The following is a 253,243-nucleotide window of genomic DNA, read 5'->3' on the forward strand; positions in this document are numbered from 1 at the left end:
TATGTAATTAGACACATTTACAGTTCATTATTCCACATTTTCTGCTATTGTTACAAAGCTACTAAACTCTCCGGCTTACTTTTTAATCTTCCTCTGGCTAATACTGAGACGGAACACAAAGCTTATTCAAATGGATCCAGAGAAAAATTGGAAGTTACCTACAGCAGCACAACTAAGTTATAATTCAGAAGCCTGAGTAGCACATCAATTCAAAAACAAAAATTAACCAATTTACCTCCCATATTTTCAGAGGAAGATGTGAGGGCCCAGGGTAGCTGGGATCCGATCATGTATTTTACCAGCTAAGCGCAGGCCAAAATCTTCCGAATGTGGAGCAGGGGAAGGGTATTAGAGAGACAGGAAGCAGGCTGACCCAGAGCAACGGCTCCTTCGGTCCAGGACAGCAGCTGAATCTGCCCTTGACCCTCCCCCCTCCCTACAGGGCCCTCTGACCTCCTGCCCCCAAAGGGCATGGCTCGCTCTGCTGGGTGGCCACTGCAGCCGACATCTTAGTCCAAGCTGTTCCCTGCTCTCCAAAGGCCTCTTTCCCCATCTCTCCCAATAACCCTTGCCCCACCGAGTTCTTTTTTCAAGACGGTCAAACTGGCACGTGCATTTTCCTTGTTCACTCCCAAAATTCTATTGCATGAAGATAAGAATTCATGGGAGCCCCTGAGTCCACACTAGAGCGAGGCTCAGGAACAGCAGCCGTAAGTGGGCCACAAGTATCGGGACAGCTTTCCGGAGACAGAAGGCAGAGGGGGGTCGCACTAGTGGACAAGTTGGAGAAGGTGACACGATGGCTCCATCCACCCCCGGGAGAAAGGGCACCAGAGGCAGGAGCCTTCATCCCAGTGGGGCAGCGGGGCTGCCTCACGGCGAATGCAGGGGCGACTGGTGTTAATCTGGGCAGTTAATCAGAAGAGTTTGTATGCAATCCCCAAACCACTGCTTCCCACCCGCAGAGTCCCTGACTCCCAGGATAAAACCGGGGGGCGAAAGAAACCAGCCAACACTCAGGAGACATGGGCCTTCTCCTAGGGGTGCAGCACCCGTGAGGAACAGAGACTGGCCGCCCCAGAGCATCGCACGGGAAGGCGAGAGGCCAGGTGTGGGGAGGAGGCGTCGCGCTCAGGAGGGCGCTGCTCTCACACACACCAGGGCACCACATTCACCCGGGCTGCGAGGCCCCTTTCACACGCCCCACCCTCCTACCGGAGGCAGCTATAGCAGAAGAAAATGTCCTTGAAACAAACAAATCTGGACGCTTCACAGACATTCCACATGTCAGTGACAACTGATTCCGAAATCCATGTCAGAACATGGAGAAATTTTCGAATTTTGTGGATAAAGCTCCCTTCAGCAATCCAATGTTAAAAAATAGGTTTCCTTTTACAAACAAGTATCAGCCTGGCCTCAGTTTCCCTCCCACAACAGTAAATACTAGAAAAAAGTGAAGCAGGGACTTCAGGGTGCTAAGGAAAGTTGGTGACCCCAAAATTCTATACCCAGACAAGGTTTCAGAGCCAACACCCACGAGCCTGTCCTCAGGAGTGCACGCCAGGCCACCAGCAAAGACATAAGGAGAAAGTCCCTCAAATATTGGCAAAGGGCAGCGTTAGAGCCACATCATCAAACAACTCCGGATCATTGTTATAAATTAGATGCACCTGTCCTGTGTATTTCTTGAAAGTGAAAACATTTAATGTAAAAAACAGCCTGGTGACGATGTAAGGGGGAGACACCCAGGAGAAAGAAGGTGAGGTCAAAAAATAAATGTACCAATTCCCTCCACTTATGTAGGCAAGATCGATAAACAGGTTTCATTCTTAATGTTATATTTAGACAGTATATGCTTTTCTCTTTTCCAGGAAAATGAGTCACCATAATTGAATCAATAAGCAATAGCAAAAAGCTGTGTGAAATTGAACATGTTGTTCAAGAATTTTTTTGAGCAAGCTACCAGCCCCAGACATTCCACAGGCTAGGTTTTCTGACTGTTGTGGAACAGATCATTTCCATGCTAGATAAATGTTTCCAGAGAGCACAAAAAGATGGCATGCTTCCCGATCATTCATTTCCCAAAGCCAGCATATCCTAGAGACACGAGCAAGAACAGGTTGAAGAGGAACCTAAAGGCAGATGTCCTTTATGAAGACAGACACAAAAATTATATGTGAAATATGATAGCAGTGTGTTAACAACAGTACATCTGCTACAGACATGAAACAAAGTAAGGACAGATCCAGAGCAGGAGTCCTTTCATACTGAGTGATCACTCATCACAAATACAAAGGAAAGGAGAAAAGCACCATGATGACGTCAAGAGATGGTGAAAAGCATTTGTGAAAAGGTTTTAATAAGCTAAAGAAGAGGAATGTTTTCTTGACAAGGTTAAAAACACATCCTCAAACCGCAAAGCCAATGGCCAATACCCAACAGTAAACAAGGGGGAAGACAAGGCAGCTGACTGTGGCCAACATTCTGTGGCTACACAACAGAGTGAGAAAGAGCAAAACAGATTTTAAAAGATTGAAGATATATATATATATAAATAATTTTGCCCTTTTTTAATTGGTAAAGAAGAGGCAAAACTGACATTACTCAAATATGATATGATTGTCTACCTGAAAAAAATCAAAAATGCACTAATTTTTTAAATTCCATGAATATAAACATAAAAAAGCAATAGTTTTCCTACATGTCAGCCTTAACAGTTAGGGCAAAAATGGAAAAAGAATCCTATTTACAGTAGTAAAATTGAATATCTGGAAATTAACCCTACAAAATGTACACTGAGCTCAAAGGACTAAAGCCACAAGCCAGGCAGAGCAACACAGGAAAAGATTTGGACCAATGGATAAATACAGTATATCCTACATCAGAAGACCAGTGTTAAGATGTACACACTCACCAAACTAACTTATGAATTTGGTGCAGTGAATGAAAATTCCAATGGACTTGTTTCTGTAGAGTTGATCATAAAGGCCACCTAGAAGAAGGCAAAGTAAGGAGAAGCAAGGAAGCAAAGAAGAATAACTTGGAGGCACATAGGATCCTCCCTGCTGAGGCGCCAGGGCACAGAGAGGCCCAGAAACACGGCCAGCTGGGTCTAAGCAGTCAGCATGCAGGTGGCTTGGCATCCAGAGGTGAGGCCTGGCCGCTGGGGCGGGACCCTGACTCCACCTTCGCAGAGTGTGTAACTTCTCTTCTCCAGCTCCCGCATCACTAAAGCCAGGGTGACAGCATGTCCCGCAGAGTCTGCTATGCACATCAAAGAGGTCAGTACGTGCAAAGCCCTCAGCAGAGGACCTGGAGCCAGGTAAGTCCTATAAAAGCATGCATGACATAACACAGACAAATGGTGCAAGGAAATGAGTTAATGGGCAGGGCGGGGGGTGACCATGAATGAGACCCACATGTGCTCACAACGCACACCCACTGCAGGGCTCAGAGTGAAGTCGCAAAACAATTGTGAAGTAGCTGTCGAAAGTGTAGATGGACCTATCACCTTGAGGGAATAGTGTTTCTAACCTGAGAGGGAGGGAGGGAGAGAGGGAGGGAGAGAGAGGGAGGGGAGGGAGGGAGAGAGAGGGAGGGGAGGGAGGGAGGGGGGAGGGGAGGGAGGGAGGGGGAGGGGAGGGAGGGAGGCAGGGGATAGAGAGTCATGAAATGCAAAACTGGAAAACTGGGAAAGGCAGCAGTTTTTAGAGTCAGAAGTCCTCAAAAAGCCGAGAGGGGTCAGCTTCCATTTGGGGGTCAATGCGATGGGCTACAGCACCTCCACAAACCCAAGTGAAAATAAACAGGTCGGGGCAGAAATAATTTCTGGCCTAAGATTAGGAATTCCTCTACCCTCAGCCTTTAATCTATGGGAACCTCCAGAAAACAAAACAAAAAAACTAAAGTATCTCCAATAAATGTCATCCTTTTTTTTACATTAAAAATATCTTCTAAGGAAGAGCATCTCCTCATTAGGGCTACAGAATTCACATGAATACGAAAGAATGAGCACTGTGTCCGAGAGGAGTGCGCCCCGGGCCCCACGCTGTGGCTGTGATGGGGGAAGGCCTCCCGGTTCCCCTTCCTGAGTCCTGCTGCTGCGGCTTCAGGGGCGGAGAGCTGCATCCAGCAAATCAAACTGCAGGACGTGAAGCACCGCTGCTCCCGCACTGCGAGCTCACTGCCCTCATTTGTAGGAAACACAAGGCACTAAAATTCTGACACCACGTTCCTTAGAAAGAATGGCGACAGGAAGACGAAATGGCTCAACATGAGTCCAGCCGCCCAGATGTGTCACAGCCAAACCCGGACAACCGACCTAGGGCTGCTGTGATTTATCCCATGAGATGCTGACCCCAAAGTCAAGTAGACACCGAACACTCTGGAGAGTGCTGTGCGGGCACCATCAGGCCGGGGCTGCAGAGGAAGCCATGCCCTCGGCAAGGACTGGAAGGATTTTTACAATCACCAAACAGCAGCAACTGACGGGAAATCTATCCGTAGGCGCAAGAGAGAAGGAGGAGGCGCTTGTTTCTGGTGCTGCCCCCCCCATACCTCCCTCCTCCGTTTCTCCCCACCCACCCCACCCACCTAGGCAGCAGCTTGTCTGGTCCCCAAAATGGCCTGTTGTGTGACTGAAGACGTGACAGGAGGGCAAGCGTTACACCATGGAAGATGCTCGCGCACGCTATCTAATCTCAGCCATCTCGGAGAGAAGCCATGGCCCCATCTTTCAGAAAAGGAAACAGAAGCTCTACAGGCGACCTTGCCAGAGTTAGCCCAGGTCTGTCATGCTTGAGGCCCAGGGTGGAGGGCTCCAGGGAGGTGGTCAGAGCCCCGGGTCCTGGGTGACGGCGGGAAGGGGCCACTGCACACGGCCTCTCCCATCTGCTCCCCACCCGACCCCTGCTCTGACTGGCAGATCCCCCCATCAACGCCCTCCTGGTCAGGACCCTACTTATCGTCAGGTAGGAGTTCAGTGACCATCATGCCGAGGCAGCGAGGGTGGATGATGGACTCGGTCACTCGTGCCACCCCCTCGACCAGGACCACAGAGGGCCGAGGCAGGGCCGGGCCCAGCGCTGCTCCCAGGGTAGCGGAGAGGCAGGGCCCCGACCGTGCAGACGGCAGGAAGCGGGAGGGGGACAGGGGTGTGTCCCGCTGTCACGGGATTTGGACAAGAGCACTGAGGTTCCCTCCTGCCGCTTCCACCATCTAGGATCCCGGCCCGGCCAGATGATGTGAATTTATCAAAACCCTTCATCTGCACAACGAGCCGACGCCTACACACGTAGCCACGCTGTACCTTCTCAGTAAGGCGGCTGCGCGGGTCATACACAGGGGTTGTGAAGATCACGACCTGAATCCCGGGAGCAGTGGGGTATGAACAGGCAGAGAGGAAATGAAAGGCTGACTCAGGCTTCAGGAGGACCAGAAACATAAAATGCTTGATTCCTGCTGGTGATGGGGTGAGCGAGATTACAATATTATTTTCTGAAGAGATATGACTCTTTTAATTTCGCTGGAGTACCCAGCTTTAGACAGGAAATCAATTGTCTATTGTTATCAGCCTAGGAGAGGAAATAAGGGCCCACGTCCTTGGGCTGCTGTCTTGGATGTGATTTATTGGAAACAAAGGTTGACTCCTTGATACAGATGCCTGATGGTGGCCCTGGAGCCAGGCTGGTGTGAGCTCAGGCAGCAGTCAGCGGAGCCGCTGGGTGACGAGGGGACAGCTGAGGGCACGTGGCCTCCACTCAGCCGGTCCAGCCACACCAGGAACCAAACACCCTAACAGGCACAGCATCCCTCCCCATCCGACCTGGGCCGACAGCCTCCAGCCGTAAGTCATGAAGACATGTTCCAGCTCCTTCCTGCAGGACTCAGGGATGCGCCAGGGAGACGCCGGCCGCACCACTGCCCAGACAGGGCATAGTCACAGCGCTGTTCCTTGTGGAATCTCTAACAGACGCGGGAGCGACTGAGAGCAACAGGACACGTTGGGCCTGACATCCTCCACGTGCCCGTAACGACCGCTCCGTGTGTGCTCCCACGGGCACACGGTATACATACCACATACACACTGTGCAGAGCAGATGTATCTGGAATGTTTCCTAGCTTTAGTAATTTCGTCTTTCGGAAGGCAAAATCCCTCCCTCCGCAAAATTGGTTTTTGATTTGCTGGCGTTTGCCTGACAGGATGCATCTCCCAGGAAGAAACAGCGCTGTTCCCTATGGCAGCCTTGCCCCCTCTCCTAAATTCCAAGCCGTCTGTTCCTTTAAATCCCACAGAGACCAGTCAGCTGCCAGACAGCACTCTATCCCTGAAATTATTTCCCGGGCAACCGCGCTCAGAGCCCGGAGGAGCCTGAGGATGGAGCTGCTGTCAAGGGGGCACACGGGGCCCTTACAGGGGGACCGGACGCACCCACGGGGAGCTGAGGTCACCAGGCTGAGCCACGGCCTCGGGATGGGAGCCTCCACCCACCCCACCAGCAGCGTCCAAAGGAAGGTCAGAGGCAGAGGAGCCTGTGATCGGGCGTCGGGAGGACAGCCGGGCGTCCGTCCACCAGAGGCCAGAGGCTGACTGGCGGGTGTGCGGGGACAGGCACAGGGACTGGATCCAGCAGAGTCTGTACCCTCCTCCCTCCCTCCCCCCCCCCCCGCGAGGCAGCTCACAGAGTGGCCCCTGGACAAGGTGACTGCATTTCTGAACCAAAAATTGAGATGCAGGTTTTAAAAAGAAAAAAAAAGATTATTTTCATTTGTAAGTTTACTCGGGACGTCATAAAGGGCTTTAACAAGTCATATGTACTTGTATGTTAAAGAAATAGGTTTATTACAAAAATGAAACATTATGAAATAAGAAAAAAGGTACTCACTCCTGTTCTCATTCAGCGCGTGGCTGCCGTGGGGTCCCTGTCACCACACTCCACCCTCCTGGGTCCACCTTTAGCTGGGGGGCTGCGGTGGAGGTGAGAGACAGACACGTGCACAGAAACGACCCCTTTAGCTCGGAAGCAAGAGCCATGAAGGAAACAGCCGGCTGAGGGATGGGGTCACAGGGTGATAATGGACCACTTGGTTTCCTGTTGCTGCCACAGCAAATGACCACAGATGCAGCTGCTTAAACCACAAAACCCTTACCTCACAGTTGGGTGGAACCCGGGCTGAACCTCCGGCACGGGCGGGCAGTGCTCCTCTAGGGATGCTTGCGGAGGAACCGTTCCTGCGAGGCCACTCCCAGATCCAGAGGCCGCCTACATCCCGGGGTTCGTGGCCCCTTCCGCCAGCCTCAAACCAGCAACGCGGGTAGAGTCCGTCACAGGGCACCCCTGACTCACCCTCATGCCCCTCCCACTTCTAAGAACACTGGTGGTCCCGCTGGGTCGGGTAGCCCGAACCCTAGGGTTGGGCTGAAAGTGCACCCAGACCATCAAAGGTTTTAAGCGTCAGAGTGACGTGATCTGATTTCCATTTTTTGAAGATCACTCTGTTATTAGACATTGAAATGATATTTGAGATGTGTCTTGAGGGCACAGGCAAGATCCAGACATGAAAAGGCTGAGGTATGTGCTTTGGGTACACGGAGAGCGAGGACACAGGCCTGGAGGCAGGAAACCTAGACCAGAGAGATAGACCAGGAGCGAGGGGCGCAGGGCTGGGGGGAGGGGGGACGGGGGTGGGCAGAGCTGGGAGGGCGGGGCCTCGGAGTGGGGGGCAGAGCCGGAAGGGCGGGGCCCGGGGTGGGGCGGGGCCCTGGAGTGGGCGGGGGCTCAGGCACAGGGGTGCCACGTGACTCTTTAGCAAGCCGTCAGTGGCACTGAAACTCTGAGTCAGCAGCTTCCTTACATCATCATTAGCTGCCATTAAAGAATCAATAATTGGAATAAAGGAGAATCTTTGCCCAAGGTCCGCTCGGGAGCTGCTGGGAGCGGCTGCCCTGGAGGACCTGCGCACTGATGACTCTCCTCACACACCCTCTGCCCGACCAGAAGTCTGTGGGAAGCTCGTTAACCTGGAAACCTTGCAGTCAACCCCGTCCGTTTCTCTCTGACCTTCCTTTATAAATTTTTCTTGTTTCCCCAGTGTAGGAAATTCCACCTCAGAAAATCAGCCGCTCCCTGGGGTGGGGGCGAGGCCCACAGCCCTGGGCAGCCTGGGGCCCGAGGGAAGGGGCGGCGGAGGCTGTGTCTGCCTTGTGATGTCTCCAGAACAACAAGGCCCCTGCCCGCTCTTGCTGTTGGGATCCAAACTGCGGGCCGGGTTGGAGCCGAGTATCACCGGGATTTGTTGAAACGGTAAAATGGAAAATTAAGAGAAAATAGTCAGATGAGAACACAAACTTACCTCTTTGAGCTCTGTCCTGTCCAAGCACAGTCAGTACAAACTTCACACACACACACACACGTACACAGGTACACACATATACAAACACGCATACACACACATGCACACACATGCGCGCACACAAACACACGTACGCACATATACATACAAACACATGCACACATACGCACATATACATACAAACATGCATACACACACACATACACACACGTACACACATATACATACAAACATACATACACACACGCATACACACGCACACCCAGCCAATCGCTGGAACGACTCCGGTTTCCTTGGAAGTGTCAGCCACCCAGCCCCACGATACCCACATCACTTGGAGAGATAAACAAAATGCGAGATCCCCAGCTGTGACCCGAGGCTTTTTGGCAGGTCGCGGTGTCGCGGCCAGCGGTCCAAGCGCAGCGTCAGGGTTGGAGGCCGGCCCTGCTGCGCCAAGCGAGCCCCACTGGGCAGCTAAACTGAGGCTGGGAACCAGTTAAGGGCAAACCCACTTCTCAGCAGACACGGGTCGTTTAACCCTCCTTTCCTTCCAAACACAGAGGCACCGCGGTCCAGACACCACATCCTGGGCCGGGGCCCCGAGGGCGCCTCGAAGCGCCTTCCTTCCCAGACAGCGGGATTTGCTTGCCCGCTGGGGGCTGCTGACGCCTCGTTCTGGGCTCAGAAAAGGGATCGGGTGAAACCGTGTGATTCTAGTTTCAACCCCAACAATCCACTCAAGCATGCACAACGGACTAAACTCTTCACCGCAGGAAGACAGATCCAGACGGCCGGCGCTGAACGCTGCACACCTCCCCGCCCGCTCACCTGCTGCCACCCTGGGACCTGCCACTACCTGGGCAGAAGGCACCTCCCCTGCTCTGAGCGCTCACTGTCTGCCCCGGAGCCCGGGAGCTCACAGGCTGATCTCAGACCGTGGCTCCTGGACTCCTGGATGGGCCTGAGTTCACCCTTTCCTTCCACCCCTAAAAAGAAAACCAGGTCTGTATCTGTTATGCACAGCCGAAGGGAATGCAACATGGTGCAGCCGCTGGGGAAAACAGTATGGATGTTCCTAAAACAAAAAATAAACACAGAACTGCCAAATGATCCAGCATTTCCACGCCTGAGTGTACACCAAAGAACTGAGGGTAGGGCCTCACATTTGTGCACCCGTGTTCATAGCAGCAGTATTCACAACAGCTGAAGGTGGAAGCAACCCATGCCTATGGATAAACGAATGGATAAACACAATGCAGTCCATCCACGCCAAGGAATAGTATTTATCCTTGAAAAGGAAGAAAATCTGACACACGCTACAACATGGATGGGCCTTAAAGACACTATGCCCAGAGAATGAAGCCAGTGACAAAAGACAGGTACTGTGTGGTTCCACTTACCCGAGGTCCCTAGAAGAGACACACCTGTAGAGACACACCTGTAAAGACACAAAGTAGGGCAGAGGGGGCAGGGCTGAGGGAGGAGGGGAATTAGGGTTTGTGGGCACAAAGTCTCGGGGGTTTTTTTTTGCAGTACGCGGGCCTCTCACTGTTGCAGCCTCTCCCGTTGTGGAGCACAGGCTCCGGACGCGCAGGCTCAGCAGCCATGGCTCACGGGCCCAGCCGCTCCGCAGCATGTGGGATCTTCCCGGACCGGGGCACGAACCCGTGTCCCCTGCATCGGCAGGCGGACCCTCAACCACTGCGCCACCAGGGAAGCCCAAGCCTCAGGTTTTTAAGATGGAAGGTCCTGGAGATGGATGATGGTGAGGGCTGCACAACCCTGTGGACGGACGGACGTAACACCGCGGACCTGTAACGTCTGAAAATGGTTCAAATGGTACATCTTATCAGGTGCATTTTACGGTGGCAAATATATTCAAAAAGAAAAAGAAGGCCAGGTCTTAACCAGCAGAACCGCGGGAAAGGCGTTCTTGCCATTTGAACGCCTGCCCTTACGAGGCTCTGGACCTGCAGCCGTGAGAAGAGTGTGGGCTGTGAGGCCAGGCCGGGGCCCACCACCCAGGCCCTGAGCAAACGGGGGCCAGCTCTGGCTTCCTTCTGCACAAAATGGCGAGAATGCCCACTGCCACATGGGTCTCCCGGGGAACCCACAGGGTCCCCGCGCGTGTCCAGGTGGGAGCGCACATCCCAGCCCCCGCTGCCTTCTTCGGAGCCCCGCCGGGAAGGAGGCGTGCTGGCAGCCAGCTGGGAAACGCCGCCACGGGAGGTGTGAGGGGCACCCTGTTCACGGGACTTGTAAAACAGAAATCTGGCTGATGAAGACATACAAATGGCCAAGAAGCATCTGAGGAGATGCTCACCGTCACTGGCCATCAGAGGAATGCAAATTAAAACCACAAAGAGCAACCACGGCACGCCCACCAGGACGCTGTTCTCCAAAAGCGGGGACAAGGACAAGTGTTGGAGAGGATGTGCAGAGGTTGGAGCCTCGTACGTCGCTGGTGGGAGTGGAAATGGTGCAGCCGCTTCGGAGAACACTTTGTCAGTGCCTTACAATATTAAGCACATAGTTACCGTGTGACCTAGCAATTCCACTCTAAGTATATGCCCAGGAGAAATGAGAACACATGTCCACACAAAAACCTGTATGCTGTGTCAGCGGCAGCTTTATCCACAATGTCCCCGAAGTGGAAGAAACAACTCAAATGTCCATCAAGTGGTGAACTGATAAACAAAATACAGGCAGACCTCATTTTATTGCACTTCAATAAAATGGGCAGATACTGTGTTTTTTAGAAATTGAAGGTTTGTGGCAACCCTGCACCGAGCACGTCTATCAGTGCCATTTTTCAAACAGCGTTTGCCCATTTTATGTCTCTGTGTCACATTTTGGTAATTCTCACATTATTTCAAACTTTTCCGTTATTACTATATTTATTATGGTACCTGTGCACAACATCTTTGATGTTACTGTTACAAAACAATTAGGACTCACTGGAGACTCAGATAAGAGTTGGCATTTTCAAGCAATAAGGTATTTTAAAATTAAGGTCTATGCATTGGTCTTTTAGACATAATGCTATTGCACACTTAATAGACTACAGTATAGTGTAACCACAACTTTTACACACGCTAGGAAACAAAAAAATTTGTGACCCATTCTATTGCAATATTCACTATATTGGGGTGGTCTGGAACTGAACCTACACTATCTCCGAGCTGTGCCTGCGTGGTATATTCAAATAATAGAATACTATTTGGCACTAGAAAGGAAGAAGATACTGCCACGTGCTCCAACATGGATGAACCTTGAAAACATGATGTGAAGTAAGGGAAGTCAGACAAGAAAGAAGACATATTATGGGATTTCATTTATACTAAATGTCAAAAAACAAAAGGCAAATAGACTGAGAAAAAAGTAGATTCATAATTGCCTGGGGCTGAGGTCCCAGGGGAGGGAGTATAAACGGCCTGATGTTATTTTTCAGGGAGATGGCAAAGTCCTGAAATTAGACTGGGGTTGGCTGTACAACTCTGTAAACATACTAGCATTCACTGAACTGTACCCTTGAAACAGGTGAGCTTTCTAGTATGCAAATTATATCTCCATCAAGCTGTGTTTAACAGCAACCCTGTGCCCTCCCTCTGACGGCCACGCCCCTCTGTCAGATGAGGATCAGCCCTACAGCAGCAAAGAAATAAAACCTAGAGTTGTGAAATCTACTCATTTCGTAGGAGCATTAAGGGCTCGTAAGAAAATGCCAAGCCCTGCAGGACCCTCAGGTCTCAACGTTTCTTCTTCACTGATGATTTTCTTTCTTTCCTCTTTGGCTGTCATGTGAAATGCATACTTTACGAGAGAAGAGACAAAAGTTATAGCCCAAATCACACCCTGGCTGAAATGAGGTAGCTGGCGGATATGCCCATGGAAACGCCGGGGGATGTGGGGTCAGCAGATTGCTTCGTGCCTTCCTCTTCTCCTTCAATATGAATCTCCTCCAACAAGGTCAGTGCTGTGGCATTTAGATACAGGGCCTCTTGGGGAGATAATATGCTTGTGTGCAACATCATGGCAGAGGCAGCAGGCTGACGGGCCAGGAGGAAGAGCAACGAGAAAGACGGGGCCCTTGACGAGTATTCACACGTCAGGGACAGCAGTGTGGGCTCACCGAGGACTTAGTTTCACTTAAACCTCAACACAGCCTGTGTAGTAGCTAACATTACCCCACTTGACAGATGAGGAAACAGAGGTTCATTATGCACTCCAGCGCTCGCAGTGCAGGGGGCCTGGGTTCGATCCCTGGTCAGGGAACTAGATTCCACATGCCGCAACTAAGACCCGGTGCAGCCAAACAAATAAATTAATATGTTTTAAAAATGTATGCGCTCGAGGTGGTGAAGCTGCATTCAGGGTCAGATGTGATGCTCGGGGCCTGGCCTCCCGGGAAACGGCAGGTGCCAGTGCTCTGGAAGAGCTGCTGAGATGCTGTCAAGGACGTTATGCCTCACAAGGGAGGTGGTGGAGCTGAATTCCTAGGACAGAGGTCAGGCGAGGAGCAGTGACCGGCAGCAGACACAGCCGAGGTCCCCATCAGGCAGCTGGTAGCACGCTCTTAAGATGACAATGAAGCTAAGCTCCTTAAAAGGAAACAAAACGGGGGCTTCCCTGGTGGCGCAGTGGTTGAGAGTCCACCTGCCAATGCAGGGGACGCGGGTTCGTGCCCCGGTCCGGGAAGATCTCACATGCTGTGGAGTGGCTGGGCCCGTGAGCCATGGCCGCTGAGCCTGCGCGTCCAGAGCCTGTGCTCCGCAACGGGAGAGGCCCCGGCAGTGAGAGGCCCGCATACTGCAAAAAAAAAAAAAAGGAAACAAAACCAAAACTCCAGAAAATCCTCATCTAGAATTTCTTAACCAATTTGTTGTTGGTTCAAGGACTCTGAACTCCTTGAATTATTAATTATTAATTAATCATCAATAATTATTGTTAGAACAATTATTAATCTTCTTTTTTCTCAGTCTATTTGTCTTTTGTTTTTTGACATTTAGTATAAATGAAATCCCATAATATGTCTTCTTTTTTGTCTGACTTCCCTTACTTCACATCATGTTTTCAAGGTTCATCCATGTTGGACCATGTGCTCAGTTTTACCTTTGAAACCGTCCTCGTCAAGAATGAGCACTAAGGCCACCCCAAGCCCCCGGCACCGCCCTCACCCTGTGTCTGCAGGGAGGGCCGCGAAGCTTGAATCCCACACACTCAAGGTTACCCTCTGTCTCTCACCGGCTCTGGCGGCACCCAGTTGATTTCCAAACCCGCCTCGCGGGCAGATCTACCCTCGGCCTCGCACGGACACAGCTCCTTACTCAGACACCTCGGCAGCGCTGCTGTGAAGCCCACAGCTTCTTCAGGGAGCGTCGCTCACGCAGACGATTGCTCCCCTCCCGGGGCAGCGGCACGGTGCGTGAACAAGAGTAAAAGCCACGTGAAGAGCATCCTGTCTCCAGCCTACAACACTTGCCTTCCTGCCGAGAAAGCTCCTCCGTGGAAGCGGGGGCCTGAGTCTCCCCTGCTCCCCGCGGTTCCCGGGGAACGAAGCCTCCTGTGCGTGCTGCCGGGCAGGGCTGGGGAGTCCGGACCTCGCCACCAGCCCACTCTGGCTCCTGGCCTGTAGTCCCTCTGGGGCCCCCGGATGCCGCCTCCACCTGCTGGTCTGGGGGCAGAGGCGGCTGGGTGGCGACAGCTGGAAAGCCTTTCCGGGCTCCCGGCCAGGGCTAACCCTCCCCCGGAGCCATGTTCTGTCCTTTTCCCATGAGGAGTCCTCGGAAGCCTAACTCTCCTCTTCCCCTCGATGCCTGGTGTTCAGAGGCACAGCCACGGGGAGGTAGTTCCTGGTCCTCCGAGTTCCCTTCCCTCCCCTCCTCCCCTCCTCCCAGGACCCCGGGGCAGCGGCGAGGACCTGTACGCCCCCTGAACCACAGCAGGCCCTGCGCAAGCAGGTTTAACCGCCCGTCCGCGCCCTGGACGCCGGCCTCAGCCCCCGCCCGACTCTCACCTGCCTGCCGTCCTCCCGCAGTTACCTTACGGGGGGTTAAGTCACCTCTTACAAATTACTCCTCAATTTAGTGGCTTCGCACAACGACTGATTATCGCTCGAGACACCGAGGGTCAGGGATTCTGGCCGGGCTCACTGGACGGGGCTTGTCTTCACTTCACACGGTGTTGGCCGGGCGGCTTACTGGGCTGGAGGGTCCGGGTGGCTTCCTCCCATCTGTGGGGTCTGGACGGGGTTGTCCCTGTAGTATATGTGCCCTCCTCCGACGGCGTCTCCCTGTGTCCACATGGTGTCATTCTGTAGCGGGCAGAGTGGAGCCAGACGCCCAGAGCAAATGCAGGGCTGCCAGGCCGCTCGTGGTGAGGCCTGGCTCAATGTCAGTCCAGCACATTCAGCCGTCCAAGCGTCCCAAGGCCGGCCAAGATTCGAGGGAGAGGACGTCCTGGGATGGGAGGATGGCCTGGCACTCAGGAAAGGACCCCATGGCCACCTGTGCAGGCCGGCCTCCACGTGGCCTTCTCATGTCCCCACGGTCCTTGTCTGCTGTGCACACTTGCCTGAAGCCAGGACGGGCTCCTCGATGACTCAGCCCCAGGAGGGTGTCCTCGAGGACAGCTCCACTGCCGTGCATGCTCGACTCCCAGCTCTGCACCGACCAGTGACGTGACCTGGAACGAGTCAGTCACGCACCCCGGTGACCCGACTGTAAACGGAGTTTGCCTGCGCACACCTCGCAGGGTTGTCAGGAAGGTCACTGGACGGCAGGCCCTCAGTGGGTGGAAGCGCGTCTGTGCTGGGACAGTGCGGCAACGTCCCTCCAGACTCACCGCCTGATCCCCAGGGGACTGGGACTCAGTCACCCTGCCCACCGTCCCCACCGTCTGTGGGCTCTTCCTTGGCAAGGCACTTAGCGGGATGGGGGGATGCGGGACTGAGCTGCGCCTCCTGCCCCTGGGGAACTTGCACGGGGAAGGTGGTGTAGACCGAATCAGGTCGGCGTGTGGCCGGGCGTGTGACAGCGATGTAGACCTCCCTGCACCTCTGGGGAGAACGAGAGCACCGTCAGCCCCATAGGACCAGCGCGCGGATGAGACAGGCAATGCGCACAGCACCCTGAGGACGGTGGGCACGGGACAGACGCGTGGACGCATCTGTGTCCCCACCGCCAGGCGGCAAGGAAGATAACAGGGCTTCTCCCGCGTCCCTCCTCCGACACCCCCCTTCCCCTCACTCCCCAGACCGGGCCTCATCACTTATTTACAGCGCGCAGTTTTACGCTATTTTCTATCAGCCGGGTGAACCCGCAGCGAGACGAAGCAGCATAAATAAGTGAACACACTCCATAAAGCCTCGAGGTGCACGGACCCCGCATCGATCGCCGCCCGGCGCCCCCCGACCCCCAGCCCTCAACCTCTGCCCTCGGAGAGAACAGACAAGTCAGCACTTGCCCCGCTGCCCACGAACCTCGCTGAGCTGGACCCCGAGTCCCCTCCCTGGCTGGCCCTTCCTCTCGGTTTCCATCTGGAAAATGTCACCGGCTCTGGTGATTTACGCCACTTGGGGCATCGAGCTGCCCATGGCCTCCTTCCGGGGGCTCCATCTCTCAGAGCCTGACTTGGATTTACTGTGAGGAACGAATGTCCCTGGAACAGGAACGCCTCAGCGCCTCTGCTGCGAGATCGATGCCCGGGGCTGCCAGCTCCTCCAGGCGGGGCCTCTGCACACAGACAGGCCTGGAGAGCCGGCTGGGGACCTGCAGGCGGGTGAGGAGGACAGGCCTCGTCCTCCCACGAGTGTGGGAGCCTCGCGGAGGGGCCCGCACGGCAGCCCCCTCCGCCCTTATCTCCCACCCCCTTTGGCCTCACGTTGGCCCGACCTCCTGACCCCTCACCTGACCAGCACGGGCCCTCCGAGAGCTCCTTCCTGCCTCTTACATTTTTAACGACTAAATACATGTTCTTCCGTTCCATTACAACAACAGCCAAGTAACCTTCAAATGCACCTCTGTACACCTTTCTGAGCTCAGGGGAGGCCACGGGCTGACGGCTGAAAGGGGAAGAGAAGGCTTTATTAAATATGTATCTGCATCCGGCAACGATTTTCCACTCCACTGCTGCAACACAGCCAGGGGTTCCCTGCAGACACCCCGTGCTCGGCCCCAGCCCAAGTTTCTCAATTAAAATCACAAGGACACAGCTGCGTTTTCAGCCAATAGAAAGAAGCTTTCCTGAAAACTCCTTTTCTTCCTCAGACCTCACCTGACTCAGCGCCCAGGGCCCCTCCCGGCTCTCCCCGAGGCTCCCAGAGCCGAGGACCACGTCTCGGGGGGCCTCGCACTTACCCGGGCCCCTGGGCCCCCCGCTCGGCCTGCCCGCTCCTCCAGCCTCGGGTCTGTTCCCCTGGGGACGCCAGCCTGTTCTCAGGCGACAATCTCAGCTGCCACCTCTTCTCTGAAGACTTCTCTGCTGCGTTCAGTCCTGGAGTCCCAGGAAGGACCACGGCTCCCTCCTCGCCACCACCAAGTCCCCCGTCCTGTGTGACGGTGACCACCAGCACTCAGGCCCTCCCGGGGTCACGGCCTCTGTACACTGATGTGACCTTGGCCTGGTCTGGCGGGTTGCTAGGTCGACCACACCCCTCCAGCCCTTGTTAAATAACCACAGGACTTTGAAGTGATCACCCATCTCCACGTCACTCCACAGGGAGCTTCAGCTGGTTGGAAGGGCTGGCAGGCCCAGGCCAAGGAGCAGCAGTGGCGCCGCAGCCCGGGAGGCGTGGCGAGGGGGTGAGGACAGGGCGGGGATGGCGGCGTGTCTGTCGCCCGTACGTGAGTGCCAGCCCCAGAGGTGCCAATGACACCTGCTGCTTGCACGGCACTGGGACACGTGCAAAGAAATGCCCGTCTCGCGGAGGCTGTCGCCCCGTGAGGAGAGGAACGGAGCCGCGTGGGACGCCATCCCGCAGAGGACAGGATGCCCGGTGAGGGCGGGAGGCGCTCCCCTGGTGGCCAGTGGGGAGGGAGGGCGGCTGGCGGGGCCGCAGGCGGGTGTGCCCGAGCCTGGGCTCTTCCTGGGCAGCGGGGATGGGGGCATGTGCTGCTCTGCCGCCCCCAGAACATACCTGCCTTGCTGCACAAGATCAACTGTAGAGTAATGCTTCTGGAATAAAAAGTTAATTGTAAAAGGAACTTCATACCTCATTCTAAAGATTACATAATTTTTATAAACTAGAAATAAGGTGCTGACATTCATGTCTTGATAGATTATAAAAGCCTCTCCCACCCTCCCTTCTGCTCGGGCGGCCGTAACAAGATACCACTCGCTGGGGCTGGAACATAAGCTCTGAGGCTGGAGGACGGAGACCAAGGCCTCGGCAGAGCAGCATCTGGTGAGGACCCGTTTCCCGGTTCCTGGACGGCGTGCTCTCGCTGTGTCCTCACCTGGAGCAGGGCGCTCGTGGGGTCCCACCTATAAGGGTATGGATCCCATCGTGAGGCTCCGCCCTCGTGACACCGCCACGGTGGCAGTTGGGCTCCAGCCGGGCGGGTGGTCCTGTGGCCTGGCCTGACCGGACTGAGGCGACATCATCTCACTCACACTGGACAGCACCTGCTCTCAGGGACCCGCCTGCACAGACGCAGGAGGGTGGGAGTTGCCCAGTGGCAGCCACCTGCACCTGCTCTGCCCACAGGCCGGCATCCGTGGACACGTGGGCCTTGTCTCCCTGGAGCCGGCACTGCCTCTGGGCAGATGTCTTCCACTCAGAGGAGAGGGTTCCTAGTGCCACACTCAAGTGGTTTTCCCTTCTCACACGCAGCCAAGCATTCAAAACCGGCCCTTGTTTTTACTGAACCGTATCTGGGGCACGTACTTCTTACGGAGTTTCTCCCCCTAGAATTTTGAGCTCCTTTTCCTCACGGACAGAGAAGAGTTAATGACCATCTTCACCGTCATCCCGACTCCGTTTGAAGTTCTTACACTTTTCGTGTAGCGACAGAGCCCACTCCATCCCGGCAGCACCTGTGCTGGCTCACACCGGTTCTCGCTCTGCTTTGGACCAGCCATTCCACGTTGGGGCCATAACCTCCGGTTTCCATCGGTTGAGGGTCAAAAACTCGTTGAACTCATCCAATTATACACCAAGCGCTGCGCTGTCATTTTCATAAATTCTCTCATCTCTTACTCCTCGGGAAAGAAGGAGCGTCACTGTTAAAAATGCAGACAAGGAAACTGATGCACAGAGGTTTGACTATTGGGACAAGTGGCGTGGCCAGGATTAGAACCTGTGTCTGCTCGGCTCCAGAGGCAGGGCTCTTTCAAGCACATCAGAGCTGTTTCCAAATACGATGCTGCCACCACGCTAACTCCCTGCTGCCACCAAGCTGCCACCACACTGCCGCCATGTTAGTATCAGCTGCCCATTCAATTGCGGAAGACAAGGAGTCCATTGCTGGGAAAATACTGGCCGCATTTAGGACACGGAGGTCTGTGCTCCATTCCCTGTTCCTATAGGACCCAAGTTTGAGTTGTTTTGGTCCAAACCCACATGAGGCTGGGGTGACTGAACAAGCCTCCCACACGTGTCCCAGGAGTTCCCTTCCCTGGTGAGTGGCAGCCAGAGACCAGATCCTAGCATCCCCAGAACATCTCCCTGGGAGCAGGGGGACACGTCCACTCACTGTCCCCTACTTCAGTGTAACTCAATAAAAGTAGCCCAGTGGGCTACCTGGAGACACTTTGAATATTTTTAAAATTTAATGATTGAATGTAGACCCACCTACATCTGTTTCTTGTCGCACACGCAGACACACTCCAAGAGAGAACAACCCCCGCTGTCAGACGCTGTTCACCACACATCGTTTCATACCATTTGGCCTGATCTGATTTCTCCAGGGTCTCGTATATTTTGACAAGTGCTTCCTCATCACTCTGATTCGGCACAGAAGCTGACAGTCCCCACCACTGGGCGCCAAATGGTCCATTCAGCAAAAGACTTATGGGGTCCTTCCCACAGCCCCCGAGGTGCTCTGGGCGCTGGAGATAGTGATGGAAATGTGCCATATCTGGTGGGTGCACACGGGGTAAAACCCCATATAACTGGATACGCACAAGTACAGATGAACACAAAGAAACCAGGGACATCAGAACAAGACTGGGGGGGGCCACATCCATGCCAACATCTTGGTAAGAGATTGACTGTAGTTTTGCAAGATGTGTCTATTGAGGAAGCTAGGTAAGGAGTATGGCGGGGTCTCTCCGCGTTATTTCTTTTTTTAAATTTTAATTATTTATTTTTGGCTGCGTTGGGTCTTCGTTGCTGTGCGTGGACTTTCTCTAGTTGTGGTGAGCGGGGGCTACTCTTTGTTGTGATGTGCAGGCTTCTCATTGCGGTGGCTTCTCTTCGCTTACCTCCAGCACAGGCTCTAGGCGCACGGGCTTCAGTAGTTGTGGCTCGCGGGCTCTAGAGTACAGGCTCAGTAGTTGTGGCGCACGGGCTTAGTTGCTCCGCGGCATGTGGGATCTTCCCGGACCAGGGCTGGAACCCGTGTCCCCAGCACTGGCAGGCAGATTCTTATCCACTGCACCACCAGGTAAGCCCTCTCTGAGTTATTTCTTACAATCAGTGTGAATCTACGACTACACCAAAATAAAAAGCTAAAAAATAATAAAGGCGGGGAGCCCAGATTTCTTCACTTACCTCCAGAGACTCTGACCCAGTAGGTCTGGCTGGGCCTGGAGATGGACACAGAATGAACTTCCCCAGGGACCTAGAGGTCACCAGGACTGAGGGCCACCCCCCGAGCAATGACGTCCTGCAGCATCGCCCTCCCGGCCTCCCATCGTGGGAGGGTAGAGGTGGACATTTCCCAGGATGCCTCGAATTCAGCCGAGCGTGTGTAGCTGCTTCTAATGTGACCACGGGGGTGAGCAACTCCCCTCACTTGAACCACCTGGTTTCTTTAAGGAGCTTCCAAACATTTTAACTGTCTCACTAATCAAATCGGGGGCGGTGCGGGCGTCCCCACCATGCCCTCCTTGTTTAATTAACCTGCATCTTCCAGCGGCAGGGGCGGGCCGTGCGCGCTGTGCTCTCCCCAGGCAGATCCACGTCTCGGGCTCCTGGGCTGGGTCCTGACGGCTGTCGTGGGCACAGTGCCCATGAACGATGCGATTCAAGGGCACCGCGGTGATCAAGGGGGAGGGTAGCGATCGGGAGGCAGAACACCGTGCTTTTTAATTATCTGCAGATCTCAGTGGCAAAAACAACATTCACGTTCTGTTCAAGTTAATATGATTAACTACGATTACTCATTTTTCTCTGTGTACTTGGTGGAGTGGTGCTCCAAATTACGATAATAATAACACCTTGTCTTATAGAGCCTTTCCTCCCAAGCTTTCAAAATCTTCCAGAGATTGCTTCGACTTATCTTTCAACACTGCTGTGCGAAGAAAGAAATGTAAGACTATTGGCTCGGATTAATATACCCCATTTGGTTGGGGTTAAACTAAGACGAGAGGTGGAAAGTAATGCTTCAAAAGTCTGACATTTCCTCAGTGTCAATCCAGGGAGAGCTTCCAATTGCCCGTTAAGACTGTGTCTGTCGGAATATAAAATCTGACGGTACAACAGACATCTCAGCATCTTAACCCAGTGACACCCACTCGCTACTCACGTCACAGGCCCACGAGGCCCAGGGGACCGGGGTCCCTCCAACGTGTGGCTTGACCAGAGTGGCCACGGAGGCCTTACTGACCTCCGCGTTCACCTGGCTGTGAGCACAGCCCGACAGCAGGAAAGACAGCATAGGGGGTTTGGGGCGAGTCCTGGGAGAAACGCAACGCAGGGCTGTGCTCTCTTTTAGCCCCAGTCACGCGGCCAGAGGAACTGTAAAAGCCTCAGAAATGCAGGTGTGCACAAGCACAGGTGAGCCTCTGTACCTGGAACAGCACGTCTACTGTCTCATCCCCACACTCGTGCTGCCAACTGCAGCCACCTTCTTCAGGAAGAACATCGAAGGAGAGGAAACCGTAAAAAATAACTCGCGCCAACCCACACGGAACTTCAGAGGTCACGAGGAAAGAAACAAGCCCCACTTGTTTCTATAGAGAATCTACTTACCCCCCAGACTCACCTTCATTCCTTCCCGTTCTCCTTCTTATCAAAGACAACAAGTCACTTCTGGTGCTGCCAGCCGAGATGCAGTAGGTCCACCCCAAGCCGTCCCTCCACTGACCACAGCTGGAAGCTCAGAAAGAATCCAAACAGAGTGCCTGGGGACCCTGAAACGTAGCCAAGAGCAGGCAGACTGGGGAGGGAAGCCAAACTGGAGGAATGGTCAGCACAGGGGCCAGCTGCTTGGTCCTTTCCCTCCTTTATCTTGGCTTTGTCCTAAATGCAGCCTGAGTCTCAGAACTCCCAGTGAGGGACCTCCCCGGTGGACCAGTGGTAAAGAATCCGCCTTCCAATGCAGAGGACCCAGACTCGATCCCTGGTCAGGGAACGAAGATCCCACATGCCAAGGGGCAACTAAGCCCGTGCACCGCAACTACTGAGCTCTCGCGCCTCAACTAGAGAGCCTGAATGTCACAACTAGAGAGAGAAAACCTGCATGCCACAACTAGAGAAAAGCCCACAAGCCACAACGAAGACCCGACGCAGCCAAAAAAAAAATAAAGAAATAAAATAAATAAATATTTTTTTAAAAAAGAGAACTCTCGGTGAGCAGGACAGTAACTCCTGGCCAGAGGACGTGCAAAGGGGGGACCTGAGAGGCAGAGTGTTGGGGGAGCCCGGGGTCCTTTTCCTCTTCCCTCTCCTGGCCCTGCTCCAAGGTGGCTCCATCATGAAGCCACAGCCACAGCCAAGGTGGGAGCTCCTAAAATGCCAAGAAAAGCCCACCTCTCTGGGGCAAACTGGGAAGATGGGCCCCTGTGTCCCAAAGGATTGGGGGGCGGATCCTGCTTGTCTTTCCTTTCTTTTTCTTTTACCATTTGCCCTAAAAACTACCCCAGTTCTGTGAAACTGCAATACAGTGCATGGGGTGAGGCAGGGGTGGGGGGGATTGAATCTAAGGCTCAGAGGAACCAGAACTTTCCAGCCAAAGGACTGGGGTATGGGGAGTACTGGGGAATTCCTGAGCGGAGAGGGTTCAGAAGATGCACTATTATGTGTGTGAGCTGACACATGTCCCCGACTTGCTTCCAGCTGTGCAAGCAGGGGACCCACCTAAGGATGCACAGCAAGGCTTTGAAACGGAGCCGATACTGAAATCACTTCCCACAGGTGGTGGGAATGGCCCTGGGAAGAGGGTCTTACTCTAGAAAGTTTTAACGTTATTTCTGAAAAGGCAGCTCCCTTCGCTTTATCACCTTTACCCCCAGCCCCGTCCAGCGGCCAGAGAAAGGTGCGCGTCACCACCGTGGGCACCATCCTTGCAGAGCACGGCAGCAGGCGCGATGGACCGAGTGTTTCTCACTAACAGACCCTTCCGTCCCGCCCAGCGCCACCCCAAACGTCCATCCGCACAAGAGCTCAGGTCACTGTTGGTACCTGCAGTGGACTGACTGCCCAAGTTCGGCGACCTCACTCTGTGATCTCCAGAGGTTGCTCCACATTTGTAGGTTCTATTCTTTGGCTTGTTCCAAGGCAGCAAATCAGAATTCTCTTTCTTTTAAAACCAGAAAAAAGGGACTTCCCTGGTGGCGCAGTGGTTAGGAATCCGCCCACCAATGCAGGGGACACGGGTTCAAGCCCTGGTCCGGGAAGATCCCACGTGCCGCAGAGCAACTAAGCCTGTGCGCCACAACTACTGAAGCCTGCACTCTAGAGCCCGCGAGCCACAACTACTGAGCCCACGTGCCACAACTACTGAAGCCCGCGCGCCTAGAGCCCGTGCTCTGCAACAAGAGAAGCCACCGCAATGAGAAGCCCGTGCACCGCAACGAAGAGCAGCCCCTGCTCGCCGCAACTAGGGAAAGCCCGCACGCAGCAATGAAGACCCAACGCAGGCAAAAATAAAATATAAATTTATTTTAAAAAACCAGAAAAAAATAGTTTATACACAGAAGGAAAAGGAAATAAATCAGAATTCTCTATCTTCCTTTTGGAAGGGGAGAGAAGGAAAAAGGTATTGATTTTTACACAAGAAAAGTTTACATTACGCGGGTGCTAGTTTTGCGGTTATAACGTTAAAGGCGGGTTAGTAAACTCTGGTGACTGGGGAGCCGGCGGAAGGGAGCTCGGTTGATTGGATCATCTTCAGTTAACTCGGCGGCCTGTGCAAATCCCTGATTTCAATAAATTAGCAGATGAACATGTATAACACGTTCACTAAAACATCTTAAACTGGGCTTCCCTGGTGGCGCAGTGGTTGAGAGTTCGCCTGCCGATGCAGGGGACACGGGTTCGTGCCCCGGTCCGGGAAGATCCCACATGCCACGGAGCGACTGGGCCCGTGAGCCATGGCCGCTGAGCCTGCGCGTCTGGAGCCTGTGCTCCGCAACGGGAGAGGCCACACAGTGAGAGGCCCGTGTACCACAAAAAAAAAAAAAAAAAAAAAAAAAAATCTTAAACTAATTTATGTGCCTCTTCTGAGTCTTAGCCACAGTCACCAGCATCAGTGATCAGAGTTACACAGGTGGTGGGGGCTAACGGAGACTGAATTCTGCTGCACTTTTATAACCACAAAAGCAGCTGGGGTGAGAGTCTTCCAGGGAGATAAGGCCCCCCGTGCGCCTCCCGACCCCCCACCCCACAGGACGGACACCTGGTCTCCTCTCCAGCCTTGCAAATCGATCCCTATAGACTCCACTTTACCCATTATTATAACACAGCCCTCTGGCTGGTCTCGTTGTTTTCCAGGCAACCCTGAACAGTTGCTCAGGGAATGTCCTCAAATTCACGTCCTGAGCCTAGCCTGGTGCGCACACATGCCAGCCCTCTCGTTCATTCCCCAGTGGCCGCCGTGGGTACAGCTCAACCCGCCCGCCTGGCGTCCACGGCCCCATGGGCACCGCCTGTCCTCCTGCATCTCCCGAGGCCGCCCGGGCCCAGCACAGCCTCGGTCTCTCGAGCTCCCTGTTTCCCTCAGGCCTCTTCAAGTGTCATCACTGGCCTCTTTGACAATATCTTACCTCTTCTGAAACCCTTGATATTTTATTCTTATTTTAATTCTGTTTAGGATTAAATCACACATTCAACAGTCTGTTGCTTGCTTCTACTGTCAAAGAAAAACCAGAGCAGGATATCATGATAAAAACAGATTTTATTCAGGAGTAAGATGGGAGAAAAAAGGCGTCAGTACAGAAGCAGTACAACGGAAGCACGTGGGGATTCACAGCCAAGGAGCGGGTGGGGTTGGAAAATTACTCAGAGGAACCATCAGGGATGTGGGAGGAGGAGGGAATCCGGGGAACCGGACCCAGCAGCGTTCTCACTGCAGGCAGACGCGGGACCCTCACCTGCGGGAGGAGGCATCCCATTAGATAGGCAGATGGGGCGATTCCTGCTAGACCAACTTAGCAGGACTCTTGCTGTGACCGGACAACGCAGAGATGGATACAGAGGCCCAAAAGTTGAGGGCTAGTTGAAAAGCTGAGGGGGGCCTGCAGAGCGGGGTCAAGGAGAGAGTCCTGGTCGCTAGACTGTGAGCCCCAGGACAGGGACTCTGTCACCCCCTGCCATCCCGTGCCTGGCACAGGTGCCCGCCTGCCCGCTGCACTGCAGGGCGCTGAGCAGTGCCGAGGGCAGGTGGTGACGCATGGGGTGCGTGTCCCCCTGGCTGAGCAGGAGCCCTGTGCCCCCCACTCTCCCCACCCCGGTGCCTGGGCCCCAGCTGGTGGCTGTGGTGCCAGGGCTGCTGGGTGTGGGCACTGAGCAAATGCTGGTCGAGGGAATGGACGAATCACTGACCCCTCGACACCTGGTTAAGGGACTGAGGCTGAGATAAGTGGGGAGAGTGGACTGGCTGTCAGAGGCTGTAAGGCTGTTTCCCTAGAGCAGCCGCGTCTAGCATGGTCCCGGCCCAGGCCTCAGGCAGCGCTTCCATGCACATTTATATGCCAGTATGTGACTACAAATGCAAATCAAAGCTCATCCACCACAGGAGAAGTCGGGGGAGAGGGCCCTGGTCGTTTCCATCTGGAAATGAATTACGCTCGGTGACAGGAGAGGCCATTACACACACCACTGCAGAGGAATCCAGTCAGGGGAGTTTTTAGGACGCTCAGTATGACAAGCTCCGGGTGGCTGCTGTGTGAGGGCTACAGGTGGGAGAGCACAGTGGCCAGTCCTGGGTAACACAGGCCCTCTTCAGGACGGGTGGACTCTCCCCAGGAATCGGCAGCCCGAGCACAGGACAGAGGGTCCTGGTGACACTGCTGTCATGGGGACAACCTGTAAGAAGCTGCCACTTCTTGGGGTTGTGCATTGGGCCAGGCACTGTTCTCTTTTCATACATTATAACCTGAACCCTGAGGACACTGTTACGGGAGTAGGTACCACTATCCCCACTGTACAGATGGGGAAACTGAGGCACACGGGAGGTGTGTCACCCTCCAACAGGAAGCGGCAGGTCTGAGCCCAGGCCCCAAGCTCTGCAAGGCCCCGCACAAGTGGTGCCTGCCCTGACCCTCACGGCGACCCCGCTGGTGGGCAGAGCGAATTCTGCCCTCCCGATGGGTGAAGAAGCACGCTCGGAGGACCCCGCAGTGAGGACACCAACAATGGCTCCTCCATCCTAATCCACCTCGCTCTCCTCTGGAATGGGTCCCTGGGGACTCACCCTCAGAGCGGATGTCCCGGGGGAGGGAGGATGTCCCGGGGGAGAGGTCACCCCAGGGGAGAGGATGCCCCGGGAGCTGAGCCTTTCTGCTCTGGTCTGCTTCCGATGCATGGGCAGGAACGTTGACGGTAAAGGCTTCACAAAACTCGGATGGCTGTGGATGGACCGTCTGCTCTTTAGAGGCTGGTCTGTCGGGCGCTTTGGCCCCTGGTTAGGGACACAGTCTGAAGGAGGAAAGGGTCCAAAGAGCTTGACAGAAAGGTGGCTCGGCAGCACCTGGACGGCACCCGGGTGCCACAAGCTCCAACCACAGCTCCCACACGAGCCTCCAGGAGTACTCGGGCTGCGTCACTGTCTTTGGGAGGGAACAGAATGGGCCGGACTCCTGTCCAGATCTCGCCAGGACGACTGCTTTATGGCACCTGTAATGGATTCCACCCTACACTGCAACACATCATTTCTTGAACCACCACATGCTCTTTGCCCTACTGGATTTTAAAGCACTTTCAGTCCTTTCCCTTAATAAGACGACCCCAACAAGCTAAAGTTTAAATAAAGCAGTAACTCACTTTAACCTGTCTTCAGTTTATCACACCCAACATCTTGAATATTTCAAAAGGAGCACACATTAACAGTTTTCAGACAAGGATGCATGAAGGTCACACAGATTTATCCCCTCAGCAGGATGATGGATGCGGCCCAACTGTCGTGAAGACAGAGTGCCCTGCAGTGCGGACGCCTGAGAGGCACCGTCCCCTGGGAGTCTGCACGATCCCCTTGAGGTGGGGTCTGCACTGACTTCAGGGGGCATAAATGTCCATCAGATCCTCCATTCCTAGCAGGATTCTGCACAGCAGTTAATCTTACCTTAATCATCCCAGGCATGGGAGCTCCAAGCATCAGCCCTGGAACCTTCCTGAGGCTGCAAGTAATTATCTGGGCTGCAGGCAAGCCCAAGGCAGCTGGAGGAGGTGCAGGGCCCCAGGGCTCCAATCTCCACTTCCTCTGACAGGGTCCCCATGAGGACCCTCACTGCTGGGATACGGGGTCCCTAGACTCAGACTCTGTACCCCGGATATGAGTGCCCTTGACTGACATTCCTCCTCCTCCACGTTTTTTTGCATGAATGGATAAATTGTGAGCTCTTCTGAGGCAGGACAATGTTTCATTTGCTTTATATCCCTAGTACTTTATATCCCTAGAGCCCAAAGCCCAATATATGTTTGCTAAAGTGATGACCTCATATACTACTTTGCCAAGACAGATCCTACGGCACTCTGTCCTGAACACCTGTGATAGACCAAGTTTTAAGAATAAGCCCAAATGTTGTCACTCCATTGTTTAACAGTATTCTCTTAAAATTTTTTATAGTTTTGCATAAGGTTCAGATCATTTTTGGAATTAAGTCTATCTATTTACTTAGTAACAACATTTGTTAGATGTCTATGGCCCCAGCACTGTGCTAGGTACAGATAATTCAAAGATAAAAGTAAAATATTTGCATTAATAAAAAAGAAAGATGTCACATAAGCAACCTAACTTTCCATCTCAAGGAACTAGGAAAAGAACAAACTAAGCTCAGAGTTAGCAGAAGGAAGAAAATAATAAAGGTAAGAGCAGAAATAAATGAAATAGGAACCAGAAAAACAAGAGAAAAGATCAATACAACTAAGCTGTTTCTTTGAAAGTTTAAACAAAATTGACGAACCTTTAGCCAGACTCCCCAAGAAAAAAAGAGAGAGGGCTCAAATAAATAAAATCAGAAATGAAAGAGGAGATGTTACAACTGATACCACAAAACCACAAAGGATCATAAGGGATTATTATCAGCAATTAAACGCCAACAAATTGGGTGACCTACAAGGAATGGATACATTCCTAGAAACATACAACCTACCAAGAAGAAACTGAAAATCTGAACAGACCAATAACAAGTAAGGAAACTGAATCAGTAATCAAAAACCTCCCAACAAAGAAGAGTCCAGGACCAGATGGCTTCGCTGGTGAATCCTACCAAACATTTGAAAAAGAATTAACACCAACCCTTCTCAACTCTTCTAAAAATTTGAAGGGGAGGGAACACTTCCAAACTCATTTTACTAGGCCATCATTACCCTGGCAGCAAAGCCAGATAAGGGCACTACAAGAAAACTATAGGCCAGTATCTCTGATGAATACAGATGCAAAAATTCTCAGGAAAACACTAGCAAATCAAACTCTGCAACACACTGAAAGGATCATGCACCATAATCAAGTGGGATTTATCCCTGGGATGCAAGGATGGTTCAACATACGCAAGTCAATAAATGTGATACACCACATAACAGAATAAAAGATAAAAAGATATGAGCATCTCAATAGATGCAGAAAAAGCACTTGACAAAATTCAACATTTTTCATGATAAAACTCAGAAAATTAGGTGCAGAAAGAACATAATTCAACATAATAAAGGCCATATATGACAAGCCCACAGATAACATCATACTCAACAGTGAAAGACTGAAAGCTTTCCTTCTACAATCAGGAAAAAGACAACAATGTTCATTCTCACTACTCCTATTCACCATGCTACTGGAAGTCCTAGCCAGAGCGATTAGGCAAGAAAAAGAAATATAAGGCATCTAAACTTAATAGAAGTAAAACTGTCTCTGTTTGCAGATGACATGATCTTATATATAGAAAATTCTAAAGATTCCACCAAAAAAACTGTTAGAAACTAAAAAACAAATTCAGTGAAGTTGTCAGATAGAAAATCAACATACAAAACTAGCTGTGTTTCTTTACACTAAAAACAAACTATCTGAAAAAGAAATTAAGGAAACAATCATGGGCTTGTTTCCCACAATTTTGTACAACAGTATCAAAAAGAATAAAATACTCAGGAATAAATTTAACCATGGAGGTGAAACCTCAGTACACTGAAAACTATAAAACATTCATGAAAAAAAGTGAAGACACAAATAAATGGAAATATATCCTGTATTCATGAGTTGAAAGAATTTATATTGTTAAAATGTCTATACTACCCAAAATGGTCTAGAAATTCAATGGAATTCTTGTGAAAATTGCAGTGGTATTTTCCACAAAAATAGAAAAAACAATCCTAAAATTCACATGGAACCTTGAAGTCCCTGAATAGCCAAAGAAATATTGGGCAAGAACAATAAAGCTGGAGGCATCACACTTCCTGATTTCAAGTTCTATTATTATGGTATAGTAATCAAAAGCATTAAAAAAAGACAAATGGACCAATGGAACAGAAATAAACTCATGTGTATATGGTCAACTAATCTTTGACAAAGGCTACAAGAATACACAATGAAGAAACCATAGTCTCTTCAATAAATGGAGTTGGGAAAACTGGGCATTCACCGAGTGAAATTGGACTCAACACCAATGACCAAAATTAAATTGAAATGGATTAAAGATTAAACATAAGACCTAAAACTGTAAAATACCTGGAAGGAAACATAGGAGAAAAGTTCCTTGACATTGGTCTTGGCAATGATTTTTTGGAAAAGACCCCAAAAGCACAAGCAACAAAAGCAAAAATAAATAAGTGTGATTATATCACATTATACAGCTTCTGCACAGCAAAGCAAACAATCAACAAAATGAAAAGGCAACTTACGGCATGGGAGAATACACATGGACATCATATATCTGGTAAGAGGTTAATATTCAAAATATATAAGAACTTGTACAACTCAATAGCAAAACACCAAAACCAAAACCAAAAACCACCCAGATAATCTGAATAAAAAATCGGCCAAGTACCTGAATAGAGATTGCTCAAAAGAAGACACAGAGATGGCCAAGAGCTCTATGAAAAGGTGCTCAACATCACTAATCATCAGGGACATGCAACTTAAAACCACAATGAGACCATCTCACACCTGTTAGAATGGTCATCATCAAAAAGACACAAGATAAGTGTTGGCGACGATGTGGAGAAAAGGGAGCCCTTGTGCACTGTTGGTGTGGATGTAAAACGGTGCAGCCATTATTAAAGACAGCATGGAGGTTCCTCAAAAAATTAAAAAAGATCCAGCAATTATTACCTCTGTGTATTTAGCCAGAGGAATTGAAATCAGGGTCTTGAAGAGATACCTGCACCCCTATGTTCATAGCAGCACTATTCGTAATAGCCAAGACAGGCAAATGTGCTAAGTGTCCCCTGATGGATGAATGGATAAAGAAAATGTGGTAGATACATACAGTGGACTATTATGCAGCCTTTAAAAAGATCGTCTTGTCATTTGTGACAACATGGACGGACCTGGAAGGACAGTACGTTAAGTGAGGGGTCCCCAACCCCCAGGCTGTGGGCCGGTACGGGTCCGGGCCGCACAGCGGGAGGTGAGCGGCAGGTGAGCGAGTGAAGCTTCATCTGCCGCTCCCCATCGCTTGCGTCACTGCCTGAACCATCCCCCCTTCCCCGGTCCATGGAAAAACCGTCTTCCACGAAACCTGTCTCTGGTGCCAAAAAGGCTGGGGACCGCTGTGTTAAATGAAATAAGCCAGACAGAGGAAGACAAATGCTGTGTAATCTCACTTACGTGTGGAATCTGAAATAGTCAACTTAGAGTAACAGAGAGTAGAATGGCGGTTGCTGGGGACTGAGGGGAGGGGGGACTGGGGAGACACAGGTCAGCCTGCATGCCAACCCCGCCCAGCCAGTGTCACTCTGTCACCCTGCTTGATGTCGGGACACACTGCAGAGGCGGTAAAATGCTGGCTCGCCAGGGAGGCCACGGGGCACGGCTCTGAGTGACACCACCACTTAGTCCATGGTGCAGAGCTGTCCCAACCCCAAAGGAATCGGCCCGAGGAGGCTGACGCAGACCCTTGCAGGCCAGTCATGTGCCTGTGCCCGGCCGGCCGGCCTGTGTTCAGAAGTGCCCGGAGCCCAACACCCGCCAAAGAAGCCAGACTCTGACTTTGCGGTCCGGAGGCGGAGCCAGAGAGGAGCCGGCCCGCAGTTCTTCTGGAGACGGGAGAGGGATTAACAATTTATTGGACACCTGCTCGTCCCGGGACCCTGCGTGCGTCAAACAATTTAGCCTGCACCTTTAGGTGAGGGCATTATTATCTTTTTACAGTTGAGGGAACTATCGCCCAGAACAAGGAGATCCCTCAAGTGTCCCACTTAGTAAAGGGGCTGTGACCCAGGCCCTCCGGCTGCAAATCTCACACACCTGGTTCCTGCTCTGAATGATACTGAGAAGCGGGGGGGATCCCCTCGCGCGTGTGACGGGCTCCAAGGTCGTCACGGGGTCTGGCTGACCCAGGCGAGCTGCACGGCCGGGGGGCGGGGTGCCACATCTGCCCACCAGCAGCGTCAGGGACCCGCCCACGAGCACAGCCACCCTCTGCCCTGCGTTTTTCTCTGTCTGTCTGATTAACATTAAACAAAATGAATTTCTCCGTGGCCGACTGCAGAGCTGCTCCCATATGTAAACACGTACAGCTGTCCAGAAGGCCCGGCTTCGGGACGGTCCTACAGGACGGCCGTGCCGCCCATGAACAATCCGACGTCCTCAGTCATGGCCAGAGCTGAAGGCCACCCTATGGCCTGGAGAGGGCGGCTGAGGGGCAGCGGGCCGTGCCCTGAGCAGCCCTAGCGCTCACTCTGAGCACTCCAGGGGCAGGACGGGGAGTGTCCGGCCAGGAGCCCGGGGCCCCGAGCACACGAGCCAGCGTCAGAGCTGGAGAGCCTCGAGGTCACTGGTGAGCTTCCCCGTGTTGTGCATGAAGCCGGGAGGGGAGAAGGAACTCCACCCATGTCGCCTGGCCAGAAAGTGACCACTCGCCATTCTGTGGCCACACGATGGCGATGCCGCTGCCTCCTGGCCACGACCTCCTCTGCCCGTCTGGGCCCGGTTCCTCCCCAGGGAGGTCGGGAACCACGAGCCCCATGTGGACCCGCGGGCTGCCTTGTTCAGGCACCGCGGGGCGCAGACTCGGTGTCTGCACGCGCGCCAGGCGCTGTGCCAGGACACCAGGGTCCCCACCGGGAAAGGAGGAACCCGGGAGGCCCAGTCCGGCTGCTGAGGACCACGGCCAAGGACGCAGGGGACTGGTCCAGAAAAGAGGACCGTGGGGACCTCGGGCAGCGGTGCTTCCCGTGCACTCTGAGCCGGACCCAAGACCACGCATGGGGCAGGCGGGGCCGGGTGACAACAGTGGCCCCGGTCAGTGGGAGTGGCCATTTTCACCCGAGATGCAAGACATGGCGTCAACTTTGACCACGTCTGGCAGATGCTGAGCCTGAGGACGGGGAAGAGGTGACTCCACGCCCACGGGAGCCCTCCCGCGGGCAGGAGGTGGCGGCCGTTTACTCTGGCCTCTGGCGCCGGGGCCCCTAACGGCTCCTGTGGGAGCACCCAGCACCCTGCAGCCACCACGAAGCACAATTTAAACGGCACCGAATGACAAGAGGAAGGCAGCTCCCACATAACCATTTTCCACACGCTTATTAAGCGGTGAGACACACCAGGGCGTGAATTATTATGCAATGACTCCTGCCTCGAAGCGATTTCAGACCCAAAAGTCGGAGGATTCATCATTATCATATATTCAGTTCTATTTTTCTTTTTCAAGCCATAAAAAAATCATGTCTAAATCTCCTAAACCCATCACGCCTACATCAAAGAGTGGATGGGCCGTGAGCTTCGACAGTTGAAAATAAGCCACAGCTGCTGAGCAGGGACGGCTCTTACAAGTTCTTCACCTCGGGTCTGGGTTCTGTTACTGGCAATGAAGATAAGTGTCCTGATTCTTATTGTGCTTAAAAAACAAGGCAAGAGAAGGAAGCTGCCAGCGAAAGGCCCCGTGGGCTCAGGTGTAGGAGGTGCCCGAGGCCCAAGGCTCCAGGCACGGGGGGCGCCAGTGCAGACAGGGCTTCGCATCGCTATAGCTGGTCGCAGACCCTGAGGCCCTCCCCAGGTCTCCACACGGGGCTCTGTCACGTCCCAAGGATTTGTTGCGCCCCACCGTGTGGCGGGAATTCCACTAAGCCCCGGGAGTCCGCCCCACCAAAGCGCCCAGGGCTCCCAGCAGCACCAACGCCTAGCGGGCCCAGCGGGGGGGGTTCGTCAGCTGGCGGAGAGCAGTGATGCTGGAGAAAAGAGGGTGGGACACGGGGCGATTCTGCCAAAGTCCCTGAAGCTGCCTCTCTTGTCCTGGTAACTGGCTTCGAACACTTTTAACAACAGCTGATTACTACAAGCCTCGAAAGTGTCCTGGTTATTTTCTGAATGAAGCGCCGGCAAGCCCCTGCTTCCTTGCAATTAGTCGGAGGTGCTGACGCCCACCGCTGACATTTACAAAACGACCGCACTGTGTCACGAGGGGCAGAACCGAGGAGGGCCCGGGACACGCTGCTCTAGCAGCCCGGGGAGCCGACGCCCACCCTGGCCTTGGGGAGCCCGCAGTCGTGCGCAGGCGAACAGGAGCCACCGGCCGTACCCGGGCCTCAGTCACACGCGCAGGCGTGTGCACGGCCGCCCGTGGAGCGAGGTGCCCTGCCTGCATCTCCCTCCGTCTTGGAACCCAGAGGCCCCGTGCTGCGTGGGTCCGGAGCGACGCAGACGAGCGCCCCGTCCGCTGGCGTGTGACTGCAGGCCTGTCCCCCCGGGAGGAAGCCGTGAGCTTCCTGATGGGTGGCCGAGCAGAGAGCAGCAGCTTGTCCCTGAAGGCCTCTTGGGTGACGACACCCCTCCTGGGCCGCCGGTCGCATGTCCTTGGAGAGCCAGGGGCTGGGCTCCCTCCCCACACGCCTGCTGCGGGCCCCCCACCCCACCCCCGGGAACCTAGCAGCCTGGGAGCCGGGGCTTTGCGGGACTGAGACCCACACCCTGCGCTGGCTGGGGGCCGGCCCCTCCCCCGCCACACGGCCTGCAGGAGCTGCCGCCTCCTTAGATCCCTCCCTGTGAGGAGACAGGAATCGTCTAAGAAACGCCTGGGCCGTTTAAGCAGGTTCCGGCCCGTCAGCGAGCTGCCCTATCAGAATGTCTGCGTTCTGAGCCGCCCGGTAACCCTGGTCCTCGGAGCTCTTCTTCAGAAGATGGCGCTTGGGGTTGAGGCTCCTCAGCCTTCCATTCTCTGTCCTCTTCCCCAAGGGTCCACCCGCCCCGGCTGCTGTGGATGAACCGTCTCCTCCCAAATTCACGGGTTGAGGCCCTAACCTTCAAGGAGGAGGTCTTTGGGAGGTGGTGAGCTCACCTGATAACAGGGACCCAGGGAGCTTGCTTCCTCTCTCTCCCTGTGAGGACACAGCCAGGAGGCACCGTCTGCAGGCCAGGAAGCTGGTCCTCCCCAGAGCCCAAGCCCGGATGTCCAGCCCCAGAGCTGTGAGGTGTCAGCCGCCGGGCGGGCTCAGGCACTGGGGAAGGCTCGCCGCCCGGCGCTGATGAGAGTTCAGGGTCTCCCAGCCCCGCTCTGGGCCCCGACTCCCAGTCCACTGCTTACTGCGCGTCCCCCCTTGAGGCCTCACCAGCACCTCAAACTACAGCCTGAAACGGAATTATCACCACCACAGCCGCAAATAAAGATTCGTGTCTCCTCCGTCCCATCCCGTCAGAGTCACCTCCATCCTCTGAGTCGTGCGAGAAATCAAGCTCTAAACCCAGAGGCGTCCCTGCTCCTCCATCGCCCCTGCCCCCGCTCGCTGATGGTGTTTCCAAGGCGACTCCTGCATCCCTGGTCCAGGCTTTCTAAGCGCCTCCTGCCGCCATTCTCTCCACGTCCTCGCTGGGTCACGGGGGCAGCGGGACAGAGCTTCTGGATCACGAGTGGTCAGTGCACGCACCCTGCTGGCCCCTTGAGACACGCAAGGCCAAGGCCGGCAACCGAACCGACCAGCGGCCTCTCTGCACACCCTCCCCACCCGACACGTGCGACGGGCACGCCCGACACTCCGGCGCTCCCCTGCTCTGCCCAGGCTGTGCCTCTCCTGGGGGCCTTGTGGGGATGATGTCGGGGTCTCAGGGGACAGGACGGTCGCCCAACTCGCTGGGGCACGTCCCCATGCGCAGAGCAAAGAGGCCAATAAGCTCTGATGGCCCCAACGCCTGTGACGCCGGGTGAAGGTGACTCCGTTTACAGCCGCACACAAGCCAGGTGCTGTGAATCTGCCGATCTCCTCCTGGAACCTTCCCGGCTGCGACCAGATCATGCGAGCTCAGCCTCCCACTGCCCACTGCTCCCCTCAGCCCCCCCTCCCGCCCAGCGGGGCTGGGGGTCATGCTGAGTTTTGGGCACATCGGTTTGGGATGCAGCGCATCCTGAGTGCAGCTAGCTAGACCCAGGGAATGTTTTCTGGCTTCATGTGAAACCTGGAAAATCGTAATTCCACTGTCTTCTCCATCGAGATATTTAAGCGGAGAAGGAAGGCTCCCACCTGCTCACAGAGGGAGAGCCTCACCCCTCCTTTACCTGGGCACAGGCGGCCGGGAGAGTGAGCGGGCTCCTGCCCTGCTCCACGTTTGTGGCCCAGCACAGCCCTCACCGGTCTGTGATAAAACTCCCTACGGACCCCACTCCTGCAGCGCCCTCCCCAGGCCCCCTCACCCTTCACAACTTGGAGCTTCCAGGGGACCAGAGACTCTTCCTGCCTCCTTCCTGCTTCTGCCCAGAGCCCCCACGGTGCCCCCACCTCCACGGCAATCTGATCACGCCGCATGAGCACACACGTGAATCTCCTGAGAAACACCTGGGCTGTTTAAGCAGGTCCCAGCCCCACCAGTGAGCTGCGTTCTGACCCTCCCGGTAATTCCAGTCCGGGGAGCTCTGTGTACCATCTTCTCTCCTGTCTCCAGTCATTCTCACCCTGGGGAGCCAGAGCAACCTATCCACCCATCCCCCCTCCCTTCACCCATTCCCCATCCATCCCCCATTCCCCATCCCCCCTCCCTCCACCCATCCCCCACCCATCCCCCATTCATCCCCCCATCCCCCCACCCATCCATACAATCTTTGAGCACCCATGTGCCAGGCCCTGAACTGTGCACTGAGGGACTGCAGTGAACAGAGAACAGGTTTCGGGCCCCCATGACACAGTCCGCTGCACCATTAACATTTATCAATACTTCCCACGTGGGTAAGTGCCATGCAGAAGCAAGTCATATGAGAGAGACTAACAAGGCGGAACTACTTTAGATCTAGTGGTTGGGGAAGGTCTCTGGGGACTTATACTGAGTCTTGAAGGATGAGCACAGCTAACCAGGCAAAAACAAAAGGGCACCTTCTCCGTGCCTTGATCACAAAGGAGCACGCCCCATCTTCAAAGAGGGTTCATTTGGAAGCTAGAGACGGAATCATCTTCCCGTGCTATAGCTTCAGCCACGTCACCCTTGGGCACCAAACTTCCCGCAGCCCTGACAGCCTGTGGACCTCCCAAGGAGCGCCTAGTCAGCGCGGTCTCCTTAGAGGCATCCCCGCCCCCGGTCTGCCCGCTTCTGCCGTGCCCTCCTGAGACTGAAATCCATGGGGCGGTGCTGAGTCACTTATCTTCGTCTCTTCATCGTCTTTCCTTTTTTGTTCCTGCTTCCCAACAATGTGTCCTTTTACTACGGGGATTATTTTAGGCTGATTATTTTGAAGGAGCATAAGATTCAGGAAGAAGTCTTGCTTTTTATCCCCCCGTTTCCTGCCTAAAGGAGTGTAGATAAAGGGCCTGGTCCAGGAAGTGCAGTACCACCAGAGACGTCCACAAGAAGACTGGTGGGGTTGCGGGGGGGGTGCTGCAGGGCCTGGAGACCAAAGTCCCATCCACGTCCCACTGTCTCTGCGTGGCCCAGCAAACACCTGTTTACCAAACATTTGTTTTTCCACTTCCGTGTGAATCTCTCCTCCCCTGTGAAGTCCCAGACCCTCCCCACTGCCTCAGATGGCTCAGGCCTCCACTGCCCAGCCTGTCCTGGGGTCTCGGTTTTCTCATGGGGCCTCTGGACCTATATAATTAAATTTGATTTTCTCTGGTTGTCTGTCTCAGGTCAATTTAATTCTTAGGCTCAGCCAGAAGAATCTAAAAAGGGTAGAGAGAAAAATTTTCCTTCTGCAACATATTATGTAATTTCTGATCTTTTATTGTGAAATGGACCAATGTATATGTGTTCCTATTAAGATGACCATTAACACCCATATAGTGCTTACTGTCCTAAGTGGGCTATAAGGATAAATTAATTTAATCCCCCAAAGCCCTGTGAAGGTCATCCGATTCACAGGTAACTGAGGTAACTGAGGCATCCCTGGGGACGTGCCTTGGCCGGTGCTGAGCCAGGCCTGAGCCCGGGAAATCTGTCTGGGGAGCCTTCGCTGTCACCGCTCGGCCACGTGGCCGGGAGGGCCATGGGCGTTCGGAAGGGGCGCCCCTCGTCCCGTCCTGCTGGACCCCAGCAGGCTCAGTGAGCGCTGGCTGAGCTGACTGCCACTCAGGGGGCGAAAGGCTGTCCAAGGAAGCATGGAGTTTAGCTCAGCGCGGAAAGCCTCGAGGCTGACCGAGCGCGACATGAATTCGAGGGGCAGATGAACAGGGGCTGAGTAGCAGGAGGCGGCCTCAGGGAAGAGGCGAGAGCTGAGCTCGGCCACGGAGGACGGACAGGCGGGAACCACGAGAAGACGTGAGAGGCGTGTTGGGTGGGGAAGGGGTATCAGGAGCAGAGTCAGGGAGGGGGACGTGGGCGGAACGCGCCAGGAGAGGGGGCAGCCATGGACAGTGACCAGCATGTGGTCTTGGTGACTCTGGAAACTAAGGCTGGAAATCCTGGGTCACCGCGCTTCAGGATTCAAGACTGTTGGACCCCGGGGGCAATGGGGTCCCTGAAGGCACCTCCTGTGGGAGTGGGTCTAGGTGCTGCTCTGCAGTAGCCACGTTTTGTTGCTTTTTGTTTTTTAACCATTTTATCTAGATTTTATTTGTAGACCCTGAAAATTCCCATAAATTCCAAGGATCACAGGAGAAACAAGCTTATTTCTTTGAGCTTGCCTGAGATAAAATCTCCCTTAATCTTGGGTCTTAAAATATAGCCATGGAGAAATTTGGTTTCAATATGACAAATCTCCAAATTTCCACCTGCATCTCAACTTTCATTTCATGCACATTGATTGCAGCACTTTCTGTTGTAATTCTATTTTATAACAGCTTGTAATTATTTTATGGGCAAATGTCTAACTCTTCATCTCTTCACATGGATTATTTTCTTCAGGCTCTGAAGTTCTCTTCTGCTCTATTGTCTGTTTTTCCTCTTGGTTCCTTTAATTTGTATGTTTTTTTTTTCAAATAACTCACATCATGAGCAAGACATACTGCTGGGCAATGTGGAGGTTATAAAAACACTGTAGGAGCTTTTCCTTATCCTCTTGGGCCTTCCAGTGGACTATTCAGGAAAAGTTTTGCAAAGGAAGTGGGATTTGAATTGGATCTTGGAATCTCTGAGAAGTCTGGCTCCAAGCCAAGATTCTGCGTCGGCGTTTTCAGGCCAGAGGACGGGTGATGTCAAAGGCCTTAACTGGCAGACCTCGCAGGGAAGCTGCCCTCCCCACACAAGACTTGTACACGGCCAGTTCATCGCAGTCCCCGGAGTCTCAGTCAGGGTCTCAGGCCCCCTGGCTGGCCATGCTCTCCCACCTGCCAATGCAGGGGACACGGGTTCGAGCCCCGGTCCGGGAAGATCCCACATTCCACGGAGCAACTAAGCCCGTGCACCACAGCTACTGAGCCTGTGCTCTAGAGCTCGTGAGCCACAATTACTGAGCCCGTGTGCTGCAACTATGGAAGCCCTCACACCTAGAGCCCGTGCTCTGCAACAAGAGAAGCCACCGCAATGAGAAGCCCGTGCACCGCAACAAAGAGTAGCCCCCGCTTGCCGCAACTAGAGAAAACCCGCGCAGCAAAGAAGACCCAATGCAGCCAAATATAAATAAAATAAATTTATTTTAAAAAATAAAATGACTCAGTTTATAAAGCATACATATATAAATGTGAAAAAATAAGTAAACATAAAACATAAAAAAAAAAGAAGAAAAAAAATGGGACGAGCCCATCTCAGGCTAGATCCACCAGTGAATGAGTTTCATTTTTTGAGTTTTGAGGACTGAGGGTCTGTAGCCAACCTTTGCTTTGCCTTGACCTCTGAGGTCCGCCTGACCTGTGGACTGCAGAGGCCCACTGCCCCGGGCAGCCGTCCCAGCACGAGTCCGTGCAGAGCCTGCACGCATCCAGTCGGTGCCGAACGTGTGCAGGGTGATGCTCTTGGTCCTCTCCCAGTCCAGTCGTGAGTGTGGGAACGGGCAGCTGCTGTGACAGAGGCTGGGGGGCCGGCCCCTCTGAGGGGGCCCCCCAGGAGGCGAGGGGCCCAAAGGTGCAGTGTGAGGGGTGCAGGCTAGGGGTGCGGGAGCATGCGCTGGGCCTGAACTGCAGAAGGACCGGCGGAGGCAGCCAGGGCACGGAGGCGGGGCTGGGGTGGAGGAGGCGAGGCCGGCCGTGCGGAGCCCAGCAGACCCCGGAGGGACCCTCAGAGTCTGTGCTGAGCACACAGGATGCTGCCCAATGCGGGGCTGGACCTGGCCTCTCGGGGAGTCGGTGCAGCCAGTGGGGTGGAGGGCGGGCGGCCATCCGCAGGGAGACAGTAGAGGCTGGAGCCCGAAGGCTGCTCCAGACACGGGCCCACGGGGCGCCATGCTCACTCCTCCTCACCCGCTGGAGGGAGCCCAGCAGGGCTGCTGAGCTGCTCACGACCTGATGGCATCGTGTTTTAGGAGGCGTGAGGCTGGGTGCAGGGTCAGCGACGACCTTGCGCAGCTACCGGGGCTCCAGGGGATGAGCCTGCGGTGCGGCCAGAGGGAACCCAGGAGCAAGAGGCCTCACGACAGAAGGACAGGGAGCGGGCGGCCCTGCAGGGGGCACAGGCGGAAGGCTCACCTGGCCCTGCTCTCCTCAGCCCCACCCCAGGGCCCAGCGGCTGGCAGTCCACGTGTCCCCTCAGCCCCCTGGCGGACACACGTCCAGACCGAGCCCGCTGCCCGTTGGCCCATCCCAGTCCACGTGCCTTGATCTGGTCTCTGCCCACGTTCTCGTCATTCTTTTGTTTTTCTTGTTTTTTCCTTTATTTTGGTCCTTTGGATTCTCTTCCCCCCTCCTGGAATCTTCACATCGTTTTCTGTGCCGTGCGTTTGCCCCTCCGGCCGCAGAGGCAAGGAGGAGGCCCAGGGTGGGGGGAGGACGGGAGAGGACCCCGAACCTCCGCTCGGAAGTCGCTTCTTCTGTTGCAGTGAAAGCTGCTCTGCTAGAGTCCACCTTAGGGCTGTCCTGACACTCGGTGGCAGCCCCCCAGGAGCACACCAAGCATTTAAAGGCAGCCCTACTCCCCCACCCCAGCTTTTCCACCTCCAGACGACACGGCTCTTGCCATGTGTCACAGACTGGGGGCTGCCCTCGGCGCGCCCATGGCCCCGGCTGGGCTGCCGCAGCTCCCCGCCAAGCAGGAGGATGGACTCTGCCCTCATTCACGTGACGCCCCCTCCCCTTCCCCGGACCCAGGTCCCCAGCCCTCCAAGAGCAGCTAAGTCCCAGGCAACACACGCCACAAAGGGCTGGTGGAAAAGTTTAGGTCCAGAAGTGCACTGTTCTGACCCCTGGCACAGCCCTGGGGTCTCCGTGCAGCCAGGGCCTGGCTTGGTAGGTGTCTGGGGGAAACGGATCACTCATCTTGCCCCTGCTTCGTGCAGTCGGACAGGTGACAGGGAGCATGACCTCTCAGGGTGACATCAACCGCGCCAAGCGCCAACCCTGCAGTGACAGCCCACAGGTGGCAGGTAATGGTGCTGCACAGCCGGGCAGGGGGACCAGGCACCTCCTCCCCAACCCCAGGCAGAGGTCCACATCACAAGCCCGGCTCATCTGCAAGGAGGCTCAAACATAACAAAGAATGAACAAGACTGCCCTCCAGCCCTGCCCTCCTGCCCGCTCCATGGAAGGAGGCCCAGAGGCCTAGCTTGGAAAACAATCTGGGCACCGCGTGGGTGCTGGGAATAAAACATGCACGTTCATCCCAAGCTCCTGACTTGTCACCCCCACCCCACGTTTCCCCTTTGGTAATCACAAGTTTGTTTTAGACATCTGTAAGTCTGTTTCTGTTTTGTAAATATAAGATAGATAACCAACAAGGACCTACTGTACAGCACAGGGAACTCTGCTCAACATTCTGGGATAACCTATATGAGAAAAGAATCTGAAAAAGAATAGATACATGTATATGTATAATTGAATCACTTTGATGTACACCTGAAACACAACATTGTAAATCAATTATACTCCAATAAAATTAAAAAAGGATAAGACACATTTGACTAAATGCAATAAATTTTTGTATAGCAAAAAGACAAAACAAAAAAATTAAATTTATTTGATAAATAAATTCAAACGTGTACATTTAAAAAAAAAAAGCAAACATTCTCTCTGCATCGTCACACCTACCGCACCCTTCTGTCTGGTCCCGGACACGAAGGCCATTAGGCTGCACGCGGTGAAGGAGGGGAGCCCACGGGACCCGTGTGGACGGGGAGGCGACCAGGGACCAGGGCTGCCCCAGACTCCAGCAGAGCACCGTCAGGCCCGTCCACTCCCGGCTGAATCCCTGCACCCACAGACGGCTCCGCTTACCTCACAAAGACGTCAGCAAGGTGGACCGTGTCACGTATTTGGAAGTGTGCACATTTTACAACACGACTGTTATCTGCACCGACTCACAGGGGACCCACTGGATGATGTGACGGCCGTGGGTGTGAGAACAGCAGCCCTGGGTCTGGGGCTTGGTCCCCTGGCACCACCGCTTCCCGCAGCCCGATCACTCTCCCCTCTCGTCCTGCAAACGGCCAGCTTTTAAACACGTAGCTGTCCCCCTTCTTGAAGCGGACAGCAGCCCTGCTGGCCCCTGCCTGCTGCGGGACCGTTCGGAGGTGCCGACACGCCTGCCGGCTTATTCCTCCCCATTCTCTCTTGAAGCCACTCCGCCTGCTTCCCGTGGCAGCTGTGTGTCAGGTTCTCCAGTGACCCCCATGCTGCCAAGCCAATGGGCTCTCAGCCCACCTGATGCCCCACAGAGGCAGTGACAGAGCAGACGGGCTCCCCAGCTTCCAGAACACCCCACACACCGGGCCCTCCCAGCTCCCGGCAGCCTCTTCCCTCCCCTTAGCTGGATCCCCTGCGCCCAACCTCACGCAGGGGCTTGGCCTCTGGTCTTCTCTCCAGGGACGCCGTTGGCCCCGAGCTCCACACGCCCGTCTGCACCAGGAACACAGACTCCCACCTCCGCTCGCCCAGCCTGGACCCTACCCCACCCGTCTCATGTCTCCAGGCACCTGGTTGGCTGGGCCACGTGACCACTTCACAGGCATCTCAAACTCAACAGCCCAAACCGGGCTGCTCATCTTCCCGCCCCACCCCCCAGCCTCCTTCCTGTCTCAGCCACCGTCCCAGTCGCTCAGATCAACGCCCTGGGCCCTCCCGGGTTCCTCTCTCGGCCTCACACCTACTCTAATCTGCCAGTACATTCGACGGCTCCATGTGCCAATCCATCCAGAAAGCAACCACGCGCCGGCATCTCTGCACCAGCGCAGCCGGCGTCACCGGCACGTCTGCACCCCAGGCTGGCTCCCTCGCTGCTCTGTGCCTGCGTCTCCACAGGGACACATTCAGTTATGTCGCAGGGAGTTCTGGTCCCTGATAAGATGGAGGAGGCTCTCCGAAAACGCAGCCACACGCGGACAGGACTTATGAACAGCTCTCTCCTGTCATTTTAGGAAAACAGAGGCTTGTTTTCTGGCATCCCAGCCTCCCTGGCGGCAGTGGGACAGTCTGCAGAAGCCTGGGACTGGGGGAGGGACGCCTCCTCTCCTACTGCCCGGAGGCTGTGTCCCGGGAGGGGCCCTGCTCCCTCTCTCTGTTCTCCCACCGCTGGCCGGGCGGCTCCGGCGTGGAGACGGTGCAGCAGAACAGGGGGAACAAAGCCACTGTCTGATGTGTAAAAAGGAAAGCACCAGAAAGATCTCGAGAGGGACGAGCTCAAGAGAGCACCCCATAAAGTTGTTCAGGAACTCCTCAGTGACAGACACACAGCTGAGCAGAACAGGACGGTCCGGAAACAGCCCTGCACAAATAGGGCCAACTGACTTTTGACAAAGGAGCGAAAGCAGTTCCATGCAGGAGCTACAGTCTTTAACAAATGCTGCTGGAATACTTGGGTATCTATAAGGAAAACCCACAACCAAAGCCTCACACCTTCTTTAAAAGACTCAAAATAGATCATAGCTCCGAATATAAACTGTGAAACTACAACTTTTAAAAGAAACATTGGAGAAAACTTTCCTAACGTTGGATTTGATTCCAATATCTCAATCTATAAAAAAAGAAAAAAGTTGGGTAAGTGGGACTTCAACGAAACTCAAAACTTTTGCTCTGCAGAGACGCTGTTAAAAGGATGAAAAGAGAAGATAAAAACTGGGAGAAAATACTTGCAAATTACACAGCTGGCCAAGGACTTTTATCCAAAATATATAAAGAACGTTCTAAATGTATTGGACTTAAACACAATAATTAACAATCGATGTAACTTTAAAAACGGGCTCCACCGAAGAGGACACACGGGTAGATGGTGAGTTAAGTGCGCGGAAAGCCGCTCCGCATCATTGCAGGGAAGCACAAGTGGCAGCACCCTATGCCCGTCCGTGGGCGGCTGAGAAAGCCGAGCGCCCGTCTGCCCCTCGGAACGAAAAACGCCGCGGCCCCTCGGGAAGCAGTGCAGCAGTTTCCTCCCATAGAACCCAGTGCTCACACTCGTCAGCGCTGACCCTGAGGCAGGGGCTGCAAACTTTTTTGTAAAGGGTCGGACGGAAAAGATTTTAGGCGCCGCGGTTGCCTGGCCACGGCTGCACGTGTGCCGAAGCACTTGAGTAAGGGCAGTGCTGCGTGCCAATAAAACTTTATTGACAGAAACAGGGGGTGGCAGGGATTGGGCCCCCATGACCTCAGGCTATAGTTTGCCAACGCCTGCCCTGGAAAATGAAAACTTCTGTTTACACAAACACCCATACACAAAGATTTACAGCAGCTGACAGGGCTTCCAGCAGGACTGCAGACCCCACGTGAGCCCAGAGCTTTGCCTCGGTCGCTGCGGGGCTGGCACACAGGAGGCGCTCAACAAACACCTGTTTGTTGAGGACTTTCACTAGAGCTGTTTTGCACTCCTCACAAATGCAGGTCTTCCCTGGAAGCGGAAATGCCGAAGGGCCTTAAACACCACCAGCCCCTGCCGGCCCCTCCACCACAGCCCCGTCTGCCCTCCGTTCACCCACGGTCCCCACTCTGCCCACGAACTCTGACCCCTGAAAAGAAGAAACAAAACCCAGATGTGCCTCTCTGGGCTCACAGCGCAGCTAGAAACCACCACACAGACACTCCGGGGATGACAGATGGCTTCAGCATTTAGAACGAGTCCATTCTTAGGCTGAAGCCCGTTGTGAAAAAAGGAGTACGCCTGACAGCCATCTTGGTACAGACACGACACCTGGGCAGGTGAGGCCACGCCCAGAACAGACCCCTGGACCCATGGGAGGAGGAATAGGCAAGAGTCCCGTGCTCAAAGTTTTAGGATCACCTGACAACGTGGGGTTTCAACGGGTAAGCGTGCTGGGTGACCCGGGAACACGCGCGTGACCTCCAGGCGATGAGGATGCCATCGGAGCAAAGGAGCAGGACCCAGTGGGGCACCATGCCCAGGGACGGCGCCCAAAGCCGGCAGGAGACCCCTGGTCACTGACAGCGCCAGGGCTCCCCCAGGCCAGGCCCGAGCACAGGCAGGTCAAGCCCAGGACGAAGCATGGGAGGCCCATCTGCCTTTTTTTCTGGACCAGCATGCAGAAAATGAACAGAGACCAGGTGATGGGGCCATATCAGGGGCAGAGCTCCTGAAGAAAGAGCTGGAGCCCGTGGAGTGTGGCCCTGCTCCTTTTATTTCTTTTTTAATCTTGAGAGAAAGATGAGTCAACATTATGGAAGCAAATTACAGTGAGACTCCCGACACCCTTAAAAGCGAGAAGAGGAAGTGGGCAGTGACCAGGCAGAGGCCAGCCCGCAGAGCCCCAACTCGGTCTGGGGACGGTGTTTCTGCTTCCATCAAGGGGAGACTTCAGGTGTCAGTGGTCGGCTGGCAGACGCTCTGTCATTATTCACAGGTGCTCGCATCAGGGGAGAGTGATGCTGGTTCTCCCAGACGGGGCTCCGCCTGGAAAGCCAACGCCCGCCACACGGCTGCCCGTGGCTGGGAACCTGCCCAAGGACGGCCTGGCGGGTCAGAGCAGTATGTGGTACTTCAGCGCCCGGGGCACCCTGTTGATGACCAGCCTCCCGTCATAGCTCAGGGAGGCAAAGAGCCAGGGGTCGGCCGAGGACCAGTCCACGGCGTACACGCTGTCCTCGTGCTCCTCGTAGGTGGCGATGACGCTGTCCTGGGGAGGCTCCTGGCTCCTAGAAGGCACCAGAGACACGCGTGCGTGAGTGAGGCGGGCGCCCTGCCCGGCGGTGGCAGCGGGCCTGGTCTTCTCACCTGAGTGATCGGGCGGTCCCCAGGAGCCAAGGGGGTCAACGGGGGCGCCCCTGCAGGAGCCCAGAGCCATCCCGTCCCCAGCTGTGGGCCCTCGGGGCTCGTGGGGGGCCCTCGGGGCTCGTGGGGGGCCCCCTACCGCCTAACACCTCCCTCCGCAGCTCTGCAGCAGGACGTGTTCGGGCTCGGGGGACGGGGGCTGGGGAACGTTCATGGGGCTAAGTGGACAACGGCCAAAGCTCCTGTGACATCTGCCAGAGGGACCTGGGGACCAGCCAGCACAGCCCCGTGGGGTGGGCGTGGGGAGCCCTGCTCAGGACGAGGGTGAGGGGCTGGAAGGCCGGCAGACCCTGGCCTGGGCTGTGACACCTCCCGGCACCCCATTCACATGGGAGTCGCTCGCCCCTTCCCTGGGATGCCTGTCTGGGTGGTGCTCACGTGCACGGCCCTGTGTGGGAGCACGCGGAGCCGGGCTGCCCGCCCGGGCCTCCAAAGTCATAGGCCTGCCACGCGCTGGGCTGTTTCTCCACCCGGCAGGGCCTCCTCAGCACTTTTCTCCCCATTTCGTGACTCTCTCTACCCGAGGAGCTCTCAGCAATCTGGGACTCTTCCCAGGAGACAGCCCACCCCATGTGCCCCCTGGCTCGGACCCTCACGCATCCCACGGCCCGACCCTCCCAGGAAGCCAACCTGCGGTGGCCGAGTGCCCGGGTACAAACGCCGCATACAAGTCCTCAGGGGACTCCCATTCTCCTGAACTCACTAAGACATGGGACCAACCCCAGGAGCAGGCCTGCGGGACACCGCGGAGGCACCTCACGCCAGTGCCGCTGCCCGGCACGCCTGCCCGCCACACGCGCCTTCCTTCCTACTGCGCTTCTCTGAAGCTGGCCGTGTGCAGGCAGGACCCCTGGATTAACACACGGGGCCAACAAAGGGGCCACCAACTCTGTCCCTGGTACAGACGGGGCTCGGATGCCTGCTTGGCCATGAGAAGAGAGGACAATAGAAAACACCCAAGCCTGGCACGTGGCAGGTTGCCGGACTGAAGCCGCTGCAACTGTATCTAAATACTGAGTTTGAATAGAAAAATGATTGTGTTTGTCTCAAGAGAAACAATCGGTAGACTGCCACCAGCCAGCTTCTCCCACAGGAATTTTAGGCTCATCTCAGGTGGGCAGAGGAAGAAATCAGACAGCAGAACAGTGTGAAGAGTCTCCCACAGAACGACAAACCCTCTCGTATTTCAGGGCTCAGACCACTCAGCTCGACAGGGTTTTATTCCAGAACCTCCTCCCCTGGAGGCGGGAGACTCGACTCCATGGTAGTGTCTGAATCACAACAGGAAGCAGCCGCCGCACACGAAGGTGCATCTACTCCAGGAACAAGACGTGTCTCCTTTACACCCACGTTGCTGACAAAGGACACGGGCTCACCCCGCCGCCGCTTCCCTGGACCAGGCCGCCCTGTGTGAGCCCCGAACCCCAGGACCCCACAAGTCTCGGGGTGCGACCCCACTGTGAAGAGAGAGCCCCTGAGCAGAGCAATCAGGATTGGAAAGAGTTTGGAGAATACTCAGCCGAGACGGTGAGGCTGCGGGAACAGGCAGCGAGGTTTCCCGCACGGCGCCCAGCATCTCGGGGGAAGCAGTGCGGGGGGCCGGGCCGGGTCTGGGCCCGAGGTCCCCGCCTTGACACCTGCCAGCGAGGGTGGCCAGTCCACGACCCGATCCAGGATGGCACGGCCAGAAGGGATGCCCGCCACTGCCTCTCCCACAGGGTGTCACGAGGGCCGGCGGACGTCGCTTCTCACTACCCAGGGCTGCAGACGGGCCACGGTCCTCACAGCCTTACGTGTGATGCTCAGTAAGAACGTGGACAGACACGCGTTTCAGAGGCCACAGCGGACGGCGCGGCTGCCCTACCGGACTCCATGGCCCGTAGCCCCTCGCCTGCAGGCAGACACACCGGACACCAGCCGCAGGGACAGAGCCACACTGCACACCAAGCCACGCCCACAGCCGCACCAGAGCGCTCACCTCTCCTCCTGCTCGCTCAGGTCGTCGTCGTCCACCAGGTGGCCGAAGGGCTCAGAGGAGATGGACACCATGTTGGAAAGGATGACCCTGCTGTCACTGCTGCCCGTGAGGATGAGCTGGTCGTGCGAGTGGTTGTAGCGGACGCCCCACACCCTGTGGGAGGACAGGGAGGCTGGGTCCCACCCGCTTGTCTGTCGCTGGGTGGCTCCCAGCAGGGGCAGGCGCGTGGCACGGCTCTGAAACCTTCTGGATCCCGACTAACAGAGACCAAATGGCAGCACAGACCCCAGGGGGGAGGTTTACTGCTCGGGAGCCACACAGGCTTTCCAGAATTCTAAAGGCAAAGGCCGCCCAAGAAGCAAAATACGGACTAGAGAGAACCTGTGACATAGGTCGCACCCCAGGGCAGCCTCCCAATGGCTGCTCTCTGGCCGGGTCACTAGGCCCAGGAGCTTGTGAGCTGGGTGGCCCGCCGGCAGACCCAGGGGACAGCAGAGAACCGGACTGCCACTCGGGGCCAGGGGACGGAGCTCCTCCCCAGACCACAGGAATTACGGCCACTCACTGAAACTGTCCAAACCATACTCCAGCATTCAGGTGGTAAATACACACACACACAGATACGCACATGCACACAAGTGCACACACAAGCATACACACCCATACGTAAGCACAAAGAAGCGTACATACACACACCAGTACACACGAACATGCACACATACACAAGCACACACACGGAGACAAACACACAAGCGCACACACGCATACACACAAGCATGTACACACAACATGCTTTATTTGAATAAAAACTGGCTCATACTATGCACGATTTTCTATGACTTGATCTCTTTCACTTAGCAAAAAGTAGCCAGCACATGGTATATACATAAAAGCAACGTCTCAGGGAGAATGGCCAGTCTTGGGCACTCTGCGTGTCCCTGCACACAGCCATCCCTCACTCCCCGCTGTGGTGACGCCACTGGACAGACTTAACCAATCCCCTGCTGCCAGGCACTGGGCAGTTCCCAGCCTCCCTGCACTGTGCACAATGCCACGTGTACATCTGTGCACGTTCATTTTTGCCTATTTGAACCGGCACTATTTCAAGAGAAAACAGAATCTAGTGTTTTTCTTCTTTTCCTATGTTTACGAATCACAAACATTCAGATTTGGAATTAGTGTTTCTTTAGGAAAAATAAAACGGGGTTGATTGAATGATTCACAGCAGCACAGACTAAGCTGGTTTGTGCCTTTCCAAACGGTGAAGTAATTAGCAAAATAAATTGCCTAAGCCCCTCCCCCAAGCGGCCCGCGAACGCACCAGTGGGAGTGCTCCTCCAGCGTCTTGACGGGCTCGGTGACGTTGCGGGTGTCCCAGAACTTCACCCTGCAGTCGTCCCCGCAGCTGGCCAGGTAGTACTGCTTGTTGGGGTTGAAGTCCAGGTCCCGCACCAGCTGGCCGTGTGCGCTCTCAATGCAGTAGATTTGGCTGTGCAGGGGCGGAGGGGGGTGGGCCCAGGTAAGAGGTGAGAGGAGGGAAGCCAGTGGCTGCCCCCTGCACCTTCTCCCGGACCCCATCCAGCGCAGGATCCAGGCGGGGCGCTCCTGTGCGCAGGCCACGCCTGCGACCCTGCAGAAGGGTGGCTGGTTGGCGGCACTCAAAGGTGTGACCTGGAATCGTGAGGATGAGGGCGATCCGGAGGGATGAGACTGCCACGGAGGAGCAGAGGCGGACCGCGGACAGGAAGGCTGACCAGCGTCTGGAAGGCCGCAGTGAGACGGGAGGAGGAAAAGGGAAGGGCCGGGAAGTGGAATACGGTGCTGTTGGTGTCGGCAGATGGAGACAGAGGAAAGGCAGGAAAGGCTGGGAGAGCCATAGAAACACCGAAGGAGACAGTGCTCGTCACGGCTGGGCCTGTGCCTCATCCTCGCTCACGGCCCGGGTGCCGACACTGGGCGGGGACGGGCGCGGGGGCCGAATCGGCCCCACCGCTGCGCAGAGCGCACGCATGCCCGTACGTGTGCGTGCTTGCACGTGTGTACACAATGCACAAGCATGCACACGCCAGCCATACACACATGCACACGCATGGGTACCTGTGCCCACACATGCACGTGTACACACCCACACATGGGTGCACCAGTGCGCACACAGGTGCAGGCACACATGTACGCACAGACCTAACGGAAGCCTCGCCATCCACCTCCTGGCTGCTCCTTGCAGGGTGTGGAATCAGAATATTCCATCTCCTACAGCGACCCCCTCTGATATCACAAATGCAAACCAGAGGTGCAGGTCACCTGAGGCAGGACACTGGCTTCAGACGAAGAGCTTGTGTCCCAGCAGGATGGACAGGGGCCCCCGCCAGGCCCACAGTCGGCCCCGCGAGACACCCCGTCCACTCTGCCCTCTCCACTCCCTCCCTCGGCTGTGACTTCACCTCTCCTGCAAACACTGGACCTCGTGCTCTGCACGGCTCCCATTGGGACTGCTCCCGTAACCAGCTCCCTCGCCTGGCACCAAGGCCTCCACGGTCCCATCTCACGCCAGATGACCTCGGTCCTTTTCATCTTTTCTTCCATGTTGGGTTTTCTGGCCCCCAAAACCACTTTTAAATCTTGAACCGGTTTTTACATCCTGAACCTTCCCAATAGCCGACTATTTTTTACTAAAATAAGATACCTGAACCTTAAGATCTTCCGAGTGAAACAGGGAAATGAATAAAATTAAGCCCGGTGAGGTCCTAGGGACCTGGGGGGAGTCACACAGGCAGAGTATCGACTCAGGCTTTCCTGGGGCTCTGGGGGCGGCGATCCGAACACAAAAGCACAATACGTTCCAGAAGCAGCCCTGAAAGCACCAGCACCCAGGCTGTTTGCAAACGAGACACGACGCCAAGGAGAAGAGCCCCCGGGTCGCCTGCTGCCTGTCCCCCCAGGGGCAGCAGGGCACTGCCTCCCAGGGCCCCTCCTGCCCCCTGGCTTTGGGGTCTGTAATGTCAGTCTTCAAGGTTCTCATCTAGAGACCGAAATCTTCACATCCTTCAAAGAACAATGAAAACGGGAACAGAGAGCCGCAGGCCCTGGAGGAATGGATTCCAGTCCCGACATCCAAGCCCACAGCTTTCAGCTTCTGACAGGAAACCCAACAACCCCCCCACACACGGCACAGACACACACACACGTCGAATACTGATTACCCCCTGCGCTTTCAGAGGGGCCGTGGACCTAGATTTAAAGCTGGGCCCCCGCCCTCGAAGGCAACACGAGCTATTTCACGACATCCTTCTTTGCAGCTTAGTGATAAATTACGGTGTGCTGAGGGGATCAACTGTATCTTAAAAAAGACTGCAGGGCCCTGTTGCCATGACAACAGTGTGCACACCACCACTCCTTCACCGTCAACGCCACACCTGGCACAGAAAAGCGGCTCGCCTGTGTCCCATTAGAAGCGCTAGCTGTGTGTGTAATGACTTAAAGGACAAACTACGGTCACCCCATGGGTGTGCATCTCGAAGGTGCAGAGATGGCCGAGCTCCACACGCTTAACCAGGGGACGGCAGCCCTCACCTTGTGGTCGCCGACCATGGAGACCGAGAGTCTGCGGTCACCACCTCAGGCCTGAGCTGCTACAAAAGCCCGACCTTGATCTCCACCGGAGACCTCCGCTGCCGCCGAAGGGCACCCACAGGAACAAGACCACCGGGGCGGGGCGCGGACCCCCAGCACGGGTGCACTCAAGATGGGGCGGAGAAAGAGGACGAGGCGTACGACTTCCCACAAAACCGAGGCCAACACAGACAAGCCACGTGGCCTCAGCACAGGAGCCCTGGTGGATAGGCGTGGGGGGGCAGACAGGGGAGGGGCCTTTGGGGCGTGTCCCGGGCCCGGGCCGTCACTGACCTCATGGTCCGCGTGTCCCACCCTCGGACGGCCGTGTCGTTCGCCGTGGCCACCTGGGTGCAGTTGTGATGCGGGCTCCACCGCCCCGTCGTGAACCTCAGCTGTCCCTTCCCTTCCAGGGACGCCGAGCTGGCCAGCTGCACATTGGATGATGTTTTCAAAGGAAGAAGAAAAGACAAGGAATTTGAACTCTTTTCAGAGCATTTAAGAGGATATCTTGTACAGGCTATCGTTGAAGATAATTACTGAAAATAATTAGGAAGCTCTGTCTTTGTTTCCTTCCCTTAGAAGGTAAGAATGTTTGAACCTTATTTGGAAAAAAAATATATAAAACTGAACGCAGCAAAAAATAGAAGGCACGTTAATAGAGCCTCTATTAGACAGGACTTGCCAGTGTGGGATTAGGGAGAATCTGCTCGAATCTGAAGACAACACGCAGCAGCTCCAACATCTGGCTTCCTCCAAAAACAAGGCCGAGGCCCGCCGGTCCGCACGGCCGAGCCCAGGTGGAGGACAAATGGCTGCGACCCACCCAGACGTGTGCTCAGACACGGGCCGTCCCCTCCCTGCCGCGAGGATCTCGGCGTCCGTTACTCGGGGGTTAACTAAACCCCAACAGGTAACGGACAGCGGAGACCCTCGAGACCACCAGCACAGTCGAGGCCGGGCCCTGGTGCGAGCCTGGGAGAAGGGACCCCTCCGTCCCCGACCCCGCTGCCCCACCGGCCCTCCCACTTGCAACCTGCGATCTTATGCACAAAGGCCTATCACGCGGGGGCGTCTGAAGGCAGGAGGGCTCCGGGCTCGTCTGTGGTCCTCGGGTCACTTGACCCTCCGTGATTCACTTCACTTTACCCTGAACACCAGCCTCGCCCTGCGGACACCCTGAAAGGGACCCGGGCACGGCCGCGGCAGCACTGGACAGAGGCCCGAGGGTGTCATCGGGCCCCAGACTTGGCCCCGGCCGGGGTGGGCACACGGAGTGGGCGGTCAGTGCGAGGAGATCGACCAGAAACCTGGGGAAAGCACCCGGTTTCCTCTCCAGAGAGCCTGGCCCAGTTAAGAAGCCTGACGGCGGGCACGTCTTTAAAAACGACTTCCGAGTGAGAGCCCCACTTACTCTAGTGCCCACTGCAGCAGAGGTCGCCCAGCCAGGACACGCTGACCAGCCGGCAGCGGCAGCTCGCCTCTCTCTCTTCTGGACAGTTTCGTGTCTCAACCTGCCCCAGAAAAATCCTTCTCCCAAAAACCCATTTTCCTGCCTCACTGATTCAGCAAATCACGTGGATGATGGGCCTCGTGCCCGCCCATCTCGGCCGCTGAAGTCCTCGCGGGCGCACACGCCCCCCTCCCGGGGACTGAAGCGCTAGAGCTGACGGGAGGAAGGAGGACGGGTGTCTGTGCCCGTGAGTGCGGGGCGGGGGGGACGGGAGGGACACGTCACATCTCTAAGGAGACGCGCAGGCGGCTCCTGTGCCGTCCCGGGTTCACGGGGAGCCCTGCTGGGTGCCCGCCCAGCTCCTGGGCCCCAGCCCTGCCCTCCCCCGCCCCACCCCCTGCCCACAGACCAACAAGGCAGCGGGGGAGAGAGCCCGTCACCCTGGAAAAGCAGGGGGTCTTGTTTTATAAGACCCCAGTTAAAATACCTGTTCTGCCATTACAGACCGAGCACCACTTATTAATCTCCTCCTTTAACAAAAGTTAAAGGGTTAGTCTGGTCTGGGCGAGACGTGTGTGTTGTGTTAGTGTTGGGGAGACGCTAACCCCTACACTAGCCTCGTACTTCACGGAGAGGGTAGGTGTCTCGCCCTGGTGCCTGGACCCAACCAGGCACAGCGGCGACGGAATGAAACAGGGGTGCCCACCCGCACCTCAAGGAGGAAGTGCCCGCATTCTGGGCACTCCCAGGGCTCACATTCAAGCTGTCAGGGAGGCGCCAGGGAGGCTCCAGGGAGCAGCCATCACCCGAGACAGGCCCCGGGGTGCCTGGAGTGGGGAGAAGGGGCAGGGAGAGCGGCCGAGGGTGGAGAAGAGCAGCTCCCGGGCCGGCAGCTCAGCGGGGGAAGCGGGGCCTCCCGCCGGGGGGCCACACCCCGGAAGCTCCCGGTGGCCACGCAGAGCCGCACCCAGCAGCGCCCGGCCCGTGGAGCATGCCCGGTGGCGGGCGCAGAACTGAGCCTGGCCGAGGGCAGTGCCACGGGGCGAGAAGAGCCAGAGGCCGGGCGAGACGTCAGGAAGGACAGAGCGGCTGAGGGACAGAAAGGGGGCCGCCGGCCAGCGGGGCCTGGGTGCTCCCACGGGACCTGGCAACACCCTCTGCCCGGCCGCAGCTCAGGCCACCTGGGCAGAACCGGGCCTGAGCTAGCTTGGCAGAGGGGGCCACGTCGGGGACCCAAACCCAGGGCCGTCCCAATGCCTCCCCTCCAGGCCAGCACCCTCACGGCCACCCACGGAGCACCCGTGCCCGACACCCCACGAGTGGGCCCCACGGGGGACCCCACTGACCCTAAGACTCACCCCCAATCTCCTGGAGGACGTCGACCGGCTCAGCCGGGTGGGGAGCCCGCCGGGAGGGGTCAGCAAGGGCCGAGGGGCTGGGGGCGGCGGAGGGGCTGGGGGAGGCGGAGGGGCTGCTCCTCTGATGACTGGCAGTAGCCCCGCCCCTTTTCCCCTGCATCAGGGGCCACAGCTTCTCCTTCTCTCGTCATCTGAGCTGCAGAGGCAAGTCAGCCCAGGAGCAGGGGTGCCGTCGCCTTCAGGGGCTCGTGGGGGGCACAGAGCATGGACAGGTCACAGGGAGGAGGCCCGGTCCCCAGGCAGGACGCAGAGGGGACCACACGGTATGGCCACCACAAAGCCACGGAGGAGAAAGGGACGGTGGCAGGGGCCTCACGACGCAGGACCTGGACTCCCAGCCACAAGGGACGGCCAGTGAGAGCCGGTGTGGGCAGAGGGCATCTCGGCCTGCCCGCAGCAGTGACAGGCACAGCCTCCCGAAGAGGACAGCGGCACGGAGCCCCATACCCTGAAACGGGCCTAAAACACGAGCATCAGACACACAGGGTGAGCTTTTCCACACTGGGCTTCGGCTTTTCCGACTGTGGCTGGACGTTTAACATCCACGTTGACAGCACCAACCAAGAAACAGTTTTATGGCCTCTCCTTTAGGGAAAAAAAAACCAGCCAAAAGAAACATGTACAGGTGCCATTTCAGTTTTCTGAAGACTAGTTAAGTAAGATCAACAATCAGGTACATAAAACGGTTGGGTATACAACTCAGCCATAAAAGAGAGAAATTCTGCCTTTTGCAGCAACATGGATGGGCTTGGGGGGTATCATGCAGACAGAGAAAGACAAATACTGCATGATATCACTTATATGTGGAATCTAAAAAATACAGCAAACTAGTGACTATAACAAAAAAGAAGCAGACCCACAGGTATAGAGAACAAACTAGGGTTCCCAGTGGGGGGGAAGGGGAACGACAATGTAGTGGGACTAAGAGGTACAGACTGCTGTGTATAACATTAAGCTACAAGGATGTAGTGTACAACACAGGGAGTATAGCCAATATTTTATAATAACTATAAATGGAGTATAACCTTTAAAAATTGTGAATCACTACAACGTAAACCAGCTATACTTAAATAAAGAAAGGTTCAGTATATTTTCTAACTAATCAACATTCAGTGTTCTAATTAATTTTCTATCAAACACGTGGATTCATTATCAAACTCTTCAGAAGCATAAACACATAGGGTCCTATCATCAGAAGACAGGCACCATAAACTCAGCAGAGTGAATTCTTGAAGAGGCTGGTGTGAGAAGCACCATGAAGTGTGCCAAGCGGGGAAGATCCGTAACAGTGCGTGAAGCACCCAGGTCGAATCCTAACAAACGACGCTGCCAGCAAAGCTCTCTGCACTTGCTCTGCTCTGACTCCATCAGGGCTCCAGCAGAAGTTAAATCAGCAAAACTTAACAAGCACTGTCTGCTTCCAAAACCCACACTGAGGAACAGCCCGCGAGGAACCCAGGCCCTGGGTCCAACCGCATCCTGCGGCAAACGCGTCCGTGAGCTCGGGAGCAGGTCCTCCCGGTAGAGCCCTCGGATGAGACGCCAGCCCCACGGACACCTGGCCTGCGGCCTCACGAGAGACTTGAGGTTGCAGACTCTTGACTGTCCCCCAGGAACCACGTGATGGCCGTGCTGGGCAGCGGGAAGCGCTAACTGGGTGGTCCTTTGTTAGGAAGCACAGATAACTGATAAGGTGTTAACCTGAGGCAGGGGAGACTCCGAGTGAACTCAGCAGCCGAGAGACGGCCCCTGCCCCGCCCCCTACTTCACAGAGAGGGGAGGTGTCTTGCCCTGGGCCACACAGCCGCAGTGCAGAACAGGACCAGCTCCAGTTCCAGCTCCACTGCACAGTCTAGTGCAGGAAACACCAGGGCGACGAAACGCCATGCCCACAGGTGCCGAGACGTCTGCAAGGTAGATTTTAATGAAAACCTGGAAGAGATCTCACCATCAGTTTTTAAGTTGCTACTCAGGGCAGCATGGTGCAAGTCGTAAGGTTAATCAATCACTTTTTCTGGTTTCCTGGTGACACAGAGACAGAACTCAGCAAGAACTCCAGAGGGTGCGAAGCACACAGCACTCTGCTTCCCAGAATTAAAGAGAAATATTCAGTGCTTCCCAGTCCAGAAGGAATGATTAAAGGCTCCCCAAATCCTCTCTGAAGGAGTAACTAGTGCAGGACAAGAGCAAGGAAGGCGCCTTCCATGAACAAAATGCTGCGACTGGAGCCTTCAGGAGCGGCTCAAGGGAGGCATGAGGTTCCAAAGACCAAAGCTGCAGCCCCGCCAACAAGCCCCACGGCACCGACAGGGGACCACACCTGGGGAGGGGGCGGGCCTAGAGGACGCGGGACCGAGCACGTGCTCATCAGCACTGAGGGTGACGCAGGGCCAGAGGGGACAGCGAGCGCCACCGCACCCCCTCTGGAAGGAGAGCCTCGGCGAAGCAACAGCAGGGCTGCAGCTTTGAGCATAAGAGACAAAAAGTGTCCACGCAGGCGAGTCCACCGCGTGCCCCGGCCCAAGCTGCCGGGAGACAGCAGCTTGTCACACAGCAGACGCCGCCACCACCAGAGCCCCTCTTCTCGTCAGACCCCGCAGAGCCCCCGGGGACTGAGACGGCCCTGAGCCAGGGCTGACGGGCTTGTCCCCCTTGCCAAAGACGGGTTTAGGCCTGGACACACGGTCGTGCCTGGAAAGGGGGCAGAGGGACTTCCAGGAAAGGCTTTCCTTTCAAACCAAGGGAGACGCGGGAAGGAAGTCTGCTTTCTCCTCGTGGATGTGGTGGGAATCTGGATGTGATGCCTGGAACCGCTGCAGTCACCTTGCGGTCACGACAGGGGACAGCAGTGACATGTGGACATGGCAGAGCAGAAACATGCAGAGCATCTCGGTCCTCTGCTGTTGAGACACTGAATTAACCAACCCCAGAGGGGCTTTGTTTCCATGTTTCTTGTTACAGCAGATGATTAAACCTCCTCTCTACCTAAGTCACTTCTTATGTCCTGCAGCCAAATGCGTTCTAACCGACACACCCGCGATGCCCGTCTGAGACGACGCCAGGGATGCCTCCAGCTGTGGGAACGGCAGCCCCAGCTTTGAGCAGGACCCCTGAGCTAGGTCCCTGCTCTGCTGCCTAGTGAGTAACCTGACGAGTTACTTCGTCCCTCTGAAGCCTGGCTCTCTCTCCTGTGTCTCACTTGTAAGCCGGGGATATTAAAGAATCTGCCCCCCAAGGCTATGAGGATTCCATGAGATGACATTCCTAAAAAGCCCAGACAGTGCCTGGAGCTGTGCCCCGCCTTCAGGGACAGGGCAGCAGGGGCGGGGTGCCCTGTCTTCTGGCACACAGGGTGGGTCCAGGGTTGTGGTGGGTATGGGGCTCGGCAGGACTCCCCCAGGCCCATCGCTACCCTCAGGATGTGGAAGAAAGGGTGCTGCCGCCCCCGCCCCTGCTGCCAGGGTCAGGGCAGGCGGGCCCCCTCCCCTGCGCGTGGCCCACACCGGACCCAGACCCAACAGGGCTGGCGGCTCCCACGCCCAGTCAAGGACTCTGCCAGCCCAGAAGAAGCGTTCCCGGTTCCACAGAGCTGACACGGGAAGGTTTTGAGGGCAGCCTCCTGGAAACCAGAGTCCTCCTGTGTTTAGAAAATGCACACAAGGCAGCAGGTGCCAGCACGGGTGAGGAACTTGAGGTCATTTTCAATTTATTTTTAGTTCATTTCCAACAGGACTTTATTTGTAACAACAACAGAACTAAAAGGGCTTTTCCCCTTTGCTGCACCAAAACCCAACCTCTCCTTGTGAAGAAAAACGTGTGTCCGACACCCACAAATGTGGGCCTGACCTCGGCTCCAGACTCAAAACAGGAAAGGTTGTGAGGGCAGATTTAAAGTTTTTGGCCAAGATGGACGAGAATGTAACAAGTATTTCTGTCACACCAGCGATACACTAGTGATGTGCTGGAGAGACAGACCTCACTGTAGCTCACTCTTTGGAGAGGGAGGAAGAGGGAAGAACAATGAAGCTCAGAGCACCAGAAACTCCGCACCAACCAGAGCTCACTGCTCCTTCCTGTCTGAACTGGGATTAGCACCTGCCGACTTCGGGGAAAGTAACCTAATTGCCAAGTAAACACAGACTGCTCTTCGGCACCTCGATTTCTCCACCTTGTACCTCCTGCCTTTGCACTAGGATCCTACTGGGTGACCCGACGCTCAGTTGTAATCCACTTGTGGAGACTGTGTACTCTAGCCGCTTGATCCGTCCACGCGTCCATGCATCCCTCCATCAGGCCTGTACAGACTGCTCGCGGTGCACCAGGCACCACGGGGGATGTTGTCCTCACATAATGTTACTGTTAAACTGCCCTACTCTACAGATGTGGACGCTGGGGCTTGGAAGGCCAAGCAACTCGCCCAAGGTCACACTGTGAGTGGGACTTGACTCAACTGTCAGTGTTTCTCCCGTGTCCATGTGTTCCCAGTCCTCCACGTCCCCTTAGCCACTGGCCCACGCCTGCCCCAAACTATTCCAGGAAAACCTGAACATTTGAATTAAAGGCTCACCTGCACCTACAGCCCCTGTAACTGGTGGCAAACTACAAAAAAGCAGAGACAATATCTCTATATTTGTCACACCCCAGGCTGTGTGGCCATAGCAGGCATTCAACCCCAATGTCAGTGACAAGCACGTCAGCCCTCCCAGCTCAGCAGCTGCTTTTTCTCACACACTCTTAGTTTCTAAATGTACATTTACTCTTTCTTACAGAAAGAAGTCTTTTGCAAGCTCAGGAAACACTTCCTAGCTAAATACCTCCGTTCAGCCCACTCTGCATCTAATGATTTTTTCCAAGATCCACCTGGAAGATTAAAAACTACTCATTGTCTCCAATATTTACAAAACCAAAAGGCATATGCAGCTATTAAGCTATGATATTAAGATATGTTACTAAATCCATGTTTTCTTAGAGATCATGGCTTCTTTTTTTTAAACAAATATCCTAAAACATAAATTCAAATGACTGCTATCTGAGAGCTGTGGCTCTAAAGGTATTATTATGGTAACAATGCAGACACCACTCAAAATATTTTGGAATACCTTTTTACGAGTCACACGAGAAAACCAGTTTTCTGTCCATGAACAGAGAAATGGATAAAGAAGTTGTGGTATATATACATACACAATGGTATATTACTCAGCCATAAAAAAGAACAAAATAATGCCATTTGCAGCAACATGGATGGACCTAGAGATTGTTATACTGAGAAGTAAGTCAGACACAGAAAGACAAATATCATATGATATCACTTATATGTGGAATCTAAAAAAAAAGGGGTACAAATGAACTTATTTACAAAACACAAGTAGAGTCACGGATGTAGAAAACAAACTTATGATTATCAGGGTATAAGGCAGGGGAGGGATAAATTGGGAGATTGGGACTGACAAATGCATGCTACTATATACCAAATTTGTATGGAAACACAAAAGACCCCGAAGAGCCAAAGCAATCTTGAGAAAGAAACATGGAGCTATAGAGGAATCAGGCTCCCTGACTTCAGACTATACTACAAAGCTACAGTAATCAAGACAGCACGGTACTGGCACAAAAACAGAAATATAGATCAATGATACAGGATAGAAAACCCAGAGATAAACCCACGCACCTATGGTCACCTAATCTATGACAAAGGAGGCAAGAATATACAATGGAGAAAAGACAGTCTCTTCAATAAGTGGTGCTGGGAAAACTGGACAGCTACATGTAAAAGAATGAAATTAGAACACTCCCTAATGCCATACACAAAAATAAACTCAAAATGGATTAAAGACCTAAATGTAAGGCCAGACATTATAAAACTCCTAGAGAAAAACATAGGAAGAACACTCTTTGACATAAATCACAGCAAGATCTTTTTTGACCCACCTCCTAGAATAATGAAAATGAAAACAAAAATAAACAAATGGGACCTAATGAAACTTAAGAGCTTTTGCACAGCAAAGAAAACCATAAATGAGACGAAAAGACAACCCTCAGAATGGTAGAAAATATTTGCAAATGAAGCAACTGACAAGGGATTAATCTCCAAAATATACAAACAGCTCATGCAGCTCAATATCAAAAAAACAAACAACCATATCCAAAAATGGACAGAAAACGTAAACAGACATTTCTCCAAAGAAGACATACAGATAGCCAAGAGGCACATCAAGAGATGCTCAACATCAGTAATCATTAGAGAAATGCAAATCAGAACTACAATGAGATATCACCTCACACCGGTCAGAATGGCCATCATCAAAAAATCTACAAACAGTAAAGGCTGGAGAGGGTGTGGAGAAAGGGAACCCTCTTGCACTGTTAGTGGGCATGTAAATTGATACAGCCACTATGGAGAACAGTAGGGAGGTTCCTTAAAAAACTAAGAAAAAAGAAAACTAAGAATAGAACTACCATAAGACCCAGCAATCCCACTACTGGGCATATACCCTGAGAAAACCATAATTCAAAAAGACACACGTGGGGCTTCCCTGGTGGCACAGTGGTTGAGAGTCCACCTGCCGATGCAGGGGACATGGGTTCATGCCCCGGTCCAGGAGGATCCCACATGCCGCGGAGCGGCTGGGCCCTTGAGCCATGGCCGCTGAGCCTGCGCGTCCGGAGCCTGTGCTCTGCGACGGGAGAGGCCACGGCAGTGAGAGGCTCGTGTACCACAAAAAAAAAAAAAAAATGACACATGTACCCCAATGTTCATAGCAGCACTATTGACAACAGCCAGGACACGGAAGCAACCTAAGTGTCCATCAACAGAAGAATGGATAAAGAAGATGTGGTACATATATACAATGGAATATTACTCAACTATAAAAAGGAACGAAATTGGGTCATCTGTAGAGATGTGGATGGACCTAGAGGCTGTCATACAGAGTGAAGTAAGTCAGAAAGAGAAAAACTAATATCACATATTAATGCATGTATGTGGAATCTAGAAAAATGGTACAGATGAACCTATCTGCAGGGCAGGAACAGAGACACAGACGTAGAAAACAGACATGTGGACACGGAGTGGGGAATGGGAGGGTGGGACAAATTGGGAGATTAGGATTGACATATATACACTACCATGTGTAAGACAGACAGCTAGTGGGAACCTGCTGTATAGCACAGGGAGCTCAGCTCGGTGCTCTGTGCTAACCTACATGGGCGGGATGGGAGGGGAGGGAGGTCCAAGAGGGAGGAGATATATGTATACATATAGATGATTCACTTCGTTGTACGGCAGAAACCAACACAACATTGTAAAGCAACTATACTCCAATTTAAAAAAAAGAAAAAAAGATAACTAACAAGTACCTACTGTGTAGCACAGGGAACTCTACTCAGTACTCTGTAATGGCCTATATGGGAGAATAATCTAAAAAAATTTTTAAAAGAGTAGATATATGTATGGCTGATTCATTTGCTGTACACCTGAAACTAACACAACATTGTAAATCAACTGTACTCCAATAAAAATGAAAAAAAGAAAGACAGAAAGAAAACCAGTTTTCAGAGAGTCTGAACATGGTTTCCACTAACTAGCTTTACATTATAAAGCCTGCTTAACTACCTTATTTACTAGATTTTGCTCCAGATAACTTTTGACTCTTTCCCAAAATCTAATCCCCGCTCACAGGACAAAATGCTGCTGCCCATCCAAGACACGCAGATTCCAAGTGCAAGCTCTGCAGGAGGGTCGGCTGGGCGCGTGTGCACGAGAGGCCCTCAGTACACGTCTCTGTGGGACGACGGGGCAGAGCGGGCCTGAACTGCAGACACACATCTGTCACCCAGGCCACCTTCAGAAAGTCCTTTGCTTCCTGAGCCTCACTCTTCTCACCTGTGAAGCGAGGGGTCAGATTACAGGATCCGAGGTCTGTGCCCCGCTTTAAAGGAGCTACTTTAAAATGAGTGAGCAAGGGCAGGCTGTTGCACCCTCAGTGAGTCCTGGCTACACCTGCACAGCGGGTCCAGGGAGCCCCCGCGGCCCCTCGTCTGCCCCCAGCCAGCGATGCCCCCCAGGCGCCTTGGCGGGCAGGACTTTCCTCTCTGTTAGAGGCAAGAGCTGTCATGCCCTCGGGCATCACAGGCATCGAGGGAGGGAGGTGAGGGGCCCAGAGGAGGGCTGTGACCTTCAAATTCCCTTCAGGGACTTCTGCGGCTGGGAGGGTGGGGCGGATGCACTTTTCTTTACAGCTCCCACCAAGTGCAGCAAAAACCCGGGACTTTATACACAGAACAAACACAGGTGGGGAACAGGCTGACCAGGGAGGGCCCTGGGGCACGAGGAACACACATAGAGTCGAGGGTCTGTGTTTTCTCTCCCGCATGGGGCCCAACCCAGAAACACCCCTGGGGACAGACCCCCAAAGCTCCAGGAATGCTGCTCCCTGCAGCCCAGGGGCCAGGAGACTTCTCGACAACTGCTCCACTCCAGACAGACACCCCACCCAGGACAGTGAAGGCCCCGAGACTCTGTCCTCGCCTGAGTCCCCAGAGAGGGCACAGGCATTGTCTACCAACACCGATTCACGATGGACCATGGCTGAAATGTAAAATGCAAACTGTAAAACCCTTAGGGAAAAACACAGGAGAAACACTTCAAGATCCAAAGCTGTTCCCAGAGTCCTCAGACCTGACACCCAAGGCACCATCTGTAAAACTCATACACTGAACTTTATCAAAATGAAGAAGCTTGCAGACAATGGAATATCTCTTGGCGCTAAAAACACACGAACTGTCAGGCCATGAAAAGCCACGGAGGAACCTTACCTGCAATGACTAGAGAAAGAAGTTGGCCTGTAAAAGCTACACCCTGTACGACCCCAGCTCTAGGACACTGTGCAAGAGGCAGAACTGCAGGCGAGTAAAAAGATCAGTGGTTGCCACAGGCTTAGAGGGAGGGAGGGCCAGTGGGGCAGAGGGTTTCAGGGCAGTGAAGACACCCTGTATGAATCTGTAATGATGGATACGTGTCAGCACACGTGTCCAGATCCGCAGACGCACGGCCACAGGTCAGCATGGGCTCGTCACTGTAGTAACTGCCCTGTCTACCCGGGCCTGTGCAGGGAGGGATGGGGAATCCCTGCACTTTCCCTTCAAATTTGCTGTGAACCTAAAACTGCTCTAAAAGATAAAAGTCTGTTGAAAAAAGAAAAACCTCAGCCCTGGGAAGAAGAAGGGAGGCGACACCAGGACCTGCTTCCCCAACGGGACCAGGGGCTTGAGTGACAGAAACGCACCCTCATCTAGGGCTGCTGTCCAGACCCCTGCTGTCTGTGGGGCGGGAGTGAGGCCCTGGTCCTGGGGCGTCCGGAGGATGGGCGTGTCCCACGGCCATCAGGGCGGAGGCAGAGACGAGCCCCCAGGCGGGGCCACGCGGGCTTGGCTGCGCTGTGGGCACCCAGCCTGCCAGGACAGCGCCGCAGGGTCTGGGTCTGACCGGGGGCCCGCTGAGCAAGCCTCCCTCCTCTCTGTGGCCATACCCAGAGCCCAGGAAGCCGGGGGAGGTAGGGCCACGGGCGAGGAAGCGGGGAGCCCGGGCCGCACCACCAGGCCCGACCCGCCTCTGCCCTGGTCCCAAGGGGCTCAGCCTGCGCCCAGTGCTCTGTGCCCAGACGGCAAGCACGTCCTGTGCTCCGGGCTCAGCGGGCACGGCTGCGTGGAATGGTCCCCGGTCGCCGCCTGCTCCGCGTCTGCCTGTGCTCGGGCCTCCTATGGTACGGTGTAAACCTTGGCCTACTAATTTCTGAAAACACACTGTGTCCTTGAAGCCCGTTCTCTCCCTTCAAAGAAGTGCTTCTGTGGGCAGCTGCCCCCAGGCCTGCACCTTGAGTGGGTGACACCGGGCCCCCTTCCTCCCGCTCTGCCGCCCCTGCACCTCAGGAGAAGCTGCTTCTTTCCACAGCCAGTGAAAGGAGCTAGAACCCAGAGATGCACGCGCACAGACCCAAACAGGGAGGCTCCGCCTTGGCCCTCATCGGGGTCCAGGACCCCATGGAACCTCCGCCTCAGGCCTCCCCTGGGCTCCACTAACGATTATAAATGGCAGAGAGCCTCCAATTTAATTGCAAAAGGTAACGATGCAGTGAGCATAAGATTAGATTCACCACAGAAGGCAATATCCTCAAACAATAAGAAAAAAAATTGAGGAGCCGGGTATGAAGACGGTCGAAATCGATAGGAAGGTTTCAGTATTAAATACTCCAGCCGAGGGTCGCAAAGTGGTATCGACAAAACTGCTGACAGCAGATAAAAAAGGGGGAGAGAAAACGAAATTGGTCTCTGCAGAAAATAAGTTACAGATTAATCACCCACCGTAAAGTCATTTTGAGATGACTGAGGGTCTGAAGAGGTGTTCACGCTTTGATGACAGGACGGGGCCCACAAAGTCGGGGCCCTGGGAGCCACTGAATCCTAACGCCACCGGCTCCCCTTGGTGCCTCCTGCTGGGCGGGGCGGCAGCCGCTCAGCCGGCCCGGAGCATCCTCTGGACCAGGACCAGGCTCCCCGCCCCGAGCCTGCCTCGAGCCCCGGCACTTTCATAGGAGAGCACTGTCCCTTTCTGTCCTCAAATGCAGTCTGGAGGAACACCCCACCGAGAGGTAGGCTGGAGTTAGTGGATGGGAGGGGCCCCTGGACTCTGGCCCAGACGGCCTCGCAAGTCCGCCTGGAAGGTGGGGGACTGTGCAAGCGTCTGCCCAGACCTGCGGGGGCCACGAGGACAATCGGAGGCAGCCAGTTTCCTTCGAGTTCCCTGCTTGAGCTTGAAAGTCTGGGTGAAATTTCTGTTCTACTCCATGATACAGAGATGTGTCTTTTTTTTTTTTTTTAACTTTAATAAAAATAGTGATTTCTTTCCTGAAGTATTATACTCTTAAGTTCACATTGAAGCCTGGGAGACACCTTCTGACAATGCAGCTTTAAGACTCAGACAGAAAAAAACAAAACAAAACAAAAAAAAAGACTCAGACAGGACACCCCATACTGTGAAGGGTCTGCCTTCTGGGTCACGTATCGACAGTGATAAATCACCACTCACGCATCTCTTCACCCAGAGGGTGAAGATATAGGCTTTACGAACACTGTGGGTACCACGAGGGGAAAGTGCTGACCACGCATCCCGGGAACAAGTGGATAAGGTGAGATGCAAGCTCACTGAAGAAACCTGTCCAAGAGACGCCGTCCATGAGCCCGTGGCAGGTGGGCCCCAGGCCCAACTGAGTAGGTGGCATTAGAAGCTTTCATTTCAAATGTCTTGGTTTTCTCTCTAAAGTTGTCGCTTTGACATGCAAATGCAATGAAATTATGAATGCATGCAAAAAACACATTTTATAAGAGGAAACTTTAAGGGATCATATATGAAAATATACCAATTGGCAGAGTATTTACTCCATGAAGGACAAAGCATTCAAAGTGATGAATATTTGAAAGCCAAACTGGTTCCCAAGAAGGTTGCTGCTAAATATTAAACAGGTCTGGGAACGAACAGGCCTGTTGAGAGAGACGTAACCTTCTGGTTGGGAACTTGCAGAGACAGCTACTCTCGGCCTCGGTGGCAGGATCTGAGGGTGACATGTGGGTGCACGACAGGACGGGTGGAGACGGGACGGAGAGACAGTCTGTGTGCAGGCCAGGGCTCCAGCGTCCCCGTGGACAGATGGCTGACGTGCCTGACGGCTACACCCTCAGGACCGTGCACACACGTGAATGAAAGGAGGGCAGGCTGAAAGGTCACTGGGTCACAGTCAACCATTATTTTCACAACCAGGAAATTTGCCTACATGACTGCTCCTACCTGAAAGATGATTTTAACCAAATACACATTGAAAATCCATTCATTAGAAAGACTTATACTTGAAACGGAAGACTATAATTTTGGATATCCTGCTAACTCTTTTGGACAAATCATGGCCAAAGGGGGGAGTTTTGTCAACGTCCAGGGTTCTGTGTCCTATTTGTACATGGCCCTGAGGCCTGAATCCCAAACAGTTTTTGCCTGAAAGAGACAATCATTCAATTCTTTGACTGATGATTCAGTCTGTTCATTAATTATTTCATGAACAATGTCAAAATTCTAAACATGTATGATCAAGAAGTGTATTCTGAATTTGGCTGAAAGGTCAAATTAAAAAGATACAAAAAACCCAAACTGTGTAATTCCTGTTACTCACCACAGCCTGGCTGGAGCTTTCCTGCAAATCCCACAGCAGGATGTGGTTGTCAGCCAACGAGATGACTCTCTTCCCGTCTCCCGCGGGCTCCCACGCGACACTGAGGAAGGAGGGGGTAAAGCATTACATGACGTGTGAGAGTCCCACCTTGAGGCCAAGAGCTCTTACACGTGGCCCTCAGCAAAGCCTCTGCCCAGCCCTTTGTCATCAGCAGTGTTGTCAACAGCTCTGCAATGACATGGTGCAGTACCAGGCTACCATTCTGCTGTGGCCTGAAAGTCTGTGTCCTTTCCCAAAGTCACCTGGTGTTGGGGGGGTGACCTGGGAAGTGATTAGGGTTCAATGAGGTCAGGAGGGTGGGGCCCCATGATGGGATTAGTGCCCAGTACAGGCTGACACCAGAGTTTCCTGAGCTCTCTGTCTCTCTATATATGTATGTCTGTGTCTCTCCCTGTCTATTTCTCTGTCTCTCTCCCTATATATCTCTGTCTTTGTTTCTATATCTCTGTCTCTCTCTCGCTGCCATGTGAACACACAGTGGGAAAGCGGCCATCTGCAAATCAGGAACAGAGCCCTCACCTGCACCGTGATCTCAGACCTCCGATCCCCGGAACTGTGAGAAATCAACATTTCTGTCATGTAAGCCCCCAGCTGTGGTGTTTTGCCATGGCAGCTGGAGTTGAGACACTGCTGACAGGTTCTCCCAGAGCCTGAGGCATGGAGAGCTGACCAATTCTGGCCACAGAGACACAAGGGGGCCTGCTGGGCACTGGGTCTGAAGAGGCACAGGTGGACAGTGTGATTTTGGAGAGGATGCCCATGTCTTTCGCTGCCACCTCCTGGGAGGGCAGAGCTGAGAGCACTGTGGGGCAGGGGGTGGGGAGGTCACAGCCCTGAAGTACCCATGAGGCCTGAGATGTCAGATAACAGCCTTCTGTTTCAGCCTATGTGAGCCACAGTGTCCTGTTACCTGCAGCCAAAACCTTCTTAACTGATACATATTTGAATAACAAAAGACAAAAATCACATCATCTCTGTGATAAAACCATGAAGAGATCAAAAATTTTTCAGTTTGATCACAAGTGTGAATTTCTGTCTTCCCTGATGAAATTCTTAAGTGCTTATAAAGAGGAGAATTTCATTTCACATCCTCAAACACCTGAGTATTGAAGACATCGATAGAGACCCTCACAATTTCTCTTTCACACAGAATACAATACTGATTGATTGGGTGCCCCTCCCTAATACCATTCTTCAAGACTGTCAATGAGCTATTATTACTTTTATCACAATAATGTAATTCAAAACTACAATTTCTTTCTCATTTATAGTTTAAAAACACACACAAAGCTCTCACAGTACATCACTCCTGTATTGAAGAGCTTACTGTATCTTTTCTAATAATAACAAAGAAAAATGTACAATATCTAGTAAACAAGGAACACCATAACTGGAAGAGACACCAAGAAATCCGGTACTGAAATCTGTGGCTCCTATTTTGTTAAGATAATGGCAATTCTAATTTTTAAGACACATCTTTGGAGCAAGCTGACTGAAATTCTCTTGGTAGCCTGTTTTCATGGGGACACTTATGTAGAGTTCAGACAACTGACAATGAACACCAAGGAAAAATGCAAAATAGGGAGAGAGGGAAGAAAAGGGCCACCCACAGCCCTGTCCTGGTAGAGGGTCACCCGCAACCCTGTCCTGGTAGAAGGTCACCCACGGCCCTGTCCTGGTAGAGGGTCACCCACGGCCCTGTCCTGGTAGAGGGTCATCCACGGCCCTGTCCTGGTAGAGGGTCACCCACGGCCCTGTCCTGGTAGAGGGTCATCCACTGCCCTGTCCTGGTAGAGGGTCACCCACGGCCCTGTCCTGGTAGAGGGTCACCCATGGCCCTGTCCTGGTAGAGGGTCACCCACGGCCCTGTCCTGGTAGAGGGTCACCCACAACCCTGTCCTGGTAGAGGGTCCCCCAACCCACGGCCCTGTCCTGGTAGAGGGTCACCCACGGCCCTGTTCTGGTAGAGGGTCATCCACGGCCCTGTTCTGGTAGAGGGTCACCCACGGCCCTGTCCTGGTAGAGGGTCACCCACGGCCCTGTCCTGGTAGAGGGTCACCCACAACCCTGTCCTGGTAGAGGGTCCCCCAACCCACGGCCCTGTCCTGGTAGAAGGTCACCCACGGCCCTGTTCTGGTAGAGGGTCACCCACGGCCCTGTCCTGGTAGAGGGTCACCCACGGCCCTGTCCCAGTAGATGGGCAGGTGACAGCTGAGAAGGTCCAGCTTGCACACCTCTTCCCAAGCTCTGCCCAGCAATAAAGACGTCTGACTCGGGAGAAGACAGCCCCACCCCAGGGGAGGGGGCCATCCCACAGCCACAAGGCCACGTGCTCCATAAAAGTCTAAAACCTCAGAGTTTAGCTGGCCTCAGGTACCAAGCCTGAGGAACTGGAATTGCCATAAAAAGGGCTTTTTCTTTCATAAAATGAGAATTAAGAATTTCAGCAAAGTAATCCTTGGGCAGTTTAAGTCCATGTACGTTTTCCACTAGTAACTTAGAACATCTTAAGGCTGAGACACAAGTCAAAACTTCTCCTTGGGAAACGTGTATCAAAAAAGGAAAAAGGGAAAATCCTTGAGACCATCTACCTATTACTTCTCTCTTCAAAGACCTAGAAGCAGACTAAGCATCACGATGACTTTAAAAGATGGTTCCAATAGGGCATTACGGTGGCATCACTCCAGCCGTTACCAGTCTGAAGGTCAGGAGCTACCACCATGCGCACATCAGCAGTTTGCTTTTAGTTACAGAGGATGTTTCATCAGAAGTATGCTTTGAAAACACACACACACACACACACACACACACACACGCACACTCCAAGCAACAAAACCTCTCCGTGACTTCTGGAGGTACCTGGCAAGAGGGAGAAGGTTCTTCAGGTCCCTGCCATAGACCCGCCTAGTTTTTGAAAGCACCTGATAATAACAGAAAACTCTAGGTGCTCCTGGAACTAAAATTCTCTGAATAAGGCTCAAAATGGACTTGTTGTTTCAACTCCAAGTGATGAGAAATCTTAAGTAAAGATTTGTTGCATTTATTATAAAGTAAAAATTGTAAAGGCTTATAATACACATGAACAAAATTACCAGAGACAAGCCAGAGCCCTTCCCTTTGAGCAATCACTCCGAGCTATTAATCTGGGCCCCTAGCAGACACGGCCCCATCGGCGCTTGGTCCGGATGTGGAGAAGGACCTCAATGAGACAGAAGTGTCTGGGCACAGCCCTTGTCTGACCCACACCGTCCCAGCCCTGCCGGAAAGCTGAAGTCTTACTGCAGGCCTTCCTTCCAGCGCAACTTCCCGTGAGGACGTGTGGGGAGAAAGGGCGCTGTCTGCCTAGAGAGCCCTGGGTCCCAGGGCTAGGGTGCCAGCAACATGACGGGCAGCTCCCGGGGCAGGGTGCCGGCGCTCTCCTCTCCGTCCGCTGCACCACAGCCCACGAGGGGAGTCCCCTTCCCTTCCTCAACTCACAGAGGAGGGGCCAGACTTGGGAGGCTGAGTGGCCTGCCCCAAATGCAGTGGCTGTGAAAGGCAGGGCTGAGCCTCCAACCAAGGGCTGACTCCAGAACCACAGGTCACGACCAGGCCTGAGAGCTCATCGTTTTTAAGCTCCTTAGCTTCAATATCACCATTGGGCAAAGTGACGAAGGAACACTGCCTGACACCTCGAGTTAAAGCAGCTAATCAGGGGCTTCCATGGTGGCGCAGTGGTTGAGAGTCCGCCTGCCGATGCAGGGGACACGGGTTCGTGCCCCGGTCCGGGAAGATCCCACATGCTGCAGAGCGGCTGGGCCTGTGAGCCGTGGCCGCTGAGCCTGTGTGTCTGGAGCCTGTGCTCTGCAACGGGAGAGGCCACAACAGTGAGAGACCCGCGTACCACACACACACACACACAAAAAGCAGCTAATCGTACTGACTTACTGTGTTGACACACTTGGGAAAAACAAAGCAGATAATCACTGTTTCCTTATGGTGCCTTGGTCCCCATGACACACGCATCTTTACCAAGACACATGCAAACGCATCTGAGAAGTGGTTCCATGCAGCAACCCCCAAGCGTGTCCACAGGAAGAACCTTCCAGAAAGGTAAAGTGATGACTTGTTAACCCAAAGAAACATCTCACTTTTCAGAATTAAGGATTTTTAAAGACTAAACACACTCAGACAAAACACACACACAACTGAAAACACAGACGGCATCTAAGGTAGATGGCCCAGAACAGTGAGGGGCATTAGGTCAGCTCAGAGTCTGAGGCGAGCCTGCTGGAGTGGGAGTCCCAGCTCTGGGTGCCGTAATCTCCTAGCGCTTTGATTTCCTCCTCTGTCCAGTGGGGGTAACAGCAGTGTAAAAGTAGTCAACAGTACTGGTTTGTGAAGATCAGGGTGATATTTAGAACAGTGCCTGCACACAGTAGGTGTTGAATAAGTCCTAGATATATATTATCAGATGCAGTTAGAGCTGAGCCTCTTAAATTGAGGACCGCACTGCCCTCGAGGGGTATGTGGTGGGGGGGGGCACTTTTGGGTTTTCCTGATGACTGGGAGGGCCAGGGCTGCTGGATGTCCCCTAATATGCCAGCAGCCTTCCACAACAAAGACTGTCCACCCCAAATGCAACAGCTCCCCTTCGAAAAACCATAAAGCTTACTTTGAAATTTGCCTGGAACATTAAAATTATCACCCTTACATGCACCAAAAATAATTCCATGGAGATTTATTTTAAGGGAAAAAATCCTCGAGCGAGAGCGTTCAGAAACTCAGCTCTGCACCTGCCCTGAAAGGCACCCAAACTCAATGGTGCTTCACTGTCTGCTCTTCACTCCCAGCAGCTGGGGTCCTGAGTCACCAGCCCCACTTTCAGCAGCACCCAGGCTTTCCTCTGGTGGTCTTTGTCCAAAAGTGAGCCACGCATCATGATCCCCCCTCGGGGTCTGAGAACCTTCCAGGGTCTGGGGTTACCGACCCAGGAACCAGTGACTTGGCTCAAGAGCCCAGTGCCCCGGCCCTGCGCCAAGGGCTTCTGCTCGGCACTGTGTTAAGGTCAATACATGAAATGGGAAGCCTCCCCCATATTCTCATTCTCTTTGTCTCTCAGCATCTTCGCCCCAACCTTGGCTCCCCTCAAGGACGGCGTAGGTCCCTGCACTGCCGGGCAAGTGTCAGCCCCCCTCCGGCCCCCGGGCAGCTGTGCTCCGGGCACCCGAGCTGCTCCCCACGGAGCCCTGGCTGCAGTGAGCAGAGACCAGGCAAACCCCAGAGCTGGGACTCGGATCCAAGCTTCAAAATAAGCGGACAAAGGGGAAGGGGGGGATGGGTGAGAAAGATGCCCAAGTCTGTTCCAAAGCTCGTCTCCCTCGTTCTGAGTCACAGACATGCACACGCACACACACATGCACATACACGCAGGCACAAACACAGACACACACACACACACACACAAGAGCATTGGGCAAGCTGGAGTTAAGGGCTTTTTGGAACTAATGCAACATCTGCCCGAGCTGGGCCATTCTGGCTCAGCCTCTATGTGTCCTGAGGGAGGCAGATCCACATGGAAGAATCTTCAGGAATTAAGGCGTGCCTCTGAGCATTTGCCATTTACTTCTGAGGGGATCTAAGTGTGTAATCTCTGACTTACGTGCAGTTGAAAGGAAAGGGCACACGTCTGCCTGTTCCCTGCTACAGGAGTTAACCTTGTCATATTTACTTGGATGCCCAGAGATGCCCAAAGTAGAAAAGGAGAGGAAAAAAGAGGTACTTCAGAAAACGTATATGAGTTATGTCACTAACAGTCTGTTAACTGCCCTTGAAAAAGACTAGATTAAGCAGAAAGCCACCAACCGTCCTGGGACGGTGAGAAAGCCCACGGATCTTCTCTCCTGGGATCCGTCTAAACCAGGTGTGGGGACTCAGGGAGAGCACGGAGGGAGAGGTAAACACACCGCTTCCAGGTATGGGACCCGCTCCAGAGCCTCACTGCTGCCGCACCACCAGCTCCCACCACAGAGCTCGGAGAGGTGCTCTAAAAACACGAGACGGGGGCCCAGCGCCCGGCACGTCTGGTAGAGGCTCTGATTGGGACGTGCGTCTGCCAACCCCAATGTTATGGGTGAGTCTGGGCAGCTCACTATTAAGAATGATAAGAAAAAGAAGACAAAACCCCACACGTACACAAAGAGGGGGGTGACTGAAAGATGCATCAAGCATAAGCAGGACTGAGGATCAACCAGTAAAACTAAGTGCACTTTCCAGGCCGCCGAGCGGGGTGATGGTGGGTCCCGATCGGTGGACAGTCCCTGATGTGGACAGTCCCTCACGATTACCACCGGCGAGATGCGCCCAGACCCTCGCCTCCCGCCTTGTCAGCCTCACCCTGGCTTCCCAGCTCTCAGTTTCTCTCACCTCGTTCCTTTCATATATTTGCCTTTTGTCCTATAACTTCTGCTCCCGTGGAAGCTGCAACAAACTAATTCTGTGTGTTCTTCTCCGGGTGGGATCAACCCCGGACAGTGAACACAGCCGTGGGATCGGGAGCCCTCCTAAAGAAGAGGGTCCCCAAGGTGCACATAGCACTGTCGCCAAATGAGACGCCATGTATCACAGGGCACCTAACTGCTGAGCAAAGCTTCTATTTATTGTCTACCCAGGGCGACACATCTGAAAGTAAGTGTGGCGAGCTTACAGGGGGCAACCCCTATGATCACGAGTGTTTGGAACAAGTGGAGCGTGCAAAGTGCAAAAACAAAAAGGAAATTCGACTGCGTCATGGTTCATCACCATGAAACTAGTGCTGTAAACACAGGAAAATAACCCAGAATTTCTGCTATACTTGCTACTCCAAACTAAGTTTATTTCTTTGTTCATAAAAATCATCCACGTTTCTGCTTCATCACACTCTACCCATGAATGTGAGTGGACATAAGATTATATTAACAAGTCCTGAACAAAGTAGCATACACCTAATATATGTACTCTATATCCCTTCATAATCACTGAGAGAAAAACACAAGAAAAGGGCCATTTCTACAAATAAACCCCAATTAAAAACAAATCTAAACTTCTCTGAGGCAGTTAACAAGGACCTAACGGCAGGAACATGGTTCTCATCTGGCAGGTTTCATGCTGATCAAACAAAACACACACATCTCTTCTTCAGATAAGTGACTCCAAAATGAATGATTCATACTCTGGATTTTGGCACCTGGGGTGAGGACACTCAAAGGACACTGAGAAACTCTTAAAACAACCTCAATATAAAATTAATTTTAATTCACGTAACTGACATATCCTACCTATTCCCTGCAGCCTCTTCGGGTGAGAAATAGGGCCGTCAGGGCAGCATAACTGCCAGGAGGACAGAAACCACCCCGACACGAGGGGCGGGGGACGGCTGCACATGCTGCGGAAACCAAAGAGCCAGCACACGAGGGCTGGGCCAAGACCACTAGTTCCCGGGGCATTCTGAAACCCACAGTCACTACTTTACTGAAAAAGGGAAAACCCCAAGGCAGAAACGAATCTACTAAGTCATTGGTGATTATATCAGTGGTTACCAGTCAAATTTTGAAAACCCTTTACAGAAAGAATGTAATACATTATTTCCCCAGTTTATACATCTCTCAAAATACACAGATTTGGCAATCTGGTTTATTTCTTCCTGCTCAAAAGTCCAAAAAATCACAGCAGAACACAAGATAGCTTTTCATAAATGCTACAAGGATTAACAAAAAAGATCACTTTAAGAGTCACACCATTAAGTCAGGAAGCCCGCTTTGATTGGGTCTGTGGATGCAAGGTTTCCTGTGGCCGAGACACACGGATACTGGTAGTGAAAGAATCCTGCTTATGCACTGCCGGGTACCCCTTTCTGACAACAGATGACTGTGGGACTTTGGGCACTGGGTGACTTAGTTATCGAAAGTCTGTGTTTCTTCTGACACTGCTCACCTGCACACACACACTTCCATCAGCCACGTGCATGGCTCAAGAGAAACACACCCTCCCACTAAGAGCCCAGCCATGGACAGTGTGTGGGCAGAAGGACCTGAGCTCCTCAGAAGCCTCCCTGGGCGGGACACGTCCGGGGCCCAGAGCCTATCACAGCGCAGGGCGGGTGCGGAGCCAATGGACACAGCTGCACTGGCCCTCCTGGGGCGAGGCTCCTGTCCTGTCCTTCTGCCCAGAGAGGGCAGTGCAGGGCCCTCAACCCTGGAACGGCTGACTCTCCCCAGCCCTGAAGTCCAAGTTTGCATAGGCCCACTGCGGGCGCTCACTGCAGACTCCACCCAAGGCAGGGAGAAGAGGGTAAGTGCAGGGCAGGGTGCGCGCCATGCGGCTTAGCGGCGCGCCCAGGAAGCTCAAGCCTTCCGCTCCTGGGTCTCACCAGCAAGTTCAGGGTTGGCTCGGAGCCATGACACATTTTGACGTGAAACAGCCCCCGAACCCCAAGCAGCAGCCCTGGCTGTCCCTGCTCTCCCCCTCTTCCCACACGCTGTTTCTCAAACAGCAGAAGAAAAATCGACTACAGCTTAAAATTCTCCAGGCAGAGTTAGTGGTCCTTCGGGTTTACATTTTTTAACTATTTAAACCTCAAGTTTAAATAATCACAAACAGAACTTCAAAAAATACATTCTCCTAAACTATCCCACTGGATACAATGGTATATGTCTGCTCAGCATGTTCTGGGAAAGACCCTTTGGGTTCATGAGAGAACCAACTGAAACACACTTTGAACCCTAGTATTTAATGGAAACTTGAACTCAAAAAGAATATGAATTTATCCTGTAATATAAATAATTATTTATACTCTGCACCGTACGTTCAGATTTTCGTATTTTGACTCTTCCCAGATAAGCTGTATCTGTACAGTGCATTTTACTATTTTTTCCTCATCACCCCCTTCCTAATACTTAGCTTCAATGACCCTTACAAGGCGCCAGGGTGGTTCTGACGACCATCCCCGTTTGACAAATGAGACTCTAGCCAAAGTGAAAGAGGAAGACATCTTTATATTGTCCTGTAAAACCACTGACTGTTCTTTTCCTACAATGTAAGGGATGCGAGGCCTCATTCCAGGCTTCTCTTAAAGCTAGCGGACCACTTCAGCAGTGAGCCAGTAACCAGGGAAGCAACTTCAGGGCTCCAGTTTAAAAACCTTACACCTAAGTACATCTAGGTTGGATGAAACCAGAAAGCACAAACCTGGACCTTATAAAATCTGATAAATCTTCTGTGATGACACTGTCATAATCACAGAGACCTTTCCACCGTCACTGGCAGCAGAATCATACCGTAAGATCTCTGAAAATTTCAAACATCTTTTCTTGTGTATCCTCAGAGACAATTTTGGAAAGATATCAACGATAACTTTGAATTTACTCTTTGTAACATTCACCCAAGTCAACTTACACTGTTCTATACACTGAAGTGAAAAGAAGAAGCACAAAATCAGAGAGGAGGCCAAATCCTTTCTTCTGGCCAAACCACCTCAAGTATTTGGAGACCTGCACAAGTTTCTTTTCTTCTCTTTCCTCTCTAAGCTCAACACCAAAGCTTACAGCCCTTTTTCCTTCTTCTAATAAGAACGGTAACATGCACACCCGCTTCCCAGGAATTCCTGACCCTCTCAGCCGGCCTGGCATTCCAGTGTGATATTTACCTCCATCTGCACTGCAGAGGTATCTTCTCCCCAGAAAACAGAGGTCAGCAGTCACTGTGCAAGTGCCACGGGCATCTGCAAGGACAGCAGAGAAAGACCCGGCACGTGCCCCGTAGTGAGGCTAACCCAGCCCGTCGCGGCCCCTCCACGATCTGGGGGGGCAGGGTGTGTGAGGAGGGGCTGCAGCTGACTGCCACTGATTTCGCTTCCATCCCCCAAAGCTGCTGGTTTCCAACTTTAGTGATTTCTCCCTTAAGGAGATTTTCACCGGCCGTGGAACATTGCAATCTGTATGACTGCTCCCGACACACCACTTGGGAAATGGTGCGTGTTTCCATTATCTTGACTTTGCTTCCACTCTCCAGCAGGAAGCATTAATCCACAGCCAAGATGCGTAACTCCTCAGCAGCTAGAAAGCCTCTTCACCATCAGAAGGAGACGGAGAGCCACAAAACTACACTGTGGTGGCCAATCAGCCCTTGGGCCGATCTCTGCGGTGATACAGCCCCTACCTCATAGGGAGCCGGTGCCAGAGAACCGTCACCTCCTTCCTGCTCTTACCTGCCACGCTCCGGAACACCTCCCCTTCACCGGGGCTCCAAAAGACGCCAGTGTACACGGGAGACAGGGGTGTAATGCCAGGAGGCCCTAGAGAGCTCTGTGGGTCTGCAGCCCCCCACGTGCCCAGATCACTGTCCATGTAGACGCCGCACGTGCTGATAAAACGCATCACCAGTCAGCGTCAGCGCTGACCCCGGGAGACCCCGAACTCCAGAGAAGAACGAGCACCCAGCACACGAAGTGGGAGTTGTCAGCAGCCCTTCCTCACCTACCCCCGAAAAGGGAAAGAGTGTCAACGACACGTGTGACACTAGGACGAACTCTCACCTCAGTGTCTTCAACATAACAAGGTCAAATTGTATTAATTTTACTTATCTACATCCCATATCCTTCCAAAAGGATTTAAGGCAGCTAATATACATAACCTGGAGTATGACGGGATGAGGTACCCTGAAAATGGTGAAAAGACCACAGTTCGGTAAAAGCATCCTCATGGTTCAGTCCAAGCCCGGCAGGCAGCCCGCCACCAGCTGAACTGACTTCACCCAGGAGGACCTCATGTGAGTGGCGTGGTCACGGCCGTGCATCTGTTGAGCAGCAGAGCAGCCAGTGCCCCTCACCTCAGCGCAACAGGCAGAGTGGAAAGAGGGTCACGAGTTATGACTAGATTCAGGGAAAGGCGCATGGCACTGAGCAGGTGTGAAAGAGAGCTCACTGCATCCAGTGAATTTAGAGCTGGAAAGAACATCAGAGACTCCTGAATTCAACCCATTTTACAGACGAGGGGATGAAGCCCAAACTGACCTGACTTGCCAAAGGGATGCCGTGAATTAGCTACAGGTCTGCAGGCAGAGCCCAGGGCCATGGACCCCAGGCCCACCGTTTCTTCCACAATCACGACGCCGACTGCAGGAGCGAACCAGGAGGGAGAGGAGAAGCATGCGGAAAAGACAATGACTCTAGTATCTGCAAAATGAGGGGATCCCCTTGAGAGCAGAAGTCGTTTACACTGATCATCCAGAAGGTACCAGCAGGAAGATGCATGAACACTCCCCGAACTTATTCTGATGAAGATGCGTCTATACTCCCAGCGCCTGACACCACTTCCAAAGCACAGAGTGACGGCCACAGGCGGTTCCCAGTCCTCGTCCTGCAGGCGTGCTCCTGCAGCCAGACTGCCCAGCTGTGAGGCCCAGTCACTCCCCTGAGGAGCGAGGGGCCCTGGACGCGATCTCCTCCTCTCTCTGGCCTACAGTTATCTTACCTACAGTGGTCCCCACTTTAGAGGGTCACTGTGAGAAATGACAAGGTGATGCAAGCAAACCCCCGACGGCCCGGTCACAGTCCTGACTCAGCATCGTTTCTGCGGCCCCAATTCGCTCCTTTTCTCACTCAACATGAGGGCGGAGTGCTCCAGGCACTGTCCTTGGTGCTGATGCAGGTTACAGGACTCAGCCTGCATCCTGACAGGCCCCTGCCCAGAGGAAGCGCAGGCTACAGAGAAAGACGCAGGAGCACAAGCACAGAGAGGGGAGGGTCAGGAGGTGGTGACTGCTATGACGAGATAAGATTGGGTAAAATGACAGAAAGGCGTGAGTGGGGTTGGAGCAGTGATCATTTCGGAGACAATGGTTGGAAGGACCTCTCTGAGGAGGGGGCACTGAACCCAGAGGAGCTGAGTGCTGCAGGTCACGGGGCAGCCCCTCCAGGCCAAGTCGGGACCTGTGTCCCCACAGGGCGAAACCGGGGAGTCAGGCCTGGAAGGGTCTGGGGGGTACGTTACACCAGCCCCCTCACTGCCTTATTTACAGCCACGCAAAGTACCACATTCCAGAGACCCTGCCATCAGCACAACGAGAAATGTCACCTCCTTTTCAGGAATGGAGACCTGATCTACAGAAACAGGTGACTTTCCAGTGACCCTACAGCCACCTCGGGGAAGGTGAGCGCAAGAGACCCACCGTGCGCTAGCTGACCCTGCTTGCTGCGATGCAGATGTGGGAGCCGTCTACCCCACGCCCCACCCCCGCTCCAGAGCAGGAGAGGTTGGGGGGCCCTGAGGACAGGAGCCCCACACCTCTGCCTGTCAGCGCAGCCGCGACTCCAGGGCACTGGGACTGTGTGGCGTGCCTGGACACTCCCTTCTGGCCAGCAGCAGCCGATGGTCAGAGCTCCTGGGAGTCCCTCTCCTGGAACCGCTCTCGGCACAAACAATAAGCCAAAAGGAAAGCACGCAAGTGAACACGAAACACCGACTGCCTCATGTCTGACCACAGACAGTGTCCTTCACCTCCACGGATCCACCAGACTTAAATCTCCAAAACTCATATTCCCTATCTAATAATGAAACTTTGACACCACCGAGGATACTTAAAAGAACGGGCACGACAACCCCACGTGCTGATGAGGATGCCGAGACTGGACCCGCACACACGGCTGGCACGACCCCTCTGGAGCAAAGTGCGGCCGTTTCCACCAAACTAAACACTGTGCCGCGTGGCCCAGCAGCTGCCCCCAGGCACCTGGCCAGGGGAGTGGAGACCTAGGTGCGCAGGGTACTGTTCAGAGGCTCTCTACGCACAACAGCCCGGAGCCGGGGACCCAGATGCTCCACAGGGGAACACTTACACGGACTGTGTCCACCCCACCCGGAGTCCTACTCAGAGTAAGAAGGAAGGAGGGACGATGATGCAGAAGCCGCCATCAGATGCACACGGCGTGACTCCACGTGCAGCATGCTCTCCCGGAGACGGCACACCGGGTGGCGCGGGCTCACGGCGGCCCGGGATGAAGGGCGGGGCGTGGGGGGGCGGCGGTGGCCGCAACAAGGTGGCCCGAGCGATCCTGGTTCTGTGCCCCGACCGTGGTGATAACTACACAGACTGACACGCGTGATGAGATGCAGGGAGCTCAGGGCACACACAGGCGTGGGTGCAGAACACGTGAACCTGCGTGGGGCTGTGGGCTGCCTCGATGGCGGTGGTGCAGGGTCCCCGCTGGGGGAGACGGGCGGGCACGCAGGGTCTCTCTGAGCTGTTGCGATAACCGCACCTGCAGCCACAGGTGAAAAGGTCAAAGACACAGAGCGATGCAACGGATAACAAAAAAGACTTCAAGAAGCACTTTGAACAGGAGCAGCAAGTCGGGAGCAACGGCGTTCCGAGGACACTCCGAGGAGGACGGGTCTAGACACCGACACTCACCTCCTAGCATGCTCCCTTTCACCGGCGAGAGTGCGGGCGCGCTGCATCCACCTCCCGACGATGCCCGTGGGCGGGCGCGGCCTGCTCCCCCACGATGGCAGCTTTGATGGAGCATTTGGGCCCAGGTGGGGAGCGGGGAGCGGACGACGGCCCCTCCCTTAGCCCCTCGTCCCCTCATCCCCTCGTCCACAGGGGCAGGCCCCCTCCCGGCGCTCACCCCTCCGCACTTGCCAAAGGCATGGACGCCGCCTGTATATGCCGGCCTCGCCCGAAATGACTGCGGGTCTGCACTGTCTCACTCACCCGTTCCCCAGTGCCGGGGTAGCTCCTGGAACAGACACACGTGCACGCACATATGTGCACACACTCTTGCACTCACACACACACGTGCAAACGTTTGCTGGGGAAGCAGGGCTGCCACCTGAGACGTGGGCTCCGAACAGCTCTGTGTGGTGTGCAGCGCTGTTCTGCTAGTTTCTCAGGGGGCAGGACAACCCCTTCTGTGCGGATGGCCGGCCTCCCGGGAAAAAGCAACAAGCCCGACCTGGCGCCTGCGAACCACCTCCACACACAGACCGACAGACAGAGGCCCCCCAGGGCCCTGGCCACGCAGGCCCCCAGCTCTGCTCCCCCCGCCCTCCCCACCTCCAAACGCAGCTGACGGTGGGGACCAGGATAAGTCCCGGCTCCAAACATCACTTCCTCAGAGACTCCGTCATCAATTCCTCTAGTAAAAATTAGGGACTCTCTCCTCAGGGGGCCCACGGCACACGGTTCATAACGACTCCAGCGTGGTTCCCACCTGCCCTGGGTCTCGGTTAGATGTTTACACCACGGCCTCCCCGAGAGACCGTGACTCCTCGAGGCCACGTCCCCTGACCCATCACCCTGGGTCCCTGGAGCCTGGCAGGCGTGTGCAGCAGGTGCTTAATAAATACCTGCTGGATTAAACTTGTTTAATTGGTAGGGGTGACTAAGAAGTGACTACACGGAGGCTTTTTCTCATGTGCATGCACACACACGCACATGCACGCACAAGCACACGCATGCACACGCATGTGGGAGTGGGACCGTATTAAGTAAAACAATTACCGTTGTAACCGTAAACACCCATAACAAGGGTACGTTCCCACGGCCCCTTCTAGAAAGCACGGCTTCCTGAGTTTGCCAAGGCTTTGGCGACTCGACAAGTGAGCCCTAAGTGGTGTGAGGAGGATCCGTGCGTTCCCATGGGGGGCACAGCAATCCCGCCACCGCCGCACGCAGGCAGCCAGGGGCCTGGGAGCCCTAAGGGATGGTGGTGGCGTCCCTCCGTCCTGAGACTGCACAGGACATTTGGGGAAATAAATGCAGGACAAAGCCTCGGAGGGCTGGGGGCACAGCGCGACCTGCACACGGGGCGTCCACACTTGGTCCACAGAAGAAGACATCATAAGCCTTCAACCCAAGGGAACAAGTAAGTTAATTTATGCATAGGATTGCTGAGTGAAGGTGTGTTTATGAGGTAAAAAGCAATGCAGCGCTTAAGTGCTGTACGGCACCTGACTGCCATCCTCCCGGCAGGTACCCGGCAAGACTGACTTTAGAAGAAAAGGATCTGGACGCAGCTTTTCTCAGTACGTGTGCAGCAGGGTGTCCACAGATTTGTCTCATCTGGGAAACAACTGACACTTAAGAGAGAGCGGAAGCAAGCAATTTATGCCATCTTCTTCAGAGAGCAGAGAGGCCTCTGTGGTGGGCGCCTGCCTCCAAGCCTGCCAGGGCACACAGGGGCGGGACCTACCAGGAGGTGCTACCGTGGGCCGCGGGGCCCAGGTGACAGAGCAGCTCCAGGGCGTGTGCAGGGCTCGCTGCATCCTCTGGGGACTCGTGGCCGCCCGGCTCCAGCTCCGCTGGCATCCTCCACACCGCGGCGCACGTCACGACTTTGCCGTCTGCAGCTGAGGGACAAGGGAGACGTGAGCGGAGCGTGGCCACCCACCCTGCAGACGGCGCCCGCACACGCAGCCCCGGGCCCGCACCCCTGCCCCTCGAAACGCCGACCAGGCGGGCGGCTCCAGCCCCTGCTCCCCTGCGCTGTTCCAACACATCATCCTGCTTTAGAAGAAAATTTAATTTCCTCAAAATCGATTTCCTCCTGTTCTTCTTCAACAGTTCTTCAAAAAAGGGAGTGAAATGAAGGTGGGGCGCAGCTAAAGATATAATCACCACGGGTGCAGCTGGGGTCTAAGAGCGGCATTAAATGGATTTTCCCTGAAAGCTCTGTGAGAGCACCTTGCACAGGGGCTGAGTGCCCTGCACACGCTGCATTCACACGTACGTGCTAAGCGGTGTCAGTGCTGGCGCAGGCCCCCGTCCACTGAGGGGATGAGTGCGGGCCAGATGCCACAGGCTAAGCCCTGGTGGAGAGCAGTCCGGCACCCGATGGTGACGCAAAGCCACTCTGTGGACAGGGGCACTGAGCACAGACAAGAGAGGCGGGTCACCTCTTTTCAGGAACCTGTCTGGCTCTAGGTCTCTGCCCTCTAAACAACTTTTTCATTTTTAAACAATTTTTCAGTAAGACACAAAATAAGATGAAAAGACAAAACAAAAAGAAACAGATTTAATATTATGTGATTAAAAACTGAATCATAAATTCCTAAATGTAAACCCTTTCAAAATTTGCTTTCCATTTAGTTCTAAACGGCATATGTGCTAAACACCTTCCCCTTTAAAAAATGGTCTTTAATAAATGATAATAAAACAATGAACAGGCTTCAGCATTAAATCGTCAATTGGTATCATGTGAAGAATATGAAAGAATTGTAGAAAAAGAAAGAATACCCCAAGAAATAAGAAAAAAAACAAAGGACCTCAGAGTACATTTGAAAACGTCCCACTTCTTATTAGATACATGGTCCTCCAATCTAAACACCAACTAATGAAGCAAGAAATACAGCAGTGAACACAACGGGCAAAATGCCTGGCTCCCCAGGTACTATCATCATAATACCATTATTACCCACGATCAAATCATCAGTAGAAGTTTCAGGATTTCAACCAGGGCTTCCTGATCCCAATCTCAGTGCTCAGTCCACATACTTCACTGGGTCTGAGAGAGTATGGAATTGCAGCTTAAAGAAAAAAGAGTCATGTATATTACATGAAATTTAATGTTAACACATCCACCTTGAACCATGAAAAAGTAGTTCAGGACAGCTTCTGTCTACGAGAGAAATTGATTTTTTTGCTGAGATTTTCATTTCCACAGCCTTGCTGTAGAGCCCATGGGATTGGCAGTGGAACTCCTGAAACAGGAGCAGAACTAACTGAAGAGAGAGTTGGCAACTTTAATAAGCTGGAAAGAATAAGCAAATGCCCGAAACATTCACCCAGCAGAGGCACAGATTATACTAATCCCCCTAAATGACAGAAAAATAAATTTCTAATCTGAAAAGTGACGGGACTTGATAACACGAGAACTGAACTGTGGCTGCAGTGCACACCATGTCAGAAGATGACACAGAAAAATAGCTACTGTGCGGGAAGCAGCGAGTGTGCGGGAAGCAGCAAGTGTGCGGGAAGCAGCGAGTGTGCGGGAAGCAGCTAGTGTGCGGGAAACAGCAACTAGTGTGCGGGAAACAGCTAGTGTGCGGGAAGCAGCTAGTGTGCGGGAAGCAGCTAGTGTGCGGGAAACAGCTAGTGTGCGGGAAGCAGCGAGTGTGCGGGAAGCAGCTAGTGTGCGGGAAGCAGCTAGTGTGCGGGAAACAACTAGTGTGCGGGAAACAACTAGTGTGCGGGAAGCAGCTAGTGTGCGGGAAGCAGCTAGTGTGCGGGAAACAGCTAGTGTGCGGGAAGCAGCGAGTGTGCGGGAAGCAGCGAGTGTGCGGGAAGCAGCGAGTGTGCGGGAAGCAGCGAGTGTGCGGGAAGCAGCTAGTGTGCGGGAAACAACTAGTGTGCAGGAAACAACTAGTGTGCGGGAAACAACTAGTGTGCAGGAAACAACTAGTGTGCGGGAAGCAGCTAGTGTGCGGGAAGCAGCGAGTGTGCGGGAAGCAGCGAGTGTGCGGGAAGCAGCTAGTGTGCGGGAAGCAGCGAGTGTGCGGGAAGCAGCTAGTGTGCGGGAAGCAGCTAGTGTGCGGGAAACAACTAGTGTGCAGGAAACAACTAGTGTGCGGGAAACAACTAGTGTGCAGGAAACAACTAGTGTGCGGGAAGCAGCTAGTGTGCAGGAAACAACTAGTGTGCGGGAAGCAGCTAGTGTGCGGGAAGCAGCTAGTGTGCGGGAAACAACTAGTGTGCGGGAAACAACTAGTGTGCGGGAAGCAGCTAGTGTGCGGGAAACAACTAGTGTGCGGGAAGCAGCTAGTGTGCGGGAAACAACTAGTGTGCGGGAAGCAGCTAGTGTGCGGGAAACAACTAGTGTGCGGGAAGCAGCTAGTGTGCGGGAAGCAGCTAGTGTGCGGGAAGCAGCTAGTGTGCGGGAAGCAGCTAGTGTGCGGGAAACAACTAGTGTGCGGGAAGCAGCTAGTGTGCGGGAAACAACTAGTGTGCGGGAAGCAGCTAGTGTGCGGGAAACAGCTAGTGTGCGGGAAGCAGCTAGTGTGCGGGAAGCAGCTAGTGTGCGGGAAGCAGCTAGTGTGCGGGAAGCAGCTAGTGTGCGGGAAACAACTAGTGTGCGGGAAGCAACTAGTGTGCGGGAAGCAGCTAGTGTGCGGGAAACAGCTAGTGTGCAGGAAGCAACTAGTGTGCGGGAAGCAGCTAGTGTGCGGGAAGCAGCTAGTGTGCGGGAAACAACTAGTGTGCGGGAAGCAGCTAGTGTGCGGGAAGCAGCTAGTGTGCGGGAAACAGCTAGTGTGCGGGAAGCAGCTAGTGTGCGGGAAGCAACTAGTGTGCGGGAAACAACTAGTGTGCGGGAAGCAGCTAGTGTGCGGGAAACAACTAGTGTGCGGGAAGCAGCTAGTGTGCGGGAAGCAGCTAGTGTGCGGGAAACTAGTGTGCGGGAGAAGCAACTAGTGGCGGATTTCCCACTGAATGGCTCCTTGTTCTGAGAATTCTGTGCATGTGTCAGGAAAGTAACTCTTCCTGTAGCTGCCTGCTCACCCAGCAAACATAACTGCCGGGGGGTGAACAGTTAAACGCTTTCCTCTTGAGAAGAGGAATGAGACGAGAATGCTTTGTGCTACCACCTGTAGCTAACGTTACATCAGAGGTCCTAACTACTTCAGTATGGCAAGAAACAAAGACATGAGGACGTGAAAAGAATGAAAATACTGTTACTTGCTAATGATTATATGCATAGAAAACGTAAGAGAATTCACACGTATAGACATTAGAAATAAAACAGGGAATTTAGCAAAATTGCTAGACACAAGGGTGATATATAAAATTCGATTGGTATCTATAGATTAACAACAAAAATTTTAAAGACAAAATTTGAAAACCTATTAACAATAGAATTAAAAAGTGAAATATCCAATAACATCTCAAACTAAAGAGGTGCCAAATGAAGAATACTGCTGAGAGAAAGCAAAGGCCTCAGTAAATGGAGGGGCATACCATGTTCAAGGATGGGAAGCTTCACTACTGTAAAGAGCCCTTGAACCCCAAAGTTCTAGATGGCTTTTTTTTTTTTCTTTTTTGGTAGAAATCAACAACCTGATTCTGAAGTCCTAAAACTTACATGGAAACGTGAACCGCCCAGATGGCCAAGACAGTCATGCAGAAGAACAAAACTGGATGGTTTACAATCTGATATTAATTTACTGCTGATACACAGATAGATAAATAGCCCAGAGAAAGAAAATGGAATCCAGAAATAGAACTTACAGAGATGGTCGCCCGATTTACAACAAAATGCCATTCACTGGAGTGGACAAAGGATGGTCTTTTCAATAAACGATGCTGGATCAATTTTATCAATGTATCCACATGAAAAAAACGAGCTGTATTCTACCTCACAACACACCCAAAAACTACCTCCAGATAGACTGAAGATCAAAATGAGAAAGACAAAATCATACAAATGTTTTCTAGACTATATAATAGAATATCCTCATAACTCTTCAATAAGCAAAGATTTCTTAATCAGGGCAGAAAAACCACTAAACACAAAGGAAAAGACCAATAACAGACTACTTTATAATTAAGATGTTCTATTCACCAAAAGACATTGGACTTCATCAAAATTAAAAACTGCTGCTCTTGGAAAGACACTGCTTTAAAAATGAAGCAAAACTTGGAGAAAATATTCAGAATACATATGTCTGTATCCAGATAAAGGACTTGATACAAGAATATATAAAGAACTCCTACAACTTAACGATAAGACAAATAACCCAGTTTTTAAAAGTGGGCAGAAGACTGAATCAGACATTTCACAAAAGAAAACATATGAACCGTCAACAAGCACCAGAAAAGATGCTCAACATGAACAGTAACTGGAGAAATGCAAAGCAAAACCAAAATGAGATACACTACATACATGCCAGAACGGCTAAAATTTAATGTAAAAATGATCAACACCACCAAGTATTGGCAAAGATGTGGAGCAATCAGATCCCTCAAAGGATTGTGGGAAACAGTGTAAAATAATTCAAACACTTTGGTGGTTGGACATCCACATACCGGGTGACCAGCAATTCCACTCTCAGGAGAGGCTGTCACAACGCGTGGCCTGTTGGTCAAGGGCTTTGTGGTCGCTCTCTGACTCCAGCAGTTAAACCTGGCCCCAAAGCAAGAGTGGCCTGGTGATGGTATGTATGTAACTGCCAGAAGCCAGGGGCCAGCAATTAGCCTAATGACCAACAGGCCAGGTTACCAGCCAAGGAAGGCCAACTGGCTGATAGACAACAGGAGACGGTGCTGCAAGGGGCAAAACAGATGGCCCTCCGACCCAGCCCTGGCTGCCCGTACACGCAGGCAGGAGTCCACACAACTGCAGAAGGAAACAAGACTGAGTGAGCAGGGGGCTGAGGGGAGTAACCCCACTAAAAGTCGTGTCCTTTACCCAGGCCTGGTCTGAGCCAGTTTCAGACACGGGACCCACTGTCGGAAATATGGCCGGATGCCCAGCAGTCAGAACCCTGCAACACCAGGTCAGGTGTGTACTGAGACGATTCCCCAAGTCTTCGCCCAGGGACCTCGTGCTGCTTACTTGGTGATCACACACCGGGCACAGGGCCACACCCTGGCAGTTCAAGGTCCACTGAACCGAAAGCGTCCCATGTCCCCCTGTTAGACTGAGGACATTTGGGGGCCAGGCAATGAATGGACAAAGACAGGTCACGGCAGACCCAATGGGCCTGAAGACCCGCCCGGACATATGTCATTTCCATGGGCCTGACATGGCAGCGGGTAGAACACCCACCCCCCCGTGGCCTGTGCGGTCAGGGGGTGGAAGCCTCAGAAAGTGCCCTCCCACCCCACCAAAGGGAGGCAGAGATGTGCGCCGACTTTAAGGACCAGGGCGTGGAGCGCCAGGGCCCTGTTTAATCTGCTCTCTGGCCTCTGCAGAAAGCCCGTGGGTCCTGGCGGGCAAGCGCAGACGGCCATCAGCCCAGCGACGGGGGAGCCCTACCTGCTCACAGCTTCCCTCGGCCTCAGGGACAGGACGCTGCCCCCGAACGTTCTCTCCTGCCCCAGAGAACAAAGAGGCCTGGGAACCACCTGCGCCTCTGTGAGGAGGATCCTGGGTGTGTTTCGCCAGAGCTGCGCTGGTGCCCCACTCGCTCCACCCTCCACGCCTGGGAATGCTGGGCCCGCCCAGCCACAAGGGGACACGGCGGCCGCCTGCTGCCGGTGGGATAAGGGCCAGAGGGCTCTCAGCAAGGTTGGGCTGGGAGGCACGTTTGGGGGACCTGCTGGTGTGGAAGATGGTGGCAGAAACGGTAGAGCATCGGCTTCACGGAGGGACCCCAGGCTTCCAACAAGTCACATGCCTTTTGAAAAGCTGCTCCGACCGTGTTTCTGGGCCCTGATGCATGGATCGCAGGACACCAATTGACCGAGCATCACTCCTGTAAGAGCTCAGTCGTACCCACCAGGGCACAGAGCCAGGCAGGCCCAGAGGGCACAGACCACAGAACACACATCCCCCACCAGCGCCCGCCTGTGCCCACACCAATGGCCAATTGGCTGCAGGGGGAGAAAGAGCCTGAGCAGGGTTTACAAAAGGGTGGGCTTGGGCAGGCACAGCCCACTATGGGCAGTGGCTACAAAGCAGCTGCACTCAGGGTGGCTGGGAAAACGATGGCAGTGGGGGTGGGGGGGGGGGTGAGGGCGACACACAGCTGCGAGAGCCGCCCTGCCCCTCCTCTCTGTGTGCACCCGAGGCCGGAGGCCAACCGGTCAGAAGCCCAGAAGAGAAGGACTGGAAGACTCTGAGGCACGGAGCCAAATCCGACACAGACGCTGCCCACGAGGATGCAAAACACGATCAAATGGTTAAGTAATACAAGGTCAAGATCGGCAAGTGCTTTTTTTTTTTTTTTTTTTTTCTTTTTGCGGTATGCGGGCCTCTCACTGTTGTGGACTCTCCCGTTGCGGAGCACAGGCTCCGGACGCGCAGGCCCAGCGGCCATGGCTCACGGGCCCAGCCGCTCCGCGGCATATGGGATCCTCCCAGACCGGGGCACGAACCCGTATCCCCTGCATCGGCAGGCGGACTCTCAACCACTGCGCCACCAGGGAGGCCCTCGGCAAGTGCTTTGAGAGATCCAGGTGAGGTGCTAAAGGAAGGAGACGCCTTCCCTGAGCGGGGAGGGCCAAAGGAAAGGGTGCTGGGAACAGGAGCTACTTGACCTCAGCCCCAAGGGTTTGGGCACACGGAAATGGACACAGAGGCGTTCTGAAGCAGGATTAAGGGCCCAGGGACCTTGGAGGATGGAGAATGGCCAACGGTTCTACTTAGGATACGGTAAAGGTGAATTAAAGCTGGGAGAAAGGAGGTTTGAAGCCCTCTGAGGACCAGACCGGGAAGGGCCTTGAGGACAGGTGAGGGGTGTGGAGGATCTGCTCCAGATACTGGGTGGAGGCTGGCGGTGCTGAATCGGGACACAAGCGCCTGGCAGAAAGTAGGAATTCAATCAGTGCAAGGTACAAGGTGAGTCCGAAGCCCCTCACTGGAAAATGTACAGGCTAGAAGTTATCCTGAGGAAGACCAGAAAGTTACTGAGTTGGGTGCCCACGGGAGGTGCCTGCCAATGTCACCTACCCTAGAAGTGGGCAAACCTGCAAAACACGCTGCATCAGTGTGTGCCTTTGGTCTTAGGAATACGGTAGGCATTATCAGAAACTCTCCAAATGCTCAGAGGCAGATGAAATGGAAGGTAAACAGTACTAAATGAGAAACGCTGGAGGTATACCCATCGAGACATGCAAATTGGCTCTGAAACTCTAAGGATTTCCATATCTATATGAATCTCAACAGCATTCAGCACACATCCACCAGCTATCAAAGAAACTAAGGTGGTTTTAAGAAGGAAAACCCTATCTTTAGAAGGAAAATGCTGTAATACCCACTGAGGCATTCTTCTTTTATCTCTGTTTTCAAAGCTATCCTGAAGTTAGGACCTGCAGTGTAACTGCCTGAACGACTGCTCCAGTGACCAGGAGCCCCCAGAGGGCACGGCCTGCCTCCAGACAAGCCCAGCCTTCACACAGCAGATTCAGACCACAGGACATCCGAGGGAAGGGAACTCTGCACCATGCCTCTGCATCCTACAGATTAGGAAACCGAGGCCTCCGGGACCTAACTGCCCTCCCCTGGCTCACACGGCTCATAAGCACCAGAGTCAGAAATAAGATGAAGCCTCGGGCTTCCCTGCTGGCGCAGTGGTTGAGAGTCCGCCTGCCGATACAGGGGACACGGGTTCGTGCCCCGGTCCGGGAAGATCCCACGTGCTGCGGAGCGGCTGGGCCCGTGAGCCATGGCCGCTGAGCCTGCGCGTCCGGAGCCTGTGCTCCGCAACGGGAGAGGCCACGGCAGTGAGAGGCCCGTGTACCGCAAAAAAAAAAAAAAAAAAGATGAAGCCTCCTGGGTCCAGAACAGCCCACCGCTCTGAAAGGGAAAATACGAGCCGTGCCTTAAAGGCCAATTTGATGCCAGTCTATCTTTTACAGGTAACACACACAAGCTAAAGGCACTTAGTGAGATAAAAAGATAATCGGGCAAACGCGTGGAAAAGCCGTACTTGAGGCTGCAAGTGTGCCCACGCAGTGTGCAGACTGCTGCAGGGATGTCGAGTCCAGGGCTTAGGGGACTCAGAGGAGATCAGAGCCTTTGTAAGCCTCAGCAGCCGCGCCGGTCGGCTCAGCTAAGGGGCTAGCGGTGCCTGGCTGGGGACACAGTCTGATCCCCAGCTGGAGGGGAGGGGCTGCCGCAGGGGCTGCAGCGCAGAATCCCAGGCTATCTTTAGAGACTTCAGCCGGCTCTGAGTCTGACACAGCCTGGGCAGGGTGAATGAGGCAGAATCCAGCTCCACTAAGCAACCAAGCAACCGCCCGACCAGGCATAACTCGGCCTGCCCGCCAGTGAGCCCGGAGACGCGCCCCAAGGCCCGCCTATAACAACCTCAGCCTTCTAGGTGGTTGAGGAGCGCGTCCTGCGTGAACTACACCGCCCGGCGCAGGAAGGAGCCTGCAGTGAGGAACAAAGGAGAGAGAGGTGCCTCACCCCAGCACCAGTGCAGGAGCCCCAGCACCACAGACGCCATCGCAGGGACAGGATGGGGCGGGCGGCTGGCCGTGAGCTCCACAGACGGGGTGGGCCCAGGCAGGAAGCACGCTAGCCCGGGGGCTCTGGCCTCGGAGAAAAGAGAGAGGAGATCTGGGCGGGTCCTCGGGTCTGGGTGGAGCCTGCCCTGAGTCCCCACGCTGAAGAGTCACAGCCTCCCACTCGGTTCCTGAGACAGTTCACAGACCAGGGCCCCTGCTTTTTAGGGAAACCCAGGTCCCCCTGGGGAAAGACCCGATAGCACAGCCACGACAATGTACTGGACGTTTTCCTCAAAGCCTTTGCCCCAAAGAAGCCAGGCGCTTCCCGGAACAGCTGTGCCACGAGGAGAGGGCCCCGTGAGAGCTGACGGAGCCCCCGGGCTCAGCACACACTAGCCGTCAGACCTACGGGGTGGCGGCCAAGGCCCCCCCGCAAAGGGCCAGCGGGGCCAGCGGGCCCAGCTCCTGAAGGTGTACTGGGGAAGGCAGGGGGCAGGACCCCCACACAGCACCCACCCCAGGGGCAGCGGAGCCAGTGGGGAGATGTCCCCACCCATCAAAACAGGAGGCAGAGGCAGCATCGCACACGGGCGTCGGAGAGCCCAGATGGCCCTGACCTTGGGAAAGAGCTGGCACACTGAGCGCGCTCCCGTCCACAGAAAACCCACAGGGCACCTGCGAGGAGGCAGCAGATTCCAGGGCGGTGGCAGTGGATTGTCACAAAGCTCATCGGGCAGGTGACGCCAACTGCAGCCACGATTCCGGTGTGCTGCCGTCACGGAGGCAAGACAACGCAGCCTCGGCTTCAGCCTCGGGTATCGACGGAGGGTTTCTGCTCACAAGGCAGCTTGGAAGGGTCACCAGCAGCCAGGCCCCATCGCCAGCGGAGACAACGGCTCCCGGCCCCGGCACGGCTGCACCTGCTCTCGGGTCCTGAACCCACCAGAACCTCCTCCGGGGTGTGCACGCCCTGCCTGCCGGCCCAGTCGGGCCCGCCGCCTGTTTCTGCACGGCCCACGGGCTGAGGATGGGTTTGCATTTTAAAAGGGACACAAAGGGAGACAGGAAGAGCCTGAGAAAGGGTCCGCATGGCCCACGAAGCTGGAAGGGGTACTACCGTGCCCCCATCTCAGCTCCGTAGGCGCCGGCCACAGCCTGCTCTGCGACAAACACGCAGCTCCTCGGGCACCCTCCTGTCGGCCTGCCCGGTCGGGGGTCTGGGAGCACTGCAGGAGCAAGGCTTCTGCAAGGGGTCCTGTGAGTGGCGCGGTGTCAGGGTGTCCAGGAAGCTCGACCCCGAGTGGGCCAGAACCCTTGTCCCCCTGGGGCGCTGCTGTCTCCGCCTGGCAATGACCTTTCCACGGCCTCCCAGCCCAGAGCCCCGAGCCCAGAGCCCTGGCGGCCCACCCAGCTCCGGAAGGCCTCACACCCAGGCCAGCCTTCTGGTTCCTCCCTCAGGCCCCTGTGTGGCCCCTGCACCAGCCAGGATGGAACCAAGTGAGCACAAAGGCGCAGGTTCCCACTCACGGTCCTCGCCCCAGAGCTCCAGCACAGCCCTGCCCTCCCGGCTCTGCTGGGACCACCCGCCCCATTACTCCTGAGACCGCCAGAGACATTCACACCCATGGCCCCAGCGCTGTCCAGACTCCCCCAGTCTCTCTGGCAGGCCCTGCGGGCGGCACTGGGGTGACCGCCGCCAGCCTCCTCCGAGTGACCGCAGGAACGCACCCAGGCCACCTGCCTCTCGCCCTGCAGCCCCTGCCCACAGACCACGCACCGGCGCCCGGCAGGGAGCAGGTCGGCCAGGCCCCCCCTCCCTGACCGCCGACCCTGCAGCTCGGCCGGGCTGCTCCTGCAGGGGCCTCTCCCTGCCCACCTCTAAGGGGGCGCCGGCTCTCCCTCCAGCGGGCCAGCTTCAGACCACGGAGAGTCAGCCCGTCTGGGAAACCCGACTTGTACAGACTCGGCTTCTTCCAGGGACTGCGCGTCCCAAAGCTGTGGCTGTGTGTCTGGGCCGGCGCCCTAAGAATTGCCGGCACAAGGGGTCCTTGGGTTTAACCTTGACCCCCGACTGCAAACGCTCTGCCGTCAGAACCTACGGAGGGTCAGGGTTGCGGCTGTGGCGCAGGCTCCCGGCAGGGGTGCGCTCTGACGGGCTGGGGACAGGGCCAGCTGGCCGCGCGATGCCGTTGCCCAGGGAATGGCCACTGAAGCGTGTGCCCCTCCGCAGGCGCGGGAGCCCAGCTGGTGCCCATTACCGCTCTCGGGGTGGTGGGCCAGAGCCAGCTCCAGAAGCCTGATCCTCCCCACTGACAAGCAGGCTTATCTGGCGGCCTGGCTAATGAGCAGCATCCCTCACCCACCCGACAAAGTGCGGAGCGGAGAGAAGGAAGCATCTCAGGGACGCGCTCTTAGGAAACAATCCCTGCCGACCAGCAGTGAGAGCGAAGGATGATCTTTTTTCCTTTTTCTTATTGTAAATGGTCCTCTTTCCTCTCTTTATTCTACTTAAAATGGCTCAAAATGCAGTAAGTGAAGCGGGGGATTCTGAAACACAAAAGTAAAAGACTCAATTTAAAACATGTCTGCCTGATCATCAATCTTTTTCAAATGAACTGGCCACTATTTGGAAATTCTGGATCTTTCCACGAAACACACACACACATAAAAGCTGCTTGGGAGGCTTGACAACATCTTCCACATTTACAGCACTTTCCACGGGACAATCTCCAAGCGCTCAGATCTTTACAAATCCCGAAGGCGGCTGAAGTTGGTCTAACTGTGCCATTTTCATTTGCTGGAAAGCTCCTGAAAGGGAGGGCTGGGAAGCGGGCGGGTGGCGGGTGTGTACGCGGTGGACCCCCAATAACATTCCCTCCTGGCACCTGACCGGCACCCCACAGCCCAGCTGCTGGACGAGGGGTAACGCGACAGGGAAACAAATGGCTGGAGCTGACAGACCCCAGTCCGCCGACACGGTCTTGGGCAACGGGTCTGCACGCTCCCGCATCAGCCCTTGCTCTCCCTCCGCCTCGCCGCCCCGTGCCCAAGGGTCGGTCATCCGTCACAGCTCCTTCCTGCCCTGCCTGCCCCCTTCCTCCAGCCCGTCCTCCTCCCCCTCCCCTCCTCTCCCTCCTCCTCGGTTTCCCGGCTTCCCCTTCCCCCGCCCCTCGGCGTGTGGCATCTTCAATCAGTGCTGCACATGGGAACTTGGTTCCTTCCCTGGAGCATCCTTCATGGCTGGGGGAGCCACCACAAGTGGTGAGTAAAAGCGATGCCTGTCACCTCTGGGCGGGAGCTCTGTCCCCTGTACTGCAGGTGACACTCAGGTGGTGGCTTCCCTCGGCCTCGGCAGCAGGATGAGGAGACAGGAGCAGGGCCCAGTCAACCTGCAGGGACATTCACCAGAGCACAGGCGGCAGGAGGGAGAGAGAGGCAGCCAAGGGGGCGGGGGATGCAGCGGGACTGGAGGGCAGGAGCCCCTGCAATTCAGCCACGGAGGGACCAAGGAGCTGTGAAGGCCGTGAGAAAATACTCAGCAACCCAGCACTGCTTCCAGAAGAAAAGCTCAAACAAGAACAAAAGACGAGTATGTACAGATTTTCAATACAGCTTTGTTTATAAGAGAAAAACATTGAAAATATATGTCCACCAAAGGAGAACTGGTTACATACAAGAGACACTTCATACCACCACTGAAAATGACTGAGAGGTGCACCCGCTCTCAGCTCCCTCGCCCTTGAACCCAGTGCCCTGGCACCAGAAAGCCAAGCAGCCACGTCGAGAGGCCACGCAGATGTTGCAGCCGCTGCTGCTCAGTGTTCCCGGCCAAGGGCCAGTGTCAGCCGCTGCACCTGGGAGCAGATGGGCCTCGCGAGGACCCCGGCTCCATCCGTCCAGAAGCTCCAGAGAACCTCAGGGCACGTCATAACTGCTGTCACCAGGTACACCTGTGTGTGAAGTCCACGTGCACCACTGACCCTGAAAACACCTCACCTGACACAGTTTCCACTCATCTCCACGGCAGAGCTGGACCTCAGAGAGCCCCAGGACGGGCGCACAGGAGAAGGATGGTCCAGGAGGCCTTCCTGCCGGGGGTGTCCTGGGAACGTGGGAACACCAGGTGAGAGTCTGGAGCTCAGGTCTGGAGCTGCCGTGGCTGTCAAGCTTCCAGGCGTGTCCTCTGAGAGGTCTTGTACTTTCACCTCATGGAGTGGGAAGCCCATTCATCAGCGCACAGAAAAGGCAGTGTGCTCTGGAGGGCAGGGGTGCCCCGCATCGCCTCGCGGCCCCCAGGGCCCCTCGCAGGGCACAGGCAACACGTCCGTGTGCCCAGAAGCCCCACGGTGGGTCACCCATCTCACGTGCAGAGAGGAAACCAAAGCCCAGAGAAGGGTAGCCAGCCCAGGACACGGCCGAGGACACAGCAGCAGGGAGGAGCAGACGGACCGCAGGCCTGACTCCAGAGCAAAGCTGCCGACACCAGGCACTGGGTCTGCTGAAGAGACACAGAGATGCTTCCACGAAAGAAAGCTCCACGTGGGTGGGGTGTCTAGGTAACGCCTGTCCTCCCAACACAAGAGACTTGCCCAGCACATGGCACGCACTCGACGGTACTTGCTGGGTGCATGGACCGAGGGATGGACGGGTGGACACGTGCTCTGGTGCTCGTCCAGCGTGCGATCCACCCACCCATTCACTGCGTGCCCAGCATCAGCCAGGCTCTCTGGCTTCCTAAGAGGAAAAGAAGACCAGGAAGGCCCTTCCCACAGGGACCAGCTCCAGTCCGTCTCCTGCTCACGCCGGCTGTATCCACCTGCCCCAGCCTTGACGCTCCACATTAGCTGCCCCCTCAGGGCCACTCCTGAGGCTGTTAGTGTCCTTTTCCCCAGGAGTTGTTCCTGTGAAATGCTGGACACACAGTCTGTGAAGTTTAAGGACAGGACCTCGCTGGCTCCTAGAAGACCAGCAGCGACCCCACCCAGGCTCTCTAACGCACTGGGGCTGTCCCCCCACCACCTACAATGTGGGTTAGAGAGAGGATCTTGGGAGGTGAGTCTGGACAGGGAGGGGCCGGTGCTGGAGGAAAGGGAGTCCGCAGGAGGAGCGGGCCACGCGTGACCCGCTTCCCTCGCTGGAAACCAGGGATGTTCTTTTCCAAATACTCTCCTACTTCAACTAAGGGACACAGAGGTCCTCTCAACTACAGACCACTATCTCATCCCAAAACAGAAAAGGAAGTCAAACATTGAATTTGAAGCAGATCTGGGGGCCCTTTAGTAGTTTCAGAAATTTTCATTAACGTTACCCAACTCCTCCAAAAGTTACCATGGGATAAACAGACAGATGACCATAAAACACCAGATGTTACAGCTGAAAAAAGGTTTTCCATCATTGGTCTGCTAGAGAGTTTGGAAAGTTCTTTTGCTTCTCTGACTGGCAGTATTGAGCAAATTACAGTCATTAATGATGCAGGACCACTACTATAAAAAACAAGACAATTACAAAGCCAGGCCATTGCTGTGGTCCTCGTAAGAACACGTGCTGACTGGAGTCATCGCTGGGCAACAGGACCCGCCTCCCCTCCCCTCCCTCCCTCGGGCTCCTCAAGGGTCGCTCCTGGACCTGTCAGCCAGTGCCGGGGTGGCAGACACTTGACTCGAGTCCCAAGGCGCAGATCCCAGGGGACAGGACCGACCCTTCACCATCTCAGAGAAAAGCTTCCACTGAAGACAGGGTCAGATGCTGCTGGATGGCGGAGACACACCCACCTTGGGAGCCCGACCTCTAAAAACAGACACATCTTGGGCTTCCCTGGTGGCGCAGTGGTTGGGAGTCCGCCTGCCGTTGCAGGGGACGGGGGTTCGTGCCCCAGTCCAGGAAGATCCCACATGCCGCAGAGCGGCTGGGCCCGTGTGAGCCATGGCCGCTGAGCCTGTGCGTCCAGAGCCTGTGCTCCGCAACGGGAGAGGCCACAAAAGTGGGATGCCTGCGTACCGGAAAAAAAAAAAAAAAAAAAAGTCCCATCTTACTCAACGCAGGGCCCTGCACTTAAGGAACGTCTATGGGGAGGGGGCTTCTCAAAGGAGGGTCCAGGGCCTTCAGTTGGCCATCCTCTCACAGGATGAGAGCGGCAGAGGGGTGGCGGGGACTCTCTCCAACATTCACAGAGCGCGGCGTCACCTTGGCGCCACCCTCTGCGCAGGCTGGACATCCCCCCAGGCCACCGCGTCCCGGCCCGTGGACGGGAGGGCAGCCACCCTGCTGTGGTCACGGGGCTTCCCCTGGCCCCTCCACACCCGCCGTCTCCCATGATTCAAGGCAGCCCTCCAAGCCCACAACTCACACACTGCTCTGCTTCTGCAGGTTCAGATGCCCGCCTGCGCTCTCCTGGGACGGAACTGGCCGGGCGGGGGGACAGGAGGCAGCCCCTGTGCTGCCCGCCCCGCTTCCGCGTGCCCGCCGCTGCGCCTCTGCCGCTCTTGCCCTCCAGGAGGGCCACGTCCCAGACTGAAGTTTAAAACAAAGGACGCCAGCCTCAGAGCGTCCTTTCCCTCCACGCAGACGGGGGTCAGGGGAGGGGGGCTGACAAGACCCAGAGGTGATGCTTCCACAACCAAGGCGGGAACCGGGCCGGGAGACGCAGGGCCCAGGAGGCGGGCGAGGCTCACGGGCGGCCCTGCGTCCTCGCCTCCCCGGCCTGGGTGCTCGGTGTAACAGGGAAGAACCCTCTGTCTTCTATCACACGTTCATCATTAAAGGGCTGCTGCCTATGAGCTTAAATTACCCATAATGGCCCACCTCTGGGAACCCTGCCTCCCAGGCAATGAGCGTTAAGCTAAAATACCCTTGTGTGGCCCCCAGGAAGCATCCTGAGCAGGCCCCCCTCTGAATGACGGCAGGAGCGAGAAAGTAACAGCTCCCCTGTGGAGGCCGATGGGAACCAGGAAGTGTCGGACTTTCCTCCCTCCCTTGTAGCGTAAAAGGAGCCTGGATTCTAACACAGGCAAGGTGGATCTCTGGGGCACGAGCCCACCAACTTCCTGGTTCGCTGGCTTTCCGGTACCTCACCTCTCAGCCACCGGCCTGTGGTGTGGTGAGCAGAGCGAGCTTGGACTTGGTAACGGGGGGCACAGGAACCAGCCAGCGAGCTCCCCACACTCGCTGCCGCCTCAGCTTCCCCATCCCCGGCCGGCAGGCGCTGCAGGCCCAGGGCCCGTCCCCAACCCAAGGCCCTGGACATGCAGAGGTGCCGACCGCACCCCGTTTTCACGGGCAGCCTGCCTGTCCTCCCGCAGCCCCACTGACCGGATGCGGGGCCCACTTCCAGCCCAGCACTGAGCCCGAACCGCTCATCACCCAGGCTCCCAGGCGCCCCATCTCCACCAGCCGCACCGGCGTCGCTGCTCCTCTGACGCCAGGCATCACGGGCATCCAGAGCCCCCAGCTGGCACTGCCAGCAGCTCTCACAGGACGGCCCCCAAGTCCTCCCGCGGCCTGCCCCCTGCGCTGCCCTGCCCCCGCCCCACAGCCCCGGTCCCCGGAGGCACAGGCCCGTCCCCAGGGGCAGGCTACAAGGACCTGTGCTCCCTCAAGCCCCGCACGCGCTGCGCAAGCAGCAGCTGGATACATACCCATGGAAAGGATGGATGGGCGAGCCGCCCCTCCCCTGCCCTTGGCCACACGTCCCACCGTCCTTAGAGCTGGGCCTGCAGGGCCCTCCGGGACCCAGCCCGCCAGCCTCCCACCTCACGAGGCAGCCCGGCTACTTCCCACTCCCGGCACGGCCAGCCTGGCCTCCGCGCTGTCTGCACCTGGACATGTGGACACTGCCTGTGTCAGGCCCATGGCAGCCCCTGGAGCGGGATTCTCCCAGATCTCTGCACAGTGCACACGTGTGGCATGCACACACACGCACGCACGCTCTCCCCTCTCCTGCCCCAACCAAAACCACACCCTCCCTCACTTTAACTCGCCTTTGAGCCGCTCTTCTCCACTGGGGTCTGTACCTGCTTCCCTGTGCAGCGGTCTTCCTCACGCGTCCGGCCCAGTGCCGCACCCACAGGTCTAGGCCAGGGCCAGCGGGTGGAAAACAGCCCAGGACAGTGCCGAGCTGTCGTTATCGTGTCATATACAGCACTCGAAAGATGGTGAGAGACGTAAAGCCCTTCTTTAAATGCAAAAGGATACAAAATGATGACCCCTCATATCAAAGATGCTATTTTGTCACTAACACATGGTAAGCAATCAGATACGGAGGGCTGTGATTTGGAAAGTTAAAAGTTCACGGGGACCTAAAACACAGTCAAGAGAAAATCCTTTCCCCTAAGACGGGGCCACAGCAGTCAACTCCGGCCGAACCCCTTTAGGACCATTTCCTGAAGGTTATTAATTCCGACTCAGGCTTTATCACAGCTCTTGCCATCTGGCCATCGTACTGCATTTAAGGTGCCCCAGGGTTTGCCAAGGAGGAAGGTGATGGAGACAGGGGCGACACAGGACCCAGGGAGGGCGGGGATGGAAAGAGGATGAAGTGCAGGCGCAGGACGCCTGGGAGGCAGAGCCCACGTCCCCGGTCCTGCTGTGACCGACCAGGCTGACGGCCACTGGACCACGTGTGTCTGTTTCTGCCTCAACTAAGCAAGAGGGATGCAGAGAAAGCCCATCTCACCTCCTAGGGCTACACGCCAGGCTGGGGAGCAGGGGAAGCAGCCAGGGCTGTTGGACCTCTCCACACGCAGGGAGGCAGTCTGGCTCTCTGATCAGGAGGGAAAACAGGCTTGAACTTCAGCTTCTGCTCGAGCGCCCGCGATTCCGCAGCTCCAGCTTTGAGGAGGACAACAGCCCTGAAAACCGGTGTCCACACCGAGAAACGAGCTCCTGCTGGGTCTGAGCACCAGTGCGCGCAGCGGTGGGGACGGCGGGGGACACAGCTCAGGGAACAGTCGCAGTCGCACCCAGCGTCACCACACAGACACTTGGAGGTCAAGAATTCAATTTTTCTATAATTAGGATTCACATCGAGGCAAATGGGATGCCGTCTTATGTGAATAGCACACAGTTCATTACATACCTGAATGCCTTCTCTGTATCAGATTCTGCTAGGCACTGAAGATTTATCATTTATAACCCCTCTGCTTTCAAAAGGATCTAGGAAAGATGGCTACTTGCTAAATGCATGATGACATAGATCAAGATAATATTATTAAAAAGATGTATTTTAAAAATAGCTTTATCTAAATACAATGCATACTTCCATTAAGACAAGAGGTTTAAAAACAACGAGCATGAATGCACATTCAGTGGGCAACATCTTTAAAACGCATGTGGGATGACACCACGAGGGGACATGGGTGAGCAGCGGGGCCAGGTCCTGTCCACAGCCTCTCTTTTAATCCGTACACAGACCTGCCGGTTATTCTCTTTTTGTATTATGGCATTATTAACCTTTTACAAACAGCAAAACCAAAGTTCTTAAGTATCAACCATTTCCCAGACTTCCTTGGCGAGAACGTAATTGGATGTTATCACGTGGGACAGTTGGTGCGGCCATGTCCCCACAGCCGAGGGCACACAGCTGGTGAGGGCACAGTCAGGAATCAGAAGGATCTCTGCCCAACTCCAAAGCCGTCTGTCCCTAGTCTTGCGGCCACCCCCGGGGCACCGCCTGGGCACCCACTGCTGGACAACGTGGTGGCCTTGGGCCCACTGTGTCCTGCTCTCTGAAAAAGGTCTTAGCTACCTGCTAAAACCTCTCAGGGATGGCTCAAAACTCCTGCCGCCTGGCCCTACTGCGAAATATTCTGGTTCCAGGTAAGGCCGAGGACTGAGACCTGCACGGGGAACTCTGGGGACCCTGGTGTCCAGCCAGGCTGACAAAGATTGAGGGCCTGATATGACCGGGATGCTCCTCACACCGCCACGATGGTGATGAAGAGCTTTCCTTTACAGCTGGCTACCGTGAGACCCACCTCAAGCATCTCCCGCGTCACCACAACGATCTTGACAAGTAGGTGTGTTATTCCTCCTTTACAAATAGCGATTCTAAGCCTCAGAGAACCCAAGAAACTTCCCCAAGGTCACACAGCCTCATGGAGGGCTGGGATTCAAACCCAGGTTCATCTGATGCTACCAACACCACGCAGGCTCCTGTGATGAACAGATAACAACCTCCAAAAGAGCCCTCAGCTGCATCATGGCAACTTTTGCCAAGATGATGACAACAGCAGGCAGAGATTAAAGTAATGCCTATTTCTTTACACCGCATGACTATAGACTGAAAGTTTGTGTCCCGCCCACCCCCCTCCAAACTCAATGTTGAAATCCTAACCCCCAATGCAATGGTATCAGGAGGCGGGGCCTTTGGGAGGTGGTCATGAGTGGAGCCTCGTGATAGTGTTCGTGTCCTTGTAAAAGACACCAGGGACCCTTTCACCATCTGAGGACACCGTCTATGGATGAGGAAGCAGGTCCTCAACAGACATGGAATCTATCAGGCTCAAGGCCTGACCTTGGGCCCCCAGCCTCCTGAACTGTGAGAAATAAATGTCTGTTGTTTATAAGCCACCCAATCTACAGTATTTATATAGCTGCCCCAATGGGTTAAGACAAGGATTCAACTCTTATGAAATGTCAATATAATAAAATTTGAGGCAGAGGTGGGAGGGGAAATGTTTTGCAAAAAAACTAAAACTGAATATAAACCTTAATGGCTAAATCTAGAAAAATATAGCCATTAATAGGACAAAAAAAACCCACAAGAGTCGTTTTTCACATTAAACAAGATTAGCCATTCTAAACCAATTATATAAAAACTTTCAGTTCAATGCAGGCTTCCAGGTGAATAAAAAAATGTATTCTTCCTCCACTGCATGAGTTTTCCTGAGTCCTGTGCCATCCTTTCTCAGCACTCCTTTTGTTTCCTTTCATTCCATCACAGAACAATCTTTGAGAAATTACCACATCACAAATCTACAGACTCATGACATGATTTGCTGAATGACTTTAGCTCAGAACATTCTGATACACATAGAGCCTTGCCACCAGCCCCCAGCGCCACCTGCCAGGCCACTCCAACGAGAATCCCCAGGGTCGTTCAGCAGATGCTGGGTAAAGGGCGTCGTGCCCTGGGTCAGAGGCTTCCTCCGTGGTGTCCATGGTCAGGGCAGGCCTTCAGGGCTCTTGGTGACAGGGATGGCATCGTCCTGCAGCCCGTGTGGTGCCTGACAAGCAGGGCCCCGGCTAGACGGGGAGTGGCTTGTGCTCTGCCCTCTCCGAGCGAGCGCTGCACGCTCTGTGGTGAGCCGTCCTGCCCCCTGGACACCCATTTGGGCTCCGAGAAGAGCAGCAGAAAGCCTGGTCCACGGGCACCTCCCGGACTGGTCACCACGTGCACTGCAGCTCTACCACCTCTGCAGACCCTCTCACACCCCAGACACTCACTGCTCCTTCCTCCTGGGTTTACAGTGAAGCGCGACCCTCACAGGTGTTAGAACAGGTGTCCCCAGGCAGTGGGTCAGCTTTGCTGTCGGCTCCAGGTAAGAGCTACCCACGCCGTGAGAAATTAGTTGTTACTCTAGGCAGTGGTCAGGTCATGGGCAGCTTTACCACAGGCAACTCTGAGTCTGCCCAGACCCCACCCTTCTGATGTCTCGAGAGCTCCTGCAACGTGGTGGGAAGTTAACAGAAACCACACAGAGCGCTCCGTAAGATGTTTCTTCTTTGAATTCAATCAGATGCAGTAGTGGCTATTTGAACATCACAGACTCCAAGCAGAGAGAGGCCACCCTGTCAGCCAGGCCAGCAGCTGTGGTCTTGGACACTCTACACACAGACATACTATAGTGCTATACACACACACACACACACACACACACACACATGAAAAATGGGTTCTGTGTCTTTAAAAAAGAAAAGTTTGGAAATCCCTGTTCAGGACTCGCTGTGGCGGTTTTACTGGCGGCTGGCGTTGGGGGCAGCCCGGTCTTTCTAACGTCAGGTGACACCTGCTTCCCTGGATCTACCCGTCAGGCCCTCCCTGTGTCCTGGGAGGAAAAATTAATCCGAAGGGACTGACAGCTTCCAAACTCATCCCGATACGACCTAGGGTCTTACTGTCTTGGCCGTGTCTGCAAACTGGCTCTGTGCTAAGGACCCTCCGGCCACTGTTCAAGGGCTGTGACGCGTACTCTGCGTCCTCCGCAGAGCTGTGCACCCCTCAATCTGCTCTACGGGGGGCACACTCGGGGGTCAGGCTGCTCCATCCCGTCACTAGCAGTGGAAATGGGGCTGACGCCCCAGGGGGAGAGAGGAGCCCACAAACACACCCCCCAGACCACGGTGAGAGGGAGGACCCCGCCCCTCATGCAGGACAGCCTCAAACCCGGTGCCAGCTGCTCCCTCCCCCGCTGCATCCGGACCTTCCCTCCGGCCCGAGCCCTCGTCGGCATGTCCCCAGGCACACGGCCACTGAGCTCTGCTCTGTCCTGAATCCTCTCTCCATGAAGCTACGTGAGCCTCCGCCTTCCCCACAGGGCACTGCCCGCGGTCCTGCCGCGTGCCTCTGGTTCCACGGGCTCTCCCGACAGCTCTGAGACCCAGTGCCATAGGCACTGGGAGCTGACGAAGCTTCTCCTCGCACGTGCAGCTCCTTTTCCCAGAATAGAGCCCAAAGATATATTCGCTTTTTTTCCCCAGTGGGCAAAGCATACTGCTAGCTTTACCCCACAGCCCACTACGAACACCATTTGTGCACAGGCTTTCAATTTCAGAAACGGAAATGTTCTCTCCCTCTCCCCCTCTGTCTCTCTCTGTCTCTGTCTCTCTCTCTCACACACATACACACACACACACAGAGCGGTTGCAGCCCAGGTCTTCTCTGGTTTTGCCAAATCATGAAAGACGTCCTGAGAGCTTACAGGAAATCTCACGTGTCCCTGAGATGTCACTCAGCGAGCAGGGACCAAAAGGACGTGGGCCCCAGCTCAGTCCAGCTCTGACTGCGGGTGATCCTGGTGCCCCTCAGGCGCTCGGGGCTCGAGTCCCACTAACACACAACGGAACGGTCAGATGGATGGTCCCCATGGCACCTTGTGACTAAAACCTTCAATTGACCAGCACTAGGATGGAGCGTGTGGCAGGCAAAGCGCAAACTTCCGTGCAGGGCAACCACGGCCGGGTCACAAATGACCAGGGAGCCACTGGGAACTGCCATTCTTATCAGTCAAAACAGTCCAATTCCGTAGAGTTCTACCTAAAACCCAGGGAATCTTAAGCAAAACGCAGCCTCTTAGTTTTCACATGAATGTCCCGGGTTGTGCTAAGGTAGTTTAAAAATGTCAAAATTCCAAAATTCTGTTCGGTCAGTTCAAAAGACAGTTTTGCCCACGACATATGCATCTTCTATTTGTACGCAGAGGGCAGCTGACACGTGTGAAAGGCTGACTTCAGGTAACTCTGCCAGAGCGTCCTCTGCTTTCCAGGCACTCCCGTCTCTTCCTGACACTAATGGAATCGGTCCCTAGAAAGCCTGCCCGGGCGTCACCAATGGGCGAGGGCTGTGTCCCCCCCTCACGCTCCGATGAGTGTGTTCTAACCACTTCCCACGGGTCAAGGTCAAGTGGACTCTGTGAACTCACCCAACACCCTGTCACAGCCCCTGCCTGCCAACACTGAGCTCCATCGAAGAAAGAATCACTCAGAGACAAAAACAGGAAGCTGCATGTCCCCCACTTATGTCAGGAGTAAGGGAGAGAGTCCCTGTCATACAAGCACCTGGTGCTCCGATGGTGTGTTTGTAAGCCAGGTGTCCCCAGGGCACACCTTCTGTGGAAACACCTGTGCCACAGGTCACAGCACTGAGCGAGCAAACAAAGCCTATGAACCCGTAACTGGTGGCAATTCCTGCAGTCGCCCCGGAACATCCTTCGATTATCCTTCATCACAAGACCTTGGTCTTCAGTGGCACACTCGAGTTTTCAAAAAGTGGAAAAGCTCCGAGTCCACCCTGATGAATGAGAAGGGCGACCCCACAGGACAAAACCACGAGGAGCCGGGAACCCCGTACAAGGTCCGGAGAGAGGAGTCTGGGTGGGCAGGGAAGCTGACTTAGTCAACGTAAAGCAATTTCAGTTGGGTTCCCACAGCGTTCGGGGTGTGGTGGTTTCCTGGGACAAGCAGAGGTCGGCTCTCCTCGGGATGTGCGGCTTCTACTCTGTTTAAGATGATACGTTACCTCGTTTTTTAAGCACCCCTTCTGGGATCAGCAACTCGGTTCCTAGCAAGATGCAGTGGACATGATGGAGACAGGGCCCCTTTCTCAACAGGAAGAGGCGCGTCACTCAGACTCGCCCACGGATGGCCAAGGGGCGGCCACTTGGATGCGGGGACCCTCCTGACCAGGCCGCTGGGTCCAGGGACACACTCACTCCTTTCCAGCTGGGACAGCTCGTTTCTGAGTGATTCGTAATCACCCCGAGGCTCACGACGCCCTGCAGGCCCTGTTAGCTTAAAAACCAAACAACTCTTGGGAAGGTATTTCTGGCCACATTATATTGGTTTGACAATTCACACCTCTCACTTTCACTTCAAAGACTGGCCAAATGTAAGCTCAGAGTGATTCAGTAAGATGGTTAGACAACAACGAAGTTATAAGTGGCAAAGAATGGTGAACAACCTGAAATCTTCAGATACTCAAATTCACCATTTAGAGTATCTTGGGCGTTGGATGTGGCGGGCGCTTCCACGAGGAACACGAGGGATTAAAGACAAAGGCAGAAGCTCAGTCGGAACCCCTGACTCTGAGCCAAGGAGGGGGAGCGGCAGCCGCTGAGGACCTCACATGACCCGCACGGGGCTCGGAGGGCGGGGCGACGGCCAGGAGTGACAGAGCAGAACCCAATAGGACTTCCTAATAGGGCTACTGAGTCCACACGGGCTGCGCGGACTCTCCGGGTGAAAAGGAAAGGAAAACCCCCTGCATAGAATAACCCCACAGTGACTCGGGGGGGATTCTGGATCCAGGCATTTAGAAACTTCTTGGCACAGGGCAAAAGAAACTAATTTCCCTGAACTCGATCGGCTGGAGTCCAACTCGGGTCCCGGGGCATCTGGTGGGAGCACGGGGGATGCGAGGGGTGAGGGAGCCCCTGTCTGACACCCTGCACCCGCTGGGGAATCAGGACAGTGCTGCACTCCCGGATCACAGGGAAAGCTGATTTTAAAGTAGAGAAAAAAAATAAAAACCAACACTTCGGAGGATTTGGTTCTTCCTAGAAGGACCTGTCTCCTCTCAAGTCACTCACGAAAATGAACGATTCCAACACGAGTGGTAAATGGTGACCCGTCATCTACAAGGCTTTAGGAATTAGAAGGCCTCCCTCCTCTAAATCCAGGCCCTCAGCTTGGCCAGGCCGCCCCGTCCTCCTCCCGGCCCAGCGTTTTCCTCTTTGTCCCTGAGTTTTTTCTGCGTGGCCATCTTCTCAGTGCACTGACGGGTCACAGGAAGCTGGTCCCATGAAGCCTGGGAAACGACGGGCGCTGGAGGTAGGAACGGGGACGACGAGGGGACAACCAGGAGGGGCAGGCCTGTGTCGTGGCCGAATGGTCACCACCGGGAGAGCTGGTGCTGGCCCCGCAGCCCCGGCTCGTACCCGACCCCCATCCCTGGTCCGGGCAACACCGCCGCGGGGGCACCAGGTAGGGCCCGTCCTCGCTGCCCGACGGTGAGCTCCGCACAGGCCGGGGTCTCCTCCAGACGCGGCGAGGGCCGTGCGGCGCACAGGCAGCCAGCACGTGGGAGCCTGGGTGGCCCGACCGGGAGGGGAACAGGCTGGGCCTCCGCATCCTCCCCTGCAGACCTGGGGTAGTAACTGGAGACGGCCCAGCTCGGCTGCAGGAAGCGGTCACTGTCACCACCGGCTGACGTCACCACCCCTGGGGTGGGGCCTCCCGCCACCGACACAGTACATCTGTCAGACTTTGGTTGCGCCCACCAAGCCAACCCTGCTGATTGAAAGAAGAGATGAACAAGAGGGCGCATTGGTCGTCACGGAGAACCAGGCCCTCGTCTGGGCGGTGCTGGAAACCACACCCAGGACTGGCCCAGCGGGAGCCTCCATGGTCACCCGAGCATCGCGGAGGCCGGCCCACACCGGGCCGGGACCTGCTCCCACCTGGAGGCCACAGCACTGCTGCCGCCGACCCCCAGGCCCCAGCTGATGGTTCTGCAGCCCCACACCGGCAACAGTGGGAGCCCCCACTGTCCCCCGACATGGCCACCTTGACCCAAGGAGCCTGGGTCACCTGCTGGGTCCCTGCCCCAAGGGACACTGGAAACTTGATTATTTCCATAAGGGAAATGGGACAATCACCTAGGAATCTCCCCCAATACAGGAAGACCATTCAAAAGATGATGAGCAGCCCCAAGTAAGTCAGGCGTCCCCGGCTTGATTTCTGAGGGTTCTGTCCCCGGCACAAGGGAAACAACGTAAGACAAGTGATGAAAACCACGACCCCGGGATCCCGGAAGAGCTTCGCCCTCTGCTGTACAAGCCCACCATCCCGTTACCGGACACGGCTTTCCTTCTGGTTCGGAATGGCGTGATTTAGCCAAGACGGAAACACGAGGCAAGTACAAGACCCAACTAAAGAGTTATTGCTCGTTTTTATTTTTTATTTTTTTTATTTTATTTTTTTGCGGTACGCAGGCCTCTCACTGTTGTGGCTTCTCCCATTGCGGAGCACAGGCTCCGGACGCGCAGGCCCAGTGGCCATGGCTCACGGGCCCAGCCGCTCTGCGGCGTGTGGGATCTTCCCGGACCGGGGCACGAACCCGTGTCCCCTGCATCGGCAGGCGGACTCTCAACCACTGCGCCACCAGGAAAGCCCTATTGCTCGTTTTTAAATGGAAGATTCTTTTAATCTTATGTAATTACATTGTATTGAATAACAGAGAATAATTATCATAAAATCCCATCATTCAAAACCGATTTGCAGAAACAGTATCATGGTTTAAAATGAAGACTTTCTGAATTGCCACATTTTTCCGGTTTTTCTAACTCTGGAACTCCGTAACTCTGCCGTAAGGAAATGTCCCCAAGCGCAGAGGTAGCGACGCCGACCCGAATGGCTAAAGCAGCCCCAGAGCAGGAGGGCAGGTGGCACTGAAGGTAAAGTGGTTCACAGGGAGGACCATGCGAGAAAATACATTTATATTTTTTAACTAAAAGAAAAACAAAAACAAAACAGATAAGAATATATACATATATAGAAAATAACACATCTGATGTCAATGTATGTAGACAAGACCTTAAGATAATTATATTTTTGAAGTGGGGCGGGCAAAGAAGGTTTCTTCTTTCTGCATAGAAGGTTTCTGTACTTCTCTGGAAGTAGACTTGAGAAGTTATGTACGTGAAGTGTAGTATCTAAAGTAAACACCGAGAAAACAATACACAGCAGTAGATTCAAAACCTCATAAATAAATCAAGATGGGATTTGACAAATGTTCAGGTAACCCACAGGAAGGTAAGAAATGAAACAGAGCAGTGAGAAACAAAGAAACAGAAAACAGATCAGAAATGGCCTGCTTCAGCCCTAACACACCAATAAATTAAATGGTCTAAATACATCAATTAAAAGACAGATCGGCAGAATGAATAAACCGCACACAAACACACGCCAACTATATATACCGTCTACAAAACAATTCACCTCCAAGACTACAGGGAGGGGCTTCCCCATGGCCGGTGCCTGCCCAGGACCAGGACGGACACCTCCCATGGGCGTGCGGATGAAATTTATCGGCTCACACCTCCCTCCTTGTCTTGTAACACCCATCCTGCTTTTTAGCCGGAGGGGAATTGTGACGGAAATGGTGGAAGCAATGGGATCGAACCCATGCGCCCTGCAGTGGAAGCGCAAAGTCTTAACTACTGGACCACCAGGGAAGTCCCTACTGACGCATCTCCTTGCAGGCTGGGTCCACGCCCCGTCCACCTTCAGATCCTTAATGGCCAGAGCCGAGCCAAAAACCAGGGGCCGTAAGGACTGCGTGTTGACGGCACAGAGGGACGAGGAGGGCCGGGCAGGACCAGCCCAGCCGCCGCGGGGACCGGGGGCGTGTGGGCGGCCCCCCACCCTCCCGGCAGCCCCTCTTCCCTCGTGCTCCCTGGGGGACTAGCTGAGGATGAACTGACAGCCGACCCCACCAAGGCACCCACTGACCACGGCTCTGGGCAGGTGGGCCCAGGCACACAGATCCGTTCCCAGGTGACCCCCTGCCAGGATGCCTGCCTGCACACTCCAAGGAAAGGCCTGCTAATGGCGACAGGTTGAGCTCTCAGGACGGATGGTGGAAAAGCCCTGGTGCCCGTGGGGTCTCCCTGGTACCTTGGGTCTCATCACCTCCAGCCTCACCTGCCTGCCCCATCTCATCAGAGCCCAGGGGCCACTGGAAAGATACGGAGTTCTGTGGGCTCTGTTTCTGCTATACACTCACACCCAGCAGCATGTGCCGTCCTTAAAGCCTCCTGTGGAATGAGGGAGCTTTCACTCTGGAACCAAGGATGCTTCATGCACTTGCATATTCATTTCTGGAAGCAGTAACACATGTTTATTTTAAAATAACAGGCACACTCCCACACACGGTTCTGTGCCCTCTCCACAGGTCTTCTGTGCATCCCTCATCCAGGAGTCACCACCCACAGGGACCTCGCTGCAGCCCTTTCCCAACACACAGCCCAGCGCACTGTGGTGGAGGGGACAGGCTGGCTCAGGATGAGATGGACTGTGACGGGCAGAGATTTGGAGGAAGAACGCTTGAGGCGGAGAGATCAGCATGAAGATCAGCCAGAGAACTGGAAAAGTACAGGCGGACGGGGCGTGAGTGGAGCCCTGGGGCTGGACCGGGCAGTGGGACGGGAGGGCAGACGGGCAGTTTGGGGCAAGCTCACAGAGGACGCGGGACAGGCGGGACGGCCCTTCACATGGCCCCGCGGTCCCATAATTACACCCCCACTTCACAGGTGCAGACAGCGGCCCAGAGAAGGCCCCGAAGTGCTCCAGGACAAGGGGGATAAACGGGAGGGCCGGGAAAGGGTCCCAGGGCCCCGACTGAAAGGTGGTGCTCTGGGCTGGCCGCACAGCTCGCGGAAAGCACTGCCAGCTTCTGAGAAGCAAGAGCTGAGAGCCTGCATCTGTGCTTTAGAAAAATTAGTTATGGGAGTCAAATTACAGCCATCAAGGTGAGAACTGAAGGCCCAAGCTGGGGCCTGGACAGGAAGAGAGAGGAGACAGTGGGCTCCTGGGGGGTGCGGAGGGAGGGCGAGGCCAAGAAGAGGTCATCGTGAGAGTCTGACCTTCACCCTTACCACCCTGGGGTCTTCGTCAGCAGGCGCCATGGGCTCCTGGGGCTTTCTCCCACTCCCACCCCGGCACACACACACACAGTCACAGAAACAGCTGGGGCCGTCTCCGAACTGTGGGCCTGGCGATGGGCCTGAGCTGCTGGGCCCTGGAAGGCGCGGCTGCCGTCCGTCTGTCCATCCCTCCCCAGCTCACTCACCAGGAGAGCAGGGTGGATGCGGCAGCCGTATTTCATCACCGCCACCCTGTCAGCCTTTCACTGTTCTAATTTCCCAAGGACCCTGCGCTGGCGTGATCTACAGTCTTCCTGACATTTCACCTTCCTCTGCTGAAAAATTCATCCCGTCCTAATGTGGGATGCTCTCTCCCGAGCGCGGGGGAGCGAGATTGATTCCGCTGCCGGTAATACCAGCTGCCAGTCACCCAGCCCTTCCTCCACGGGGTCTCGGGATGAGTGAACCTGGCCGCCAATTACATGGAAGTCTTCTAAAAGCCTGAACTCATCACCCCGTGCGTGTCTTTCTACCTTTGTTCTCCATCTTGGGTTAACCTTTATTTCTTTTTTTTTAATTTTTAAAGAGCCTGTGTTGGTCTTCCTGAAATTTCACCAGCATATCAAGAAGGCTTTTCTCATTTCAGGGTACTTGCACCTTTTTTTAAAGACTATTTTCACAGGGTTTTATGTCTGGCAAGTCACAGGACCACACAGTGACATGAATGACGCTGACAGAGAAGCAGGAGCAGGACCTCCCGCGGCCCTCAGTGTCATGGCCCCCTTCTCCGTCCCCTTCTGTCCCTCAGGGGTCTTGTGAAAATGCAGATCTGACCCCAAAACCCCCCTGGCTGGGGGGCTCGGGTGCGTCACTCTGACCTGCCCTTCCAGTGGCTGCTCCCCACACTCAGCACCAGCCTGAAAAGGCTTCCACCCAGGAAATCCTTCTCTTCCTGGGGACCCAGCACACAAGTGTCGTCACCGTCCCAGCCCAGTTGTCCACAGACGCGTGCACAGCGCCTACCGCCATGCCTCCCGTCCACGGCCCTCGAGGCCATGCCCTCCCTGGCCACACCCCTCCCAGCCACATCTCAAACAGTCTCAACATGAGCAAGTCGGAGAAAATGCCTCCTTAAAATAGATGGCAGGCCTTCAAGGTCTCACCTCTAGTCAAAATCACAACGCAAAGCGTGCACGGGGAGGCCTACTGTCCGGCCTGATGGGCAGAGCTACTCCTGAAACACCAGGAACGTGCCGAGTGATGGAGGCTGGTTACTCACCCCTCGGTCTGCGAACCTAATCAGGATAGAACCCCCTCCCCAAACCTCTCACATAAATCAACGAATCAAAGAATCCACGGCTCTTAGAGGCTGAACCGTGTCCCCCAAAACTCATATGCTGAAGCCCTAACCCCAGCACCTCAGAATGTGACTATATTGGCAGACGAGGCCTTGAAAGAAATGACAAGGTTAGATAAGGTCATTAGGGTGGGGCCCGGATCTGACAGGACCAGCATCCACATAAGAAAAGGGGCTCGGGACACAGCCAGACCCAGAGGGACGATCACACAGGACCAGGGAGAAGCCAAAGGGAGGGGCCTCAGAGGAACCAGCCCTCGACTCCTGGATCTCAGACCGCAGCCCAGAGCTGTGACGGATACATTTCTATTGTTCACGCCACCGTCTGTGGGGTTTGTCGCAGAGACCAGGGCAGATGGAGACAGTGGCCAGGGCACAGCACCGTGGAAGGAATCACCTCGAGACGGGGTCCCGGCCTCACAAAGCCGGGCAGCTGGCGGTCCCTTCCCTGCATCTCCAGGGAGAGCCAGGCAAGGGGAGAGGGCGGGGGCCGAGGGCACGGAGCAGACCGCCAGGCCGTGGAAGAACGCAGCCAACAACACATCTGGAGTTGAGGGAGGAAATCTGGCACAGTGTTTTTTACAGTCTTACTGGAAAAATTAATTCAAATTGGGCTTTGTCTAAGCACCCCCTCGTGGCCTGAAACCTGGAGAAAGGACCATAAACAAAGTGCACTGATACATGACAGAGTATTAAGCTGGGAGGAGGTGTCCAGTGGGGAGCCCTGGGGACCACGTCTTATCTAACATCTTCATTAGTGACCTGGAAGGAGCAGTAAACAGCACATTAATTAAATTTCCAGACGATACTAAATTTGGAGGTGCTACAGAAAGTCAGTGAGGACAGAGAAACAATACAGACGGGACCCAAAGAGGTCAGTCGGGAGTGTAAGAAACAATCCAGGATTCTGATTCCAAAACAAGAAGCTAATCAGAAACTTCCCCTATATTCTGGAACTGCATCTAACTTCTATCAGATGACTATATGAGAACAATGCAGGCGGCCCTTGCTGTCTGAACTCTCACTGCCCAAGCCCTCAGTATCCAAAATCAGGAACCTGATGAATTCGGCAAGGCTCAGATGCACCCCCAGCAGTCAGCAGTCTCCTCACCTGCTGTGCAAAACTCAGAAGCCAAAACAGACTCTGGGGATGTGGCACGTGTCACACAACTCGGTGCCTAGAGGAATAACACCAGAGGGTTTGGGACACGGGGACAAGCAACTGAATACTGGGTCTATAAAATACAATCTACTTCTAAAGAGATAACGGGGGCCTGTGTTAAGATCTGTGACCTCATTGGCCTCTAAACCCCAATATTTGAACATTATTACAAACATCACTCAAACGTGGGGGCCATTATATCTCTACTCTTTATGACAAAAACCAACAGGAAGAAAACATCTTTATAACAAGGAATGTTTGTGAAATTCTTGCCCAGAAACAACATCCTTGAAGCCGGAAGCCCTGTGGGTCAGGTGCTCTGGAACCGAGCGGCACAGATTCAAATCCCGGCTCCACTGCTAATAGGACCACCAGCCTGTAAATCACTGCAACAAAGTCCTCGCTGGGAAAGTGCACATAAAGCAGGATTAAACTAAAAACTAGATAGCTGGTGCAGCCCATGCTCACTGCAGAGTTACCCACAATAGCCAGGACGCAGAAGCAACCCAACTACCCACCGACGGGTGAATGGACAAAGGAGATGTGGCGAGTACACACAGTGGAGTATGATTCAGCTGTGAAAAGAAGGACATCCTCATGAGCGACACCGTGAGTGGACCTGGAGGGCACCACGCTAAGTGAAATGAGTCCGCTGAAGAAAGATCTCACATGTATGTGGGATCTGGAAAAAAAAAAGAAGAACGAGCTCACAGATACAGAGAACAGATGGGTGGTCGCCAGAGGTGGGGGTGTGGGTGGGAGAATTGGGTGAAGAGGGTCAAAAGGTACAAACTTCAAGTTGCAAGATAAATGGGTCCTGGGCCTGTGATGTACGGCACAGCAACTATAGTTAACAATACTGTGTTGTATATTTGAAAGTTGCCGAAAGCGTTTAACCGTACGGGTATCAAATCGTTACATTGTACAGCTGACACTAACACGATGTTATATGTCAACTATATCTCAATAAACTGGAAGAAATTCTAATAACAGAAAACCAGATAGTTCACATAAAGCACTTGGGCCAGTGCCTGGCAGCTTAGCATTAAATGGCAGGTGTCATGGTCAACATCACCGGCACATTTCCTCAAGGGGAAAACGGGATGGTAAGTGACAGTGAGAGCCACCGTCAGTGCGCAGCTTCCCAGTAAGCACCGTGCGCCGTGGAGCAGGGGCCTCGACCCCAGTCTTCTGGGCGAGCCCACTCCCCACGCACCTGATGCTGGCCAGGCCCTCTGATGGGCTGCACCTCACCCCTGCACCCCTCAGTTCAGGCCGTCCAGAAGCTTTGCTTTCTCTTCGCGGGAAGGCAAGCGGCAGATGAGCCGGAAGTGGGTAGAGGGTGCTTCTCTTTGCCAGGCCACCTCATACTCGTCACTAACAGATAAGCTGTTCATGGGAACAGGCAGCAACGACATGCGCAGTTTCTGGCAAAAAAGGGTTCATCACATCCATACCCTGAAGGAAACAGCACTGGAACGAAACAGTAACTTGGTCCCCAAAATCACAATCAACGGCCTCTGTGGTCAATATTCCAAGTGGCTGGTTTCCCATCGCTCACCAGACAAAGTGACCCCAGTGAAGTACATCCACCTGAACCCCAGACCGAAGAGGATGTGACGAAATACACACCCTCGTGTTCATGCAGCACACGCGTGCCGCAGGCACGGCACACATTCAACTGCAGACCCACCGGGCTCCCACCCCCCAGTGAAATCGTCTTCATCTGACACTGGTCAGCACACAGCTGTCCCGGTGAAGAGAGACCCATCAGTTCTATGTGTGTTAGTCACACAAAACGAGAGCGCACAGAATCTGTAAGCGTTACGTGGAGTACAAACCATTTCCGTTTCCAAGCCCGTTCTTCTTGGCCTGCTGTGAGGAGGAAAGGCCAGCTGGCACTGCCGGGACCTCCCATGTCTGCAGGGCCGGGGACCGACTGGCACAGGGCTCCTCGGGGCCCCCAGAGAGACTGCGCCCCCCGGAGAACTTCCTGACCACTTTCCTTTCACCACGCCCTTCCTCGGCACCAGGACCATGAGAACACTCACCTCTCCCCTTGCCCAGCTGAGCACCTACACCCTGCAAGAAGGCGTCGGTCTTTCCACATCTGCACAGAAGACACAAAGGCGGGGTCAGCTGGGGGCACGCAGCCCGCGTGCTGGGGAAAGACCGGGTGGTGTGTGGGGCGGGGTCCTCCCCGGGCCGCCTCTACTCGGCAGGGCAGGTGACGGTGTCGTGGAATCTGGTTTCTCCCCCTGCTCCTCGGGCACGCCATTCTTCTTAGGAACCTCAACCATTTTATCTCAGAATTATGGTTTCATAAGGAGGGGCCTTAAATCGTTCTTTTCCCGGGAAAACCTACTTCCTCCCTTAGCTTATTTTCACAAAGTAACCATTTAAAGTCAAAAAATGCTATTTTCTTATTTGACGCAGAGATCAATGGGAAACTGCAGCTGTAAACAGAAACAACCGCATTCCGATCTGCTGCTACCAGAGACCCCTAGACGGGCAGCTAGAGGGACTATTAGCACCTCACTGCTCGGGTGACCCAGGGAGTCTGGGAGGATGGGAACAGTGACACGCGAGCGGGGAGGGCTCCCAACATCACCCGAGGCACGTGGTGGACAGAAGCCACACTCACTAACGTACTTCTCAACGAAGCCCCACCATGTCATCCTGGGCCGTATTTTGGGGAGTTATCATACAAGTCCAAAGGATACTGATTCCTCTTAAAACTTAAGTGTTCTCGCAGGCAATTATTGACAGGGCAGCCAGCAGTGAATCCCACCCTCACTTATTGGAGACGGCCAAAGACCGGCCGCACGGAAGCTCACAGTGGGACCAGGCCCAGGTCGGGCTCTGAATCCGCCACGGTTCCCCTCCCCCCTCCCCCTGCCCTCCGTGGTGCCCTGGCTGCAGGACCGGCACAGACTTCTGACTATGCATTTGAGGAAAGGACCCCGACGTGGTTTTCCAGCTGCGCCCACTGAACGGGCTGCCATCGGTGTCGTCTTGCACCTGCCCTGTGGGATGTGCTGTGGCCCTCGGAGCCTGGCACTCAGTCTCACATCTTCCCACCCTCAGCTCTTAGTGCAACGTCTTAAGCACAACAGAAACTCCAAGAAATAATGATTTAAAAATATGAAATGGGAGTGAATGTCTAAAGCCAGAAACTTGTACTACACTGGTGTGGCCTCGGGATAGATTAGCAGGTTCTAAACAGCCCTCTCATGTGTGGAACTCCGACTGAACAGGCACTGTCTGGCAGTCAAGGGCACCGCCCGGAACCAGAATCCAATGCTCAAATCCCAACTCTGCCCCCACCAGACGCATGACCTTGAGAAAGTCACTCAGCCTTCCGATGCCTCAGTTTCTTCATCAATAAAATGGGAACTTGATGAGCGGGTGCTCCTCCAAGTGTTTAAACAGTGTCTGACACCCATTGCCAGCAATGCACGTGGCAGCCACTGCCAGTCTCATGGCTGCTGATGGAGCAGGGACGGTTCTGCTGTAATGACTGTCATGAGCTTAAATGCAAGTTGTCACTCACCAAACCAAGTCTATAAACCAAAAGTGGCAAAATCCATTAAAACCAAGACTGTTACAGTCTCCCAAGGCAACAGAAATAAAAGCAAAATGAAACCAATGGGACCTAATCAAACATAAGCTTTTACATACCAAAGGAAACCATAAACAAAACAAAATGACAACCTACGTAATGGGAGAAAATATTTGCAAACAATGCGACCGACAAAGGCTTAATTTCCAAAATATACAAAGAGCTCATACAACTCAATATCAAAACAATAAACAACCCAATCAAAAAACGGGCAGATGGGCTTCCCTGGTGGCGCAGTGGTTGAGAGTCCGCCTGCCGATACAGGGGACATGGGTTCGTGCCCCGGTCTGGGAAGATCCCACATGCTGCGGAGTGGCTGGGCCCGTGAGCCATGGCCGCTGAGCCTGTGCTCCGCAACGGGAGAGGCCACAACAGTGAGAGGCCCACGTATAGCAAAAAAAAAAAAAAAAAAAAAAAAATGGGCAGAGGTTCTAAATAGACATTTCTCCAAAGAAGACATTCAGATGGCCAATAGGCCCATGAAAAGATGCTCAAAATCACTAATTATTAGAAAAATGCAAATCAAAATTACAATGAGGTACCACCTTACACCAGTCAGAATCGCCATCATTAAAAAGTCTTCAAATAAATGCTGGAGACGGTGTGGAGAAAAGGGAGCCCTCCTGCACTGTTCGTGGGAATGGAAACTGGTGCAGCCACTATGGAGAACAGAATGGAGGTTCCTTAAAAAACTAAAAATAGAGCTACCATATGATCCAGCAATCCCACTCCTGGCCACATCTGGAAGAAACTCTAATTTGAAAAGATAAATGCACCCCTATGTTCACAGCAGCACTATTTACAACAGCCAAAGACATGGAAGCAACCTAAGTGTCCATCGACAGATGAATGGATAAAGAAGATGTGGTACATATATACAATGGAATATTACTCAGCCATAAAAAAAGAATAAAATAATGCCATTTGCAGCAACATGGATGGACCTAGAGATTATCATACTAAGTGACGTAAGTCAGACAGAGGAAGACAGATACCATATGATATCACTTACATGTGGAATCTAAAATATGATACAAATGAACTTATTTACAAAACAGAAATAGACTCACAGACACAGAAAAAAACTTATGGTTACCACAGGGGAAAAGGTGTGGGGGAGATAAATTAGGAGTTTGGGATTAACATATACACACTACTATATATAAAATAGATAAACAACAAGGACCTGCTGTATAGCACAGGGAACTGTATTCCATACCCTGCAATGAACCATAACGGGAAAGAATATGAAAAAGGATATATATATATGGATAACTGAAACACTTTGCTGTACACCAGAAACTAACATAACTTTGTAAATCAACTATACTCCAATAAAAAACTAAAAAACAAAAGCAAAAACAGAAAACCAAGACCACTGGAGCCCGCACAGCCTCTGGCTCCTCCCGGGGACCCAGGAACAGGCGGGCAGGCGAAGCTATACCTCGGCTCCTCTCGGTGTTTTAAAGGAGGAGGAACCCCCGCCACTGAAGGCCACAAACAGCCTCTCAGAGGGATCAGAGGGCGCGCCTCCCTCCCGCAGTCGGAACCGTCCCGCATGGGCACGGCACGGAGCCAGAGATGAAGGGCCAGGCCTAAGACACGGCTCACCGCGCCATCCAGGGCGTTGGGACCAGCCAGAGGACCCGGCCCCTCAGAGGACCCCACTGGGGCCTAGGGCGCCGCCGTGGCTCATTCCACGGGTCGGGCGGAGACAGAGGCGGGGATCCTCCAACTGGAGGGCGAGGCCGAGGTGAGAGGAGGCGGTCTAAGGAGAGGAGCGCCAGCCCATCCGTCTGGGGCCTTTGGACTTGACCAGGGAGGTGAAGGCAGGAGATGGTGCCAGGACTTGGGAGGCTCCCCGCCCGGAGGGGCGCCGGGGAAGGGCCGCGTCACTGCCAAGTCTTTCTTGCTATGCTAGGAGCCTCCGTCCGCTTAGAACAGAGCCCCCGCCTCGTCCTCCCCGGGCCAAGCCTAAGCCAGGCAGAGGGCTCATCCTGCACGGAAACCTGAAGACTGGCCTGCGTCTGCCTAACGGGATCGGGGCGCTGTCCGAAAGGCCCCCGCACGTCTCGGGTGGTCAGGAGATGCAGGCGAGTGTGCATTCCCCTCAGAACCACGACACCCACTGGAGGCTATCAATGATGGTTTCGGTATGCTCGAGAGAGAGAGCACGTTGATCCTGTGGCCTCGAGCACTCCAGCACCTACCCCTGAAGGTTCTGTGCCCCAAACTCAGAAGCTCCCGTGGTGGTGGGACGGCTGGAGGGGCAGCAGGGCTGAGGTGCTCCTGAGGGACCCTGCGGGCTGTGCCAGGCCGGGGCCACCACCGCTCCCAGCGAGACTCAGAGGGACCAGGCCGGGCGCCCGTGAGGACCTGGGCCGCTGGGGCCCCCCAAACCCTCACACACCCAGCCTGAGCCCTCCTCGCTCCTTGCTTCCAAATAATGGCATGGGTCGAACTGCACCCATTTCACAGGCGAAATCGCCAGAGGCTACCAGGGTGGCCAGGATGGAGAGCTGGGAAGCGGCTGGGAAGCAGGGCCCACTGCCCATCCCTGGTGGGGCCACCTCTCCTCACCGCTGTCCCAGCTCCACCTTAACAGGGAAATGCTGGAAAATAACTGGGGACGATCTGGCAGAAATCACTGGACCATCAGCATCTAGTGCCCTATCCAGTTGTTCAGTCCCATGGCCTTGGGCCTCACTAACTACGTGTGAGCTACAGAGAGGTTCTCACGGAGGGGTCACATTCACCTCCTGGTCTCCGGCGCTCTCCCCCCTTAGGGCGTAAACACTGAGATTAACTCAGCATCCCTGGCATCTGGGCCTGGGTCTCCTGCTCACCTGCTCGGACATCTCAGCACCCTCACTCCAAAGAAACTCACCACATCTTTTGAAATCCAAGAGACCTGTCTTTCAATTCAGTTTAAATCAGCCGATTCCATCCGTAACTGTTTTCTGAGCAGTGATTACACAGCTGTGTGAGTGAGCTTCCAAAAGGGGCCACGTCCCACGCCCGCCCAACCATCTGCTCGGCGCCGTGCACACTCACCGCGGCCCTGGGCCGCACGGCCCCACGGAGCCAGCCTCACCCACCCACGTGCCCTCGTTCTGCTTCCACGGTGATGCATTTTCTTGTAAAATTATCAGAAAGAAAAGCTACAGTGTTTTTTTTAAATCTTCATCCACGTAGAATAAGTCCCAAAAGAGTTTACTACTCATATAGCTTCCCTGCCAGCACCTGGACTCTGAGAACATGTTTTCACAAAGATCCAGGTGATGGCTAAAGTCAGACTGACAGCAGTTAGAGATCCCTATTGATAATCTGGGACAAGCTACATCTGTCACTTGCTCCTCCAATGACAGAGACATAAGCTAGGATAGATGGGTGTGTGGCTTGCTTGGAAAAGGAGTTTGAATGTCTAGTTTACTTTAACCTACAGCAAATTCACTATCATTTTTCAAGACAGAGAACGTAACTCTGCAAGAAGTTTTTTGCCTGCAAGTAGTACCAACTTGGGCTGTGCAAGAGGATTTAATGCTGCTTTATTCACCTTCCCTCCTCAGCAGGAGAAAAAAAAGGTGTGGAGGAAGGTTTTCTCACCTGCATTTATAAACGTAAGTTGTGAGTTAATCCAATTCTCTGTAGTTATTTACAAGGCCACTGTGATATTTATTCCAGAGTGTGTGTCTTTGTGTGTGTGTGCACACATGCACACGCATGTGTGCATCTATCATAGTGCAGACTTCTACTGATTTGCAGGGGGGGTTGCATGTTGCAATAAACAGACATAATTTAAACATTGTTATTTATAAGAAGAATCAATTCCAAGATTCCTCAAGAGCAAAGTTTCTAGACGCTCTGTGTGGGAGCCCACGTCTCCGTGTGGGAGCCCACGTCTCTGTGTGGAAGCCCACATCCCTGTGTGGAAGCCCACGTCTCCGTGTGGAGGCCCAGGTCTCCGTGTGGAGGCCCACGTCTCCGTGTGGAGGCCCACGTCTCCGTGTGGAAGCCCACGTCTCCGTGTGGAGGCCCACTTCTCCGTGTGGAAGCCCACATCTCCGTGTGGAAGCCCACATCTCTCTCCGTGTGGAAGCCCACATCTCCGTGTGGGAGCCCACTTCTCCGTGTGGAGGCCCACTTCTCTGTGTGGAAGCCCACATCCCTGTGTGGAAGCCCACGTCTCCGTGTGGAGACCCACTTCTCCGTGTGGAAGCCCACATCTCCGTGTGGGAGCCCACTTCTCTGTGTGGAAGCCCACATCTCCATGCTTCCTTTCTCCTTTCCTCCCAAAGCCAGAATCTGAATGCTAGTTACTGACAACGACAGAGTAACAACAATTAAGGAAGTCGTGTGGCCAGTTTAGCACCATAGACTTTGGACTGACACAAACGCTAAAAGGTCCCAGAGATGGGAAGGCGGACGATAGCCTGGGCAGAAGCCTATGAAGGATCGTGACCATACGGCACGCGTGTGCACCGAGAAGCTGTGACTCCCCGGTCCTGCTATCACACGTGCTGATAGGTGATGAGAAAGATGCAAGTCCAGCTGCCCTCCTGAGCCTGCAGTTAATTAAGGACGAGGGCAGCTACGTCCACCCGTGGAGACCCTCGGGCACAACACTCCCGCTCCCCGGGGTCAATGCTCCTGGAACAGCCGTGATTCCAGCTTCAATTCTTAGGCTTTGGATTACAATAACCACTTAGTATAATCTACATTTACCCACAGTATCACAACTTCTCTGTGAATGCAGCACTTCCCTGACTGGCACATCTTATAAATCACGAGCCGACCCAACAGCGGGAGCACACAGACCCCTAGGGATACTCACTCTTGTTGTAGCAGGTGGCCAGCACTCCCTTGTCTGCAGGGCTGGCACTAATGTGCCAGATCTCACCCGCTTGATGGAGGAGCACATTTTTATTTATAATGTTATTCTCATCATCAAAGTCTATGATGTGGATCTACAAACACAAGGAAAGAGAATGTCAGAACCTCACACACTTTCCACGTGCCTTCATGGAACACAGTGACTACAGGAATAATAATCAAATGCATCTTTCACATCTTTACTTAACAGTTCTTCTTACTACACTAACGGTATACACTTAAGACAAGTGTGAAATCCCCACAAAGTATTGTTACGATTTGCAGCTACAGAACCCTGCCCCCTGCCACATGAACTCCTAAAGAGACAAGACACCAAAAGCTGCGTCCCTGCCTCGCTTGGTTAGGCCACGGCTGGTGCCAGGACCAGAGTCTTCCAGGATGGTGCCACCCAGCCAAGACTGTCCCAGACCTGCTGCACAGCTGTGGGAGAACGGGGCAGGGCACTGCTGCCTGATGAGGCCCAGTCTTAGCCCTGCTCTGCCCACTCTGTAGTGGGCACAATTTAACTCACGTCGGAAACAAATGAGGCAGGAAGGGGTGAGAAAGCGCTGCATGTTAGCACATCTTAAATGTCTTTTTAAAAACAAAGCCAACAGCTGTCAATGCTCCTGATCATATAACATTGATTAAACAACATGATATTTTAGCCACTAAGTGAAAAGTTACACGTGCTATCGCCATGCTTTTCTGGATAATTTTTAGAGGAATGGAAATGATGTCCACGTTCACTCTCTTATCAACAGCCAAGTCACAGGAAAAAATAAAATTAAACATTTTAAAAATAAATTTATACTTGTAATCATGGATCTGCACAAAGATTTATATCCAGGAATGTTCACTGTGGCACTGATTGTCATAATGAAAAATTAGAAGCCACCTAAATGTCTGGCAACAGGGGATTGTTCAAATAAACTGTAGTACTTGACTGTAATATAATACTATGAAGCCATCCATCCTACTATAAAAACTATTTAGTGCCAGGGAAGAGGGTCCATAACATATATCCAAGGGGAAAAGAACCAGTAAGAGAACCGCACACACGCACCACACGCTTTCTGTTAAAAAGCCAGCACATCTGAATGAGAGAACCAGAAAGCAACTGGTTACCTTTGGGTGGTGGGATTATAGCGGCTTTTCCTTTACTTCTTTGTGGTTTGTTTTTATTTTTAACATTTTTCATGATTAATATGCACTACTTTGCAGTCAGACAAACATTAAATGATATTTTAAAAAATGTTTCCATGACACCCGAAGCATCTCCACCCTGCACTTGCTCAGGACCTCTCACTCTGTTCTCAGCTGCTTCCTTGGTACAGTGTCCTCATGTGAAAACAACCCCCGGTACCTTAAGGGGTCGCTTTGGACTCAGAGTAGAATTCAAACCCCACCATTCCCACTTACAGCCTGTGTGACCCCGAGCCTCAGTGTCCCCGAGAATACAATGAAGGTGAAGGGACAAAGCTCCTGGGATTGCTGGGACCAAGGGGTCGTGCAGGACTGATCTCGGAGTGGGGGGACACACACACTAGCTCCTGCCCTTCTCTGGAGTAGGGAGATTAAAAACCATGACTGGGCTTCCCTAGTGGCGCAGTGGTTGAGAGTCCGCCTGCCGATGCAGGGGACACGGGTTCGTGCCCCGGTCCGGGAAGATCCCACATGCCGCGGAGCAGCTGGGCCCGTGAGCCATGGCCGCTGAGCCTGCGCGTCCGGAGCCTGTGCTCCGTAACGGGAGAGGCCACAACAGTGAGAGGCCCGCGTACCGCCAAAAAAACAAAACAAAACCATGACTACTGTTTTTATCTTTAAAACTCCTTTCAGTCAGTTTCTCCCGGCACTCATAGCCCAATGTAGTTTTCACAGTGGGTTTGGAAATGCCCCTGGTGGACAGCTTCTACAATCTAAAGGTTATATGTGAACACAAGCTAAAAGGCAATACACAAAATCAGGCAGAATTTCTGTGTTGTTAGGGTGAACAGGAAATTTTTTTCTTAAGTATTTGACAGGTTTCCTCCTTATCAGAAAATCCAGGAACACTTAAAAAAGGAGGCACTTAAATGTACAACTTTTCCTCTCCCCAGAGCTCTCCCTCTGAAGTGCCCTGAAGCATTGGGACCACCACACGGGGGAGCACAAGAGCTCTGGCTCCTCCTCTGCTGGCGCTGTGGACCCAGGTGCCAGGTGAGCGCACGGCCCCCTGCACACCTGCGGCTCCTGGCGGGGAGCCATCCTTCCACCGGACCTCTGACCTCTGTGCCCGCACTCTGTGCTCCTCTGGAGGACCTGCTCCCATCTGGGGGAGGCTCTTCTTTCTTGTGAAGACCAGAAGCATGTGGAGTCCAAACAGGCTCTAGTATGTGATCCCAGCTGGCCTTCCTCCGGGCTCGTTTCTTACACGCTCAGGCACACAGAAGTCAGCCTCTGCCCTAGACGGCTGGGCATTGGGAGGAGTCCAAGACCCACCCCCCCAGGTCCACCTCTCCTAACCTGATACTCTGATACTATGGCCCTTAACCTTCAACATTAAGCTTGGGAGTCCTAGGATTCTTCCATGTCCTCACCTACAGTAGGCTCATGGACGGGTCCAAAGGATACGTCTTCATGAGATGTTGTAATCCAGGTACGCTCGGAGAGAATGGTAGGACATCATCACCATAAACAAGTAGGGATCAAAAGAATAATGACTAATATGCAAAATGCGACAGGCACCGAGCTGGTTCCTTTAATCCTAAAAAGAGCCCTGAGATAATATGATAACCTATTATTATTAGCCACGACTACAGGGGAAGAAACCAAGGTTTACAGAGCTGGAGTATCACGGTTCATTCGGTTAGAAACGGGATTCCAGAGCCTGTGCTAAGAGCCTCCACACTGTCGGGGCACGGGATACCCCACCCTGCCCGACATTGGGCTTTGCACTGCAGCAGGCCAGCAAAAGAGTAGCAGGCAGCTCCTGATTTGGAAGAAAGAGACTGTCACTTAACTGCCTGTGCTCAGGGCACCACCCTCTGCCCAGCTCACATAAAGTACACAGAAATGTTCTGTTGCATAAACATATGGAGTTACAGGCCAATTACAAAAACAAGTACTATAGTGGAGAAAACACTATAATTAAGGTGAGTGCAAAAGATTATGTGGGCACAAAAGACAGAACATTTAGTGTTGGCTCAGAGGGTGGGGAAGACGTGTCGTTGTCTGGGTAGTGTGTAGATGTTACTTTAAATTCTTTACGCAACTGCTGAGCTTTTAAAATGCTTCCAACAGCTTGTAATGAAGCTCAAGGTCATATATTTTGAATTACCATTATTAAAATTTTAAAGTTGGAGTTACCAGTGCACGGCTAAGGGCACAGATGACACTATAAAAATTTAGAAGCCAGAATTATAAAACTTATTAGGAAGTCTGTAAAGATGATCTTAATCAAGCCCCCTCATCTTCCCGCAGAATCAGGGCTCAGAGAAAGCTGTCCCTGTCCACAGTACCCGTCACTGGAGCATGTGACTCCAGGCCACCGCCCTCTGTGTGCTTCCTTTCTTATTGAACTCAAGGTAAACTCTTAAAAATTCAAAAACAAAACAAAACAAAATGTGGTAAAATTGGCAAGGAAAAAGCAAAAGCTCGCCTCCGGGGGAAAGTTAAGGATCCTCCTTTCTCGCTTCCAGAAATCGCCCTGGATCCAGCCTCACCAGAAACCCAGCTCTTCCTGATGCTTCCTTAACAGGAGCATAAGTTCCTGCAGTCATTAAAGGAGGGGGAAGGATGGGGCGGGGTCAGGGGGAGGGGGGGAGATGGGGGGAGGGAGGGGAGGAGAAGGGGCAGGAGGAGGGGGACGGGAGGGGGATGGGAGGGGGACAGGAGGGGGACGGGGGAGAAATGGAGGCTCAGTCTGGAGTGGGGCTGGGAACCTGAATTTCTAACAAACACCTCCGGTGATTCTGAGGGTGGCCAAAGACAGGACCTGCAGGCAGAGGGGGCACATGAGCAAAGCTGCCCTCAGTCAAAATACAAATACAGAACAATAGAGCTGACACATTAAAAAAAAAAAGAAAAAAGATTACAAAGGAAAAGAGCCATCGGGGAAAGAAGGCAGCTGTGTCGCCAGCCCCTTGGGGATGTCGGCCCTCTCAGTGACTGCTGAGAGGGGGCCGGCCACAGTGGTCCTCTCTGTCACCCTGGCGCTCACCCGTCTACGCGACAAATAGGGGAGAAGCAACACGCAGAGAGTTTCTGCAGGGAGAGCACGGTGCGGAAGCAAACCAACCCCTGCAATGCGAAAGCCCCGCCCCTGGGCTCCGCCAGAGCTTCCCGCTGGACCGGAGGAGCACAGCCTCCCAGGAGAGCCCACCTTCTCACAAAGGAGAGCTCAGGGGAGACGAAGACTCCAGACGTGCCCTCCTGCTGCAAACACAGGCAGGGCAAAATTAAAGGCACAGAAAACAGAGCAGCTCATCAGACAAAGAAAGGCCAGCAACTGTGACATCTCCTCAAGTTTTCACGAGAACAGGGAGCTGAGTTAAGCAGCACTGATCCAGGTGAGGGGCGCTTTCCAGGGGATTAACAGTTGCCAGGGAGGAGCTGATGGCCCGAGGCAAGGCTGCGGTGGGGGGCAGAAACCCTACCAGCCACCCCTCCTTCCCCAGGCAGGGCTGAGCTCCGGAGGGCGGGGCTCCAGAGCTGGGCTGAGGGCACGTGAGGCCACTGTTACTGTCACAGCTGGTACTGCAGGTGCTTCGGGGCAGGGGTGGCACCTCCTCCCACAGGGGTATCAGCCGTGGGGGCGCCACAGCAAGTGTCCAGGACGCGCCCTCGCCCAGCGGAGCTTTACAGTTCACGGCACGTGCAAGCGAGGAGGACGCGGCGAGACGGAGCCGGTGGCTGAGTGGCCATCCTGCCGCGTTTCAGCAGGGCCCCCGGGAGAAACCGCGTGGCTGCGTAGAGACCATCCCTCCCTTTGGAAATGGGGCCAATAGCACCCGCCCCGTCCACTGAGGGCGCAGTGGACACCACCCGCCTGCACTCCCAGTCTGGCCCTCAGTCCCCCGTGGCTCACAGGCCAGGACCCCCATCATTATCTTCCTCTCTCACCAGCTCATGGCTGGAGGCGGCTGGGAGCACGTCCCAAGCAGGGGAATGACAGACGCACAGCACACAGCATGCCAGACGGGGACACCCACGACACCGCTGACGGGAGAGGACCCAGAGGGGAAGCCCCTGTCCACCCTCACTGCAGGGAAGCAAGCCGGAGACGGGGGAGAGGAGACGGGCGGTCGGCGAGAAGGCCCCCATCATTTTAAAACGCAGGTGGTAATCGAGTGATAACAGTAACACCGTCGGAAACCAGAGGGACAACCGGACTTACTCTGGAGGCAGAAGGAAATAGGGATGCTGTGCTCCCCCCGCCACCGCAGGGCATCCTCTCCCGGGGGCAGGTGCCTCTGGGAACACGTGTCACAGGTGGGAGGAAGCATGTGGCACACACACAGGAAACCATGCACATCACACACGAGAAGACCTGTCTCACGTGTGGGAGGAAACATACTCTACGTGAGGGGAAGCACTGTCATGTGTGAGAGGAACACACGTGTGACGTGAGCAGAACAGGCGTGCATGTTTGAGATGAAACATGCACGCCGAGCGTGGGGACTGTTTCCGGCGGCACAGGTGTCCACGCACGCGGCCTGGCCCCCCTGCTCCCTCTCGCCTCTCCCTTCCCCCTGGGCTCCCTCCCCGGGGATGAGCCAAAGTACTTTGAAAACACAGGCCCACCGGCAAGTGACACAACTCATCGCAGCCTGAAGGCCTCAGCTCAGACGCCCCCTTCTCTGTGACGCTGGCTCTGATGCCACCAGGAAGAAACAGGTGTCCTTCTGGCCACGTGCCCCTCTGCCTGGACCTCTCTCCTCACTGTCACTGCAATTATCTGCACATCTATGTCGCCGCATCACTGGAAGCTGAACTCGGGGCACAAATGTCTCTGTTCCTTCTGTGAGTCTCACACCTAACACAGTGAGAGGAATCAGTCCTGTCACCACACTGAATAAGCACCGCTGAGCAAATGAATGAATGCGTGAGTGAGTGGATGAATGACTGTCCCAACAAGGCCACGTTCCTTCCCAGAAACAGAAAAGAAACACCAGCAGGTCAGAAACACTCTTTCTTTCCTATCGTCTGGATTCACAGTCAGAAGACCACCACAGGTGAAGAGTGTGAAGAGAAAGTTATAAACCTCAGCCTCCACCCTTTAATTCAACTGTGGCCAGAGAAAAATAACTGCAGCCAGAGGCTACAAGCCTGAATCAGCAGCTTAATGAGGACTTTGAAAGGAGAGGGCCGGCAGAGGACACAGTGGTTCTGCGCCTAGCACTCAAGGAGCCTCACACACTGGAGGATGCAGCAGAGGTTACCAAGAGTTACACACTTGTGACCATTAACTACCGAACTTTTCTGGACCTTACCTTTGGAAAGTTGGATTTCTAAGACTGATTTTTAAGAAGAACCAAAGTCTCTCATCTAATATGAAAATGTTTCTTTCACTAGGCCCATGGACCCATCGGTAAACTATGTTTGTCAGGAGGCTGATGTCCCCCCTGGCTTAGATAATTATGATCCACTATGACAGGGCCACATAAGAGGTGCTCCCTGACAGTGGTTAGCAATGCAGATGCTTGGGCCCACCCCCGAGATTATCTTGCTTCAAAAAGGATTTCAGGAAGATTAAAGCACTTTATGTCATTTGGGGCTGATCCTTTCTTAGTATCATAACCAAATGGTATACAATTTTGCCGGATAAAACCAGGTACAATGTAACTTATTAATGCTTTACACGACCTCATTTTGTTCTTAATTCATTTCTGTCAGCTTTTAATATTTTCTAGAAAAAATGTATAAGCATCCCTCATTAAATAATAATAATAATTTCTTTCTTTTCTTAAGAAGTTTAAAAACTGATGTTCAGGAGTCCCCTGGTGGTACAGTGGTTAGGACTCAGCATTCACCACTGAGGACGTGGGTTCAATCCCTGGTTGGGGAACTAACATCCTGAAAGCCGTGCGGCACAGCCAAAAAAATAAAAATAAAAACTGATGTTCTACCAAGAAGGTCAATGGTACAGGCCCGGAGCTGGGTGGAATTGAAACACAAGTAGATGAGAAAAAGGCAGTTAGTCGTCCACCTGGCTCTGTCCCCAGGCCTCTAACACCTCCCCCATCACAAACTCCACCCATCCATCCCCAGAGGAAGCAGCTGTGCCTCCTGTCACCAGCTCTCTGTGCTGTCACCTGGTTAGCCTTCCCCTCTCCGTGCCAACCAGCACCTCCCGGCTGCACGGTGCCGTCACGGGGTTTCCTCTTGCCCTGTGAGACAGCCACTGCTAGCTATCTTTATAAATAAGTCATTCCCATCGGACATTTTCCAGGAGGAAAGTAACACATACACATACACACATGTTCAGAAAACTGGAAATTATAAAGAAACAATTTACACCACATTCACATTCCCTGAAGATAACCATGGCTCAAATTTCAAGCCCTATTGACCTATTTCTAGTCTTTATGCTGAGATTCAATTTTGTACTTTACTTTTTTATAGAGGTATAATTGACATAACATTACATTAGTTTCAGGTGTACAATGGAATGATTCGATATTTGTATATATCGCAAAACAATCTTTTTTTTTTTTACACAATAGTGATCACACAGTATATACAATCTGAACATTTCACAGAATCACCTAAGAATTTTTAGGTTGTAATGCTGAGGAGACCGAGCTTGTCACGCGTGCAGTGAGGGAGCACTATGCCGACAGTGGCAGGCCCAGCCAGGTTAATCACGTGAATCTGCCATTGTAGGTGGGAATGCCATAGGATCCAACCTACTACCTGCACGGTGTGATCGCTTCTCGTGTTTTCTCCATTCTATGCACCAATACGATGTTACCCCTTGTATATAAAGCTTTTTCGATGTTTTGAGTATAAGAATTACGTGTTAAATAATATGAACATTTAATTATGAAGCTCTAGATGTATACCATCAAATCAGCTGCCATAATGACTACGCCAACATAAAGTCCCTCATCAACATGGGAGAGTGAGGATTTCACCACACCCCATGTGGCACCGAATACTCTTGGACAGCGATTTTAACACCATTACCCACCCCGTGACAACAGTAACCAGATGGGGGCTGCACCACATGACACCGCCTGATGAGCGGGTCCCCAAGATCAAAGGCAGTGCACAACTCCACAACATCCAGGGCACCTGCAGACAACCCTACCTCTATGTGAGGATGAGGAAGTCCAGCAAGGTTAATCCATTCACTCAAGGGCACACTTTTGTGTCAAGCCGTGGACTGAACCTCAATCCTGTGAGTATCCAACAGCCTTCCCACTATAGTGGCCAGGACAGCACATGGGTCACGCCCTGTATATCTCCCTGGACCAACTGGCAGCGACAGCCTGGAACTCTGTGTTGCAATGGGATTATGGCCTCGTCCAGGCTCAGCTACACAGAGTGCTGTGCGCCATCAGGGCAGTCGACCACGGGCTGGGGTCAAAGGGGTGATGCTGATCTCGTACCCTGGGTTGCTTCTCAACCACTTACACGGTGAATCCTATATACCCACAAAACCAAAACACAAAACTATGGCAATAATGCTACACAGAATAAGTTTAAATTATTTAATTCAATCATTACATACAGCTGGCTACATAAATCCCAATGAAAGTTTTATTTTGTTTGTGTGGCATTAATTTTCTCAAATGTTGCTTGAAAAATCAAGAATGAAATGGTTATAAAACTAAGAACAGGCTTAGTAATTAACATGTATACATTTGTCAAAAATAGTTACCTGATTATCATATTTTAGAGACTGCGTCCCAACCAGAAACCGAATGGCATCTGTTTCTGCCGTTTGAGGTGTGAGAGCACGTGCCTGCAGGAGGGAAGGAAAATGCACACACATGTATGAAGGTGGATCTAACAGACAGATTAGAAAGGCAGTTGCCTCTTCTACCGCTGATGGAGTAGCAACTGGTACAGAGCGCCTGCAAGGCAATTTAGAACCATGCACGAAGAGCCCTCAACTCTCGTACACTTTGTGACACAATTCCACTTCCAAAGTATATCTGGAAACAACTGTAAGTGGGCACAAAAATTAAGCAATAAAGATATAAATTGTGTTTTTTAACAAAACCATGATTTATTTTCAACAGTAATTGATTGGTTGAACAAATTATTCTTCAATAACAGATCAGAAAATGGCCCCCAGTGATGGCAGAACAGGTGGTTTAAGCCAAGCCTCCTGCAGAGCCAGCTGGAAAAACTAAACCAAAAATCCTGAGTTTGTTTCAAGGCTTCAGAAAGCTGCCACAGTTGTGAAATGCAAGCTCCAGGAAAGGAGAGAAGTTAGAGGAGGGCTGACCTCCTACCCACTTTCACCTGGAGGCCCTCATCAATTTGGAACAGGCGGCTAAGCGGTGATGCTGAGGAGAGCGTCTTACAGGCTCCCAGAGCCGGGCGAGCGGAGGGCAGGAGCCTCAGGGGAGGAGGGGCCGGCAGAGCACAAGGCTTTGGGGTGGGATCCTCCCCAGCCCGGGTCACAGGCCGGGCGCGAGGGCGAACTAGAGTGAGATGAACCTGCTCAGCCTGGAGCTCCAAGTCACCTCAGCCCTTGAGTGGATCTCAGGTGACCTGAGCCCGCTGGCGCCCCTGTGCCCGCCCGCCGCCTGCCCCAGACACCTCGCCCAGCCAAGTCTGGAGCTCACTTTTCAAACAGTGGCGAAGGCTTCTCTCCTCTCTTCTCAGACTCTGGGAAATCATACAAAAGCAGGAAGGAAAATGAAGAGCACAAACACAAACTCTGTCTTCAGTGAAATGCGGAAACATCTGTAATCCAAACGTGCCTGAGAACAAAGCCTCCGAGGCAGCGAAGGCCCCAGCTGAGAGAAGACACCGCACAGGACGCTGGCAGCGACACCCCAGACACAGGCGGGGACAACACCAGGAACCGCCCGGAGGGCGTGGCAGAGACAGGTGCCCTGCACACGCTGGGGCAAGAACAAGAGCGGGGCTGGGGACGGACTGGCATCTCCTCGGGAGCAGCCTGGGGCTCCATGGGGCGGAGTGGGAAGCCGGACTCTGCCAGACTCCTTGGCCTTGGGGTAAATGCCAGCTAAAGGGTTTACTCAACAAAGCCCTGAGCTGCAAGAACTCCTGTCGGCCTGGGCGTGGGCCTGGCCCACCTCCACCTACAGAGCCTACAGCGAGCTGCCACACTCGAGGGCTCAGCCCTGGACATGATCTAGGGGCCAGCAGGGGAGCCCTGCAAGGGCACCACGAGGAGGGACCGGGGAGGGGGAGGGGAGGAGACAACGGGAAAAGGCGTCAGAAGATGCAAGCATTAGGCGGATGCTGCCACAGAAGAGCCAGAACCCGTGATTATACACACGGACACTCACCTACAAAACTCAGTGGAGCAATCACCTCTTCAAAAGCGAGGGAGAAAACCAGAAAAGACTAGAGAGGGAAGGCAAGCCAACCCCAGACAACTGAACCTGAGTCGACACAGCTGGAGGAACTGAAAACCAGACCCAACGCTGGAAGGACGCAAAGACAGAAACCCTAACGAATAATGTATGCAATATCTGAAGATACAACAAATATATAGAATGAAACTATAAGATGGCTTTGTGCTTAAATGTGCCACTGTTAAAATGCAGTGTCTTCGTGCATTGGGTTGGAAGCAGCAGATCCACTGGCTATTTGATCACGGTTATTGTACGTCCTATAAAATAATCTTCCACCCTTTGAGAAAAAGCGTCCTAGAACTCACCCAAGATCTGATATATTACTTGTCTTACTAGTGTAAACAGATTTCCAGTCATCATCTTGCAGAGCAAGTGTGATAGGAACAGCACACCCCAGGCCATCTAGGTTATGGTAACAGAAACACAAGAACTTAGGCACTTGGCTCAAAGGGATGCAGGACAAGGAAGTGGAAACTCCAGGAGGAGAAACCAGCACTGGGTGCATAGCTGGTAAGGACGGCACTGGCCAGGCAATGCAGGACGCGCACACAAAAACAAGGCAAGGCGCTGAACGTAAAATTCAGATTCGTTCTGCGCAAAAATCCTGAAAAGCTGGCTAAACAAGTCATAGAACCCCACTTGAATCAGCAGTCAACGACGCAATTAGAAAAACGAGAAACCTGAGTATAGATTTGGCAAAAGATTGTAATTAACTACATTGGGAGTCTGAAGGAAGACAGGAGAGCACAGAAAAAGCCAAAAACCCCCACGTGCCATGCCACCCAGTCTCCAGGTTATATCGAGAGATAAAAGCAAGAAGGTAAAGACTAGAAGAAACGCTTTTTAAAATGTTGAAAGTGGTTGTTCTCAAGAACTCAGGTAAGATGGAAAGGGAGTGCTTAGGGCTGGCTGATTTTTAATCAGATTTTCAGCCACTGACTGCTTAAACAACTCGTAAGAGTGACTTGTTTTAAAAATTTTAAATACACAAAACGAAGAAGAGCTAAAATCACGAACACAAGTCAAAACGTTGCAGGAACACGGATGTGCTTGGCATTTTCTCATTTTAACGGCCCCTCCATGACGGTCTTCTGCCTCTTATTTGCACAGCGGTGCCTCATTTTACCCTCCAAGCCTCATCACCTTCGGTCAATGGTCAATAATCAGATCCTCATCTTCTACGTAAACTGTTCTCCACAGTGATTTAAACATCACTGACAACCAAACCTCCACTATAACTTTCGGTTCTTTTATGTTTACTGTAGAAATGGTTCTTCAAATTCAAGAAAGCCATGGCCCACAGAGCTGTGTAAAGTAAACAAGTGCAAAAATCAGCTACTTCTTTTAACATAAAAAAGAAATTTAAAAAGATAAAGAGATTCAGATAAAATGCTTGATGCCCAAGGCAAGGATCTACTCCGTTGATTTGTCAAAATCCCAGGAAACAACAGTTCAGTTACCTCAAAGATCCAACAGTGAAGATCAAAACCTCCGGGTTACTTAGATTACTTAAGGAGATCAAAAAGTTATTAAGTAGCATTGGAAGAAGATGCACACTTTAGGTAGCACAAGGGCAGAGAACCTTCTCTCTCCCCCTGTGCACCCTCTGGATGCACCACCTGGATGTATCCACATGTGTACCTTGTTAAGGAGAACAGTTTAACTTTGTGGTTAAGGAGCTTTGAAGTCAGTTTGGGTTTAAAGCCTACCTAGGCTAGAATCCCTAGCTAAGCAGCCATAGACCACAGGAAAAATAGCATCTACCAATACGACTGCTGTGAGAATTAAACAAAATATATGTACGGTGTTAAGCAGAGTGCCTGACACACAGTTAAGTTCTCAATAACTGGTCGTTAAGGCACCCGTCTGTGTGATAGAGCCAGCTGTCAAGCCCTGTAACAGTTCATGACTCATAGGACACTAAGATACTGCCTTGAGTGGAATTTATCTGTAAGAATTTTGTCTCATTATAATAAACAGAACAACATTTACTGAATGCTCATTATATGCCAGGCAGTGTTCTAAGTGCTTGAATTAAATGTATTAACTCATTTAATTTCATAACAGCCACAAGGGGGAGATGCTCATTTTCCCATTTTACTGACAAGGAAACTGAGGCCCAAGGTCACACCGTAAGTGCTGGAGCCAGGATTTAAACCTCAGAAGTTTCACTGGTGTCCAGGCTTTTAGTAACTAACACTGATGCTTCTCTCAAGAAACTGCACGTTTCTTGAAAGCAGAAATCATGTATGGTTTTAACACACATTTGCTGCACACAATTAAGTATCAGGTACTTATACAGCAATGAATTGTGTTTTTATTTCTCTGTAACTGTCCCTCAGCGCCTCAAGCATAACAGGTCCTCAAAAGCCATTTGAATAAACAGAAACCAATACAGAGCTGAAACAGGCCCAGCTCAATGCGACCTACCTGCCCTTCTAGTTCATCCCTTACCCCGCCCCCCCTCCTTCATTCTGGCCACACAGGCTCTCTCCCTGTCCTTCTAGACTGCCACGTGCATCCCCTAGGAGATCCACTGCTACACTAGGGGGGTCCACTCATCTCAGCCCTTCGCTGAGTACCAACTGTGCCACGGTCACGGTGAACGGGCACTGGAGAGTACAGGAGGAGAAGCAAACACGAAGCAGGGGAAAGACGGGTGAAATTCCAGCAGACGTCAGCATTAGGGGAAGCTGGGTGAAGGGGACACAGGAACTTTCCGTGTCTCTTCGCAACTCTTAGTGTGGATTTAACATTGTGTCAAAATTAAACGCCCCCCCCAAAAATAGAGTGCCTGCTTCCAGGAACGCCAATGCTGGAGGAAAGGTACACAAGCAAATACACCGAAGTGAGTGGTGAGAATCAGGCCACAAGGAACGCCCGGGGCTGAGGGGAGGCGGCGGGGGCTCCCAAGCCCGGGGGTCGCAGGCAGAACCACTGCGCCCCCCGTGTGTCACGCAGGCCCCTGGCCCCCCGAATCCCCACTGATCTCGGCTGCACCGGCGTCGCGGGGCCCTCCTGTCACCCACCTGGAACTCCAGACCGTAGATCACCGGCGCGTCGTCCTCCATGCTGCGGCGGCTCACTCGCCTAAGGCCGGTCCCCGGAGCGGGCGCGCCCCACCTCAGCGTCCATTCATTCTCTCCAGCCCCGGCGGCGCCAAACCGGAACTCTTTCTGGCCCACCCCGGCTTCCGTAGGGCTCACTTCCTGTGTTTTCCTGATGAGTCATCAATGCGCTCCTCGCCGGCGGCCAATGGCGGCAGCGCCGGGCTTGTGCGCATGCCCACTTGGCTCCCATCCGGGCTCTCAGCTCCCAGGCCCCGGAGAGTGGGACCGCGAGGGGAGGACGGGCCTGGGGACTCCGGCGAGGAGGCGGAGGCGGGGGCGGAGGCGGGGGCGGGGGCGGGGCGGAGCCGGCCCGGCCCGGCCCGCCTCGCAGTTACGGCCGCCCGGCGGTCTGCAGCTCGGGCCCCTCCCTGCTCCATCGCCCCAGAGGGAATGGCTCTCCTGGGGCTGTGACGCTGTCGTTGGACGGCTGGGCGCCGGGACGCATGCTTTGTAGACACTGTCGTTAAGTTCTTCGCTCCAGCCTTACGGCTAAGGCATCATTCTTACATTTTACAGATGGGCCGCTGCAAATTTCAGTGACAGGCTGAGGGGTGGGGGAAATGGGAGATATTGATCAAAAAGTACAAACTTTCAATTATAAGATGAATAAGTTCTGGAGAGATAGTTAATAATAATGTATCCTATACTTGATAGCTAGTGGGAACATGCTATAAGGCACAGGAAGCTCAGCCCCGTGCTCTGTGATGACCTAGGTGGGTGGGATGGTGGGAGGTCCAAGAGGGAGGGGATATATGTATACATACAGCTGACTCACTTCGTTGTACAGCAGAAACTAACAACATTGTAAAGCAATTATACTCCAATTTTAAAAAATATACTATAATTGAAATTTGTGGAGAGTAGATTTCAAATGTTTTCACCACAAACACAGAAAATGGGAAATAAGTGAGGTGATGAATAAGTTCATTAGTTCCATTGTGGTCATCATCTCACAATGTATAGATAATATCAAAACATCACGTTGTGCACCTTAAATATATACGATTTTTATTTGTCAAAAATAAAATATTTTTTACATCTTTATTGGAGTATAATTGCTTTACAATGGTGTGTTAGTTTCTGCTTTATAACAAAGTGAATCAGTTATACATATACATATGTTCCCATATCTCTTCCCTCTTGTGCCTCCCTCCCTTCCACACTCCCTCTCCCACCCCTCTGGGTGGTCACAAAGCACCGAGTTGATCTCCCTGTGCTATGAGGCTGCTTCCCACTAGCTATCTATTTTACGTTTGGTAGTGTATATATGTCCATGCCACTCTCTCACTTTGTCACAGCTTACCCTTCCCCCTCCCCATATCCTCAAGTCCATTCTCTAGTAGGTCTGTGTCTTTATTCCTGTCTTACCCCTAGGTTCTTCATGACATTTTTTTTCTTAGATTCCATGTATATGTGTTAGCATACGGTATTTGTCTTTCTCTTTCTGACTTACTTCACTCTGTATGACAGACTCTAGGTCCATCCACCTCACTACAAATAACTCAATTTTGTTTCTTTTTATGGCCGAGTAATATTCCATTGTATATATGTGCCACGTCTTCTTTATCCATTCATCCCATGATGGACACTTAGGTTAGATATCAAAACATCACGTTGTACATCTTAAATATTACGATTTTTGTCAAAAATAAAATACTTTAAATCATTAAAAAATAAGAATAAAGAATTGGCTGGGTCTGGTTTGGCTTAGTTGTGCTCCAGCGCCTAGCGCTGTGCCTGGTACTTAAGCTGGATAGGAATCATTGGATGAACGAAGAGATCTGGGTGGTTACACCAGAAATCAAGGAAGCAGAGGCACAGACGTGGGCATCCTATTCACCGGCACCGTTTGCCTAAGATTAAGTTGTGGCGCTAAGGAATACAGGATCTTCATACTGCTGGATTAAATCCACCCAACTATTATTCGTATTATTATTATTACCATTTTTATCGTTAATGTGGTTACACAGTAGTACAGATGCATGGCAGGAAAAGTTGAAAATACATATAGGCACAAAGACAAATCCCTGAAAATAAATGTTTCTAGGGTGCTTTGGCCAGGAAAAAAAAGAGCTTAACCATCTCCCTTCCAGCTGCCCCTCTGCCACAGGTTTGTCTGTCGCTTCTGAGGGTCACGATTTCCCTCCCCAGTCCCAGGGAAGGGCTGAACTGCCCCCGCCCCCGATTCCCACCTTAGGGCCCACGCCCCGCCCACCTCAGCATGAACCGGAAACGCGCCGGGCGCTTGGCTCCTGCACTGGGCATGCGCGGGAGCAGACGCGCGCAGGCGCAGAAGCCGCAGGAGGCGCAGATTCCAGTCTCTCCTTCCCGGCTTCCTCTCACCTTCTCCTTGCACCCTGGGTTACGGCTGTAGGTGACCCTTTCTCCAACCCCAGGGGGCCGGTGGCAGGTGAGGACAGGGCCCGGGCTGTAGGGAGGGCGTCGTGCTGTCCCTAACCGCAGCCCCGCCGGCCCTCAGACACAGTTCCCCGGGGGTCTTCTCTCCGGATCTCCTCCCCGGGGTGTCCTCCCCGAGGGTCTCCTCCCGGGGGTTCTTCTCCCCGGGCCTCTCCTCTCCGGCGTGTCTCCTCCCCAGGGTTCTCTTCCCGGGAGTTCTTCTCCTCGGGGTTTCCTCCCCGGGGGTCTACTCCCCGGGGGTCTCCCCTCTCCGAGGGTGTCTCCTCCCCGGGGTCTCGTCTCTGTCCCTCCTCCCGCCAAGCCCAGGCTGGTCCTGCCGGGTCCGCAGCGCGGGCCTTCCCTTCCGGGGGCGGCCATTGGCTGCACACCCCCGGAGCAGCCCCCAACGCTTGGCACCGAAAGCTGGGGAGGGGTCTGCGGCCCAGGTCCCAGCTGTGGCCCTCAGTGACTTCCTAGTCCTGGTTTACGGCAGGAGGACGTTCACAGTGACTCGCCCGACCAGAGTCAGTGTTGTGAGGGCGAAATGCGGTGGTTTATGTAAAAGCATGTAAGTCTTATAAATGTTGGCTGATTCCTTCCAGGACAGCATCCAGGACAGAGCTGACTGATAAGAGTGCATATACTGGGAAGATTTGAAAACACTTTTATTGTAAAAGGGCATAAGGCTCAAAGATGTGCTTTAAAATATGCCTGTTTTCCTCACCCTTATCCACAAAAGAGTTTGACCCCGATGAAACATTTCCTTGGACCTGCCATATCTCTTTATAGCTACTGGAAAACCCTGTATTTAAATACTTCTTGTTTCTTTTCGTCAATTCAGAAGGTTGTACTGGGTGGCATACGGCGAGTTAGGGCCCCTGTGTGATGGGCTGGGAGAAGGGATTGAGGACTTCAAATACGGTAATACTCACCAGCCCGCACATCCTGTGATTTCAAACAGGATCTTCACCGTTCCAAGACTGTGTTACCACTCTGCTTCGTCATTAAACGTATAATTACTATGTTTATGTGCAGCTCATCACAGTTTAAAAAGTTCCTGTGCACCCGTTGCTATTTAATCTTCATTATCCCAGTTTACAGATGAGGAAGCCGAGGCTAAAAGATTAAATCATTTTCAGAGGTCACCTTATTTATCAGTGAAGCTAAGACTCAAGCAGTCACTCAGAGCTCTTTGTGCCTCAGCCTGCCGCTCTCGGTCCCGACCTGTCTAGGAGCCTTACAAGGAGAGCAGAGGCAGAAAAACTGTTGGAATCCTGTCAGCATCAAGTATTGGTACTGTGGCTTTGGGCAAATCACTTGACTTTCTCTGCTGTATGATGGAGCTAATACTTTGTGAGTTGGATTAAATACGATAACTCATATAAAATGCTTGATCTGTGGTGGGTGTTCTTTACGTGGGGCTTTTATAAATATGTGCTAATTAGATTCCTACCTCATGGCATAGTTCTTTCATGGAAATACGGTTTACATTATCGCAATCTGGTAAAAGATTTGTAATTGCAGAGTCTTATGTCCCGAAAGGGAGCCTGAACAGCAGTAGTTTTCATTGTTCTTGGTGAATTTAAATCACTTAAAGTTAGTACTTTAAACATATTTTAAGGCATTAATTACGCTCATTGTGGAAAGAACTCAGCTGGACAAAGAGAAAGTCCGATTTCTTTGCTAGCATTTTGGTGCTGACATAGGCTTAAAACCATGTCTATGATTTCATAAAATTTATTAAATCAATAATACGAGAAGCAAAGATTCATATCACATGCAAATCGAGAACAGATTCCTATGCTTTCCCATTTTTAGTCTGTGAACTGTAAAGACCGCGTGTAACGTACGTGGAAAACACAAAGTCCAGGTGGAGGCCCCACGCCGTCTCCTGCCACTAGTGCTGCCGGCGGCTCAGACTCTCGTGTGTCCCTCCCCCATCAAACCTCCCCTTGCTGTCACTTCCAAGCTCCTCCCCAGCCGAATCGGGTGTTATTATTACCTTGTTTTGTGTTCGTATTCCTAAAATAGTATATTGTTTAATTTTCATGCTTTGAACTTTATATGGGAAATCATACTGTTTATTTTTCTACCGCTTCTGGGTGCAGAATTAGCTTTGTGAGATTCAAACATTGTTGCATTCACTACAGGATGGCTCATTCGTTTTCACTGCTGTTTACTGTTCCATTTTTGAATATACTGCTGTTTATTTATTATGGTGCCTATGGGCAGTGGTTGTTTCCAGATTTTTTACTTTGGGGGCTTTGAAAAGGGGGCGGTATTTTGTTTCTATTTTCTGTTCGTGACATTCATGGTCATAGCTTTTGGTGCCCATGTGCAGGAGTTGCTCTGTGATACATAAGTAGTGGGACCATTTTTGTCTCAACCAGGACTCTTGAGAGTGAAAAGAGGTGCTTAATTTTACTGCAACCATGGGTATAAAGTGGAATCATTCTAGAAAAATCAAGTTGTGTGGCTGTTGAAGTCACAGGACACATGCTTGTGAAATGTGTATCCCTTTCACCTTGTTCAAATCTTTGTTCAAAATATTTTTCTGTTGGATCATCTGTAATCCTATTGATTTGTAGGAATTTTTAATATCATCTTGATATTATGAAGTCTGACAGTATCAAGTGTAGGTGAATGTGTTGAACAAGAAGACTACTTACACACCGCTACTAAGTGTGTAAATTGGTACAACCACTTAGTAAAGCAATTTGGCGTTATCTGATAAAGAGGTGTATTCTCTATGAAGGACCCACCGCACACGCTTAACTTCTAATAATGTCATGAAGGAGTCTCCACACGTACAGCAGGAGACATGTACAAGAATATTCATAACAGCGCTGTCCGTACATTCACAAACGTAACACCTCAAATACCCATCAACGGAATAGATACTAGGCTGTGGAACCATCACGCAATAGAGCATCGTCAGCAAAGATGAGTGATTCACGCCACTTACAGGGTTGGGTCTCAGGTTAAAAGTGGGGAGGGGAAACTAAGGAAAAAACCGAGAAATCTAACATGTCTCAGGAAACAAACGTGGAAAATTAAGGGAAAACAAGGGTGTGACAAATCTCAGAATATTAGCCCAGAAAAGGAGGGGAAGGAGGTGTTATAAACATTGTATCCACTCCAGTTTAATAAAAGTTGTTTATAGAAAAGGGGCCTTCAGAAGAGTCAGGGAAAGGAGCAAGAGCCTTCTAAGTTATTCCGGTGAAAGGAGTCAGAAAGCCGAGACGGGGCTTTCACCGCTGTCCCGTTCCATAGACAGCCCTCTTTCCTGGGGCCAGTGCGGCGTGTGTGTCACAGTTACTTAGTTTCCTCTCTGTCATCTCCTTGAGAGCCAGTAATGTACCCTTAATGTAGCTGGTGTCTGAGACACAGTGGCGCTTGGCGAGCAATGATCCCTGACTTGCAGGGCGTCTCAGCCCAGTCCTTTGGCGGTGTTTCTGATAAATGTGTAGTTTCCATTCATAAATTAAGGTAAACAATTTAGTTTTTACTCTGGGCTGGGTAACATCTGTGTAAACAGTGTCACTAGGAAACAGGTGACCTTGATTTTCTAAATGAGATTGGATTAGAAACAAGGTTGCTGGAGAGAATCAAAGCATAGTTACAGACATAAGCGTTGACTTGAAAGACCGTTCCTCTTAGCTTTCTTCCTCTCAGAAGATGATTTCTTTAAAAACAAGACTTTTAGGTGAGTTGGTAAATGCAGAATTGCTTGTCAGAGTTTTATTCCTTGCCAAGCTGTTCTTCAGAAAGGTTGCATTCCCCTTATCAATAAGTAAGTTTCCGTAAAATCCCCCAGAACTGTCACTTCTAAAAATCTTTGCCTGTTTCACAGGTCAAATTTTTTAAAATCATAGTTTTAATCTGGGTTTCTTTAATTATTGCTTAAGCAGTTGTTTCTTGCTGTAATGATCCAGTCCACATAATGAATGGGTCTCGACAGTGATGAGTCTTCTCTTATTGCATTGCCTTGTGAGAAGTAGCTCAAGGTCATCTGTGCACAGTCTTTCCTAGGTCCCCCCATTTTAGTCCTTCTTTCTCTGTATCTTGTGATACACACAAATTAACCTGGCAGTGATTTCTGCTTACTTTAAGAGTAGACTTTTCTCCACTTTTCCCTGCATATAAAGAAAGTATCTATGTGATTTTGCCAGTTTTGATATTCTTCACCTTCTCCTGTAATTGTATGTATTGGACCTTTTCTTATATCGTACGGTTTTTCACAGGTGTCTGTTAACGTAGTAACGGGGCATCTGACATTATTATCTGCACTGTTTTTATTCCGAGAAGGGCCCAGTTAACCAGCAGTAGTTCCCGGGTCCCAGGCACTGTGCTGGGCGCAGGGGTACTTCAGTCCTCAGGGGCTTAGTCGGGGGCCTGCTTCCATTCCTGGTCAGATGAGTCCCATCACTTCTCTGGTTCTCAGTGTCCTCATCCGTGTTTTAGGGCAGCCGATGCCTGTCTTATCTGGCTGTTGCAAAGGTTAAACAGAGTCATTGCCGTTCCGTGGTCTTCATGCTTAGTCTTCGTGTCCTGCCTGGGGAGGACCAGGGAAGAGCCTTACACCTTGGGGTGCGTCCACTCTGATGTTCCTGAGGCAGCCTCCCATTGGAGCTGTGAAACAATACAAGTAAAGGGGCTTTAGTTCCTTTTCATTGTATTTTTGACTTATTTATAGCTAATAATTATTAAGTGAATATGTAGTAAATGGGGAATTAGTAACTGACTATGCTGGTCAAGAGACTTCTTCAAAATGTTTAACTTTGAGCCTACTTTAAAGTAATCTTGCTTTTGGATCTCAGGGTGGTCCAGGCTATAAAAGGGAAAGAGAGCTAATTTGGAATACTCTGAGAGCTAATTTGGAATACTCTGATGAAAGTGTTGACAGAGAAAACAGTAATCTTATCTAGAGACCAGCTGAGTATAGTTATTTGTTTTTTGTTTTTTCTCTTTTTTATACAATTTTTAAAGGTTACAGTCCATTTACAGTTATTACAAAATATTGGCTATATTCCTTGTGTTGTGCAATGCATCCTTGTAGCCTGTCTCATAGCCAGTGGTTTGTACCTCTCGCTCCCCACCTCTGTATTGCCTCTCCCGCTCACTGCTGGTAACCACTAGTTTGTTCTCTGTATCTATGAGTGTGCTTCTTTTTTTGTTATATTCACTTATTTGTTGTATTTTTTACATTCAACAAATAAGTGACATCATACAGTATTTGCCATTTTCTGATTTATTTCACTTGGCATAATGCCCTCCAAGTCCATCCATGTTGTTTCAAATAGAAAATTTTTATTCTTTTTTATGGCTGAGTAGTATTCCATTGTGTGTACGTGTGTGTGTGTGTGTGTGTGTGTGTATACACACATACATACATACTACATCTTCTTTATCCATTCATCTGTTGAAGGACACTTAGGCTGCTTCCATATCTTGGCAATTGTAAATAATGCTGCTATGAACATTGGGGTACATGTATCTTTTTGAATTAGTGTTTTTTTGAATATATACCCAGGAGTGGAATTGCTGGCTCATATGGTAGTTCTATTTTTAATTTTTTGTGAAGCCTCCATACTGTTCTCTACAGTGGCTGCACCAACTTACATTCCCACCAACAGTGCTGGGTTACCTTTTCTCCACACCCTTGTCAACATTTTTTGTGTTCTTTTTGATGACAGCCATTCTGACAGGTGTAAGGTGGTATCTCACTGTGGTTCCGATTTACATTTCTCTGATGATTAGCGATGTTGAGCATCTTTTCATGTGCCTGTTGGCCCATCTGCATTTCCTCTTCGGAAAAATGTCTATTTGGTTCTTCTGCCCACTTTTCAATTGGGTTGTTTGATTTTTTGATGTTGAGTTGTATGAACTGTTTATATATGTTGGATATTAGTCCCTTATCGGTCATATCATTTGCAAATATTTTCTCCCATTCAGTTGGTTGTCTTTTCCTTTTGTCAAGGTTTCCTTTGCTGTGCAAAAACTTTTAAGTTTAGTTATTTGTTTATTTTTGCTTTTTTTTTCCTTTGCCTTACAAGACAGATCCAAAAAAATATTGCTATGATTTATGTCAAATAGTGTTCTGCCTGTGTTTTTCTCTAGGAGTTTTATAGTATCCAGTCTTACACTTAGGTCTTTAATCTATTTTGAGTTTATTTTTGTATATGGTGTTACTATAGGCTGAAGTGTCTTGGGAAGGCTTGAGGGCAGAGGCAGAACTTCAGCTGCGTCTTAAAGACTGAGTAGGGTGTAAAAGGCTGAGACCTCACACCCGTTAGGACAGCTGCTGGCAGAAAGACAGAACATTAGCTAGTGCTGGTGAGGATGTGGAGGAATTGGAACCGTTGTACCCTCTTGGTGGGGATGTAAAATGGTGTAACTAATGGAAGATAGTTTGGGTAGTTCTTCACAAGATTAAAAGTAGAACTGCCACATGAATGATCCAGGAATCCCACTTCTGGGTTTTTACCCAAAAGGGTGGAAAGCAGGGTCTCAAAGAGATACTTGTACACCCATGTTCACAGCAGCAGTATTCATAGTAGTCAAAAGATGGAAGTAATCTAAGTGTTCATCAACAGATAAATGGATAAGTATGGTATGTACATACAATGGGATATTACTCGACCTTAAAAATAAGGAAATTCTGGGACTTCCCTGGTGGTCCAGTGGTGAAGAATCCACCTTACAATGCAGGGGACGTAGGTTTGGTCCCTGGTCAGGGAACTGAGATCCCACATGCCGCAGGGCAACTAAGCCTGTGCGCCGCAACTACTGAGCTCACGCACCTCAACTAGAGCCCGCGTGCCACAACTACAGAGCCCATGCGCCCTGGAGCCTGCGCGCCACAACTAGAGAGAGAAAACCCACACGCCACAACTAGAGAGAAGCCCATGCGCCGCAGTGAAGAGCCTACAGGCCGCAATTAAGACCCGACGCAGCCAAAAATAAATAAGTAATAATAATAATAATAAATCTCTTTTAAAAAATAAGGAAATTCTGACATATGCAATAACATGGGTGAGCCTTGAGGACATTGTGCTCAGTGAAATAAGCCAAACACAAAAGGACAAATACCACGTCGTTCCACAAATACCATATCTAGGGTCCCTCCGTAGCATCGTCAGATTCATAGAGACAGACGAGAATGGTGGTTGCCAGGGGCTGGGGGAGCGGGAGATGGGGAGTTAGTGTTTATTGTATTATTTATTTCAGTTTTGCAGGATGAGAAGAGTTCTGGAGATGGGTGGTCGTGATGGTCGCACAACAAACTGAATGTACTCAATGCCACTGAACTATACACTTAGCAATGATTTTAGTGGTAGATTTTATATGATGTGTCTTTTACCACAAAAATGAATAAATAAATGGCTGGAGAAATGGAGGCTATTGAATTTTAAACCATTTGAATATATAGCTGATAAACTGATAAACATTTTTAGCAGACTTTTATTTTTTAAAGCAGTTTTAGATTCCCTGCAAAATTGAGAGGAAGGTTCAAAGACTTCTCATCTCCCTGCTGCCCCGACACAGGCAGAGCCTCCTGCGTTATCCACATCCCCGCCAGATGGTGCGCTGGTTACAACTGATGGGCCTGTGTTGACACATCATAATCACCCAAAGTCCACAGTCTACATTAGGTCTCTCTCTTGGTGTGGTACATTCTATGCATTTGAACAAATGTACATAATGATGCGTATCCACCATTACAAGGACACGAATTCACCACTTTTATAAATTCAAAAACAATTTCAATAAGATAAAATCATATCTAAGCTGATGAGGTGGATGTGTGTTTGTCTTTGTTTCAGGTGACCATGGAGAGTGCTAAAGGTGCCGAGCAGCAGGCGCCCGAGCAGAGTGGTCCAGCCGAGGGGCCGGCCCCGAGCGTGGCTCCGCAGGGGCCCCGGGAAGATGAGCGGCAGCTCCTCTATCACGAGGAAACTATTGATCTCGGTGGAGACGAGTTTGGCTCAGAAGACTCGAATAACTTAGTGGACAAGCTCGATGAGCCCATGATGGAGAGCGTCCTCATCTCTGATTCCCCGAACTACAGCGAGGATGGCGCGGGGGACCTGGGTTGTTTGCAGGATGTCGTGGAGACTGCAGAAGGCGGCGCAGATCACAGACGGGAAAGCGTCGTAGATGAAGAAGCGCTGGACGCTCTGAGTGATGACGGTGAGAGTGAGGGAGAGGACACACCTAGAGACGTCTCGGACATGACCCCCGACAGCAGAGCATCGTTGCAGGAAGACCCGGAGCAAGAGGAGGTGAAAGGCCTGCCCACCTCGGAGCACGAGGGTGCGGAGGACTTGGGCCCAGGGGACGTGAGGGCGCCCGCAGCGGGCCCGGCACCAGGACTGTCCCCCCGGCAGCCGTCCCCCAAGGACGAGCCGGTGCCCGTATGCACCATCTTCAGCCAGCCGCCGCCCGCCGGCTCCCAGCCCCAGGTCCTGCGTGATGGCTTCGAGTCCCAGATGGTGAAATCGCCCAGTTTCAGCGGCGCGAGCGAAGCGGCCGCCAGGACCCCTCCTCAGGTGGTCCAGCCGAGCCCCAGCCTGAGCAAATTTTTTGGCGATACAACCAGCACTAACTCCTTGGCCTCGGACTTCTTTGATTCCTTCACAACCTCCACCTTCATCTCCGTCAGTAATCCCAACGCCAGCCCTTCAATTCCAGAAAGCTTGTCTTCACTCGCCGCTACCCCAGTGGGAGAAAACTCCCTGAGTTCTGCCGACCCTTCTTACTCCCCAGGGACGGAAAGATCAGAGTCAGGCGTTTCCACAGCTTCTCTGGAAATTCCTCAGTCTCCAAAACCGTTTTCGCAGATCCAGGCTGTGTTTGCCGGGAGCGAGGACCCCTTTGCCACCGCCCTGAGCATGAGCGAGATGGACCGGAGAAACGACGCCTGGATTCCCGGGGAAGCGACCAGGAACGTGCTGATTTCAGTCACCACCCAGCAGTACAGCACGGTGTTCGTGGACAAGGAGGACCTCACCATGCCGGGCCTCAAGTTCGACAACATCCAGGTGAGAGCAGAGGGGCTTCAGAGCGAACGTGGGCCGGTGGATGCTTCTCACTGAAACTGGTGATTCTATGTCCACAGCTCATTCCTTTTCATCTGTTTCTGTTTCATGGATATACATGTGTAAAAAACCTTTCGAGGATTGAAAAACCCTTATTTTTCATCAGTTCCAAAGATTCTGATTGTGGGAATCTTTATGTCACTAGGTAACTTGGAACCCTGCTGATTTCTCTGATATAATGTGGTTTAGGTACGAATCAGAGACTTAGAAATAAGTACCAACAAGGTATTTGCATCACAGTTCTCTGAAGTAGTTCTAAACTTTGCGTGATCAGTTTATTTATGACACTTGAGCTCTAGTAAATGATAAATCCCTGTTCCTTTTTTTAGATATGGAAAACTATATCTGCAATACATATAATGTGCTTGATGTAGAAAGAGTTCTTACAGATTCGGTTAAAAAAAAACGAATGGCCCCTCAAAATAATAAATCATAAAAATATATAAATATTACATACAGTAAATAGCAATATTAAAAAGTTCAATCTTTACCAGCAATCAAAGGTGATAAAGTTATTTTCATTTTCTGTTGTCTAAGTTATTTATAATTATTCCACGTTTGTTAGAATGTGAGAAAATAGCCTGCTTAAGCAGCCCTGGTGGGACTGATAATTTGGTACAAACTTTCTTAAGTAAACTTGTAAAACGCACGTCCAAATGTGCATATCCTTTGACCCAGAAATCCCACCCTTAGGAATTATTTGTAAGGAAATAATCTCACTGATGTACAGATACCCAGCTTTTGGGCTGCCCATCAGAGTGAGGTTTATAATTGCAGAGAACCTGAAACCATCTGAAAGTCCATTATCAGAAGGCTGGTTGAATACATTTGACACATCTTGTTTTGTCAGTGGAATATTTACGTAGGTATTTAAAATGATGTTATATTGAAATAAATATTTTTATCGTGAAAAAATAAAAATGAAAATGGCGTTATAGCAGAATACTTAATGAGGTTCGTAGTTTATAAGATGGCATGTAGCCTGCCTTACGTGATAATGTTTTTGTAGGTATGTGTGTTACGTCCATGTGAGGTTAGCTCAGTTGCATGTCAGGTGTAGTTTGTCCCGCCCGGGTTGCAGGTGGGATCAGCAATGTCTGTGCCACACGAGGTCCTGCGTGGGTCTCTCCTCTGGGAACCGAAGGAGGACCCTGCGGTCCTCAGCAGGCCCTCCCGGGGGAAGGAGTCCCCCTTCCCACACACTCGGCAGGGTCAGAAAGCCCGGTGCAGGCAGTGGAGCCCTGAGCCCCGTGAGGCCGAATCCCGTAAGAGTGGCTGCTGGAGAAGCGAGGCCAGTTGGCTGTTTTTCTCAGTAACTGAAGTGAAAGCCTGCAGGTTCCAGATATTTTGCACGTCCGTCTCTACAGCGTATTTGCTCACTAAGCGCATCTTCCTTGTGCGCTTGCTGCCCACCAGGCACTGTCCTCAGCCCCCTTCTCCTCCCTCTCAAGCAGAATGTGCTGAACCTGAATTTACCTTCACAGGGTCTTTTCAGTGAATCACAGTTATGGACTCTGATTTCAGGGATATTTGATGTTCAGGATTTGATGACAACCCAGTGGTTCCCAACAGGGTGCTGAGGCCCAGGGCTCCTAGGGTGCATTTAGAACCATGTAGAGGTATTTCACTGTGGTCGCCTAAAGGGCTGGGCCGAGCACATGAGCTTTCATGGACAGGGCCCGGGATGCTGAATGCCCGGGGTGGCTGGCTAGTCTCCTGCGGTAAAGCATGTTGGTCATTCTTGAGTTGGGGAACACAAAGTGCTAATGTTCGTTACTAGTTTAACCCAGATTGAATCAGGCATGGAGGCCCTTCCTACCAGTGAAAAGCACGGGTTCTGTGACAGCTCCTCTGCAGCTTTGAAGCTTCCAGGCGGCTAATTGTGAATTAAACAGGGCATTGGGTGAATCAGCCAGGGTCGGGGCGCCCACTGCATGGGCAGGACCCACACTAGCGGCCGGCCAGGAGACAGAGTGTTTCCTTTCTGCTTCCTTTAAATCCTAAGGCAATGTCTTCCGTACCTCTTGCAATTCACAGTGATTATTTTGGAAACCTCATGGTAAACTGAAATATGAATTAAGAATAGTTCCTCAAATGTCTTTGACTTTCCCATAGAACAAATGTGCTGGTTGTTTCTTCACCTGTGTCTCTTCAGTTGTATACTGTCCTTCAAAGAACTCTTCGTTCCCAGGATAGAAAAGAAAAACTGTGTGGTTTACCTTGGAAGTGCTGTGTTTATTTGCCAGAGGACTTAAGATCGCGGTAGAACACATCTATTAACTCACTGTGCACACCAAGCTTGTAAGAGGTCAACCAAGCATTTGTTGGATTTACCTGTTCACAGGTTTCTCCCTGTGCCCCTGTAACTGTTGCAGCGTTGTTCTAAGTCAGCTTTCTAAGACACCTTGAAATTTTTCCTAATTGCTCACCTATTGGTGCCTAATTAAAAATTCCTTCCTATGGGATAAAATTTGGGGGGAAAACTGTTAAATTGTTTCCTTATGAAGTGACTTCTATAGCAGTCTGAGTTAGGTTAGAGGCCATGAAGGTGAGCGTGTAACACTTCATCCAATCGCATAGCATCAAAAGAGGAATGTCGGCATTTTTAACTAATTAGAGTCTTAGATGGCCTGTGTTCTTAAAGAGATAAATGGAAAGTTTGTGGGGAAATGATCGTTCAGAAATTTTCAGAACCAGTGAAGAATGGAAGTTGGAGAATATTTGTATGAAGCTTGCTCAGTAAGGAGAGAGAGAGAGGGAGTAAAGGAGGGAGAGGGAGAGAGACAGGAGAGATAAGTGAACTAGAAGCAGCAGAATGTCAGTGGTAAAGGCAGTAAGATCGTGAAGCAAAGATAGTAGGGTGGGGACTCAGAATGCTGTGGCCTTGCTGGTGCATCTGGAAACCCAGCGTCCAGACTAGAGACTGGGCCTTTCCACCACCCTGTCTGATTCTGTTCCCTGATTCTTTCCTTCCCCTCGCCCTTCCTGCAATTTGGATTTGACGGGAATCCCATCAGGGAAGCCCACAGTTTGTGAAAACCCCTTTCCTGGGCCATGCTAAGTCCCTGTGTTGGAAACCTACGGATGGCCGAAGACGTACCTGTTCCTGCAGGTGTGCTAGCTACGAATTCTCTCCCCTTGAAGTCTGAAGAAATTTCATCTTCACTATCAAAGCTCTTTTCGCTGGAAATGCAGTGTGTTTACAACACGTTGACTTGGGGGTTGATTCACCTTTATTCCTTTCAGCACTTTGAGGGTGTCCTTCCATGGTCTTCCCGTTGGTACCGTCGCTGACGTGAAGTCTGTAGTCATTCTTATCTTTGCTCTTCTGTACCTAGTGTATATGTTTTCCTCTGGTTGGTTTTAAGATTTTATCACTGGTCTTCAACAGTTTGATTCTGATGTGCCTTCCCGTGGTTTTCTTTAATGTTTGTCTTGCTTAGCTTTCATTCACCCTGTTGGATTTGTGGCTTTATCATTTTCCTCAATTTTGGAATGTTTTTGGTCATTACTTCTTCAGTTAGCACTTCTGTTTTTCACTCTCTCTCCTCTGCTTCTGGGAACTCCGGTTTCACATATTACTTGGTATTACTAATGAGGTCGGTAAAGATCTGTTTCTGTTTTCAGTCATTTTTCTCTTTGTACTTAAGCTTGGGATTCTGTCATTCTGTCCTTCAGTTTGTTCATCTTTCCTTCTGCACTTTGTGGTTTGCAGCTGATGCAGCTTGGGATTCTGTCATTCTGTCCTTCAGTTTGTTCATCTTTCCTTCTGCACTTTGTGGTTTGCAGCTGATGCTAGTCAGTAAATTTTTCGTATTTTTTGTCTCTATAATTTCCATTTCGTTCCTTTCTATATATTTTTCTGTTCTCATTCTGTTCAAGTTTTACTTTAGATCTTTGAGCACATTTATAATAGCTCTTGCGCAGTTCTATTCTGAAAATTCCATCAGTTCTGTAATTTCAGAGTCTATTTGTATTTACTTTTTCTTTTGGTCATGAGTCACGAGTGCCTGTGTTTTCACATGTCTAGTGATTTTTTATCAGAGGGTGGATATTGTGGATTTCCTAATGTTGAGTGTCTGTATTTTGTCATCTTTCTTCAAAAAGACTTGTATTTTGTTCTGGCCAGCAGATTTATTTGATCCTTTTCAGGTTTATTTTTTAGCTTCTGAGGGTGAGTTTAGAGTAGCTTGTATACTTGGGTGACCTTTCTGACGCCTGTACTGAGTGCCTGTGTGTCCAAGAGCGCTCTGCAGCGGTTGGCCTGGACGGGACATCTCTCAGCCCCAAGTGAGCTCCCAGCTGCCCTGTCCCGGCTCCCCGTCCTCAGAGCATCCACCCTTCGCACGCACCGTTTACCGCTCAGCGGTACCCTCGAGGGCCCATGCGGATTTCCAGCCCTGCTCTTTGTACGGTTCCGTCCTGTCTGGTGCTCTGACGGCCAGGTCCAGCCAGCTGCCCTCCAGCTCCCGGCCAGTCCCCGCTCGGCGAGTGCCCCGTGCGCAGTGTGCCCCCCGCACCACTGTGGTCCACAACTGCCTTTGGGTTCAGGAGCTCAACTCCTCTTGTCTCAGATCACATCCTTCTCTGTGTCGGAAGGCACCTGTTGTGTCTGTGTTTTCCATGTTCTAGTTGTTTATGTTAGGACGATAAGCCCAGGCTGGGGCACTCTGGGATGGACAGAAGCAGACGTCGCTGCCGCTGCGTTTGTTCGCCGCATTCACGGGTGGGCCTGGCTCCCCTTTCTGAGGTTCCTGATGTGAAGGACGCTGACCTACGTTGAACATGTGTGTGAGATGCGGAAGGTCTGGAGTGGCCGCTGCAAGCCGTTTTGTAACCATCCTAAAGCTGACGTATCAGTGAACAGCTTCCCTTAAATACCGATTTGTTTAGGGCCCCCTACGAAAGGGGTTTAGATCTGTTTTTGTTTTCACAGCTTAATTAAGATACAATTCACATACCATATAATTCACACATCTAGTTTACAATTCAGTGGTTTTTAGCATTTTCGACAGCGTTGTGCAGCCGTCACCACAGTCAGTTTGTGGAACATTTTCATCACCCCAGAAGGAAGCCCCAGACCTTTTTGCTTACAGTTCCCAGACCTTCACCCCACCCCAGCTCCAGGCAACCACTGACCTGCTTTCCATCTCTCTGGATTCTCCTCTTCTGGGCACTTCATACGAATGAATCACACGACATGTGGTCTGTCGTGAATGGCTTCTTTCATTGAAACATGTTCAGGAGTCATCTGAATTGTAGCATGTGTCAGTGCACCATTCCTTTCTATTGTCAAATACGGTTGACCTTGAATAACACAGTTTGAACTGTGCGGGTCCACTGACTGCTGGGTTACATAGTAAACTTGTGGTTAACATTTTGAGGAACATCCACGCTGTCTTCCAAAACGGCTGCACCATTTTACATTCCACCAGCGACGTATGCAGTTTCCGATGTCTCCACAACCTTGAGTTTGGAGTTTGTTTTGTTTTTGTTTGTTGGGATGTCGTCTTTTTGGGTGGTTTCACTCCCCCTGGACTAAGAGGACAGAGCCGTCCCGGGAGGAGCAGCCATGTTTCTCGTTGGTGCCCAGGCAGAGCCCCGGGTGAGGCTGGGCCACTGTCCTTTCAGCACCACTGCCTGTGACCTCATGTGTCGTCAGGCTTCCTGACAGTGAAGCCCGAAGCCCGTACTCTGGGAGTCAGCTGCTCTGGGTTTTGCTTTGCTTTGACTTCATCCATTAAAACTTAGAAGGCACTGCTGAAGCCGTTCCCCCACTGCAGGACGGGAGGCCCTCTGCAAGCTGAGATCCAGCACCGGACTCGTTCACGCTCAGTCTCCCCACGCTCCCCTGCCCTGGGTGCCCTCTCCTGAAGGTGTGCTGATTGGAAGGGGTCCCTGGGCTTCTAGGTGGATCCCATCCCGCATAGCTCACAAGTCATCCTGCGGAGGAAGCTTGCTCCCCTCGCTCCAGTGAGCATGGAGGGTCTGCGGCAAAGGCGCCGTGACCCCCATGTCAGAACTGCCTTCAGCTGAGTGACACGGCGAGAGCCGGTCCACGTTAGGGCGTTTTGTCGCGTCTTCGGGCTTTCAGAGGTGAGATGTTTGTCAGTTCTACATACGCTCGTGTCTCAGGAACTTCGCTGCTAACTCAGGTGTTAACTAACAGAGAATTTTAAAGGGCAGGAGATTTTCGCAGTGTGGTCTTATTAACTGAGAAGGTTGCAAGGATGGAGAAGTTAGATGGGTCTTCCCTGGGCAGCATTAAGATGTGATTTTGCCCTTTCCTGGTTCACAGTTCCTCTGGCTCAGATAAAGCTCCTTGTCTGATAGGAGTTTCCTTTGCGCAAAGCTTTATGGAGCCGTATGGCTGAGTTCTTTTTATTCCGCCCTTTAATTGTCCCTCCTAGATCACTTAGCCACTTCTGTGGTTCTGGCATCTGAAGTATTTCACCTTACCCTCTGAAAGCCAAAAAATCAGAGAACTGCAGCTTCTAGATCTCTGCCCCTGTGTAAGACGTGCGGCTTGGTCTCTGAGCAGCTGGGCCTCCGTCCTGGCTCCTCCCAGGTTTCTCCTGGGTCACCTGGCCATGGACGATCCCGCTTCCCCTCACCTCGCCCATCTGTCCTCCTGGACGGTCACTCAGCCCAGGTGCAGGCGGGTCTAACCCGAGGCTTGGGCTCTGAGAGCCCCTGTGTGGAGGCTGATGGGGGCCTTTCCGGAGCAGCCCGCTCCCCGAGCGGAGGGCCCGGCAGAGGGAGGGACCCCTGCTCTCCTTGGGCTCAGGAGAGACGCAGCCCTGGGCAGAAGGCAGTACCCTGGGCCACCACTAACTACTCTAGCCAGGCCCTAGGGGCTCCCGGGGGCCCAGGCCGGCCGGCAGCCTGGCGGGATGCGGGCAGAGGGCGCTCAGGCCTGCCCGCCCCAGCCTGGGTCCCATCATGCGCACCGCTTCTCCCAGGGGCGGTGTCGCTCACGCCCCCCATGCCCTGCGCCTCCGGCCCCCCGCCTGGCTTGCTGTACCCCTTACGTAAGCCTGGTACAGGCGCTGGTGATTCACTGCTTCCTCTCCAAAAGAAAGAGCCAGTCTAAACTGCACATTTTATTAAAGATCGCGATACCTTAGCGTCTGGTTTATTGAAGTTTGACTGTACTATAACCACATTTTAACCTCCATACAATGGAGGTCAAATGGAGAAAAAGGAAATTTTGGTTGGCTGTGGGTTCTGGTTAGCTGAGTTTAATTAACATTTTATTGTCTTGACATGTTTTTCTTATATTCTTTCAAGGGAGATGCAGTTAAAGACTTAATGCTTCGCTTCCTGGGTGAAAAAGCTGCAGCAAAGAGACAAGTCTTAAACGCCAACTCGGTAGAACAGTCTTTTGTTGGATTGAAACAGCTCATTGTAAGTAACAGTGTATTTGATTTTCTGTGTTTTGTTTTGTTTTTTTTTTTGATAAATCCTGCTTTCCTTCATAATATTTAACCTCCAGTTAATTACTTTGAGTATTTTATCCTAAGCCCTTGCACATAAATAGAATTTTGTTGAATTAGATAGCCAGTCCTGTGCAGCAAAGAGCATCATGTTAACGTACTTTTTATTTTTGAAGTCCAATTTTTAAAAAGCATTATTTCAAATGATCAAATTACTTGAAGCAGTATATACTTTGATTAAATATGCTTCATCAAAAATAAATAGAGTAAAATAATTTTATGTTGATTTTCTTAAAATACTCTGTTTTCTCCACTTGGCATAGAAGGTTTTTCATTAAATGAGTGGATTCCCCAGAAATGCACACAAAAGCCTTTCTTTATTCATTAACAGCAGTAAGTGCAAACACCAGACGGAGATGCTGTTCTGAAATAGGAAACTCTGACTGCAGGCATTTTAAGCTGGGCGGGGCAGATGCTTCTGGTGGCCTGTGAGCCACTGGAAACTGTCTGCCCCACAGCATCTTTTATGATGTTACAAAAGCTTGTGTCCTCAAAAAGGTCAGTAAGAAACACTTGCTTAAAGAAAAGAGAGAGAGAGAGACCTAAAAAAAGAAAAGAAGAAGAAAGAAACACTTGCTTTAGGTGGTTTGCTGACATTTTCACGTTGAAACCAATTAAAGTTTAGTTTTTAGTAAATGTAAATCAAATGTTTCATTGAGTTTCTTTCACTGAAGTGATTCTAGACTTATTCCCATGAATGAGAAGCTTTGGGAAGGAAAGATGTGGAGATCTTCTATTTTTAAAAGGCAGAGGGAACAGCAAACCTTTAAGTATCTGTATGCATTATCGTTTGTTAATGAAGTTACAAGTCTTAGAAGGTAACTGTGTCCACGGCCACGTGAATCTGGTGGAATGAACATGTCTCCCTTGTGGAGGGGGCCGCTGTCGCTCCCTTTACTTGGCCAGTGTCATGAGCAGCCGGCTGTACCCAGAGTGTGACTTGTAATGATAAGCTTAGAGAGGACACATGGAGCTACACACAGTCGGGGTCATTAATTCTCAGGCCATCTTTTTACCTCCTTTGATTATTCCTGCTGTTAATAAATGTATGCGGTGGTTTGATTGTTTTTCATACATTGAAAATCCTTGAAGCCAGTAGAAATTTTATTAACAGTCCTAACAAGGAGACCTGTTTAAGGTGGGAAATGTATTCGTAAAAAGACCGTTACCTTGCCCTGGCATTTTAATTATGTCCTAAAATAATTGCTCTCGTCTTTAAGACTAGGAAAGAGTTTCTCAGTGTATTTTCCTAAGTGATGTCAGAGTATTCTAAGATTGTTAACTTACAGGGAAATGAATGTCACAGCCTCTGGAGAAAGACATTTTAATCACTTCAGTGGTGTCATATGTGGCGTTAATGATTTCCTTTGAGTCGTAGGTGGGGAAGAGTTATGTACAGACTATCAGTTACTTGAGTGATTTTTATTGGACTGTTTTTCTCATCTTTTGGAAGTTGTGGAATGCCTATGTTCAGTTTCTCAAATAGAGTCTATATCTTACATCCTATTTTTAAAAAAGTCATATTTATTTAAGCTTAGATCTTTTTCCCATACCTAAATACCTTCATTATCAGAGTTCCACATGTCATATACAATAATTATGAGATTTTTAAGATTTTCTCCACAGCACTTAAAGATTAACATGGTATATTTAAATTCTAATTTTAAAAACAATTTTTTTACCAAAACATTTCTGACATCTACTATTGAAAATGGAGGAGGACCACCAAGAATGGGAACTAGAGATGGAAAACAATGAGATAGAAATAGCACAAGACACTCTGGAGAAATCCGTAATTATCATCAAGCAGCGGGCGGCCTATAATCACAGGCCCCGGCTCCCGCGGGCTGCGGAGCTGAGGTCCCGCTGTCCTGAAGGAAGGGGGCGCCGGGCGTTAGAGCCAATGCTGTGCGGTCGCCCCGGCCTGTCCTCGGGTCTCCTTCATCCCCTCCTGCACACCTGCTACCTGGCTCGCCCATCAGGCCACCCAGAGCTGTGCAGGGAGATGGGGAGGAGGGGTCAGAGGCCAGCCCTGTCTCCTCTGGCCTTTTTCCGGGAACAGAGAGGGACCCTGACCCTGCCGGCTCCACCTCACGTCTCAGGCAGGTCGGGGGAGCGAAAGAGCATCCGAAAGCTGAAGGCAGTGCTCACTCTTTCGATGCTAGAGAAGTAACCCCCGCCTCCCTGCATCCAGCGCACATGTCTGTGCATACACGCACACGCATGTGCATGTATGCACACACATGCAGACATGCGCACGCTTGACGTGTGGGATAGAGGCAGTGTCCACCCTGCGTGCTCACTGGAAACTCACACAAGGACAAGAGCTAGAAAGTGTGAAAGTGGAGCAGGAGACGCTTGCCCGCCACAGCAGCAGGACAGAGGCCAGGGGTGGTCCCCACACCGAGGGGCCATGCAGGATTGGCACGGGGGACGTGTGTGGGAAGAGCCGCGTGGCAGCTTATTGGGGAAAGAAGGGAATGAACTGGTGGATGAGGGGCATGGCATTGACTGGATGTTCAAGTGGGAAAATAAAAAGACCGCTGCTTCTAAGCACACCCAGAAGGGAATTCCAAGTGAAGTAATTTCAAAAAACAGAAGAGACTCTTAGTGACTCAGGCCAGAGAGGCACTTCTTAACAAGACACAAAAAACTAAGCCTTCCAGGAAATATCGATAACCTGACTACTTTGAAATTTAAAACTGTGTTTAACAAAAACATCATAAACAGCATTAAAAAATGAGAGAAGATATTTGAAATATACATCAAGACCTTCATCTAATTTATAAGAAACAGATACAGCCCGATAGAAAAACAGGCGAAAGATACGAAGATGCAGTTCATGGAAACCAGGCAGCCAATAAGCATGGAAAAAATGCTCAGCCTCACTGGGACCACAGAAATCTCAGGGAAACAAGAGTGTCCTGCGTGTCAACCCCATCGTATTGGTAGCACCAGATGTCAGCAGGGGTGCGTGTGCGGGGCGCCTGAACCGGAAGGGCTGCCTTGCAGAGCAGTTTAGCAGCAGCTGGTAAAATACATGGCTTGTGCCGCTTTTAATCACATACTTTAGGAAGACTCTGAACATGCTCATGAAGATATGTTCAGGAATGTGCCGTATGATTTGTATTGGCCAAAAACTTTATTAAAAACCTTAATATCCAGAGCAGCTGAAATACGTGCACAAGAGCCACGTTCATCAGTATGGATAAATTTCCAGAACAGTGCCAAGCAAGAAAAACGAAGTGTGAAGGCTGCCTGTAATGCCCTGGCTCGTATTCATGCTTGAAAACGAGCTGATAATCCCTCAGCCTCAACTCTGAGACCGGGAGAGCCCTGGAAACCTAGAACTAGTTTTGGCCGCAAAATCTGCCTTGGCCAGGTTCACCCGGCGCCAGCGCTGGACGTTCTCCGCGTCTGTCCTCCGGCCCTGCCCGCTCTGCCCCTGCTCTCCTGCTTCCCCGCTGGAGAGGGGCACCGGGAGCTGGAGGGGGGGCGGCGAGCTCCTTCCTGGCGGCAGCCCCACGGCCACAGCTCTCCTGCAGCCGTGACCTCTGGCCTACGCTTGCTGCTGTCGCCCGGCCCTGGCTGCATCGCCGCCCCTGCAAGGTGCTCCTGGCCTCGGCCATGCTCCTGCCACAGCCCCTTCACCCAGCGCTCCTGGAACCCCCGGGAACAGTCAGTAGCCCCTGATTGCTGCCAGGCCTCTGGTGGACAAGACGGTCTGTGTTGATCCCACTCGGCGTGAACAAAAATATTCCTGTGCCTGGAAGTGTCTTCGAAGTACACAGTAAACGTGTAGTTTAGCCACGTAAATATTCTGTCAGGAAGGATACTATTTGGGGAATCATAAATTGTAAATGGTCAGCTTTTCTAACAACTGCTTTATGTTCTTTCCCCTTTTTTGTTTCCTTTTTTCTTTTTAAATTATGATACAAAGAAACTCATTTCATCTCTCTCTTTCCTCTGCCACCACGTCTGACTTTTCAAACCGGAAGATAATCAGATTTAACGTAGAGATTAGAGGAGCTGTCTGGTCACCTCTGGGCCTGAGCCGCAGTGGCCAGAGCGGAGCAGGATGAGTCCTCAGACAGGCTGCCGGCGGGTGGCCAGGAGGCGCCCAGGCTCTCTCCACACGCTGTTTGTTATTGTTGTCCCGGGGAAGTAGGTTGTTCTGACCTTGGCTGCCGGGTTAGTGTAAGAGCGCTTAGAAATGACTACGTGTCACTTACCGACCAGTGATACTAACCAGAAAAGGGCTCAGCCGAAGAAAGGCCCGTGCCGTCAAGAGTGGCAGGTATCGGCGTGAGTCTTCCTTGGCAGTCGTCCCTCAGTGTCGTGGGGTTTGGTTACAGGACCCCCGCGGGTACGAGACCCGTGATGCTCATGTCTCCTGTATAAAAGGGCGCAGTATTGGCATGTAACCCGCCCACATCCCCCGTGTCCCTGACATCATCTCTAGATCACTGACAACACCTAATACAATCTAAGTGCCACGTGACTCTTTGCCAGTGCAAGGCAAGTCCAGGTTTTGCTTTTTTGAACTTTCAGGAATTTTTTCTGAATATTTTCAGTCTGAGGTTGGTTGAGTCCTTGAATGCGGAACCTGTGTATATGGGGGGAAGGACGGGGGAGTGGGAGTGACTGTACTCAGTCGTCAGTGGGAAGAAGCTAACAGGAGCATAAACAGGTCTGCTTTCTAGTCTCAGGAAAGAAGCCACTTTTGAAAGGACTTACATTTAGTAAAAAATGAATAATTAAGATGGTAGGTTTTGGCCTCATTTTTAATGGTGATCTGGTTTGAAATATAGAAAGCATATCTTAGTGTAAGAATCCTAGCAAGAGCCGAAGGCTTTTTATGTGATACATTTTACTATTTTTAATCATTTATGGAGCACTTCATTATTTGCAAAGTACTGCAGATAATTTTATTACATGTTTAAATGTTTTATTAGTGGTGGGTACCTATATATATAGTGGATATAAAATAAGATAGGAGTCTTTGCTGTGTAATAACTATTTCTTATTTGTTTCAAAAATACATAAATATCCATGATCAGATAGTCTCATTAATATATTTCTGCTCCCAGACACATTCTTTCTGGGATGGTGTCAACGGGCTCCTTATGTCCTAGAGCTAAAGCTCCCCGCACACCCACCCCAGAAAAAACCCTCTCCCCTCGTGCTTTAGCTGCTGTACTTAGTACTTGGTACACATCTGTACTTGGTAGAAATTTCTACAGGCATTAATGTGGTTCCTGCACATCAGGTAAGAGTCGGGGCGCCATCACGTGGGGCAGAGGTGGACAAGCCACCATCCGTTCCTAGACCAGGACGTAAAGGCCGCGTCTGTGAGGCTGTTGTTCCACCGGGTGTTCAGCCTGTCCTTGAGTCCCAAACCTCTCTTCCTCATTTTACAAACAGCATGTTCTTACTTCAGAAAAATGGGAGAGAAATTGATTGCGTAAACCACGGTTGGTTAACATCTTGGTTAGTACGTACTAGCATTTTTTTTGAAGTATATTTGATTTACAGTGTTGTGTTAGTTTCAGGTGTATAGCACAGCAGTTCAGTTATATATCTATATATACACATATATATGTGTGTGTATATATATTCTTTTTCAGATTCTTTTCCATTATGTTATTACAAGATATTGAATAGAGTTCCCTGTGCTATACAGTAGGTCCTTGTTGGTTACCTGTTTTATATATAGTAGTGTGTATATGTTAATCCCAAACTCCTAATTTATCCCTCCCACCACTTCCCCTTTGGTAACCATAAGTTTGTTTTCTATGTCTGTGAATCTATTTCTGTTTTGTATAAAGTTCATTTGTATCTTTTTTTTTTAGATTCCACATCTAAGCGATACCATGATGGTATTATGTACTAACATTTAGTTTAGTATGTGTGTGTATACATGCAGTGTGTCTCTGTGTGAATATGGATAGATATATATATGTATTTGTGTCATACAGACACAATTCCATATTACAGTTGACCCTTGAACAACACGGGTGTGAACTGTGTGGATCCTCCTACACATGGATTTTTTCCTGCAGGTCCTGGATCCAGTCCTCCTTGGATTATTTCTTTAGGATCAATCCTAGGAGGAGACTGACTGGGTCAGAGCAGGGACAGTTTTGAGACACATTAATACAGACTATTAATACGTATTTTTCAGAAACAGTGTAGCAGTGCACGTTTACCAGTACCAAGTGCACGTACCTGCTTTCATGTCCCCTTGTCTGCCCTGACTTGTTCTTTTTAAAAAATTGTTTTTTCTCATTTCTTAGGCTAACAATGGCATTTACTTTTTTTTCTCTTTTTTCTTTCTTATTTTTGGGGGGGTGGGGGCGGTGGGAGCTCTTGAAGGTCAACTCACTAGTAAATTGTGATTTGCATCTCTTCCATTACTAATGTATTATTTTTTTTACTGCCTTTTATAGTTCTCTGAATTCACTATTTCATGTTTCACAAATCTTTGAGCATCTATACGTGATAAGGGCCATAGTAAAGAAATACTGTTAGAGGCTAAAACCAGTGCCCTAGACAAGGCCACTGGCCCAGGACCTCACCCAGAAGAGGAGACAGGACACAGTCGCAGCTGACGGTTACCTGGAATGCGAGGCTGTCTGTTATGTGGGCAGGATGGGTGAGCTAGACCACACCCTAGAGCAGTGTTTCCCAGCCCACTTTTCAGTACTGGCGCCTGAGGAACGTTGTTAGCCATTTCCCTAATCGCTCACCACCACCCTGAGCCCGCAGGAAGCTGAAGACTAAGGAGTCAGGTTTTACGTTGGGTTACCCGTTGTCCCCAAGACCCAAGTCCCATCCCCTGTGTGTGCGCCGGTGGGCTCTTCGGGTTGCTCTCAGTGCCTTTTTAAAGGATCCCTGCTTCTTTCAGACCCCTCCCCTCCCCCTACTCCTCAGTGAATGGCCTCACCTCCCCACACCACCCCCAGACAGAAGCCTTCCCTTCCCTTCCCTCCGGGCACTCGCCTCCGGAGGTCTGCGGTCAGGATCCTTCCCCGACCACAGCTCTCTCCTTCCTTCCCAGCAAGCAGTCGGCCTGTCTCCAGCTTGGTCCGCCTTTGCTCTGTAAGGCTCCGAGTGTTTGGTTAGGAACGAGCACTGAGTCTCGCTGTCCCTGGCGCTGCCCCCGGGAGCTTGGCGACTTGCAGACCCCCAGCGCTGCCTCCTCACTGCCCACCGCTGCTCGTTCACCTCCCATCTCGTGGATCTGACCTGCACCCGCGCACGTCTCCTCCCTGCTCCCAGGACGCCACCTTCCTTCACTCTGGCTCTGCGTCCCCGCCTGGCCGACTGGACAGCCCGTCCCCCCTGCCCCGGCCGCTGCCCACACCCTCCACGGGCAGGTTCTCCCACGTTCCGTCTCGGGCGGGCACAGGCCACACGGCCAGCTGCTTATGTTTCTTTTCCTCTGAATATCTCAGAGGCCCAGATTGTCACCCAGTCTTGTCCCCCTGCCTTCTGCACCCCACACACTGCTCCAGGCCACCTGCAGCCGTGCTTTTCAGGCTCAGCACTGAGGACAGTGGGGTTTGGTTTGGGGTTTTGGGTTTTTCTCGTAGGTTTTTTTTTTTTTTTTTTGACTTTCCAGTCTTCAGCAGACTAAAACTTTTGTAAAATTCAATATCAATTAATAATAATGAGAAAAATGAGATGTACCACATGCAAGCCCCCTTTTGTTACTATTTTATTCAATAGACATCTCATCCTGTAGAAGTTTCTCAGCCTCTGAGCCTTTCTTGCTGTGGACCAGTCACAAGCCATTGAGGGGGCATGGTCCACAGTCCCTCCGAGGTGGCAGCGGCCACGTGTCCTGTCAGGACCACAGAGTATCCTGGGCCCTGCGGGCCGCTCGGTCCCCGGGCAGCAGATGAGCACCCACCCCCTTGAAGGGTGCACAGAGCCACCTGGAGCCTGCGGAAGGGGCCAAGCGGCTGTGGGTGTGGTCCACAGGCCGACGCGGGGTCTGGGGGACTGGGTACCCTCCCGAATGCTGTGGCGACATCTGCATGGCCCCTCAGATTCACTCTTCATCACTGCAGGGGCTGCTGTTTCCAGAATGTCTCCATGCTCTTGGCAGCCTGCACAGGGGCCTGGCCTTACCTGCCCCCGTCCTCACCTGGGCTGCCCACCCTCACCTGCCCCCCTCCCTCGGGCCACAGGGCCTTCCTTCCTGCTCCTGAGCTTCCCGACCGCTCACACCTGCCCTCCTCACTGGGTCATCCCTTACTCGCTTTCAGCTGAAGTCCTTTCCTGGGAAGACTGCCCCATACGCTCTGTTGCGACCTAGTGTCACCAGCAGGAGGGGTCAGCGTGTGTGACGCAGGCGGGCAGAAAGAGGCCGTCACCAAGCCCTGCACACGGGACCCGCAGAGATGTACACACAGAGCTGGTCCGAGCTCAGCAGAACACCTTCCCTGTCCCCTTCCACGTTTGCAGCTCAAGGAGGATACACACGGCCGCTGTTACCATAGAAAAGGGATTATCGCACTGAGTTTAGACTGCAGAGAGCATCTGAAGATAGTTTTAGTATAAATTATCTTAACCAGCCTAAAAATATTTCTGAGCTACCCACCAGAACGTGGAAGTCCTGTGTTCCTGGAAATCGTTACTGTCGTACTTTGGACCGTTTCGAGGGAAGTGGCTCCAGTCCGGTCTCAGGATGGACCAGTGGCTCTCAGAGCTGGACAGCATATGGCCCTGGAGCAGGAGGCCTGACACTGCGCTGTCTCTGTGCCAGTCTTCTCATCGTGGAAAGGAAAAGCTGCAAGATATATTTTAAGAAATTGGGTTTGCGTCATCCTGTCACAGTTGCAGCTTGCTGACAGGAATCCGATAGCTGGTGCTGGCTGTCGGGCCAGTGAGGAAAATAACGCGAGAGGAAAATAATGCGAGAAAGTGTTGAGAAGCCCATGCAACACTGAGAGACCACTGCACGCCTATGAGAGTGCTGGAATCCAGGCTCTGACCCCGCAGGTGCCGGCGGGCGTGCGGCCAGCAGGCTCCACTCCCTGCTGGTGGAGGGCAGGTGTGCACAGCCTTGAGGATCCTTGTAAAGCCAGATGATCCTGCCATCCAGTCCGGCAGCCCTGCTCCTTGCTCTGCCCAGAGGATTTCAAACTCATGTCCACACAAAAGCCTGCGCTTGCGGGCCTCCCTGGTGGCGCAGTGGTTGAGAGTCCGCCTGCCGATGCAGGGGATACGGGTTCGTGCCCTGGTCTGGGAGGATCCCATATGCCGCGGAGCGGCTGGGCCCGTGAGCCATGGCCGCTGGGCCTGCGCATCCGGAGCCTGTGCTCCGCAACGGGAGAGGCCACAACGGTGAGAGGCCCGCATACCGCAAAAAGAAAAAAAAAAAAAAAAAAAGCCTGCGCTTGCATGTTCATAGCACCTTTATTCATCGTGGCCAAAGATTGGTGCCCTTCAGCAGGTGAATGGGTAACGGTCGTTCGTCCAGACGCTGGAATATCACTCAGCACTAAAAAGCCATGACCTGTCGGGTCGCGAGGAGCCTGAGGTGCCCGTGGCTGGGGCGGACAGGCGGCTTGTGTTAGGGCACACAGCCAGTTCACCGTGGAGCCTGGACTCGTGCCGCACCAACATCCTTGCCGGCAGACCTGACCCGCCTCTGCCGTGCGGGCTGGGCCGTGTGCCAACACGGCGGCGGGTGGTGCCTGTTCTTTCGGGAGAGCCTGCGTCCAGCATCCACTTCTAGCTTCTTAAAGGGTCAAACGTTCCCTCTGGTGATGCTTCCCCACCCATTTGCCTGGTGGCCCTCCTTTCTGTGTTGCGTCAGGGCAGAGATGGGCACGGTGAGGCCGAGTCCCCGAGCCCATGTGTCGGTATCAGCCAGCGTCCGTGTGGTTCTAGTTCTAACATGAAGTGCTGCATGTGGATACACGGCCTAGAACATGTTGTGTCGGCATAGTTCATTGATTTATTTTTCATATTGAGAACATAGAATCATGTTAAACATATAAACCCCTTACAGTCAGTCACACACAGACCTTAGATACAGATATACCCAGCACACAGATTAAAATTAAATATTCGATTGTAATCTGATAAAAATCACAAGATAGAGGTCTTGCTAAAAAGGAAAGCAGCCTTACGGATTTGTGGTCGGGGAGCTTTCGGCGAGAATTCTGCCCCCGCGCTCTGTCAGTGGTTTAACTGGTAAGATACTCCCTTTCGCTCGTCTTGAAGCGCGTCTCCGGCTCGGCACCCGTCCTGCCTAACGCCCGTCCGGCCTTCGCGTCTGAGCGGCCGATCCCTTGGTGACGTGTCCCCGTGTCTTTCAGAGCTGCAAGAACTGGAGGGCAGCCGTGGACCTGTGCGGGCGGCTCCTTACGGCCCACGGCCAAGGCTACGGCAAGAGCGGGCTGCCGACCAGCCACACCGCCGACTCCCTGCAGGTACCGCCCTGAGCCTTCTGGGCTTCAGCAGCGTCTGGGGGCTGGAAGGGCCTTCAATTCTAAGGAGGGAGGAGCGCGGAAAGGAGAGTTCTGAACGACAGGAAGCTCCTCCGACGGGAAGGAGCAGCTGCAGAAGTCCTTAAATTCCCGCCTCTCCACAGGGCGTTTGCTTTTATTCGAAATTCTATGAGAACCCCCCCCCCCGCCACAAATCGAACCAGCCTCCAGATTCTCCAAGTCCGCGAAGAGCTGGTGAGAGGAGGGACCCTGGAGGCCTCCGGGCGCAGCGGTCTGGGGTGTGCTCCTGTTTCTCCGCCTGCCCGCCGGGAGCTGGCGGGGCGCGGTCAGGAGCGCACGGCCACGTGCCCAAGGCCTCTGGCCCAAGCGAAGGAGGTTTGCCTTCCTCATCTCCGAAGCCCGTCCGCACGGCCAGGGTGGCCCTCCCCGGACACAGCTCCGCTTCCCGCGTGAGCCGACCCCCGCTCCCTCTTCACCGTTGTCCCCCAGACTGCCGCCACCTTCCTGCTCTGCAGCTGCGAGCCCCACCCGCCGCCCCCAGGTTACAGGCGGCCGTGCACGGCGGGTGGGAGCGGGGCGGCCTTCGCTCGCTCGGAGCGGTGCCCGGCTTTTCAGTCCGGCCCTTGCCACGTGGTCGCTGCTTTTACACCTCGTTTCTCTCCGTGGTGGACCGAGGTTGACTTGCGTCACTTCCGAGGCCCCAACCCTGCCCTCTCACGTGGCCTCCACTGCTTTCCTGAAGGTGCCGTGGGTTTTGGCCACCGGAACGGGCAGCGCCCCCCATGCCCCGCCCCCCGGGATGCCACGCCCTTCGCCGCTCCCCCGACCCAGCTCCGCCGTCCGCTCCCCCTGCCCTCGCCCCAGGCCCTGGATTCTGCTCTCCTTCCGGGAGGGGGTGTCTCTTTTCAAATCCGTTTTTATAAACCTGTAATTATGCAAGCGTGCTAAGAAAGAAAGTTAGTTTAGCTCTTGTTTTAGTGTATTTGAAATCGAGCTCTAATATCAAATTAAAAGGGAATAGGAAACTCTGAACCTGCGACACACAGATAACCTATTTCAATTGTGTTTTGTGTTTTTAGCTTTGGTTTGTGAGGCTGGCACTGCTGGTGAAGCTGGGCCTTTTCCAGAATGCCGAGATGGAGTTTGAGCCCTTCGGAAACCTGGATCAGCCAGATCTCTATTACGAGTACTACCCTCACGTGTACCCTGGGCGTAGGGGTAAGGCTGGGGGTTAACGTCAGTGCTTCTGCATGTGCTTTGCTTTGCCTGCACTTACGTATCCAGTCCTGGTCATCAGATGAGCGGCCCGCAGTGGGCCTTGACCTACAGGGTGACCTCACTCTGGCTCCTGAACACACTGAGCTGGACAGACCCACTGACGCATCCGTCTGCCCATTCTCGGGCACCTGCTGTGCCATGGCACTAAGATCTGGTATGAAGATTAGGTGGTGACATTCAGACTGTGCTCCGGAGTGAAAAATAATCTTGTATCGTGACCTAGTGCAAACGTACACAACAGAAATGAAACAGAGACAGACAGTCATGCAGCAGTACTTATTCTGTGCCATTTTCTCCTAGTCTCCATTCTGATTAATCTATTTAAAAGTCTGGTTGCAGCCCACCAATGGGTCAGGACCATCATTTGGAGACACTGGGCTGCAGCGTGGGGTAGTTGTCGCAAGGTGGCCAGAAATAAGACTTGGGGAAGGGAGAGGGCCGGTTACAAAGAGCCTTCTGGAGCAGCCTTGAGGTAGAATGAACATCTCTTGGTGGAGAACCTTGTAAATATGTTTGAAACCCATCAAATGTTTGTATTAGATGTAAAACAATTGGGAAGGACCTCTGAGAGGCAGCATAAGCATGGGTACTGAAAGCCCGGGCTGTGGACCCAGACTCCCTGTTAAGTCCTGGCCCCTCCTCTTACTCGCGTGTGACCTTGGGCCAGTGATCCGGCATCTCTGCCCCGGTGTCCTTATCGGTACCACAGGGGTGGTAACCGTGCTTCTTCCTGGAGAGTCACAAAGAGTAAATGAGGTCGTATGTGTACATTGCTTAGAAGTGGCCGCACGCAGTGATGACTGCACTGGCTATTTTTCTTATCTGTTCTTGATTCACGAGTGACACACCGTAGGTCGCTGCCATCTTTTGTAAGATTGGCTGGTCATCGTCTGTTGGATGCAGCAGTGGAGCGACAGAGAAAGGTCCTGGTTGCCAGGAAATGCAGAGCCTAATTGGGGAAGAAAATATAAAAACAGGACAAGAGACTACAAAGGCCCAATTAATAATAAACATGGTAATTTTTGTAGAAGTTCCAAAAAATCAAATCAACATCTTCCTTAACTTGGTAGGTAAACGATGAACTAAGAGGACTAGAAGTGAAAACACGTTTCTCAACTTCTTTTTGGGTTGTTTTTCCTTAAATCTCAGATCCTTTGTCTTTGGGGGACACAGGGAAGGTTGGGGATTAGGCTCTCTTAGTCCTCGGTGCTTTATCCTTCATCATCTTCACTTTTCCCGTGATGGGAGGTAGTCTGTATTGCCCTGAGTTTTCCCAGGCTCGAAGGAGGATTTTCAGCGTGAGGTACTGTTAGACTTTTAGCCTCACTAGTGTAAAAATTCTTTTTCTTCTTTTTGACTAAAGGAACTCACCCCTTGTAGAAAAGGGGGGGAAAAAAAGGGTAGAAATCAGACCGGTTGTCTCGATGAGGTTGGCTCGACTGAGTGGAAGTGAACCGGCCGTGCTATACTGCTCGGAATCAGGAAGGGGGCGGCAGGGTTCCCGCCCCAAATTTGTGAAACTTCTTACCAGCCAGTGGCCTGTCGGGTCCAGCTAGTCTCCGGAGGACCAGGTGAGAAGGGCCCAAAGCCAGGAGCCCTGGTGAGCAAGCGTTCAGGGTGTGGCCCCAGCCGCAGTGGTGGCTCCACAGGTTTAGAAGTGGGTGGGAGGCCCCCCTGGCCTTGCTCACCCACCCACGCTTCCTGCTCTGGGACCCCGTGGTGTCTGCACAGGGCAGACAGACACGTCCGCCTCCTCTCTCGGAAGGTCACCCTCGCACACTTGTGCCAGGAAGCCCCCAGCACTGGGGAGCAGGGCTGTATCTGTCCTCTCGCTCCGTAAGGCTCATCCATGCACCCGGCGTTGTAGGGGAGTCCACGTCCTCCCGTGCTCATCTGGAGAGGCCCAGCATCCCCTGGTTGTCCGGGGGCTACTCCCCCAGCGTGGGAGGTCCTGCGTTCCTTTCTCGCCTACACTTCCTAGCCATTTGTGGTCCATCCCTTCCGCAGGAGGCAATGAGCAGGCTTCTACCCCAAATGAGGATGTGTCTCTGTTGCCACTTCTTAATAGTGGAAAGGTGTTCGATGGAAAGGTTAAAGGCATGCTACATGGTGAAGTGCGGGGATATTTCTGTTCAGTAAATTCTACCTGGCAGCCTTGATAATCAAGAGACGGCTGTTCCCGTGCTTCTGGTTAGGAGCAGCTATGTTTCCCTTCAGCCTAGGAAAAAAGTGTTTCTTCCCACCGTGCCTGACTGTGGCCTGACGGCTCCTGCGCCGGCCTGCCCACGGCCTCCCCCTCACCCCCGGGCCTGGTCACGCTCGCGGCAGAGCGCGGGACCCTCTGCTGGGTCCGGGCGTCGGCAGCTGATGCCCATAGGTGTTTTGTCTGCTGCTGACAAAAACTCAGAACTCTGAGCGTGCAGGCCATCGCCCAGTGTCTCTAAACTACAGGTACTCTGTCCTGTGGCCACTGTGGCCCTGCTCGCTCTCCTCATGGACAGAGGTCCGTGGAGGCGACGCCGAGCTTCCTGCGAAGTGAGGAATCGGGTCCTCAGGTCCAGGCGTAGAACTCTGCCGTCCTTCCCCTCAACTCTTAGAACTTCTCGTCCTGAGGACGTGCACACTGAACGCAGGCTTCTGATTCTGCCTGGAATTACATTGCACTGGGACGGGGATAAAGGGGAGCTGGTGGCCCTGCGTCATTAAGCAGCTCAGTTAGATTATGGAATAGACAGAAATCCTGTATATATTTGAGCTGAAGCGTGTGAGCATTCATCCATAATGACACGCTGAATGTTTACACATTTTTCTTCTCATTTTGTGGTGTAACAAGCCTAAGTGTGAGATTTTGATTCATTCATTTCATTTTAGCTTCCAGTATATAAGCAAAGCAGGTCATTAAAATGTGCTTTTAAAGGGGAGCTATAATGATATAAACAAATAACATTTATGAATGAGCTTTAATATATTTTATTTAAATATTGGACATATTTTTAACCATTCAGAATATTCATAACAAGTCGTAATGAATCATAAGTAAAAATCATGAAATTTTCTTTTTTAATTTTCATCTACGAAAGGAAGAGTATTGTGGTCTTATGTATCCTCTGACATTTCTAGCAGGGTTTTTTTGTTTGTTTGTTTGTTTGTTTTTTGCAGTACGTGGGCCTCTCACTGTTGTGGCCCCTCCCATTGCAGAGCGCAGGCTCCGGACGCGCAGGCTCAGCGGCCATGGCTCACAGGCCCAGCCGCTCCGCGGCATGTGGGATCTTCCTGGACCGGGGCACGAACCCGCGTCCCCTGCATCAGCAGGCGGACTCTCAACCACTGCGCCACCAGGGAAGCCCTCTAGCAGTTTTCATGGAGTTACTTTCCGGGAGAGTGTGTTTTCACACCCTCAGGCCGCCTTTGAATCAGTTGTTTGGAATTCTCACCCTTGTTTGCAAGAACGAATGCCGGCAGTGGTTGCTGAACAGCCCCGGAGGCTGGAGGGTCCCCTTCCGTGAGCTCTGTCCTCGCTTGTCCCTCACCTGTGTCCTCCCTCTTCGTGCTCTCCGTCGGTTGCTGCTCCCCCTCCTTGCTGTATGTGCATCCCTGTAATTCCAGCCCCGAGGGGCTGGGCCAGAAGCTGCTCGCATCAAGCATCTCACACTGCCCACAGCGTGGTGAGCAGAGCTTATTCTCAGGTGTGGGGTTTAGAAGCCCTGGCGGGAGGCTGTGAATAGACAGCTCACATCTCCTCCTTGACGTGTGGTCCCCACACCCCAGCAGGACACACCAGATGTGATACGCTAGGGTGACACCCAGCCACCGAGCTTCTCCACCTGTAACTGTCACACAGCTCGGGAAACCCAGAGCTTCAGCGCCGGTCGTGCCAGTAGAAGATGTCAGAACAGTGGCCTGAGCCCGGAGCCTCAGCGGCACTGTGAGGACCTGTCCCCTCTGCCGGGCAAGGTTGTCTTTCCTGTCGGCGTCCCGCTGCTTGAGGGATGGCAGGCCCCTGTCTAGAACTCTGATTGTGCTTCCAGCAGGGTCCTCACACACAGTTTTGCAGAACCAGATGTCACTGGGCTGCTTGAGTGGTTCCCGCAGGTGGAGACGCTTGATTTTTCTGTCACTCGTGTCCTGTGTGCTCTTACCCATCCAGTTCTGTCCTTTTTGAGAGGTTCTATGTTGGGATGCCTCCCGGTTGAATCCACTCTTTACTCAACAAAAATTAAATTTTTTTAAATGTCAAAAAAGAGTTTTATTAAGCACTCAGATAGTTAACGAATATTAACATTTTTTTCATATTTACTTCAGACTTTTTTTGTAATAAACTCAAGTATTATTGATTCAGCCTTTAAAGCTCCCCATTTCCATCCCCTCCCAAAGCAGCTTAACGTGAATTTGTGTTTCCATATCATGTTTTGACATTTCCACTGCATACACACACATACCCACATACACAATGCAGAGAGAACCGCAGGCTTTTGAAATGTACATGAGGAGCGTGTCTTCATTTTGCCTCTTTTTCCCACGTAACATTATTTGTATCCATACGTATCCATGAGGTGAGCAAGTAGGATCTTTCCAATTCCAGGCCCTAATGAACGATGCACTGTGGTGCGTGTTTCTCTTTGGCCACATGTTCCTGCATTTCTCTAAGGTATAAATTAAAAGTCTCAGCGCCAGGCTGTGTGGTGGTTGTATTTCCAATCTTACAAGAAATGGTCAAATTACTTTCCAAAGTAGTTATACTAATTTAGATTCCCAAAACCAGTGTATTCAAGTTTTTGTTTCCCCACCTGTGAATAAGTCTTATCAATAAGACTTCTGTCTGGTGGGTCTGAAATTCTACCTCTTATTACATCTTCTAGGGTTAAATGGCTTTTGTGTGTTACTGGCTGTTGCAGTTTCCTCTGAGGGGACCCACTCCTTCATAATCTTTGCCCACGTTTCCATTGGGTTATTTTTTGTTATTGATTTGTTGTAGTTCTTTACATATTTTAGGTATTTAATCCTTTATTTGTTATGAATCTTGCAAATATCTTTTCCCATTCTGGGAAATATTGTTTCTAACCCTAAAAAATACGAACATAACCTTTTTGTCAGCTTAGCAAGGGTCCCCCATGCTCCCTGCCCACACCATCTTTGGCCCTGAAGACAGACACCCCTGTACCACCCTACACAGCCCACAGAGCATTTACCCCTCCCTGGAAACCTGCTCCCACCTTAGCTCCTGGGGAGAAAACAAGAGGGTCACGGATGCCAGCCTTTTCCCAAATAAGTGTTTTGGGTTTTGTTTGTCTTTAATGTTGACAAGTTCAGAATTACTGTTCCTGTTAAGGCTTTAAAGTACTTTTTCAAAACCCTTCACGTTGTTTCTCTTTTGAGAGCCATTCTTCATATGTTTATAATAGCCTTCTCCCTTTAATTTGCTTTTAATCAAATTATTTTTGATATTGTAATTGTTACACTAAAACAGATTGCTTGTCCTCCTATTGGGTTTGTATTCTTGAGAACTGTTGAGAGGGATTATATCCATGGATAATATTACGAGGTCATTTACTGTGTTTTTTTATGAACGTCTTGCTTTGGTCTGGTGCCTTTGTTACCATTGATAACCAGTGTTGATACATTATTATTAACATTACATTTGGGTTCACTCTTTAAGGTATGCATATTCATTGAAATTTTATCTTCAAATCAGATGAAATGTCCATTCCTGATGTCGTTAACATACCCATTCCTGATGGAGTTCTTTTCAGCCTCTTGTAGGACACTAAGGTTTCCCATCCCAGCACCATCTTTTCTGTCTGTTGTTGGAATTCTATCTCCTGTTCGAAAGAAAGCATAATGTTGGAAGTGAGCTTCGGGCTGTCAAAGTGCACCTCTGCATAGGACAGTTCACTCCAGCTTTCCGTGCACCTGGAGGAAAACTGTGAAGCCACAGATCTCTCTGTTAGAAATGAAAAACATTTTGATGGTTATTTAAGAAACACACAGATAGCAGTGCCTTTTCTGATACTAAATTCAAATCTGTGTGTTTAAGTTATTAGAGCTGTAATGATTTCATATGAAGTCTTATTTCAGAACTTAATCCTTATGAATTACCGAATCAGACTAAAGCCGATGAGACAGACACTCTGATTGACCCTCTGGCTCCCATCAGCTCCCTCCCCGCCTGGGTCAGCAAAGGTGAACTGTCGCTGGGTCTTCAGTCCTTTTCTGCCCTCCCTCCAGAATCATGCGCCTCACATTTCTAGTTCTCAGACTAAATTCGGAAAATTTTAATCAACACATAACCGTACATGGTGGTTCAGAATTGTCCAGCACATTTCACATGTCTTACTTTGTTTTCCATGAGAAAATTCACTCATGTCTCAGAGTTAACACCTGCTGCTTAGGTTCGATTTCCCGTTTACTTTCCTCTGTGCCAGAACTCTTCCAAGTCTATCACTTCAGCACATTTTCCTCTGTCTGAGAAGGCTGGTTAGTAAATCCTACAGCTCTTCACGTTGCTCGCTCTCCTAGTGAACTCTGGCATGTCCAGTCTTTCCCGGAACAGATGGTTAAGAGAGACTAAAATGTGCAGTTCGGGGCGCCACCTCTATCGTCAGGACACCCGAGTGAAGCCTCCTGTAACCCGTCTTACGCGAGAAATGTGGGAGACACGTGCGTTCCCAGCGCCACCTGCATCAGACTCAGCGTTGCAGGCTCACGCAGAGGCAGTATGGACCACCCTGAATTCCGCTTCCTGCCTCAGGGCTCTGGGGCGGCACTGAATTACCCCTTTACTAGTAAGTCGTCTAGGACTCGCTCAGGCTGGTTTTTTGTTTTCAGATGCAGCCTTGAAGTTGGAAGTGTCTCGTTGAGGGTTGTTTCGTGGCGGGTGAGGGACTCTGTGTTCTCCGCCAGGCACAGGCGTCCCCCGACCTGTGTCCTCAAGGCAGAGCAGAGGAAGCAGGGGCTCCGCTCCTCGCGTGCCGCCGGGTCGCAGGGGTCGGGGAAGGACAGGGGTGGGTGCTGGGTCCAGGGAAGCAAGTGCAGAGCAGCAGTCAGGCACCGGGTCCTGCTTGCCTTGACAGCAAGAGGAACTGCCAGGCCCCAAGGGGGACAACTGAGCCTGCCGACCGTGGACAGAGGGTCCACGGAGTCTGTGCTCTGCTGGGCGTCCACCAGGCACCATGCGCCATCGCGTCAGCACACTCGGGCCTGCCAGCAGCCTGTCCATGTCCCAGTCCCCTGTCCTGCTGGGTGGGTGGCCAGGAAAGTTGAGAGAGGACGCCATCTGCCCAGCACACAGGCGAATGGGTGGCGGGAGGTCCAGACCGTCTCCACGCCAGGGAAGTCCTGTGCCTGTGTCCCCCCCTGGAGTCAAGCTGACATTCCTCCTCTTGCTTTTTCTTTCAAGTTCGCTGCCCAGCACAGGGCCTGCGTGATTTCTAGTGCATCGTGCTCTGACTCTGTGGCTGCCGAGTGGGTCTGCAGTACTGCAGGGGGCTCGATAACATGAATTGTGTAGGAGTGTTTTCATTTAATGTTTTCTAAATGATTAATGAGAGCACTTCTGCCGTATTTATACCGACCTAGATTTTGGCAGGTCATGACTTTATGTGGGAACTTTCCAGAAAAACAGATCCACTGGGAAACACGTTTCCTTCCAGACTCTGACTTGCCCTCTTTTTCAAGGCGTGCCCTCCACGTGGGGGAGACAGGCTTCTGGCTGGTGCGGAGCCATGCGTATCTCATGTTGCTGGATTCTTCTGGCATGAGGGCTTCACTGATCCCCAGTGACTTCACACGGAGCCAGGCTGGGTTTGCTAGACTGAGAGAATCAGTTTAAAGGTACTTGTATTTGCATTTCTTTAAAACAAACGAACAAACAAAAGCAGGAAAGGCCTGAGTTACGTTGAAACCGTTTCTGTTGTGTTTTATTGGCGAGGTTGTGGGGTTTGCTTGGGAACAGTGGTCACATCCCCTTCGTGACCAGCGTACATCCAGCGCCTATGCTTTGCATTGGCACCTAAAACCCACTGAGTAACTGGCTGTTCACCTGTTCAAGCTGGGATTAATAGACAGCGTTTCTCCAGCTGCTTTTCTTGTTTTGGCTGTATGAACAGTATATTTTTCTAGAGAGGGGCATTTCTCTTTTTGATGTGTCCTGAGGCTGTGTGTGTGCTTCCCCCTCGAGTTCTGCTGTGAGATTTTTAAGCAGTATGAGACCTTCCCAGTGGTACCAAGAGAGAAGAGGGGGAAACCGCTTCCCACTTTAGCCCTGGCTTTCTCCCGGGCACCCCCAGGAAAGCCACGCGCGGGTGTGCCGTGGTCTAGGAGGACCAGCGCTGGCTCTGCTCTTCCTGCTCTCGGCCGTCTGGATATAGTCCAACTCCAGATGCGAGTCACAGGGAGGCTCGTGGAGTGTCACCTGTTGCCGGCGTTGGCTTGCGTCCACCTCCCAGACCTGCGGGAGCCTGGTCCAGCACAGACAGGCTCTGGTGGAAAGCTCGACAGTTTGGGACAGGGATGTCTGTTACTCCATGGAAGACAGTGCCTGGAGAGAAGACGGTGTGAGGGCCCAGAGAAGACAGAACTGCAGGCACGTTCTTTGGTCTTCCAGAAGGTCTTTGTTCTGTCTGCGTTAGTTAGGACTTCCAGTACCATGCTCAGTAGGAGTGGTAACAAGGGGAGGGACATTCCGGCACGATTCAGGACCTTAGGGGGAAGCATCTAGCTTCTCACCATTGATTGTGTTGTTAGCTGTAGCTGTTTATAGATGTTCTTTATCAAATTGAGGAAGTTTTCCTCTATTCTTAGTTTGCTGAGAGTTTTAATCATGAATGGGTGGTATATCTTGTCAAATGCTTTTTCTGCTTCTCTTGATTTATTGTGTGATTTTTATTGTTTAGCTTGTTTGATGTGATGGGTTACGTGAATTCATTTTTGAATGTTGAACCAACCTTGCATACCTGGAATAAATCCCAGTTGGTCATGGTGGATAATTTCTTTTATACACTGTTAGTTTTGATTTGCTAATTTTTTGTTAGATTTGATTTAGTTGGATTTGACTTGCTAATTTTGTTGAGGATTTTTGTATCTATGTTCATTAGCTATGTTCATCTATAGTTTTCCTTTCTTATAATACTGATTTTTCTATAAGGGTAATGCTGGCCTCATAGAATAAATTAGGGAGCATCCCCTCCACTTCTGTTTTCTGGAAGAGGTTGTAGAGAATTGGTACCACTTCTCCTTAAATGTTGTGTAGAATTCACCAGTGAAACCATCTGGGCCTGGGCCTGGTGCCTTCTATTTTTGGAAGGTTATTATTTATCAGTTTCATTTCTTAAGTAGATATTGGCCTGTTTAGATTATCTATTTCTCCTTGTATGAGTTTTAGTAAGTAGGGTGTGTCTTTCAAGGAATCGGTTCATTTCATCTAGGTTATAAAATTTGTTGACATAGATTTGTTCATAATATTCCTTTATTTTCCTTTTAATGTCCATGTGCTCAGTAGTGATGACCCCTTTTTCATTTCTGATATTAGTAATTCATGTCTTCTCTCTTTTTTCTTGGTTAGCCTGGCTAGAGTTCTATACATTTTATTGATTTTTGTCAAAGAACTAGGTTTGTATATTGATGATCTTCTCTCTTGATTTCCTGTTTTCAATGTCATTGCTTTCTGCTCTAACTTTTCTTTCTTTTCTTCTGCTTTTATATTGCTTGTTTTTCTCTCGTATCCTACAGTAGACGCTTAGATGATTAATTTTAGGTCTTGTAAATATATGCATTTAACACTGTGAAATTCCCTCTTAGCCCTGCTTTTGCTGCATCCCACGAATTTTGATAAGTAGTATTTTCATTTTCATTTAGTTTGAAATATTTTCATATGTTCTTTTAAATGCAAAAACTTCCCCAGGTCCGTGGGCAGTTTCCAGGGCAAAGAGCAAGTAACTCCCGGCCACCTTGTCATATATTCAGCTCATTTATAAATTGGGCTTGGGAACTTCACAAACGTTTTGTTTCTGCATTTATCTTATAAAGCTTAAAGTGTTCTAGAGATTCTCTCCCTGCAGGTAAACTCTAAACCATGTGGGAACGACTATTGCCTGTTCTCTGTTTGACGTATAGGGATGACAGACACAACTTATGTGTGACTTGTCACGTTAGCGCAATCCCACCTTAGTGATGCCGATGGTCAAGAAATGGTTCTTTCTAGGAAGCTGAAATGACTGATGCCATGATGTCAACTCAGTCATCCGTGTTCTTCAGACGTGGCAATTCTTTAGTGTCATCAAAAAAAAAAATTCAAACATTTAAATTGAATAATTGTCATCTTTCTTTTCTCTAGGCTCACAATCACAATAAAAACTATTTTCCATAGTATTCCTTAGTTTGGTTTGTCCTTTTGACCTTTCTTCTTCCTATCCTCACTGAAGACCATAGAGCATCATACAATTTTTCAAGATAAGAAGCACAAATATGGGCTTCCCTGGTGGCGCAGTGGTTGAGAGTCCACCTGCCGATGCAGGGGACGCAGGTTCGTGCCCCAGTCCGGGAGGATCCCACATGCCGCGGAGCGGCTGGGCCCGTGAGCCATGGCCGCTGAGCCTGCGCGTCCGGAGCCTGTGCTCCACAACAGGAGAGGCCACAACAGTGAGAGACCCGCGTACCGCAAAAAAAAAAAAAAAAAAAAAGAAGCACAAACATGAAGCCACCTCAATGTGGCACATAGTAGACCCTCGCTGATGGTTGCTGGATGGACGATGGACGGACTGAGGCACAGAGAGGCTGAGCAGCTTGCAGCTGTCACACAGCTTGCTTCTAACCATCTTTAAAGTGTAGTCCAGGGACTTCCCTGGTGGCGCAGTGGTTAAGAATCCACCTGACAATGTAGGGGACACGGGTTCGATCCCTGGTCCGGGAAGATCCCACATGCCGCGGAGCAGCTAAGCCCCTGCACCACAACTACTGAGCCTGTGCTCTAGAGCCCACGAGCCACAAATACTGAAGCCCGCGTGCCCTAGAGCTCACACGCCGCAACTCCTGAGCCCCGTGTGCTGCAGCTACTGAAGCCCGCATGCCTAGAGCCCATGCTCCACAACAAGAAGTCACCACGATGAGAAGCCCGTGCACCGCAACGAAGAGTAGCCCCTACTCACCACAACTAGAGAAAGCGCATGCGCAGCAACGAAGACCCAATGCAGCCAAAAAATAATAATAAAGTGTAGTCCAGGTCTAAGTGTTGAGAGGTCCCTTCTGAATCTGTGTGATTGCCCTGTGCTGGCACTGTCACATCCTTTAAGTCATTCATAATCAGCACAGGCTGTTTGATTATTTGATGACATTTATACACTTATGTACGTACTAAATTATATATACTGATACAGATACATATCCAAGTCATGTCAGAGGGGAACGTGACACTAACAGAAAGATTCCCTCACCCTGAGAGGACACAGCCACATTCAGACACTGTGTAAAAGCTCATTTCAACTGCAGTCCTTTTCGGATCACTGCTGTCATGCCCCCAGCATGCTGATGGAGGTGGCACTGCCCAGAACTCACTCCCTCTGGGGCAGCCCTGGGCAGTGGAATCTTCGAGGCCAGCTGCCGTACCTTCCTTCCGCTGGGACAGCTCTGAGGTAGAACTTTCACTCCAGAGCCCCCCCCACACACACACACACACATCCTGGAGTCAGGCGGACGCTCCGTCCTCAGGACCTGGGCCCGAGGCACACCCTCTCTCATTTCCCTCCCCGGTAACCGGACCTACGCAACCTCCTCCAGGAGCTCGACATCCCAAAGACGTACAGAGAATCCAGGAGTGTTCTGTTTTCTTTTACTGGAGCAGGCGGTGGTCTCTACCATTCTACTCATTTTGTGGTAATTCCTACACAATTGTGGCATAACTCTGGAAAAGCGGTAACAGCCAGCTTTCTCCTTTGGTCATTGTGTAGAACATAACAGCTTTACAGAGAAAACCAGGACACGTTTTATAATTGGCATCATCCCATACTTTACCAAGATATAAGGGATTCCGTCATCCCTTCTGGTAGAATATCTGCAGACTTCCCTGCTGCATGGGTGCTCACTCTGAGAGGGTGCTTAGTTGTGCTCAGTTATGGCAAACAGACTCACTCTGCTTTGACTTTGGTTCTAGGCTCCATGGTCCCCTTTTCGATGCGGATCCTACATGCGGAGCTTCAGCAGTACCTGGGGAACCCCCAGGAGTCGCTGGACCGGCTGCACAGGGTGAAGGCCGTCTGCAGCAAGGTAACCATCACTCCACTTGGGGCCGCTGACGCCTCCCCTCCTGATGGAGGGCTCACCCAGACTTTCCCGCCCTCACGAGAAGCACATCACGCCACGCTGTACCCTTCCCACCACTCTGCTTCCCCCTCCTGAAAGGCAGGCTGACCCGGTTCCTTGTGACCCTGCAATTCACTGTTCTTGCTGAATTATTCGGGGGGGGGGGGGGGCGTGGTTTTCGGCAAAGCTTGAAGCCTGAAATCTTTCTTCCCGGTATTATTAGTAAATGAAAAGCAGGAGCATTTCCTCTTGTGTAGAAATCACACACGTGAACACGTGCCAGGCTGCCCGACCACTCACGCATCCTGCAAAAGGCTACATGCACCTGCTTCATATTAAACGGAGGCATCAGAGCAGTATTTAAAGAGATAATGGTTTAAAATGTTCCAGAATCAAAGCAAATTATAGTGTATCATGACACGTGTCATTCGTAACACTGACTCCGGAGGCAGATGAGGTTCAGAAGTGCTTGCCGAGTTACTCTGGGTTGTAAAGTTAACAGTTAACGTGGAAGGCATCAGTTGTATCAACAAAAGATGAGATTGATGCACTGAGTGATGGGAAGGAGAGATGTGGGGCTCAGAGTCTCCCCATCTCCAGGCAGCGGGCAACCACGCCCCCGAGAGCCTCCGTCTTCAGACTGGAAGTGAGCCTGCCTTTCCTACCCGCCTGGCAGCCTTGCTGTGTAGCTTAGCTGCAGCGTCGTCTGTGGAAGGGCTTCCCAAGCTGTAACAGCAAGCAGTTAGGGGCGGCAGCATGTGACAGATGTTTAAACGAGGTTATTGGTACTTGTCGAGTTCGTGCTTCCGTCCCCAGCTGGTCTTGGTGGACGTGCCTGGAGCTCCCGGGGGGTCCTCTGTGTTCCCGGCAGGGAAGTGGCAGGGCTTCCGCCCTCGCAGAGTGGACGCCGCAGCAGGCCACCTGACGCTCTTAAGCTTTGCATCAGCTTCTGGCTTTTATGGCTTAAAAGATAAAAAGAAGAACTTTGCTCTCTTTTAATTTGATCCGTTGATGGGGGAAATTGTGTCATCACTAGTTTTTAGAGTCTAACACTCCTTTCCTTGACTCTTAAAACATGGTTAAAATACAGTTATTTCCAGAAATAGGAAAACAAAACTTGTAATTGGTACTAAATCAGTGATGTTCTAAATCACAGACAGATGATTGTTTTTATTGCTTTTCACTCACTTCCGTGTCACACGGGGAAGTGCATATGAATTCTAAGGCTTTAACCCTAAGGCCGTCTCCCGAGGCCTCCCCGGCGGGCTCCACGCTCTCCATGGTCTCTGGGCGCCCGCCTGGCACTCCTGCTGCCACGTGGTGCTGCCCTTGACGCCACGGGCTCGGAGGTCGGACACGGGGGTGTGCTCAGTGCTCCCTCCCACACGACGGGTGCTGTGCTCCGTGCTTTATGTTAAAGCTCCGTAAATGCTCACAACGGCTGTACAAGGCGGTGTCATGCCTGATGTACAGACAAGGAGACGGAGCCTCCGAGGGTTAAGTACAGCTGAGGTCCGGCCGCGAGGGGCCTGAACGAGAGCAGGTCGCCGGCTGTGAACCGGCCGCCGCCCACGCCTTGCACCCTCTGCGGGTCCAGCCGCAGCCCTTTTTCCCGCACGTGCAGCGTGTGCCCGGAAGCCTTGGCACGAGGCTCCGGCCTCGTGCGTCGTCACCCTCCGGTGCCAGAGAGCGCCAGCCGCGCTTCCTCTGCCAAGAGCTGCTCTCGGTCAGGGGGCCCTGGGCTCCTCGCTGGGGGCGGGGGGCGAGTCCAGCAGGGAAGGAGATGAGTCAGCCTGTGAAATAGTCTCTCCCAGGGTGACGGCCGCACCCAGCCCCCTGCCTCGGCTTCCCCTCCCCAGCCTGCTCGCCGGGCCTGGCCTCCTGCCCGCCCCAGACCCAGGGGGCCCAGGCTCAGCCAGCGCCCACCAGGCCTCCCAGACGCAACTGCCTGCTGGGGTGCAGCTGGGGGGTCGAGCAGGGCCCACCCGGGCCGCCCTGGAGTCGTCACGGGGGCTGGGGCGGGCAGAAGGCGCGCCGGGGCTGCCCTCTGGAGCCGCCGACCGGCCAGCGCCGTGACGGCGATCGAGGGCTTCGCTCCGGGCGTCGTTTCCGGAAGGAAAGCAGCGGCGCGGTCCACACCCGCAAAGCACTCTGTGCCCGTCGGTTTCGTTGCGTGTGTGGCGTCTGTCGTTGCTCTGGAGGTCAGGGGTGGGCGTGGAAGCCGCGCCTGGGAAGGGGGTAAAGAAGAGAGCACGAAGGTTTCCGTCCTTAGTGAGAAAGCCGAGCCCCCGCTCGGTGCTTGGGAAGCGCACACGCTTGCAGCGGATGCAGGTGTGTGTGCAGACGTGCTCGGAGCCCGCTGTTGGTCGCTGCCTCTCTAGCACACGTCAGGTCTTCACAGGTTCAGCCCCAGCACGGGTTTCCCAAGTGAAAGGGGAGGACCCGGGGTGGCAGCTAGAGTGAGATGCGGGCGGGCCCGGGGCAGCCGGGGTGGGTGTGGAGCAGACACCTGCCACCCGGTAGCCCTTAGCCCGGGCAGCCGGCGTCCTCTCTGCAAAGGGACACACTGGGATAGAGGTCTCCCGCTGCTTCAGCAGGGCACAGAGCCGGGGTGTCCCAGGGCGCCGGGCTGGGGTGTGGGGACATGACACGGGCTCCAGATGGATGTCTCGTCTCCACAGCCGTCACTTGGGGAGTGTTTAGGATGTGACATCTGCTGTCCAAGCCAGCCTGCAGAATTACAATTACAGGATAGCCTCTGTGAAGGAAGTAATACGCCCTGAAGGAAGAACACTCCAGTACGTTAGTGGTGTGGGTAATGGGATTAAAGGTCATTTTTATTCTCTGTCCAGGTCTTATACAATGCACGTGTTAGTTTTATAAGTAGAATTTTTTTTCTACTGAAAAGAAACTAAATGAGGACTGCGGGGCAAAGGGAAGATGAAATTCAGACAGCAGTACGGTCGGTAACGTACAAGGTTTATGCCACACACAGGTTGGTGCTGAGGTCCAGGTAAGCAGAGCAGAGAGGGACATAACACCAGTTATGGAATCCCTGGCATCGTTTGCTCAGCAGAAGCTGAGCTTTTCCTTATACGGAAGATTCACTGGAGAATGGTTAGAGCCTGTGTATTCAGCCTGATGAGAGCACTGTCTAGATTTTTTAGGTGCGGCCCAGTTTTAGCAGAACATCACTCACGACCTTTACGAAACGGTCCAGGGTTTTCTCTGCTGTCTTTGAAATAGAAGGTGACAAGTAAGAACCACGTGGTGAAGCAGTAAATGTTTGGTTCAGATGTAGTGGTATCGACGAAGAACAAAATATGCCTCGGTTTAAAATAAGCGTGCCCCGTGGCTTAGGAGAGCCACCCCTGTCACGCCACAGCAGCGGTACCTCTGCCCTCCATCCCTGCTCCTTGGCTTCTCTACGGGCCACTGCACCTCTGGGTCCCGTCGGCAAAGAGCCAGGGAACACGTTTCTAAGCCCGTTTGCATTTGTCATGATGCCAGATCAGCATGGGGTTTGGGTCGCCGCTGATGGGGAGGTGCCGTGTGGGTTTAAGTTCAGTGCTGCCCTGCCCTACAATTTGATTTCTGCAGCCTCCGCCCGCCCCACCTTAGCCGGGCTCGGGGCACCAGGTAAGGAAGTGCCCCTTTACGGACCCTCACTGCCGAAGGAGCCCCTCGGGAAGGGCCGTCAGTTTGCTCTGTTCTTGGTTGGACACCCTAATGAGGCAGAGGTGAGAGGGGTGTTTCTAGGAAGGGTTCATATCTTTACTAAAAAGGAATTCCAACAGATGGACCTGCTCAGTTATGCTGTTTTACTTGTAAACGAAGTTAAGAATGGAAGAGAACATTGTCTGCCCTCCCCCTGCCAGCCGCTCTGGGAAGCACCCAGCTGGGCGGGCCATCAGGCGTGCTGACCACGCCCTCCGCTGCCCGGCTTCACCTGATGCCCATGGTCCCCATGCCCCTCTGTCCTGCTGCTCCAGCAGAGAACAAATTGACGGTGCCTTCATCAGATAAGATGGGAGTGGCTGGCAAGTGAGGGGAGGTGGAGGAGAGGGGAGGTGGTGGCTCCTAATCCCTGGTCAAGGCCACATCTCTGCCCTTTGCCATCAACACTTACGCTCCTGGGCCCGGGTGTGCTCAGAGGGCCCAGAAGGAGGAGGTGACAGGAGCGTCCCTGTCGTCAGGGTTTGTACGATTTGTATCCTGACTCGGCTCACGGTGGAAATTCGCGCCTTTGGAAACTCCAGGTTGCATCTTGCAGATCCCAGAACAAAGACTTGGGAATGTCGACCATACCCCTCAGCAGCCCCAGCCCCGTGTGAAATCTGATGTGCCAGAGGTGACCCACAGTGTGCCTGTAAGGTCACCCGAGTTGGCAGGCGGTCCCGCCCGACACCTGCGTGATAGCCCAGCAACAGGCAGCCCTCGGTGGAACAGAGAGGTCTGGAATCTCCATCCTGGCATTGTTTACCTGGGCATCGAAGGTTCTCACTCTCTGACCTACATGGAAAGAGAGAGCATTGCTTCACAGTGTGATGCCCTGCTGGGGGGATGTCCACAGGCCGTGGTTGGAGGGGCTTTGGAGTCAGGCAGACGGGTGTTTCCAGGTGTGACCCTGACTCTTCCTGGTGGGGTGACCAGCCTGTGGAAGCCCGGGGAGGAGTGGTGTCGCCAGCCACCGCCAGGCTGCTGTGCGGGTTAGATGACCAGCGACCTGGCACGGTGCGTGGTCCATGGGAGTGTTTAATATTCCTGCAGTGGCTTGGAGCAACTCCGAGAAGCCTCTTTTCACTTTGAAAAGCCTCTTTTCCAGAAGGTCCCCTAGGAGACTGGTAGGGCTGAGAAGGCCCCAGGACTTTCCAGAGAAATCTAAGCCCCTCTAGGGAGACCTGCTCTCACCTCAGTCTGAACACCGCAGGTCACTAGTGAGTCCTTGGGTCCTTGAGTTAGGGCCGGCCCCCAGGGGTCCAAAGACTGGACGCTTTGTCCATAAACCTGGTCCCTAGACCTTGCCCACCCACAGCCCGTGACAGGCCGACAGAAGACAGGACCAGGGCTCCTTCCCCGAGAGCCTTCCCACAAACCAAGGTCCCCAGACCCCCAGACCACCCATACTGGTGTTGCCTGGAGCCCATAAGAAGGGCAGGGTTTGGGCTGCACCCCGCATATGGCTCAGAACCTGGAGTTTAAAATACCGGAGTCCAAGGTCCTGCGTATGCACCAGGGCCCACGAACTTCTAGGATTCCTGCAGAGGTGTAAATGGGGTGTTTCTTGTGGGCTGCTCAAGTTCGCTGGGAACCCAAAAATGTTTGTAAGTGATCTTCCAAACCCAGGGTAACTGCAGAGAAGTTGGGGCATGGGTTTGGTCCCTTTAAATATGAGTAGGTGACACATTGCCTGTTTGAGATCAAGTGGTCCTTTTTATTTATTTGTTTGTTTATTTATCTATGGCTGCGTTGGGTCTTCGTTGCTGCGCGCGGGCATTCACCAGTTGCGGCGAACGGGGGCTACTCTTCGTCGCGGGCTTCTCATCGCGGTGCGGTGCGCAGGCTTCTCATTGCGGTGGCTTCTCCTGTTGTGGAGCACAGGCTCTAGGTGCATGGGCTTCAGTAGTTGTGGCACTTGGGCTCAGCAGCTGCGGCTCGTGGGCTCTAGAGTGCAGGCTCAGTAGTTGTGGCGCACAGGCTTAGTTGCTCCGCAGCATGTGGGATCTTCCCGGACCAGGGCTGGAACCCGTGTCCCCTGCATTGACAGGTGGATTCTTATCCACTGCGCCACCAGGGAAGCCCTGAGATCAAGTGGTCTTGGTTACATGTGGAGTCAGGCAGCTGGGACATTCGTGCGAGGCGTACAGTTTTCTCCGTGGACAAAACAACCGAGCCCAGGCCTTCTGAGTCCTTTGTCCTCCCTCCGCTGCTGTCCAGAGCGTTGACGGCGTCTGCATTGCTGGAGTGACACTGCCCGTCCCAGAACCAATCCAGGACGGCCCAGGACCCGCGGGTGGGGCAGGGGGTGTCGATGCAGCCTCTCGGCTCTGGTCACACCCACCTGCTGACAGAATGGCGGGTCCAGAACCGTCTCCCAGGCCCACATTTCCTCCTGTCCGCTCCCTGTTTATGTCCAAGCAGCATCTTCACATGCTCAAAACCACTGTCATTTCAGTATTGTAGTTACTTTCGGAAGTACGTGGCTCACCCGGAGCCCGGCTGCTGCCGACCCGCCACCCCACGCTCGCGTTTCCAGAGCATCTTCCAGAATGGGTGCCGTGGGCGCGGCCCGCGTTGGTCATTCTGGGAAGCAGACCCAGAACCGCTCACGGCCGTCCGACCTGCACCTGGACAGGAAGGACAGGAGGGGCATGCGGCCACGTTTGCCATCTGAGTAGCTCAGGCTTTGGGTGGGAGCGTTTCTACACTTTCCTCTACAGAAACGACCTTCAGTAGATCAGCGTGCTGTTACCGTGACTGTGTGAAGTCATATGGGCGGGAATTCTCTCCCCCAGACACTGTTCTCCTGTGATTTAGCTCAGGCTGGAGGTAACTGTGGCCCCCCGAGGTGGGTTGCCCAGGTGCATGGAGATGCCCTGCAGGGGGCCAGGACAACTCCCCGACCCCGCCGCCCTCCTGGAGTCTTCTGATTCCCTCATGCTCTTTTGTTGTGGTTGGTTTTGCTGTCAGGCCTGCCCCTCCCCCCACGTCCCACCCGTTGACCCATGAGTCGAGGTCGGGCCCTCTGCACTGTGCGTGGCCCCCCGGGGCTAGGAAGAGCCAGGCCTCCCGTTTTCTTCTTCAGAACCTCTTTGTCCTTCTCTTTGTTCCTGTCCCTCCTCAATGGCACCTTCGAGACCTTCTTTCCTGGGCAGTTTCTGTTTTTATGACTATCAGAAGACCGATTAGCTGAAAAATGTCATTTGACCTTGTTTGGACCAACTAGCTCATCTTCGAGGTTACAGTTTTGAAGCCCGGGTGTGTCCTGAGTGGTCACGGTAGGACAGGCCTTCGTGTTCACAGCGAACTGTCGTCCACCTTTTGTGAAGCTCTGACCCTTGGCACCAGAGGAGGCCCAGCTGGCCCGTCTCTGTGTGGATGGGACGAGGCCGGTGAGAGCCCGGAGCAGCTGCTTCGCTGGCGGTGAGCTTCGCCTCCTGAAGGTGGGCCGTTTGGGGCAGTGCTGCCAGCCAGGGTGGCCCACTGCACGAGGGGTGTCTCCCCAGAGCACGTGGCCTGAAGTCGGCCGTCACAGAAGCATGAGACCCCCGTTTTCAGTTAGCACGTCTTTCTTTTCCTTCCCTGCAAACATTGTTTATATTAACACGTTTTTTCTCCTCGTCCTGCCCTCTGCCCAGATCACCGTGGTAGCAACTTCTTTCCTTTCAGGGAAACCAAATCACAGAGGAGGCAACTCAAGGTTATTAGCCGAACAATAAAAACTATGTAAAGTGACAGATGTTCAGAATTTATTTGATACATTTAAAAAGGCTGCACATCTCAGGTGCCCTAGAGGAGCAAGACTGACGTTTTCACAGAAGTTAATAATCATCCTCTTGTGTAACATTCCTGATGCTTTCCTGACAAACAGAGAATATCTGCCCCATGTCTGGGGTCTCTGATGCTTTACGAGTGTCATAAACCCAACCCCCCCTCCAGTCAGAGAGCAGCTACCTGTTTGCCGTCATCTCCGTGCCTTGTGAGCAGCGAAGCTCAAAATGTGTCCCTGCGAAACGCTCCTTGACGAGTGGGCTTCCATACAGAGAAGTCTGCTTCTCCTGGAGTTTATCATGACAACGTCTAGAAGCAAATTCATTTCTGTTGCTCTTCCTTCCATCTCCCACAGATCCTGACAAACTTGGAACAGGGCCTGGCCGAGGACGGCAGCATAAACAACATGGCCCAGGAGAACAGACAAGGTCAGTGTGGACTCGCCTTCCTTAGATAATAGCCGGCATCGTCAGAGGACTCGGCCCCAAAGGTTTCTCTGTCTCATTCCTTTCCTTCTCACTCCGTAATGCACTCATCCTCTCATGCATTCATCTCCTCGGTCCTTTCTTACACCAAGCCAGGCACCGTGGTTGGTGCTGGCATAAGGCATGAACCCCGCTCTCAGGGAGCCCCATCAGGCTGAGACCCGCCTGCAGCAGATAACCCCAGAAATCGACGTGAGCGTCCACAGCAAGGTGGGTGCCTGGCCCACCCGCCCGTGGGGAGCCAGTGGCCTCAGCCAGTGAGTGGCAGGAGGGAGCCTGAGGCCTGGGCGGAGCTGGAGAGGAAAGGAAGATGGGGCCCTGCGTGTAGAGCCTCGGGGGCCAGGCCGTGGAAACGGGTCTTCATGTGAGTGCTGGGTGGGCAGGGGCCAAACTGCATTTTGAAAAGATTATCCTGCCTGAGATTTCTTGAGAACATTAGAGAGGAGAACTAATCGTGCTTCAAAAGCCAGCTCGGATGGCACCTCCCTGAGAGGCTGGCACCTCCGCACATGAGCCTGTGGGCTTACGTGGTCTCCAGGGGCTCAGTGGTCCCCCGCTCTGCGCCTGACTTGGAGTGGCTGTCGGTGACCATGGGCGAGCACGGATGATGTGGGCAAGGGGTGGGCTTCCTCTGAAGCCACGCTGTGAGGAGACGGATGTGCCAGAAGCAGGAGAGGTGGCCTGAGAGGAGAACCCCCCGGGCAGAGACCTGTGCCCGTGCCTCGGGCACGGCGGGGCCCTGGGCGCCGTGCACCCCGGACGCGCTCGTGACTGTGGGAAAAGGGGAAGCATCCCAGGCAGGAGATGTCCATCCTCGAGGACCAACAGCTCTGGCTGCGTTTGTGCTTTAAGCACAGATCCCTTTCTTTGAGAAATCCCAGGGGACCAGGTCTGTAGGTGCGACGTTCGTGCATCCTTCTCAGTGATTTAAGTGCAGGTAGGTAACAGGGGTCTGACGTGGGCATCTCCGTGCCCTGGGACATCCCGCCCTCAGCATCTTTCCCACTCTGGCCATGTCATCCCACAGGGGGTCCGTGTTTTGGTGGCAAAGAGCAGGTAGTTGTTGGAGCTCAGGAAGCAGTGCCCGGAAACCTGACAACTCACAGCAGATCAACAGATTTATAAGGCAAAGAGGGGAAGAAAGCACTAGAAAGTCCTCAAAGATAATCAAAATAAAATGCAGTTCACTGAGAATCCACATTTTACATTCGTTAAGGAAAGATATTCAGAACTTCTTTTCACAAAAATGATGTCATAAGGGGAATGTAAGCAGCTAATGCATATTTAATTGCTGAAAGGCAAGGTGAGTTACGTTCTTAATTCTGACAATTGAGTTTTTTGTCCTTTTCTCAAGCACTCCAGGAATAAGCATCATTTCTAGGAGACTGTTATCCCAAAATTGACCCTTGGTCCCGGCAGCGGGAGGAAGGTCAGTTTAAGGCAAGCTCGCCCAGTGGTCACCATTCACATGTGTCTGGGACGTGCTTCTCCCTGGGCCTGAGCTGGATGGCAGATTCAACATCTGACCGAGCACCGGCCTCTCCAGCCTCCCCGCCCCGCGTCCGCTCCGCTCCCCCTGCCCTCAGAGCCTGCTGAGGCAGATGCGTTAGGAATTGTTGCTTCCACTTAAAAGGTCACAACACCTAGGCCTTAGGCAGGCAGGCCGCTGTTACCAGGGCGCAGCTGCTGACACCGGGGTGTGACTGTCCACCAGCCCTGCAGCCGGGAGGCCTCCAGCCCATCCAGGTCACATCAGGAGTGGCCCCTCTGCAGGGCGAAGGCTGTCGGCTGGCTTTTCCCATCTTTTGGGCGTGCCAACCTGGGGACGTGGCCCTGGTGGGCTCATGGGATCTGTCCTCCCCGAGGCTGAGCAGGTCGCCAAGAGCACAGCCCAAGGTGTGGGCTGAGCAGCACAGGGAGCGGTGGCCGAGGCCGGGTGACGGGGGCGGGGCGTCCATCTGTCTGGGTCGGGCCAGCGGCAGGACCCGCTCCCCATGCACTCACCCTACTCCACTCTTGCAGCCTCTGTGCAGCTGTGGCGGTCCCGCCTGGGCCGGGTGACGTGCTCCATGGCCAACTGTCTGCTGCTCATGAAGGTATGATGTTCTCAGGGCGGGAGGGGTGGGGACCGCTGGGACCTCGGGGTGGTGTGCATGCGGCGGGGGGGGGGTTATCGAGCAGAGAGGCCAGTGAGACACTCGGGATAAACGTGCTTTAACTTCTACTGAAAGAAATGTCAATAGAATGTAGAATTTACACTGCCAAGTTTAATTGTTCAAACAGGGGTCGAGATGATTTAATTGAAATCCTCCTCATGCTCTCAATTCTCTCTCCCTCCTGTTTTTCTCTGGATTCAGTCCCAGAGTTGGCCTCTGTTCCCCCCATTAGAGGAGGTGGTTTCACTCGTCCTGACCTGACTTGGCGCTCAGTGGTCATGGCATCTGGGGACAGGCTTCCCAGGGAGACCTGCTCCTTAGCCCCACCCCACCATGGGCGCCGCGCCCCGCCCCCCGCCCCCCCACTGCCAGCCCCCCGGGAGGCGGCTGGGGGACGAGGAGGCTGAACCGAGGGCATCGCTCCTTTGTTCCTCCATCCGTGCCTCCCTGGCAGGGCCCAGCTGCAGGGGCTGGAGGCTTCTGCCCGAATCAGTGAGCCGCAAACACCTAGAGTAGCTCCGTTAACATCTTCTGAGCCAGGTCGGGGCCCTCCCACGGGCCAGCCCAGGGTCACTCCTGAGCTCAGTTTTAGCAGAGCAGAGCAGGCAAATGGCCAAAGGGAGAAGCGGGCTCCGGGAGCTGGTGTCTAACCCTGACAGGGCAGCCCCGCGAGGGGACCGCGTCCCGGGCCAGCTGTGGGTCCCGTGCAGAAGGCCACGCTGGGTGTGCACTCGGATCCTGCCCCAGGGCCCTGCCTTCCGTGCGTCGCTGTGACCCTGGGGTGCAGACTGCCTCGCGTGCCCCTCCCACCCCCAAGCCCCAGGGACCTCCCCTGAAACGAAGGCCCGGACGGGATGCACTTGCAGCCCCCCTTGGACAGCGCCTTGGGGTTAAGGCGCTCTGGTTCTCGCAGCTCCTCCCTTCTGCCACCCCGACCCACGACACGGCGCCCCGTCCCTCCCGCGGGTGGAGGGAGCTGCCCAGGGCCACCGCCGCCTTCCGTCCGCGGAGCTCTCCGGCTGACGCGCAGAAACAAAGGACACATCGTAAATCACAGGCCGATCGGTGTCTCCTTGGTCCCGGGCTGGGACTCCTCAGGAGGGTCTCCTGTTCTACTGGTGGGTTCGTATGTGCATTTTTAAGGCACATTAATAGAAAATTGTGGGATAAGAACACCCTTCTTTGTCTACTGCTGGAGTGATGATACCCCCGGGCGCCAGACCAAGTCTTGTACCTACTTTGTCGGGACTCAGTACAGATCACTGTGCTTCAAAAACACTTTTACCACAAGTGCAGTTTAATTTGAGATTTTAGATTATGCTTTCATTTCCACGAGTTAAAAAAAGGAATGAAAAATTTTGCGGCTGAGGCGCCAGCACCCGTGCGCATCCTGTCGCCGCCTAGTGAGCGAGCCCGGCATTACAGCGGCGTCGGCTTTACTGGCGCGCCCCGTCCCGTCCCTTCCGTTGGCGTATGGGCGACGCTGGGTTCCTTCAGCAGCTGCTGCTTATTCTGAATAACATTTCTGCCACGGCGACGTGAACGCTGATTGACCTTTTTAACGATGAGCAGTCTGTACACACGCTTCAGCCCGAAGGTGTGCCTGAAACACTGTCGCGGCCTGGGCACCCCAGCCCGTCTGGGAGACTCAGGGCGCCGCGCCGCCCGCCTCCGTGCCCCGCCCGCCCGCACTGCCCGTGCGCCGCCTTCTTGCTGACCTCGCCCCGCCAGGCGGTGCAGCTGCTGAGAGAAACGGGGGACGGCGGAGCTAGAGCAGTGGGTCCCTGCGAGCGGGCCGCGCCCGCCTGACCGCGGCCTGGACGGCGCTCGCCCTCAAGAGCGCCCTTCAGCCGGGGCCGCGTCCCTCGTTTCCTCCGGTAAATAAACGATTTCGTTAAACGGTCGTCCGCTGACAAGCTCTGGGCCGCGCTCCGCTCTGGTTTACTGGAGGCCGGGCTCCTTGGAACCGCCAGGGCCCGGGCCCGAGGCTGCAGCCGCGCGGGGCTCCCGTCCGGGCCCGGCGCCTCGTCTGAAAGCCTCCGCACGGGGTTCCCACGGCCGTGTCCGCCCAGGCGTGCTCTCCTAGGAGCGCCGCTCCGGCGGGACAGCGGCCGGGGCGCCGAGACGTGGAGGTGTCAGGCGGCGACGCCGGCCGCAGAGCCACCCGGAGGCGCACTGCGTCTCGCCGGCCAGAGACGCGGGCCGGGATCTGGGCGTGTGCACTGGCCTGACCCGGTGACACTTGGGCGCCGCCGGACACGAACGGCGAGGTGGCCTTTCGTTCGCCCGAAACCGGAAGTGAGGCGTAGGCGTTCCGCACAGTGGGTGATTCTCAGATGCTCCGAGGTCCTCCCGTCTCCCCGCAGAAGTCCAGGGCTCAGCGGAGCCGGACCCCAGCCGGGCCTCAGCGTCCCGCGGGCCCCAGGCACCGGGGGCCACTGCCGCCCCGAGAGAGGGCTCTGGGCACGCCATCACCCGGGCGCTCCCGCTGGGCAGGGCGCGGGCAGCGGTGCCAGGAGCCGAGGGGGACAGGCAGGTGCTGCCGGCTCGCCGCCTGCACCCCCGAGTCCAGTTCGTTGTGAAGAGCTGCTCTTGAAGCTGCCAGACAGGAGAGTCTTCCCATTGTTTTTCCTGCTAAACTGGAATGTTCCTTGTCATCTGTCTTCATAACATCCCAGTTAGCGAACTAGTAACGCCTGTCCCAGTTTTCATGAGATTGAAAACGTAGACGATTAAAGAAAGAAAAGTACCTTCTGGGGTTTTACGAAGACGCAGTGAGGAGAACACTGCCGCGCGGCCTGCTGCTTGCTGACCCGGGCGACACGGGGAGCTGTCGCACCAGCTCGGGACAGTGCCCACCAGCAGGCGGGACGGTGACCCTGCCGTCTGAGCTCGGGGCTGTTGGGGATTTGTCCTTGTGACCCTGGCAAGATGGCCAGGTGCCCTGGATGGCCTCCTCACGCCAGAGCCAGCGAGCTCTCCCGGCCCACCTGTTTTACGGGGCTTATGTTTGTCTCCATTTAAGAACTTTACCTCGAGTTTTAGTAAAGAAAATGCTTAAGAGACGCTATTAATAAATTCGGTTTCTGTGTCTGGCAGATGGAGGCAAGACAAAATTCACCAATTAAGGATTTTGTCAGAAAAGAAAGAGTGAGTCCAGGTGAAATACTAATTGCTACTCAGGAGCCGGAAGAAGAAAGCCCCTCTGCCCTAAGTGCCCAACCAGAGCCCCTCCGGGCGAGGAAGGCTCTCAGGACCGTAGTTACACACACAACTCAGAGCCTGGTTTGCTGGGCCGTCTGCCGCCCTCACGGCGGTGCCACGTCCCACCTGCCCACGCGTTCGTGTTCCCGCTTCACGTGCGAGTCTGCAGGTACCTGAGCTCCTGTCGCGTGCAAAACGGAGCGTGATCCTCCTAACTCTAGGATGCTCTCTGGGTCCCCCACAGGATTACGTGCTGGCCGTGGACGCGTACCTCTCGGTCATCCAGTACTACCCAGAGCAGGAGCCCCAGCTGCTGAGCTGCATCGGCCGGATCTTCCTCCAGGTGTGAGCCGCGCGGTTGGCAGGGTGGGCCGGGGGTTGCCTTAGCGTGGATGCTGTAGATTTAAGAAGGAGCACAGGAAATACATCAAGTCAGACTTCTGTGACTGTAGAAGGGGTAGTTTTCTTGGTCCTGGCTTGACTGTGCTCTGGGCTTTGATGTGATTAGGAAGCCAATTGCTAGACGTGCCTTTTTGTAGATTTTCATCTGGGAAGTGCTGAGATGGATTCCTTGAGAAATTGCCCTGTTGCAGGTAGAAGTGTGTTGACAAAACCGTCAGTAACCTTATTTTAATTGGCTGATAACGTAGCCAGTTGCTGATATTTTACTGGAAAGCACACTTGAATCCACATGCGTGGACAGAGGAGGTCCCGCTCGGAGCCATGGTCCTGACAGTGCGGGATGTACCCGCTTTGCCAGGGATGGCGCTGAAGCCGGGGCGCATTTGGTGCCGGGGTGCCGGGCTCCCGTCCTCGCTCCTGTCCTCCCCAGGATGGCAGGCCCACACTTGCAGGCCGAGCGTGGGTGCCTCGTCCCTGCACCCTCAGTCTCAAAGGGTGTCGACCGTAGCACCCGCAGCCTGGGCGGGAGCCTCACGGGGCCGTCGTGGTGGTCAAAGCAAGGGGGATGGATGTGGGGAGGCGCTGGCCCTGAGCGGGTGCCCTGCTGGGCCATCCTCCTCCGCCGTGTGACAGCCCACTTTACAGAGGAGCAAACTGAGGCTTCCCAGGGGTCGAGTGACCTGCCCGAGGTCCCAGAGGTCAGGCCCAGAGGAGGAATTTGAACAAGGTCACCCAGAGCCCAGGTTCTCTTCACTGACGTTGGTCCTGTCCTCCTGCACCTCCCGGCCACTGCGCACACGAGTGCGTGCACACACGCGCCCCACCTCCACCCCGTCCTCCACGCCACGCACAGACGCAAGCGCACGCACACACACAAGCGCACACACGCCACTCCCCCAAGGGGGCGTCCAGAGACAACCCAACAGTGAAGGCCGCCTGTGTGTGTCGTCCAGGTCCCTCCCAGGACACCTGGGGTCCCTGCCCCAGGCTCTGAAGGTTGACCTTCACTGAGTAACTCATGGATGTTGAAGAACACGTGTTCTAGCATCTGAAAGGCCCGGGTTTCTGTTTGTCCTTGGTGCTTACCTAGCCTTGACCCTGGGCTAGCCACCCTCCTGAGCTGCGTCCTCTCCTCTGTGCACCAGGGACGCTCGTGGCTGCCTCTTGGGGTCCTTGTGCCGATGAAACGAGACAGCCGTGTAAAGAATGCAGTGCCGTGCCCGGGATCTCGTGGTGCCCGGTTATTATCCTGATTTTCATACTGAAAGAATGTTCTGTATCTGCTCTAATTTCTCACTACTCAGGACAATCTCAGAAACTTCATTTCTGTCTTAATTTGCATAATTTGAGAAATGTATGCTGGAGATCCATCTAGGAACCCTGAAATATGAAAGCACAGTCTTTCTGTGGCAGTCACGGACCTGACGGCCCTGGGGAGGGACCCTGACGGCCAGACTGGGGCTTGGTCGGTGCTTCCCTGGAGACGTTTCTGGCCACAGAAATATTCACATTTGCACCTCCGATACGTTGGGCTCCCCGGGGAAGTGTCCCCAGATCTTTGCAGTTATCGTTATAAGTGAAATTGGTTTGGGTTTGTCCGTGTGTATGCGTGTGTGTGTGTGTGTGTGTGAGTGTGCCCTTCTCAAAAGCTTTTGGTATCTGTGTTCTGTCTTCATAAAAATAGCTTGCTTACTTGCTTTCTCTGTTCTCTGGGATATTTTGGATACTCTGGAATTACATGTTCCTGGGAGATTTGAATAACTGACCTCAAAGAGGCCTCAGCCATCCTCCTAGGATTTGTTGGATAACTTAATATTGTTACTAATGGCTTTAGTGTTCCACACGTGAGGTTTTTCCTCTCTGTTTCTGGGATCAATTTTGGCAATTTAGAGTGCCAAGGAAATCACCTGTTTGGTCTGTGTATTCACATATGTTTTTGCTTAGAGTTCTGTAAAATATAGTCTTTCATAATTACTTCAATTTCACTTTAACTCTAGTTATTTCTCCTTTTACATTTATAATTGTTTACTCATGCTTTCTTTTCCTTGATTAGTTCATCCACTTATTATCTGTTGTTTTCTTCAAATAACTAGTTTGGGTTTGTTTATTTGCTTACTAGATACTTTGCAATACTTTTTGTTTGTTTGTTTGTTTTTTGTGGTACGTGGGCCTCTCACTGCTGTGGCCTCTCCCGTCGCGGAGCACAGGCTCCAGACACACAGGCTCAGCGGCCACGGCTCACGGGCCCAGCCGCTCCGCGGCATTTGGGATCTTCCCGGACTGGGGCACGAACCCGCGTCCCCTGCATCAGCAGGCGGACTCTCAACCACTGTGCCACCAGGGAAGCCCTGCAATACTTTTAAGTGCCTTTTTATATTGTTTAATTTTTTACGCTGCCTCTAAGTCTTAGAAAATCAGTAAGATTTTAAATCCTAATTACGTTTTAATAATTATGAAGATGTGGACTTCCCTGGTGGTGCAGTGGTTAAGAATCCGCCTGCCAATGCAGGGGACACGGGTTCGAGCCCTGGTCCGGGAAGATCCCACACACCGCGGAGCAACTAAGCCCGTGCGCCACAAGTACTGACCCTGCGCTCTAAAGCCTGCGAGCCACACCTATCAGAGCCCGCGTACCTAGAGCCCATGCTCTACAACAAGAGAAGCCACGGCAATGAGAAGCCCGCGGCCCGCAACAAAGAGTAGCCCCCGCTTGCCTCAACTAGCGAAAGCCCGTGCACAGTAACAAAGACCCAATGCAGCCAAAAATTAATTAATTCTTTAAAAAAAAAAACAGAAATATAAGGATGTGAACTTACCTTCTAATGACCAGAAAAATCAGTAGGTGGCAAAGAAAATTCTAAGATTCCTTCGTTATCTCCCACTAGAAAATAGTTTCAGCGCAAGTCCTGCCCCAGCTCCTCGAGGCCGTGTGGTGCAGAAGGCCAGCACGTGGTCTGGGAGTTGGACAGTCCCGTTCTGTTAGGTTAGCTTTGTGACCTGAGAAAACCGCCCAGCCTTTCTGAGCCTCGTCTTTTTAATCCAGAGAGTGAAGAAAGGGGTGGGATCAACAGCACAGCTTGTTAGAAGTTGTGAGCTGTGGGAAGCACTTAGCACAGCACCCAGCAGACATTTAGGGCTTGGTGCACCTTTGTCGTCAGCTGGTGAGCGTCAGTATCTCCATCAGTATGCGCCTGGGCCCTTGGAGGGTGCAGGGTGAGTGAGCGCACTGCGGGGAACGCAGGAGTTCAGGCCTGCGTGGGGGACCCCGGTGCTCCCACCGTGGGCACGAGGAGGGCGGGGCCGGGAGACACGTGGGTGGCGCCACTTTGCTTCCTCCTCCTGCTGGGGTGTCTCTCGGGGCAGCATTGACAACAGAGAGGGGCCGGAGACCGTGAGGGTAGCTTGATGGGCGCCGGCGGAGGACCCGAGCTCCCGGGTCGGTGACGAAGGGCGCTCAGTACAGCAACAGCAGTGAAGCCAGTGTCACTGTCACCAAACACCAGGCCCTGGTTTCCCAGGGTAACGTGAAGGGGCCGGTGCTGCCTGCCGGGGTCTCACTGTGGAGAGTCGCCCAGAGCCTTGGTGCTGGGTGGTGGGCACACCTGCCCTTGGCTGCAGGGCGGTACCGCGGGCTTCCCTGGAGGGCAAGGGAAGGGAACAGGCGCTCCCGGCAGGTGGCTGGAGGACCCCGGGATCGGGATGGGGGTGAGCGTGCGGAAGAGAGGGCGCTGACCGCTGCAGCTGCGATGCTGTTCCCTCGGCAGATGCAGAGGCATCGCGAGGTGTGTTGTGACGAGATGCCCTGGAGTCGGCCGCTCCAGAGCTGCTCCTTTAGGCCTGGAACACAGAGGCCTTTGTTCTTCCTTCCCCCTGGCTGTAAGTTTTTTGTTTTCACAGGATTTTCATTTTTCCTGTATTTTGCAGTCTAAGCCTTAGATCCTTGATCTCCTTCCTCATGCAGAAGGAGACCTGATGCCCTCTTAACCCCCCGCCCCCCAGGCTGTGGTCCGCGGTGATGGCAGGACGGGGGAGGGGGGGTAGCCATCAGGACCCCCGGTGGCTCTGGCTTCATTTTAGAAGGAGCTGAGGAGGTCTCCGTAACCGTTTGATAAGAGCGCGGCCATTTGTTCGTACGACAGAACTCTGTATTATTGGGTCAGAATGTGACTGAAATTTGTTAGTTTGATGATCTCTACCATTTTACTGGTCACAAGTAACCCCCCAATAATTGATTGGGAGACTGTAATATTGTACCAAAAGGTAAATGTTGTATTTTTTTAGTCATTCTTTTTTTTTTTTTAACGATAATGTCAAGTTTAATTTGCCAAATATACACGTTGGACTTGTGGAGCATGTTTTGCCCGGGTGCTACATAGCAAACAGAGGTTTCTTGAAATGATCCATGGACAGGTTTAAGAATGGGCCTGGGGCCTGGCCAGAGTCGGGGGTCATTTTTATTTTTCATAATGCTATGCCAGGATTCCTTTTGAAGGGTACAAATTAAAAACTGTGAGACTTGTTAACACTCAGGTGTATTAACCACTCACTTTCTGACATAGAGATAGATGTTGACATCCCGCTGTATCCTAAATGGCTCTTTTTTTTTTTTTTTGGTAACAAAAAGTGATAATCAGTAAACGGTTATACCAAAGTTTTACCCTGCCTGATACATAAATGTCTTCAATATCCTAACATAACATTAGGAAACTATATATGTGGGTGTAGATTTAACATTTGTCAGCTGAACTGACTGCATAATTTTGTCAAAGCAGATTGGAGATATAAAGACAGCTGAAAAGTACTTCCAAGACGTAGAGAAAGTAACACAGAAACTGGATGGACTGCAGGGTAAAATAATGGTTTTAATGAACAGGTATGTATTTTTTCTTTATTTTTCCTTCCAGTTTTATTGAGATATAATTAACGTACAGCACGGTGTAAGTTTAAGGTGTGCAGCATGATGATTTGATTTACATACTGACATCATGAAGTGAGGACTGCAGTAAGTTTAATGAACATCCATCATCTCATATGTAACATACGGCCGTGTTAATTATGTTCATCGTGTCGCACACTGCATCCCTAGTACTTACTTATAACTGGAAGTTTGTACCTTCTGACCACCTTCATCTAATCCCCCCTCCCCCTCCCCCGGCAACCACAACTCTGATCTTTTTCTGTTTGTTTGAAGTATCATTGACTTGCAACACTGTGTTAGTTTCTGTTATACAACATAGGGACTTGATACTTCTATAGCTTTCAAACTGATCACCACCATTAGTCTAATTGTGACCTGTCTCCACACAGTTCTCACATTATCACTGACTGTATTCCTCACACTGTACGTTCGAGACCCGTGACATTTTTATTTTGCACCTGAAGTTTGTCCCTCTTTATCTCCCTCCCTTAATCACCTGTTTCTGTCTTCCCCTCACCCACCCCACTTCTGGCAACCACCTGTTTGTTCTCTGTGTCTGTAACTCTGTTTCTGTTCTGTTTGTTCATTTGTTTTTAGATTCCACATATAAGTGAAATCGTACAGTATTTGTTTTTCTTTGACTTATTTCACTTAGCATAATGCCCTCTAGGTCCATCCATGTTGTCACAAATGGTAAGATTTCATTCTTTTTTATGGCCAAGTAATATTGTAATATTCTATGCACGCACACACACCCCTTTATCCATTCATCTGTTGATGGACACTTAGGTTGCTTTCTGTATCTTGGCAATTGTAAATAATGCTGCAGTGAACGTAGGAGTGCATGTATTTTTTTCTAATTAGTGTTTTTATTTTCTTTGGATAAATACCCAGGAGTGGATTTGCTGGCTTATATGGCAGCTCTATTTTTAGTTTTTTGAGGAACCTCCATACTGTTCTCCACAGTGGCTGCACCAGTTTACATTCCCACCAACAGGGTACAAGGGTCCCCTTTCTCCACAGCCTCACCACCACTTGTTGTTTGTGTTCTTTTTGATAACAGCCATTCTGACAGGTGTGAGGTAATATCCTATTGTGGTTTTCATTTGCATTTCCCCGATGATTAGTGATGTTGCGCATCTTTCCATGTGTCTGGCCATCTGTATGTCTTCCTTGGAAAATTGTGTATTCAGGTCCTCTGCCCATTTTTTAATCAGGTTTTTTTGATGTTGAGTCGTTTGAGTTCTTTGGCTATTAACCCCTATTTGATATATCAGTTGCAAATATCTTCTCCCATTCGGTTGGCTGCCTTTTCATTTTGTTGAGTTTCCTTCGCTGTGCAAAAGCTTTTGGGTTTGATGTAGTCCTGGCTATTTATGTTTGCTTTTGTTTCTCTTGCTTGAGGAGACATATCCAAAAAAATATTGCTAAGACTCATGTCAGAGAATACTGCCTATATTTTCCTCTAGAAGTTGTATGGTTTCAGGTCTTACATTTAAGTTCTAAATTCATTTTGAATTTATTTTTGTGTGTGGTGTGAGTTAGGAGTCTAGTCTGATTCTCTTGCATGTAGCTGTCCTGTTTATCCAACACCATTTATTGAAGAGTCTTTTCCTCATTGTATATTCTTGCCTCCATTGTCACAGATTAATTGACCATGTAAGTAGGGGTTTGTTCAGGTCTTCTGCCCAGTTTTTAATCTTTTTTTTTATGTTGAATTGAATGAGCTGTTTATTTTTTTTTTGTATTTATTTATTTATTTGGCTGCATTGGGCCTTGGTTGTTGTGGCACGTGGGATCTTCGTTGCAGTGAGTGGGCCCTTCGTTGCAGTGAACGGGCGGGCTCTCTGGTTGAGGCATCCCGTGGCATGTGGGACCTTAGTTCCCCAACCAGGGATCGAACCCTCATCCCCTGCATCGGAAGGAGGATTCTTAACCACTGGACCACCAGGGAAATCCCTGAATGAGCTGTTTATATATGTTGGATATTAACCCCTCATGGGTCATATCACTTGCAAATATTTTCTCCCACTCAGTAGGCTGCCTTTTCATTTTATCGATGGTTTCCTTTGCTATGCAAAAGCTTTTAAGTTTAATTAGGTCCCGTTTGTTTATTTTTGCTTTTATTTCCTTTGCTTTAGGAGACGGATCCAAAAAAATATTGCTACTGTTTATGTCAGAGAGTATACTGCCTACGTTTTCCTCTAGGAGTTTTTTGGTTTCTGGTCTTATGTTTAGGTCTTTAATCCATTTTGAGTTTACTTATTTTTGTGTATGGCATGAAGGGATGTTGTAATCGCATTCTTTTGTGGCGGGGGGCATGCCACAGGGCTTACAAGATCTTAGTTCCCTGATCAGGGGTCGAACCTGGGCCCCAGCAGTGAAAGCGCCGAGTCCTAACCACTGGACTGCCAGGGAATTCCCTCTAATTTCTTTCTTTTTTTTTTTTTTTTTTTTTTTTTTGCGGTATGTGGGCCTCTCACTGTTGTGTCCTCTCCCATTGCGGAGCACAGGCTCCGGACACGCGGGCACAGAGGCCATGGCTCACGGGCCCAGCCGCTCCACGGCATGTGGGATCTTCCCGGACCGGGGCACGAACCCATGTCCCCTGCATCGGCAGGCAGACTCTCAACCACTGCACCACCAGGGAAGCCCTAATTTCATTCTTTTACATGAGGCTGTCCAGTCTTCCCAACACCACTTGCTGAAGAGACTTTTCTCCACTGTATATTCTTGCCTCCTTTGTCATAGATTAGTCGACCATAGGTGTGTGGGTTTGTCTCTGGGCTCTCTATCCTGTTCCATTGATCTATGTCAGGTTTTGTGCCACTACCATACTGTTTTGATTATTGTAGATTTGTCGTATAGTCAGAAGTCAGAAAGCGTGATTCCTCCAGCTCCAGTTTTCTTTCTCAAGATAGTTTTGGCTATTTGGGGTCTTTTGTGTTTCCCTACAAACTTAAAAATTTTTTGTCCTAGTTCTGTGAAAAATGCCATTCATATTTTGATAGGGATTGAATTAAACTAACAGATGTTAGACCCAGTGCAGTTTGCTCCCCAGAATGCCCTGTCCCCTGCCACGTCCAGAAAGCACTGACACCACCCGGTTCGGGTGATGCCTGAGGGGCCAATGCTGCCTGGTCCTCCCCGTGGGGTTCCAGTTCTGGGAGCTGCCCCGTCGGTGTTGCTGCCACGCACCTGCCCACATCCTGACTTTCCTGGTTAATCCTCTGTGTATCGCTTATTTCCAGAGCTTTCCTTCACCTCGGTCAGAATAACTTTGCAGAAGCCCACCGGTGCTTCACAGAGATTCTAAGGATTGACCCAGCAAATGCAGTGGTAAGACACCCAAGCAGAGGTGGCTCCCCCACCGTGCCCCCCGCCCCCCCGACAAGTCTGCCGGCATCGGGCACTCTCATGGGGGCCAGGGAGGTCCTCGGGCCCCATGAGGCCGCATCCAGTCCCACGTGTCCCCCTCCAGGCCAACAACAATGCGGCCGTGTGCCTGCTCTACCTGGGCCGACTGAAGGACTCACTGCGGCAGCTGGAGGCCATGACCCAGCAGGACCCGCGGCACTGCCTGCACGAGAGCGCGCTCTTCAACCTGACCACCATGTACGAGCTGGAGTCGTCCCGGAGTCTGCAGAAGAAGCAGGCTCTGCTCGAGGCCGTGGCCAGCAAGGAGGGGGACTGCTTCAACACGCAGTGCCTCAAGCTGGCCTAGTTCCCGCCTGACGCCCGAGCCAACAAACCCCCTGCCCTGGCGTCCGCGAGCCGGCCTTCTCCATCCAGCCGAGGCCCAGGCCGCTGCGGCCGTTTGCACACGCGGGGTGAACGTAACCCGAGGGAGGGGGTCCAGGGCGCCTCGGCCCTTCCTGTGCATTCCTGGAAGCTGACCTGCTTCGTGTGCTGAGCTGAGCCATGTAACACAAACCGTTCTCACTCCGAGCCTGAATGTTCTAGAGGATTCACAGATAGATAGATGAGGGGGAAGAGAGACCATTCGTCCCCGCCCGCGTCCCAGAGCGAACCGCGTGCACTCTGCTGCTTTCCCAGCCTTGCTGGTCACCTCGGGCGGGCCTGGTGACGGGTGGACGAACCTGTCCTTCCTCCTCCTGCGTTTGCACATCAGAGGGAGCGCGGGCGGGGACGCCTGGGGGTGGGTTCCGGAGAACTCGGGGCCCTACTGCACAGAACGAGGGCGGGCCTCACAGCGCGGACACTGTCCTCTCAGGTCTGAGGGTCAGGGCGTCTGCAGGCCTGTTTACACGGTCACTCCTGCTTTTAAAGTCTCTGAAATACCTGAGTGCTTCTTCACTAAAGAACTCTGGCCAGGGTCCTTTAAATATCCAGCTATTCTAGTACACTTTAAAATGGAACTCACTTTAAAGACTCCGAGATAAACATCTACTGCATAAAGCAAAGCGAAGCTGTATTTCTGGTCATTTTTGTAATAAAGTAAAAACACAAATGCAGCATCTACTGGGCAGATGGTCCCAATGCAATTGTTGAAGTACAGATTCATTACACATTAAAATAGGAGAAAAAGATGAGACCACCAAGAGGACTGTGGGATACCAAGGAGGTTCTAAAATCGTCTCTTTTCAAGAAGAAAAATCAGAACTCCTTATGTTTCAAAAGCCCCAAAATACGCCATTTTAATTTCTTCACCTTGAGGGTTTTCCTTCAAATCTGGCAGCGGGTGCTGGGGCGGCAGGGGGTGGGAGGTGCTGGTAAACAAGGCTTGGCCTCCACCTTGAACCTGTGCAGGGCGGGGGAGGCGTCCGCTCAGATCCCTTGGATTCCGGAACCGTCCTTCCCGGGTCTGCTGTGCACAGAGCGGGTAACACTGCACAGGCTCCCGGGGGCGGAGGCCAAGCCAGTCAGAAACGGGACTCCAGGTTCCCCAGTAAATCAGTATTTGCATCCTGGACGCACCCTCCCCGACCCCCATTCCCCCTGGGGGCGTCGAGACAGGCAGGGCGAGTGCTAAACCCCTGCCCTCTGGGGCTCGCTGGGGCTCCGCACGTTTGCAGGTCCTCAGAGGCAGTGAGGGAAGCGCACCCCGGGTGTCTGTAAGGTCTGGGGTAACAACTGTACCTTATCTAGTTCGCACTCCGTTTTCCTTTTCCTTAATTTCTTAAAAGATTAAATGCATCAGGTGCTGCCGTGTGTGGTCTCCTCCGACCCCCACAAGGTAGTTCTGGCCCAGGGGACGAGGCCGGGTCTGCACCCGCGCCCTGAGCCTAGACCCAGGACCCCTCTGCCCATCACACAGACTCCTGGAAGCGCCCAGAAAGCTCTTCCCGCAGAGGCTCCCCAAAACTCACGGTTTGAAGCCCTCACCCCAGCGTGACCGTCTGTGGAGATGGGCCTTTAAGGAGGTGACACAGGTGAGATGAAGTCACAGGGTGGGGAGGAGAGGCCACGTGCGGACTCGGCCACGGAGCGAGGCCTGGGAGCGGCCAGCCCTGTGGCACCTGGAGCTCGGACCTCCAGCCCCCAGAGCCGCTGTTGGTGGCATCTGTCACAGCAGCTGAGCTGGCAAGACACCCACTCCCCTCCCTGTGGTCCCTGCGCCAACGCTGTGGGCAGCCCGCGGGGGAGCACGGCCCCTGCCACCGCTCGCCTCCGCCCTTCTGTGACCTGTGTCCTGGAGGGCGCGGGGCGGCCTGTCGGCTGTGGCACCCTCGGGCCTGGGACAGCGTCTGCAGCCGGTGAGCCCAGGAGTGACTAAGCCAGCACGAGCCAGTCCGAGACGGGGCCAGTCCCCCCACCCCCAGCCAAATGCTCACCAGGCGGGAGACCTGAAAGTCCATGAACTTCGTCGGGACGCACGCCCAGACCTGGCTTGTAGGAGCAGAAAGAGATGAGCTTTTCTGGAAAAGAAGTTTGCAACTGAGTCAGAATTTTACAGTAGGGGAGTGGTTTCACTAATTGCCCCATATTCCTAAGATGCGTTTATGCATGTTTAAAAAGTTAATGACATGGAAAAGTAATCAAAACAAATGTATATTTACATAATACGTACATATGTTAACAGAAGGGACTGAAAAGTAACACTAGATGTTAAATCACAGTCACAGCAAGGATGGGCACAAAGGCATTTTTATTTGCCCTTCTATGACTCTGAACCTCACATTTTTCCACATTGTGTGTGTGTGTGTTGTTTTTATAACCAGAGGGGGAAAATCATCAAAATTGGTAAATGTTTTGCCTTTAAAAAATAAAAAGTGATTTAAAAATCATAGTGATAGTGTGACATGCTCTATAATTGAACAGTATATACAGCGATTAAAAGGAATGGTCTGGACATGTATTCACATGGACATATCCAAAACCTCAAATAATCAAGATTAGGATTGTATATACAATGAAATGCCATTTATTTTTAAAATACAAACATTGTTTGTAGGTACACGTTTGCAGAACTGGAGAAAAACAGGCGCAGGAACCACGTGGCTCAGTGAGTGTCCCAGGGGAGCCAGGAAGGGGCTGGGGGATGGTCCTGGGAGACTCACCGGTGTCCCGTCCGTTTTTAGAATGGTTTAACGTCACCCTTTATGTTTTCTCTCGATTTCTGGAAATACAAAGTAATTTGACACCTGGTTGAGGATGGTTCCCACTGCTGCCACGGAATGCCAGCCGGTCCCTGCGGGTCGGGTGTCACGACACAGGGACACTCAGACAACCTCGTCATCCTGGCGCCTCAGCGGCCCGCGGGGAACAGCGCTAGTGCCCTGGGAGGGGCGAGGCGAGGCCTGGCCTGGCGGCGGGAGCCGCAGCGCAGGGCTTTCCAGGCTCCACAACCCTCAGTCCCAGGGAGGAGGGGGCGCACGGGAGCGAGGGGAGCAGAGTGAGCAGGAGGGTCGCTTCACCAACAGCCTTGGCGGGAGCGCTGATGTTGCTGGACCGCAGGCGCCCCAGATCCACGGCCCACAAGGGTGTGCGGCACCCTTCGCGATCACGGAAAGCAAAGCCAAACCAAAAACCGGGACACAGCGTTGTGTCCCCCCCTCCGGAATCCAGATACTTCAGTCCATACCGTCTACTCAAGAGCCGCTGAGGAAAAGTCAGTCCTTCCTTCCACGTGCTGACGCTAACAAGACGTGCTGTTCAGGAAAGCAGTCTTGCACCCAGCAGTGCTGGGGCCGCACCCAAGGTCTACAGTGCGTTTTCCAGGGGCGTGGCTGGGGCCCCTCGGGGGAAGGGGGCTTCACACGCTGCCTCGGAATTGTTAGGGTTAGCGACGCGTGTATTCATGTACTGTGACCCTCACCTGCATGTGCACATGCGCGCGCACACACACACACACACAGGACAGGCTGTGCAGGATGATTCCCTCAAATAGACCTGTGAAGACCAGGACGGTCCCCTCGTCCCCGCGAGGCTCGCCCAGGGCTGGAGCGGTCACTCGCCCTGGACCCCACCCAGCACACGCTGCCAGATGCGCGAGGACCAGGCCCAGCCGGCACGGAGCTGGGCTGCGACCCCGAGACCCCGACCACCACCTGGCGGAGAGGGCCGCTCATTCAGCAAGGTCGGCCGGGCCACCAGCGCCGTGATTCGGCACAGCTTCCACGGCCTTGGGTCCCCTCGCCTGGTCCTCACGGCCGACCCCAGTCACTCCCAACAGCAGAGCGTCTGGAGGGTGCCGGGCAAGGTGGGAGAAGGCGCGGGAGAGACTTGCTTCAGCCAGGAAGACGACGGGACAGCCCACGGAGGACGTCCCCTTGAGACGGCGCCGATGTGGCCGGCAGACAACACGGGCGCCCAGGGCGACTGCAATGCCAGGTGGCCACGTGCGGCTGGACAGCAAGGGGGACTCCGGCCACCAGTCAGGAGCCTTCAACTAAGGATCCTTCCGGGAGGACGTGACCCGGGTGCACCCGTGCGGGGGGGATCTGGGGACCAGCGGAGCTGGGGGACAGCGACAGGGGCACCGACAGACACGTTCCTGGGGCAGGACCGGCAGGGCCGGCGGTGACGGGGAAAGGGTTCTGGTTTCAGAGACGGGCGCCGTCCACCAGGACGACAACCCGGGACTCCTGGGAGCAGCGGGGACGGTGCCCGGGGCTCCCTCCTGGCCCACGGGTGTGCCGGGTCCTCCCCACACCCAGCACCGGGGAGACGCCGGCCCGGGGCCAGCCTCTTGCTCACTGCCTGCACGACCGTGGGAGGGAAGCTGAACCCTCCCAGCCCCGGGGTCTCATCTGAAAGACTGGGTTAGTTTCCCGAAGCTGCCACAGCAAATCACCGCGGACGGGGCGGCTGGACACCACCCAAGTCCCCCATCTCACGTGCAGGCCAGCGGTGCGCACCCCAGGCATCCGCGAGCCCGGCTCCTCTGGGGGCTCCGGCTGCAGCGCCCTCCTCGGTCCTCAGGGTTCCTCACACGACGTCTGCCTCCGTGGCTGCTCGTCTTCTAAGGGCCCCAGGCCTCGGTTCAGGGCCCGCCGTCACCCAGGAGGACCGCACCGAGAGCCCCGTCCAATCACGTCTGCAAAGGCCCTATTTCCACATAAAGGCACGCTCTGAGGTCCCAGCTGACGTGAATGTTTGGTGGTTAGTATCCAGCCCACGACCCCTGCTGGTAGCACTCTCGGGGAGGATTAAAGCGGATTTGTTGGACACCCGGGAACAAACCACCTGCCGCGCTTCCGGTCCGCGCGGGCGGCCCCTCTGCCTTACACCCTCCACAGCCCCCAGGGAGCGTGGCTCTGCCAGCGTGTCCTTGCGTGCCCCCTCCGTGCCCCTCCGTGCCCCGCAGGGGCCATCGATAACGTCGGGGCACCCCACGTCCTGCCTCACCAGGCAGCCATCAGGGTTAATTAACGATGGAGGGGCCCGAAAACACGGGTGCAAAAGCAAATCGCGTTGATTTCATTGTATCCTTTGCTGGGCTCCTGTATCACTCAGATGAGATACCCTTTGGGTTTTAGAACTAGGGATTTCTTGGAAGGGTTTGCGCAAAACAAACACAAGCATCTTAAACCTGGAAAATAAAAGGCATTAAAATACAATAACAAAACGAAGACAAAGGAGGGGGTCTGAGCGGAGGGCTTCTTTCCTTGGAAAAGCAGACCTCATTCCAGGACAGGTCGCCGTGCACACAGGCCCAGGGTGCTGAGCTGCAGGACGAGCCAGCCCCAGACCCACCGACCTGGGGGCCCTCCTCCCAGCAGGACCCTGGACGCCACCGCATTTCAGAGGATCCTTTGAAAAATAACGACGTCCTAAGGCAGAGACCTGGGAACACCCGGAAACTCAGAGAAGCAGCACCCGCTCCCTGGGAAGCTGCAGAAGGTTCTCCCAACGCAGCAGGGCCCGGCTGCGCCAACAAGGGGCCCCGGGCCCCCCAGTCTCCTCCCCTGCCTCCAGAAGGGCCCCTCCCGCCTCAGGGCCCCCAAGCACACGGGGAGGGGGCACGCTGGGAGCCTGCAGCACCCTTGTCCGGGACTGGGGTGTGCGCGCACGCCACGCTCAAACGTCTTCGGAATCAGATTTCCCATCTTCGTTAGCAGGATTAGGGCTGTTTGATTCAGCACCGGTGCTGAGCTGCCTGTCGGCCTTGGCAGCCAGGGCAGCCCCCTTGGTCAGCGGAGGGCTCTCCACCGCCCCTGGACGTGGGAGGCTGGTGTCCTGCACCAACACAAGGCGCCCGACTTCATTTTCCAAGGGAAAGCTCTTCAGCTCCCGCTGTCAGTGCCACGGACCGAGTGGCCCCAGTGCGGTGGCGTCAGTGCCGCAGACCCCAGGGCTGGCTCTCCCTCTGCGCCAGGAAGGGGCTCCCCAGAACCCGACCTGCCGGCCCCTGCTCCTGGTCTGCGGCCCCAGAGCTGCGGGAACTCGGGGTCTGTGCTGTGTCCCGCGCTGGTGGCGGGAACGGACGGAGACACACGGCTCGGCCCGCGTCTCGCGGCTCCGGAGCGGCTGTTCCCTGCAGCAAGGCCTGGGGCTGCCCTCACTTCTGAGGAGCCGCAACCCGCAAAGTAAGCGTGAACCCCGCTCTGCTCCGCCTCCAAGGGCTGTCTGCCCTCGCCCAAGGGCTGTCTGCCCTCGCCCGCGGGCTGCCGGGGAGTGTGTTAAAGCCCAGGGAGACGGGCTCCCTCGCAAAGCGACAGAGGCCGCGGCTTCTCGCCCTGGAGTGGAGCCCGAGCCGCTCCGCCCCACATCCGGGAACCGCGCGGCTCCTTCCGCACGTGGGAGACGCCCGCCGCCCCTCCTCCGAGCTCCCGACCCAGAACGCCAGCCCCGGGAAGCGTGCGGCAGGAGCCGGGCAGAGACTCACCCCTCCCGGGCAGTGGGCTGCGAGCAGCGAGGCCCCAAACCCGTCTGCACCGAGTTCCCCGGCGGGAGGGGTAGAGGATGAAGCCGACCTGCGGGATTGAGGGTCAGGCACCTGCCCGTCGCCCGGATGCACTCCCGCCAGCCCTGCGAGGCCTGAGCTCCTGGGAGCAGCACAGGATCGGCGTCCCCGGTGGGACGAGGCCCATCACCTGGGCTAAGCCTCGTTAGCAGCAGGCGTCGGCCCTCCCCTCAGCGCCTGCCCACCAGCCTCCACGTGCCCCCCCCCGCCCGCCGCGGGTATCACTTCCTCCTGCCCTGCTCGCGTGTCTGAGCTCGGGGGTCTCTGCCTGCAGGGACTGGGGGCTCTGCCTGCAGGGTCGGGGGGGCTCTGCTCCTGGCTTCCGGCGAATCAGCCCGAACCACCACCTAGTGCGGCCGGGCACCGCCCTCGCGCGCGTTCCTACAGGTCATCCCATCAGTGCCTCCTTAAACAAAGACGGACTCCACCTCCACTCAGGATAACTCCTCCCAAGGAAACCGAAAAGCCGTCTGGGGCTTACCAACAATTTGGTCCAAATGAATGCTTCCTCCCAGTTCTCTAAGGACTGCCACCAGCTTCTGGGTGTAAACGTCTGGTTTTCCTGAGCCCGGTGGGAACCGGAGGGTGGGGAGTGGGAGGCGGCCGGTGCGCAGCCCCCGGAAGGGTGTAGGCCGAATGGCAGGGAAGCCACACTAGACAGACTGGAGGCTGCACCTGGCCTTCGCACATGCGGCCGACTCGTTCTGGCAAGATCGGCATCCGACACTTTCCTATTTAAAAGCACTGCTTTGATGCAAGAATTCAGTCTAGCAGCCATGTTTTCTCAACCAAAACTTAGGACACGGGGCCCGCGGACAAGACACGAGAAAAGGGACCCAGAAAGCAAACCGAGAGAGACGTGGGGTGGCTGTGCCCCAAGCCCCCCGCAGCCCTTCCTGCTTCACCCCGGTTCCAGTCCTGACGAGACCACCACACTCCCTTCTCTCTGGTAGAGGCAGACTTAAGGAGTCCTAACGTTGAGAGCTCAGACGAGTAGCTTACTGTGTTCTTTGTAGACAAATTATCAACTATACATGGACAAAACTAAAAACGTAACCAGTAATCTATAATTTTACTATCCAGAGAAAACTACTGAGAATATTCTTCTTTGTGTGTAATGTATGTAGATATATTGTTACCGAAAGGAGACTGCATTTTTTTCTCTCAATAGATTATAAATAGCTTACATTTCAAAACGTATACAGTAATATCATTGGGACGTGAGTGAACACAGATGAAAGTAAATATAGGGAAATCCGCTGTAATATACTTACAGCTTCTCTGTGCGTGTGAACAGAACGAGTAGATGAGAACTCTTATCTGAAAGGCAGAAGCAGCTGAATCCCCGCAAAGCTCTACCTGCTTCTGATTAGCGACAATCAGTGGAGCACCTGGCCGGGAGTATCTGCAACAGGGACGGGGGCTGCCCGGCTCGCCCACCACCCTTCCTTCTGGATAAACGTCAGAGACGACGTGGCCACGCCCACTCAGGAGACACGGACGAAGCACACAGAGCGGCAACACCGTGGGAAGACAGGAGCCTTAAAGGCTGGATTTCAAGCAGGGAAAGTATCGAGCGGCTAAGATGTCAGTTTGCTACATGTGTGATCTGGATCAAGGCAGGACAAGGTTGGCCATTTCCTGGCTTGGCCACGCCTGCCTCTGGACGGAAACCACGGCGCTGGCCCAAACCGGGCTGTCTCCTCGCACGGTCGGGGTGCACGGCAGACACCTTCAGTAGGAACAAGGGGAAAGTGGGCATTTCTTTAAAGTGCCGACACGTAAACCAGTGTGAAGCTACACCCACGGGCAATAATTCACGTTCTGGCTCATCACCTCCCAGCCGTACGCCGCCCTCCAGTAAGTGCTACATCCCTTTCAAGAGAGGACACGTGGGCTTCCCTGGTGGCGCAGTGGTTGAGAGTCCGCCTGCCGATGCAGGGGACACGGGTTCGTGCCCCAGTCCGGGAAGATCCCACATGCCGCGGAACGGCTGGGCCCGTGAGCCATGGCCGCTGAGCCTGTGCGTCCGGAGCCTGTGCTCCGTAACGGGAGAGGCCACAACAGTGAGAGGCCTGCATACCGCAAAAAAAAAGAGAGGACGAGTTTGTAAAATAACACACGTGGAGACGTGTCTTACTCAACAAGCGGGTGCACCTGGCTCCAGACGGACAGCTCAGCTCACAGCCGTGTGCTCCTGGGAGACCCCCACGTAGCGTCCTGATGACTGTGCACGCACGAAGGACCGTGCTCTCTAGCGCTGAGCCAGGCCTGCAGGAGCCGCCCTTGCTCAGGGCGTCCCCGGAGCCCCATCAAGGGGACAACGAGGACGTGCAGCACGCGGGGCCCTGGGGGGCTGGTGGTGTTATGGTCGTGCTGCCGGCGCACACGTTAATCCTAAAATTCGGAACTTCCTCTATGGCGTGGACACACGCCCCCAAGAACAATGTGGAAATGATGACAGATCGCTTTTCTTTTTTTTTTTTTAATTTGGCCGCGCTGCACAGCATGTGGGATCTTAGTTCCCAGTTCGATCTTAGACCAGCCCAGGGATCGAACCACTGTCCCCTGCATTGGGAGTGCAGAGTCTTAACCACTGGACCACCAGGGAAGTCCCGACAGATCACTTTTAACTAAAGATTTTTAATCCAGTTTAAAAAAAATACTTAAAGCAAACTGCCCTTCAAGTATGAGGTTAATTTAGGGTTTTTCTATGATTATAACGAATTATGTATAATTGTATCTCAGAATTGTTAACTAAAAAAAAAGGTACAAGTTTTTCTGTTAAAATTCAAAGGCTTGATTGTAAAAGAGATTTACTGTAGGGAGTTTAACGTAGAAATCTCACCTGGAACAAGTAATAACCCAGATAAAGTAAAAATTAATTATACACACATACAATCCCACAAAGGATCTCAATGGAATGATTTTAAGGAGCCACATGTACCAGAATATAAGGTAACTCCAAGCCACAAGCATAGCATGAAGGCAGCTAGTTTATCTTGAACAAGAACGTGGCAGAATCCAGCAAGGGTCCCCCTAACACGCCAGCTCATCCCCCACAGCACCCCCTACCCAGCTTCCCCCGTGTTTTGGGAGAAAAGCGTCTTCTCTCTGCCCACTCCTGTCATCCACTGTCACTCCTCCGCACAGGGTAGGCGTGGCCTCGCCTGGTATCTGCTTAAAGTCCAAGAATCGGGTCCAGATGGGGCAGCTAAGTGGCTGCGTTTGGGGCACTGAAACTCACTGGGTCACAGCTGAAGGCACGAGCTAACACAGGGCCACTGACCACTGATCCTGAATCAGGGAAAATGAGCGGATCTGCCCAGATCTTCACAGGTGCTTCCAGTACAAACCGGTTCTCCAGCTGCTCCCATTAAAACGTATTCTGATCCAACAATCTTGCAGAGAAAAGCTCACCTAGCCTCAAGTCTACAACACAAAAGCAAAGAGAATACGACTGATTTTCTGCTGCCATCAGGTCTGGGACCTTCACAAGGGGGGCCAGGGTGCACCAGGCCCCAGGGCACCGCTAGGCCGTCTGCGCCAGAAACTCTAGGTACTGCCCGCGGGCCTCGAAGTGGTCAGCCGGCCGGTTGTACGCCGTCCACACTGGGTCTCCCACAAACAGCCGCATGGCCTTCACGTAGTTCTAGAAAACAAGCAAACACAGCAGCAATGGTTAGACCAGCTACGGAGGTTAACGCTCCTTTGCTGTTTCATCCCTGGGTCTTAGCACTTTCTTCCATCTTCTGAAAGGCAGCGTCGGTGCCACGGCGAGAAGGCCTCGTGCTCGGGCGGCCAAGGCGTCTGCAGCTCCAGCTGAGCGCTGACCCCGCCTGGGCGTGTGCCCCTCCTCCGCCCCTGCTTCCCTTGGTACCGGTTTCCCACGAATTAGAAGGGAGGGCAGCCTGCGTCACGGTAGAAACGTGCACACCTGTCCGTCCAGGGTTCACTTTCAGGAATTTATCCCTCAGGTACACTCACGTAAGTACAAAATGACGAATGTGTGAGGTTACTTATGACGGCACCATTTACAACAGCAAAAAACTGGAAACAGTTGGCGTACCCATCTTTAGGGGTCACCCGTCAACGGGATAAATCAGGGTACGTCCCACAGTGGACACCAGGCAGCTGTAAACAGGAACGAGGCCCTTTACATCCTGTAACGAAACGATCCCAAAGCACCGCGAGCAGAAAAAAGGAAAATGCAACCCCACCTACAAAAGTCGGCTACCTCCTGAGGAAAAGGGAAAGAATACTGACTCACATTCGCCTGATACGGGTGACATCGCTCTAAGGAGATTTTTAAGGACATAACAGGGGTTACTTGCAGGGAGAGATACTGGGCGCTGGGAACAGGGGTGACAAGGCGACTCTTCTTCACACACCCCTCATAATCCTGAGTTCTAAACCTAGTGCGTTCACTTCCTAGCCAAAAACCGTGCTTAAATCGCAGATTCGTCCGAGTCACACCCAGAGACCCTCAGAGCTGCCCTGTTCCTGCTTGTGGCCAGTCTCGGTGGCTCTAGTGCACGACTGTTAAGGCCCAACTGAAATGCTCTTAAAATGACGAGGGAGCAGTGACCCTGAGACCCACACAAAGCCACACCCCTGGACGGATGCCTCCCGCTGACCTGCGGGCACGGGCCCGGGCGGGCAGGGGACCCCGCGGCGCCGGCCACTCGCTCAGAGGTAGCATCCTCGCCTCACGCCGCAGGGCTGAGTGTCCACGTCCATGCACAGACCAGGCCCCAGCAGAGAAGACGGCAGGCCCACCTTCTCATCCAGCGTGAAGCGGTGGTATATCCCGGCGGGGAGAGTGATCATGTCTCCTTTCTCCATGAAGATCCGGATCCACCTGTCCTCTTTATCCCTTACGTCGAAGTACCCACTGCCGTCCAGGATGTAGCGAATCTCATCATCCAGGTGTAAATGCTCCTCATAAAACAACTTAATCTAGAGCAGGAGGGGGTTCTCGTGAGCCGTGAAGACCAGGACTGAGGTGCCAGACACGCGCTCCACAGATAAGAAATATCCTACGTACAAGGGGGCGGGAGCTAGAATGTTCTGTGAAACCGACCGGTGGACTAACGGGAAAAGAAAGAAGGGACACACAGCGCTTACCACGTGCCGGGCAACGTTCTCAGTGGTTTATATTAATAACTGACTCAGGTGCTCTCTGTCACCCCCGTTGGACAGATGAGGGATGTGGCTCAGAGAGGCTAGGTCGCCAGCCCAACATCACACAGCCTGGGTGTGTAGAGCCTAGACTCCCACGCAGACATCCTGGCTCCTGCAGCACACACGGCAGGCACACTGATCACACACACACACATATCACGTGATCACACGCACAAACCATCACGCTGATCACACGCAACACACATCACGTGATCACACACCCCCATCATGCTGATCGCACACATCACGTGATCACACGCACACACCATCATGCCGATCACACGCACACACATCACGTGATCACACCCCCATCATGCTGATCACACACATCACGTGATCACACGCACACACATCACGTGATCACACCCCCATCATGCTGATCACACACATCACGTGATCACAGGCACACACCATCACGCTGATCACACGCAACACACATCACGTGATCACACACACCCCATCATGCTGATCACACACATCACGTGATCACACACACACACCACCACGAGATCAAATGCACACGGCAGTCGCACTGATCACACGGGCAGATCAGAAGCCACGTGTGCATCTGAGGAAGGCAGTCACCATCTCAACAAACACTTTCCACCTGTCCAAATGTACTTTTGTGTTTTTCAGATCTTTATCCCTCTCATGTTTTATAATAAAAATATTCAGGGCTTCCCTGGTGGCGCAGTGGTTGAGAGTCCGCCTGCCGATGCAGGGGATGCGGGTTCATGCCCCGGTCCGGGAGGATCCCACATGCCGCAGAGCGGCTGGGCCCGTGAGCCATGGCTGCTGAGCCTGCGCGTCCGGAGCCTGTGCTCCGCAACGGGAGAGGCCACAACAGTGAAAGGCCCGCGTACCGCAAAAAAAAAAGAAGGAAGGCTTCATGTCAATGACCTCAGCATCCACTTTAAAAAATTAGAAAAAGAAGAGCAATTAAACCCAAGGTAAGTAGAAGAAGGCAAATAAAGACGAGCAGAATTCAAGAAAATAGAGAACAGAAAAACAATAGAGAAAAATCAATGAAACCAGAAGCTGTTTGATAAGATCAACAAAATTGATAAACTTCTAGCAGGACTTGGGCAAAGGAGAGAAGGGACACAAATTACCGATATCAGGAATGAAGGAGAGAGCACTACAGATTCTACAGATATTTTGAGGATAATAAGGGAATAGTCTGAATAACTTCATGCCAATAAATCTGACAACTCAGATGGAATGGACAAATGCCTTGAAGGACACAAACTACTTAAGATTATTCAAGACACAGATATTCTGGATAGCCCTATATCTGGTAAAGAGATTGAATTCGTAGCTAAAAACCTTCCTACAAAGAAAACTCCAGGCCCATAGGGCTTCACTGGTTAATCTGCCAAACATTTAAGGAAAAATTAAACCCATTCTAAACATACTCTTACAAAAAACTGAAAAGGAGGGAGTATTTCACAGCCTATTCTATGAGGCCAGCATTACTCTGATATAAAACCAAAATGAAGACATTAAAAAGGAAAGAAAGGCTTGTGTTTATTAGTAGCAAATATAATGATTCCCCTTTTCAAATAATTTAGAGCTCCTTCACCTTTTCTTCGTAATTTGGTAGTTTGTCTTTGCATATGGTTATTATGTCCATCCAGGAGTAGTTTCTCTCTTTTCGGATCTTTTCTAATTCTGGATCATTCTCATATTTGTCAGCATCCAGCTAAAAGAGTTTAAAACACAAATAGGAGGTCACATGAATGCATCGAAACATTCTCTTTCTGGATCTCCAATATGATTATACTCCAGATTTATCATCTAGTCCTTTGTCCAGACTAAACCAACCTTTCTCCCCCTCCTTTCCCTATTTCTTTTAATGGTTTTCCCACTCTCCATAACAGCTAAGAACTACGCAGTTGTGTTGAATTCCCACCTCCCTTCTCTGCAAGGGTCCTGCCTGGGGGATTCCAGTCCCACCGCCAGGAGCCCAGGGGAAGCTCTCATCGCCTCAAGCCTGTCCACACTGCCATGTCCTGTTCCTCTGCCACCAATCCACTGTGCAAGTCTAACTGATCTCTCGATGGCATCTCTTTGGTTATTCTGCTTCCCTGGGCCTGAAGCTGTCAGAGCCTACAAATAAAAGGCAAATCCCTTAGACAGAGACAAGAGGCTTTCTACCACCCGGCCCGGACTGCCTTTTCTACTCCTCGTTCCCTATTCCCTGTTTTTAAAACACCTACATTCTAAACCAAATGCGATTGTGGGCTGCTCTTCAAAAACACCTGATGCTTCACAGCCCCACACCCCTGCTCCTGACACCTTCCTACGCCTCGAACGGCCTTTCCCTGTTTCCACTTATCACAATCCCATCAACTGTTTAACGTCCAATTTTAAGGTCATCTTCTTCATGAACCACACCCCTTGGGCCCCAGACACCATTACTATGAACTCCTCCTTAAAACCACTGGCAAAGAATTTCACATATTTTGCCTTATGTTGCAATAAAATGCGCATGGTATCCCAACTACTGAAGAGCAAACTCAGAGTACCTCAAAGTACTAGTCAGCGATACGTTAGCTGCTAAAAGGCGACTCTCCGGATGAGCAGATCCACACAGTACGGACTAGTGCTCCATCCACCTTCAAAGCCTGAGCGTGTGGGCGCTTCCTACCGCCCTGTGGCGGCACTAACAGAACAGGCGAAAAGGCTCCCCCTGCTGTCGCTGCTCAAGGGCGGTGATTATTAAGAAAGGTACGAAAATACACAGAGTAATCGAAGTTTAATTTCGACAGCCCTTTGCCTCACCATCCAGAGCACAACGAGAAGGCAGGAGAAACTGGGTTTGATCTCCTGGAAAACCGCAAGGGTGACTTTCACAGCGTCTTACTGTATACTCTGGGTACATTCAGAAGTTGGCCACTGTCTCACAGCTGCTCTTAAAATGTCACATGTACCGCGAAACCCGAAGTGCAGGGATTTGCGGTAAAACTAACTTATTTTCTTCTCAGAACAGACGCGATACTGCCCTGAAGACGCCGCCTTCCAGGAGATCGTGGGGGGCGCCCCGGCCCCTCCCCCGGAGACCCGCACTCGCCGCGGGCCCTGCAGGGACCCCAAGCCCTCCCGCCCCGCCCGTCCCGCCTTGAACCCGGGCGGCCGACGACCCCGCCGGCACCGGACCCTCCGCCGCGCTCCGACCGCACACACCCGCCCCCACGCCTCTCCCTGGGCGCCGACACCCCCAACCCCCGCAACCCCGCTACTGAGCATGCGCAGTGAGCACCACGGCCTGGACGCCGACCCCCGGCCCCGCCGCCGGGCATGCGCACGGCGCACGGGGTCCCATCATGGCGGCGGCCCCTGTTCCCCGGGGCGCGGGGCGCGCGGGAACTCGGGGATATGAGCGGAGGGCTCTCCCCGCCGCCCGCGACCCCACCCCGGAGCCCCCGCCCCGCGAGACCCCGACCGCGCCCCCGGTCCCGCGTACCTTCCAGTAAAGGACCCTGAGCCCGCGCAGCTGCTCCAGGCCGACCGGGCGCGCGGGCTCCCCGCGGTGGGGCAGCCGCGGGTCGTCGGCCGACTTGTCCATGTACCAGGCCTGCACCATGGCCGGGCCCGGGGGCGGCGTCACCGCCTGACCCCGGACCTGCTCGGGCCGGTCTGAGCCCGGGACCTGCACCCGGACCCGCGCGGGCCGCCCCTCCCCCGACCCCTCCCCCGGGAGCCTCCGGGAGGGAGGGAGGGAGGGAGGGAGGGCGGCGCGGGAAAGGAAAGCGGGCGGGACGCCCTCCGAAGGCCCCGGGCCGAGGGCTTCCTTCCCGCGGGCCGGCGGATGGGCTCCGAGCGCGGGGCAGGTGTCCCCTGAGGGCTGTCCGCCGGCTCGGCTCAGGCCCGGTGACCACCCGGAGCCGAACCTGAGCGGGGCCAACCGCCCACCCGTGGCTGTCAATCAGCTCCTCGTGCAGGAGGCCGAGTGTGGCCCGGCCCTGCGTGAACTCAGTCGTCCGGGGGAGGGGCTGCTTGGCTGGCACTGTGTTCCCGGTGCGCGGGATCGGGTCAAATTCAGCGCCCTCGAGCACCGAGCACATGCCTCGCGGGATGAGGGCTACAGTCTCCTTGAACATCCAGACGCCATCTTGTGAAGCAATTTATACCGAGATTAAATAGTTTGTATTTTACAGCGAAGAAAGCAAATGCCAAAAAAAAAGTGATTTTTGTTAAGCCAGTGCCACTGAGATGGTGCACAGCTGTGGCTTGAAGCCAGATCAGATCACCACAGAGGACCCCCGGCATCATTCAGGGTGGGATATTGTACTCTCCATCCCCCCACCCATGTTTATCTAAAGTCTGCAGTACCACCCTATAATTTTAAATTGCTTCCTTTTTCCCTTTTTCATCTCATCTCCTTTCCCTATATAATGTCATGTCCTATAATAAATAGAAGCTTCCCAATCCTTGAATTTCTAATCAGTTTAGCTGACAAGGGGGAAAAAAAAATCCAGCTGCTCAATCAGCCTAGGTTTATCTCTTCAAATCGATCAATCAAAGAGATCAGCTTATCTCAGCCATTCACCCCAGTGTCTTTAACAGGGAATCAAGTAACTAGATCACGTGTGGGACTTAGGCTGGACTGCTCTCAGACAGCACATCTCCAAAGCATACAGCTGACTCTAGAACCTCCAGAATTACTGTGTGAAGAGCACACTTTTATTTCAATTCGGTTCTGTTGCACCCTGACTGCAAACACAGGACGCAACGTGTGGGCACGTGCGTGCCCACATCCTTCTTAGAGAGCCTGCCTCTCCAGCGCCTTACTTGACAATCACTGCTCATCATTCAGGGTTCCACGTAAGACCACTGACCACGTTGTTTCTGCCCCTCACTGCTCTCTCCTCCCCTCCTCACCCTTGTCACCACTCCCTCAGGTTCCCAGATCCAATCGCAGCCTCTGTTCTTATCAGCCAGTTCATCACAGCCGCCACTCCCTGTTCCTTCAGCCCGTTCCTTACTCCCCCCCACCGCCCCCCCGCCCCAGTTCTGGCTCCTCTGGGCATGACCACGACATCGTGGAGTGTCCCAGGGCTAATAAGCACCGCAAAACCAACGTGGCCAAACCGACCTCTCGAGTCCCGCACATCCAAACATGTTTCTCTCTATCCTTTGCCAGCTCCGTAAACAGCAGCACCAACCGCCCAGTGCCTTGATCCAAAAGCCTAGGGGTTTTCCTGTTTCCTCTCACTCACCCTCAACATCCAGTCCTACCTACAGCGAATCCTGTGGACTTGACCTTCCAAACACACCGCAAATCCACTCACACCGCTGCGTCCCCCTCCTCCTGCCTGCCTTCTTGCCTGATGGAGCTGACAACTGAAATTGACCGCCTGCTTCCATCTTTGCCCACTGCGGTCCGTCCTATGCAGAGCGTATATTTAAAAACACAAACCAGATCATGTCACTGCTCGACTTTAACCCTCCTTGCTAACTCTGCCCTGGCTCCATGGCCCGTGTGGCTGGCGCCTGACCACCTCTCCCTCTTGTTCTCTGCCCTCCGCGTGCCCGGGCCTCCGCCTGCATCTCCCGCTCCTCTTTGCTGCCAGGGCTTTGACATGCATTTGTCCCACCTTCCTTCCTTGCTCTTCCTTTCTCCAAGCACTTTTCTCCTGCATACTTCCATTTTTCAGTGTAAATATCCTTTTTTTAAAAAAATTTTTTGGCCTCATGGTGCAGCTTGTGGGATTTTACTTCCCCGACCAGGGATCAAACCCGCACACCCTGCATTGGAAGCACACAGTCTTAACCACTGGACCGCCAGGGAAGTCCTGTCAGTTGTTTTCTTAAAAGACAGGTTCAGGACTTCCATGGTGGTGCAGTGGTTAAGAATCTGCCTGCCTATGCAAGGGACATGGGCTTGATCCCTGGTCTGGGAAGATCCCACATGCCGCAGAGCAACTAAGCCCTTGCACTATGAGTACTGAGCCCACACGCCACAACTACTAAAGCCCGTGCACCTAGATCCCATGCTCCGCAACAAGAGAAGCCACCGCAGTGAGAAGCCCGCGCACCGCAACAAAGAGTAGCCCCCGCTCGCCGCAACTAGAGAAAGCCTGCACGCAGCAACGAAGACCCAACACAGCCTATATATATATATATATATATATATATATATATATATATATATATATAAGGCTCAGTTCATTTTGGGGAAAATGTCTGCCAAACACCCTGGTTGGAATAACCATAGTTATTTGGTGGCAAGCTCAGCTTGCAGCTCAATCTTACAAGAGCTTTTTCCCTCAAAACAACCAGGGAACTTTGGCGAACAGTAGAGATGCTTTCTGTATGCTTCCTGCTTTGTCCCAGAGGTATTACAAAGATGTCTACTGGCGGGGGGGGGGGGGTGGGCAGTCAAGATTAATAAAATTAACAATTTTTACTACTTCATCAGGACATTCTTAAGAGAAACGGGGCTTTGTTTGCTTTGTCTTGTGAAGGACACGATCACTGCTGGTAGTTTTGTGCTGCGGCCCAAGCCACGCTCAGGCAGCAACAATGTGACCCACCTGGCTTCAGCCCGTTCCTGCAACACGCAGCCCGGGGGGAAGCGGGTACTGTCCTGGCATCCTCACCAAGCTGCTCTCCTCTGCTCACCTGCCCTTTAGAAACGCAGCTCTCTGGAACAGACCCAAACCACTATGGGTAAAATAGAGAAGCAACAAGGAATTATACCCATTGTCTTGTAATAACTTACAATGGAGTATAATCTGCAAAAATGCTGAGTCACTATGTTGTACACCTAAAACTAACACAACACTGTAAATCAACTATATTTCAATAAATAAAAAAAAATGCAGCCCTCAGCTCTGTTGTTTAGGGTGCAGGTGACAGAAATCCAACAAGCTGCTTAAGCAGACAAAACAAAACAGAGGTCCTGGCTCACAATACTGAGAAACGTTAGAGCATCCCTTGCCTTGAGCGCAACTGGATTTGGGGCTCGGAGGAACTTAACAGCTCTGTCTGTTTCTGCCTGTGTCTGTCTGTCTGTCTCTCTCTCCACATCCCAACTAGCTTTTCTCTGTGCTTTGGCTTAATTCTCATCCACCGGGATGAGCTTTTTGTACGTGTCAGGAAACAGCCACCAGTAGCTCTGAAACGGTTTGCTTGTAATTCAGGGAGAAGGAGCTCTTGATGTAGTGTCTGGACATCCAGTCTCATGGAAGTTTCCAGGTGGCCCAGCAAGAGCCACGCGTCCACGCCGTGGGTCTCTCTGGGAGCCCGAGGCCCGGTTGTGGCCACATGGGCAGCCGTCAGGGAAGCCTGGAGCCTGGCAGCCCCATCACAGCCTCAGGATGGGCAGGGACACAGCATGGCCCCAGGAAAGAAGGAACAGCTGGGCAGACAGCGCAGCGGATGCTCACGAAAAACACAAACTGCCAAATTCTCCTACTTTTGGAGAGTTTCTACTAAAGAGAGAATGAAAGAGGTGAGCAAAACAGCTCTCGGCTTCTCATCCTTCTGTGTCTTCAGCTCAGCACCCGTCCCTCCCGGGCCCTCAGGCTAACCCCAGTCCAGGCGATGCCACAGCAAACCCAGTTCCACAGCAGGAGGCTGTGTCTAAACTCCTCTTCCATTAGGGCCAAACTTGAGTGAATGTCTTTAAATGGAAGAACCTGGAAGGCTTTCCGGAAAATATAGAAAATGTTCAGGGAGATTGGGCGTAATAAATAATGGAGGACATGGCAACAGCTAGAAGCTACAAAAGAGCACCTGGGCGAAAAGCACTGTTTCAGGAGCGTTTTAAAAGAGAGTGCTGGAAATAAAGTTTTTTGTGAAACACAAGGGTCCATCCATCAATAAATGTAGAGTTAACAGTAAGACCTACGGAATGAAACCAGTGGGACGGCCCCAGATCCCACAAGTCAAGAAGACCTGACAAGTTCACTAACTCAGCACATAAAAGGACAAGAACTTTAATAGAATGGAGCTGGGTGACTGAGAATTGGATGCCTATGAAACTGTTCTTTTTTGTGTGTATATTTGAAAAATTCTGATACTAATTTTTACAAAAAGTTCTGGGATTTTGAACTGAGAAACAAGCCATCTGTGCATGTAAATTTTTTCAGCTGAAAAAGGGAGCACGAGTCTGGATTTCTTAACAAAGAAGGAATGTTCAGGACCAGCTGCCTAGAGACCCCAGTCAGCAAAATTTTGTTCAAACTAATTAAAAGGAAAACGTTTCTCTTGATCTTAATACATCTCTGAAATGAGGTCGAAGACATCCACACAACCTTAGCCTCCTTTTCCTGGGGGGGAAATGCAGGCGTATTTACAGCATGTCAGTGAATTATCGCAAACCTTCATGCCTCCTGGATGAAAATAAAACCGAATGTTTATTCCGGTGTGAGGTCACCTCTCCCATCTTCACTTGTCATCTTTGGGATCCTACTGTCCCCAAAACACGTGTTCCAATAAAGCCTTTCCCCAAATGTGTTCCAAGTCACATATGTTGAGGAAAATGACTCAAAAAAAGGGTTTTGAGGTCAAACACTTTGAGGAAACTCTGCTGATGTTATCTCTCTTCTGAAAACTGGTGATGTTTGTCATGGAGAAATTGTCTAATGGTGACAAAGCTTGTCCCCATTCTAGAGTGGCATCCACTAATTCTAAATATGTTCCACAGAACAGTCTCTGGTAAACACTGTCAAACGTTCAGAAATATCAGATCTAAAACCAGTGCAGCACCAGAGTGGTAATTAGTAACCATTTATTGTGCACACACCAAAAAGAGTCTGAAAACCAGGAGGACTCCAACCAAAACACAAAAGGTGGGGAGGGATAAACTGGGAGACTGGGATTGACATATACACACTACTATATATAAAACAGATGAATAAGACCTACTGTATAGCACAGGGAACTCTACTCAATACTCTGTAATGACACATATGGGAAAAGAACCTAAAAAAGAGTGGATATATGTATATGTATAACTGATTTGCTTTGCTGTACACCTGAAACACATTATAAATCAACTATATGCCAATAAAAATTTAGAAACAAACAAACACAGAAGGAAGCTGGGGTGTATGGTTATAAAGCAGCAGGTGTAGCAAGGAGGCCGTGACTGCTGACTCTTCACAGTGATTGGCTAGAACACTAGAAAGTTTTTAAAAGATAGGGAATTGGTCAGTGGTTACCTCCTAACCAATTTGAGGGAAACCATTTGAGTTTTGCCCGTGATTTGCAGAGGCCTAAGCAAGAAATGACCCAGATCAAGGTGGTCTTACAAAATAAGCTAAATTAAGCTTTGTTTGTGTGGCCAAAGTCATTTTGTCTGCTCAGGGCTGGTCTCCGTTTGTTTTTGATTTTAACCCCGCCCATGTTGGGGGCAGGAAGCAGAAACACGAGAAGGCCAACTGAGTAAAGTATTAGGACTAAATCTTCTTAGTAATAAAAACCACAAGACTGTATAAATAATAGATACTGAAATCTGAACTATAAGGATAATTTTTCAGAAAGCAAATCTCACTCTGATGAAAAGTAAAACTTTTGCCGAAGTGACAGATTCCCACCGGTCAAGTAAGTATGCAGTGACTCAGCACATCTGGGCCCTTAAACAGCTGATCCCCTAAACGCTGGGCTGGGTCCAGCTGTCCCTGAAGGAATCAGCGGGGAGCTGGTGTCCTCTCCGAGACGGCCCCGCCCCGCCCCTTCCCCGTCCTCAGTCGGCCTGCTCCATGCTGTTCTGAATCTCCTACTTCCGGCCGAGAGCCTGCCCCTGGTTTCTTTTTATTTATTTATTTATAAATTTTTGGCTGCGTTGGGTGTTTGCTGCTGCGTGCGGGCTTTCTCTAGTTGCGGGGAGCGGGGGCTACTCTTCGTTGCGGTGCGTGGGCTTCTCTTGTTGCAGAGCACAGGCTCTAGGCACGTGGGCTTCAGTAGTTGCAGCACTTTGGCTCAGTAGTTGTGGCGCACGGGCTCTAGAGCGCAGGCTCAGTAGCTGTGGCGCACGGGTTTAGTTGCTCCGCGGCCTGTGGGATCTTCCCGGACCAGGGCTCGAACCCGTGTCCCCTGCATTGGCAGGCGGATTCTTAACCACTGCGCCACCAGGGGAGTCCCTGCCCCTGGTTTTCTGCTCTGCTCAGACCCTTCAGATAAGGCTCTGTTTTGCAACTCTTTCAACAAATATTTACCGGGTACCTGCTCTGTGCCAGGCGCTGTCCTAGGCCCTGGGATGCAACAGTAAGCAAACAGGAAAAAAAACCTCCCTGGCTTCACAGAGCGTAAGTTCGAATAAGGGGGACAAGCGAAAAGCAACAGGCTGTGGGTCAGATCGTGGCAGGAATATGACACAGGTGAAGAGGAAGAAAAGTGCCAGCCCCGTGCATGTGTGTATGCGCACACGTGTGTGAGACAGAGAGGGAGACAGGGAGCTGGCACATGGGACAGGGAAGCAGAATTGCACTCGCCTGAGGCGTGGCCAGGAAGGCTCCAGGTTAAATGACCTTTGAGCAGGTGTGGGGAGGAGGCAACGGAGCAGGTCAGCGGGCTGGTGGAGCCAAAGTGCGCCGCTGAGGAACAGCAAGGGCAGGGCCTGAGGGCGGGGTCCCGGCGCCCGGAGGGGCTGCGGTGCGGGAGGTCGGGGAGGAGAGGGCGGGGAGGAGAGAGTGGAGGGGGCGTGGGAGGAGGAGGGGCGTGGAGGAGGGAGTGGAGGGGGCGTGGGAGGAGGAGGGGCGTGGAGGAGGGGAGGGCAGGACGGAGGGAGAGGAGGGGCGGGGAGGAGGGAGAGGGCGGGGAGGAGGGAGGGGGAGGGCGGCCCCCCCGCGTGCGAGGCGGGCTGAGCATAGCCTGCGGGGAGCCAGGACCCGAGCTGGGTCCCGGGCTGGTGGGCCTGCTGTGGTTGAGGGGCACTGGCCCGACTCTGCATCTGTCTTACATGAAGGCCAACAGGATGCGACGGGGAACGGACCAGGCATGGGGGTCAGGGCAGTTCCCAGGGTTTCGGCCTGAGCGCCCGCCCGCAGAGAGGGGATGCGCCGCGTTGAGATGAGGAAGGCTTGGGCGCGGCGGGCTGGGTGCAGGCAAAGCCGACTGCCTGGCTGTGCGCACGTCTGACACGTCTGCCAGGGGTCTGAGGGCAGATGCCGAGGAGAGTCGGCCCGGGCTTGGGGAGGGTCCAGGCTGGAAACCCCGTGCCCATCGGGCAGCTGTGTCTCACAGGCGCCGGAGCCAGCAAGGGTGAGCGCAGGCGGGAAGCGGGCCGCGTCCTGAGCCCGGGGCGGCTCCCCGCTGTGGTGGGGGACGGGTGGACGCCGCCTTCTGCTGGGGCCCAGCTTCCTCTAGGCTCCGCCCAGGTTTTGTTCACTGCTGTCTCTGGGGTCCCTCCTAGCTCCACCCAAAGCCCCGCCCAGGCCCAGCACAAGTTCCCAACTGACAGATGGCAAACTAGAGGCCGGGGCACAAAGCCCGAAATTCTAGCTCTACATATGGGAGCTCTGTTTTTAGTTTTTTGAGAAACCTCTATACTGTTCTCCACAGTGGCTGCATCAATTTCCATTCCCACCAGCAGTGCAGGAGGGCTCCCTTTCCTCCACACCCTCGCCAACATTTTTTCAAAATAAATTTATTATTATTTTTTAGTTTTGGTTGCGTTGGGTCTTCGTTGCTGTGCGTGAGCAGCGGGGGCTACTCTTTGTTGCGGTGCGCGGGCTTCTCATTGCAGTGGCTTCTCTTGTTGCGCAGCACGGGCTCTAGGCGCACGGGCTTCAGTAGTTGTGGCTCACGGGCTCAGTAGTTGTGCGGGCTCTAGAGCACAGGCATAGTAGTTGTGGAGCACGGGCTCAGTTGCTCCGCGGCATGTGGGATCTTCCGGGACCAGGGCTCGAACCCATGTCCCCTGCATTGGCAGGCAGATTCTTAACCACTGTGCCACCAGGGAAGCCCTGCGAACATTTTTTAATTGTGGGGTTTTGTTTGTTTTCGGCCTGGGCTGCGGGGCATGCAGGATCTCAGTTCCCCGACCCAGGATCGAACCTGTGTCCCCTGCGGTAGACGCTTGGAGTCCTAACCACTGGGCCGCCAGAGAAGTCCCCATTTGTGTTCTTTTTGATGAGAGCCATTCTGACAGGTGTGAGGTGATCCTTCCTCAGTGTTTATGTCCAATTTGTACGTGTTTGTATTAAACACGTAACACAAGTTAGTTGAGAAACTTAGCAACAATAACTCAGTCAACAATCTGCAGTCATCATGACCCCACCACCTGCGGTCGCCATTTCTATTTTGGAATGGAATCCTCCAAACGTTCATGTGTGTATCTGCACCCGTCTGCTCGGGCTGCCAAAGCAGACCAGCACAGCCCCGGGGCTTAAGCAGAGAGGTCTCCCTGCCCTTAGTCGCGGAGGCTGGGGCTCCAAGATCAGGATGCCGGCAGGGCTGGTTTCTGGGAGGCCTCTCGCCTTGCCCTGCAGACGGCCGCCTGCTGGCTGTGTCCTCACGCAGCCCTCCCGCTGCAAATGCATCTCGGAGCCCTGTGCGACGAGGGCCACCCAAACAGCCTCATTATAATGCAACCACCTCACTGAAGGCTCAGTCTCCAAACGCAGCCACATTCTGTGCTGGAACCAGCGCTCCGACATACAATTTTTGGGGCACAGTTCAGCCCATGGTGGCACCCGTGCACACGTGCAGCTCCACGTCCTCCAGCCGGGCCCTGATTACTTGATGTTTGTCTGAGAAGTGCTGTTTGCCCCTGACCGAGCCGCTGTGGCCCGTCTTGTCTTCTCCCCAGGTGGGGGCGGTTCTTCCCGCGTGTCCTGTCCCCTGGCCCCAGCCCACTTCCCAGACTCAGACCACGTGGCCTCTGCACCCGGGAGCTCTCAGCACCCGGACACCCTCCAGGAGATGCACGGCGGCTGGGTCTGTTTTCTACTTGAAGCTCCTCCACACTCAGGGCAGGGTGGGCTGCAGGAGGACCCTAGCGCCCAAACCCGAGACACTGCGTGTGGATTGAGTCGCCTATTCCAACACATCCAAGACCCCCCAACCATAATAGTGCAGTTATTTCACGGCCCCTAAAGAGTGAAGAGACGGCTAAAGAGAGACACATCCCTGACCATAAGGCACCCCAAATTCAGACATGTTGAAACCTCAAACAACGAGCATCTTCAAGCTGCTGAACTGCGGTGCTGGGATCGCCCTCCCTGGGGGCTCTCAGTCTCCATGACCCTCAACCAGGCGACGCTGGCAGGGCCCACGTGGCACTGGGATGTGACAGGACACGTCTAAACCCCAGAGGGAAACACAGGTGCGACGGAGGCCCTTGTTACAGACGAAAAATGTAAAATCTCCCCCAAACAGGAAACTCACATTCCAACTGGAAAGACAGACAAGCAGGAAATGATTTATATGGAACCGTAAGAAAACTACCAGGAGAGCCCACAGCTTCTGGAACTCTCTCCATTCACTGCATCCTTAATGTCTCAGTAAATGTTTTCATGCCCCCCCCAGGCCAAAACAAATACCTGACAGTTCCCGGATGAACAGTTAGGTCTAAACAACTAATATTTATGCCCAGCAACTTAGTCATTAGAAAAGAGAATCCACATGTATCAAAAGAAATTTCTGTTTCACTCCTTAGCAAACACACCTGTGGACGACCGGGACGTGGGCCCGGCGGACCCTTCCCAGGGTGGACACGTGGCCTTCGGTCGGTCCTGGCAAGTACTGGCTTCTTATGCCAGCAGCCGCTCCAACAGCCGCTTCGCCAGGGGGCGAGTCACTGGAAGGCGCGCTCTGACGCCAAACGCGAGCTTCCCCAGGCTGGAGTCTGGCTGTTTCCCTCCGAACCTGAAGCTCCCCGGAGAGTTCCTGCGGCCCAGTGGGGTGCCTCAGCACACAGACTGGGAAGCTCAGCCATTCAGCCAGGGCCACCATGGTGCACACCTCCGGGCCGGGTGGCTGAGGTAAAGGAGCCCTCTTGGATGAGCAACAGTGAGAAAGGAGAAAGCAGGAGCCGCCGCAGCACCTGAAAAGGCAGAGAGCAGAGGCGGGGGGCTGGCTGTGCGCAGAATCTGGGCACCAAGGGGGCGTGAAAGGCGGAGGTGGAGGCGGGGCAGGGGACACAGGCTGGGGGCCATGGCGTCCGTGGGACTATCCTTTGTAAAATCGACTACAGGAAATAAACTCGACAGTGTGCTTTTGGATGGTGGGATACGCCAAAGATAAGCGTGAGACGGCACCACACACTTGACAAGGTTGAAAGCACACGTAACTGAACACGTTTGCTCTGATGCCCTCCTTCCCCGCCGCTTCTCACCTGAACGGGTAACAGTCAGGAAGGGCCAGGAGAGGCAATCAGACATGAGACTGTAATAAGCGACATAACGTACAGGAAAGAAGAAACGAGATGATTGTTAGATGACGGGACTGTATACCTGGACAACTCGAGGAAGTTGATGGGAGCAGTTTTAAACACAGTAAGAGCCTAGTAAGCTGGAATTACTAATGTTTCAAAGGACAGTGGCTTTTCTATACATAAATGATAATCAGTCTTAATAACTGCATTGAAAAGGAGATTAACCTGGAATAAACTTACTAGCAATTCTGAAGATGCTGTGGGAATACTCTTTCTTTTCCGTTTTTCTTCATTCATCTAACACATTGTTTACATTTTTTGCAGCTCCCCCTCCACAGGTATAATGGACAAATAAAATTGTATACTTTTAAAGTGTACAAGCCTGCTTTCAGAGCAGCTGTGGGTTGGCAGCAAAGAGGAAGGTACAGAGAATTCTCATGTTCCCCCCCACACACAGAGTGGCCCACTATCCATCCCCCCTCCCAGAGCAGGACGTTTGTTACAGTCGATGCACCTGCACTGACCCAGCACCATCACCCGCAGTCCACAGTTCTCCCTAGGCTACACTTTGGCGGTGTACAGTCTGTGGGTCTGGACACATGGATCATGACATGTATCATCATTATGGTTTCATACAGAGTATTTTCACGGCCCTAAAATCCTCTGAGCTCTGCCTATCCCACGATCCCCCAACTCCACTCCCATAACCACTGATCTTTTTACTGTCTCCATAGCTTTGCCTTTTCCAGAATGTCATAGTTGGAATCACAGTCTGTAGCCTTTTCAGACTGGCTTCTTTCACTGAGTCACATGCATTTAAGGCTTGTCCATGGCTTTTCATGGCTCGACTGGTCATTTCTTTTTAGCTCTACATAATAGCCCATTGCCTGGATGGACCACAGTTTGTTTATTCATTCACGTACAAAAGGACATCTTGGTTGCTTCCAAGTTTTGGCAACTATGAATAAAACTACTATAAACGTCCATGTGCAGGTTTTGTATGGACAGAAGTTTCCAACTCCTTTGGGTAAATACCAAGGAGCACAATTGCTGGATCATATGCTAGGAGTACGTTTAGCTTTCTAAGAGTCTTCCTCCCAAATTGGCTGCACCATTTTGCATCCCCATTGACAGCGAATCAGAGTTCCTGTTGCTCCACAACCTCACCAGCGTCTGGTGCTATCGGTGTCTGGATTCCAGCCACTCTAACAGCTGTGTGGTGGTCTCTCACTGTTGTCTTAATTTCCTTCATGACGTATGATGTGGAGCACCTTTTCATGTCCTCAGTTGCCGTCTACGTATCTCCTTTAGTGAGGTGTCTGTGAAGTCCTTGGCCCATTTTTCAATTGGGTTGTATGTTTTCTTACTGTGGAATTTTAAGAGTTCTCTATTTTGGTTAACAGTCCTTTATCAGATGTGTATTTTGCAAATATTTTCTTACAGTCTGTGGCTTATCTTCTCATTCTCTTGACGTTGTCTTCTGCAGAGAACTTTTAAATCTTAGTGAAGCCTGTTTATCAATTATCTCTTTCATGGATCGTGCCTTGATTTTTTAAAAAAATAAATTTATTGATTGATTGATTTTTGGCTGTGTTGGGGCTTTGTCCTATGTGCGGGCTTTCTCTAGTTGTGGCGAGCAGGGACTACTGTTCGTTGCGGTGCGCCAGCTTCTCATTGCAGTGGCTTCTCTCGTTGCAGAGCACAGGCTCTAGGCACATGGGCTGAAGCTGAAGTAGCTGTGGCATGCAGGGTCAGTAGTTGTGGCTCACGGGTTCTAGAGCGCAGGCTCAGTAGTTGTGGCGCACGGGCTTAGTTGCTCTGCAGCATGTGGGATCTTCCTGGACCAGGGCTTGAACCCATATCCCCTGCATTGGCAGGCAGATTCTTAACTACTGCGCCACCAGGGGAGTCCCATGCCTTGATTTTTTATCTAAAAAGTCATCACCATACCTAAGGTCATCTAGGTTTCCTCCTATGTTATCTTCTAGGAGTTTCATAGTTCTGCATAGTTTACATTTAGGGAGTGTGGAAATTTTTGAGTTAATTTTTGTGAGAAGTGTAGATCCACTTTCTGCGTGTGGACGTCCAATGGTTCCAACACCATTTGTTGAAGAGACTATCTTTGCTCCCATTGTATTTCCTTTGCTCCTTTGTCAAAGCTCACTTGACTATATTTATGGGGTTCTATTTTGGGGCCAATGTGATGATTTGATATATGTATACACTGTAAAATGATTACCACAATCAAGTTAATCAACACATCCATCACCTCAGTTACCTTTTTAAATGTGTGTGTGTATGAGAGATTTACTGTCTTAGCAAATCCAAGTATACCATACAGTATTGTTAACTAGAGTCACCATGCTATGCATCTGCTTCTTCTGAAGTACCCAGTAGGAGGCCCTGAATAAAGTGTGATATCACCTTCTTTAGATAGGAACTCATATATGCAAACGGCTGATAAATTTATAAAAAGATGTACAGCCTCACCCTGCATCTTGGTCAAACCTTAGGATGGGTTGCATCATAGCTGGCAGTCTGTTTTTGTAGAAGAAATGTTCTCTTGCCCTCACCCTTTGTCTTGCATGTGTCTGAGTGGGTTCAGGGGTGAATGCCAAGGGGGGTTAGCAGGAAGAGGAAAAGCATCGTGCTCCCAAACTCAAGCTAATTCGTGACTTTGTTCACAGAGAAGTCCTGGGGGAGGCCCAGCAGATTCACTGCTACTGACAACGAACCCTGAACACAGGCCCTTTGGAGGGCAAAGCTACGTGGCCTTATGAAAAGACCTGTCACATTGTGTCACGATAACGTGGTGGCCAAGGGGCTGTAACTGAATGATCCAAGATTTCCAGAGCCTTTTAAAAAACACCATAAGGGGTGCAGCTTCTCTGGGGTATGATGGGGAGAAGAACCAGACCACCTTTCTCTCCTTTCTTGGTTTGAATCCAACTTCTTTTTACATTTTATCCTCTTGCTACCCAATAATCTCAATACAGGATGTGCCCATCAGACTTTAATAAACACACAAGAACAAAACATAAGACAAGCACTCATAACAGAAAGAGACAAACACCCCCATCTCCAAATAGAGCCATACTGGGGGTCAGGGCTTCAACACAGGAATCTGGGGACATTAACATTCAGTTGGTCCCTGGGTTCTAAAGTGTTAGGTTGAAGCATGTCGCATACCTGAATGGGGCACCCTGCTCATCATATAGACCCCCGGTACAGAGAACACCGTGGTGTTGGAGAAGGTCCACGTTTGGCTATAGAGGACGTGGGCTGAGAGGACAGAGGGTGGGATTCAAAAGCCTCAGCTGAGCAAGGACCCTCCTGGACCCAGGGATTCTGCCAGGGGGAATCCGTAGGTCAGCAAACCCCTTCCCTTTAACTGCCCTCTTTGAAAACAGACCTCTAAAGATACGTGCACCCCTATGTTCATAGCAGCATTATTTACAGCAGCCAAGACATGGAAGCAATCTAAGACACATAAAAGATTCAAGATAAAGTGGTAAATGCTGAAGATGGGTAAATCAGATTTCAACATACAGATAACAGGGGTCCCCCCAAAAAGAAAACCAAAGCAAAGAATCAAACAGGGCACTAGGCCACAATTCAAGGAAACTTTCTTGAAAGAGCAGATTTGAAAATACATACAGAAAAAGCACACCATATACCTGCCAACACTGACCCCGGGCCACCAACACGTGACACATTCTAATAAAACTGCTGACTTGAGAAAGAGGAAAAAACCCTTTGGACATCTAAGCAAAAAGAGTACATGACTTGGAAAGAAAATAAGATTCATCAGGCTCTTCATGCATCACTTTATGCTGGAAGAAAACAGAATATTTAAGACACTCAAGGAAAGAAAATGTAGGCAAGGATTTCATATTCTGCAAAACTTCAAGTATAAAGGACACAAGCTGAATTCAACATACAGAAGCCCAGGGAGTATGGTTCCCAAGCTGACACTGACCTAAACACTGGTTATGAGCATTAAGAACATGGAAATAAGACTAAATGAGGGCAGCAGGGAGAGATTTTACTATGTAACAGTTGACGATGTGGCTCCAGTGCTGTTTTCATTGTAATTAATGGTGTATTAGGGTTAGTATCCACGTAGTACATGTTAAAGTAGAACAAGCAAGCGTGTAATAAAGGAATATTCTGCTCCGTAGTCCCACAGCCTGAGAACCAGGATCTCAGTGTAGGAGACACAGCTGTAACATGGAAGAGGTAGAATGCCCTGGAATCCTGAGTTTGTTTTAGGACTGTCAACATGAGCTCAGAAAACACTTTCTCTTTAAATGTGTGTGCGCACACGTGTGTATTTTTTAGGCCTAGAAACAACAACCAACCCTGTAGCAATGAGCACCAAGGATCTGAAATACCTCTTTTTGCCACTGAAAGAAACTACAGATCCTTAGAGAAAAAGCCAATTCCAGGTCTAGAGCAGGAAAGGTACAAGATGGGTTTAGAACACCCTGACACATCAGACTGCAAGAAAGCTCTCTCTGACCGTGTGCACAGTCTGTGCATGAGTGTGTCTGTGTGTGGTGTGTGTCTGTGCACGCATGTGTACATATATGAATATCAAAAGAAATCAAGAGCCAACTTGAAGAGGCTCCCTCCTACAGGCCAAAGCCGCTGCAATTTGGGTTCAATAAAGAGGAAAATTGCGATGGACTGAAACCCATAAAACAGGCTTAAGTACATGAGTTCATGACATATACATATGTTTACATGTTATAAAAATATATAAATAAAAACCCCTAATTGGGCTACCTTTTTAGGATGACCGGGAGCCAATCTTAGCATTTATCCCTCCTTTTGTACGTGAATTCTACACTGAGCACCAGCATTAGGTGAGGGGAAGTACCTTCTAAAACTGTTCCAGCCAATAAATGTAAGCAAAATGACAGCATATCAGCATTCTGCAACCTAACTAATGGATTTAGGCCCTGAGCACTGGCAGCTGCCAACAACAAAAGAATGAAAACCACTCTGCCTTCTGATGAAAGCACATAACACACGTGCCCAAGGGGTGGAGCCTGACTGTGATCAAGCCTCTGGACCCAGCCGCCAATTTGCAGGAAATACCGAGGACAGAGTAAAACACTGGACAGCACCTCGAGATCGCGAGCAACAAAACTGACAGTGGGAAACAGTGGGACAAATGGCTCAGGCTCTTCAACAGATAAACTGTAAGAACAGTGATTGAGGGGGAACCTGTAAATTAAAGAGACTTAAGAAATATCAAGTTTAAAAAAAAAAAAAAAGAAATACCAAGTTTAAAAAAAGAGTAGACTAGACTAAAAACTGCCACAAAGAAAAGCAAGGAAGTCATTTCTGTAAGTCGGGATTAGTTCTGGAGGGAGGGAAGGGCTGTGACTGGAGGAGCACGTGAAGAGCCTTCTGGGCATCTGGCAAAGTTCTACTTCTTGGCCTGGGTAGTAGTTACAAGGGTACTCACCTTATAATAACAATAATAATTCAATAAGCTATACATTTGTTTTGTATCGTTTTCTGCATTTTTTTTTTTTTTTTTTTTGCGGTACGCAGGCCTCTCACTGCTGTGGCCTCTCCCGTTGCGGAGCACAGGCTCCGGACGTGCAGGCTCGGCGGCCATGGCTCACGGGCCTAGCTGCTCCGCGGCATGTGGGATCTTCCCGGACCGGGGCACGAACCCGTGTCCCCTGCATTGGCAGGTGGACTCTCAACCACCGTGCCACCAGGGAAGCCCTCTGCATGTTTTTATGACAAAAAGGTAATAAAAGATAAAAATAATGTCATTTTTTTAAACTTGCATAGTGCTTTTAACAAAATTAGCCCACCCCTCCAATTTTAAAACATTTATTTACAATCTTGGTCTTTAGAAGTTATGACTGTTGCTATCTACCAGTCCAGCAGCCAGGGCTGCCCGTGTGTAGGCGGCCCTATCACAGTGCCCCGCCAGGTAAGACCAGCCCACCTTCCCTCTGCCAAGGCGTGGGCTCTGGCAGGACTGCACCCAGCAAGGGAGCCGTGCCTTCCTCCAATCCGCCCGTAGGCACAAGCCCACCTAAAAATCATGACTCAGTGTTGCCAACTGTAGGGTAAATGAACTCTTAGAATACTTCTAGGCTTCCTGCCTGCATTTTTAAACCGATGTTTTACTCATCCTTATTTAATCAAAGCCCTAACACTTTTGTCTAGACTGCAATAAAACTAATGAGAACAGTATCAAGCCCAATAAAGCATACTTCTAACAAAACCTCAAATAATGCTCAAATCTCAAAGGATGTTCAGTTTATGACACATCTAACCACCTTTAAGGCACATGCCACGGACCACTACCCTGCTTTTCCGATTTAGTCTGAAAGCTGTGTCTGCCCATCGACTGCAGTGGTCCAGCCTACAGTTTTATTTTTCACACCAGTCAGTAAAGGTGACAAACAGCCACTGGCTCAAGTTGTTCCAAGAATTAAAGGACCTGGTCAGTCTTCAGGTTGCTTCGCGCCTTGTCTTGCTAATCTGTCAGCTTCTTCGTTGCCTATAAATCCCGAATGGCCAGGAACATGCATCTGTTAAATAAAACATTTCCTTTTATTTCTACTAATTTTTTACACAAGCAACACAAGACTACATCCTCCCTGTAAAGCACGTCAACCGTTCAGAGGAGACAAGTGTGAAGGCTCCCTTCACAGCTCCTTCTCACACAATTCTGACAGCACAACGCACTTGTGCGCTGGATACACCGACAGAAATCCCGTTTTGTTTCTCCACAAGTTGGATTTTACTGTTGTATTGCCTTTTTCCCACTTAACAGTGGGACCTGGCAAGCTTTCTCGACAGAGCAGATGTGTGGATGGATATGTATACGACATACACAGACACCTGATTCTTCCTCAGTGCTGGGGATGCGCTCATGTGATTTAACCACTGTTTGCACTTATGTTGCTGAAAGGCAAGTTTTGGTTTTTTGTTTGCTTGCTTTTTTTTGCTACACAGCATGGCCTGTGGGATATTAGTTCCCCGACCAGGGATCGAACTCATGCCCTTGGCAGTGAAAGGGCAGAGTCCTAACCACTGAACAACCAGGGAATTCCCTGAAAGGCATGTTTAAATGTCAGGTTGTCAAACGGTCATCAGGGGTCCTGGGCTGGGAGAGCACGGTAGTGTTAAGAAAATGGTTGCCGTTTAACTCGCTCTGTATTGTTCGAAAAGGTAATTTTAATAAAAGTGACCTAGTGTAAGAAAAATACCTCCATTTTGGGGAAAAAAAATCATGTTACTAAGGTCTAATCACACAACAATATTTTTAAGAGGATACATCATAAATTAGCCTGAACTGACATTATGGCTGCTTCCAAAGAAACCAGGAGGCTGACGATCACAGGTCACTCTAACAGTGCGAGGTATGGCTGGGCGAGGACGATGTGGAGAGCCCGGAGGCCCTCAGTCTCAGTGCCGGGACCCAGCACTCTGCACGCAGGACCCGCCTGTTACAGCAGCATTACTCAGATGATGGTCAAAAGACTCCACTGTGCTCTAACACACGCTACGACAGCAATTCCGTGGACACTGCTATTTTAACTGATGTCATCAAATTACTCACAGAAACCATTAAACTGTCTAGCTAGTTTATTTCATTTGGTCATAACGGCCACAAGCAGTGACCACCTAAGACAACACTCACCCACTGAATGTCCATGCCCTGGACAAGCCTGTCCAGTGCCATGAAGTCCTCTTTGTTGATCACCTCCTTCCCTGCGCTTGTCCTCCATCCACTCTTCTTCCAACCTTGCACCCAATTCGTGATGCCTAGAAGGAACACTCACAGATCATTATTCTCGAACGTTCTGGTATTTTTTCCTCCCTAGACTCCCCTCTGACCATTGCTCCTTGTGTACCTGAGTGGCTTTCTGGAATTCTCCTTTCCTTACTGGGGCCGTGCTCTGGCTCGCCCCGTCCCTTTACTCTCACCCGTGTCTGCCCTGAGGTCGTCGGGCTGAGGCACCACCCCCTCCAGCCTCATCAGCGCGCCCCAGGCCCCCACCCCACGGGCCCTACACACGGTAGCCCCAGAGGGAGCACACATCTACCTCGCAGCCACGCCCTCAGCACCTGGCAAAGCATGCCTCTGCGGCACATACCGGAGCAGCACGGGCTTCCCTGGCACCAGACACACCCAACGCCAGCCCCTTCACTGTCTGGGTCCTGCCCTGATGCCGCACCTCTTCCAGGGGAAGGAAATAGCTATTTCCCTTCATATGTACTCGAAAAACCCTAGAAGAAGTCAAATGTAAACGCTTACCATTGATAGTAAACATGCTGTCTGTGTAGAGAACCAACTTATTGATGTTCTGAGCCTTCGCCTGTTCGATGGCTTTGCAGGCTGCCTTGAAGATACAAATCAGTTGTCATGCTGCAGAAATTGTTCAACTTTCGACACTGATGTTCAAAATTACCAAAAAATTTAAAATCTAAATTCCTTTTCCTGTGCTAACCGTGATGATAATATTGTCTATGTGAGATAACGCTACACCTACAATTCTCCTGTTTAGACATCTATTTGAAACAAGTTTTATAATTTTTCTAGAAAACTCCTGTTCTTCAGAACTGTTACTAGCCCCAAACTAAGTTTCTTCTGGACTCTGAGTATCTTATACACACAGAGAGTAGAAAGTACATTGATACCGTTCTAGTCAATGGTAAAGAATTGATAAACTTACATTTTTAGTGGAAAAATACCTCTGATAACTTACATGAATCTCTGCTCTTTGGTTTGTTTGTCGCCCAGGAAGTCTAATTCCTACATTTCTGGTTTCAAAACAGTACAAAAGAAAATAAAATTATAAGCTAATTCTGAAGTGATTCCTTAAGTCTCTTAATTGATAACAGGCTTGTATACTTTTTTATTTGAAATATGAAATCATACAAAAATCAAACCAACAATACTAACAATTTATTGAAAAGTGCCATGGTGTGGTCTTGTAGGAGAACTCTGGACCAGAAGGCAAAAGCCAGGTTTAATTTCTGGACCTGAAATACACTAGCATGTGGTCTTGGGCAGGCACTAAACCCGCGGACACTCATGCCACCCGAGCTTGCCACCCCTTAGAGGGTTCCAGGCTAAGTGAAACATCGAAGTGAAGGCAGAAGGACTTACAGGCCAGGAGGCTCGAGAGCAGCATCACTGGTGTGCAGCTGACCTTGCTCACGCCCAGGGCTGCTCAGGCACCTGGACACTGGTGAGTGGCTACTTCACAGGGGTCCAACCCCTCTTTCACACTGAATTCTGGGGCTGTCAGTTACTACTCAAGTTCTTGCATATTTGGGGGCAGGTGTATTTGAATGATCTCACGTCATATCACCTTGACTTTGTACCTTTTGAAAAACACAGGTCACCTCTAAGCTCACTCATCTTCAAGACTCGTAGCGGCACACAGGGCTCCCAGGATGGTGACCTGCCCCGCGTGCATCCTTGCCAAAGCCAACTCCCAGGGACGTGGGACTCTTCCACTACCCCTGCCAACGCTACCAAATAATCAAACAGTAAGAGGATCCTACCTCAGTCTTTCTCAAGTTTTGGAATATGATTCGGTTAACTGTGAAGCTTAATAAAAGCCAGCTTTTCTGGTTTACTTACAAAGGATGGCCTGGCCCCCAGTAAACACCGATTCCTGCTCGAGCCCTCCTCCGCCCATTACTGGAGCAGCAGCCGTCCGTGTAGACGACGACAGAGTGCCCTGTAAGCGGGAAACTTAGTGAGCGCCACAGATCACCGTCACTAAAAGCTGAAATTCACCTAAAAACTTACTACGATTGAACTAGCATTTTAAACTGAGACAGTATTTATGCTTTGGAAGCTTTCCGTGCAGGAAAACATTACCAACGCCTCACATGGGGGCACTTGACGCTTTTTGCTTGGAATCCACTCCTATTTCGGTTCTGCTTGCCGGGGGGAGTTAAAGGTGGAGGCAATCGCTCTGTAAACCCAGACCCCGCTGCTGTTTACATTCCGTTACAGAGGCCAACAAACAAAGCCACTGCCCCTCTCTTCACGTATGTGTGGGGGGCAGTGCGGGGAGGCCACGTTCACCCCCAGGAGCTGCCCTTGCAGACAACAGTGCCTTGATGATGACCTGCCTGCCAGAAGGTCAAGTCCTCCGACAAATGGTGGCCTAATTTTGTTTCTTGGTTCTTTTGCAACTAGTGAACTGTGGTCCCGCCTCTGCTTCTTTCCATCAGGACGGAGTTTGATCAACACACCAACTTGGTGAAGAGCAAGGCAGAGAAGGAGTGACACGAGGCCATCCTCGGGCCGCTGACGAGCAGAGCGCTCGGCAGGGCGGAGGAGAGCTCGGGTGCCGGGCGTCAGCGAGCAGGGCTGTGGAGCAAACGGAGGCCGTGCGCCGTGAGGTATGTGTTTAACGGAGGGCAGACTGAACAGGCAGAGGCAAAGCGGGGAGGAGGAGAGATGTCAGCGGAGCACATTCCCAGCCGGAGTGGGGCTGGGGGTCCGAGAACGCGGGCGTCGGGCAGGGCTCCTCCGTGCAACTCAACGTGACGCCCAACATGATCCCTTCCTGGTCCCTGATGCCATGTGACTGCCAGTGCCCGTCAGGCACTGTGTCAGGTGCCCCGGTGCTTCAGGCAACTCTTAGTACACTGGAAACGGCTCATCTCCCAGTCGCCCCACCAACATCTGCTTCAATTACTATCAGTAAATAATCAGATCAAGAACGTTTGGTTTTGCTTTTCACATAACTGCAAAAATTGATTTATACAGTTTTCATAGTTTGACCAAACATTTTCTACTGGTTTCCCTTGAAAAACTTAGAACCTACAAATACACTGACTTATATAAAAAATGCTATTTATTCTTATCTTCTATTCATACGTGTAAAAGACAAAAAGAAGACTCACGTACCATTAAGTTACTTAATATAAACACTGGATTCCTGGAGCTAAAGGCAGAGTAGAAATTCACAACTATCTTGTTTCTCAGGGTAAGGTAGGATCACTTCTGTTTCGCAAAGATTACATGTAAAAGGTTAAGATGCTGGTGCCAACCAATTATATAAAGGAGCTCTGTCCAGGGCCTTCCTTATTTGAAGAGCTGAAGTTTTTGCATTTTCTTAGTGACCAGAAATACTGTGTGCACAGGGAACACTGGTGTTTGTTTACAAAGATCAAAGAGTTTTTCATGCATAGCCTATATAACGATTTTCCTATGTATGTCCAAAATTCTAATAATTCTACACCATTAGATCAATTATAAAAGTGACCTCAGGACTCCCCTGGTGGACCAGTGGTAAATAATCCGCCTTCCAATGCAGGGGACGTGGGTTCGATCCCTGGTCGTGGAACTGCGATCCCACATGCCTTGGGGCAACTGAGCCCACGCCACAACTACTGAGCTCGCGCGCTTCAACTAGAGAGCCCACGCGCTCTGGAGCCTGCACACCACAACCAGAGAAGGGAAAACCTGCATGCCACAACTAGAGAGAAGCCCACGTGCCGCAACGAAAGATCCCACATGCCGCAATGAAGAACCGACACAACCAAATAAATAAATATGTAAAAAGAAAGGGGGAAATAAAAAAGAATGTTATACATCAGTTCAAATTTCCCTCATTAAGAAACTGGGAAAAGTTTTTACACATGAATATATTTATATGATTACTGTATTAAAAATTTTTAAATCCAAGAAAGACATACCCATATAAGAAAACGTGTCTTTGCTCACTGAAGGCAGCGGTTCTGCATTCTGTTTCACGTGCTTTGCACACGGCTCTGTGGTTTCACTTTCACCTTCATCCAAGGGCTCATGAAGTCGCTTGTTTGCCTTCACTTGTGATTCCTGTACATGTTTATTTTTCTGCCCTGAAAGGCAGAGTCTACTCAAAAGCCAGGAACAATGGACACACCATAAAATGACTGAGAATCCAGAACTTCACTAAGTCAGGCTTAAATACCCACTGTATGTGGCTCTAGAGAAGGAAAGACTTAAGACAGGCCACACCACCTCACACACTGACGTCCTGGGAAATTAAATTTTCCATAATAAGTTTAGGGAGGGCAATACGAAGGCTAGAGCAAAGCTGCTGTTAAAAAAGAAATCTGGTTTCAATGGAGACAGAACAGATACCAAGGGTGCTGAACCCTTTAGCACTCACAGACAGTTTGAAAATCTGAGGGGCTCTTTCCCCAGAGAAAACAAGGGTCCAAATTTCATATCTAAGGTGAGAACAGATAATGGGACATATTAAAAAAGGGATATAGGGGCTTCCCTGGTGGCACAGTGGTTGAGAGTCCGCCTGCTGATGCAGGGAACACGGGCTCGTGCCCCGGTCCGGGAAGATCCCACATGCCGTGGAGCGGCTGGGCCCGTGAGCCATGGCCGCTGGGCCTGCGCATCCGGAGCCTGTGCTCCGCAACGGGAGAGGTCACAACAGTGAGAGGCCCGTGTACTGCCAAAAAAAAAAAAAAAAAAAGGGATATAGAAGCCAAAAGGTAACGGGATTGGGTCCCTGCAGGGACAGCACTGTTGGAGAGCTTCCCTCCAGTGGCCCAGCCGGGGTGGACCTGAGGGTAATCCCCAAGGCATTCTCACACCCACTCAGGTTGTGTCTCACTCACTCTTTCATATAATTATGGCAGCTGACGCAGCAGATGAATTAGACCAGGATTCAAAAAACTAGTTTCAATTTCAGCTTCACCTTTTATCAGTTGTGAACTCAGTCAACGGACTTAACACCCCTCAGCTGCTATAAAATGAGGCCCAGCACTAGGTGATCTGAAACAGCTTTTCCTACACTACCCTTTTATGGAGTGGAACTAGAAACACAGAAGGAGCAACTCATTGTATCTCCAAAATAACAACCTTAACTCAACACTGCAGAGTGCACTTTTTGCTCTAAACCCCTAAACCAGGGGTGGAGAGATGATGTTCCAGCATTTACTGAGCACCGACTAGACAGGCATAAGCCGGAACTTCTCGCCTGGCATAGCTTCTCAGCCCACACCTCTCCGAAGAATGCTAAGGTCAGCCAGGCAGAGCTCGAGGGGAGCGCCACCACGTCCAGAGCAAGAATGACATGTCCACTCTGCTGTCCTGGTGCTACCTCATACTGACCTTGAAAACACTCCTGCAGACCCCCAGAGGTACAGGCTGAAGTGCAATTTTGCAGAATTTTCATATTGATATAAATAATCGGTTTTACTTACTATAACAGAGAAAGTTAAATTGAAATGAAAGTTGTTGAAGAACAGATATGACTTTGAAGGAAAAGGATACTATGGTTATCAGATAATTTTTCCTTCACAAGATTGTGGTTTTTCTTTAACTAAATTAACCTAAAATCAACTTATATAAACCACAATAACTAGCAAATAGCTCAGTAATCCCCAAATAAGGATAAATGTAATATTAAGAGAAAAACTGGGAAAGAGGCTAACAGGTTTGCTCTGGTACGGCTCTCTAACATTCATGATGCTAAATCCCATTTATATACATTATGTAAGTCACTAACTGGAGGTCTCTGTAAAGTTGTTTTTTTTTGTTTGTTTGTTTGTTTTTTTTGCGGTACGCGGGCCTCTCACTGTTGTGGCCTCTCCCGTTGCAGAGCACAGGATCTGGACGCGCAGGCTCAGCGGCCAAGGCTCACGGGCCCAGCTGCTCCGCGGCATGTGGGATCTTCCCAGACCGGGGCACGAACCCATGTGCCCTGCATCGGCAGGCGGACTCTCAAGCACTGCGCCACCAGGGAAGCCCTCTGTAAAGTTTTAACAAAAGCAAATTCACAGATATAAAAAACTACCTTGCCTTAAGACTTGGAGAACTTAATAAACAGAAACATACTGATACTGGAAGAACTGAGATATGAATAAATTACTAATTGGTTAAAACGAAAAACCCGTGAAAAGGAGTATTAAGAACCCAACCAAGACAAGAGTCGTACTTGCACACTAGCTTTCTATCCCAAGCCGATTTCTCGCCTGGGTAGAAAACGGAACTGTCACATCACACCCCCTTTAAAAGCTGCTGGGAAACAGAGGGTGAAGCAGCCACGCAAGGAGTGTCTCCTCTGCCTCGGAAACTTGCCTTTCAGGGCAGATTCCTAGCGTGATCTGCCTCTCCCTGAATCCTGCTTTGTCCAGAAGTGTCATGACACCACAGAGGAGCACCTGTTCAATGCTTAAGCATCTCAGTGGGCTCGAGAGACTGTTCAAAAGCTGATTTGGGCTTCCCTGGTGGCGCAGTGGTTGAGAGTCCGCCTGCCAATGCAGGGGACACGGGTTCATGCCCCGGTCTGGGAAGATCCCACATGCCGCAGAGCGGCTAGGCCTATGGGCCATGGCCGCTGAGCCTGCGCGTCCGGAGCCTGTGCTCCGCAACGGGAGAGGCCACAACAGTGAGAGGCCCGCGTACCGCAAAAAAAAAAAAAAAAAAAAAAATTATATATATATATATATATATATATATATATATATCCTCCTCTCAGTCTTCATCCACTGTAGTAAAAAATGTCTGTGAGTAAAGTTAATGAAAAACACTTCTTCAAGGTAGGCTACATTTTAAACCTTTGGGCTCTAAGGCAGCCACCCTTAGTCTTGCCTACCTGATGTCTCTTATATTGGGCCCTAAACTTCAATGAAGTCTACTTCCGGTAACGTGAAACAGGAGGAAATTCCGATTGTGTGACTCTATCCTAGGTAAAAATGAAACACCATACAGGTGCATGCTGTGAAAAGAACTACACTCATCATTTTACAACTAGAGCCCATTCAATCCAATAACAAGAATAAGTATTTTTAAAAGGTGGAATTGAGTATAGTGAGGACACTGAATGGAACAGGAGGTCCGCATCCAGGCTTGTCTCCAATACTGTTACCAACAGGAGTCACTACGCTAAATTGCTTTCAGCCTGTTTCCTAATCTGTAAAATGGAAAAATGGAAACAATCATATTCTTCTCTATCTGCTTAGAGAGTAGCTATATAGATCAAGTGACACTTGGGATATGAAAGGTTTTGAATAGGTTAAAATGTTACAATGATGTGAGTCGTGACTACCTTCTGAACCATCAGAGTTTGCGGAGCTTCTGACAAAGGCCCAGGCTTCCTCTTCTGTGGCAAACTTCTTAAATCTGGCTGCAGGAAACCGGTCCACCTGGGCTCTGCATTCATCCCTGAAACAAAGTGCAGTGTTAAGCTCCTCCCTCCCTCTGTCACCCTATTTTTTCACGGATCCTTGTCTTAGGCTGGGAACAGTGTGACAAGGGCTGGGGCTGTCAGCTCCCTGGGGGCAAAGGGTCACGCCTTACAGTTTGTAGTCTTATGTTGCACGTCCAACCCTTCACCCTGTGTCATGCTAGGTGTCAGCCAGACAATACACCTGCACCATAAGGCTTTCCTCAAAGCATACTAGAATTTGGGGGTCTTCAATCATTTCATTACAACAGAAAGGCCAGCTTCTGAGATGCTTCTCCCTCAGTAGCCTAGCTGCACAGGGAAACACTATGCACTTACATACACACACAAAGACTGATAATAAACCTTGATATCATACAGTGGGAAGAGTCCTGGTTATGGAGTCATAACACCTGGGTTCAAGTCCTACATCTGTCACTTACTGGCCCCAAGAATTTCTTGACCACGGTAACTACACCCCAAAATGAGAATAACCCCACCTACCTCAAAGGACTGTTATAGGGATACAAACATTAGTTTACAAGAATTTCTCTTTTTAGGACTTCCCTGGCGGTGCAATGGTTAAGAATCCGCCTGCCAATGCAGGGGGCACAAGTTCAAGCCCTGGTCCGGGAAGATCCCACATGTCGTGGAGCAACTAAGCATGTGCACCACAACAACTGAGCCCTCGAGCCACAACTACTGAGCCCGTGAGCCACAACTACTGAAGCCCGTGCACCTAGAGTCCGTGCTCCGCAACAAGAGAAGCCACCGCAATGAGAAGCCTGCGTGCAGCAACGAAGGTCCAAAGCAGCCAAAATAAATTAATTTTTAAAAATTTCCCTTTTTAAAAACACCCGTAAGATTAGATTAGGCATTGAGTTCCACCACGTGTAACCCTGTGGAAACTCTTTCATTGTAACAGATGAGAAAAAGGATTAAGTAGAGGCCTCTGGCCAGCCCAGACTGTCAGTGGCGTTTCTGACACTCCCAGCAAAAACGAATTGGAGTCGAGGCCTCCCATGTCGCGGCCCCCGCGCGCCAACTCCAGGCCGAGGGCCGTGAGCTCCGGGGGTGGCAGCCGCCTCCCCGCCGCGGAGCAGCCCACCGCCGCCCTAAACCCGCTCCCGGGAAGGCGCGGCTCCCTCACCAGGTCAGGAAGACCCCGGCCTTGCGGCCCCTCCTCACGGCATAAAACATGGCGAGCCCGCGGCAGCTGCGGCCACAGCAACGCACGGCAGCCAAAGCCACTCTGTGCGCCACACCCAGAAGCCTGGTCATCGCTCACTGCCGGTCACCGGCGAGCAACCATTCTCCCGGCCACAAGCCCTCATCACACATGCCAGACTTCCGGCGGCGGCGCAGGGAGATGACGCAACTAGGGGGCGGGACCTGGGGCGGAGCCCAGACTCGCGCTTTTCTGACTCGTCAATTTCCTGGACGTCAGTGAGACTGTGGGGCCTGGGCGGAAGTCCCGGGGGCGGGGCCTAAGGAGGGGCAGAGGCGGGGATATGGGCGCCTGGGCGGGGCCCAGGGTGGGGCCGGGGTCTGGGCGGTGGGGGCGGGGTCTGGGCGGTGGGGGCGGGATCGGTCGGGCTGAGTGGGAAAGCGGCCCTGGTCTCGCCCAGTCCCCGCCACCTGCAGCAGCTCGGGCGGTTCCCCACGCTTGGTGGGCGCTGCAGGCTTTGCGCGGTGGGCATCGGGCGCCCGGCCACGGGCCCCGACGTCGGCCTCCCGTGGTTCTGGGGCGCTCCCGCGGTGCGGGGTGCACTCAGGACTAGCCAAGCACGTGGATGGTCTGGCTTACTGGCTCACTGTTGTCGTGGCCGGAAAGACATTGGGGTTCACAAAGGGAAAAGAAGGGTGGGTGCCTCTGAGGGAGAGGGGTAAGGGGGTGTGAGCGCTGCATCCCGCCGCCGCCTCGGTGCTCCGCTCAAGGGGGTGGCCCTTTTCCCCACCCCACCCAGGCCGGTGTGTAACCAGTAGGATGTCCAATACTTAACGCACTACGACCCAAGGGGAAAATTTAGTTGGAAAGGCAATGTCTTAGAATTCTGCCCAGTATTTCCCATTTTGCTCTGTAAGCAAACCGACTTCCAAGTCCTCTCCATTGACAAGTCTTGCTTTTCAAATTAACTTTACTTAATTTTCTTGAAGTCTTCAGTTCAACAAACGTTATCAAACACGCACTGTGTGCTACCCAAGCCCCGGGGGATGCAGAATTGACTAAGGCAGTCTGAGCACCAAGGAATCCCGAGATAGACCCGTGAACAAATAGAGGACGTCAGCAAAGTGTGTGCCAGGCAGGGGAGAGTGAGCACCCTTGCCTGGAGGGCCAGGGAACACAATAGTGCCTGAGTAAGTCTTTGAAGGATAAAAGGAGAGTTCATTCAGGTGAGTTAGGCAGAGAGAAGGAAGTAGGATATTCCAGGAAGAAGGAACAGCAAAGGTGTGGTCAGTGTGTTCTTGCCTGTGAACTCAAGGAACATCCATTTTAAAGATTTCAACTTTCCTAATTTAAATTTAAACTGGCTCTAGTCCATTCCTCATCCTTATCTTTATTGCACTTCAAGGTAGCTTCTTTCAAAAAAGTTGTCCTTAAAAATCAATTAATGATAGATCATCCCATCTCTTCTCCTGTAGATATATGATGAAAGCTAGGGATGCCCCAGTGACTGCTCTCAGGATGACCGCAGCCCCTCTTTTTACGGTCATTCATTCCCCCTCCGCCCAGGGCCTCTGGAGCTCCTGTAGCCCCTGGATGAGCACAGGCCAGGCCTTGGAAATTTTCTTTCTGGACCTACTTTTCTTTAGAAGCATCTCTAGCTCATGTCCTCCTGGTGACACAGCTTAAGTTATGGACACAGATGGCACCTGGAAGCACTGATTTCTGATTAGGAAGTCAGGGTAGTGGCCAAAAGCAAGCGTCTTCCCTTCAAAGCTCTGAAAGAACCGGGATCCTCAGTCAGATATGAAACAATGACAGTTGTGTAGGGTATAGACACAGCTGTCGACAGCAGTATTCCCTGGGGGAGGAGAGAGGCTGGACCCATGGAAAAGTGCTGCCTGACCCTATCCCCCTGACCTTGGGGTCAGACCTACTTAGGACTTGCTTTTTCATGTAAATTAGCTGGCTGTGGTCCTTTATTTAATTAATTTTATTTTCTCTTTTGGCCCCACTGCACAGCATGCAGGATCTTAGTTCCCCGACCAGGAATTGAACCCGTGCCCCCTGCAGGGGCAGCACAGAGTGTTAACCACTGGACCGCCAGGGAAGTCCCTGTGGTCCCTTATCACAGAATACTCACGGTCCCTACAAAGTTGTAGTTTGGAATTATCTGAGTATGTTCAGACAATCATCCATGCGGCTTTCTACAATTACAAAACTGTTTCTTCTGGCATTTCATTGACTGATTACTCATCTGAAAATGTTTTCTATCTTAATCTCTGGCTCGCAGTGTGTGATTTTACTTATCTTGGGCAAAAACTGGCCCACTCTCAATAAGGTACTGAGCTCTGGACCAGAGTCAGAAGATACCTACCAGGGGATATGTGCCCTCAGTCAAATCCTTAGCCCTTGGAGACTTTATTCCATCAACTGAAAGATGGGAATGATGGGAATGAAAATTCCCACTGCCAAAGGGTTTTCTTTAAATTGAGATATTAGGTGAAATCATAAATTTTGCAGAGTGGATAGTTTACTGCCTGGCATATAACATACTCATATAGAAAGGGCTATTGTCATTTTCCACTGTAATCTGTACATGAGGGGTAACGGAACCATCTGCTGTTTCTCAGGGTCCACTGAAAAATTCCATAGGCATTTACTGAGTGCCAACAATATACCAGGCACTCTTCTAGACCTGGCCACATGTGGCTACTGAGCATGTGAAAGGGGACTAATCCAAATTCCATTGGATTTTGAAGACTGTGAAAAATAAAAAGAAGGTAAAAGTCATTAATTTTTCATATTGATTCATATTGATTGCATGTTGAGCTGATAATATTTTGACTATCTTGGGTTAAACAAACATTTAAAATTATGTTTTGTTTCATTTTACTTTTTATTTATTTATTTTTTGTTTTACTTTTTAAATGCGACAGCTAGGAAAGTTTAAATTGCTCTTGTGACTTGAGTTCGTGAAGGGCACTGTTGTAGACACGAGTGAGATGACATGGAGCTTCTGCTCCAGGGAGGGTAATGAATTACTAGACACATGAGACGGGTACTTGACCATTGTTGTAAGGGATAAAAAGAAATAACCTGGGCAACAGGAAAGAGGAGTATGCAAAGAGATGTGGAAGAAAGTGCGTTGTAACAGTCGTGGGGTTTTGTCTACCAGTCATCACAGGACGTCGTTTTGCTTTGTTGACATCAGTCGTAATGTGGTAGGGAGCCCTCTTCCTCAAGTGGTCAATCAGGAACAAGCTTTTAAAAGGTATCAATTCTCGATGTAATCAGAAGGGACTTAAGAAGTTGTGACACACTTTTGCAAAGTAGCACCAATTTTTACTTTCAGCAGGAAATTCTCAGAGAGCCTGCAGAACCCTACTCTCCCCATAACTGAGTTTTTCAGACTTTTAATTTATGAAAGTGGGTGTCAACGGTGTCTCACTGTGGTCTTCATGTACATTTCTCTGATCACCAGTGACAATGGACATTTCATCAAAAGCGTTTCCTCACCTGGGTTCTTTTTGTGACGTGCCTGCTCAATAAATCCCAGCTGCTGCTGCCACTGCTGGCCAGGAACCACACTTTTTTTTTTTTTGGCTGCGTTGGGTCTTCCTTGCTGCGTGTGGCCTTTCTCTAGTTGCGGCAAGTGGGGGCTACTCTGTTGCAGTGCTCGGGCTTCTCACTGCGGTGGCTTCTCTTGTTGCAGAGCACGGGCTCTAGATGTGCGGGCTTCATTAGTTGCTGCACTCCGGCTCAGTAGTTGTGGCTCACGGGCTCTAGAGCACAGGCTCAGTAGTTGTGGTGCACAGGGTTAGTTGCTCCATGGCATGTGGGATCTTCCCAGACCAGGGCTCAAACCCGTGTCCCCTGCATTGGCAGGAAGATTCTCAACCCTGCGCCACCAGGGAAGCCCCAGGGACCATGCTTTGAGAACCACTGCCCATAAAAAAGATTCCCCTGTATGTTTCACTAAAAGTTTTAAAGTTTTGTTTTTGACCTTTATGTCCTTGACATTACCTCTGAAAGTTAAACATTTTTATACCTTGTTATCTCACCACACTTGGAATTTCCTGCGTGATAGGGACGTCTTTTGTTCTAAGCAGACGACTCTTGGTGGGTTCCCTGATGGCTTCAAATCACCAGAAAAACCAAGCCGTGGTCAGAGGGTTGGAACTTTCAACTCCATCCTCTGTCCTCTGGGGAGGGGAGGGGGCTGGAGACTGAGGTAATAATCAGTCATGCCCACATGAGGAAGCCTCTGTCAAATACTTGAATGATGGAGTTCAGAGAGCTGTCAGGTTGTTGAACACGTGGAGGTGCTGGGAGGGTGGTGTGCCCAGAGAGGGCATGAAAATTCTGTTTGTTTGTTTATTTATTTATTTACTTATTTATTTTCTGCGGTACGCGGGCCTCTCACTGTTGCGGCCTCTCCCGTTGCGGAGCACAGGCTCTGGACGCGCAGGCTCAGCAGCCAAGGCTCACGGGCCCAGCCGCTCCGCGGCATGTGGGATCCTCCCGGACTGGGGCACGAACCCGTGTCCCCTGCATCGGCAGGCGGACTCTCAACCACTGCACCACCAGGGAAGCCCAAGTTCTCTATTTTATACATATTAGTGTATATATGTCAATCCCAATCTCCCAATTCATCACCCCCCCCACCATGGTTTTCCTCCCTTGGTGTCCATACGTTTGTTCTCTACATCTGTGTCTCTATTTCTGCCTTGCAAACCGACTCATCTGTACCATTTCTCTAGATTCCACGTATATGCATTAATATACAATATTTGTTTTCTCTTTCTGACTCCACAATGTATGACAGTCTCTAGGTCCATCCACGTCTCTACAAATGACCCAGTTTCGTTCCTTCTTATGGCTGAGTAATATTCCACTATAATATGTACCACATCTTCTTTGTTCATTCATCCGTCAATGGGCACTTAGGTTGCTTCCATGACCTGGCTGCCAATAGTGCTGCCATGAACATTGGGGTGCATGCGTCTTTTTGAATTATGGTTTTCTCTGGGTATATGCCCAGTAGTGGGATTGCTGGGTCATATGGTAATTCTTAGTTGTTTTCAAAAAAAATTTTATTTTATTTATTTATTTTTGGCTGCGTTGGGTCTTTGTTGTGGTGTGCGGGCTCCTCATTGTGGTGGCTTCTCTTGTTGTGGAGCATGGGCTCTAGAAGCGCAGGCTTCAGTAGTTGTGGGGCATGGGCTCAGTAGTTGTGGTGCACGGGCTCAGTAGTTGTGGCTCATGGGCTCTAGAGCACAGGCTCAGTAGTTGTGGTGCATGGGTTTAGTTGTTCCGTGGCATGTGGGATCTTCCTAGACCAAGGCTCGAACCCGTGTCCCCTGCACTGGCAGGTGTATTCTCAACGACTGTGCCACCACGGAAGCCGTATTTTTAGTTTTTTAAGGAACCTCCATACTGTTCTCCATAGTGGCTGTATCAATTTACATTCCCACTAACAGTACAAGAGGGTTCCCTTTTCTCCACACCCTCTCCAGCATTTGTTGCTTGTAGATTTTCTGATGATGCCCATTCTAACCAGTGTGAGGTGATACCTCATTGGTGTTTTGATTTGCATTTCTCTAATAATTAGTGATGTTGAGCAGCTTTTCATGTGCCTCTTGGCCATCTGTATGTCTTCTTTGGAGAAATGTCTATTTAGGTCTTCTGTCCATTTCTGGATTTGGTTGTTTGTTTTTTCAATATTGAGCTGAATGAGCTGTTTATATATTTTGGAGATTAATCCTTTGTCCGTTGATTCATTTGCAAATATTTTTTCCCATTCTGAGGGTTGTCTTCATCTTGTTTATAGTTTCCTTTGCTGTGAAAAAGCTTTTAAGTTTCATTAGGTCCCAGTTGTTTATTTTTGTTTTTATTTCCATTACTTTAGGAGGTGGGTCAAAAAAGATCTTGCTGCGGTTTATGTCAAATAATGTTCTTCCTATGTTTTCCTTTAAAAGTTTTATAGTGTCTGGTCTTACATTTAGGTCTTTAATCAATTTGGAGTTTATTTTTGTGTATGGTGTTAGGGAGGGTTCTAATTTCATTCTTTTACATATAGCTCTCCAGTTTTCCCAGAACCACTTATTGAAGAGACTGTCTTTTCTCCATTGTATATCCTTGCTTCCTTTGTCATAGATTAGTTGACCATAGGTGTGTGGGTTTATCTCTGGGCTTTCTATCCTGTTCCATTTATCTGTATTTCTGTTTTTGTGCCAGTACCATATTGTCTTGATTACTGTAGTTTTGTAGTATAGTCTGACGTCAGGGAGTCTACTTCCTCCAGCTCCGTTTTTTCCCCTTCAAGATTGCTTTGGCTATTCAGGGTCTTTTGTGTCTCCATACAAATTTTAAGATTTTTTTGTTCTAGTTCTGTAAAAAATGCCATTGGTAAATTGATAGGGATTACACTGAATTGGTAGATTGCTTTGGGTAGAATAGCCATTTTCACAATATTGATTCTTCCAATCCAAGAACATGGCATACCTCTCCATCTGTTTGTGTCATCTTTGATTTCTTTCATCAGTGTTTTATCGTTTTCTGAGTACAGGTATTTTACATCCTTACCTAGGTTTATTTCTAGGTATTTTATTCTTCTTGTTGCAATGGTGAATGGGATTGTTGCCTTAATTTCTCTTTCTGATTTTTCATCATTAGTGTATAGGAATGCAAGTGATTTCTGTGCATTAATTTTGTATCCTGCAACTTTACCAAATTCATTGATTAGCTCTAGTAGTTTTCTGGTGGCATCTTTAGGATTATCTATGTATAGTATCATGTCATCAGCAAACAGTGACAGTTTTACTTCTTCTTTTCCAATTTGTATTGCTTCTATTTCTTTTTCTTCTGTCATTGCCATGGCTAGGGCTTCCAAAACTATGTTGAATAATAGTGGCGAGAGTGGACATCCTTGTCTTGTTCCTGATCTTAGAGGAAATGCTTTCAGTTTCTCACCATTGAGAATGATGTTTGCTGTGGGTTTGTCATGTATGGCCTTTATTATGTTGAGGTAGGTTCCCTCTATGCCCACTTTCTGGAGAGTTTTTATCAAAATGGGTGTTGAATTTTGTCTTATTCTTCAAGTTGTTAATATGGTGTATTACATTGATTGACTTGCGTATATTGAAGAATCCTTGCCTCCCTGGGATAAATCCCACTTGATCATGGTGTATGATCCTTTTAATGTGTTGTTGGATTCTGTTTGCTAGTATTTTGCTGAGGATTTTTGCATCTATATTCATCAGTGATATTGGTCTGTAATTTTCTTTTTTTGTAGCATCTTTGTCTGGTTTGGGTATCAGGGTGATGGTGGCCTTGTAGAATGAGTTTGGGAGTGTTCCTCCCTCTGCAATTTTTTGGAAGAGTTTGAGAAGGATAGGTGTTAGCTCTTCTCTAAATGTTTGACAGAATTCACCTGTGAAGCCATCTAGTCCTGGACTTTTGTTTGTTGGAAGATTTTTAATCACAGTTTCAATTTCATTACTTGTGATTGGTCTGTTCATATTTTCTATTTCTTCCTGGTTCAGTTTTGGAAGGTTATACCTTTCTAAGAGTTTGTCCATTTTATTGGCATAGAGTTGCTTGTAGTAGTCTCTTAGGATGCTTTGTATTTCTGTGGTGTCCATTGTAACTTCTCCTTTTTCGTTTCTAATTTTATTGATTTGAGTCCTCTCCCTCTTTTTTTGATGAGTCTGGCTAAAGTTTTATCAATTTTGTTTATGTTCTCAAAGAACAAGCTTTTAGTTTTATTGGTCTTTGCTATTGTTTCCTTTGTTTCTATTTCACTTATTTCTGCTCAGATCTTTATGATTTCTTTCCTTCTACTAACTTTGGGTTTTGTTTGTTCTTCTTTCTCTCGTTCCTTTAGGTGTAAAGTTAGATTGTTTATTTGAGATTTTTCTTGTTTATTGAGGTAGGCTTGTATACCTATAAACTTCCCCCTTAAAACTGTTTTTGCTGCATCCCATAGGTTTTGGATCGTCGTGTTTTCATTGTCATTTGTCTCTAGGTATTTTTTGACTTCTTCAGTGATCTCTTGGTTATTTAGTAACGTATTGTTTAGCCTCCATGTGTTTGTGTTTTTTACATTAAAAACACCTATTAAATGTACACATGCAACATTCTCTCAGGTTCCAAGTTTTAAAAGTTCAGCACATGCCATGACGGTTATGAATTAGAGTCTAGGCAGCCTCTGTCCTAAATCTGTTAGTAGATAAATCAATCAACTGGTCTTCAGGTTGGGAAGTAGTTTTCAGTCCGGGAAGATCTAGAATTTTGTATAGAAATGTCTATGAGAATTAGACCCATTGTACAAATAACTTTCAGTCAAAGGAGAAAGAGTACAAACTTGGTCTATCTCTCATAACCATATGTAAGGGATAGTTTCGTCTGTTTAGAGTGACAGCCCAGTGGCAGTTATTTGAAATATATATCTGAGTAATAGGTTTAGACTAATGATTTTTAGGTGAAACCTAGTTTTAATATTGGTATATCTAAAGAAAGCTTTAGGTTCTTTAATATATGTTAATTGGATTTACAAGAAGTTGTTAGTTTTTAAGAAAGTTTTCTTACACAATTGTTTCTTGAAATACTAAAAGAAATGCTTGAAGTTACAAAGATGCTGCATCTCTTCCCTCGGAAAAAGGAGGAACAACCTGCAATATGGGCACTTGACTCTATTCCTCATCAGCTGTACACAGGTCACTGGACAGAGGCCACCTCGACCTCTGCTCACAGCGTCCAGGTCAGCCTGGGTTGGTGTCCTGGGGCCCCTTAATTCTCCCTCATGCCCTTGTCCAGATGCTCACTCAGTAGCATTCTTGGGGGTAGGGAGAAAGGACAAAATGCCATTTTAACATTTGGGTTTGCAGCTGGATTTCCTAATACAGCCATTTTTCATTGCTTGCTTCACCTACTTGCACCACTTTAAGGCTTTCCTGACCTTCCCGGTCAGCAGGCATGTTTTAGTTGTAATGTGCCTATTCTTCCCACAGCCAAGGCTTTCCCCTGCAGGAAAACTAATGCAGCCTGAGGCTAGGAGGGAAGAAAGGCATCATTATGTTGCACCTGTGACTGATGCCAGCAATTGAGCAGGGCCCTGAGTGTGCAGGAAAATGGCTGTCATTAAGCCTCTGCACATGCTGTGCCTTTCAGAGCGGACATGGAGTTAACTTCATGCCTGGATGAGCAATGCAGTACAATTACATCTAATACTGATGTAGCAAGCGGGGATGACCTCATCTCCCTTGGTCACCCTTTGGTTATTCCCATTTGCAAAGGGCTTACAAGACAATGGATTGAGGTACTTGTTAGAAGTTGATATATTGACAGTGATGCCAATTGAATAACCAACTGTAAGGTAGATGTGGGCTATTTATGCTCCATTAGCTAACGAAGGTGTTGCTGTATTCCAGTATGGCAAGGACTCTGTGTTCGTAACGGCACCTCTCCTGAATAAACAACTTAGAACTGTATTTCAGTTAGGCAGAGGCCTAAGTAAAATTTGACTCCAATGCCTCCAATCTATACTTTTTCTATATTTCTTTTCTCCTGTTGTAAAACCTCTCCTTTCTAGGTATGGAGTGACCTTCCTCTGACCTCTGGAAGGTCAAATCTTCCTAAAGAAGGGGTGCTTTGCTGTCCTCCCTAACAGACTCCACTCCCCAATCACTGCCCAAATGTTCTCTTATACCTCTTTTATCATGTCCCTGCTCTTCTGCTAAACTAACCCTGGGGGTACGTGCTGTGTTTCCAGGTAGTATTTTCATTCTTACAGGAACTGGAAATAATGTATTGACTTGAAGGTTCCCCATGAAACCTACTTAAAAAGGTATCTTTTACTGTCATGAACATTAAAAGGATAATAAGGGGATATTATGAACAATTCTACTCGCATAAATTCAACAATTTAAATGAAATGAACCAATTCCTCTAAAAGCACAAACTGCCAAATCTCATCCAATATGAAAGAGATAATTTGAATAACCTTGTAACTATTAAGGAAATTGAATTCATAATAGTAAAAAACCCTGGAAAAAGAAATCTCCAGGCCCTCATGATTTCATGGCAGAATTCAACCAAATGCTTGAAGAATTAACACTGATTCTACACAATTTTTTTCTGAAAATAAAAGACGAGGGAGCACTTCCCAACTTATTTTATGATGCTCGTATTAACCTAATACCAAAACCTGACAAAAACAGTACAAAAAAGAAAACTACAGACCAATGTCCCTTGTGAACATAGACATAAAATATCCTCATAGGGCTTCCCTGGTGGCGCAGTGGTTGAGAGTCCGCCTGCCGATGCAGGGGACACGGGTTCGTGCCCCGGTCCGGGAAGATCCCACGTGCCGCGGAGTGGCTGGGCCCATGAGCCATGGCTGCTGAGCCTGCCTGCGTGTCCAGAGCCTGTGCTCCGCAACGGGAGAGGCCAGAACAGTGGGAGGCCCGCGTGCCGCAAAAAAAAAAAAATCCTCATCAAAAATGTTAGTAAATGGAACCCAGTAATATGAAAAAGAATTATATCCTATTTCCAACTGGGGTTTATTCGAGACATTCAAGGTGGGTTCAATATGTGAATAACAATTAATGTAGTCTACAATATTAACTGGCTA

At 52.1% G+C, this 253,243-nt stretch overlaps 4 protein-coding genes across 9 annotated transcripts; 1 reads left to right on the top strand and 3 right to left on the bottom strand.

The window, feature by feature from the left end:
• Nucleotides 1-45,144: 45,144 nt before the first annotated feature.
• EIPR1 (EARP complex and GARP complex interacting protein 1) lies at nt 45,145-134,758 on the bottom strand. Of its 4 annotated transcripts, XM_082642793.1 has the most exons (9): nt 134,613-134,758; nt 129,906-129,989; nt 121,002-121,134; nt 81,754-81,910; nt 66,486-66,585; nt 51,694-51,830; nt 49,112-49,279; nt 47,791-47,943; nt 45,145-45,676 (listed from the first exon to the last, which is right to left on the bottom strand). In XM_082642793.1, the coding sequence occupies exons 1-9, from the start codon at nt 134,652-134,654 to the stop codon at nt 45,502-45,504; spliced, it is 1,149 nt and encodes a 382-aa protein (XP_082498919.1). In that variant the 5' UTR covers nt 134,655-134,758; the 3' UTR covers nt 45,145-45,501. The 4 variants fall into 4 exon arrangements, with proteins under 4 accessions (XP_082498919.1, XP_082498920.1, XP_082498922.1 ...); XM_082642794.1 differs by lacking the exon at nt 129,906-129,989; XM_082642796.1 differs by lacking the exon at nt 121,002-121,134 and having other exon boundaries at nt 134,613-134,631.
• Nucleotides 134,759-136,980: 2,222 nt separating this feature from the next.
• On the top strand, nt 136,981-202,638 carry TRAPPC12 (trafficking protein particle complex subunit 12). Of its 2 annotated transcripts, XM_082642295.1 has the most exons (12): nt 136,981-137,103; nt 144,917-146,134; nt 153,482-153,598; nt 164,022-164,135; nt 165,233-165,371; nt 177,574-177,686; nt 185,569-185,641; nt 187,721-187,794; nt 191,303-191,401; nt 196,233-196,333; nt 199,630-199,717; nt 199,860-202,638. In XM_082642295.1, the coding sequence occupies exons 2-12, from the start codon at nt 144,923-144,925 to the stop codon at nt 200,100-200,102; spliced, it is 2,373 nt and encodes a 790-aa protein (XP_082498421.1). In that variant the 5' UTR covers nt 136,981-137,103; nt 144,917-144,922; the 3' UTR covers nt 200,103-202,638. The 2 variants fall into 2 exon arrangements, with proteins under 2 accessions (XP_082498421.1, XP_082498422.1); XM_082642296.1 differs by lacking the exons at nt 191,303-191,401; nt 196,233-196,333; nt 199,630-199,717; nt 199,860-202,638 and adding an exon at nt 190,954-191,272.
• A 6,908-nt stretch (nt 202,639-209,546) lies between these two features.
• Nucleotides 209,547-215,905, bottom strand: ADI1 (acireductone dioxygenase 1). The gene is made up of 4 exons (XM_082642554.1): nt 215,398-215,905; nt 213,514-213,633; nt 211,527-211,706; nt 209,547-210,399 (listed from the first exon to the last, which is right to left on the bottom strand). The coding sequence occupies exons 1-4, from the start codon at nt 215,515-215,517 to the stop codon at nt 210,280-210,282; spliced, it is 540 nt and encodes a 179-aa protein (XP_082498680.1). The 5' UTR covers nt 215,518-215,905; the 3' UTR covers nt 209,547-210,279.
• A 16,746-nt stretch (nt 215,906-232,651) lies between these two features.
• Nucleotides 232,652-242,796, bottom strand: RNASEH1 (ribonuclease H1). Of its 2 annotated transcripts, none has more exons than XR_014295835.1 (8): nt 242,593-242,796; nt 241,326-241,441; nt 237,970-238,134; nt 235,895-235,994; nt 235,011-235,065; nt 234,560-234,640; nt 233,942-234,066; nt 232,652-232,826 (listed from the first exon to the last, which is right to left on the bottom strand). XR_014295835.1 is itself a non-coding variant. In XM_082641970.1 (8 exons), exons 1-8 carry the CDS (start codon nt 242,721-242,723, stop codon nt 232,740-232,742), a joined length of 864 nt encoding a protein of 287 aa, XP_082498096.1. In that variant the 5' UTR covers nt 242,724-242,796; the 3' UTR covers nt 232,652-232,739. The 2 variants fall into 2 exon arrangements, 1 of the variants encoding a protein (XP_082498096.1); XM_082641970.1 differs by having other exon boundaries at nt 234,560-234,644.
• Between the last annotated feature and the right edge of the window lie 10,447 nt (nt 242,797-253,243).

This window comes from Mesoplodon mirus (assembly GCF_964341445.2).
Source record: "Mesoplodon mirus genome assembly, chromosome: 14".
In the NCBI taxonomy this organism is placed as follows: Eukaryota; Metazoa; Chordata; class Mammalia; order Artiodactyla; family Ziphiidae; genus Mesoplodon; species Mesoplodon mirus.

Bases quoted from the DNA above. Each gene is read 5' to 3' on its own strand.
- EIPR1 (XM_082642793.1), bottom strand. From the start codon at position 134,654: ATGGAGGACGACGCGCCGGTGATCTACGGTCTGGAGTTCCAG. The intron at 129,990-134,612 runs GTGGGTGACAGG...TCCCTCCTGCAG, and splicing joins TCTACGGTCTGGAGTTCCAG to GCACGTGCTCTCACACCTCA. The intron at 66,586-81,753 runs GTAGGTCCCGCC...CTCCTTCCTCAG, and splicing joins GCCCACGGTAGCACCTCCTG to TGTCGCGTGGGAGCCCGCGG.
- TRAPPC12 (XM_082642295.1), top strand. From the start codon at position 144,923: ATGGAGAGTGCTAAAGGTGCCGAGCAGCAGGCGCCCGAGCAGAGTGGT. The intron at 165,372-177,573 runs GTAAGGCTGGGG...CTTTGGTTCTAG, and splicing joins CGTGTACCCTGGGCGTAGGG to GCTCCATGGTCCCCTTTTCG. The intron at 185,642-187,720 runs GTCAGTGTGGAC...CCACTCTTGCAG, and splicing joins GGCCCAGGAGAACAGACAAG to CCTCTGTGCAGCTGTGGCGG.
- ADI1 (XM_082642554.1), bottom strand. From the start codon at position 215,517: ATGGTGCAGGCCTGGTACATGGACAAGTCGGCCGACGACCCGCGGCTG. The intron at 213,634-215,397 runs GTACGCGGGACC...AAACTCTTTTAG, and splicing joins TCAGGGTCCTTTACTGGAAG to CTGGATGCTGACAAATATGA. The intron at 210,400-211,526 runs GTGGGCCTGCCG...CTTGTTTTCTAG, and splicing joins GCTTCACGCTGGATGAGAAG to AACTACGTGAAGGCCATGCG.
- RNASEH1 (XM_082641970.1), bottom strand. From the start codon at position 242,723: ATGACCAGGCTTCTGGGTGTGGCGCACAGAGTGGCTTTGGCTGCCGTG. The intron at 235,995-237,969 runs GTATGTCTTTCT...TCCCGCTTACAG, and splicing joins AGACACGTTTTCTTATATGG to GGCACTCTGTCGTCGTCTAC. The intron at 234,067-234,559 runs GTAAGCGTTTAC...TGTTCCTTCTAG, and splicing joins CAGCATGTTTACTATCAATG to GCATCACGAATTGGGTGCAA.